The 288,358-nt window shown below is 36.4% G+C and overlaps 2 protein-coding genes and 1 pseudogene across 3 annotated transcripts; 2 read left to right on the top strand and 1 right to left on the bottom strand.

The window, feature by feature from the left end:
* Positions 1-5,770: 5,770 nt before the first annotated feature.
* SEL1L2 (SEL1L2 adaptor subunit of ERAD E3 ligase) lies at positions 5,771-99,879 on the bottom strand. Of its 2 annotated transcripts, XM_045528145.1 has the most exons (20): positions 99,749-99,879; positions 75,985-76,040; positions 69,959-70,127; positions 56,057-56,159; positions 51,482-51,644; positions 38,973-39,026; positions 38,128-38,187; positions 37,956-38,037; positions 36,512-36,666; positions 35,853-35,909; positions 28,853-28,921; positions 27,588-27,665; positions 23,525-23,587; positions 22,878-22,965; positions 20,830-20,978; positions 19,467-19,632; positions 19,281-19,355; positions 14,492-14,664; positions 6,715-6,843; positions 5,771-6,127 (listed from the first exon to the last, which is right to left on the bottom strand). In XM_045528145.1, the coding sequence occupies exons 1-20, from the start codon at positions 99,804-99,806 to the stop codon at positions 6,008-6,010; spliced, it is 2,067 nt and encodes a 688-aa protein (XP_045384101.1). In that variant the 5' UTR covers positions 99,807-99,879; the 3' UTR covers positions 5,771-6,007. The 2 variants fall into 2 exon arrangements, with proteins under 2 accessions (XP_045384101.1, XP_045384102.1); XM_045528146.1 differs by lacking the exons at positions 14,492-14,664; positions 19,467-19,632.
* LOC123622804 lies at positions 84,659-87,083 on the top strand (annotated as a pseudogene).
* A 3,134-nt stretch (positions 99,880-103,013) lies between the features above and the next one.
* LOC123622261 lies at positions 103,014-143,169 on the top strand. The gene is made up of 6 exons (XM_045528437.1): positions 103,014-103,068; positions 104,891-105,189; positions 105,281-105,569; positions 111,185-111,301; positions 141,379-141,476; positions 142,522-143,169. The coding sequence occupies exons 1-5, from the start codon at positions 103,014-103,016 to the stop codon at positions 141,396-141,398; spliced, it is 780 nt and encodes a 259-aa protein (XP_045384393.1). The 3' UTR covers positions 141,399-141,476; positions 142,522-143,169.
* The last annotated feature ends 145,189 nt before the right edge of the window (positions 143,170-288,358 follow it).

The raw sequence follows: 288,358 nt of genomic DNA on the forward strand, positions 1-288,358 counted from the left end.
TGAATAAATGTCCTGCTCCTTTGTCCCTTGGATGGGATAACTACAAGGTACGTGCTCTACACAGGCTACCAGAGTTCTCTGGTGACCCATTATGGTAACTTTCTTGATAACTACTCCGGAACTGGCTTCCTACCATACTTATATTTCTTGAGATCCCTACCCCAAAATACCTACTTACATGCACATCCTTGTCTCACGGTAAGCTTCTGGGGGAACCTAAACTAAGACCATCGCAGCACTTAAATTTGAAATGTATATGAAGCTTTCTTAATTGAGGGTGGCCCTTTTCTTCCTATGGCATCGATCCCTCTTCCTTGTTGGTTTCAGATTTTTGTGTAATGTGCTGAAGGGGGAAAAATATATTAATCTTTTCTCAACCCTCATAAATTCCTAGCTGAGACAGTCTCCTGAAACAAAAGACAGGTTATCAAGAGAAAAGCAAGTTTAATAAGGCATGCCACGTTCATCACAGGGCGGGGAGTGGGGAATAACTCTCTCAAAGCATTGGCTGGAGACTTGAGGCTTGAGCCTTGCTTAAATAGTATTTTAACAAAGAACAATAAATTTTAGAGCAGTGACAAGACAAAGAAGAGAGCAGTTCCAGTCTCTCAAAGGTGGGAAAAATGTGGGAAGAAACGAATGAAGTAAGGTCTGCTTGCAGATTTCTCTGGCGTCTGCTAGTGCCGTCTCTAAGCTGATAAGTGGCTGTCTCCAGTAAGGGAGGATTTACATCCTGCCTTTAGGCAAACAGAGGAAAGGCAGAAAGTCCCCCTACGTTTCAGCTGTTTTTAGCTCAACAATCCTCAATATTTCAGGGAGAAATATTTTGCTTTCTGTCTGTGTAAATTACTTGGCCTACCTCAAATTCATTCCAGGCCTGTACTGTTGCCAATTCACAGCTCCCTATGCTCTGGCTGGGACAGATACCTACTTTAGTTGGCCAGTTTGCTGGAGCCGGGCCCCCCAGTGGCCTCACAGCTATCGTTATGAACACAAGTCTTCCTGTTTTCTTGACTCGAAGACAAGCCTGTAGTCATTGTCCTGGTCTGATTTCCCTACTATTGTGAAGACGCGGCTGAATATTGTCTTTCTCTTTGGTTTTATTAGGAGTGAATCTTTTTGGAGACTCTCAGAGCATTTGCTGTGGGTCATGTTGTTTTTGTTCCTAAATTATATGGGGAACAGTACAATATGGTGGCAGAACCTGCAAGACCTTTGAGGAAGTTTCGGGTAAAGCTCATTGAGGTTGTTGAGAATTGAACAAAGTCAAGGTAATATTCATGGCCAGATAACTTGTGAAGGTTTATGGGAAGATGGGAGTTCTGGGTTTCCTAAGCATATATTTTTAAATAGGATAAAATATAATGCAAAATTAAATTTTAAAAATTAAAAACCTTTAATTTTCTACACCATGAGTCTCCAATCAGTAACTTTTAGAGACTTATCTGAATAGTAGGGTGGTTTGGGAGGGTTTTCCTCACACTTTAATACTGAACCTGGCACCTCCTACTACTAAAGTAATAGGAGGGCAACTTTGCTATTAAAACTCAAAGCTGAGAGCCATGCAAGGTGGCTTAAACCTGTGGTCCTAACTAAAAACAAAACTGGGAAGGAGGAAGGGTCAGATGTTCTTTTTGCATAATAAGGTTTAGGAGCTACATTAGCATAAGATTGACCATCACAATGCAAGAGAAGTCTGATTTACTTATTTTATATCTTCCAATCCAGAGGCAAGGTTGCTTTCCTCACTTTCCAATCCAAAGATATACAGTTTCCTGCTTCCCCCCATCTGGCAGCAGAACTGTAGGGCAGAAGATGGCCACATCCCGGCAGGAGGACCTTAGCCAGGGGATGAGGCAGAGGAGGTGGGCTCATGGGGACTGTAGGTTTGGGAAGGGAAAATGAATGAGGACAGGAGGGAGGGGTGGGGGTGCAGGGTATGTGTCCCACCCACTGAATGTCAGTATGTGTCCTGAGACACAGGAGTGGAGCCCGCACCTGGGGTGCTCCAGGGGAGAGTCCTCATCATCCCAGAACCCTGCATCTCTGGGCTCATGTCACTGGAGCCAAAGCAGAGAAAGAATTGAGCATCGTTCAATGGTGTGTGTGGAGGGGTGGGTGTGGGGGTATGTGTGTGTCTGACTGAGGAAGACAGGAGGACATCTTTTCCTTTCTCTGGTTACCATCACACAGCTGGATTTTTTCAGTCTGAAAGGTGGGAAGACAAGGAGAGCCAGGCATGGATCTGACTAGTCTGTCCAAATCCTTGTCTTCCAAGATAAGCAGCTCAGTGCCTGAGCTGCATTTTTCTTCTGCCAGTTTTTGTACTGGAATTTAAGTAACACTTGGTAGATTTTTAAGCAGTTTATTTGTAGCAGGTTAAATATGGCTGCAAATTGTTACTCCTCCTTCTGAGAGGTGAAGTCTAATGCTTGACCAATGAAGTATACCAGAAGTGATGTTCTAGAATTTCTGAGGCTTGGTCTTAGAAAACCTGTGGCTTCTGCCTGGGTCTCTGTGAACACTCTCTGTGGAAGTCCTGAGCCCTGTGTAAAAAGTCCAACTACTCTGCCTGCCACGCTAAGAGGTCACATGTGACATGTGGACATTCTGGTCAACAGTCACAGCTGAGACCAGCCTTCCAGCTATCAAGGAGCCAGGGATGTGAATAAAGCTGTCTTGGACTCTCAGAACAACCCATCCACCAAGTGGCCTCTGTGGATGCCACATGGAATAGAAGAATCAACTGCCCCAAAAGCATGAGATAAAATGAAATGATTGTTGTTTCAAGCGACTAACTTTTGGAGTAGTTTGCTAAGAAGCAATAACTGGAACAGTAACATAGAGGCAAAAACATATTTTGACATCAGAGCTGTACTCAAATTCTAGCTCCGTTATTTATTAGCTATGTGATATTTTCTAGCCTTTCAACTAGCCTCAGTTTCCTCCTGTGCAAAATATAAGTAGTTATGTCTACCTCCTGGCCTCCTCATGAAGATTCATTGAGAAAACAGAGAGTAAAGAGAGCCTGGCTCATAGCAGGTGCTCAGTGATGTTCCTTTCTCCTCCTCTGAGCCTCACCACACTGTCTTCTCGATGTCTCAGTGGGGTTCCCAGAGAGGGGAGTGCAGCAAGCAGCAGCCTCTCCACCATTCAAGACTTTGGGGAAAAGCAGAGAGTTCCAAAAGCATGTTCCTCAGAAAATGACTCTGGACCCCTGCTCTAGAAAAAAAAAATTAATTATCTGACTTGACTTTTAAAAAATGTATTGACTTGAATAGCTACTCCAATTGAATGAAGAGTCAGGGAGGAAATAAAGGGAGGAAAGGGAGTTACAAAAGAGAATTAGATTGAAAAAAAACAAAAAAAAACAGCTGCCTTGTAGCCCACAGCCTATCCGTTTTTATTTAAAAGCATCAGAAGCAGGAAAATGAACAAGGGCTCTCTGTGGGCCCATGGAGTGGGTGGGATTTTGCCATGACCGGGGAGTATCTGTGGCTTACAGGCATAGGCTCCTTGTCCCTTGGTCTGTCACCTCGAAGCTGCGCAGGTGCTGGCAGGTGCCCAGCCATGCACTGCGGTGGTGGGAACCCCTACGGTGACGGCTCTGGGAAGAGGCCCAGAAATGGACGTTGTAATGAGTTTAACCCCCTAAATCATTCCTGTTTACAAAGCCTGCTCCATTTCTCACATTTACATGGAACAATCAGCTGAAATGGGAAATTTATGAACTCGGGCTGCCCTCCCACCTCTGTTTTAGGCAGTGCTCTACTCCACACAGCAAGTCACAAAACCAGTCTCCCCCTCATCCCCGCCTGCAGTGATTTTCACAAGCTTTACCTCGAAGGAGCTCATCTTTCACCCAGACTTTGAGCCAGGACTCACCAGCACTGCCTTCCACACTCCCCTCTTTGCCAGTACGCTCATTACTACGCTCAGTTTCTAGACACCTGTGAGACATAATTGCATGGCTGGCCTGTTCGTTAGGCCTCATCTGAGACTTGGATGCCTGCCCCTTCCTGTATGTTTGCGTAAAGTATGCTGGGTCCTTTGGAACTGGCACTCCCTAGTAAAGCAGGGACCGTGTCCAGAAAAGTATAAACACTTGGACGTTAGACAGGCCTGGATTAGTTCATGGCCAAATAAATGAGTGTGGTAAGTGTGTATACGTGCTGTGTTTATAAAGCACTTTTGACATTACGTGTATTTAAGATTTACAATTCTCCAGCAAGATAGGAAATAATCCCATTTTATGGAGGAAAAACTGAGGTTTGGAAAAATTATGCCCAAAGTCACAGAGCTACTGAGGGACAGAGCTGGACTTCAAATCCAAGTGGTTTGATTCCAAACTCTGTGCATGCCCGCCATTTCATTCTACTTTCTGATTATGATTGATATTAATTAAGTCTTCTTTTCCCTAAGTTGAATTTTTAAGTAGGGAAGCAGGATCTTTTCCTACCTATGTACCAACATTTTAGCTGGAGAACTATCTGCAAAGGATTGAAGGCACACAGTGATGTCAACTCAGCTGTTACCCCCATTCCAACTGATTTGCCATGTGTTTTTAAGGGATATTAAAGGGTCAATTTATGGAGCTTGTTCTAGGTGCCAGGCCCTGTGTTACTCCCTTTACATACATTATCCCATTTACTCTTCGTGTCAGTTCTCTAAGGTATTATTCTTCCCATTTTGCAGATGAAGAAACTGAGGCTTGAGAGGTCAAACAGCTAGAGCGTTGTGGAGCTGGGATTCAAGCCTGGCCCTTGACATAAGTCATGGCCTTGCACTCTCCTTGCCCACCCTGCCCCCGGTGCTGGGCCCCTGATTTTCCTGTTGGGGAAGCCAGAAAATCTGGACCTCTTTTCAGCTTGTGTCCTGGGAAGCTGATATCATCTCCTTTTTATGAGGTGCCCTAAGGGGGCTTCCCAGTGTCTTAGTCTGTTTTGCGTTGCTATAAAGGAACACCTGAGGCTGGGTAATTCATAAAGAAAGAGGTTTATCTGGCTCACAGTTCTTCAGGCTGTACAAGAAGCATGGTGCCAGCATGCTTCAGGAAGCTTCCACTCATGGTGGAGGGTAAGGGGGAGCCGGCGTGTCACATGGTGAGAAGGAAGGGAGAGAGAGGCAGGGGGGAGGAGGCAGGTGCCAGGCTCTTTTTAACACTCAGTTCTCGCAGGGACTGATAGAGAACTCACTTATTACTGTAAGGATGGCACCAAGCTATTCAAGGATCTGCCCCATGACCAACACTCCTCCCACCAGGCCCCACCTCCAACACTGGAGATCAAATTTCAACATGGAATTTGGAGGGGACAAATATCCAAACTGTATCACCTAGGAAGAACAGGGTTCCGATGAGGATTGGAGGACAGGGGCATGATGCTGTACCAGCCCCAGATTTCTGTGTTCACTACACAACTGCTGAGGGAGCTTTGCTAGAAGGCCCCTCAGTGAGGAGTTGGGGTTAGCCCCCACTCCCCACTTCCAGGCTCAGCATACCACGGGGAGCTGTTGGTCATTAGGGCTAGAGTCACTGACAGGGTCATTCCTACAAAATCTATTTGTACGAAGTCTATCTGCAAATTTTTGTCTTTATCATGTTCTGAGGGGTCTGTATTCCTGCATTCCCCAAACTCCCCGTTTTCACCTCAGTATGTCTATAGGAGCCGAGAAATCCAGCTTGTCCTCTTGAAAGGGGGAGGTTGTTATTACAACATGAAAGTGGATGGTCTTTATTCCTAATGCAGGACTAGATCACCAAAATGACAAGTTTGTAACAACGTCTTAGGTGACCAGTCCCTAGTGTCCCCCAGATGGTCCCCTCAACTAAGCAGGAAGTCTGACAGTTGTTTCTCTAGGACAGGCCCCAAGTTTTGTCTGTTTTCCAACACAGGCCTGAGTAGGAAATCTGCAGCAGACTCTTGATTTGGATGAGGGAATTCTTTATTTATTGAGGATACCTTGGAGTGAACTGGTTCCCATGAGTAGGTTTTCCTATGCTCCAGAACTACATGCGGCGATTTCTAAGCAGGAAAATCAGCACGGCAACAATTAGGCCAATCACAAATAAATCCCAGTATGGTCCAAGGATGTTGTCCAGTTTCATCCATTTCCATCTCATTGTAAACTGTTGGCAAAAGACATCCTCTCAAAAAAAAAAAAAAAAAATCCAAGCCTCTCACTCCACTCAAAACCATCATCTCCCAAACCCACCACCACCGATCCTCCCCCATTCATTCCTTGTCTGTCTCGGAAGACACGATCTTTGCTTGCTTACAGCTCTCACAGGAGGCTTAACTAGCACCTTTAGAATAACCTCAAAGATATAAAAAACTTAACTTCTACTTTTTTCAAACTACAGCTCTTTGTGACACTGCTTGCCACCTGCCATCTGCCTACCAGTCTCAGATCTTGATGGCAAGAACTATGTTGTGAACAAGTATATATAGCACATGTCACTTTGCTTAAGGCGTTGAACATAGTACGTGCTGAAAAGAATATCTGTCGAATGAATTCATTGGTTGTACTACAAAATACAACACACTCAATATAACAAGCAGAATTGCTCTGCATGGCAAGTGTAAGAGTTTGAATTCTACTTCTCAAAGGAAAACCAGTCCCCAAAAGATTCCTCTGGTGGGTCTCATCACTTTGTCCCTAAGAGTTGCTCATTGGAGTTTTCAGAGATTCCAGACCTATTTGAGACCAACTTACATTAAAAAGCAGAATATCTTGGAGCATATGCACAGTTTCCAGTTTCATGAGGGCAAAGAACACAGGTATGTGAGCATCTGGGCTTGTTTGAGCAGCCATGTCATATAATCTCCTGGCCAAGTGAATGTCCTGGAAATAGAATAGCCCGTACTCATTAGGTGCAGATTCTTTAGGGGTAAGGAAAGAGAAACCATCATTTGAAATATCACAGTTTATATTTTGTAGGCTAAGTTCCCCCACCCCAAAAGCTGTTCATGCCCTCTTATCTCTGGAACCTTGAATATGTTGTGTTATATAGCAACGGGGACTTTGAAAATGAAATTAAGGTTACAGACCTTAATGTGGGGAGATTACACTGGATTATCCAGGTGGACCCCATATAATCATATGAAGAGTTATCTCAGGGCTGAGGGCAGAAGAGAGAGAGAGATGTGGCAGGAGAAGTCGGAGAGATTCTAAGCATGAGAGGGACTCAGATTGCCATTGTTGGAGGGCATCATGAGGAAAGAATGAGAAGGAATTCGGACAACCAGCAAGGAAATGGGGACCTGGGTTCTACAACCTCAAGAAACTGAATTCGGCCAACGACCTGAATGAGTTTGGAAGTGGACTCTTCCCCAGAGCCTCCAGGAAAGAACACAGCTCTGATTTTAGCCTTGTGAGACCCTACACAGAGGATGCGGTCAAGCCACCTGGGCTTTTGACCTACAGAAACTGTGAGATAATAAATTTGTGTTGATTTAAGCCGCTCAATTTGTGGTAATTTGTTACGGCAGCCATAAAAAACTAACACAATCTCCACAAAGCTTTCTTGGATACCCCTGGACCAGTTCCTAGTTGTGATTTCAACGAAAGGGGCAGAGAATACTAGACACGAATAGAACAGTTCCCTACAATAAATTAAAAAATGGATAGCATGTAATAATCATTTAAAATTTCTAATTATCATTATAGTACGTATCATATCTGAAGTTATAGAATTTGTTTATGCAATTTTCTGTCTCCAGGTCTTTGAAAACAAGGATTTGGACTATCTATTCATCCTTGAATTCCTAGTGCTTAATAAAGTGCCTACTCTATAGTAGGCCTTCGATATTACTTACAGGATAAATGAATAAGCTATGTTGGCTCTCATGTTGGAATTTGATTCCTCAAATAACATTCTACTAAATTTTCAGGAAATTTTTTTTTTTTTTGTTAAATTAAGCCATGGCAGATAAAAATTTGTTTCTTTATATTTCACATACTTATGGCTTGTTTTCTTTGTTTCCTTTAATTTTTTCTTTCTTTGCCCAAACAGTAATGAAAAGGCTAAGTAGCATTGCTTTTAAAGGTTAAAGTGTCCGGGCCTGATTCCAGAACTGTATTTTGCTTGGGTGCCCACAAACTATTTTCAAAAGAAAGGGAAGAAGAGATTTTTCACAAACTGTGGTTATCTAAATATCTCTTTGTCTTTCCTGCTCTATCGCCCAGGCTTTGATAGTTATGAAAGGTCTCTGCTTGAGGCCTTTGCTAAACCTATTTTTTGGGTGGTGCCTTCTCTCTCAGCTGTCTCCTGCTTATCATTCCTTAAATTTTTCTAAAGCCTTGTGGCCTGATAAATTGATTTGTTGGAGAAAGAGTAATGCTCTTGCTTAAAATACTCAAAATTCAGGAGATTGTATGGAACGAGTCTGCCTGGCAACAGAGAAAACAGATGTTGTAAAAACTCTATTTGTGTCTCTAATTCCAACAAATTCGGTGGGTGTTCGTTGGAGAGCACCCTGAGGATTATAACGGCTGTGTCAGCCGCACACGTGAAAGGCATATTGACTTGAACCCGAGAAGCAGGGAAAGGCAGACTTCGTCAATATCTCAGGCATCCTTTCTTTTTTGAGGCAGGCAATATTTATTAGTTTATCTCTTGAAGTGCAAGCACTACAATTCAGTCACTTAGTTTATAATAAAAAAATAGCAAGAAGTGGGATGAGCTCATCCCTTGCCTGGGAGACCTCACAATTTGCAGTGGGGAGGAGTGGGACATGAAAGTCTTTCTTTAAAATTCCCAGAGAAAGAAATCACTGAATGTGTCTGGCTATTAGGGCAACTCATATAATAGCAACTACTAGATGAAAAAAGACTCCTCATTCTTTGACCCTATTTAGTAAAAAATCCAAATCATGCAAACAAAAAATTCCTCCCAACAGTGTTTTGATGAAGGCCAGGATTCATTAAATAAGTCCATTGCATACCTAATCCACTTAGATTTAACTTCTCTGTGGTACGTTTGAGTTTATTTTGTTTTAAATTTAGTGACTTAGGAGGTTATATAAACCTATCTTCAGACTCTTGTTAAATAATATGTTTCTAACTAAATGTCAGGTGAATACTGCCTAGTATTCAGATGTTCAAAATAGCTTCTTTTAATTCAAAGGTACAAAATTCTCCTGTAATAAAGTAGCTGGTTTGTGAAAATTGTTCCATTTCCCTACACAGGAGTTTCCCAGCTCCAAATCTTTGGGTGTCATCAAAAATTTCTTATCCTGAGACAGAGCATGGAAATGGGAAGGCAGTTTTTGAATAATTTGTTCTTGTTTTCTTATTATAAATATACCATATGTTAATTAGAGGAAACTTTGGAAATACAGAACTGAATAAATTTTTAAAAATCCACCCAGAATCTCACTGAATGGGGAGAGTTACTGATAATATTTTATATATATTTTCCTGTATTTTTATATATATTCATGTATAGGTACTTTTAATTTAGGAATTTTTTACTCTGCATAATATTTTGTCTTCTGCTTTCTTAACCTAACAATATATTTCAAACAACATGTCATGTCCTAATGTAGTCCTCTAGTCTAAATGTTTTGTAATGATTGCGTAGTATATTATAATAATGGCTAATACTAAATACTTACTATGTACCAGTTACCACTGTCATTTAATCATCACGACAATTCTATAGGACAGGTGATGTTATTAACTCCATTTTGAAAAGGAAACTACTGAGACATAGAGTGTCACCCAAATTTATATGACCTTACAAGTGACAGAACTGGGTTTCAAATCCAAATTGTCTGTTTCTAGTATGCTCATGTAATTACCAGGCCATAAGATACACGGTGGAACACTATACCACTGCACAATAATACAGATAACATGTCTTCTATTTCAGAGCATTTTGGCTGTTTATAGAGTTGCTTTTTTTTTTTCCAGTAACAAGTAAAGCTATGCACACACAAAATATTGTTTTGTGTATTTCTGATTATTTCTCTAGGTGATAGATGTTTATTTCCTGAAAGGTTATGACCATTTCTAAGTAGTGTGTGGAAGTTCTGTCATGCCATATTTCTAAGAGGGCCATTTTAAATATTAAATATATAACTTTAACTTATCCTTTCTAGAAAATAATTCTATTCTGGTGTTTAAAGCTTCAGCTATAACACTCCATAGGTGGTCAGACCAGACAAATTAGGGAAGAAACATCATTGCACCATAATTACTTTTACTTCTGACAGGTCTATTTATAATTTATTTGGTGGATGTGGTTTTGTTTTCTCTGCAGGATCCAAAAATATGTGTTATCTCATAGGTCTAAATATATACATTTGAAACTCTTCTCCAAAGGATAATTTCCCCCTACTGTTTGCTTTACTTTAGGCTAGCTTTCTTTTTCTTCCATTTGAAAAGGTTATCATATGTTTCTCATACTCCACTCTACAAAAACATTTTGAACAGAATCTGAAAGCCCTGGTTCCCCCACCTGAACTAATTGTTCCTTCTTTAACATGTTTACAGTATTTTATCTTTAATTCTTTTAGGGATGTGTTTGCATGTATGTGCACGCCATTTTGGGCTTTAACTAAAGCTATGAACACGTCAACTTTTGTGGTGGACTGTGAGCTCTTTGAAGGCTGTCTTGTTCTTCTTGTATCCTCAGAGCCAAGTACAGCGCTTCCTGACACAGAACAGGCACTTTATAAATATTCAAATGAATGAAAAGCAGAGTACAGTATCACTGTAGTTGAGAAGTAGGTATCTTTTACATCTGGATGTTCCTTAAAGGATTCGTAGAGGAGATGGCATTGAAACTGTTCTTTGAAAAAGGGACTGGTCTTTAATGGGCAAAAATGTAGGGGAAGATCATTCCAGCAAAAAGTAAGGAAGGTTCAGTTCAAGGTCTTTGAGGGGAAGGAATATGTAGCCTACACTAGATGTGGGGGGAAAGTGGTATATCAAACCATTATTATCAAGGTAGCTTAGGTCAAGGAGGGTTTTGAACGCAAAGTAGAAGTCTGGACTTCATTAGACAATAAAAAGTAAATAAGATTCTTGATACTTATTTGTTTATTTGTGTTTTTGGTGGGTGTTTTTAGAGGGGAGAGTAGGATGGAGGGGTAACAACATCAGAGTTATATTTTATCAAGAATAACCTGGTAATGCCTTGTTAAATGGATTATATATTAATTAAGATAATGCTAACATCTGTAACCCCCAAATTTCAATGGCTTAACATAGTAGAAGCTTACTTCTCCCTCATTCAACATTCCAATGTGGGTGTTACTGGTTGGTGGTGAATTTTCTTCATGTGGTAATTGCTGGACCAGAGCTCCTTTCATCCTGTGGTTTTACAGTCTCCTCCAGCCTCTGCTGCATTCAGTCAATGGAAGGGAAAGAGACTAGGGAGCCGTTCCACCTACTTCTTAGCTGCCTCAGGCCAGAGAGCAAGCACTTCACTTTTCCTGCCAAGCCAAGAACTATCACACGGATGCAAAGGGAGCTGGGAAATGTAGTCTCTGACTAGGCAGGCACACCCCCAAAAACCCCTCACTGTGGACTGGAGATTGCAAATCTTTGGTGGACAGAGCCACCTCTGCCACAGGTTTGAAGGAAGAACACTAGAATGGAAGATGCCTTTACAACGTGCCGAGGTGAGCAGAAATTCAGACCTGAACCAGGTATGGACAGAAGGAATGGCCAGGAGGGGATGGAGGACAGGCTTTGTTCATGGTTAAATTTCTGAAGTATTTACAAATCAAGTGTAAACTGAAAAAGCGTTTCATAACAACTTGTGGGAGGAATGCTTATACTTCTAGGCTAATCTCGGTCCTCTCCCAATGCTTCCCCAGGTTTTGTTTGGTGTTCCCAGACAATGCTGCAGTCAGTCCTGGCCCCACAGTTTAATTCAAGGAGCTCATTGGCTAAGACGCTTCCCAGAGAAGCTATTAGGATAACTCACCTACATCACCCTAGCCCCAACTTCCTTTCTTAAAAACAGATGATAACAACAGTGACCCATATTTTTACATTGATTTACCAAGAATTGATTTATAACTCACTTTCTTCCTCAGAGATCTTAAATGCAGAGTTTATAAAACATGATTTCCCCCCCTACCTTCTTTGATTCCCAGAGAAACCCTGATAATGATATTGTAACTCATCTTTCTCGCCAGTTTCCACGAAAATTAACTAATAAAGAGGATTGTGAAGTGCCTTGCTGAAGAAATGCTTAATTACTTGATATTTTAAGCGCTGGCCAGGCCTAGTCTCCCAACTGCTCTGCTTTTATTGGAACAAGCTTTGAGCTTTTAATTATCAGGATATTCATTTTAAGAATTACAAAAAGTGATATCTCCTTGTTAATTTGATTATGAGACGGCAAGATTCGTAAACTTTGCCACTGAATACTAGGTTATTACTTTCCTAATTGCTAAACAAAAGAAACTAATAAAAACAAAGAGCAATAATCCCTCATTAGCTAAATCTAAAATTCTCATATGCAGGTCTGAGGTTAAAATCAGCCCCCATTTCTTTTTAAATGTAGAGAATTTCTGTAGGAAAAAATAACACTTGTGACTGAGAGAGACTGATCAAATGAACTACCCATGATATAACAGAAACCCTAGCAGAAAAGAACAGAAAAGTGGGAAAAGAGAAACTTCAGAGTGTTTTTCCTAAACGTACAAAGCATGTGTCTCGACAGCTACTATTTGACTTTATAAAGAAAGTGCCCACAGTGGTGACTCCAAAGAGGAAATGGAAGGCCAGCTGGGCACTGACAGGCTGTGTGTCCTGAGAGGATGCTCCTTCCCGCCCTCAGGGACTCAAGGCAAAATGGCCTCATTGTGGTGAGGATACACTGTCAGGGACCAAGTCCTTCTGGAATCACACAGAGTGGGAGAGCTAACTTGAATTTAACACATGGAGTGGGGTCACTTTTATCCTTTCCATAGACAATGCTCTCTCCATGTTATGTTTTGCACGGGGAATGATGAATAAAAGCTTTAATCTTGTTGAAGCCTTACTTAGCAGTGGCTCAAATTCCCTCCTGATCTAAATGACAGTCATTCCACACACTGTTTGACTGCAAAGCCCTTTCACAAAGGCGCATTCATTTAATCCTCAAAGCCCGGGGCAGGGCAGGTATCATTAGTTCTGTTTTACTGACTTGAATGATGGGTGGGGAGCTGGGGGTGGTCAAATAACAGCCCAAGAACCATCTAATTTAGCTACTCCATCCAGCCCCATTCTCCCCCAGATTTCACAAACACGGGAAGCTTGCGCTTGGTAGGAATGGGGAAAACGGACTGGATTCGGATTTGACATTCTTTCCACTGCTTAGGCTGCCTGGGCTAATGAAAAATGATCAGCCAAAAGGCAGGCTGCAGGAGAGGACAGGACAGCAGAGATCTGCATGCTGAATAAAGAGCCCTTAGCTGCAGTGTGCACCATTAGCAGTTCTCAAATAGGAAATTCCCTACCAATAATTCTCAATTACTAGCACAACTGGAAGAAAGAAGAGAGCATAAAAGCCGATAATTTCCACATTATTTGGCTTTAGAAATGCAGCCAGGAATATAAACAGATAAACACTGAGGAGGAACACATGCCTGAGCACTAAGAATGACTTGTAGGGCATACTCTTGCACCCCAAAACAGGGGGTCAGACAGGCCTGGATTCAAATTCTGACTCCATCACTGACGAGCTCTGCTAACTTGGTCAAATGACTTAACCTCCCTGCACTGCAGCTCCCTGACGCCTACACTGAGGACAATTAAATAGGGACTATCTCATTGAGTGGTTGTGTGATTTCAATGACAGAGTACGCATAACACACTCAGCTTGGTTGTTATTATCATTATTGATATTGAATGCACTGTATCACTCTGTCAGACCCTGATGCCATCTTCTGCCTTAATTACACTCACTGTCTAAGAGATTTACTCAATACCACCTTGTGGTGCTAGCTCTCTTTCCAAGTGAATACGCCTCATTCCTCAAATCAAGTGCGGTCTCGGGGGGAGGATGGAGATACATACTCTTGGGCCTTTCCGAAGTGCCAGCACTGCGTCATGTACACAGTGGGTGCTCCATAAGACATTTCTGGATTAATGCCACCTTGGTATCCAGCTGTGGCCTCACTCCACTTTCTCCTTCTTTCTCTACTGAGAGCTTGAGAGCCAGTGGAAATTTTAACAGAAAAAGTTCTAAAGATGGAGGAGAAGGGAGGTAGGGTCCCCAAGAGAAAGTATGTGCTGGAAAAAGCAGGAACTTACAAATCAAATTGGCCTAGACCAGATATTAGTCATGTCCTTGGCATAAATGGAGAAAATAATATCTGTCTCACAGGGTAAGTAATATGTGTTGGCATAGGGGAGAGCCTCAGTAAATGTTAAGTATTTTGCTTTCTTCCTCTACATTGATGACATCAATGGAATTCAATACATTTCTAAATTTTCTCTTCCCACACAGCTGTCATTCTTAAGTTTGAATTATTACCAGTGCAATTACCTTTGCAATACCCAAGCCGTGCTCATACATGTAGGCCAGATTGAACATGGCTTGTGCACTGTGGTATTTGTCCACTGCGATGCTGTAATGTGTGGCTGCTGTTTGATAGTCTTTCTTAGTCCCGTAGCCGTAGTAGTGGTAATCTCCAATTTTTACTCTAGCAAATGCATTGCCTGATAGAAACATTGGAAAAAGAAGAATCGTAACTCAAACCATTCATGTGTACCTCCCAGGAAGTCAACCTAATGATCTTGTTTCAGTCCTTTAAAAATACATATGTATATATACCTGAACACCCAAATATCAAAAAAGAAAAAAGACACTCGAATCATGATTAGATATACTTTATGAAATACAAAATATAATGCTCAATGCTAGCTGTCTTCATTATAGGATAACACCCAGGGTATTGTCCAAGTGTTCTTAAAGAACAAAAAATTACAAATTTTCCCCTATAAATTCAAGTTTTTAAAAGTAGGTCAACTCTTGGGAAACTGGAGCCCGTCCCTCCTGTCCTCAGACTTCACTCCTGAAGCTCTACTCTCCTGCATCACCAGTTTTGTCCCCTTTCCCAGATCAATCCCATTGGCCAAACACGCTCTGGTATTGTCTATGAACAAAAATAAACCCTCTCTTTATCCTGTGGTGTCTCCTTCTAGCTCATGCCCCATTTCTCTGTTCCTCTTTACACTCAGCCTTTTCAAAAGTGTGTTCTACACTCGCTGTCTCCAAAGCTTCACCTCCCACAGACTCTTCGACCTACTGCAACCTGGATTCTGCCCCTCCTCCTTGGAACTGCTGCTTTGAAGGTGGTGGGTGACCTCCAGATCCATTGGCCGTGTCTCTGCCCTCACCTTCCCCAACCTCTGAGCAGCACTTGAGTCATGGGACCCATCTGCCAGAGCACTTTCCTCTCTTGGCATTGATGGCGCTGCATTTTCTTGATTTCCCTCCTACCTCACAGCCTCTTGTTCTCAAACTCTTGCCTGACCTCTCATCTACCCACTTTCTAAATGTTGGAATGTCAAGGGCTTGTTTCTAACTCCTTTTTTCTCTTTCTTCTTTCCCTTCTTTTCTCTCCTCTCCTCCACACCTCTCTCCACCCCTCTGCTCTATCTCAACTCTTTCTCCCAGTGACCTCGTCTAGTTCCACAGTTTTCTTTGTGTTGACTACGTCTGAATTTATATCTTCAGTCCTGTCTCTCCCTGAGGCCCGGATCCTAATAATTGCCATCTTTATTTCTCTACTTGAATTGAAAACTTAAAATGTCCAGTAGACATTTCCTAACACCTTACACCCCCTTCCTCCAAACAAAATAATCAGTTTCTTCCCTGTTTCAGTACTAAACCCACCATCGTCCAGGCCATAAAGCTAGGGCAAGTATTCCTAGGTCTTCTTTTTCCCTCACCTCCATTATCAAGTTCATCAGCAAGTCCTGTTGATTTTATAATACCTCTTAAACATACTTATCTCTTGACATCTCCTCCACTACCTATTCAAGCCAAGAATGCTACAGTAGCCTTCAAACTGTTGTTTTATCTTCACTTTTCAATCCATTCTCTGCATAACAGCCAGGGTGGTCTTTTTAAAATATGAAATCAAATCCTGTTATTCCCCTGTGTCAAATCCCCGCATGGCTTTACTTTGCATTTGGAGTAACATCCAGACTTCTGGCCGGACCTACAGGTCACGTCTAACCTGCCTTCTGCTTTCCTGACTAACCTCTTCCTGACTAATCACATGTCACTTTCTCACTCTGCTCTGGACGCCTGGCCTGATTATTCCTTCAACAAGCCAAGCTCATTCCTGCCTCAGGATCCCTGCACGAGGTCCACGAATTAGGATCCTCAAGTCCCTTTGCCTGGAGGGTTCACAATTTCTCCAAATATTCACATGGCTGGTTTCTCATCTTTCGGGTCCGAGCACAAATGCCCCTTCCCTCCTAGAGGCCTTTCTCTGAGTACCTTGTCTAACGTACCCTGCAACCCCTACCCCAGCAGTTAACTATCTCATCTCCATGTTTTATTTCCTTACAGCATATATCACTGTTATCTTATTTGCTTACAAGTTTATTTCCTCACTAGTTTATTTCCTCTCTTCCCCATGAGGGCAGGGACTCCATGAGGACAAGTATTAATACTTTGAAGTTCTTTTTATTTATTTATTTAATTTATTTTTATTTCAGGATATTATGAGGTTACAAACATTTTGGTTCCATTTTATGTCTTTGCCTCACCCAAGGGAGGATTAGAGGCATGTCCTTCCCCTCTACAATGCTCACCGCGTCCATTAGTTGTGAGTTTACCACCCCCCCCCCAATCCCTGGAGAATATTACTACCGTGTGAGCACCATAGTGTTGATCAGCTAGTGTCAATTTGATAGTGAGTACATGTGGCACCTATTCTTCCATTCTTGTGATACCTCACTGCTTTCAAGCTCTTAATTACCGATATAGTCCCAGAACCTAGAATGGTGCTTGATAAATATTTATGAAATGAATGGATAGACATGATAGAAAACTTCTTAGAAAATGCTTTCCCCAGATATTAAGTAATTTCAATTATTACTTTCTAACAAACATGGATATGTCAAGTAGAAAAAAGTCATGTGACTTTTTAAGATATGAGTCTTTTAAAGGCCACATAGGGATGAACTGTAAGGATATCCTTGGGGTCCTTGTTTCCATTCCTTGGGAGAATGTTGATTGAAAAGATGAGGGAACACTCAGCTAAGACATCCATCACAGCTGAGGCCAGCCCTTTTAGCATAGTTTGGCTTACTTGGAAATACCCCATGTGGTATGATCTGAGGTGTATCATTAAGCGATATAGAACTCCCTCCAAGATTTCCTCCCCATTTGGCCTAGAGCAGTGCCTAAGATCCTTTGGCATTTATTCCTTTGAGTACTGAAGTTCTTTTAGTCTTCTAGAATGTTCTATTAAAATATAGACACTTCTAAGAGATGTAATACCATGAGCCATCGTTAGCTGAGTAGAATTAAGATTATAAAATTCTCAAGCTGACAAAAGACATTAGTTATCAAGGTTTGCTTCCCAGATGCCTCAAAATGGACAGGTAACTGGGAGCAAAGCCTTATGAGAATGGTGCCCAGAAAAGAACCCCAAAGAGAAACTTACTTCATCTCTAATTTTGCCCAAAGCTGCCCTCCTTTGACCCCTGAGGTTCCTTCTGGGCCATAACCCAGAGGGATAGGATAATTCTGCGCCCTTTCAATCCTTACAGGTTGCAGGCAGGGTCCCTGAAGTCTCTGGGAGTGGAAGGCTGGTTCTCGGGAGGATGTGGCTCCATTCCAATGAGGGGACTGACTGGGACATGTGGTGACCCTGACGGCCTCCTGTGGGGATCGCCTGACCGTGGAGGGATTTCCACATCAATTTCGCAGTCACAGGGTGGTGACTGAGTCCTGATGGCCCAGCACTGCACGGTTCGTCACACGCAGTGACTGCTAAAAGAAGCATGGCCAGTGACTAATTGGAAAATCTCATTATTAGATTTCCTCACCCCAAGTGAGCCACTCAGCTGCCTTATCTTCAGGGACACTTATGCCTGACCTCTCTTGTGACACATAATTATTTTTAGCCACGTGAATTTTTTTTTAAATTGGGGGATTCAGCTTAATATTAATGTATCCTTGTTTGCAATGTTTCCTTTCCTTGGTGCAACTTCCACACCATTGCCTGGCTTGGAATAAACTTGTATTTGTTGCAATTAAGCTGATTTGCTGTGGCTGAGAGATTGCTACTGTTGTTTCCCGCTCTAAATATGGTCTTTATTGCTTTGTTGCATTTTAGAAAACACAGACTTTTAAAGGGAATTTCTCACTAAAGCAGCATTGATGGCTTGCTGCTGTGTTACCAGCTCAGCTTGATCCGAGCAGGCACCGCTGTGACTTTTTCCTCTGCCTCATTTTAGTGTCAGCTGAGAATCATTTACTATCCTGTTCACTTCCTGTGAAAAGGGATGATTTGGCTTTGGCATAAGATGATTTTAAGAAACCTAATTGGAAGCAAAATTGCTCTTATTGCAAGAGAGTTCCTCACACATCCAAATGCCAATTGTGACAGCTTTGCAGTATCTCTTTGCTTTTAATAATGTAATTTTAGTGGAAAAAATAGGAAGAGACATAGCAATGCAAATGCCACTTGCCAATGCTTTTCCCACCACTAATATCTTATATTCTTTATCCTTGTGATTCTGTCAAGCAGGACATGGGAACTCCAGGAAAGGGGAGAGGATCCTGCCATTTATCTCTGGTTTTTGTTTTGTTTTGATTCTTAAGTGCTAGTGGTTATAGTAAAGATCTGAAATTTGTGGTAGTCACTAAAGTAATATCTTAAAAAGGAAATCAAATGAGTCTGAGATACATAAGTAATTTTGCCTCTAAACTCACTGAGACATAAGTCACATCTCTGATTAGTTCAGTCAGTAACTCAGCAAACAAGAGACTGAAGCCAGACCGAGAAAACGGTTTCTTGAGTAAAATTGTCATGTTTCAAAGAACTGTTCTGATGCCATGGAGACAGAGCTATAAAAAAATTCCTATGGTTGGCTGAACTGTAGGGACCTTGATAATAATGAGGAAAATAAGTTCCTGGAAATGACCTCTAACCGTAGACTGACCCTTACATCAGTATAGTTCGAAATGCCACCTACCTGATATTCCGCACCTTTCTGCCTATGTACCCAAGAACACAACTGAAGCAAATCAGATGAATAATAGCAGACAGGGACCAGGTATGTGCTTATTTTTAATCTAGGTTCTATACCTTGAACGGCAGCTCGATTCCATAGGAGAAGTGCCATTGGATACATCTTCTCTTTTTCAAGAATTTTAGCCTTTTCTAAAAAAAAAAAGGAGACATTCCATTAGGAAGGCTTAAAATGCCTCCGTAGTAAAGTCTTATATGCATATGTATGATTGGGGAATTGCAGAGAATTTTAACTTATCTTACTAGATTCCAAAATGAATGCTGAATTGCTTTGAGCTACTTCATACCCCATTTCTGCAAGCAGTGCATACTGAATAAGAGAAGAATCTATATCACCATCCTTATAGGCAAAGTAAGCTGTCAGGAATTTCTCAGCCCAGTGGCCTAGTTCACAGACACCTTTATATAGCTGTATATGGAAGAGAAATCAAGCAGACTAGTTAGCCAATATACTTCATCCCAAGCAAATGATAACTGAAATTAGTCTTCAGCTCTTGGCAAGGATTTTAGGTCTTAAGAATGGCTTTTACAAATTATTTAAGGTGAAGGGTTAATACCTTTTATAGGCACAAAAATTACAAATATATATATATGTGTATATATACACACACACACACACACACACACACACACATATAGTCTTGAGCAAAACTTCCTCAGGCTTATCTTAAATTCGTATAATAAACTTTCCTAACTTGGAGACTATTTGGTGGACCGAGAATGTATTGGCTTCAGTTTTTTTTTTTTTTTTTAGTGGTGATGGTTGTTTTTTAAAGGGCCTTTCCGGGCACTGCTGCTTAATGAGCTAAGTTGTAAGGCCACCACTGATGTGGAAAGGAGAGAATGAAGGGAAGACGGTGCCCGAGGGTGTAGGTGACATAACCACGAGGGAGGTGTGCGGAGCTCTAGGGGGACAAATGTCAACTTAGCTGAATAGCCCTTATGTAACCAAAAGAGGTTAGCCATACATAATTCATTAGGAAGTTGGCAAAGGAGCAAATCTAAAGATAGATTATTAGCTGGCAGCTTTTGAAATGAGTTTCAGAGGGACCAGATTGCAACACGGAGGTATTTATACTGGTGCAGCGGATGTGTTTAATAAATCAATGAAGGGCATTAAGGTCCTAAAAGCATTCTTTTGAAAAGTACATCACTGGCTCAGGCTGAAAGAATCCACTTTCTCAATTGTCATCCAAATCATCAAAAACCTAAGGATTCTGCTTTCTGGGAAGAAGTGGGCCACATTTTCTAGGCTAAATCGAGCCTTTCATTTCCCAAGTAGCAACTCCCAATCCCACTAGAAGTGCCAAATTGCCCTGGTGATTTGATTGAAGGCTGCAATGGAGCTCCTTAACTGAATTTTGAGGTGAGCTCTGAACTTGATAAAAAGACAAATGTAAGAGAGGGGAGGGATGATTTCTCTTTCTCTCTTTCCCAACCTGAGTTACATCACCGTTTTTCCTCACTGACAAATGTCAGCGTTCACATTGTCAACTGAAAGAAAAGAGGTAATAGCTGTAAAATCAAAGGCACCAACAATTTAAGGACAGTGTCATCTCTTCTGTGTGATAAATGAGAAGTACTTTAAAAAAGGCCCAGTCCTTACCTCCACAGCAGTTCTACACGATCTTAACACGCCTGTCCCTGTCGCATACATCTCGGCCAGATAATAAATGGCGAGGGGCTGCCCACTCTGAGATGCCAAGTAGAAATATTTGAAGGCAAGTTTGTAATCCTTCCATACTCCAGAGCCAGCTGAAAATTAAAATTGCTTTGAGCCACCCTTACTTATTTATTTTTTACATTATAATCTATGGATATAATGGTGATGCCTCCTATTTTAAATAGGATGGGAAAAGACAACCAAAAGTCAAGTTGCTCTATTTGGGGGCAGGGAGAACGTTCAGTTTGCTTATAAGAATGAATATAGAAATTTATGTTCTTTACCAATTCAGAAATAACTGAGGAGGAAGGGCTGCTCAGTCTTAGGAAAATATCTCCTCAATATGGCACAACTAGAGTTAATGAAAAGGAGATCAAGTGGTGATCTCTGAGGACGGGAAGCTCCTCCATGCTGCATCTTGCCATCTTTGTCATCCTTCTGCACGGGAATACAGGTACAGTTTCTCCCAGACACAACTGCGGAGTATGGCGCAGGCAAATCCCAGCTCCAGGAAGCCCAGCTCTCATCCAACTCATGCTTGGAGCAAGGAGAGGCACTTGGTGCTAGGGCGGAGAACCAGCAGACTCCCGCAGCTGGGATTCTTGTCCTGGGTCTCCCATTACTTCTTTTGTGAGTTGGACACATCTAAGCTCTTCATTTGCAAGAGGAGAAGGCTTTCCCTTCCAGCTCTAACATTGCATGGCCTTTAGAGGCAGTGCCATGTAGCTAGCTAGCAATTAAGAGCAAAAGCTCTGGAGGCAGATCAATTGAGTTTGAATTCCAGATCCAATGACTATGTTCAGATCTCCCGGTATTTTTCTTGGCTACTGCTTCTCTCAGTCCCAACAGAGGTTATTATAAACCTTTTTGGCTTTCCGAGACCTCCTGCCTCAGCCACTCTACCTTTGCTCTCATAAGGCAGCTTTGTACCTACTAGATCATGGAGGAAAACTTCACATTGTCTTTCTTCACTTGCCTCTCTCCTCATCCCCACCCCCCATATTTACATCTTTACCATCCTTTCCTCCCTTCCCCAGTCTTTGAGAGGAAGAAATCTTGCCTGTCTATCAAGGCTAACAATGCCTCCACCTCCCTGGGCCCAACCACATCCTAATACCACCAACTTTTTCCAGAATCGCTTTTCATCAATTATAACTATGCTCACATCTGTCACCATGTTAAAAACGACACCCTCTTGGTTCTTGGTCCCTCTCATACTGCAATTCCATCTTTGAAGAGCACACTGCTTACAAAAATATTTTTACTTATCTACTTCCTCACCTTCCATTCATGCCCTAACCCATTGTCACCTGACTTCCAGCCTAACCAGTCTAATGACTTCCCCAACATTCTCCATATTGTTAAGTCTCCCAGGTACTCAGTTTTTTCTTACTTTTTTTTTTTTAACCAGGCTTCTCACTGCATTTCACAGGAATGCTCATTCATTTACTCTTTCTTGAGTGTTCTAGTGTATGGGCTCCCTTAAGATCTTTTTTTTTTTTTTCCTATTTCTCTGACCATGGCTTTTCATTCTTCTTGGTGACCAGTATTTTCCTGCCTATTCTTTCAATACAGCATGGAGAATTGCCAGATTTCTGATCACAGCCCATTGCTCCTTCCTCTTACACTCTCTCATTTCCCTTTGCAAGCTCAACTACTCTGAACTAATGCCTGTATGTTGATGCCTCTCAAATCTTTCTCACCAAGTTTGAGTTTTCTTGTGAGTTTCATACTTGCTTCTGGGTATGTGCATTGGACATCACAAGCACCTCAAACTTAACCTTGTCAAAGGTAAGCTTCCTGACTCTGTACCTCCCTGACCCCCCGCCCAAATGGTGTCCTTTTCAGGTCTTTTTCAAATTCTTCAAATTGCTGCCTGAATGTTCTACCTAAACCACTCGCATCCACCCTTTGATTTTTGTTATAAAATGGAGCAGACTTAATAATATGCATGTCATTCTAAATAAAGCAGCCATCTTCATAACACTTACAGTAGTACATGAAGCCTAACTGGAACTGTGCATTGGGCCACCCTTTCTCTGCAGCTTTTTGAAAGTATTTAAGTGCTTCAGAATAATTCTGCAAGATAATTACATTCTATTACTCAAAGGTATATGTATAACTCCATGGTAACAATTGCCTTGCACTTTTTAAAAAGAGTATAGACAGTACCTTATGTGATTTAAGCTAATTAAAATAGTATCAGAAATGTTATGTATTTTTATTTCATCATTAGATTCTATCAGGCAATAATTATCTCACTTTCACCATAATTATGTCTTTTTCTACATTGACAGTAGGTTTTGTTAGATATTGGGGGAAGGTCACTCAAAAGACAGAGGTTAAAATTAGAAGATAAATTTCTCTATCAATAAGATCCTCAGAGGATAGATGATTTCTAAGGTTATTTAGAATCTACAATTCTGAGATATAATTAGGAACGCTATTCTTGTCACAAGCTTGTTCTGTGTCTCTTTGGCAAAGTTTTCACTAGATTATTTTATTCTCTATTATCTGATATAATAGTTTGGCAAACCGGATAATAGAGATGATTCCTTTCAATTAATGAATGACCATGAATTTTACCCTATAAATTGCTGGAAACATATGGAAAAGATAATGAAATTATTTAACTTACCACGGGAACTCCTTTTCCATAAAAGTAAAGAAGACCAAGCCCATGAAGACCAATTGCATTGCCCTAAAAGAGTTTTAAGAATCCAAGTAAAGTCCCAGAAGAATTCATGATAAGGAAAATTACTACAAAATCATTCAAGATATTTGAAATGCACCCAGTAAGAAATTAATCGAGGCAGGTTAACCAGGCAGTTGGCAGGTTATTTTGACCCTCTCTAGTCTCTTCTTTCACACCTTCATAATCCCCTTTGACTACAAAAGAGAGGAGGGAAATGAAGTTAAATCTTTCCTCCATTCTTTTATTCAGCTCTTATTTAGGACTTGCTTTGTGTGTGATTCCATACGTGGTACCGGGCAGAGGCAGAAGGTAAGAGGTAAAAGGTGACTACACCATGAGCCCTGCCTTGGAGAGTTCGCAGGCTAGTGGGCTGTAAGCCCTACCAAAGGGCCAGGTCAACCTCTTAAAGTCATGTCAAATGTGCTAAGTCCTAAAGTAGAAATAGATTGAGAGTGTTGTGGACACCTAGAAGAGGGACACTCCACTGCCTGGTTGAGGCTAGGAACTGAAGGGGATTGAGTTGTCAGGGGTGGTGACATTTGAGATAGGTTTTGAAGGATGTGTAGGAGTTTTCCAGAAGAGGGACGTCTACCCAGACACTTGTTACCTACTTTGGACAAAGGAGGTTGACATACATGGCCAAATAACATTTTAGACTCTGTGTATTTCAATCCAGCCACTACAGACAGTAAAGTATTATTGGCATATGTTTCTTTAGTCCAGTTCCACTGCTTATAACATCACCCATGTTTTCTTTTCTACTTGATCCTAAATTAATTACCATTTATTTTTCTGATTAATATTCTGAGTACTCTAAGGAAGGGAGTATTTAGCACATTTAGTATTCAGCACATGTTCAAATATATTGATATTTAGCATATCAAGCCTGGATGAAAGATGAATCTTAAAAGTGCCTCCCCCAGCTAGAAAACTGCTTTTTCTTCCCATTTCCCATCATATATTTCACCCTCTAGTGACTAAGTAAGGCACCACGGTTGATCACTTGGCTTGCGTTCACCAGATCTGTAGGTTTGCTTTATAGGTTTATAGTATTTCCTCGGGAACTTAAGTTCTGATAGATCTCTAGATTTCTTGTTACCACCTGGATTTAGTTATTGGGGATGCAGCCAGAGAGCCCCTCAGCGACACAGGAGTAGCTCAGAGTCCAGAGTGGTCACCATTATACAGGGAACTGTCTTAGCTCGTAAATAGAGAAGGCATACTTCAAAAACTGTTTCAAGACTCCAAATTTTGAGCCTATGCCTATCAAGGGACTCGCTATTGTACGAGTTCTTAAGGACAGTCCACCCGTATTTAAAACCAGTGGTATAACTCTGCTTTCTTCTTCTGTCTTCTGGTTCTAGGACCCTTGGGTTACTCTGTACTCTGGGAGCAGTAGTAAGGCTCAGCATGATGGATGTGGCAAAGTCTAGTGAGTGTCTTCTAGGGAGCCTTGTGTACATGTTGAGAAATGTGGAAGGAAATGAAAATGAGAGGAGGCAAGGAAGAAGGAAGATAGGAAGGACAAAAGTTAGAATAGTGGGGAGAAATTACTTTCTTCCTCTAAGGGAGTCCCACCAACTATTTTAGGCCCAGAGTGGCTATTTAGAACTTTCAGGTCAGGAGTGGCCAACTCAGATGCTTCCAGGAGCCACACAGGTGATGTGAGAAGGGCAATGAGCCAGGTGATGGAGAGAGCTGTGGGGATGGAGGCAAACAGAGAGTCCCTGCCCTGTCTGAAGGCGGCAGCAGCTCCTCTGCTACTCCAGCCAGCAGTTGCCCTGTGGAGTGGTAGCTCCATATGGTCAGCTTGTGCCAGTTTCCAGGAAAAGCTGGATGTACAGATTTTGATGTGAAGTTTACTGATATTTAAAACACTTTCTGGGCTCCCCAAAACATACGTGTAGCCAATACTCCAGAGTATACAACTTGTACTTTGGGTTTATTGCTCTTGCTTAGGTTAAATAATGTGAACCTAGGGAACAGATGGCCATTTATTTGACAAATATTTAATAAACCTGTGCTATGGAGGAGACCACTTGCCCTCCTCTAATTGAGGATGTGGCCTTCAGACAGTAGGGAGAAGCCACAAGGTAGAACGCAGTAAAATTCCAGCAGTGGGAGTGAAAGCCAGGCAAGGTCAGAAGAGGGAAGAGATTATATGAGCCGAGAGGTGTGGCGGCTTTGTGGAGGGAGAGAGGCTTGGACTCTGCTCTGGGGGATGAGTGGGACTTAGAATGGGGGGTTCTGGGGTGGGGGGTGCGTATGACAAAAGTATGGAGATGGGGATGGGCCTGGTGTCCTCAGAGGTGTGAGAGAACCACAGGAACGTGGCCCAATATGGGCTCAATGTCACACAAGGTAACTGTCCTTGTTTCTAAGTAAAAAAGGCAAAAGAGGTTGTAAAAGCTGTGGCTCTGTGTCCTGCCATTGATATAACCTCAAAATAAATTTAAAAAGCAGTTTTACAAAAAAGTAGTAAGAGCATGAGTGAGAACTCTAACAAATTGTTCAGGCAACGATCAAGAAGTATGTGGCCATGTCCACCTAATGCCATTTAGAATAATCACCTTAAATACCATTTCAGATTTCCTTTCTAAAGGAAGCTACCTCAGATTTAGAACACAAGAGGCCCAGGTCACTGCTGGTTCCACAGCCCTGAATGGTCTGGGAGCTGAGTTAATTTATAAACCCATCTTCTTGGCATTATTCCTCTGGGCTGACAAATCAGCGTTATTTGCCAGATTATAAGAGATCTCCCTTGTCGCCTCTTTTTCAGCCTGCTCTTCTTTGTCATCCTAATCTAATGGTACTCCAGATAACTGCCTTGCTGAGCAACAATTTCATACAAATTACAAGGCAGAGGAGTACTAGCCTTCTCAGTAATTTACACCACAATAGCAACAGCTTGAGGTGCTAGTCGTTTATAAATAGGCTCCTAAAGCAGCATGTGGGCTTTTAAAAACTGAGAGCAGTTGAAAATATTCCCCGATTTGAGCACATCCTTACTGCCAATGTTGCTGTATGAAATTGTAAGACAACAAAATGCTTCCTACTGTGCAGGCAGAGAAAGTTTATCAAGGCCATTTGCCAACATTGGGCCGATGGGTGTTAGGATGAGGACGTTCTTCATGCATTAAAAGGATTCCGAGGAATCTACTAAGTCTTATCTGACAGATATCAGCACCACTAAGCCAAGGAACATAGGCAAAGACTTCAACAGCAAGGAAGCATATTAAACCATATCTATATTCCCGCATGGATCCAATCCATTCTGTCTAGGATATGCTTTGGAGTTCACTCTACATAATACACTTACTATGTGCCAGGCCCTGCTTTAGGTACTTTACAATATGAGGCACAAATGTACCAACTGCTTAAATCTTGACAACAACAATATCAGGCAAATATTCTTATATTCACATTTATAGATGGGGAAATTGAGGCTCAGAGAGTTTAAGTAAATTGCCCCTGGTCACACAGATAGCAAGTTGCAGGGCTGGCATTTAAGCCAGGCATTCTGTCTCTAGAACCATGTTCTCAGTCACCTTGTCCTGGCTGCCTCCCTGCCAACCTCCTGCTTGGGTCAGGAGGAGCCCTGGCCTTTGAGTAAGATCTTACTGGAGAAAACTGGACATTTCTTGGATATCTTTGTCTTGAACTTGCTGCCGTTATTGATTGAGTTTTTCCTTCCTCTGTCCTTATCTCTTTTATTTCCTGTTCCTAAGCTAGATAGCCTCATCTATTGCACAGAAACAGGGAAAGCTGAGCTTCTATCTGGGCTCCTGCTGGCCCCTGCTAGGGTAGCACACGTCACTGCCGTTGTCATTTACCAAGAAGATGAGCTGTATCTTCCCCCAGTCCCACCCCATATTTTATTTTCAACCACATTGTACTTCTCCAGGACACAGAAGTCCTTGCAAGCTCCTCGTCTGGGCTTGGGACTTCCGCGCCAGTCTACATACAATTGTTTTTATGTGTTTACAGAGATGGGTTGAGGACATACCTTATTGGCTGCCATGGAAAAGTATTTGAAGGCAGTAGTGTTATTTTGCGGTGCAGCAGCATTCCCCTCTAAATACATCTAGGGGAAAAACATGAGGATGTAAAAAAACAAAGGCCTTTGAAGGGGATGCAAACGTTTTAAAACTAAATAGAGGTAGTGGTCGTAAACATTGTGAATGTAGTAAATGCCACCGAATCGTACACTTACAGTTAATTTTATGTTATTTGCATTTTACCTCGATTTAAAACAAAAGGAAAAACCAAGAATATAATCTACTACATATATTCTGGAGTGACCCTGCAAACATCCTGGCAAAGGAATGGACCCTACTTGTGTTTCCTCCTGTCTCTTGCATCTAAATTTACTGTATGTAGCACTTCCCTAAGCAGGGCACTTGTCCCCATGGTTACTAATGCAAATTGGCTGCGGGGAGCCTAGGGCAGCACTCAGGGGAGTGAGTGGCCTTTGAAGGAGAGAGAAGAACATGCCTCTCTGGGGGAACCCTCACAAGGCTGCTCGGCAGGCTTTGGAAAGCTCCTGGCAGAGGTGGCGTGAGCAGGACTCTGGTCAGCTTGGAGCTGATTCTCATTCCAGGGGTGGAAGAAAGAAGCACCTGATTGGACCGAGGCCAGTACCGGTGTCAGATGCCAACCAGCCCGGATCTCCTGTTACATGTGGGGGGGGGTGCTCATAGGCTCATAGCTACACTCAGGGGAGGACTCTGGGCCAGGTGTACTTTGTTTTTTAAGACTGAATCTCACTGTGGCCCTGGCTAGAGTGCTGTGGAGTCATCATAGCTCACAGCAACTTCAAATTCCTGGGCTCAAGCAATCCTCCTGCCTCAACCTCCTGAGTAGCTGGTACTATAGGCACATGCCACCACGCCTGGCTAATTTTTCTATTCTTTTGTAGAGACTGGGCTTCACTCTTGCTCAGGCTGGTCTCAAACTCCTGACCTTAAGTGATCCTCCCGCCTCGGCCTCCCAGAGTGCTAGGACTACTGGTGTGAGCCACCGCACTTGGCCCCAGGTGTACCTCTGAGGCTGCTTCTGGTGTCCCAGATAAAGGCTGCTATTGAATGGGGCTTCTTCCCAAACTGTCACCTCAAGAACACTAGCCTCAGGTCGCAGCTGAATGCCTCCCTCAGCTGCTTCCATGAAAGAGGTCTGCAGTCCTGTCCCCCTGCACCGGGTTCAATTAGCTGGTACCACCAATTTATTAAGTTTTTAAGAAATGAAAAATACTGATGGAGACGAAGCATGTACCTTTCCTATAAATGCCATGGCATTTGCACTCCCGGCCTTTGCTGCCTTTAAGAAGTAGTATAGTGCTTTCTGGAGAGAAAAGAGAACGGTATTATTGCCAGTCACAAATAAATCCTACAAAATGGCTTTTTGAACTAAACTTTATTTCATTCAATATGCATCAAAAAATATCTACAAAATGCCTACTTTGTTCAAGGCACTATTCCAAGTGCTATTTTACACATAAACCCGAAGAGTGGGAGGATGTCTCTCTCTCTCTCTCTCACTCACTCTCTTTCTCTCTCTATATATATATGCACAGACATAAAACATATAATTTTAGAATGTGAAGACTTGCTTCTCACATTTGGAAAGATATGGGCATGTGGCCTTGTGGGGAGAGACAAATACCAGCTATAGAGCTAAATAGTCCATTATTTTGAAAAAGTGGCTTCTGTGTTGACACTGTGTGTTTATTTTAAGAGACAGTTTGTACTATGGTTGGCAGAACGGGATACGCAGCATCCTAATGTTTATAGGCAGAGCAAGACCAGACACACCTGGCTGCCTGCTGCCACCATGTCTTCGTGCAGAGGTGAGCTTCAAGGCAATTCCTTCTAAATCAAATCTAAGGAGTCCAGCAAAGCCTCTGATCTCGTCTGGGTCATAACATTAAATGAAACACTCCGTCTAGAACACACAAGGACTGACTTTGTCCCTTGCTGCCACATTCTCTAGGCCTCATCCTGACCTTTTAAAAAGTCTCCTCAGAAACCACATGGAGTCATAAAAGAAATCAGCCCCAGGAGTGAGACATGAAGGGACTCTTCAAAGTGTCTCATTAGGATACAACACTTCTGCTCTTTAGAAAGTCTCGACTGGGTTGATATTCAAGGATCTGCTCCTTCCCAAAGAGAAGAGAATGTTTAGGGAAGAAATATGGGCAGTTATTTTATATGGAAATTCGCTCTACGAATATTGCCAACTTATTTGAGAACCACACCCTCATTACTGAAGTTGGTCTGCTTTGTGGACAGAAGTACAAATGCCACCATCGCATCATGCATCCAGCCAGCCATCAGTTTCTTCCAGTCTTCACTTATCCTTTCAATAACTCAGCTGAAGCCTGCTATATATTTAAGGTATTACAGGTGATTCATAAATGAACGAAAACACGGTCCCTACATTTGCTCCCCAAAAATGTTGCTGAGAAGGAATATATGTAAAGAGCAATAAGATAGTAGGTGACAGGTGGGATAAAAGGAACACCAAAAAGAATTAGAAGAGTATAGAATAAAAGACATTATACCCAGTTCTCTAACAAGGGTCTTACAAACTTTTTCTTACCTAATCTTCACCATAAGGTATTATTAACCTTATGGTATTGGCCCTATTTTATGGTACTCGGAGTCATGCAGCCTGTAGATGAGTCACCAGTACGCAGGCAAGGGGAATAACACGGGCAAGGGGATGGGAATGGGAATGTCCAAGGTGTGTTCAGAAAATAGTAATTCCTTCAGTATGGCAGAAATCGAATATCCAGAAGCTAAAACTTGCAAAAATGAGATGGGCCCATTGTTATAAACAGTCTCGAATACCAGGCTGAAGACTTTTATTTTCCTTGGTAGAAATAGAAGCCACTGGAGAATTATGAGCCTTAGGGAGTCCTGAAGATAAAATGTTGGGAAAAATCTAAAGTGTCAGTTGGATAGGAGAAAGTTATAGCAATGTGTGATTTACCAAATGAGAAAACATTAATATCAAAAATAAAAGTATTTCTCTACTGAGAAAAAGTATATCTCTACTGAGCCAAGACCCAGATATGTCCCTAGGTAACTGTGTAATTTATGCAAATCACATCGGTTCCCGGCTTTGGTTTCCTCATTCAGATTCTCTTCCTCTGTGTTCTTAGGGCACCCTGTCCCCTGCTTTTTGTGACATTCATCCCTTGATTTCATTATCTGCTTATTTTGTCTCCTCCAATAGTGAATCCTCTGAACGTAGCATAGTGTCTGCCACATGTTAGGCACTCAGGAAACATTTCAGGAATGAATGAATGAATAAACCTCTAAAACAAGGTGGGTGGACTTTAATCTTTATGGACCCTTCTGGCTCCAGAATTATGATTTTATGAAATCATTTTCAATGTCCAGGTTAGTCATTTGGCTCTTAAATATCTCACAATACAGAGTTCTGAAAAAAGTTTCATTCTGGGAAAATAGATTGAACTTTTAAAAGAAAATCATCTATTCCCCAGAAGCAAATAAAACTCCTGGAGTTTTACCCATCCTTCAATATAACGATCTCATAAGGACCAAAAAGAACTGAGACTCTCTGTCACACACCACTCCCCTGTCATGGCTTACTTGACATTTCAATTCTCTTTTTTTTCTTTTCAAATTTACCTTCCCTTAATGCTGTTGCTTCCATTGTATAAATATTTATTAAGCACCATGCTAAATACCTTGATAGATACATATGAGCTAATCTGAGTTCTTGCTCTCAGAGTTAAGATCAAGTATCCATCCATCCATCCATCCATCCATCCATCCATCTTTCAAGTATTTACTAAGCACCTATCATCATATTTCACTGATTCTAAGATGTACATCTCTCCCCACCCCATTTTAATCAGGACAATTCTTACCATAAATGGCATTATTATAATTTATACTGGCAGTTTTTTCTTTCTCAGTAGAACATAAAATAATGCTATATCTTATAATTGATGATGTCTTAGGATGAAATATAGTATGTCTCAGGCACCTATGCCAGGTGAAGTTTTATTATTTGAGCCCATACCTCTCTTTTTAAAAAAAATGAGCATGATTTTTCACTGGCTGTAAGAAAATCTTTAGTTTAATCAGTTTGTAACATTTCCCCTAAAATGAAATGCCAAGAAAATGTGTTCTTCTAAAAAACATTTATGAACACTTCTATTATCCCAGGCTCTGTAGATCATCCTGAGAAAAGATGATATTAGCTCTTTTCTTTCTAATGGGTGGCAGGATAGACGAAGCAGTTGCCCTTACAAATTTGATATTAGTCCCCTGCCAGGGCTAATTTAATTATGCTTTATCCACTTTAATAATATGCACCCAAATACCTCCCTTTCCTAATCCAATTCATTCTGAGCCCGTATATATTTAGAAGTGCAAATGACATTAAAATCTGTGCATGCAAAATTTAAGATAATGTAATCAAGAATTGCATATACAATATTTTTCAATAATTAAGAATTTGGTCAGTGGGAGGGTGAAACTGTTATCTGTGATGGCAACTCATAAGAGAGATTAGTTCAACCAAACAATGAGGAGGGGAAAAAAGGCAAGCTAGTTATTTCTAGGTATTTTGAAATTTAATTTGCTGAGCAGTAAAGTGGGGCATCACAGTTAAAAAGAGGCTTATACTAATAATCTTCTTTGGTGAACTGAAACATTAGCATGCTGGCTCAGAGGGCAGTTTTCAGGCTGAGGAGCAACATGGAATGTTTAGGATGCTATTATAGCATTCTCTCATTTAAAAAGTACTTACTGAGTAATTCATGTGTACCAGGTACTATTCTGAGTACAGGATACATAGTAATAAGCAAGACAAACAACTTTTATTCCGTTATGCAGAGATAGACAGTAAACAAATACAGATCAATATGATTTAGGGAGTTATGTGGGATATGAGAAAGGTGAACAGAGTGTGATAGGATAAGTGATGGAAGAGCAGACTTAAGATAACCATCTCTGAATAGAACTACTATATGGTCCAGCCATCCCACTAATGAGTAAAATCCAAAGGAAATGAAATCACTATGTGGAAGAGAGAGTTGCACTCCCATGTTTATTGCAGCTCTATTCGCAATAGCCAAGATGTGGAACCAACTTAAGTGTCTATCAGCAGATGAATGGATAAAGAAAATGTGGTATTATACACAATGGAATACTATTCAGCCACAAAAAATAAAACACTGACATTTGTGACAACATAGATAAACCTGGAGGATATTATGTCACATGAAATAAACCAGACACAGAAAAACAAATACTGCATGATCTCGCTCCTGTGTGGAATCTAAAAAAGTTGATCTCATAGAAGCAGAGAGTAGAATAGTGGTTACCAGAGGCTGGGGAGAGGAGGTAGGGGGATAGGGAGAGGATAGTCAATGGGTACAAAGTTACAATTAGAAAGGAAGAACAAACAGTTCTGGTGTTCTATTGCACAACAGGGTGACTATAGTTAACAATAATGTATATTTCAAAATAGCTAGAGGATAAGATTTTGAATGTTCTCACCACAAAGAAATGTTAAATGTTCAAGGTGATGGATTTGCTAATTACCCTGATTTGATCATTACTCAATGTATACACGTATTGAAACATGGTATTGTACCACATACATATGTGCAATTATTATGTGTCAATTAAAAATAAAACTATAAAAAAATAAAATAAAACTTAAAAAAAAGAAAATTCTCACTGAGGAGGTGAGACTTGGAAGGATAGGAAGCCAGCAACAGCCTTTCAGAAATCAGGTTTTTCCCTTTATCTTCTCTCTCCTCTATGTATCTCCCCTGCCATTCCAAGTTGATTCTGTGCAAATAAGAATCAACTATTTAACCTATCGGTGCATTCCAAGTTAATTCCTACAACTGAATGGTAAGTAACCACAACACTTTGCAGCTCTTCCCATAATAAGGAGAAGTCCATTTCCCTACCCCTTTAATCTTGCTGGCCTTGTGTCTTGCTTTGGCCAAAAGAATGTGGCAGAAGTGATTTGTCATTTCTGAAGCAGACCTCAAAGGACTCCTGCTCTTGTGTTCTTAGAACTTTAGACTTCCATGTGGAAGGCTTGGGAAAGTTGGCTGGAGGATGAGACCACATGGAAAGAGGCCCCAGTCATTCCACCTGTCACAGATGAAGCCATCATAAACCAGCCAGCTCTGGCCAATACTCCAACTAACTGCAGATGCATGAGCAAGCCCAGCTAAGATTAGCTGAGCCTGGCCCAGACCAGAATGGCTCGGCTGAGCCTGGCCAAAACTGTTGACCTACCAAAATCACGAATTAAATAAATGGTGGTTGTTTTAAGCCACCTAACATTGGGAGTGCTTTGTTATACACACTAAGCTAACTGATACATAAGCCGATCAGTCTTCCATTTTGAGATTTTGATTGGAGCCCTCCATGTAAGTTCAAGGTCATTAGGCTGAGGGAAGCAGAAAGGACCAACCTGTGCTTGCACTGGAGAGTGCCTGAACCACTGGGATGGTTCTGGAATTAAACTTGCCTCCTTGGGATATCTGGATGGGAAGCAGGGGGCCCAACCCACTATCAGAAAGTTACAGCTAAAGGAACTTGAGAGATCATGTCATTCCTTCTTCTTCATAATTGCAGAAACAGATTTTAGAGGCTTTTCTTTTTTTTTTTTGCCTGGGTCAAAAGGAAAGTTTAATGGAAAGAACCCAGTATTTGAATTCTGCGGGCCTGAGTTCAAATTCTGCTTCTTAAACAGCCCCAGCTGTGAGCCTTGAAGCAATTTACTTTCTCTGGCCAGCCTCAGCTCCTCACCTGCAAGACAGATACAATAAAACCTCCGTGAATGGGCCCACTCGAGAGGCTGCCTGGCTGTTGCACCACAGCCCCAGAATCCTTCAGAGCCGGCTCTGGGGTTGCACTTCGTCTTCACCCGGAGGCAGCTGCAGCTCTCATCTGGTGGTCACGGTGGCTGGAGCTGACTGGAGGTACTTTGTGGGGTTTTACTGTACTATGCAAAGATGGGTGTGTCTTTCCTAGAGCTGAGGTTTGGGTTCCTTCACACGCAATCAAATTTCGTGTTTACAGAAAACGAGGAACTCTTCCTAGTTATGCATCCTATAATTAACATGAGAAACTCGCTACAGGCTGAAATCTGACACTGGAGTAATATTCTGAATCTAAAACTTCCCACCTAAGAAGCTAACACCTTGATTATGATTAGGATACAAAAATCTGAAGATCTTCAACGGAGCTGTTTTGGGATGCACATGCTTATTTAAATTGCTACCTATTTTATCACGTTTTATGAAATTAACTTTGACATTTAGCTGATGTTTACTGTATCTCATATAAAATAAGAATTATAGTACCAAAGACACATTCATAAAATAACAATATAAAGTGAAATGGAAAGTAATTACAGATCACTTTTTTATGTAGCAGCCTTATAAAACAGTTGTTTTTATCACTTAGGAGGACTATGTTGAAATAGCATATGTTCCATTGAGACAATGAACACGTGGCTCCTATAAATGACAAGAGCTGCAAAATCATCTTTTAAAAGGAATCTCAGTTACTTCTCAGGTTTGTAATGATCTAGGGCCTTGGAACCACTATCAGAATCTAGGCAAGAACTCATATCATGGCCCTGGCATCTTAGTGAGAAGAATCCCGTGGAGGTCAAATATTTCTCCACTCTAAATTTAAATGGTTAATTAACCTTTTAACCTCATAGGGGTAAGGTAAGGCTAAGAAAAATGATTAAAAAGAGCTTTGAAAATTTGTAAAGATATTTAATATATTTTTAATTATGTTAAATGCAGTCGGTCCTCTGATCTAGCCAAAGGGGAATTAAGTTGGTCTTTAGACTCTGTAGCCGGAAACTCAAAGGTGAACTTTCTGCAGCTGGCCTTTGGGGAAGGGGAATATTCGAGACCCGCAGGTGGAGGTATTCTCCTAACCTAATCCCAGCCCAGCAGTTTGTGTGGGTGGGAAAAGGCTAGGTTTTGTGGGAACATGGATACTTCCCTGCCCAGCTGCTCCTCAGAAGTCGTAGGGTAGGCCCTTTGTACCTGAAGGTAGGTAGGAAAGTGCTCCCTTTGGTGAACTGTCTTCCTCCTAAGAAGCTAGGAAGCAGATTTGACCAAGGAGGCAGCAGTGGGCTCTCCTTAACCATTTTTCCACCTCTTGCTCTCTCCCCCTTCAATACTCCTTCAGCCTCCCTCCTCACTGTCTTCCCCAACCCGTATGACTGAGTCTTGAGATTGACTTACGTAGTAATCTTGATCTAGACCTTTCCTCCCAATTAGATGTAATTGTCCAAGAGATACCTAGGAGCAATGATTTTGAAATTGGTTTTAGCAGCAGTATTACTTTAAATAAAGGAAAACATTTACATGGTGATTTTTGCTTTAGTATGTAGATTCAGTTTGATGCTGTTGACATGTCTTGAAAGAATCGGGGAAACCTTCCAGACTGTATTTTTTATTGGGTAATTGGTTGCTGCTGGGCATATGGCTTCCTCCGTGGCGGGAAGCTGGCCTGCTGGTGTACAGCAACACCCAGGCACATAAACCTAGGGGCCTTAACTCTTGGCTATCAAAAGTCACACAAATGCTGTCCTTGTAAGAGTTCATTCATATTAAAATTAACATTGCATGGTGCTTTTTTCCTATAATTAAAATCTAGGTTTTTTTTTTTTTTTTAAATGAATTTTTTCAGGAAGAAATGCAAAAATATTGCTATTACTATGGTAACTAGCTCTCTAGTAGGACACAGGAACTGTAAGCAGCAGGGGACAAAACAGGAGTAGGGCGGTGTTTGTTCCCCTTCCCATTCAGGATGGGGCACTGGTAATCCCTCCAGGACTCAGAGAAGGAAGACCCTTGTAATTTTCACATTCTAAAAACTCAGTCTCATCGGTATACATTACTTGTGTCTGAACATCTCCTCTTTCTGCCAAAAATTTATAGTATTGGTATACGTCCCAATCCAAAATCTCACTGTTAGAACTCAGATTTTCAGGTCTCTCAGTTAGTCTCACTTTTTCCACTGGAATACCTTCGCTTTTTTCCAATTTGTCAGCAACTGTGAATAAAAACAAGCCAGAGAATAGCTAGAAAACACAGGATGCAAGAGATAACCGTCAACTTAGAGAAAACACTGTTAGGCTTATTTTCTTGAACTGGGCAGAAATCTGGTCTACAAACACAGAGGGAAGATCCATGGGAAATAGAAATTTATTTGCTGATTTTTTTGTTTGTTTGTTTTGTTTACTGGCTTCTGAGAAAAGTGCAAGAAACCTAGTTACTCTTTGCAACCCATACGAATAGTGTATCAACATACATCAGACTCTACTGAAGATCTTGTCCAAGGAGGCTCAAGGAAAGAGGAGATACTTTAGAAACTGCCTCTACCATTGACTTTTTCTGGCACTGAAACTACAATATAAGAGTAATAACTACGATTAATTATTTCCTATGGATAATCTGAAAATAAATAGAAGGATAAATATGCTTGAATATGCCTAACAAAGTATGCAGTTTAAAATATGTGCAGAGTAATTCCAGTTTCATTAAGCATATGAAATGATCTTGTTATATATAGCATCTTAAATTTAAAAGTCGTTTTTTTCTCCTTCTTTTTCTTCTTAGATCCTAGTAGTGCCAAAGATGTATGTTTAGATGTTATTCTGATTGCAAAAGTTAATCAGATGGACTTTACCTTATTTACTTTTTGGAAGACTTTTTATTTAAAACTCTATTATGTTTTTTGATTTGCAATTGGTAAAAACAAAAACAAAACAACTCTATCATGTAGTCTGGTTCAGTGATGTTCCAAGATGAAATGTTACATATAACTTTGAAAATGATTCTAGAAACATATATTAGCCTCACACTCTATTTTTGTAGCAAAGGATAGAGTAATAGAGTAATGACTGCTTGAATTGTTCTGTAATGCGCTGATAAGTAGCCCCAATATATGTGCCTTACATTCATTTCTTTAGGAACTTTTAGCAAGTCATCCCATATTCTAACTGTTAAATTTAGGGGAACTGCTTAATATTTATTGGTGCTACATTCAAATTCTCAGTTAAGGAAAAGAAAGGAAAGGAAAGAACATTACAAGAACAAGAAAACAGAATTGTTTGAGGATATACACTAACAAGAATAAAAGATGAGTACAATCATTTAAAACTATTGGAAAAGTAGCTATTAAGGAAATAGAAATTCTACATTGCATTAAAAGAATTATATTATAACAGATGTTAAAAGCATAGATTTCAAATATTTGCATAAATGTATGCCAACTGGTAGTCATTTATTTTTTTAATTGCTTGGCAAGTCTGTTTATGTTAAATTATGAGGATTACTCACTATAATCTGCCACCTTCTTGTAGTGAATTAGGGCAACTTCACAATTCTGTAGAACATTGATTCCTGACGAATATCTGTACCCCTAAAACACAGGCATATATATTCTTAATATTCAGATGACTCTGTATTTATAGTATATCAATTCGGTCCCAAGAATATTTAATTTACAAACCAAAATCATCTGGGACATCATGCTTCCTCCAGCACTTCCAAAGGTGTAATATATCAGTGCCTAAAGTAAAAAAAAAAAAAAAAAAAAATTGGTCATCTAAATTTGAAACTCATACCATCAATTGCTTTTTTTATTCCTAGCCCAGGAATGACCCTTGAGCTACTCCAAAATAAATTTCAAATTTCACTCTCTTCCTCTGTAAAGATGGCTGCCATTTATTGGGGGTTTACCAAGCTGTGGAGTCTGTGATAAGGGCATTATATATGACATTTCATTAAATCCCTATGAAACAGATATTATCTACCTTCAATAAAGAACCTGAAACATGAGACTTTTTTTTTTTTTTTTTTTGAGACAGAGTCTCGCTCTGTTGCCTGGGTTGGAGTGAGTGCCGTGGCGTCAGCCTAGCTCATAGCAACCTCAAACTCCTGGGCTCAAGCGATCCTCCTGCCTCAGCCTCCCGAGTAGCTGGGACTACAGGCATGCGCCACCATACCCGGCTAATTTTTTCTCTATATATTTTTAGTTGGCCAGATCATCTCTTTCTATTTTTAGTAGAGATGGGGTCTCACTCTTGCTCAGGCTGGTCTCGAACTCCTGACCTTGAGCGATCCACCCGCCTCGGCCTCCCAGAGTGCTAGGATTACAGGCGTGAGCCACCGTGCCCGGCCTGAAACATGAGACTTTAAGAGACTCGTGGTATAAGAATGCTAAATGTCTCTGACTATTGAGGTGGTGCTTTCAACCACCACACTACAGTGGGCCCCTTTACTTGAAGAGTAGACTCTATTTAATGTTGCTTTCAAAGAAATCAGTTTTGTTCCAGAAAAAAAAAGTGACCTTACCTTGGCTTGATCATATTCCATTCCTATTCCATAAGAAGACAAAAATCCTAATGCCTAAAGCAGAAAAGAAAACACAAAACTCAATAGATCAATTTATTTCACAATTATTTTTATTGATATGGATAAGGGGTATTTTAAATGTCTGTCCCATAATATTTATAATTTTGTATCACTTATTTCTTATACCATGACCAAGTATCTTTTTTATGCTTTTTTTTAAGCCTGCAAGAATTTGGGAAAGATCACAATACTGGGAGGTTTGTATAATACATATGAACATAGGTTAATTCTTACTCTACTTTAGTATTAATATAAATTATATAATAAAACAAATGTCCTTTATGTACTTTCCTTTCTTAGAAATGAAACTTTCTTCCTTCAAATTTTAAAATTTGAATTTGGATATTTTCCTTCATATTTTTAAGATATAATGGGATGTAAAATATTCAAACAGTAAGAAATATATTGAATAAAAAATGAAAGTCTGATCACAAAGCAAGATGATAGAATAGGAAGTCTCAGACTGTGTTTCCCACAGGGACACTGACTTAACAATAAATGGTCCAAAAAGCCTGTATGAGAACTCCAGAAACCAGTTCAGAAGTCATAGTATACCAGCCAAGCTCAAAGCTAAGAACAGTCCATTGAAACAGGAAAGAAAAACCATTTCTTTTCATCCATGATCACCCCTCCTTCGAGCCAGCACAGCTTGGTGCTATTAGGAGAAAAAGCCCAACTGGCAGCTTCTACCTTGGCAGGGAAAGAGAAGAGTGGCACATATGTCCAATGTTTTGGCTTTTCAGGGGGCTGCCCCAGTGATTGGGTTTTGTCTCACTTGGCTCCAAATGCTGATGGAACCAGCAGACTTTCAATCCCTGATGGCTGCAGAAAACAAAAGAGTTTAGTATCTTATTTCAGTGTCAGAGAACCTGTACCACAGACAGATACCAGGGGAGCAAGAGATTATAAACTCTTGAAAAATGAACTTGCATACCTCTCTAATTGAGAAATTATACTCACAAACCCAGAGAAGACACATCCCCAGCAAAGATCTGAGAGGAGCTCAGAATTTCTAACTGTGCTGATTGGTGAAGATCTTACCCTGTATGAAGCTAGTGTGTAAAGACTAGGAGAGGTAGCTGTCTTTTCAAATGCACAAATCACAGCAAAAAATAAATTAATTAATTAAAAATAACAAGGCACACAAAGAAATAGGAAAACTTGGCCCAATGAAAGTATCAAAATAAATCTCTCCAAGCAACCTTAAAGAAATGGCAATCAATAAATTACCTAACAAAGAATTCAGAATAATCTTGAAGAAACTGAATGTACTACAAGAGAACACAGAAAACAAATGAAATCAGGGAAATAATGCATGAACAAAATGAAAATATCAACAAAGAGAAACTATTAAAAACTCAGACATTTTGGAGCTGAAGAATACAATATCTGAATTTTAAAAACTCACTACAGTGGTCAACAGTAGACTTGATGAAACAGAAGAATCAGTAAATTTGAACACAGGTAGAAATTATTGAGTTAGAAGAAGAAAAATGAAAAAGGAATGAAGAAAAGTAAAGAATGCCTAAGGGACTATGGGACACCATCAAGTGGACCAATATATATATTATGGGAATCTCAGAAAAAGAAGAGAGAGAAAGGGAAGAGAGGTTATCTGAAGAAATAGTGATTGAAAACTCACAAATCTAAGAAAGGAAATAGGCATCTAAATTCAAAAGATCAAATAATCCCAGCTCAGATGAACCCACAGAGGCCTAAACTGAGGCACGTTGTAATCCAACTGTCAAAAGCTAATGACAAAGAATATTGCAAACAGCAAGAGAAAAGCCTGGTCACGTACAAGGAAGTTCCCATCAGACTATCTGCAGTTTTCTCAGCAGGAACATTACAGACCAGAAAAGCATGGGATGATACATTTTAAATGCTGAAAGGAAAAAGCTATCAACGTAGAATATACTGCATCTGGCAAAACTGTCCTTCAAAAATGAGAAAAAAATAAAGACCTTCCCAGTTAAACAGAAGCCGAGGGAGTTTATCACCACTAGCCTTAAAAAAATTGCTGTACGTACACAGGTATATATAATTTTAATGGGTACTGCCAAATTGCCCACCCAAAATATTACTTGAATTTATGCTCCTACCAGCCAAAAAAGTCCTCAGAGGGTAGAGACAAAATTTAGCTTCCCTTACATATGTTAACACGCAATGTTCTTCTTATTTTTAATGCAATAAATACATACATTTAAAACTTTTGTTTTAATTTTAATATGGAAAATGCTTATAGGTATTAACAAATTAAAAATCTTGGGAGTCCTCGATAACTTTTAAGAGTGTAAAGGGGTCCTAAGACCAAAAAGTTTGAGAACCTCTTCCTTGACTAACACAAAGACCTAGAATTAGGTTTCCCAAATCCATAGATATATGTTAGCAAAAGTATTGCCTGGTAGGAGGAATGTGCCATTTTAAGTCCCCCCCCCCCATGGTGCTGTATGCTGTAAGTTAGCTCAGACCTAGGGAGGATGAAAGAGCCGATGCAGATGTAACACTGACAGGGCGGAGCCCTCGGAGGCCTTGTTGATGGAGGTTCAGATGCCGAAAAGTTCCAAGTAAGGTGGAGCTGACACACAGGTATCTATCAGGAGTTGTATTCTTTTTATGACTTATCCTTGGAAGTAGTATAGCATTACCTCCACTAATCGTTATTGGTCAAAGTAGTCACAAGCCTACCCAAGTACAAGGGAGGGGAAATGGACTCCAGTTTGTCATGAGATGGGTTAATGTTCTGAAATAGCATGTGATACTAGCAATATTACTGTGACCATTTGGGGGGAAAATTTCCACAATTCTAACAAAAGCCAGAAGAGTATGGAAATATCCCAGTTCCTCTCAGTTGTTAATCTATAGGTCTAGCCCTTATTCTATCTATTTTTTCTTTTTTTAACAGAATATTTCAAACATATAAAAGTAAACGGAGTAATATAATGAACCCCATGGTATCTATCACCCAATTTCATTATCTGTTATCAACTCATAGCTAAGTTCATTTATACTCACATCCATTTCCCCCTGGCATCCAGTTTATTTTTAAGTACATATTAGACGATACATATTTCAGCTCTAAATATTTCAATGTGTACCTCTAAAAGAAATGTTCTTTTGGAAACATAACCATAATACCATTATCCACCTAAAAACATCAATAGTAATTCCTTAATATAATCAGCTGGTAACTATATTTTCTCAATTGCCTTATAGATTTTCTTTTTCTTTTTACTCTTCCTTATTTTATAAACAGTTTTTTTGTTTGAATTGTTATCCAAATATGATCAATACATTGCAACTGGGTGGCATGTTTCTTAAGTCTTTTTTAATCAATAAATTTCTTATCCATCTCTTTTCTTGTTTTTTCTTTCTTTCTTTCTTTCTTGCTGTTATTTTGTTGTTAAAAAAAATAAGATCATTTTTCCTGTGGAGTTACTCTTAGTCTGGATTTTGCTGATTGCAACATTGTCTTTTCTGTAAATTGGAAGGTAGACTTAGTGTAATTTACTTAACAAGATTATCTCATAGAAAGTGTTAGGCTTTTTATCAAGAGGTGTGTAATTTCTCATCTCTACTTTGTGATGTTAGCAGCCACTGATGACCATTGCTTATGTCCCTTGATTCATTAGGGGTGGAAATTGATAACATTCGAATTCTGTCATTCCTTCTTCATTTATTAGCTGAAATAATTCTATACAGAAAAATTTCCTTCAGCACCCGTACTCTGAGGTATACTTTGTATAGAATAGCCAAGATAAATACTAGATTCTTTTCCTTTATCAGTTTTCAAAATAATAGGAGTTGGTTCTCTAATATCCCCCAAGGTGATTAATGAGTGTTGTTTCTAAGCATCGTTATGAACAAATGGATTTAAATATATTTTAGGTGTTTCAGTCCCTTATGATCATCATTCATTTTGGTGCTTGATTGTTCCATCTCTGGCCAGTGGGGAGCCTACTGGAGTGGGTTCCTCAGCCCCTTGGGCATGACCCTAGCACTTCCTGAAAGCTTCCTTCTTATCCAGTTATAATAATATGTTTCGAGATCATCTTGTACATTTACACCCTACACCTGGAATGTGACATTTTCCAAAGATACTGGTTCATTTTTAGTGGAAAGGACTTCAGTTTTTCACTTGCAACATAATTCTTTTGATGAGAGAGGGTTAATATCTAAATTTAACTTTTAAAATATTTCTGTCAAACTAATGGATGCACATGTATTAAAAATTAAAATTTGAGTGGGTCTGAAGAGCTTCTAATATAAGAATCAATGCCCTGCTCCTTTCCGGGCCACTCCTTATTCTTCTCTTCATAGACAACCACTTTTAATTATCTTAGTGTTTTCTTCTGATAATTACCATCCGTATGACTCTAGATAAGTCATTGCTACTACTTGCTGTTACTTAATTTATACATTTCACACATTATCTGTAAATTTGCTATGATAGATGATGATTTGGGTCATCTACAGCACTTTATCACCTTTCCTCCTCCCACTCCTCCTTTAATAGAGTTATAACAATATTTTTTTGTCAGGACATAATTGTAAAAGTCTGTTTTGGTGTTTCTACCATTTTCAAGATTCTACTCATTTTGAGCCTTATCATTTCTGCCACGATTCTTAGAAGGTCATTCCACACTCTTGTGTATGTCATTGGTCATAGGCCTGCCTTTCTATCATTCACATGAACAACAATCTGGCCTTAGCTCTTCAACTCACTAGTTGATCAAGTTATTATTATTATTTTTTTTTTTTTGAGACAGAGTCTCGCTCTGTTGCCCAGGCGAGAATGCCACAGCATCAGCCTAGCTCACAGCAACCTCAGACTCCTGGGCTCAAGCGATCCTTCTGCCTCAGCCTCCCGAGCAGCTGGGACTACAGGCATGCACCACCATGCCCGGCTAATTTTTTCTATATGTAGTTTTAGCTGTCCATATAATTTCTTTCTATTTTTAGTAGAGACGGGGTCTTGCTCTTGCTCAGCCTGGTCTCGAACTCCTGAGCTCAAACAATCCGCCTGCCTCGGCCTCCCAGAGTGCTAGGATTATAGGTATGAGCCACTGCGCCCGGCCCTTGATGAAGTTATTTGAGGAGCACAGGGTCACGAGCACCGCCAGAGACCTGCTCTCCCCTTGACACCAGTCCATTGCCGTTACCATTCTCCATCTACCACTACCAAGCCCACATTGGTATCTTTTTCATCGAGTTCACGATAACAACACGTGAGACTTTGTAAAATGTCTCCCTAAAATCGAAATACACCAAGGTCTGACAATCCAATCAAAACAGAAAAGGAATAATTTCTTAAACTTTTTAATTACAATTTCAAGTACAAAGAACTATATTACTTTTTAAACTAGGATATTAACTACAGAGTTCATTTCCCTAAAGCGTAATAGCTCTAACATGTGGCTTATAAGTAGAATTTCTGCCATTTACCTATTATACACTGAAAATTTTTTAAAAATATCTTCTATGATTCTGCCAATTCCTCTAGTCTCAAAGTTTCCCTTTTTAGAAAAGTTGACCATAAAGGATATTACTACAAATGGAAGGCATCTGAAATCCTGGTACTCCTCTAACCCTTGTAATATATGTTTAAAATGGCTAAATTAGCTCCTTTTAAAGATATCTTTAGCCAATATTAGATTTTTATTTTTCTTGCAACTCTTGGCAGGTTTTGATTCTGCTCAATTTAGAATATGGTTTAGTTATGCAGAAACTTTTACAGTAAACAAATATACTGACCGTGGTGGGGAGAGGGGATGGGTGTATTCCTGCATGATGAGTGCATTGCACACCGTCTGGGGAATGGTCATGCCTGAATGTTCTGACACGGGGGTGGGGGGAGGGGATGGAGGTATAACTACATGATGAGTGCAATGCGCACTGTCTGGGGAATGGACACGCTTGAAGTTCTGACTCAGGGGGATGGGCAGGACATGGGCAATATATATAACCTGAGCGTTTGTACCCCCATAATCTGAAATTAAAAAAAAGACACTGACCTTTATATAAGAAAATGAAGATACTTTCTGTTCAGTTAGGGCTGTATTTTAAGAGGCTTTCACCAACAGTATATTGTTTTGTGCAGAGCCTAGCACATTTTTTGTCCTGATCCTCCTGGAGAAATCTGTGAGCTCACAAAGTTGTGAAGTGGGTTGTGTGGGAGTTCATTTCCATTCTATGAGGAGAGGAGTGTTCCTCTGTATGAAGCTCTCTAAAAAGTACAGACTAAATCCATGATTTTACCAGCTGCAAATAACGGACCAAAGGTTACGCTTCCTCTCTCTTTAGCAGAAAAATAACAATGGGTGATTTTGAATTAATTCTCTGGAGTGCTCAACTTTCTAACTTTCTTTCTTCCTTTCCTTTCTTTCTTGTCCCTCCTTTCTCTTCTCTCCTCCCCTCCCCGCCCCTCTCCTCTCCTCTCCTCTCCTCTCCTCTTCTCACCTCACCTCTCCTCCCCTCCCCTCCCCTCTCCTCTCCTCCCCTCCCCTCTCCTCTCCTCCCCTCCCCTTTCCTCTCCTCCCCTCCCCTCTCCTCTCCTCTCCTCCCCTCCCCTCTCCTCTCCAAAAAACACTATTTAAAGCATTCCAGGACACTGGAAGAAGTCAAAAGATGTTATGGGCTGTCACTTAGTAAATATGCTGATTTACTCAGCACTGTCCTATTCCTTTGCACTTGGACATTGTCACCTAACAACTGGACAATAATCAGTTTTTTGTATTTGGTCTTTTTCTGAGATAAGGGTGAGATGAAATGACATGGATTACAGAATGATTAAATCTTAATCCAGGAAAGGGAAATGTTGTGGGTTGAGAGAAACTACGTAATAGTGATGACATCCATAACAGTTCCAGTGGTTTTCAAAGGTCAAGCTCTGCCAACTAGATTGCTTATAAGACTTGATTCCTCAGCTCAACCGCTGTGCTGTTTTTTAAGGATGTGTTATAGAAGCTGCAATTTGAATGAAAAGAGTTAAGTGTAAATGATCTTTATGGAACTTTGAAGTAAATTACTCAAGTTCCATAATAACAAGTTAAAAATTAAATATTCCTCCTTTTACTTTTTATATAAGAAGCTGTTATTAAAGGAGAAAAAAGATTAAGCAATTTCCATTTAATTGCTGTATGAAGCTTGAAAGCACCTGTGATCATTACTTTTAGCTCAAATTGCATACCAAACAAAAGTGTGAATCAACCGTAATGAACAACTCAGATTCTGTCTGTACTCTTAATACAGAAATAAAAGTAACATCAAGAAGAAATGCTCTACACAGGTAAGTCTAGAATTATCAAACTGATCATTAAGTTGACACTAAAAATGATTTTTTTAAGTAGTAGTACAGTGTGAATAACTATAGTCCCTCTATGAAATATTTCTATAATCCAAATCTGAAATAAATGAAGAAAATGTGGATTGTCGAGATAGAATAATTCAAGACTCACAAAGCATAGTAAAATAGGCAGTCACTTATGTCTATCTCCTTTACATACCAGTTATCGTTATTTTTATATAATATTAATATTATAGAATGGATTTTCTTATAATTCATAGTAAAACTATTTTAAACCATGTAACCAAAGAAGTGCATGCATCTAAGTTCAATAATTTTTTTCTGATATCAAAGAAATAGAAAATATAGAGGAAAAAAACCCCAGAAAAGTATTTTTAAAAAGAAAATAATAGCCACAAATAGTACCAGTACTTAGAAATCACTACCATTAAATTAAGTTTTTAGAGTAATACAATGCAAATGATCCATTTCTTGAGTCTTAAAGCAAATGAGGTTTAATCTTACCTTCTTGTTTGGCAAATTAACAGACAAATTTCCTATTAAGAATGGCTCATCAATATCAAGAAAAGAGTGAATCTTTCTAATTCTAAATTTCTACCTCCTGAATGAAAATCAGAGAAATAAAAAAAATACATATCTACCTCTAGCCTGGGAAAGTACAAAATCTTACAGTACATCTTCTAGGGCATAATTGTTTGAAATTTCCTCAATTTCCACCATTTTCATGGAGACATCTCCATTACTTAATAGTTTTCATTATTCAGAAGGTACAGATTCTTTGAAAATCCATTCAACCAACTGTTCATAACTTTAGTTGCTTTTGTTGCCCTTATTGATATTTCCTTCAGTTTATTTGGATTCTTGCTAGGTAAACCATTCAAGGTGCATGAAAAGAAATAATCATGTTTCCTTTCCTCCATCCAGCTTTGAAAGGGGTTTCTGTAGCCCAAAATTGCATTTCTTTACCCCCAACCCCCTTTATAATATGAATTCTTATCTTTTTTGTTTTTCTTTGTTAATTTAGGTCTGTACTTAGACGTCTGGCATTCCAGGCTCCTTCCATCTATGTTATATTTCAGTATCTCTGGTGGTTCTTCCCTTTCCTCCCAAGAGATAGTGGGTGTCTTCATTTTCTCTCTCTCCTTCTCTATTTCTCTAATCTCTTTCATTATCATTATCATTATCAGTCCACATTTCCAGCTTCTATAGCCACATTCCTGCTATTATACTGCCCTCACGGTTCCCAACAATATTTCCTGCAGTACAGGCGGGACTTCTATATTGGGCTGGCACAAACAGCTTGAGAAGAAAAGTGGTCACCTGGCCAGCTCTATTTAGAGAGCTGTGATCAATATGGCCTGTGGCCAGCCTGGTCCCAGCAACCAGCCATTGAACTAGGCATTGTTTGTGGCATAAAATCTCTTTAATAGTTGTTCTTTGTACAAGGAAATAAATCAATGGCAAGAGGATTTGCAATTGGAAACAGATTTTCCTATAGTGATGAGAGAAATGATAAGCAAAATGTAGAATTGAATACAGTAAAGCATTGGAATTTAATCCAGCTGTAGTGCAGGGTCCTCAAGCTCCCTGCCCATCTGTATGTTAACACTGTGGTTATTAGATCATTGGGGTTCAGGAGGAAGGGAGTCTGAGTGAGGAATACGAGTGTCCAGGATGTCAGGGAGGGCATAAGAGGGGCTTGGGCAGAGACTTTCTGCCAGCCAATATTGTAGCATGTTAGTACTTCAGTACATAGTATGGCTGAATTTTGCATATCAGGTCAATGTCAACCTTTTGGGTCTGAGAAGTAAAGCCAGGACTGACTAATCCCAAAGACAAAGTTGTTGGGACTAAATTGTTATACAACAGTATTTATTAATGTTGTTTAACATTCACTAAGGGCTATTGCTGATATTATTTAGTTTCTACAGCAACCTTGTGAAGTAGTGTGGACTTTAGTATCAATCCCTTTTTCAGATTTGGGAAACTCAAAATATAGAGAACCTTTGGTATTCGTCAAGGATACAAAAAAAAAAAAAAAAAAAGAACAAAAGATGGAAGAGCTATAACGTTGTAGTATCTGAACTCACATGTGGTCAAAATTTCTGATTTGGGAACCCCTGCTGTGCTAATCACTCCATGCTAACCTTAAAGTCTATAACTAGACATTTCCTATAACACTGTTCTAACAATGCCTGCTTTTATCTACAAAGATGGTATGATAAGACCTGGCCAGTGACCATGCATTGAGTTATTCCTCCCTGGCATTGGGTTAGCACTCAGCCAATTACATTCTCCGCCATTATTTTCCTTAAACCCAATGGCAAGAAATTGATAGTTAACTGGGATTAGAGGGTGGTGTGTGGCCATGCAACAACCACACTAACTAGAGTAACACTAACTAGATATAACTGACTAGATACAACCACAGTAAGTAAAGTAACACAAACTAGACACAATAACCACATGAACCAGAGTAAAACTCCAACTTTACCTCTAAAATCCATGTGTTTTTGGTACCTTTCACGTTAGTAACATTTTGATCTTGCATCAAATGATTATTTAAATATAGACAGATAAAATCTTTCTTACTGCCTTTATATAATATTCTAGACTCTGAAAATGTCACTTCATCCTTAAAGCATTCTTTAACTGCCCTAGGCAGAACTAGTCAGGCCCTCTTCTGTGCCTAAAGCATTTTATACATACCTTAACTGTAGTCTGCCTAAACTGTACTGCAATTATTTGTTTATAATTCAGATTAATCTAGAAGGACTTTGACCTATTAATCTTTTCCTCGCCATCAATTAGATTATGTTTGGCACATAGTAGGTATCCAAGAAACAATTATTGACTTAATTAATTTATATACTCACTAAAAATAAAATTCATGTTCACTAGTTTGGAAAGGAATTAGGTGATATTTTTAACAGTGGGAATGACGACAATATTCAGTCTTTAGTAATACCATTCTTAGTTATGAAGTGACGGTAACATTTGGTCTGTCTTGGAACTTTACATTTTTGATTAACCAAATAAGGGAAATGAAGGTGTAACAACTCTCATGTTTTATTATAACATTTAAAAATCTGTTTCTTGCATTATTTCTTGAAATACATAATTTCAAGAAAAATCCCCTGAGATAAAAGCAGTACCGAACAACTTAAATGAATTAAAATTATATGGATTTTTAAAGTGATGATGTTGATCTATATATATTAACATGGAAAGACATCTATGATACATTGGTAAGTGAATAAGGAGCAGGTTAGGGAGTAGCAACTAAAGTATTATCTCATCTATGTGAAAAAAATTCTATGTAGTCATAGAAAAAATTCTAGAAGAATAATAGTGGGAGTAATAATATTATTTATATCCTCCTCTTGTCTAACTGAAACTTTGTATCCTTTGACCAATATCTCCCCAATCCTTGACCCTCCCACATATCCTTTCTTTATAATGAATTATCACAGTGTTCCAGGTACAAGACTAAGTGCCTTCACACATTATTTTAATCCTCACAATAACTCCATAAATTCATTCATCACTAATTAATTAATTCCTCCTTCAACTTATACTTCTTATCCCAGGCACTATGCTAAATGTTAGAGCATTGAACCAGACAGACACAGTACCCAGTGTTTTCTCCTTATCCTAACTTGACAGATGAAAATTAGGGAGGTTGCCGCACTCATGAGGGGTCTTCTGGTCCAACGTTTTCTGGTCCAACTAAACATACAGACTCACACTCCTATAAGCTACATCTGCCCTGAGTCTACTCACATGGATATGGCACAGGAACCAGTGTGCCAGCAGGACAGCATTGGGCCTTTCTTTCTGTAGGAGTCCTTACAGCAATTCATACAGTCCTCCAGGAGCTATTGCCTTTGGCTCCTCAGAAGATGGCTCAGATGGAAGGAGATGAGACCCACATTGAGTGGATGCAGGAGCCACCCTGACATAATAGCTTCTTTCCCCATGGAACAAGCCACAGGAACAGTATCCAGGGCACCCATAATAAGTACTATCACCATCAGGTATTTATAGTTCATTATAGTTTCTCCCAGGTCAAAGGCAGTTTGCCAGTCAGAGGTCATTTCTATCATAAGCAATCTTAGCTAAAAACCGTTAGTATTTTACCTGTAACAGATTACCAGAGAAACAGAACTTGAGAGTGAAACAAAGGTCAAATTCTCATGCATAGGAAGGGGAAAAGGTCTTATTAAGTAGCTTATTCAGTGAGCAGTGCAGAGTAAGTTCAATCTTAGGTCTGTTCCACTCCAGAGTCTAGCTTCTAAACTTGACTAGATGGTAACAAAAATGATTTTTTTTTTGGGGGGGGAAGCTTTTAGATTACTTTCTTTTTTATACTTTTTGAATTCCCAGATTTTTTTGGTTAATAGGCATGAATTTCTTTTGTACTCAGAAAAGTTTTCATAAAAAAAAACTATAGCAACATGAAAGCATGCTTTTCCTATAGGATTCAGTGGAAGTAGCCAGAAAGAAAATGATATATGCACTTGCATTGTGATTAGGATGATGTGAAAAGAGAGATGCACAAAGAAAGAAGCTAAGCAAAAATACAAAGCAGTCCCAACAGTAGTTGAGTCAGGATGGTTGGCTTGCAAGGGGCTTTTTCCCCCCTAGATTTTCTGTGAAATGGTTATGTTATTCTTAGGATATGATGGAATACATTTATTCAATAGAAAAGGAATTACTTTTAGCTTATAAAATATTTGAAATGTAAAAATCAGGCAAACATATCACCTGAAGACAATAGATTTAGTTCCATATTTTTTCATATAAGTGAATACATTTTTTATAAAATTTAACTATGTTAGGGGTTCGGAGGTCCTAAATTATCTCCACACACACACACGGATGTGGAAGACAGGAAGGTGGATTAGAGAGCAGGTCTGTTCCCTTTCTAAAAGTCACCCAAGGAGCTAAAACATTTTGCCCAGGGGTCCTGCTGTGCTCCTGCCCTGACACCACTGCTCCAGTGTGTTCAGGTAACCTCCCTGTACCTGGGTTCATGCAGTGGAGTGGGAATACTGTTGCTCGACTCCTTTCACATGGTATTTGTCTATGGTTATTTCAGGATGCAGCTATTTAAGGTTTCATTTTTTTTTTCAAAACTCACGTTTTGGGCTTTATATGATCCTTCTTTAGCCAAGGACTCGTATAATTGAATAGCTGCTGTTATGTTTTGTGTGCCAAAATTTCCAAATAGCAAAGCGTCAGCCATTTTCTCCATAGCTTTCAAGTTTCCCATGTCAGCTGCTTTGGCAAAGAGTAGGTAGGCTCTGTTTCAAGAATATGAAGCCAAACGTTTGATTTTCAAAACTGAAGTTTTCTGCTCCCTTCTTTATACTAGTCAGACTACTTCTCTCTAACAAGGGGGACCCAGTTGTTATTGCTACTAATAATACAGTTTATCTGAAGTCCATTGCATCTCTATACCAGTAGATTTTTTCATGATTTCAAATATATCTGACAAATAAATGAAGCTATTAAAAAGGAGAAATATATAAGATACACCATGCTTCAAGCTTACATACCAAGTGAAGTAAAAAATTGAGGCACTTGTGCTAAAATAGTAAATTCTTCCATTATTCCCCCATTATTCATGAATATTTGTTCTATAAAATGAATTCAAAAAGCATAAGAATAATCAAAATTGGAATGTCACATCTAGGAAGCTACTATCAGGAGAATAACAATACCTTCATATCCCAAAATAATATAGTAAAACAGAATATATTCTTCAACACAGCAAAGCCAGACTCTTTGGAAAAAGAGTTACCAAACCAAACTTTAGTGGCCCTAGAGTCTGACCGCCTGGTTCAAATTCTGGCTCTACCACTTACTAGTTGGAGAACTTCAGCCAAGTCACATAACTTCTCTGTGCCCCTCTCGTCTATGAAAGGGGGATAATAATAGCACCTACTTCATAGGGTTGCTGTGAAGATTAAATGAGATAATCCATATGAATTGCTTGGCCTAGTGCCTAGTACAGAGTAAGCGCTCAATAAATTTAGCTATTACTACTGGGACTGTTGCATGGATTCTAAAGCTTTATAACGTGGTAATTGTTCGCCTGTAATCAGGTGGTAAATGGTGTGAAAGTTTAGTGGTTAAAATTACAGGTGTCACAGGACTATTTCACACTGCATTTCCTGAGTCCCAGTCAGAACTTGGACCTGATCTGTATAACAAGCAGTGATGGAGAGTCCTGCAAGGTCAAAACATGTGTCAGACAGATGGTATTTTGGGATTTAGTTTTTCCTTTTATAACTTTCTTTTTGGTAGTAGCAAGACCAGAAGGCATTAACCTCTACCTGTGACCTTGACTCAAATGCAGGGGGAAAAAACCACACAAATCTACCATTGCTTCCAACTCAGAAGGATCAGGAGACTCAACTTTATGTACAGCCTATCCATATTGATGCTAAAATAAGATGCTATTGGGCAAAGGCTGGAGAGGAATAGCCTGGGCAAGAGGGACCTCAGACAGAGAAACATCCAGGTAGGCGTTATAGTCCTGGGTGTCAAAATAGAGGGTTAGCACTCCAGTGGAACAAGAAGAAATTGAAAACTGCAAACCAGGAGGTCAGGAAAGAAATTAATCATGGTCAAAACAAGTCAATAAAGGCAAATGTCTGGCACCTAGGGATAGGCATCAGAAAGAGAGCCTGACATTGGGATACAGACTCCCTTGGGCCCTTCCATCACATGCTTCCTGCTGCGGTAGCTACATAGCCTACTGGGATAAGCAGGGCACCAAGATGGGCTGCAGGGGCATTCCATGGTGTATCTGGTGTATTCAGCAGTAGTATATGCAGTCTCTGGTCCCAGGGAGCAGCAACAGGCCATAAAACAAATCTTCCTTGTCTGTGATGCCAAGGTCAGGGTGGGCACATGGGTTGCCTATCAGGAAACTCCAAGGTGATACAAGTGATGCTAGAAACAGGATCGAGGGCTGGAGAACGTTGCTGATAGGTAAGGTAAGATTAAGATCTGGGCTACAGTCTTCCCCAGGAAAAAGGTGAGAGGAGCTGGGCAGCAGGGACAGATCCCACAGACAATTAAATTACGTGTCTGGATCATCTCTACAAGATCTGCATTGGATGCTCAGGTGGGTGCTGGGGGAGGAGGGCTGAATGCTTCTCCAGGGCATGTCAGAAACTTGGTGTGGAAGAATGGCTTATCTGCAAAACTTCTCTGCTGATGGGGAGTGATTCTTAATGAAGGACCTACCCTGGCTGTCACTGAGGCTTCCCAACTCACTCAGAAAAATTTATTCCCTCTGACATTTGCTTGTATAACATCTGTACTTTTAACAGCACTGACTTGTTGAATGATTTTTTCCACTCATATGTAAGAAGTAGTGAATGAAAGAATGAATTGGTCCAGGACATGGATGTGTATGAGCCAAAATAACTAGTATTTCTATCATATGCTCCCACCCTCTGGAAATGGCAAACAAGATGCCCTTCTGTCACCCTTGGGCAGGGACTTGGGCAGGGCAGTCTGGTCAGAAATAGCCTGGGATTGAATGACACCCCGGTAGGCATAAATGTTCCCACACTGATGGATGCTCTGCTGTTAGAACTGGGTTTTCTCCCTGTTCTTTAGACCAAAGAGGAAGCCTCCCTTCAAGGTTAAGTGAGTAGTTACTTTGGGACCTCCTAAGAGTGATTTTGTCCCATCAGACTGAATCCAGAGTTTCCCTGGACTTGATGGAACACATCTAGCAGGCCCCTTATCTCCTTGGGCTTCCTCGCTATAGGCAGAGCTCATCTGAAATCTCAGGACCAGCCCCTGCTTAGAACTCCATTGTTCTTTCATCTAGACTGGGTGGAGAATTCTCTACTCTTACTTAACCACTCAGTGGGCATCTCAGTGAGATCATTGCCCTATTGGGCCGGATTGTCTTTTGGGGGTCTGATTTTGTCCCATGGTCATCATGACAGCTCCCAGGGCCATTCAGTGTGAGGCCCAGGTTTTGCTGGGGGTGGTTTACTTTGCTCTTACAAAGAGCTTCTAATTCAGCTTTCCCTAGAGGGAAGAACAACTCGCTCACTTCCTTCTTCTTGTCTCTTGGGAAGAATTACAGAATCTTTTTGACTCTTCATTTCCTCCTCTATATTTTGTTGGGATGATAATCTATGTCACACAGTATTATGTGAAGTACCTAGAATAATAAGTAGCACAAAATAGGAGCTTGAGAAATGAAAGTTGTTAATGTCATTATGACCAGGATCGTAGTTGAGTGCTTCTTATCCTCTATATTTTTACACTCTTCTTAGAGGCTTCAGGCTTAAAGAACTCGCAGACACTGCTGCTGCTCTGTCTGGGGCTGGCCACTGCAGCTCTGGGATGCCTCCCCAGGGCTGGAGTGCCTAGTCTACACGAAAACAAGAGATGTGTCCTTCTTGGGAGATTAGGGCCCATTCCTGTTATTGGTTTAAAGAACCCTTGCTTTCTTCAGCCGCATACCTTCCACTTACCAATTAGGAGGCTAGAGTTAAAAATAGCAAACTCGCATCTCCTGGTTACTAGGTATCAGGCACTGTTCTAAGAGCTTGGTTGTATTATCCAGGCCACAAAGAGTATTAGTCATTTACTCAAGGTGACACGGCCATAAATGATAGAGCTAGGATTTGATCTCAAGGTTTCAACTAGAGCCTTGAGGGGTGACCTCAAGTTGTACCCTCCACTGAGGGGCACAGGGAGAAGATATTTCTGCCTCCCCTTTAGACAAGGTAAATGAGTGAAAAGAAAACAATGGACACAGAGTAAGATCATGTGGCCCAACTTGGTCACTTCCTAGTTGTGTATCTGTGGTCAACTTACTTTAAGATATTTGAATCTCTGTTCCTAACATTTTAAAGGGGAAAAATAAAGCTCATAAGACTGTTGAGGGGAGAGAAAATGGAATCACATACATGAAAATGCCTTGAAAACCATAAGGTGCTACACAGTTAGGCAGAATAGAGCATTCTAAAACAGCAACTGCTCTAATTCAAATAACACATTTTTTTATTTAAAATATCTAATAAATTGGCCAGGCGTGGTGGCTCACGCCTGTAATCCTAGCACTCTGGGAGGCCGAGCCGGGCGGATCGTTGGAGCTCAGGAGTTCGAGACCAGCCTGAGCAAGAGCAAGACTCCGTCTCAACTAAAAATAGAAAGAAATTATATGGACAGCTAAAAATATATATAGAAAAAATTAGCCAGGCATGGTGGCACATGCCTGTAGTCACAGCTACTCGGGAGGCTGAGGCAGAAGGATCACTTGAGCCCAGGAGTTTGAGGTTGCTGTGAGCTAGGCTGATGCCAAGGCACTCATTCTAGCCTGGGCAACAGAGTGAGACTCTGTCTCAAAAAAAAAAAAAAAAAAAACCAAAAAAAAAATCTAATAAATTAAAGCCAAAACAGTATTTTTTTTGCTTGAATGCTTAGATCAGGGCCTTAATTCTGCATTTCACTTAGTGTGCAAGGACCCCAATCGCATACACATTTCTCTTGTTTGTTTAGGGTGATAATTTGTGGGATTCTTTAAATACAATTTGATTCTTTTAAACAAAAGCTTATGGGCAAATCAGCTTATTCGTTATCCCAATAAGCTTTAAACGATAAAGTAGGTTTTGGATTGTTGATTTTTCTTAACCTGGAAATTTAACTTGGCTAAGGTAACTGGATAAAGACTTACTCTGCTTTTTGTTTTTGGCTTTTAGACTGCTGGAGAATCTTGGTGCCCATCTTAAATAGCTGATCTCCTTCATCTGTGAAATTTTTCTTTGCATGAGTTTTTACTACATATGGATAAACAAGAAAAAATAAAAACAATATTACTTCTATGTTATCTATTTTAAAAATAATGTGCTGACACACTGTGCTGGCATGTTAGTTTGAGTTTTGCTCTATGTATTTTTTTAAACTTTGCATTTCAGGGAGATCACTTGGTATTATTCCTTAGCTCAGGAACATTGATAGGTTAGAAGGCAGAAGCTGCATAAAAAGGTATCCTTTTCCTGTCTTTTGTGAAAGGATCTGGAGGGTAGAAAAGAGAGTTCTAATGGTAGAAGAGAGAGAGAGAGAGAGAGAGAGAGAGAGAGAGAGAGAGAGAGAGATGTCCCAGTCTAGGAAAGGGATGTAAGATTCTGCTAGCAGAAGGCAGGGTTGCCTGGTATACCCTAGGGGCAGGATCTCAGGCGCCAGGCTCTCAGCCCTGGCTGGCAATGATTCCCTTGTCTGAGCATAGAGCCTAAACATCAGAACCATAAGATTATAAGAGAACATGAGGACATGGGCAACAGGCATCTCTCAGAAGACCTGTGCACCTAGGAGAAGGGAGAGAATCTCCTTAAAATTTTTTATCTTCCTGAGACTTCTCCCTTTCCCCAGAACTTTTCTAAAACCTTGGGGAAGGCACAGAGAGAGAATACCAATAATGACTTGCCTTATAGGATGGGAGCTCAGAATCACTTTTTTTAGGACTTTAGGAAAATAAAAAAAATAAAATTTTACCTGCTACAATGGTATTTCCCAAACATTTATATAATACTTCACAGTTTTCAAAACATTATCATCAGTTTATAGATTAGGAAAACCATTTGGAGGAAGAGTCAGACTTGTAGATCCACGCTCACCCAACACACACACACACACACACACATACACACACACACACACAGTCTTGCACAACCTCACAGTGCCTCTTGAAGTCCATTATAACAGTTAATGAAATCTCACATCAGGAAAACCACACCCGAAGCCATTTCAAAGGAAAGGCACTGTGGATTTAATACTTCATTAACAAGACCACAAAGAATGAGTGGCTTTTATGTCTCTTCTTCCTGACAAGCAATCAGAGTTCCCACTTTCCTTTTTAAATAAAAAAAATTATTTAAAAAATTAAAAATTAAAAACTTAAAACTAAAACTAAAAAATTAAAAAAATTTTAACTTAGCCAATTTAAAATCATTTTGAGTGTTGTAAGTTATCCAACCAATATAGTAATACCAGACACCTTTAGCATCTAATTTCTGCTTTGAGTTATATGTTATCTATAATCATGATTAAAGGGGGAAATATAATGGGAAAAACCTATTAATTTGTGTGTGGAACAGTAATTGGTTCGATTAGCATGCTTTCAAAGAGTGAGAATAAATTTTGAAAGGTTGACTCTGCATGTGTATATACATATGAGAAAGGATTTGCCACTATAAATTTCTACCCATGGCTATTACTTTTATGTGTAATTCTTTTTTGGCTTCCCAAATATATTAAAATGCAAGTTTTCTTTACTGTAAGAGGGCTTAATTATCAGATAAATTTATCTCAATGTTGTTTAATTTCTTTCTTGTGTTTTAACAATTTCCAAATTTGAGGAAAGCATAGTTAGGACATGGTTTGAGGTGACCATCCTGGACTTGATGCAAAGGGTCTCCCAGGGTCTGGGGTCCTTGAGTGGCCAAGCAGTCGCTGCCTGTGGTTCTGCTCCGACAGGAGCTCTCTGGCTTATTTGAGAACAGTGTTGCAGATGAGCCTCAGGAATAAGAGGGTGCTGTAGATGTGCCAGAGCACTATTTAAGGTGGCAGCAAGTCAGGAAAATGCTCCAACTAGATGAATTTATATTTCAGTGTTTGTCAGAGACATAATCTATAGAGAGCTCTTGACATTTTGTGACTTCCTCATTCTTATTATTATAGCATTATTCCATATCTAACTTGGATGCTGTAATGGGCTGAATCATGATCACATGTTGAAGTCCTAACCCGCAATATCTCAGAATGTAACCTTATTTGGAGATAAGGTCTCTACAGATGTAATTAAGTTAAAATGAGGCCATTAGAGGGGCCCTAATCCAATATGACTGGTGTGCTTGTAAGAAGAGGAAGAGACAACAGGGATGTACATGCACAGAGAAAGACCACATGGGGACATGGGGAGAAGGTGGCCACGTACAAGCCAAGGAGAGAGGACTTAGAATGAAACCAACCCTGCCAACACCTTGATCTTAGACTTCTGGGTTTCAGAACTGTGAGAAAATAAATAATTTCTGTTGTTTAAGCCACTTGGTCTGTGATACTATATTATGACAGCTTCAGGAAACTAATAGAGATGCTGTCTGGATTGCATGGAAAACAAATTGCCTCTTCTCCCTGTGGGAAAGAATGCACCCAAACTTCTCTTCCCATAAGATCAAGGGCTATCTCCTAAATGTAAGAGGGTTTGTAATTTCCCATGGGCCCAAGTAGCCCACCTTTGACAAGGCCTCTTTTTCATGCTTACACTCTGTGTAGACCTTGTAGCAGGGAGACTTTCCAGGTGTCCAGCAATCCCTGGACCCAGCTCAGCTCTGTGTGGGATGATAGGAGAAGTAGGGATCTATGCTTTTTCTTACTGACCCTCCAAATGTAAATTTTCCTAATCAAGTCTAGTCCTTAATCCATACCACTTGTCATAATGGAGTTCATGAAGAATGTTCTTATATAATAATAACTAGAAGCAAATCTTTGGAACACAAAAGGACCTACCTGCCTGTTTCAGATATTAAAGAGAAAGAGGAGAGCTAGGGACAACTTTTCCTCTGTCATTTTTTCTTTCACTTGTTCATTCAGCCAGTAAGTATTGAACACCTACCATGTGTTAGACTCAGTGCTAGATATCGTGATTATTGAGACACTGTGTCAGCCTGGCAGTGGAGACAGACTTGTTTGCATAAAATTACAATGCCATGTGATAGGCACTATATAATAAGGCGCTGTAGGAGCACAAAAGGATTCTGTTTTCAAATGACAGAAACTTGATCTGGTTGACTTAAGCAAAAGGAACTTATTGGGAGACTGTCAAATGCTTATGAAATCAGTGGGGAGAACAGGAACCAAGGCCCTCTGAGAGGCAGAGAGGCAGGGCTTCTACTGGAATGGACTGGAACTCAATCCTTTTAGACCTTTTTCCAGTCCAGCTCCATGGAGAATGAGTCTGATAGACCTATTTGGGGATGACAGGGCTTTTCATTATATTCCTGTAAGAATATATAAATTGGGGAAGATCTAATTCCTCAGAAGGAAATTTAGGTGGTGAGAAAGATAATAGGGATGATGAGAAGGCCCCAAAACGAATGCCCACTGCAACCCCCCTCCCATGACTAAGTGAAATGAAGACATTCTAGATGAAGTGACATTTTAGATAGCTCTTCAAAGGTAGGTAGGAGTTTGTCAGGCCAAGAAGGTAAAACTGGCATTCCATTTGGGGGTGACAGTCCATGCAAATGAATCATAGGAATGAAATGATGGGGGCAGTGTGGCTTGAATGCAGAGTGAGACCCTGGGTGACAAAATTGGGCATGAGGTCCAGACCTGCTGTGGAACTGATAGTGAGAGGAGGGATGAGAGGTCTTTGTGAAGGTGAAGGAAGGTTCAGTAGGAGAAAGAAAGAGAGCAGAGTGGCAGGAAGGTAGCTCTGGGCAGGGGCAATTATTTTAGAGTTTGAAGTCATATTGGTGAGAGAGCTCTGCATGGCTGCTAAGTGAAGAGGAGGGAAATGAAGACAAAGATGATTAGAACTGAGAAGATCTAGGAAATAAGACAAGGTCTTCTACATGGCTACGTCATCCATGGGGTGACTGGTGGAGGCCTGTAGCCATTGATTAACTGATAAGGGGGTACAGCATCCCAGCCCTTTGCCCATGGGAAAGGAGCAATCCTCTAGCGCAATCCACTCCTCAAAGCTCTAAAGTCCTCCTGAAACTCCATCTGTGCCTAGTTCTTTCCTTTGTCTTATCCTGCATTCCTCACCCCCTTACATGTTTCACCAAAAAAATCTAAAACCTTAATCTACAGATTTAAAAATAAATAAATGCCATCTCAATCATCTAGAAAAATAAAAGGGAAAAATAATTCATTATTTTGAAACTCAAGTTAATATTTACATGATGAACCACATAAAGGATCATTGAGAGCGAAAGGAATTAATAATTGAGCTAGATGAATGTTTTTTAGTCTTACTAAAAATCAGGTGCACTCACCATTAAAATGGTACAAAGAGATAAAGAGAAATTCTTTCCCCCTGCAGAAAATCTTGCCTACACAGACACTACATCGTTTTAATCTAATTTCAACTGTACTTAATATAAACCAACTTCGGGTTCCGATTTTCTGAATTATGCATCAGAAGAGTTCTTCACATTTGCCCTTATTTGTGCCAGGGAGAGATAATCCTAAGTAAGGAGGGAGAATAACGATCCATTACTAAAAATAACATTCCATCCAAGAAAGAGTGACTCAGCAAAGAGTTTAGTCAGATAGAGATGCAATCAACTCAAATATAATACACGTGACTAAGAGCACGGATATTTACAATCATCAAGTTTATTCACACTGTCTCTACATCATTGTTGTCAAACATAAATTCTTCCACCAGTGGTATTGCTAGGAAATGGTAGATAAACTGTATTATAACTAGAAAACAATTTTTCTCTTTAAATATCTACTAAGCAAAACTTGAAATAACAGGGATTCTATATTATTTCTATAATTTAATACATTATTTATGTAAATCTAATAACTTGTTACTGTAAATTTACAAAGATTTAATTCACTGTCTAAAGCTTTTAATTGAACATAAAGAAATATGGTTTATGAAACAATTGGAGAATCAAAAGCAATATATCATGTTATAATAGGAGGCAGTTTCTAGTTTAGGTTACTCTTTCTTAAAGGGGTTGGAAGATAATTTCAAGTGATACATAGACTTAAACATTTTGACAGTTTATGTTTATTTTAATATACATTCTTAAGTAGATTCTATCTGTGGCATGTGATACTAATTGTCATTTTTTCTTTACAAAATTAACCAAGAAATATTTCAAACATACCCCCCAAATCCAAAAAATAAACCTCACCATAAACCACTCCCCTTACACACACAATTTAACAGATGGTAACATTTTGCCTTGTTTCTTTTATTTATCTCTCTAGGGAAATAGAATATTACCAACACACACAGAGCCTCCTCCCAAAATCCTTTCCCCTTGTTCCCTCTTCAGAGGTAGCTATTGTACTGAAGTTGGTATGTAGCTCTTTTATAACATATGTATCTATTAATAACAGATGTTATTTCTAAACTTTATATAAATGACATTAATTCTGTGTATACTTTTGCTATTTGCTTTTTCACTTTTTGAGATTTATCCATCTTGATACAAGTAGGCTTCATTCATTCATTTTAACCAGTGCCAATTATCTGATCAAAATTCTTTGTATGAATAGACTAGTTTGGCTGGGCATAGTGGCTCATGCCTGTAATCCCGGCAGTTTGGGAGGCTGAGGTGGGAGGATCACTTGAGGCCAGGAGTTGAGGCTGCAGTGAGCTATGATAATATTCCAAGTTCCCTATTTATATGAGACTTATTCTAGACTGTTTTCTATTTGTCAATCCATGTGTCAATACCATACTTCTGAGGACTGAACTTTGATCTTTCTCTTTTGCCCCTTTCTAAGGGGTCCTGGTAAGTCATGCTTACAAATGGTAAATCTCACTAGACAGGTTTTGTTAGCCAAATATAGTGTGGTTTACTTTCCATCCTGATTCCGGTATAGCATTAGCATCACCTTAAAGGTAGAAGGGCCCGTCATCTTAACTCAAGCATCCTAGCAGATGCTTATCTTAATATGAAAGATCCTCCTGTCTGGACCTCCCAGAGTGCTCAGACCTTTATCTTAACTCAAGCATTTCCTTTCTGGTCTTTTAGATAAAGTCTAACTCTCTCAGGCAATTGTCAGCTAAAGAGTCTTTAAAACCCACCTATAACCTATAAGCCCCCAGTTTGAGATGGCCCACCATTTTGGGCCAAACCAATGTACACATTCCATGTATTGATTTATGACTTTACCTATAACCCTTGTCTCGCTGAAATGTATAAAACCAAACTGTAACCCAACCACAACAAGTCTACCTGCTCAAGGCCTCTTGGGCGTGGCTCTGGGCCATGGCCCTCAAATTTGGCTCAGAATAAACCTCTTTCAATTATTTCGGAGTCTGGATTTTTCCATCCACACTTTTATACAGATATCATTTTCCAGTAAGAATCTAGTAGTACAAGTTCCACTTATTCTATTTCAAAAGTATCTTGTCTGTCTTTAAAGTTGTTTTCATATATATTTTTAGAGTCAGTTTGTAAAATTCATGAAAACTGCTTTGGACAATTTTTAAACTAATTTGGCAAGAAATGATACCTTAGAATTTTGAGTCTTCTCTTTCATAGACATAATTCTTTATTTATTCTGGTCTTTAAAAATATTATTAAATATTTAATTAAGCTTCATGCTATTCTTCTTCTTCTTAAACATCTTATATACCTTGTTAGATCTATTCTTAAACATCTTATGGTTTTTATTGCTATTTTAAGTACTTTTAATAATTTCATTTTTATTTTTATCTAATACACAGTAATGCTATTGATTTTTATATACTAATTTTTATGCCCAGCAACTTTGTCAAGTCTTTTATAATTTTCATGGTTTAATAGATTTTCCTGAAATTTTTAATGTAGATCATGTCATCTGAGAATAAAGACAGTTTTTGTTTCTTCTTTTCCAATGCTTATTTCATTTTCTTAATTTATTGCCATGGCTGAGACCTCCAGAATAATGTTAGATTAATGTACTGGGTGAGAGCATTTTCATATTTTCCTTCATTTTAAAGATAATCTTCTTTACTTTTTTTTTTTTTTTTTTTTTAAGAAATAGGGTCTTGCTATATTGCCCAGACTGACCTTGAACTCCTGGGCTAAAGTGATCCTCCCACCTTTAGCCTCCTGAGTAGCTGGGATTACAGGCATGCCACCATGCACAGCTCTAAATTTCCTCAAATACATTCTTTGCATCTATTGAGATGATCACATGGTATTTCTCTTTTAATCTGTTAAAATAATGAATTACATTAGCAAATTTAAAATTTCACTCTAAATTTGAATCCATGATATAAACCCTCGTTGGTGATAACATATTAATTTCATATTCATTGCTAAATCCTGATACGGTAATGTTTTATTTATACATTTTTTTGTATCTATATTTATATATGAAATTCACCTACAATTTTCCTGGTTACATCCAGCTAGCATATTATGATTATATACTAAAAGTAATTTGGGAAGAGTTTCCAAATTTTTCTATTCTTTGGAATAATTTGTACATGCCAGAGGTTGTATGTTTGTTAGGGCTTGATTATAAAGGAAAAACTTCAGGGATTAGTATTTTGTTTTTATCCAGTTGGCTCTTTTACATAGTTGCCTATCCTTTTTACATGATGCCTTGTTTTTTTCTTATGATTGCTTAACTGTTTTAAAGTATATTTATTCCATAGGCTTTTTCAGATCATTGTTCTACTATACCTTCTAGTGTGTGCATCGGGGAGGGAGTGTGTATGTGTACATGCACACTGACTCTACTGAGTGAATTTTATTTTTTACTTGTACATTTTCTGAAATTATCTTGTGAGCTCATCTCTAACAAGGCTCCTTATATGGTAATTGTGGGATTATTTTGTCAGAACAGGTTTGTGTTGTTTCTGTCAGGTTTCTAGAGTTCTCCTCTTATTGATTGAAGGAAATTCTTATGTGTTAAGGTATTGGCTTGGAAGTGTTCACCAAAAAAAATCAAGTGGCATAAATTCAAACCCAAATCTGAATGAGGCTCAGGGCTGTGGTGGAGGTTTTTCGGGGGAGAAGTTTTTCCCTATGAGAGCTTCAGTACTGGGTAAGGTCCTTGATATTTGGCTATAATGGCAGGTGGTGGTTGATCTGTTTGTTTTTCTTAATCTCCCTGTTCACTGCATGCGCATCTCTACGTACAGCTTTATTCATAGCTCCTCTTTCCAATTCCCTTCTCAAAAGTCCTAATGTCTTTTTTCCTTTCCCAATCTGGGATTTAAAATACAAGTCTTAGCCATTACCAGCTCCCATCACAACTTGCCAAAACATCAACTCACATGCTTATTTTTCACTATTTCTAACACTTGAGGATTTCAGTTTCTTGTGAGCCCAGTTCTGCGTTAGAAAAAAATTAAAGTTTTGGTGTATTTTAGACATCATTTTAAGGTATTTGTAGCAGAGGATTTTCTTATGGGATTAGCCCATCATTTTATTAGAATGAGAGAGCTTCACTAGTTTTCTTTTAAAATCAAGTCAGCTACATAAAACTGTATGTTGATTTAAAGAAAAACTTTCAGTAAATAGGAAAGCTATAAAATGGTGAGCAGGTTGGGTTCCCCAACAAGCATACCTTAGGAATCAGGGTGTTTATCAAGAAGTGCCCTTAGAAAACACATTTGGGGAAGAAGTTAGACTGAGCAGAGGGAGAAATTTTGATGCAGGCTCAGTGAGATGTTTCTCTGACACCACGGGGTGCTCTGCAGCTAAACTATCCTTTCAGGGTTGTTCCAAGTTAAGATGATATGATCAGGCCTTTATACTCCATATGATCAGCCATTGGAAACGGGCTGCCCCAGGAAGGAGGCATGATCTTTTGTATGTAGCTCTCTGCACCTGAAGATAGTCCCTTCAGAGACTGACTGCTAAAGGCTGTCAGAAGACTGTACTCCCAGCAACTGGGCAACAAATCCCTCAGCGAAGGGGGGTCTGAACAGCACTTCACAGTGTCCGCTGCAAATATACACAAAACAATCAGTAAAGTGGAATGCAAATGTTAAATTTAGCCTAGCTGGTCATAGACCCCAGAAGCAGGAAAAAGGAATGCCAAGACTGGCTTAAGACAAGGTTCCAAGATATCTCCCTCTAACCAAGAACACAGTAGTGATTGGGTATGATCATCAAAATTAATGATGGCTAATTCTAAGGGGTGCCAGGAAGGACCTAGTCAGGAATGACATAGAAGGTAGTGCCCCAGTGCCTGCTGTAATAGGCTCCACAGTTCCTACTGCATGGTTAATTATTGATTTGTCTTGCTAACAATTTAATAAGGAAAATTATTCTTTTAGACTTAATGCTGACTTGGAAGGAAGAATTAGTTGTTGAAGTAATAGTATAAAAATACACTGAAGGAAAATGAACATGCCATTTTTAAAAAGGTAATGGATGTGAAAGCATTATATTCAACTATAAAACACTGCCCACATGTACTCTAATAATGTAAGACTTTATTATTTTTATGTGGCACCTATATTGTAATATATTGTAGAAAGAATGCTGAATTTGGAGTTAGAAGACCTGGGTCTAGCTCTATACAGAAAGAATGAACTCAATTTAATTCAGCAAATATTTATTCATTCTAATTATGCAACAGATACAATGCTAGGCACAGATTTTGCCTTTAAGTAATGGGGGTACAAATGCTATTTGTTATATTTGAGAAATTCTGGGTAAAGGGACAAGTTCTGAAAATGGGTACCTAGTTCTTCGGTTTTTAAAATGTAGAGAAATGTATTCATATTCTAGAAAATATAGTTATATGTTAATCTCTTTAATTTCTAGAACAGATTATTCTACATGGTTTTTGAGCCTTCAATTAAGGAGATGTAATCACTAAGAATTAGGAAGAGTTTTTGAGAATGTCAGGTTAAACCTCATTCGTCTTTTGTGAAGGACTGGTAGGTCTGGGGAATTGCATTTATAGAACAACTATATCTCCCTCATATCCTGTGCACAAGATGTTGAAATGGGACCTGAATGAAAATAGAGTTCAATAAGGTTCTTAGTCAGCTTGATAATCATGTGTAACCCATATTCTGTTTCATTGCACAGTTTATGAAGTTCAAACTCTCCTCTAGGGAAGGTGACTTTTTCATGGCTTCCTCTCCTTTCTTAACTCCTAATTCCACAGGTACCCTTTCTGGGCTGTGTCTCATTGACCCATGAGGAAATTCAATATCTCTTTGCGCTATCCCAAAAGAATATTCACTCTTACAAAGCCTTTATGAGGCATGCAGACTTTACCTAAGATTTCACAGAGCAGAAAGAGAAGAGAAGATGATTTATCCCAGGAACAAAAACAATTTTAATGGTCATGTTAGGCATTGTTGATTTAAAAATATCAATTGGGATTCTCCCAAATATGAAGTTTACTAACTTCTCAATTAAGCACAGCTGATCACCATCTTTCTAGCTCCTCATATCTGCTTTCTCTGTATTTCTTGTCCTATTCTTTTCTTCTCACCCTTTCAAAAGCAAAATCACAAAATTCCTCTCCCTGGCTCTGCAAGGCAATTTCTTTCCACCCTTGAAGACTTGGCATCAGCTGACATCAGGCTTCTATGTGGGGTGGGAGTGGGGAGATCAGGAAGGGGGTACTTGCTAACCTGCTATCCACAAATGCCTATTAAGGCACGACCCCAGACCCTTGGCACCCTGCAAACAAAGGCAGTGCACACCATATAGGGCATTCTGGTAATAAAATTTTCTCAACTTCATCATATATGGATTTTTATCTGGTTGATCAGTGGGTAAATATAATTCTAGAGATTTATGGCATATTATTGTGGGCCCTAGGCTCTAAATTTGGCCTGTTTTATTAACTTCTCTAACAAGAACATGGATAAAAGATCAGAAGGCTTATGCTTGTCACAATTTTGAGCGACAGAAAGCTAGGAGAGAATGACTAATGAATTGATTGAGGTAATCAATAGGTTGGAATAATAGACCAAAATGAGCGCAGTTCATGCCATCTAACAATTGGGATGACCTAAACCCCCAAACCATTTTGAGAAGCATGGGATTAAAATTTCTTCATATCGTCAGCCTACTTGTTTTTGTAAGAGGCATATGGCATACTGGCTAAGACCTTCGGCAGACCATCCAAATTCAAATTTGTTTCCCTACAAAATATTGGTTTTGTAATGCCAGGCATATTACTTTATTTCTCTGTACTTCTAGTTTCACATCCATAGAGTGAGACACTATAGTTTCACATTATAGAGTGGAGACAATAGTAACCTAAATTGGATCTTTTTTTTTTTTGAGACAGAGTCTTGCTCTGTTGCCTGGGCTAGAGTGCCGTGACATCAGCCTAGCTCACAGCAACCTCAAACTCCTGGGCTTAAGTGATCCTCCTGCCTCAGCCTCCCAAGTAGCTGGGATTACAGGCATGTGCCACCATGCCCGGCTAGTTTTTCCTATATGTTTTTTAGTTGGCCAGATAATTTCTTTCTATTTTTTTAGTAAAGACGGGGTCTCACTCTTGCTCAGGCTGGTCTCGAACTCCTGAGCTCAAACGATCCGCCTGCCTCGGCCTCCCAAAGTGCTAGGATTAGAGGCATGAGCCACCGCACCCGGCCTAAATTGGATCTTAATATAGAAAATGCTTGATCAGAGTTAGCATATTAGGCATAATATAACCACTTGCATGTAAGGGAAAAGGATCTCATTTGAAGGGTAATATTATTTAGTATTTTAAACATTAGGGCTCTCTTATACAAACTCTATCTACTCTTTCTTCTATAGAACCTACTTACTGATGTCTGTAACATACTGAATGCTTGCAGCTGGTGGGATACTCTAAAGTACACATGTGCACTCTGTTCCCACCTCTTGTATACTTAACAAGTCAGAAGTGCTTATTCCTAAACCTGATTGTACCAGTTGAGCACTATGAAAACTCATTAAATATAAGTGCAAAAAGAAAATATGAATTTTTTTATGAAGAGCACTTGAAATATTATGGAAAACATTTGATAAAATTTAATTATAGAAGAAGCATCTATAAACAACTAGGGGAAAAGTCTGCAAATATCTGAAATGATTCTCCCCAAGATTGCTCTAAATGTCTTTAGTTCATCATTCCATTAGAAACCTGAGAAAGGAGATCATAGACAATGCAGTTTGGGTGTGGTTTATACTAGAAAGTCCAATCAGTAGACTTATGTTAAATAAGTGGCAGGCCATGTTTCTTTCTTTTATTTCATGTTTCTATAATATGTCAAAAATTGTCAAAAAAATGTTTCAATGTCTATTTAGATTTATAATAAATTTAGATACATACATAATTTTATAGTGTCATTAAAAAACTGGTATTCTTAATCTTTCTTTGCCAAAGAAGTTTCCCTCTCTTAAATGAGAAACTAATGATACAGAAATTCGTACATATCTGTTAGAAAAGAGAAAGTTTTCATGCATCAGACTTAAGTCAAATGTTGAAAATGATTCTTAAATTTCATAATTGAAGATGGCTGACTAGACACAGGTAGTGTGTGCCTCCTCCATGGACAGGAACCAGAATAGTAAGCAGATTCTCACATTTTGAACAGATCATCTAGGACCGAATGCTAGGATTCACCAGGGAAGTGACAGGAAACACCAAAAGTGGGTAAGGAGAGGGTTCAGGGCAACTTGCCCAGTCAGGGGCTGGCTAACAGCCGGGAGGAGCTCCTGGATGTGGAGAGACAGTAAGAAAGAAGTCCCCAGGGCTCCATAGTCCAAGATGAGCTTTTACGATCTTGGCTACATTCATTTACTAATGTAAATTAGTACAACCTCTGTGAAAATCAGTATGGAGATTTCTCAAAGAACTAAGAATAGATCTACATGAAAAGAAATCATTATATCAAAAAGATATCTGCATTCATGTGTTTCTTGCATTACAATTCACACTTGCAAAGATATGGAATCAATGTAAGTGTCCATCAACTGATGAGTGGATTAAGAAAATGTGCCATATATATACCATGGAGTACTATTCAGCAATAAGAAAGAATGAAATAATATCTTTTGCAGCAACTTGGATGGAACTGAAGGCCATTATCCTAAATGAAGTATCTTAGGAACAGAAACATAAATGCCACTTGTTCTCACTTATAAGTGGGAGCTAAACTATGGTTACACAAAGGCATGCAGAGTGGCATAATGGACATTGGAGACTCACAGGGGCAGGATGGAAGGGGGTGAGGGATGAAAAATTACTTATGGGGTACAGTGCACACTATTTGGGGGATGGGTACACCCAAAGCCCAGACTTCACCGCTATGCAATATATACATGTAGTAGAGCTCAACTTGTACCCCCTACATCTATTAAAATTTTAAAAAGAAAATTTTGTAATTTAGCACCAATTAACTTCTGTACACAGACTCTGCAGAGACATTATATTCTTTAGAACTTCTTGCATCCAGAAAATCTATCAATTAATCAGGTGTGTTTTTATTAGGGAGAGTTTTAGATTTCTAAAGTAGAAAGAAAAGGGGGGCACTGTATTAATTTTGGTTTCCTTTAAAGTATTTTCTGTTAGCAAAACAGCCAATAAATATTTTATCCATATAATTTTGGAGATTTTTTTCATGAGACCCAATTATCAACCTTGTTTATTATCATCAGTACAAATTCTGAATCTAAGACAGGAGGCAGAAGCTGACAAAACTTGAAGTTTTTGTGTGTATAAATATTTATGACTATATCCTAAGACTTCTCAGAAAGCAGCTCTAAAATTTGATTTTAGATTGCATGAAGACATTTTATTTTTTTTGTTATGGTTTTAAAAGTTTTTTATTTCAAAAATATTACAGGGGTACAAATGTTTTTAGTTACACAGATTGCTTTTGTAATGCTTGAGTCAGGGTTATAAGTGTAATTTACATCCAAAAAGGTATTCTACTTACAATGATTTTTACTTCTCTTCAAGAAATCTTTATTTTGAATTCCTTTTATTCTTATTTTATGATGATTCTTCTTTTTGTCTAAGAAATTTTCTCTTTTACTGATTACTTCACTCAATTTTCTTCGTTCCAGTATATGTGATAAAAATTGTTGAGTTTGGTTCACTGATACCTAAAAAGAAAAATATTTTTGCTTATTTTGTTCATGTGTAACTTTTTAAATGAAACAACAGGAAAGTAAAAAATTGATCTATTCATGGCAAAAATATAAGCTTAATGCAATTACTCTAATTCTTTTTTCAAATCAAAATGACAGATGGCTTACTTCACTTTAGGAATCCACATATTCTACAAATAAAAACCTTGTAAATCTATTACATTGTCATCTGAACTGCAGAGCTGAGCATTAAAAGCTAAATGTTATAAATAAAATAGTAGGGGAATTTAACCAATTTACTCTTGCACTAGTAAGTTGTCATGGTAATATCAATTGTGAGCTAAAAAAAAATGAAGATATTGATGTTGCCTTAGACATTACAACAAATTTGTATGTATAGAGAATCTTTTGACTGGCTACAAAGAAAATAGAACAATGTTTCCCCAAAGTACTTTTCAGAAGTTATATAACTAATCTATTTTAATTTCGATGATGGGTTTGCATGATTTTTTTTTTTGAGTAGTAGAAAATAATGCAGAGACTAGAGAAAATTAAAAAGTTTTATGAAGGGTAAATATTCATGATTTACATGTATACTATTTCAGGGTAAATTATATTGGAAAATTAAAAATATTCCTTTGTTTGTCAATTATTACTACTAAGAAGAGTCAAGGTTTTTTTTTTTTGTTTGTTTGTTTTTCCAGTATCACAATTTGAACTCCCTCTTTCCAAAATCACTTCCTGGAATACTTAAATCCTTTCTATGAGGTAGGTAGCAAAGACATCAGAGCAGTGATCCAGTGACTGACCCAGGGGCCAGAGTATGCAAAGACACGGAGCCATGTAAGAACTTTCTTAAAGAAACATCTTTATTGAGATATAATTCACATATGACAAATTAACACACTTAAAGTGTACAATTCAGTGGTTTTTAGAATATTCACAGATATGCGCAATCATCACCACAGTCAATTTTAGAACATTTTTATCACTTCAAGAAGAAATCACAAATACTTTAGCTATTACTCTCCCTACATCCCTATACTCCCTACCCCCAGCCCTAAGCAACCACTAGTCGATATATTTTCTCTATAGATTTCCCTATTCTGGACCTTCATATGGATGGAATTATATATAATACTATGTGGGGTTTTTTTGTGACTGGCTTCTTTCACTTACCATAATGTTTTCAAGGCTGATGCACATTGTAGCATGTGTCAGCACTTTACTCGTTTTCATGGCCAAATAATATTCCTTATATGGACATACCACCTTTATTTATCCATTCATCCATTGGTAGACATTTGGGTTGTTTCCACCTTTCCACTATTATGAGTAATCCTGCTATAAATATCTGTGTACAAGTTTCTGTGTGGACATGTAAGGATTTTGAATGTGGTTCTTCTTCTTATAGGGTGGACAGATTTAGCAAATAAAAATATAAGATGTCCAGTTAAATTTGAATTTGAGATAAGCAATGAATTTTTTCAGTGTAAGTATGTCCCAAAGATTACATGTTAACAAATAAAACTGCAATATGTAATGGTTCAAATCAATAGGCAGGTGTTCAACTCAGTGGCAGCTCTGCTCCATGCTGTCATTCAGGGACCCAGGAAGATGGAGGATGTGCCAGCTTCAACATGTGGATTCCAAGGTCTCCCTGAACATCAATATCTCACAGACAGAAAGGGAAACAGCATGGAAGATCTCACACAGAAAGGGTTTTTGTTTTGTTTTACTTTGTTTTGTTTCATTTGGTTTGCTTTGCTTCCCTTCCTTTAATAGACCAGACCCGGATATGGCACATAGTACTTTCAGCCACTTTCCATTAGATGAAACTCAAGTCAAATGGCCCCACCTAACTGCAAGGAGGCTGGGAAACACGATCTGTCTAGGTGTCTGGAAGAAGAGGGCGTGGACTTTGACGAGCCTTCTGCATTCTCTGGTATAGTGGGATTATCAGATGTTATTGCCATTGAAAGAATAGCATTTAATGTTTCAATTAAAAAATAACTAGCAGCTAAGTGGAAGACACAATACAAGCCTGGCAAATGCCTGTGATTGCTTGGTGTTTCTACCTCCTTCTTCTTCAGAGGCCAGTGTTCCCTGACTTTAGGTTCTTTTCTCACCCAGTGGGAATGGGCAGAGTAACAGCCAGCTGGCACAAGTCCTAGGGAGCCTCAGAAAACAAAGAGGCTTTCTCTGACTCTCAAAGGCACCAAAAGATTATATTAATATAATTTAATAACAAGGATCTTTTAAGCATCTATCTCTGGCCCTGTTCTAAGAGCTGGAGATATAGCCATGAACAAAAAAATGTCTCTGCTCCCATGCAGCTGATTTTCTGGCAGGGAAGAAAACAGTTAACTGATGAAATGAGGAATTTTTTTTAAAGGGAAAGGGGATGGAAGTGATAAAAGTTGGTGTTATTTGATATAGGATGGTTAGGAACAAGTTCTCTGAAAACATTTGAGTGGGCCCCTGTGGGGAGGGAGGGAGTTAGTCCTGAAAATATCTCAGGAAAGAGAGTTCTGGCTGAGGGAACAGCAAATGCAAAGGCCCTGAATCAGGAGCACACAGGTGTGCCAGGAAGACTATGTAGATGGAGTGAGTGGGGCGTGGAGGGTAGTGAGTAACGAGGCAGAGAGGCAGCTCTGAGGTCAGGCTCAGGATCATGAATCGTGTGCTGTGTGAATGGAAGACCCTTGGGTGGTTCTGATCAGTGGAGGGATATGGACTGACTTAAATTTCAAGAGTATCGTTCTGGCTGCTGTGTGGAGAATACCACATGTTGGAGATAGAGTGGGGAAAAGAGGAGGTCAATAAAAATAGGTGAGAGTTGATGGTGACCGTGACATAAGAAGATGGTAGAGGGGGAAGTGGTGATAGCAATTGCTTTCTGGATATATTTCAGAAAGACGGCTGCCAGGATTTTCTGTTGAAGAACTTATGTGTATTTTAGTTTTTGAACAGCAAACCGAATGGAAGTATGTTTTTAAACTCCCAAGGCCCATCTGTAGACTAGCTATAGCTCTTAATCAGAGACAGAAGCCGTGTTTCCATAGTCTCTTACCTCTTCACTTGCCCTCCTGCCTCTTCCTAATCTTGATGATTTGTGTGAGATGAGTTTTTCTCAAGCATCTCTTTGGAGATATCACTGCACAACTCAGAAGTCCTCCGTCTTCAGTGACAACAGGATAAAATCAAACCCCTTTGCACAAAAGCTAAGACTCTTCACAGTCTGGCCTAAAAATGTCACAGTGACCTTAATTTCTTAGTACTCTCACACCTACTGACAGCCAACATCTTCTACTCACTGTTCCCCAAATAGAATAGGTTCTTTTCTACTTCCTTGCCCATGTTTAAATAGTTTGCCTTGTCCCTTCTTTCCTATTATCCATGATATTACTGCTGTTCCATGGCCCAACTCAAGTTCCTTCTCCCCAAGGCCCTCCCACGTCACAGTGACACACAACAATGGCCCTTCCTCTGCACGAGTCCTTTCTTTCCTTCTTAGTTACCAGTGGCTCAGTGTTCTCAGTCTCTAAAGCTGGCATCATGTTACCTCATTTATTTTATGCTTTATCTACTTGATTTATTTATTTATTTTTTGAGACAGAGAGTCTTGCTCTGTCCTCCAGGCTATAGAGTGCCGTGGCGTCAGCCTAGCTCACAGCAACCTCAAACTCCTGGGCTCAAGTGATCCTCCTGCCTCAGCCTCCCAAGTAGCTGGGACTACAGGTGTGTACCACCACACCTGGCTATTTTTTTCTATTTTTAGTAGAGATGGGGGTCTCACTCTTGCTCAGGCTGGAGTTGAATACCTGACCTCAACTGATCCTCCTGTCTTGGCCTCCCAGAGTGCCAGGATTATAGGTGTGAGCCACCGCACCCAGCCTGTTTAACTACTCAATTAATTATAGACACTCTGGAAACTTTTTAGTGTATTTCTTATTTAAAGTAGAGTGCCTTGAGTAGAGGGGAGCCTAACAAATGTGTGGATTTGTTTATTGCAGGGAAATCCCTTGTTTCCTTAAAGCACAGGAAAGACAGGAAACATCCCCTCACAAGGAAAACTAAAGATCAGTGGGCTTTGGAGAGAGAAAATTTGAATTTACCTCCCTGTATGTTTAATGGTAACTTGTATGTGGCTGAAGCATGGGTGGGAGGGAACTTTGCAGTAGAGCCCTTTGTCTTCTTCAATCTTTTCACTGCTTCAGTCTGTGCTCTATGAGGTCAATGCTAAGGAAGTTTTAAAACGCAGATACTCCAGTGGAATTGGGTAAGATTTAAAGTCTACAAACAGGCTACCCTAGCACATTTATTCTTATTTTTGGCACAAAGGCAGTGTTTTTGCTACTTACCAATATTCCAAGATCTCTTAGATTAGTTTTTAGTTTTCTCTTGTTACCTAGGTTTCACATGGATAGAGGTGGGTCCTTTCCCATATTTACTCTATAGACTTCATCTCCTAATGCTGGGAATTGGGTGGATACTTAATGAGTCTAGACTGCATTCTTAAGCAGGAAGAGTATTAATTCCCAAAGGTGTTTCAAATGTTATTGAGCGGGTACCACATACCACAAGATACCAAGAGCCCACAAAAGAACACAAGATGACCTGATGAAACTCATCTCCTTTCAATCTCCACCTGCCCAAGGACAAACTGTGAGATTTAGGTGACGCTCACTTCTATTGCTGTTGATAGTAATCCCACTGCTAATTATGGGATATGGTAGTCATACTGATGGAAGAAGAGCAAACCCCTATTTGGAGGGGTTTAGAAAATGTTGAAATGCAGAGAGGAGTTTTTAATTTATATAAACATTTTTCACAGTTTACTTGTGCCATCTGCATTTAAGATTTATTCATTAATTCAGTAAACATTTATTGAATACCTGCTATATGCCAGGCACCATTCTAGTTGCTGGGAATAACAGCAGTGAACAGTACAGACAAAAATCCCTGCCCTCGTGGAGTTTATATGCTAATGGAGGGAGAGTGAAAACAAACATAAAATGTATGTTACATGGTAATAATTCTGAGAGGAATACAGCAGGAAAGGGAGACAGAAGAAGGTGTTGTGACAGGGTTTGCAACTTTAGATAGAGTGCTTGCAAATTGAGAGAGTCTCCAGGGTAGGAACCTGTGAAAAGATGACATTCGAGCAAAGACCTGGAGGAGGTGAGGGAAGGGAGCCACGTGGATATCTGGGTGCAAAGTCATTCCAAGCAGAGAGAACAGAAAGGTGTTCACATGCCTGGGGTTTCTGAGGAACAGCATGACACCCAGCGTTTCTAGAATGGTATAAGGGAGCACAGTAGTATGAGATGGTATCAGAGAAAACGGTGGGGCCAGAACACAGAGCCCAATAAACAAGCCATTATAATGACTTTGGTTTTAGTCTGTGTGAGATGGGAAGCCACTAAAAGTTTTCAAGTAAAGGAGTGACTTGAAACAACTTAACATTTATAGGAGTACAATGGTTGCTGGGTTGAGAACAGACTGAACATCTGAATCCCCTCCTTCCAAGATGTCGGAAAACATCATGAGGTTAAAAAAGCTTAATAAGTATTTATGGCTCTATAAGCCAGACTGGCCTCTGCCCTCATGTCTTAATCTTTAGGACCTTAGGGAGGCCACAACTTAGAAGACTTAGGTGGGATGACAGTCTTATCCTCTCACAGTAGACTAAGTAAATGTTTGTAGAATGAATGAAGGAGTAATATTGACTGAGAATTTTTAAAAGATAACAGGAATGATGGTTAATAATTACCTGTTTAAGAAATTCTGAGTGTGCTGAATAAATAATAGTGCCTAGAGTCTAAATTTTCTATTGAAAAAAAAAATAATGTTTTAGCAAAATATTTACCTGTGTGGTGACATTTCTTTCTTTTCGTCTTTCATCATGTTTTTCTGCTTCAATAGCTGTAATATACAAAACATTTTTATAAAATTTGAAAACATTTTCTTTTAAAATTTTACTAAGTACAAAATCTGGTTTAAAAATTTTCTAGAAAACTTTTAGAACTGTAAGAATGATAGTTGAAAATATTTACAATTTAGAGTTACTAATGTGTTAAAAATAATTCCTTCACTGATAATTTATAAAGATCTAACCTGACACCAGAGATAATCTAAATACTTTAATCAAGCATTCTGAAATTGAGTTAATAACATGAAAGTATTCTACAAATAATAGAGCTAATTACAATAGTGAAAAACTTTCTGAGCTAGAATTTAATTAAAATGTGTTTATGTAAATAAATGCCATCTATTAATAGAAGATATTAAAATATAGAGGAGGAAATACAATTTTTGTCCATATGTCAGAGAGATAGTAAAAATTAATTGAATAATACAAACATCTGAGAAATGTAGGCTAGTATAATTATATCAGGCTTTGAAATAATTTTCAATAAATTTTTAATGAAGCAATTTTAATGAATCTTTTTATAAGAAAATATGTCATGTAGAATACATACATAATCATTGCTATATTTAATTTTTGCATAGTGCTTGAAATATCTTAACTTCCATACTTAGAAAAAAACAAGTCTTTGAAAACCTGAGATGACAGAGTAATACATCACAAGGCATCAACTTTACTACATTATTAGGATTGATAATTTTTAATTACTATAAACTGATCTGATGCATTGTAAAAATGACATATATGTTTCATGAAGTAAAACATGCATGTATGTGATATATTCATATTTTACAAACTAAAGAATTTAACTCAGGACCGATATGGGATAGTCAAAATTTTGTATTTCCAAAAAGTCATGATCTTGTACTTTAAGAGCAGGTTATGAATTTTCTAATGTTATCTCTGACATTGTATTTATTAATTTGATATGTTTTATTCTTTCCCTCACTGATGAACTTTAGTACTTGGCAGCAGCCTCACAATTCTATGTCTGTTCTATTTCCTTTGTAAGCCAGACCTTATAGAAATTAGCTCCAGGTTGTTTGATATTTAATTCTCTGTTAAATTAGAGAAATAACTGGCAAATTCTAAATAAAAGTTCAATCACTGCATGGTAGCCAATGCATTAATAAAGCATATCAAATTCTTTTAAAGATTATACATATTTGATACTATTATATACATTAGGATTGCTCCTTAGGTTCAGGATATGAAATAAATTATTCTAGAGTAAGAATGTTGTTACAAATGAAACTTTATCCCAAGTTTGTCAAGTGATTTTGGGGCCATGAATTCTCTTTATTAGAGGCAATGTAGCATCATGGTCCACCATGTGGTATTTAAGTCAAACAGGCCTATGTTCTAGTCCTGATTTTGTACCTCTTTCATTAATTTGTTATGGTAATCAAAAGAGACAGTCCATTTATTTAGCACAGTATGTAATATGTATCAATTAATTTAGTGTTTAATAAATATTAGCTATATATAATAATAATTATACGAGACCTACTTCTTTAAAGGATATAAGATGCTTTCAAGACAGTATTACATGTGAATTAGTACTTTGAAAGAACTACAGCAAACAAAGCATAATTAAAGACTCCATATGCTATTAGAGTTTATTAATGCTTTACCTATAATATGACCTCTCTCAATTACAGCTTTTTCTTCAAAGCAAATTACTTGGCCTAATTATATTTGTGTGTTAAAAATCAGACACTATGACTGATATTATAGTCACAGTAAAAGCCTAGTAATTTTTAAACTCCATTATCACAACTAGAAAAAGTAAACCAGAAAAAGCAATGTGATTTGACAGATTCCCATCGTTACATTTCCCAAAGTACACAGAATGTAATTAGAGTTAGTATATACAGAATGTGCAGACACAGAACAAGAAGTACAAAGTATCATGTGTATTTGAGCGAGAGGAGAAAATTATGGATATTAAATGGAATAAAGTTTATATTGTACAGTGGGCCAGAAAATAAAACTGTCAGTGGTCAAAGAGTAACATGAAAATTACAGGGCGACAAGCAGTAATCAAAGGTAGGATAAGTGTAGATCCGAGAATTAGAGCACTAGGAGGAGGTATAAGAGTATAACTGAAGGAATTAACTATTCAGTAGCTTAAAACATAAAAAGAATATAAAGACAGTTGGCTATTATTTCCAGCAGAAGATGTGTAATCCAAAACAGATTGGAAACTTGTTAAAAAGGTGTTTCTTTTCTAAATTTCAGGCTTTTAGATTTTCACCTAAAGAAAATGGCTATTGGGCAACACATTCTGTTGCAAATAATACATCCCACAGTACTTTCTTGTAGGTGGTTTCTTATCAGTTGAGAAACATTGGCGATTGCTGGAGACCTATGCCACTGTCTTATCACTTCCCTCTACATGAATGCCAAAATTGCCACAAATTCCAGTACTCCCTGTAAAAAACCACAATCTACTGGGTGTAGGAAGAAAATATTAGACCTTCTTCTTACATGAGGTTTAAAAAATCTCCTTTATTATTTCTATTTTGGAGATATGTTTTATAATGTTCTTAATATACCAGATCAGTAATATATTATCATAATGAATAAATACATATAATAGAGTGTACCATCCAAAAAAATTTGACATAGAGTTAGCTTTGGAAGGGGACTAAAGTTTTATTCAGCTCTAGAAATTGTAGCTCTGGCTATATTTTATTATATGCTATACTCTTCACATACTTTATCTCCAATCTCCATAACAACCCAGCAAGATATCAAGCACAGAATATTTGTGTTCCTACTGTACTGACGAGGAAATTGACGCCAAGTGAGAATAAGTAACTTGTTCAAGGTCACAGGGCAGAGTGAGATTGAAAGGCAGATCTGACTCTAGAGCTCTCCTTTCTATACCACTGTCACTCCAAACTTTACCAAAGGATTCACAATAGGTTGATTTTAAGTGGCAAGCTTCTGTAATGACATAAGCTCCATTTTCTTTACAAAAAATTGACTTATGTACAACATTTTATGTATTTGCATAATATGAAACACACCATTTTATGTACGGTAGAGCTTTGATTTACTATTCACCTCCACTGAGATAGAAGAATTTTGAAGTAGTAGAGAAGCAGCTAGTGCTACAACCCATTGGCTCTGAAAGAATTATCCATGTGGCTTTTGAGGCATAGAGTGAACCCCATCAGATTCATTAAAAAAAAACCCATAAGGTTTTTAAAACTATTTTGTTGAAAAAAACACCACTAGCTTGGACTGAAAAAAGATGGAGACAGCTCAAAATGAAAAGAGGCCTCTGGGCCCCTGTCTTTCTATAAGTAGGAAACAGGATGAGAAAGCAATTCAGCTACAAGCATGGACATTTCCTATGTAAAAGTAAGGACAACTAAGAGGACGGAGCCTAACCCAGAGGCTATTGCCAAGAGCCAAGGAGAACAATAGATTAGAGAACCACCCCCAAACGGTAGAACTGGGCCCTCATCAATAAACATTGCCTACCCTTGGAGTGCAGGGATCTACCAACATATTCCTGGCTGGATTTCCAAATTGTTATGGATCAGTGACTAATATGTTTCTCCTTCCCCCTTTTGGGATAGCAGTGTCTAATGTGGTTTTTCTCTCTCTCCAGTGTACACTGGGTATGTGAAGATATAGGGGAATAACTTGTCTTTTTAGTTCACAGTTGTTCAAATCAAAGAACTGTGTCTAAGGAAACTTCATCAACATCTTGACCTGATGCACATCATGAGATCATGGATTCTGAACTTGATGCTATGACAGGATGAGAACTTGGCAACCTTGGGAGGGTGAGAATCATTTAAGAGACAGGTGAATCATTGAGGCCTAAGGGTGGACTATTGTAGATTGGCACAATGGCCCCCAAGGAGTCACAACTCCCGGTGTTCACATCCTTCTGCAGGACAACTTTGCCTAATCTTTGCATCAAGGGATAGAGATTATTTTCCCCACTCCTTGAATCTGGGCTGCCCTTGTAACTTGTTTTGACCAACAGAAATGTGACAGATGACACTGTTCAACTTCCAAGGCTAGTCCTTAGGCTTTGCATCCTTTTTTACCCCTTTGGTGAAATGCCCTGAGACCACCCACCATGCCCTGAAGAAGCCAGGGATAATAAACCATGTGAGAGAGAGACCTAGGCATCCCAGATGTCTCTGCTGACCACGAGTTGAATGAAGCTGCATGAGTGAGTCCGAGTGAAACCTGCAGAAAAGCACCCAGTCAACCCACAGAATTATGACTTCAACTTAAAGTCGCCAGCTGCATTAGCCTCTACAAGAGAGTCAGCCTGTCCTTTGAAGCTAGGCATTGACTTCTTCTCTCTAGCAATGAAAAGTCCTAGATGTTATCTTCTTCCAATAGAAGGCTATTTTGTCTGTGTTGAAGATCTCTTACTGTAGCCATCTTCATCGTTTATCTTAGCTAGATCTTCTGGATAGCTTGCTGCAGCTTCTACATCAGCACTTGCTCCTTCACTTTGTACTTTTATGTTACAGAGGTGGCTTCTTTCCTTAAACCTCATGAACCAACCTCTGCTAGCTTCCAACTTTTTTTGCTATGCTTCCTTACCTCTCTTAGCCTTCATAGAATTGAAGAGAGTTAGGGCCTTGCTCTGGATTAGGCTTTGGCTTAAGGGAATGTTATGGCTGATTTGATCTTCTATCCAGACCACTCAGATTTCCTCCATATCAGCAATAAGGCTATTTCACTTTCTTATCATTTGTGTGTTCACTGGGATAGCACTTTTAATTTCCAAGAACTTTCTCTTTGTGTTCACAACTTGGCTAATGGTTTGGTGCAAGAGGCCTAGCTTTTGACCTATCTTAGATTTTGACATGCCTTCCTCAGTAAGTTTACTCATTTCTAGCTTTTAATTTAAAGTGAGAAATGTGTGAGTCTTCCTTTCACTTGAACACTTAGAGGCCATTGTGATGTCATTAACATTGGTCTGATTTCAATATTGTTGTGTCTCAGGGAATAGGGAGGCCCAAGGAGAGGAAGAGAGGGGAACAGCCAGGTAATGGAGCCGTCAGAACACACATATTCATTGATTAACTTCACGTTCTTATATGGGTGCAGTTCATGGTACCCCAAAACAATTACAATAGTAATATCCAAGATCACTGATCACAGATCACAATAAGAGGTATAATAATAATGAAAAAGTTTGAAATATTGCAAGAATTACCAAAATGTGACACAGAGACACAAAGTGAGCACAGGCTGTTGAAAAAAAAGGTGCCAATATACTTGCTTGACACAGGATTGCCACAAACCTTCATTTTATAAAAAATGCAGTATCTGTGAAGCACAGTAAAGTGAAGGGCAAGAAAATAAGGTGTGTATATATGATTCTAGGTCCTTTATTTGCTTGATTTGTGAGATGCTTAGCTTTGGACATCACCAAAAATTATGTTTGGAAATAACATTCTATATTTCCTTATTTACCCATGTGAACTTTGGTAAGTTATTTAGCCTCTCTGAGCCTAGGTTTTCTGTAAAATGGGAATAGCAATACTATACCCATTATACTATATTATACTACATATGTATATTATACTATACATGTGAAGATAAGATAGAATTAAAGTGTAAACTGTTTGGTGTTTTGTTAAATACATGGTGGCTAAATAGTAAGTGTCAGTTCCCCTCTTTCCCCCTTCTCAAAGACCTACTTTTTAAAGACAAGTAGCATTAGCATGTGTGAGAAAAGCACTTCCCTACTTGAAATAAAATGGAGAAGCTACATTATGTAAGTGCTGGAAGAATAAGCTCCTGCTGAATATTACTTTCTTTTTGAGTTTTTCTCACTCTAATCCCTGCTGTTACCACCCTTCCCTTGAAATCCCTTTCCTTGGTTACTCTTACCACATCTAAAACCAACTGGCATTTTCAAAATAAATTTAATAATCCAAGGAAGAACAAAAATATATAAAAGGCATACACACAGTCCAGCATACACTGATAGGTCTCTCTTTATGATATTTCAATTGCCTTCTCCCTCGTCCCAGTTCATTCCTTTTCCTGGTAGATTTCACAAGAACCTTTCCACCTCGCTGGTGGGAGTAAGTGTCATCCTCCTTTCTACCACATGGGGGCGATTCTCAACACCTGGTTCTCTTTGGTGCTAAGGGCAAGAAGACAAATTCTAACTTGGCCTCTCGCCTAAGTTCCTCCCATTCCGAGGGACATAGTTCTCTTTTCCCCCAAATCCCTGACAGGATTATCATCTATTCTCTATGGACTCCAAAATCCTCTATGTACTGAGAGCAGTCCAGTCCCCTGGAGACCCATCTCAGTCATACAATAATTGTCAAATCCATACAGTAAGAGCTGCACACATAGAAGGGAGCTATTCCATTCCTCTCTCAACAGAAATAATTTGTAATCATTATCTCCATATAATTAGACCAGAGTTGGAAATTATCAAGGTCTCTAAATAGAGATACAAATGAAAGTGAGATTGCACTAAAGAACTATAGTAAATGATGATGTTAATATATTGTGTTAATAATAAACACATTTTGACATATTACTATATGTTTGCTAATAGACTAGTGACTTAATTATATAAATTAATATAGTAATATAGTTGATATTTAAAACAGTCTATAATTTAGTGTAAGTGTCTTGAAAAAGTAAGTATCTTATAATCTTCTGTTCTCTCCTCCTCAACTTCCTTCTTCAAGTGAAAAGATGGCAAAATTTCCATAGAATTAAAATTACTGGGAGACCAGGCTTTTATTCGTTCTTTTATTGAATAGTTTTTTATTTATTTTAATTTCTATGCATTTTAAGTGAACAGAGAAGGCTGACTAACTCTCAGCATTGCTGAGCATGTTCCTTCCAGAAGCCTAATTATCTCCTGTAGATGCAAACTTAAAGGATAGTTGAGTAATTTATGTATGCAATATGCCTGGTATAGTGCCTAGCACATAGAAAGTGCTTAATAAATGTTATTTTTATTATTAATTTTTGATGAGAAATAATTTGGGAGGAATGCAAATTACAAGTGGGAAAATATGGTGGCACATATTCGGTAATGTTAACTGATGATTTTTCTGGGTGTTTCCTTGTACCTGTGGCCTTGTCCTAGTTTAGTCAGTGAGTTTCTCATTTCTTCAGAAAAAAGAATGATGTGGTAGGAAGAAAGAAAGAAGTCTTTTTTTGGCTGCTAAGGGGAAAAGAAAGGACTTACAATCTCGACAGTAGAATAGATGTAGAATACGTGGTATATAACATCAGGGCAACTACAGGGCTTTCTGTGCTCTCTTCCCAAAATGAGAAAACATGCCCTGGACTGGGAGTGGGGAGAGAGCTGGAGGGGCAGTAAAAAGAAGTTTATACTATAATAGCTTGAAATAGAAATTAATTCCATTATTGAAAAATTAAGTTATATTACTTGCACATTCAAGTTTATGAACTAAAATTTATAATTAACTATTTAGTTAATTATATGGATACAAAGTATGAAGCCTTTGTTAATGGTGAGTGGAAGTGTGATCTGTCCTCTAGAAATAGGTCAGTAAAGCTTTTAAGCTTAGAGACACACTGAGCAGCTTTAGTTGAAAGACTGAAAATTTGCAATTAATAGAAAGTTCCAGTTAGGGTTTTAATGAAGAGTGGAAACACTTGATTACTTGTTTTGTGTCACCAGTTGAAATGGCTGAAATATGATAACATAGGCAGTAAGGTGATCTGGCCTGGATATATTCTTATTATGTCTAAGTCCCAATGTCCCCAAACTAAATCATTATTTTTCATGTACCCCCTCCTCAAGTCAGTTTCCCTTCTCTAACGTTCTGTCCCTGTCAAGAGGACCATCACTCTCCCAAGTTCAAAATCTTGCATCATGTTTTGCTCCTTCCATGCCAACATCCCATGACCAGGCAAGATTTTGTTGTGTTTTGTTTTTCTTTGAAATTGTACAATTGTGGGTGGAGAGTAGGAGGAATTGTTCTAAAAACTAAAAGAAATCATGGATGTGAAAGCATTTTACATGTGCTAGGAGCTCAGTAATGTTTCTTTTCATTTCTTCTGTCTGGCAATTTAAGCTTTTTAAGAATCTAACCTTACTTTCTTAACCAATTTATTTCCCACTATGCTCTGGTCTTATTGAAGTAGTGGTATCTCCTATCCCATATATACACTCCACCCATTCTTTCCCCGTGCTCTTTACTTTGTTTATGTATATTTTCTAATTTGGAATCCTTTACTTTCTTTTCCTAATATCCAGATTTTACTCATACTTCCAGGATATGTCTGTCCTGTTTCAGCATTGGGTCCAGATGCCTACCATAGTTCCTGTCCTATAATAGATTCTTCATACATATTTGTTAAATGACTAAATTTACCCTCCTACCTGTAGGTCTCCCTGTAATATTACAGTCTTTGATGACGCTCCCTTTTTGGTACTTCTTCAGGACTCATGTTCTGTGTCACTTATGTTTTGTACACAATCATATACTGAATTTTATTCTACGGATTGTAAGATCTCTGAGGACAACTCCCATTTCTCTCTCTATTTCTCTTGTTTTAGGTTTACCCATAGCACCCTATGGGTAATTAATTAAATGTCTTAATTAAAATTGGTTATAACATGGCATACAATTCTGTTCCTGAATCTAAAATTCAACCAAAGTACCTTTCAAGTTACTGTGAAAAACTTAGAATCAAAGAATCTCAGGTTTGGAACTATCAAATTAAATTCCATAGACACAAAGATAATTTTTTTTATATAATGATGATGGTTTTCCTATTCAAAAGAATATTTTTAATGTTGTTACGTTTCATAACTGCAACAATCTTCAGTTAAGTAGTTATATTAAGTTTTACTCTTTATATGTTATTTTTCAAAAACAAAGATGACACATGAGTGCAACATTATTATTCTTTTTTTCCCTAGTTGAGCTAATGGACTTTTTAGCCACACTGCTTCACATGATTAGAACATTATAAATTTGAGAATGGGCTGACTTGGTTTAGAGGGCTTTTAAGTTTATATGTATTTAAGTATGTGTGATTGATGGATTGAACCAAGAGAAGTAATTGACCAGTTACTTTAGGCAACTTGATGTAGATGATTTGCTCTGGGTATTATAAGAACCAGTTTCAAAGCAGGTTCAGAACTTGTGGAGCTCTTAGCTGTTCTGTCCTTCCATTATCAGTATGTCTCTCTTTAGAGATAAAGAAATGTGGATTATCAGTAGAGCAGGTAATGAGATTCAGAAGTCTTTAATTCTAGTCTTAGAATTAAAGTTTCCTTTGTAAATGGATGTTGTAAATGATTTTGGGCAGGGCACTAATGCTTGCCATGTCTTCTCCAGTGATCTAAATAACTGCGGCATGAAATAGTATAACCTGATATTACTACAATATAGTTTGGAGTAATTAAAAGTATTATTTAAATAATTCATGTAATGAGAATTAAAACTGACAGAAGTTTAAATATAGATATTTTACTTGGTACTACTGAATTAGCCAACACAGGAAATAACTGTGTAGAAAATTCCAGATGCATGTGCTTTGGCTTTGAGCTAGGTTAGGCCCAGCACACGTCAGCCTGGCAGCAAGCACCATGTCCAGGTGCTGTGAGCCTCGCGGTGGGCCTTCCAGCTTCTGGGTCTTCAGGGAGGGTTACCCCATTGTGCCCAGGGTGGCCTGGCCTGAGCTGCTCTCATGATGGGGCAAAGGCCTGGCTCAGTTTTAAAGTATTAATAACTCCTCTGAGTATCTTCTGGGAACTGGCAGGGGTTGTATCTGGGAGTGAAGGTTGATGGCATCGTGCAGGGCCAGTTGCTGACAGAAAGGGCTCAGCTGTCAGGATTTTTGAGTGCTTCAGTCTGACAGGGTCAAAACTTGTGCTTTAAACCAATAGATCCAAAGACAATGGGTCCTGTGAGATGGAGCCCAGAGGTGTCATTGAGAGTAACTGGAATGAGATTGTTGACAGCTCTGATGGCATAAACTTCTTGGAGTCCCTCCTTTGTAGCATTTATGCCGGTGGTTTTGAGAAGCCCTTTGCCATCCAGCAATGAGCCATTCTTCCTTGTTTCAAGGGTTATTATGTGATCTCTCAAGCCCAATCTGGGACTGGCAAAATGGCCACAGTTGCCATAGCAGACTGAACTGGCTCTAAAGGCCACCCAGGCTTTGGTCCCAGCACCCACTCAAGAATTGGCTCAGCAGATACAGAAGGTGGTCATGGCATTAGGAGACTATCTGGGTGCCTCCTGTCATGCCTGCACTGGGGACACAAACATGCATGCTGAGGTGCAGAAGCTGCAGATGGAAGCTCCCCATATCACTGTGGGCACCCCTGGGCAAGTGTTTGACAGGCTTAACCGGAGATAACTATCTCCCAGATACATCAAGATGTTTGTGCTGGATGAAGCTGATGAAATGTTAAGCTGTGGATTCAAGAACCAGATCTATGACTTATTCCAAAGCTCAACAGCAACATCCAGGCAGTTTTGCTGTCAGCTACAATGCCTTCTGATGTGCTTGAGGTAACCAAGAAATTCATGTGGGACCCCATTCAAATTCTTGTCAAGAAGGAACTGTTAACCCTGGAGGGTATTTGTCAATTCTACATCAACATGGAACGAGAGGAGTGGAAGCTATACATACTGTGTAACTTGTGTGAAACCCTGACCATCACCCAGGCAGTCATCTTCATCAATACCTGAAGGAAGGTTGACTGGCTCACTGAGAAGATGCATGCTCAGGACTTCACTGTCTCTGCCATGCATGGAGATATAAACCAAAAGGAATGAGACGTGATCATGAGGGAGTTCCATTCGGGCTCCATCACAGTGTTGATTACCACTGACCTGCTGGCTAAAGGCATTGATGTGCAGCAGGTTTCTTTAGTCATCCACAGTGTTGGTCACGGTGGATGGTTTGGCTGTAAGGCTGTGGCTGTTAACATGGTAACAGAAGAACACAAGTGGACTCTTAGAGTTGAGACCTTTTGCAACACCTCCATTAAGGACATGCCCCTCAGTGTTGCTGACCTTATCTGAGAAGGGCTGTCCTGCTACTCAGCCCCAGCCAGGGCTCAATTTTGGGGGGGTGAGGAGCAGCAGGAGCAGGGAGGGAAGGGAGCCAACTGATGGGCATCTTGTAGTTTTTTTTTCTTTGAATAAATGCCTTAGAGGCAAACGAACAAAAAAGAAAACTGCTAAAGTTTTGAGCTTTTTTTGAGACAGTCTCGCTCTGTCACCCAGGCTAGAGTGCAGTGGGTGTATAACACACTGCAATCTCAAACTACTGGGCTCAAGCAATCCTCCTGCCTCAGCCTTCCGAGTAGCTGGGACTACAGGCACGCACCACCACACCTGGCTAATTTTTCTATTTTTTGTAGAGAATGGTCTCACTCTTGCTCAGGCTGGTCTTGAACTCCTGGCCTCAAGCAGTCCTCCTGCCTTGGCCTCCCAGAGTGCTAGGATTACAGGTGTGAGCCACCACACCCAGCCAAGTTTTGCGTTTTTTAGTATTTTGGTATATTTTAATACAAATATATAAAATATAAAATTATATACATGATCTTGGAAATATATAGTAACCTTGATATTAATACTGTTAATATGAGCACTTGAGGTAATGTTCAACATACATTGAATGGAGATAAGAATTAGTTTGTATTACTATTTGTGTAGAAATTGTTTGTCAGTCATCTTGTTCTTGAGTACTTCTGACATACTGTAAAATAAAATCTAGAATCTCAGGGTTAGAAGAAAGTTGTCTCTACAGTTGTGTTGCCATTTAATCACTAGACATGGACAGACATTCTTGGTGTTTTCAATTATTTTGTTATTACAAACAACACTGTAATGGATAACTCTGAAGATGTTTCCTGTGAAATATGAGGATTTTCTAGAGTAGATGAGTAATGAATTAGCTCATTTAAGAGGTAGTGTGCTCATTTTAAATATTAATAATGTAAATTGACTTTCCAGGAAATTACTCTGATTTATACTTCCACACACATTATATTTTTATATACGTTATATATTATACATGTAATACTTCCACACACAGTATATATTACATATATTAGAATATTAACTTTTCCTCACCTTAATCAACACTTTTCAGTTTTTGCCAATGTATTGTGACAACGCTGGTGTCTCATTGTTAATTTTCACTTGCATGATTACTGGTATAGTTAACCATCTTTTCACATTTGGGGACATTTGTATTTCCTCTCCAAAGTACTGAATGTTAGGTAATTTTCCCATCTTTCTAGTAGGCTCTTTCTTAAAAATTATCTTTAGGAGTTCATTATGTATTCTGGATATTATTTGGTTGGTATGTATGTTGTAAATGCATTCTTCAGTCTGTTTTCAGTCATTTAACTATTATGGTGTCCTTTTCAGTAGAGATCTTAAATTCTGATGCAGTCAAAAATGGTGAATCCTTTCCTCACATTTTTGTGTGTGTTTTGTTCAAGAAGGCTTTCTTACCAAGCATTTGAATCTATATTCTTTTATATTTTCTTAAACTATTTTTATAGTTTTTGCTTTTACAATTGGCATTTTTAATCCATGGGGAATCATTTTTTTGTGGTTGATATGAAGTAGGATCTAACAGTTTTTCCTAAATGAATAGACAATTTGTCAATAGTATTCACTATAGTCCATCTCTTTCCTATTGAATTGGAAAACCTCCTTTCATGTACTAAATTCCTGAATGCATACTTTGGTCCATTTTTTACTTCTCTGTTCTACTGTCTTGATCTATTTGTCTATTCTTCTGCCAATACCCTAATTACTGTAGATTTGTAATTGCATATTTTACTATCTGGCTGAGCAAGAACTTCTCTGTGTGGGGATACACACACACACACACACCCTCAGTGTTCCTCTTTTTGAAACTTGGGAATTCTAGCATAATTTCTTTTCTAAATAAATTTTAGAATAAGCTTGTCAGATTCATTTAGAAGTCTGTTGATATTTTGACTTGGGATTGCATTGGATTTACATGTTAATTATAAAAGCCTGGCATATTTACAATATTGAGATTCATTCAGGTGAATAGTTTTCATTTATTTATGTTATCTGTTTAATGTTCTTCAGAAAAATTTCATTTTTTATTCCTCATATGTTTTATTCTACCTTCATTAAATTTATTCCTATTTTATAATATCTGTTGCTACTTTAAAAGGGATTTTTAAAAATGAATTTTTGTGATTGTTTTATTTTAAAAAATTAAAATGAACATTTATTTACATTTATCAGAAGTCTTAAAGGTTACTTTGCTTACCATTGACTTTTGGTCGTCTTCTTGGATTCATTTTTCATGTCTCCTAGTTATTATTTCAGCAAGGGTTTGTGGGTGATGAATTTTCAAATCCATTCACGTCTGAAAATGTCATTACGCTTATCTGATAGTTTGTCAGATTATAGAATTCTCAGTTTAAAATCATTTTCCCCTTAGCATTGTAGAAAATATTTCTCCAGTGTCTTTTAATACTCAATGTTGTTAATGAATTTGAAGTCAAGATGATGCTTTTTGTTTGTAATAACATCTTTTCTCTTCAGAAGTTTTTAGGATTTTCTCATTATCCATGAAGTACTAAAATTTTACCACTATTTTCTAGAGTGGATCTTTTCTCAGTCTTCTTGCTTGGCACTCAGTGGAACTTAATGTAAAAACTTGACTTTTTTCATCCCTGGGGAATTTTATCTGATTTCTTTACTTGTCCTCTGAGTTCTATTTTCTTTCCCTGGAAAATTTACTATGTATATTGTAACTTTTGGAGGGGTCCCGCAAGTCCCTCAACCTTTATTTCATACTGATCATCTCCCTGTGCATTTGCATTATAGTCTGAGAGAATTGCTCAGTTTGATCTTTGGGCCTCCAGGTTGCTCTTCAGCTATGTCAATTTTACTTTTCAGCCTTGAAGTTTTAATTTTTGCTATCAGATATTTCATTTCTAAAATATCTTTTTTTCTTTCATTAAAATCTGCTCTTGTTTCATGGATACAATAACTTCTCTAAATACTTATTATGGTAATCATTTTATGTTTTAAAGTCTTCAACCATTTGCTCTATTCTGTTTCATCAGGTGTTACTGGTGTGTGTGAGTGTGTGTGTGTGTGTGTGTGTGTGTAGGCTGATGCTTTTTTTTTTCATGGTGTGAAGTTTTCCTCAAACGTTTGCTGAATCTTAATATATGCATATTGGACTTGGATTTCCCTTGTTAACCTGTCTGTGAATGCTGTAACTAATTACCTCAGCTTTTTACCCCTGACGTGGGTATTGCAGGATGTACTATCAGGGTGTAACAGGAGCGGAGCTAGTCTTCTAGGAATAGGGACTCCATGATTATCACTAGCCATTTGCAGCAGTAGCCTACATCTCTGGCCCAAATGCCCCCCCAAATGCTCCCACTTAATGATTCTTTGTCTCCTGTGTACTTACTTATTTTTAACTATGTATTGCAAACTTTATCTGAGTAGATTCTTTGAGACCTATGATGAAGTTGTCTTCCCATGGAGAAAACATGAATTTACTTTTGCCAGGTACCTGAGGCCTAACCTAGGTGCCTAGATCTAACCTTAGAAGTATTAATAGTTCTAGGCTTGGGATTCCTGGGAATACCCAGGCAATGTAAACCCAGACTTACAGTCTCCAGGAGGGCTGGCCCTTGACCATAGCTTCTCAGAGATAGGCGTTTCTTTTTCCTTTTCTCTCTGCTGTGTGAAATGTCAAGTCTACAGATCCCTGGACTTGGAAAGCGGTGGGTTTACTCCTACTTTGCCCTTATTCTAAGATTATAGCACTTTATGGTTCTAGGTTAATGTTGAAAAGATTTCCTATTAGACTCCTCACCTTGGACAGATCTTGAGCATTGGAGTCTATCCTCCTTGCCTGTGAGGCCATTAAAACCAAAGCCTATGCTTGTCTGGCTCAGGGCAAAAGCTGCTTTGATGTTCAGGTGCTGGGCTGGGATGAGAGTGAGGCAAGTTGTAGCCCTGCTCAGGTGCTCTGTGCTTACTTCTCTGGCTTCTAGTTTTTTCTTAGATTTTTATCTGTTAGATCTTTACTGTCTCCACAACTCTTTGATGCATTTAAGAAACTTGCATATTTTATATACCATTTAATTTCTGTGGGAAAGTTGGTCCAATAGCCTAGTAATCTAGCCTTTCACTACTAGAAATAAAAGTCCTCTCCTCTCCTGTGCACCTGGTGGTGGTGGTGGTGGTAAGGGGAGTTGGGAGCAGTCAGAACTGCTAGGCTAGGCTGGTCCTACCGTGGATTCTAATCAATCACCCTTCCCTTTTCCCCCAGTGCACTTTCCGTTTGTTTCTGGGCCCACTAGTACATCTTTTCTAGCAGTATTCTCTTTTGCACATTTTCGGCAAAAGTTTCTTCTTTCAATTCATTTCCATCTCTTATTCTGTCTCTTAGTTATTCTTTATGATTTACTTTTAATTACAACAAATCTTATTTGTTTCCAGAATGGATGAGGTTTTTTTGTTTTTTTTAATTTCTCAATCAGGGAAGCTGCAGAGTATACATCACTTTATCCATCGTGGAATATTCTTTTCAATCCTAGCACTGTGACCTTGGTTCCAAGTCCGTGGGGATAGGCTTAAAGAAGTCTTAAGAACCATTTTTTATTGCCTACCATATCTCATTGGCTGATAAACTATACAAATAAGTCTGGATGATTACAGTTAATAAAGGGAAGAATCCAGCAAAATTATAAAATCAACAAAAAACTGATAAAATGCCACTGTTGGAGTTTATGTAATCATCATACTGCCAAAACAACAGGTTGAAAAGCAAATAATTCAATCAATCACCTGGCTCTTTGTTCTATATGAAGGCAAACATATGTATACTACATTTAAAAATATTTCGATGATAGATTGAATTTTCTAGCTTACCTCTGGCTGTTTGGTAGTATGTAGAAACTGCCTGAGGCAAGGAAATATGAGGCAAATACCCAGAGCAGTCCTTTGGAGAATACAGACTTAGGAGAACAAAGAGATAATATGAAGTGAAAACACTAGATTCCCATTAGAGGATTTAAGTCTTACCATACTGTCTACTTCAGGGTTTTTAAATATCTATAAATTTATAATAATAAAAATGTTTGCATGATCCTATTTTACAAATTTTAATGTTACATGGATATTAATTAGTATTGAATTTTACAAGTGTTTTGAGCATCTCCTAAGTGTCAAGTTCTGCAATGAGCTATATGAGCTATTAATATAAGAGGCAAGTAAGACACAGTCTCTGTATTCAGGTAGTTGACAATCTGGTGAGGGAGCTGAAAACTAACTCAATTATGAGATCTTGATGCATAGGATGAGAAAGGCATAATGGCTCTAAGGAAGAGGTTGGGAAACTTTGGTTGTTTGTTTTTTTTGATGAAGTAGATCTTGAGAGGGACCTTAAAACATGAATAGAATGTTACGCTGGAGATTTACGGTGCTGATGGAGTAGAAGAGGGGATGATAGTGCATCCCTGAAGGCAGATCATCTGCAGAATAGATTGAAAAAGATACGGAGGGGAGAATTAGTTAGGTATACTGAGTGCTAACAGTTTGAATGGGTTGAAATAAAGTATGTGTGTAGCTAAGACAAAATGGAAACGAAGCTGGGATCTAATTCCATAGGATGTTGACTACTGGACAAGATATTAGAACTTTATTCTGAGGCCAGGAGTGGTGGCTCACACCTGTAATCCCAGCATTTTTGGAGGCCGAGGCTGGAGGGTAGATTGAGCCCAGGAGTCCGAGACCAGCCTGGGCAACATAGTGAGACCTCGTCTCTACAAAAAAAAAAAAAAAACATAAAAGAAAAATTAGCAGGGCATGGTGGCATCTGACTGTAGTCCCAGCTACTCAGGAGACTGAAGTAGGACAATCGCTTGAGCCCAGGGGTTTGAGGTTGCGGTGAGTTATGATTGTGCTACTGCACGCCAGCCTAGGCAATAGAGTAAGACTCTGTCTCAGAAATAAACAAAAATCATATTGGAAAATCATATTGGATTACAGTCTATTGTAAAAAAAAAAAAAGAACTTTATTTTGTGTAAAGTGGTTGTTTGAACAGGCGAAAACCATGATTATATCTGGAGTACAGGAATATTATTTCTGTCAGTAGTGTATTGCAGATAAGAGAGAGGGGAGTTGGAAGTACAATAGTGTAGTTAAAGATACTAAAATGAGATTTTAAATTGAGACAGTAAAAATGCATAGATAGGAGAAGCACTGAGGATGTAGAATTGATAGGATTTGGTAAAGGAATAAAGGAATGAATAAATGTAAAAGATTAGGAGTCTCTGTGTCCATACGTGGCTTTGCAGAATGACACTGGAGAAGCAATTTCACCGTGCTTGGCCTCAGTCTTATTATCTGTAAAAACATTGAATTAGATGATACTTAAGGAATTAGAACTGCATGGTCACACAATTTTGAGGATTTGTACTTGAGAACCAGAGGAGCAGGGAGAGATAATTGATGCCATTAAATAAATAAATATTAACAATGTCTGGATACTTTCTGGACAGCCCTTGTGTATCTTATAGTACCTTAAATCAGCAGCTGGATTGGTATGGTGAATAGAGAAAAAATGTTTTATTAGGTTTCCTTGCATTTTTCTAAGCCATACGCCTTGGGATGGGCTGCTCATTCTTTCCACCATCTTCAACTGTTCTATTCTGAGGATTTACCAAAAGGGAAAAATAATCTTAGTAACTTTTTTAGAATTTTCCTTAGGTAAACATAAAGTGAGGGACAGTCACATAGTTATGACCCCCTCAATATTTTTATATAGGTAAAATCAAAGTACAATACATATCAGGTGAAAAAATGCATAAAAAGGCAATATGCAAGCTTGCAAGGTATACTTGGGTGAAAAAGGGTAGACCTGTCTGTTTTGCTGTGAGAACTAGAGGAACAGGGAGAGAAAAAAAGTGAGTTTAAGAGCTGATTTTAAGTATGAATCTTAGGTCTTTTAGTACTTTAGCTTGTAAAGCGATGTCTTCTCCCCCACTTACTACTTTTCTGGGTCTCTGTACACATGCAATCAATAAATGATCCATTGAAAACTCAAGTCTGACTCTACAAAGTGCCATAATCCAGGAAGAGCTCTGTAATCATCATCACTGTCCCTACTTTCTCTCCTTTTGTTCACTTCTACCAATTGAAATCAAGTTTTTATCTTGCTTCTCTACTAAAACTACCCTGGAGACACAAAGACCTCTCAGCTATTAAATTCACTGGTCACTTGTTGACCCTTTCTTTTCTTTCCCTTTCTCTCTGGCATTTTGCACTACTGGCTCTTCCCATCTTCTCGGCACTCTCTCACATTGGACTTCTGTGACACTATTCTCTCCAGCTTTGTTACCCATCTGTTCCTCTCAGTCCCCACTGCTATTGCTATAGTTTAAGTCGTGATTGTTTCTGGTTTAACCATTTAATAGTCTTCTGGTTACATTGCCACCAGAGTTATATAGCTAAAATCCATCCACCATTCCACTGCCAAAATAATTTTTCTTTCTTTGTTGTTGTTGTTGGGTTTTTTTTGGCTAAAGGACATGGAACCTCTTGAACCTATTTTTTTTTTTTTTGCTATTAAATCTTTTATTGCTTTATTATTATTATTTTTATTTTTTATTTTTTGAGACAGAGTCTCACTCTGTTGCCCGGGCTAGAGTGAGTGCTGTGGCGTCAGCCTAGCTCAGAGCAACCTCAAACTCCTGGGCTTAAGTGATCCTACTGCCTCAGCCTCCTGAATAGCTGGGACTACAGGCATGCGCCACCATGCCCAGCTATTTTTTTTTCTATATATATTTTTAGTTGGCCAGATAATTTCTTTCTATTTTTAGTAGAGACGGGGTCTCACTCTTGCTCAGGCTGGCCTCAAACTCCTGACCTCAAGCGATCCACCCACCTCGGCCTACCAGAGTGCTAGGATTACAGGCGTGAGCCACTGTGCCCGGCCTTTATTATTATTTTTAATTGACACAATAATGTATGCATTTATGGGATGGGGTGGTTTTTGATAGGTATATACAATGTGTAATGATCAAATCAGGATAATTAGTATAACCATCACCTTGAATACTCATCATTTCTTTGTGTTGGGAACATTCAAAATCTGCTCTTCTAGCTATTTGAAAATATACAGTAAATTGTTCATTATAGTCATCTATAGAACACAAGGACTTATTCCTCCTATTTTGCTGTACTTGTATTTGTTAACCAACCTTTGGCAATACCCCTAACCCCCGACCCTTCTCCACCGCTAGTAACCCCTATTCTATTCTCAAAGTCATTTTTCTAAGCCATTATTCTATTCATGTTCTTCAATGAGTAAATCCTTAAATGACTCCCCATTGCTTGCAGGATAGAACCCAAACTTCATAGACTGTCACACAAAGTCTCTGCCTACCACTCCAGTTTCATCAGTTGCTATATTCTTTCCTACATTTGACAACACAGCAAACTGATATGTTTATTTATAGATCATGCTCTTTTATTCCTCTGGGTCTTTGTTCCCTTTATCTGGTCTCAAATGTTCTTGCTCTCCCTTGCCTGCTTGGTGAACACTCGCTAATCTTTCAAGATTCAATTTATGCCATTTCCTTTATGAAACCTCTCTGACCACTCCACACACTGGTAGAATTGGGCTCTCCCTCATTTGTGTACTACAGTACCCAGTAAATACTTCTACTGTAATGTCTATGACACTTTGCAATTTATTCACTTTTGCTTTTCTCTTTGAGACTCTAAGTTGCTCAGGGATAAGGACTGTGTCTTAAATATTCTTATATTCCCAATACTCCTGGCACATAGCTTTCATTAAATTTTCTTTTTATCCATACAATGCAGTGGCCTTTAGGATAGTCACAAATTTGTGAAAGCATCACTACAATTAATTTTAGAACATTTTCATTACCCTGAAAGAAATCCTTTGCTCCTTAGCTACCATCTCTCCAATTTCTTCATACCTCCCAGCTTTAGGCAACCAGTAATCTACTTTCAGTCTGTGTATTTGTGTATTCTGGACATTACATGTATATGAAATCACATAATATATGGCCTTTTGTGTCTACCTACTTTTGCTCAACATAGCATTTTCAAGGTCCATCCATATTGTACTTTGTATTGGTTTTTTTTGCTGAATTATATTCCATTGTATGGATATACTACATTTTATTTATCTGTTCATCAGCTGATGGACATTTGAGTTATTTCCACTTTTTGGCTATTATGAATAATGCTGCCATGCAAGTTTTTCTATGGAAACATGTTTTCAATTCTCTTGGATATATACCTAGGAGTGGAACTGTTGGATCATATAGTAACTCTATGTTTAACCTGTGAGGAATCACCAGACTGTTTTTCAAAATGTTGCATAATTTTTTAAAAATTGGGGTGAAATTCATAAAAGTTCCCATTTTAAAAGGTATAATTAAGTACCATTTAGTACATTCACAAAGTTGTGCAATCACCACCTCACTCTAGTTTCGTAACTTCTCCATCACCCCAGAAATACACTCCATACCTATTAAATTGTCACCCCCCACTCTTTCCTTCCCCACCCCTGGCAACTGCTAATCTGTTTTCTGTCTCTATGAATTTGCCTGTTTTGGATATTTCATATAATAGGAATCATGCAACATGCAACCTTTTGTCTGGTTCTTTCACGTCGCATAATGTTTTTGAGGTTCATTCAAATTGTAGCATGTATCAGTATTTCATTCTGTTTTGTGGCTGAGTAATATTCCACTGTATTTATATACCATAACTTGCTTACCTACTCATTTGTTGATTGACATTTGGGTTGTTTCCACCTTTAATCAATAATGAGTAATGGTTCTATAAACATTTGCGTGCAAATTTCTGTGTAAATGTATGTTTTCATTTCTCTTGGGTATATACCTAGTAGTGGAATTAAAGGATTATATTGTAAATCTATATTTAGCTTTTTGAGGAACTACCACACTGTTTTCCACAGTGGCTGTACCATTTTATAATATATTCTCACCAGCAATGTATGACAGTTTCTATTTCTCCACATCCTTGCTAAAATTTGATAATTTTCCTTTATTTTATTATAGCTATCCTAATGGGCATGATGTGATATCTCATTGATGTTTTTGTTTGCATTTCCTTAATGACCAAAGATGTTGAACGTTTTTCATGTGCTTGGCCATTTTTTCATTTTCTCTGGAGAAATGTCTATTTAATTTCTTTGCCCATTTTTTAATTGAGTTGTTTGTCATTCTGTTGATGACTTGTAAGAGTTCTTCATATTTTCTGAATACTGAATTCTCATTGGATATATGAGTTGCAAAAATTTTCTCCCATTCTGTAGGTTGTCTTTTCAGTTTCTTGATGATGTCCTTTGAAGCACAGGAGTTTTTAATTTTGATATCCATGTAATCTTTTTTTTTTTTTTTGGTTGTGCTTTTGGTGGCATATCTAAGAAATCATTGCCTAATCCAAGGTCAGGAAGATTTATGCCTACATTTTCTTGTAAGAGGTTTAAAGCTTAAGCTACTATATTTAGATATTTGATTCATTTTGAATTAATTTGTGTATATTGCATGAGGTAGGGGTCCAAATTCATTCTTTTGCATATGGCTATTCAGTTGTCCCAGCACCATTTGTTGGAAAGATTATTCCCCCTCCCATTGAGTTGTCATGGACATCATGGCACCCTTGCCAAAGAACAATCAACCATAAATGTGAGTTTTTTTCTGTAAATTGTCAGTTGTATCCATTGATCTATATGTCTATTCTCAAGTCAGTACTACACTGTCTTGATTACTGTAGCTTTGTAGTAAGTTTTGAAATCGTGAAGTAAGAATCCTCCAATTTTTTCTTTTTTTTTTCAAGAACATTTATTTCCATGTAAATTTTAGTATCAGTTTGTCAATTTCTAAAAAGAAGTCAGCCGGTGTTTTGAGAAAGATTGTGTTGGATCTGTAGATCAATTTGGAGAGCACTGCCATCGTATCAATATTAAGTTTTCTGAACCATGAAAATGGGAAATATTTTCATTTATTGAAATCTATTGAATTTATTGAAATTCAATAATTTTTGTGGTTTTCAGAGAATGAGTTTTGTGCTTCTTTTGTAAAGTGTATTCCTATGTACTTCGTTTTCTGATACAATTATAAATAAAACTGCTTTCTTCATTTTATTTTTGGTTTGCTCATTGTTACTGTATAGACACAGAATTGATTTTTATACATTAATCTTTTATGCTACAGCCTTGCTGAGCTCTTTTATTAGTTTTAATAGTTTTGTAGTAGATTCCTTAGGATTTTCGGTACACAAGATCATGTCATCTGTGAACAGAGATAGTTTTACTTCTTCCTTTCCAATCTTGATTTCTTCTATTTTTTTTCTTGTCTAATTGCCATGACTAGACCTTCCAGCATAATGTTAAATAGATATGACAACAGTGGACATCCTTGTCTTATTCTTAATGTTAGGGGGACAGCATTCAGTCTTTTCACCATTAAATATAGTAGCCGTGGGTTTTTTGAGAATACTTTTTATTAGTTGAGGAAGTTTCCTTCATTTTTTTTTTTTTTTTTGAGACAGAGTCTCACTCTGTTGCCCAGGCTAGAGTGCCATGGCGTCAGCCCAGCTGACAGCAACCTCAGACCCCTGGGCTCAAGCAATCCTCCTGCCTCAGTCTCCCGAGTAGCTGGGACTACAGGCATGCGCCACCATGCCCGGCTAATTTTTTCTATATATTTTTAGTTGTCCAGCTAATTTCTTTTTATTTTTTTTAGTAGAGACGGGGTCTCGCTCTTGCTCAGGCTGGTCTCGAACTCCTGAGCTCCAATGATCCACCCGCCTCCGCCTTCCAGAGTGCTAGGATTACAGGCGTGAGCCACCGCGCCCGGCAGAAGTTTCCTTCTATTCCTAGTTCACTGCATGTTTTTTAAATCACATATGATGTTGAATTTTGTCAAATGCTTTTTCTACATTGATTGGGATGATCATGTGTCTTTGTCTTTTATTCTATTGATATGATGTGTTATACTGATCAATTTTTAGATGATAAAGCAACCTGACATTCCTGGGTTAAATCCAAGTGAATATTCCTTAAATTGAATTCATTGTTAGCAAATTATATGAGGATTGGGTAAAAATTAACTCAAGAAATGGTCAAAGAAACAAAACTGAAAAATAATTTCCATTTTCAGATAGCAACTATAAGAAACATTGAAACTTTGGAAATAGAATTATTATTGTGTAAAGATTTAAAAAGAATATAAGTTTATAGCACTTTCCCACTCCTTGAATCTTATACTTTTCCTTTAAAGTCCTGGAACTAGATCTTCATGATATTCTAGATTTAATAACACTTAACAACCTGTCCTAAATATCCTTATTTTATAAAAATTACTGTAGTGCTTTCCTCATAGATTTGTTTTCTCTCTCTGTCTCTGTCTCTCTGTCTCTGTCTCTGTCTCTCTCTCTCTCTCACACACACACACATCCATCCCAAGCATTGTCCCAACTGAGAGTATCATTGCTATCTATCCTTCTTGGATATTTTTAAGTACTTGTATAAAAATGGTGCTAATTGGGAATATAGTGAAGTTATTTCTGATTTTCTGCTTAGTCTCTGCCCTTAGTGCTGTTAGAGCAAAGAGAAAAGACCCTCATAAAGAACCATAAGGACAGAAAAACTTACTTTTAATTGTGACCCCAAGAATTATTAGTATCTCTATTAGCAGGGACAAGGGCTTCATCTTCTAAGCAGCTCCTCTTCAATGTAACACAGGCAGAGCTAGGTGGCTGGCCCAAGAGCTTCCTCTTCTCAGGTCTGTGGGGGGGTCAAGAGTCAGTTGCTAAGCAACCATTTCCTTACTCTTGGGCCAATGAGCTGCCAGGAAATTCCTTTCAAGCTGGAATGAAGGCAGCAGCTGGAGAGAACCTGCTGTGGGAAGGAACCATATCTAGTCTGCTGTTCCTCTGGCTAGAGATAAGGGGTAGGCTTGAAATAAGTAGGGGTTGCTCTCTGATTCAAAAGGAAGAGACCAGAACTTTAACGTGTATATGTCCACACTAATGTGTAACTGTGTTCATAGTTGCTGGAAGTTCTTAATTTTATGTTACCTCTAGAGGTGCAAGCTATACTTACATAAAAAGACAATTAAGCACAAGAGCTTACCTGACATCATCTCTTAATCTAACATCTCTAGGCTATGAAGGACAAAAAACATATGATTCAAGGGTAATTAGTTCCTAATCTGGATGAAATTCTTTATCCTCTGTTCCATTTAGGAACTGCTAAGGATTTACTAGGACAAAGGCAAAAAAGATTATTTAAAAACACCTTCTTTACCACTTCAAAGAATATGAACATTTCACAAGTGAGTACCCTCAAAGTTTCCAGAAATCAAAATGAGTATTTAGGAAAAAGCCTGGAAATATTAAGAATATCCAAAGAATAAAGCTAGTTGAGAAATCATGCCTAAAATATATCCAACTTTTACAGTATGTCCACGTAATTACTTCAGAAATAGAATTTTATGGTCCTGAATTTATAGGTTTAATCTCTTTATTAGCTTCCCATTGCTATGGTAACAAATTACCACAAATTTAGGGTTAAAACAACAGAAAGTTATTCTTTTACCATTCTGGGGATCAGAAATCCAAAATGATCCTTACAGGGCTAAAATCAAGGACAGGGTTAATTCCTTCTGGAAGCTCTGGGTAGGAATCTATCCTTTGCCTGGAATTTCCTAGCTTCTAGTAGCTGCCAGCATCTCTTGACTTGTGATCACATTATTCAAATCTCTGCTCAGTCATCACTTCCCATCTCCTCCTATGTAGTTTAATCTTCCTCTGTCTCCCTCTTATAAGGACATTTATGATCGCATTTGGGGCCCACCAACATAATCCAGGATAATCTCCCCTTCTCAAGATTCTTAATCTCATCTGCAAAGTCCCCTTTTCCATATAAGGTAACGTGCATAGGCTTCAGGGATTAGGATCTGGGTATTTTTGGGACCATTATTCAGTCTACCACAGTCTCTAATGTGTTTTCCTTTCACCAAAAGATTTAAAAATGGAACTTTCCTAACTTCTATGCTTCTTAAAATTGCCTAAATAGAATTTATTTAAACTGTTTCAAATTATCATCCATTAAACATTCTCCTAATAATCTTTTTCTCAGTCCCCATTTGGATCCAGAATTATCAGCAGTTTTCAGCATATATTCTTGCCTTCTACTTTCACTGAAATTGAGGCCCTTTGACTCATGTTCCTTTGACTTTCTTTTTATTTAAAAATTTCCTTGAATCTCCACCTATTCATTCTTTTTCTAATTTATCCCAAAAGATGAAATGCCCTTCCTGTATTCTAAGCCCAAGTCTTCTCTAACTTTTGATGCTATCCACTAATACTTTCTCTAGTATTTCAGTCTATCTAACATACCTTTCTTTTCTCGTTTTTTTTTTTTTTATTTTGGTGTCGATCTTTTTTTGTCGCTATTCTTCTCCATAATTTAAACACTCATTCCACCTCTCCTAGAAAAACTTTCCCTTGACTCTGGCATCGTTCCAACTACTATCCCCTTTATTCTTCTTTTAGCCCCTAAACAGCTCAAAAGAATAGTCCACAATCATTGCTTCTGGCTTGTTGTCTCCATCTGATTCTTCAACTGCTTGTTTTTATTTTCACTAATTTACATAGACTATAGATAAAATTATCTTTTATCAGTTTTCATCTTACTTGATCTCTATGAGACATCTGTCATTTTGTACCACAATTGCTTTCTTGAAAATATATCACTGGTTTTTCTGAATATTGAATTATAATTATTTTTTTGCCCTCTTAAACAAACTTCTCATTCTTCTATCACTCTCTTACTCATTCATTCATATATGAATAGCTACTATATGCTAATGATGAATTGTAACTCTCTCTGAAGCATTCACTAATTTCACTTGTTCATTCCTTTTTTGGTCTTCACATTAAAATTAGGGCCTCCCCAGGGTAATTCCTTCTGTTTGCATGTGTTTTCCCTTAATTTGGCAACATCTTTATATGGATGCTTACTTAACATTAATTTACATTTTTTTATTCAGTCAATAAATATTTATGGAGAGCCTATTATGTGCTAGGTATTATATCATTCTCTGGGGATGGTGAACAAAAAGGCATATTTCCTGTCCTTGGGGAGTTTATAAGTCAGAGTGCAAGTAGATATTAGTAATCACAAAAAATGTATAATTATAAACTGTAAAAGTGCTTTATATAAAAATGAACACTGAGGGACATAAGGGGAAACTGAGGGTAAAGGTTGGGAGGGGTCAGAGTTAAGGAAGGGTTTACTAGGGAGTGATGGTTAAACTGAAATCTGAAGAATGAGAATATTCCCAGGTATAGCAACAAACATGTGAAAAGGCCATATGGTGAGAACAAGGTGTGCTCAAGAAAATGCAAACCTCTATGGTTTGATAAGGCTGGAACCAGAGATTGGGGGGTGATGGTGGGGGTAGAGCATGGTGTAAGACAAGGCTCCATTCTTAATGACTTGATTGTTGTAAGAAGACAGTATTAGTGAGCTTAGGCTGCCATAACAAAATCCTATAGACTGGATGGCTTAAACAACAGAAAATTTCTCACAGTTCTGGGGGCTGGATATGAGATCAGGGTGCCAGCATAGTCAGATTCTGGTGAGGGCTTTCTTCCTGGCTTGAGCAGGGCTGCTTTCTCTCCATGTCCTCACATGGCAGGGAAAGGTGGGGGGGAGAGGGATTGCCCTCTTCTAATGGAGTCACAGTCCTATCAGTCCCATCCTTATGATCTCATTTAACCTTACTTACCTTCTAAAGAACGTATCTCCAGATTTAGTCATGGTGGAGGTTTGAATTTGGGGGGGGGACACAATTCGGTCCACTAAAAAAACCACCCGAAAGTCATGAAATGATTTACAACAGTGAGATGACATGATCACGTTTGACAAGATAACTCTAGATGCAGTACAGAGAATGGACAGAAGAGGTACAAAAGTGGACATGAAGGCCAGTTAAGAAGTTTTTGCAGTAGTTCAGTTAAATTCAGACTGAGTTTATTGTGGTGCTCTTGGGACGTAAAGCAATTCCAGACTTATACAGGAGATAAAACTCAACAGTATAGCAATTCATTTGATATGAGAGTGAAGTTATAAGAGGTACTAGGGATGGTGCTTAGGTGTTTAGATTGACACCAACTGAATGAGTGATGGAGCCATTCAAAGAAATAGGAAAAACCAGAAGAATACCAAGTGTGGGGGAAAGATCATGAGCTCATGAGTTTGGTACATGGTATATTTCAGGTACTTTTGAGACATTAAATATTTAACACTTTTGAATGATAATGGTATTTCATCACAGTGATTAGTAATAAGTGCTGAAACAAATGTCACTTAAATACCAGTGCCTTAACATAATAAAAGTTCCAGTTCTTTGAGTTGACATGATAAAAGGCATAATCAATAGTGTAATGTTCCAAAGAAACCATAGGTGGAAGGACTGGTGCTAGGCTGGAGTGTAAACAGCTTCTCTGTTGAAGAGAAGGTGCCCAATATGATGCACTTTCCTGCAGACACCTTGCATTTAGTATTTCTAAATAAGAACTCAGTATCTTTCCCACATAATCTACAACTGCTCCTGTATTGTCTAATATTATTAATATTGCTATTTTCCTCCTTAATCATCCCGCAAAACCCTTATCTTCTTTTCTTCCTCACTTTTCTCCCAAAATCTATTCCATTACCAATTTTTATTGATTCTATCTTGGTAATGTCTCTTGAATCAAAGCCCTCCTTCTACTTCCATTGCCAATAAATGAGTGCATATTTTTACTACCAGCTCCAATGATACTTGTTGAAGCCTTCTTTCTCCCAGCTAAATAAATTTTTACATATCTCACAGCACTAAAAGAAAAAAAGCAGAGATAATAATAAAAATTGTCTTACTATGTTATGAATCATCCTTATGAGAGTGTCCTATTACTCAAAACATTCCATTCTTTATAATCCTTAGTGGGCTTCCCCCTCTTCTTCCTTTTCCCTTTTATTATTCTAAAGAAATATGTTCCAGGCCAGACGCGGGTGGCTCACACCTGAAACCCTAGCACTTTAGCTAGGAAGGATCACTTGAGGCCAGGACTTCCACACCAGCCTGAGAAACATAGCAAGACTTAGAGACTCCCTCTCTACAAAAATAGAAAAATTAGCCAGGCGGCGGTGGTGGGCACCTGCAGTTGCACTTACTCCAGAGGCTGAGGCAGGAGGATCACTTGAGCCCATGAGTTTGAGGTTGCAGTGAGCTATGATGATGCCACTCACTGCACTCTAGCCAGGGCAACAGAGCAAGACCTTGTCTCAAAAAAAAAAAAATGTGTTCCACATAATTATTTGCCCAATACATATAACACAGCAACTGAATTGCCAAATAAATGCGGATTTACCACATCCACTAAGTCATCCTTGTAGATGGTCTGATATTTAGAAATGCAATAAATTTAGCATCTCTTTGGATTTGCTTTGATGTAAGACTTCTGTTTCCCATATTACATTTTGGTTGTCCACAACTTCCTGGTTCTAAAAACTCTTGAGCAGCCCATAATGCCAATGAAATTTGTATTTTTTACAAGTTTGAGGAACCGCTTGCATATGGTCTGGAACCACTTCTCAATACTTTCACTTCTTGTGGTCTAATTTACCTGCCTACCAAGAGGAAAGCTTCAGATTATCTGGTAAAACACGCCCAGACGGGCAGTTAGAGCGAGTAGGGACAATTCGTGTTGGCGCACGGTCTCCTTCCACTTGCACATCCTCCAGTCCCGGAGGCAGCTGTTCGCCGGCTTGCTCCCCTGTCACCTGGCGCACCTACAGACCACGCCCTAAGGTCCTCCCAGCGCTGCGAGGCCGGCTGGAAGCGCGGGACACCTCCTTCCCCTCCTAGGCGTCAGCCCCATGCCCCGCCCCCGTCGAGAGGCGTCTCCAGCCCCCTCGCGCCCTGGCTCCACCCCTTCCAGCTCCCCAACGTCTTCGGCGTCGGGCCCGAGCCTGCGCCTGCGCGTGCGCCCTGGGGCCAAAGTCGGGGCGCGCCGTGGCTAGAACGCGGAGAGCGGCGGGCGGTGCAGCCAATGGGAGGCGGCGCTGCCTAGCGGCTGGGAGGCGGGGCCTGCGCGGGTGTTAGGTTAGCGCGAGGCGTGACCTAGTCGACAGGCTCTGAGGTGCTGCTGTGGCGGCGGCCGCCGGGCTGAGGCGGGTGGGAGCCGGAGCCGAGCGCAGGCTGAGGGAGGAGGGCGGCGACTGGAGAGCGGCGAGCGGCGAGCGGCGCGGGACGCGGAATCTCTTTCACTTTTTCCCTCCCGAGTGCCCCCTCCCAGCCCTCCCACTCCACACACACCCTGTTTGCCCGTGAGCCTGGGGAACTTGCAGCTTAAAGCCAGCCACCCCCACGGCAACATGTACCCCAGCAACAAGAAGAAAAAGGTGTGGAGAGAGGAGAAAGGTAACCGGCCCGTCGAGTCCTGGGGTGCGGGGGATGTGTGGTGGGGGCGGGGGTCAAGCTGTGTGTGTCGCGGCGCCCTCCGCCCGAGCTCCCGCCTCGCGCCCTCCCGGCCGGTGCCGCCTCCCTCGGTGTCCGCGTGTGCACGGGCGCGCGCACAGCGGCGTGCACGCGCCGCCCCCGGGCACCTGCAGCTCGCGCACGTGTGGGCGCACGCCCCTCTCTGCCACCCCCCGCGCCCGGTCACCTTCTCCCCAGGCGGGGCTGCCTTCGCCTGGTTCGCGGCTGGAGCCCCGCGCAGCAGCCCCGGGCGCGGCGCAAGTTTCTGTGAACCCCAGCTGGGACTTTGGCACTCCCAGCTAGGGTGTCCCGCGCCAGCGGGCACTCGGGCTACAGCTGCTGCTGCGCCCCCTGCACCCTGTTCCTCTCCCACCGAACTGGCTAAGTGTCCCCATTTTCGGGGTGTTTGCCCCTTTTCTGGGTCACCCTTCTTCGCCGCCGCAGTGAATTTTGAAACCTGGAACTCCAGGGGAAACCTAAAACGAGCATTTTGTCCGCGAGGATAAGTGACTTCAGAGGAGTCTGAATGGGCTTTTCTCCCAACGCTGTTTCTCTATATTCTGTGCCCATTCATGGTCTGAAGTTGCTCAGAGTAAGACTGTGTGACTAATGTCACTCTGTGAATGAACCCATCCCTGAATTTTGTGCATATCAAGGTTCATCCACACAGGCTAGATTGACAGTGGCACTGTTTGCTTTAAGAAACAGAAGTTTGCGATCCAGACCCCCGTCCCCATCATCTCTCACTCTCTCCCCCTCTACCTCCTCCTCCTCCACCACCCCATCACAGTTAGATTGTATTCTGATGTAAAACTTGACTGGCATCCCCCCTTTCTTTTCATCCCTCTTTTCTTTCATTCTTTAGCTTTTTACAGAAATGTATAGCAAAAAGTACTTGGATTGCTAGTGTTAAGATACACAAAACCTGTATATCACAGGTGAGGTCGAGTGAATGCACCCTTCTACTGAATATCCCATCTTATTTACAGAAGAAGGATAAAAGGATGACTAGGTTGAAAGTTGATTTCCTTGATAATAGGTCTTTAAAACCTGTAGATTTTTATTGCAAATCCTGGCCTTCCTGAACATGAAGACCAAACAGTGGAGGAAAGAAAGGGAATTAATGTGGGGAAAAAAATCCTCTATATTGGGCCTACTTCCAACAATGCATGAGGAAAGAGATGAGGAGGGAATTTTTATTTTCAAATTAAGTGCAGGGTGATTTAACATAATATAACTGAACAACATAATTAAAATGGTCTTTAAAATATTAAAAGATTAGCTTATATGTGATTTGATTATATTTTTAATGGTTATGGGCATATAGAGAGCTAACAATTCTAGTTTCACAAAACAAGTGCTGTTGAGAGAATAATAGCCTGATGTATAAAGTAGTGTAAGAGAATTTTGCTTGGTCTCTGCAGTAGCAGTTACTTTAGTTTCAACACACTTTCAGCAAGCATTCACCTTGTGAGCATTGAAAAATCATTTATGCCCATTTTTACTGATGGTCTTGAAATGTTAGCTTTGTATTATTGATGATAATGAGAGCAAAATAGTGGAAGACAACCATTGTTTTCAGTACCAGGAATCATTAATGAAATTATAGTGAGTACTTAAGAACTATTTTTCTGGCATAGTAGAAGAACAATGTTCCTAAAGTAACAGTGTTATAATGGTTCCTTCATTTAACATCTACACAGTTGGATTGTTTACAGCAGGCATTTTAGAATCCTTTTTTAATGTCTATTTTTTCCTTCTCTTTCTTCTAATGGGGAAAATATAAGCACATTAATATTTTCTAAATAAAGGAGCAAATGCACAATTAAAGAAGACAATTAACAAAGTAATTATTCAAAGCTAAGCTATATTCTCTTATCCAAAACTAGTTATTTGTGCATGGAGTTTAATTTTAAAGGAAAAAGTTACTATGATTATGATTTGAAAACTTTAATGAATGTCTATGTTTTATAAAGATGTCTCTTTTTGGTATATTTAAATATAAAATATATTACCAAGGAAGAGCTAAGGACTTCTGGTACAGTAGTTAGTATTAGAGAAGCTGATGGGATGCGTGACCTTTTTCCTTTCATCCCACTGGAGACCCGATGGTATAGTATTTTTATAGCTGTCCTTTAAATCTAAAGGAAGACTTACTCATCTCAGTGAAATGTCAAGGTATTCCATAAACGTATTTTTAACTCAGTATACCACCTAATAAGTAGGTCTGTCTGCTTATGTGCTTGGTTCACAGAGAAAGGATTCATTGTAAAGTGAAGCATTCTTTAAAGAAAAGTTTTATGTAATGCCAAAAAAACTGCATATATGTCTGTGGCCTTCAGTATGTTTCATTGTTTAAACAATAAGTAAGGAATTCTTAAGTCCTCATATGTTAAGTAAACATTATTGATTTAATATTTTGAGCCCTAATTAAGAACCACTTATGTGCATTTTCATTATGTGTATTGCAACTTAATCTCATTGTTTTATTTTATTGTTTTGCATTTAATCTTGTTTTTATTCTAAGTGTTCACACTTAGAGGCCAGGTTGCTTTCCTATATGTTATCTTTGACATTTATAGAACCTATACGTTGCTTCATAATGTCTTTTTAACCTGCTCAGTAATATTGTAATAATTGCATATTTGTGATCTGAGTTTTTATAGTAGTGCTTTGGCAAGTGCTAGTCATCTCCTTTTGTATGATAATTCCAAATTTACCGTTCTCTTCAAGCTTCCTAGTCCACTTAAGACCTGATCCCCCATACTAAACAGGTGACATTGTCTTTTTAATTCATGGAGAAAATAAATGCCATATAATGTGAGCAGCCCTAACATCTTCTTCCATAATCTCGTTGGTCTTTTCCTTTACATGTCCTTTTGGCTTTTTTCCTGTCAGAGAGGAAGCACTTTTCTTCCTCATTTCTAAGATTAACCTCTCTGCTTGTTCTCTTTATCCCATCTCCTGTATTCTTTGAGATCTTGTGCCATCATTTATTCACTCTTGAATATGTTTAATTTCTGGTGTCTTTGGGTTCCTCTCCACTGCTTCTAACAGTGCTCAAGTCTGATCCACCTTAAAGTAGCTTTTCTTCCACAGGGCTTTACCTTGGAGTTTCTTTTATCACTTTCCTTTTTTCACTTAGTCCCTCATAGTGTCCAGATTTTAGTTATATTCTAATGAAACTAATGTTCTTAAAGTCATTTAGTAGTAACAATGATGATGGTGTTAATATTAGAATAGTTATTATTTTAAGCCTTGTTTATGTGCACAGCACTATTCTTAGTACCTTACATGGGTTATCTCACTTAATTCTCACAACAGCCCTATGAGGTAGGAAACTGTATGAGATAGTGTATTGCGGGGTCAAGAGCTTGAACACCAGTTGCCTGGGTTTGAATCCTACTTATATTGCTTAACTAGCTGTGGGACCTAGGTAAGTTATTTGACCTCTTTGCCTTAGTTTCCTTATCTGTAAGTTGGAAATAGTACCTGTCTACTTACCTCAAAGGGCTACTGAAACATAAAGAGATTAACTGACCCAATATCACACAGATTTGCATAATGATGTATATTTGAACCCAAATAGTTCTGTTAAACTACTTTGCTATCTTTTCAGTGCTGTTGGTGACTCAGTTGATGAGGCCCACGGTGATAACTAAGTTTTATTTCATTGTTCTCCTATTTGTGCCTAGTTCCTAAATGTTGTTTTTTTGAGGTTTGATCCTCTGCCTTCTTTCCTTCCTCCCTCCCTTCTTCTTTCCTCTAGGATGGAAGTTTAAGTTATAATTTCTAAAATCTCTAGGCTAGACTTGTCTTCTGAGTTCCAGATCCTTGATTTCAAGTTCTTGATCTCTCATAGGCATCTTAACTCAATTTTTTGACAACTGAGTAACATGATTTGAATATTTCACCTCTGATTAAAATATATATAGTTTTTTCTCCTAATGTGGCTGAAGAAAAGCTAGTTCTAGGAGTGGGAAAAATGTTGGTTCTCCATTTGTTGTTCACTTGTGCTTGCATTAATACTTCCAGAGTTTATTTCTGTGAAAGAATCTTTTCAAGTGATTATTTTATGAGAGTTAGATTACCTTAAACTAGATGTTATCCTTAAATCCATTCATCTAAACTATGATACCCTGTAATGTGCTGAAAGAGAATTGAAGATTATGAGAATACCACTGTAAATCTCTCTACATTGTGGAGTCCCATGGTGAAGTATATGCTATATGACAGCAGACATACAGACTGAGGATGCAAGTGTCAGTTTATATATTGACTATTAGTAAATATTTCTTCCTGATTTCTTTAGATTAAAAATAAATATAAATGGAATTTCTTACATTTTTTTCTGCATTGTAGTGGATCATTTTGGGTACCTTTTGGGATATGCATAATCTTATAGTGGTCTACTCTGCAGGATAAAGTTTAAACTGCCCAGCATGGCATACAAGTCCCTGTCCAATTTTGTTTTGCCTTATGTTTCCAGCTACTTTTCACTTACGTGCCCACTCCTCTTCTCATGCCATATCTTGTAGCTTCATTAAACTGTAGTATTCATGTCTCCTTTATTTACATTGTTCTGTTAGTCTGAAATGTCCTTACTTTTTACCTCTTCATGGCAAAATTCTTCCTATCCTTCATGAACCAGCATACATATCACCTTTCTTGAGGAGCTTTTCCTGAGAATATAGTATAGTATAGTGGCTAATCCCATAGGCTGTAGTCTCTGACTAATGGGGATATCTGTATGTATTTTAATATTGGCTTACTATTTGAAAGGTCTTTTGCTTTGGGCAAACTACTTAACTTTGCTGTGCTTCATTTTCCTATCTCCAAAAGTGGGATAATAATACTATCAATTTTATGAGTTGTTGGGAAGGTGCTTTCAGTGAGATTATACATGTGAAATACCTGACACATTCTTTATAAAAAAAATTCTTTATAAATGACATCCACTGTTATTAATTCTAAGATGCAATTCTTTTTTTATATTTTAATCTTATAATCAAGATGTATACTTAAAGTAATGCTCCGCAAAGTTATCATTAAATTGAAAGTGCACTTTTATTGTTGATGACATCGTAGAATTGAGAACATATCTTGGTGGATGCCTTTTTGTGCTGTCACTATTTGTACATACCTGTCTTAGCATTTTATATTTTATTTATATAGATGTTATTTTGTATCTTATCCATTTGCTCTTTTGTCCTGTGAACTCCTCAAAGTTAAGGATCACCTTTGTACCTGCAGTGTATAAACATATTACCTGGCACATAGTAGACTGTCAGTAGATGTTGATTGAAAGAGTAAATGAATTTACTTATTTTTTGGGCTATCACAAGAGTCTTTTTCATCAGGCTTTGATTTGTTTTCTCCCTGCTAATATGGAGTTTAACATCTTTTAACACTCAAATATAGAGTCATTGGATTTGCCTTTTGCTAATCGGACTGTGTTAAGACTTTGGTTAGTTTAACGTAGATAATATTTAAAGTATAAAATAATTCATGTACGTAAAAGTTAAATACAAATGGAGATTCTGCTTTTATTTTGCAAGAACGTTTACTGAAGATGACCTTAGAAGAGAGACGTAAAGAATACCTAAGGGACTATGTTCCCCTGAACACCATTCTGTCATGGAAGGAGGAGATGAAGGGCAAGAGCCAAAATGATGGTAAGTTTCTCAGAACATTTTTTAGGTAGATACTATTATTTGTGACTCCTACAGGCCAGTTGTTGACAGAAATGAATAACTGGCATTTGGTAAAGAGATGACATTTTTACTATTTTGCTATTTGAAATTATTGCTTGGTTGTCATTTAATTGTTTTTAGTAATCATATGTTTTTTTAAATTTGGAAATATATATTAACATAATTTGTGTTCTGAAATGTACTACCCTTATAATATGGTACTTTTTTACAGGTCCTTTGTGTGTGTTTGTTTTTACCATTCTGCAACAGTTCTTGGAGCAAATGCTATTAGCGATTTGCTGCTTTGGTGGTGTGGCATTTTGAGTTTGCTTTGATTAGGTTCATTTTATAATGGATTTCCTTAAGTTATTTTGAGGATTGGATATAGTTTAAAGAGAGTGTATTAGGAAGATAGAGAAAAACCAAGTAATATTTCTCATCATTTTAGAGAAAAATATATATTTTGTATAGCATGATATTACGTCTACATGTAAAGTATTTGCATGCCAAAATTTACTCTCTCAAAGTCTTTATGATTTGATGAGAGTCAAGATTGTGTTAGACTATAAGTGAAGTTTTAAGGATTAAAAGGGTACCTGAAAAAGTTTCTAAAAACAACATAATGGATTTAATGGATGTTTAATGTGCTTACTTCTGAATTAACACACATTGGTGTTAATGATCTGGATGTGAAGTTTAGTCAAATGGTACTTTTTAGGCCACTTAACAGTTGAGAAAGGACTTTATGAAATGAATTTGGAACATGCCAATTTCCAGGTTGTGGTCTTAGATTGATGGAACTATACAGGGTATTGTGGGCCCAGAAAATGAAGACTAGCATGGAATGCCTATGAACAAAATCTTTGAGGAAAAGCAGCCAAATTAGTATTCGGTATCTGTGTAGAAAACACATTTACCTGAGGGTTTGAACTTCAGACAGAACTTTGTTTTTCTAGAAAGGCAAAGCATGTGCAGTTAGGAGTGAAAAGGTGTGGATTCTTTTAGACCTTATGCCGCCTGGAAACGTGACTTTGGGTAAGTGGGGTAGTGGCTCTACCCCAGGTTCTAATGGGGTCATTGGACAAGCAGATTGGGATGTGCACACCTGACCTGCCTGCCCAGTGTCTTCAGTAAATGCATATTGTTTTAATAATGGTCTAATAACCACATCATTGAGAGGGAAGGGAGTTTTGTGTAATGAAAAGAATACAGGGCTTGAAATCAGGGGGACAGAGTTCTGGGCCTTGTCTGACCTAAGACTATGTGCCTCTTCATGTTTGGGTCTCAGTAATTTCTTCTTTTGTTTATAAGCAACCTAGTACTGAATACTTCAGCTCCAGTTTTTTTTTTTTTAATAATGGCTACAGGTTGAGTATCTCTCTTCCAAAATACTTGGGACCAGAAGTATTTTGGATTTTTGATTTTTTAGATTTTGAAATATTTGTATTATACTTACCTATTCAGCATCCTTAATCTGAAAATCTGAAATCCAAAATGCTCCAATGAGTATTTCTTTTGAGCATCACATTGATGCTCAAAAAGTTTCAGATTTTGAAGCATTTTGGATTTCAAATGTTTGGATTAGGGCTATTCAACCTGTAGTAAATAGGTCCTTCAAATCAGAAAAGATACATTGAATAACACCTGACATGGTTATTCTCTAACAAATTGCCGTATATTTAATCCTGTCTCTCAGTATGAGCTTTATAAGTGGTTTACAACTGCTCTATGTATTTCTTTTTTTTCCCCTCATGTTTTTTTAAACTTGAAAGTCCTCCCTGGGGAACTGGGTGATGTGATCAAAATTCTATTTCTATTATACAGTGCTTTATTTTTTCTGCCTAATACCTAAAATGTTATTTACTCCTCTCTTTTGTGATGTAAAATAGTGACTGGCCTCTTTTTCATGAAATGGAATGGCTCATTTTATAAGTAATACTTGTTAATTTCTATACATAATACACATCTTTCCTATATACTTCCTGTGTTACCTATTCATTGCTCAGTTACAATGAAATATTAGTCAAGAGAGTTTTAATATTTTAACAGTTTAAAAGATCCTTTAAAAATATAAATTTATAAAAAAATGATAGAGGACCACTGTCCATATTTGAAATATTTAAGTCATTGCTTATAAATGTACATGTATATAAGTAGGTATCAATATTTGTAATAGTTTAATTTTTTAAATATGAGATTTCAAACTACTTGTCCTTGTCATTTAGTTCGTAGTTATAGGAAATGAACAATATTTATTGGGCTAGGCTAATATAACAATTTTAAATTTAGTAGTTTATCATTACTCTTGTTTTTATAGAAGGCCATTTTGGCTTTAATATCTATGATTACATGAAAAGTTCTTGAGTGGTTGTTTTTAATTTTTTTCTTACTTTGCTCAGATTTCTTTTACTTTATGCTTCTTGTTATAGTAGAAATTTAAAAAGAGGGCAGTGGCTGAATGTGTTTGTAAGAAATTTACTTTAAGCCTTCCTAAAACAAAAGGAAACCCAAAATTGCCAAACAACATAAAACCAATGTTTGTGTGAAAAGGAGGAAGCAAATAGGTAATACTTTTACTTTGGCTTACTACTTTGGTAATACTGAAAAGCTATGGATCAGAAGAGGAAAGAATGGGAGGTGATTACCAAAAAAAAAAAAAAAACCCCAAGTCACCCTCAAAAACCCATTAAGTACATCATTTGCGTATTGTTTACATTCATATTTGTCAACTATTGTTAGCAAATCTCTGGAATTATATGCTTCTAATTACTTTCTCCTCTGTATTAGCAATTATGTAATAATTTCACTTGTCAGTTGCTATGTTGTAGGGATTTTAAAAGTGCTTGTCTCTCCTGTTATACTATATCTTCAGCACCTGGACTGGTGGGGTCAATCATGTTAAAAGTGCCTCAGTGGTTAATAGTCTACAACGGACAATTCTTTCTTTTTTCTCCCAAACTTTTAATAATGGCCACTTAAAAATATATGTAAAAATAGACTACAGTCAGGCATCCCATGATGTTTTGGGCAACCACGGATCATATATACAATGGTGGTCCTATAAGATTATAATACTGTATTTTCACTGTACCTTTTCTGTGTTTACATATGTTACACAAATACTTACCATTGTGTTACTTTTGCCTAAAGTATTCAGTACAGTAACATGCAGTACAGGTTTATTGTCTAGGAGCAATTGATATATACCATATTGCTTAGGTGTGTAGGCTATACCAATCTAGATTTGTGTAAGTACACTCTGTGGTTTTCACACAATGACAAAGTCACCTAAGGATGCATTTCTCAGAACATATCTCTGTTGTTCAGTGATGTGTGACTGTAGTATAATGAACCTCATGCATCCATTATGTCATTTCAAAAGTAAATAAATGGCCAGTTTTATTTCTTTTATACCGGTGCTTTCTGCACCTTTCACTCAGACTGTTTTGAAGCAAATTGAGTACATATCAATTTTATCTGTGAATGTATGTGTGTATGCATATATATGTACCTCTGAAAGATAGGGACATATTTTTGTTTTAATATAACTACAATACTATTATCAGATATAAAAATAGTTTCTTAATGTAATTATATATCCAGTTGGTATTCATGTTTTTCCCATTGTCTCATAAAGGATTTGTTTTTTGCACAGTTGATTTGTTTGAATCAAGATCTCAACAGGGCTGATATATTGCATTTAGTATGTTTCTTAAGTCATTTTTACTCTATAGTTATTGCTCTCTTGTGTCTTTTTTCCCTCCCTTATAATTTACTTTTTGAATAAACTAGGTTGGTTTGTCCTGCAGAATTTTTCATATTTTGAATTTTGCTGACTACATCTCTGTGGTGACATTTAATATGTTCCTCTGTCCCTTCTGTTTTTTAGGAGTTTGTAGTGAAATCCAGAGGTTTGTTCACACTTCGGTTTAAATTTTTTTTGAAAGAATACTTTATAGATTATTGTGTATCCTCTTGCATTGTATCACTAGGCACATAAGGTCTGATTGTCTCTGTTCGTGGTAATAAGATTGATCCCTGGGCTTGTTAATGGAAAAAGATCCAAATTTTGTAAAATAATTTAAAGAGGTTTATTCTGAGCCAAGTGTGTGTGATGGGCCTGGAGCACATAGCCTGAGAAAATGTGCCTCTGGTATCTGGGTTACAGTTTGGTTTTATACATTCATGGAACCAGGAATTATACATAAGACCCTAAGTCAGTATGTGGAGAGTGAATTGTGGAGGATGTATGGTACATTGGTTTGGCCTGGAATGGTGGGACATTTCAAATTTCAAAGTGGGGGGAGAGGCTTACAGGTTCTAGGTAAGTTTAAAGATTTGTAGTTGGTTAAAAAAAATGCAGCTTTGTCTAAAGGCCACCGGACATTTACCAAAATTCAGGTGATCTGTTAAGTAAATTGATGGTCTGTAGATGTGGTTTAAGCTTTGTCTTGTATAGCCTTAAGCCTGTTAATGATTTAGCATCTTATTGTTACAAGAGATATCTCCTAAAAGGGAGGGGGGCATGACCAGGCATATCTGGCCTCCCTTCTCTTGGCCAACAACTCAGCTTGAGAGTTTTTCTGGAGTCCCCTTGGCCGAGAAGGTGTCCATTCAGTCAGCTGGGAGGCTTAAGCTTTTATTTTAGTTCACAGGCTCAAATATTGTCAGCGTGGTCTATCTAGTGTAAAATGTCCTACAAATTTTATACCTAATAGTCACAGCGGCTATTGATGGTTATTGCCTAGATTCATTATTTTATTAGGGGTTGCAAACTATTGTCCTTTGAATTTCATCATTCCTTTATTTGTTAGTTGGACTTCTATAAAGAGGAACTTTTTCTTATCAAGTCTTTTGTTATTATCCAGTACAGTTTATACAGGAAAGGCCAAATGCTGGATTTCCTTTATTTACCGGTTTTCAGATTGAGTTCTCAATTCTCCAAAGATGACCAAAAGTTCTTTTCTTTTTACTTTTTGGCTGTCATTTTGAATCTTTTTCCATTCCTCCCTCTCTCCCTCCCTCCTTTCTCCCCCACTTCTTTTTCTCTTCTGCCACACATGTGTTAAATGAGAATGCCTCAGTGGTTAACAGTCCATGAAGGAGGTTTGTGTGTATGTATATGTAAAAGTATAGCCCCCCCAATGGGGGGGGGGAGGTTAAAAAAAACTATAGCCCCAGTGGAAATACATAGAATTACTAAGCTGTAGCCCTAGAATACAGTAAAAAGAGAAAGATAGCTGTATAAATGTGTGGTTGGATAGATATGATAGAAAGATGACATTGCTTCTTTGTAGTGACAAGTTTTAGTTCTTAGGTTTAATTGTTATGTGTTCTCTTCTTCTCCTTTGCTACTACTATGTTAAAGTTCCACTAGAACACCACCCAGAGAAGCAGTGTTATTGTTACTCTCTTTGGATGGAGCAAAGCACTGGCAAAGACTCTGCCAGGCTATACTAATTTTCTCTGACTAGTTGGTATCAGGGAAAATATTAATAGCTATGGCTATTAAGTTTAGATTGACTTTGAGTCATTACTTTTAATGTTTATGTTGAACAACAATGGAGGAAAATAAAATAATAGATGAGTTAGGTGAAAACTATGAAATTATTTTACTCAGTTATGACAAAATATTTTAAAAAATTGGTCATTTAGAAAGAAACTTCATATTTTGTATCTTATATGCATGTTTGTATTCAAATCTGATTTGTACGTTTTGAAAAACTATAGAATGTGAATGGTGTAGTCTTTGTAAGTCCTGAAAATCTCTCCATTTTTTGAGGTGTATAAAAATGTTTTGACATGTTTTGGTTGATTGGAGGTATGTTTGTAATCTTTTGTTTCTTCCATATTAAAAATATTAGCTTGGTAACTTAAGAGTATAGCCTTATTTGCTCCCATTTTCAGTAGAACTAATTTCTACTCTTAATTCTGCAAGATGTGGTGGAGGACCAAAGAAATACATGTCAAGTCCAAACTTCTCAATCTCTCAGTCTGTTCACTTTGAGATGTAATTTCAACATAGCTGTTGAATTTTGTGTTATTTTACCTATGTCCCAAGTTGAAAAATGATATCTAGAATTCCTCAAAGAAAGTATATCTTAATCATCTTTCAATCCCAGTGCATACTCTAGTACTTTTATAGTTAGTAAATTTGTAGTGATTATTTTTGAATGTCAGTATCTTTATTAGTCTTGATGACTGTGAGGAAATAAGAACATAATTACTTATACTGCTGAAAATTACATGGAGAGTGGTGAAGGGTCGTAATGGTAAAAGGAATTTAAAAAATTTGTATAGCTATGATAAAGTGGACACTGCCCCAGATTTGTAAATTATATTAACCACATTATTTTATTAAATGTTGCCTAGTTGTTAGTTGGAAGACATGGTACAATTTAAAATGACTGAACAGTTAGGAAAACAGGATGGAATTCATTAGGGATATAAAAATTGAAAAGGAATGTTTCCTATTTAATGTTTGTATATTGATCCTTTTAAAGCTATAATCTTTATAGTTATAAAATTATAATCTAATCAAATTGATACCTACTTCAATTGCATGCAAAAACCCATTCAGTTCTCTTTTCCTGCCCACTTTGTTATCAGTGGTAACAAATTGCATGTTTATACATTGTGTGCCCAATAACATAGATTTTAGTATAGTTTTAGTAGGTTTTTGTGCATTTGTCTCTTAAGTCCTGTAGAAAATGAAAAGTAGAGTTTACAAACCAAAATTATGTTAAAACTGGCTTTTGTATTTGCCTATTTATTTATATTTACTGGGGATTTCTTAAAACAACTTTGAGTTACTGTCTAACATTCTTAAATTTCAACCTGAGATACTTTCATTAGTAGTTCTTGTAGGATAGTTTTAGTGGTAAATGAACTTTCTCAGCCTTTGTTTATCTCGGAATGCCTTAATTGTGCCCTCATTTTGGAAGGACAGTTTTTCTGGATATAGAATTCTTGACTGACAGTTTTTTTTTCCCCTTAAATATATTATCCTTCTCCCTTCTGGCCTCCAAGATTTCTGATGAGAAATCAGCTTATAATTTTATTGAGGAGCCCTTGTATGTAGTGAGTTACTTCCCTCTTGCTGCTTCCAAAATTCTTTGTCTCTGGGCTTTGACAGTTAGATTATAATGTATCTCTATGTATTCTCTGATTTTATCCCCTTTGGAGTTTTTTGAGCCTTTTTAATTTGTGGATTCATGGCTTTTAGCAAATTTGGGAAGTTTTTATCCATTATTTTTTCAAATAATCTTTCTGCTTTCTTTTTCTCTCTCTTCCTTCTCAGACTCCCATAATGCACGAGCTAGTCTGCTTCGTTATGTCATTCAAGTCCATTAGGCTCTGTTCACCTTTCTTCTTTTTTTTTCTTTTATTCATTAGACTTGATAATTTCAGTTGTTCTATCTTTAAGTTAGTTGATTTTTTTTTTCTTTCTGCTAAATCTGCTGTTAAACCTCCTCATGAATTTTTCATTTCAGTTACTGTACTATTGTTAGGTAGATAGTCAGGATCTCCAGGCTCTTCTCGGGATAAAGCCTCCCTGTTTTGGTGCTGTTTCCAGCAATTGCTCCACCTGGGAAGAAGTACAAGGGCAGGTACTCCATTTTGGTGTTGCCCCACCCTTAATCCTATCCTAAGCAACTGCTACACCTGGGGAAGGACGGAATGCAGTATCAATCTAGGAATTCCCCAGCCCAGGCATAATAAGATTTAGAAAGTGACCTAGAGTAACTTAATTAATATGCCATTAGTTTGAATCTGCATTGTGGCTCACCCCCTCCAGGTGATCTTTCTTAGAGGGAAGCTTGTATAGGCAGATGAAATTCTGAGGACACCTGTTGATCATTGGATAACATCCTACACCTCCCAAGAACCCTCCTCCAGACTTGGCTAAGAAAAACCAATCCGAGAAGTCAGTAGTCAGTGAGTGGGTCAGTGAGTTGGTTTGTTTTTCTGTCTCCACTCACAGAGACAGACCCATTTTATTCTACAATAAAGAGCTGCTCTTGTGAATCTGCTCCCTGCCTGAGCTTACTCCGTTGTGTTGGTCTTGCTGGTGATTTTTCCAAGAAAGGAGTCAGAGGACCAGGATAATAGTCTGGACTTAACAATTTTGGTGTGTCTGATCATTCTTCATCCAAGAGTGCACCAAGAACCGAGGGCAGACTTCCTCCCTGACGTCTTTGGTGCTGAAACCCAGGATTCTGACACTTTGTGGCCCCGGAGTTTCTGGTTGGTTCTTTTTTCTAATTTCTGTGTCTTTGTTGATTATCTCATTTGGTTTATACATTGTTTTCCTGATTTCGTTTTTAAGATGGTTGTTTTAAAGTCTGTCTAGTAAGTCCAATGTCTGGGCTTCCTCTGGGATTGTCAGTTTATTTTGTTCCTTTGAATGGGCCATTTTTTTCTCTTTTGTTGTATGCCTTGTGGTTTTCTGTTGAAAATAGGGCATTTGACTATTGTAATGTGGTAACTCTGGAAATCAGATTTCCCCTTCTCCAAGGTTTGCTGTTTTTTGTTTTATTGGTTGATTGTTGAAGGCTATAGAAGCCCATTTGTCTTGAGACTTTTAAAAAGTATTTTTGCAACAACTAGTCCATGATGTGTGTGATCATTGAAGTTTGTTCTTTTAGCTTGTGTTCAGCTCAAGTTTTTATAGAAATATCCTCAGGAGTTCTCCCCGTCTTCTTTGCAGTTAGTTGTTTGCTGGGATACTCCTTCATCCCTTAGGTAGGCTTCCTTTGAACGTAGGGATCTTCCTGAGGTGTAAGCCTAAGGTCTTCTCAGGCTTTTTCTGAACATGGATCTTGCCTGGGCATGCAAATGACTTTCTAAATTCCCCTGTATACACATTTGCTTTTGAATATCCTTATTTCCCAAAGAGTCTCATCCCATCTTCCCCTCAGGGCATTGCATGGTCTGTTGTATATCTACCCCTAATCACTTGTCCCAGTTGTCTGAGTCTATGGTTCCTTTGCAACTTTCATGAGTAGTGCCTGCTGTTTTTTCACCTGAGTTTTTTTCACCTGTGTGATTGGTAAGGCAGAGATTACTAGCTATTCACCAAAATCAGTTTGCAGAGTTTCCAGTTTCATTCTCTTCCTGGACATATAAACTACATTACATTTCCCAGTCTCTCTTACAATTAAATATGGCCATGTGACTGAGAACTAGTTCAAGACATGTAAATGAAAGTCAGGTATACCACACTTCCAGGTGAATGGCTTGTTCGGTCCTTTAGGTATCCCCCAGACAGGTTAGAGCAGACATACACAAGAATTTGCAAATAAGGTCTGTTCTGCTCTGGTTTGTGGGCAGAAACTGGAAACCAGGCTGCTGTTGTTTCAAAAACAAGGCCACTGCTGTGTCAGCAAGGGGGTGGGCCAACGACAGGTAAAAATGCTGCAAAACTTTCCTGCTCTTTGTTTTCCAGTGCTCCAACAGAGTTAGTTCAGGGAGTTTCCGGGTTCCCCCCCCCCCTATTTTAATGCTTCTGTGGGGGAATGAAAGCTTAGAACTTACTATTCTACCATTTTCCTTTAACTTTGTATAATTTTTAATGTGAAAACCAACTGTGTTAGTTTGGCTAGTGATAGCTGGCATAACAAACTCTCAAATTAAGTGGCTTAGCCAAATAGAAGTTTATTTGGTTTACCTAACAGTCCAGTGTGGATGTTAGTGATTGGTGGTAGTGGAGTCATGGTTGGGGGATAGGAGTGTCTGTGTGTTGGAGATAGGGGACAGTCTACTTCACATAGTCATTCAGAAACAGTGCTGAATGCCGCCTTTAACATGTTGTTTCTAAGGTTGACCTGGAGAACCTTTAGGGGAAAAGGGAAAGAGAAGGTTTGAGTTGGAGGTTGTGATGAATTAGACCTGAAGTATGGTATACCTGACTTCCATTTACATGTCTTGAACTAGTTCTCAGTCACATGGCCATATTTAATTGTAAGAGATGATAAGAAATGTAATGTAGTTATGTGCCCAGGAACAGGATGAAACTGGAAACTCTGGAAAACTGATTTTGGTGAATAGGTAGTAATTTTTGCCTCATCGATCACACACATAGCTTCCTTGAACTACCATGTTCTATTGAATCAGCTATAAGACACACTATTATTTTATATACCATTAAGGAGGAAGGAAAACCACTGCCAATTAAACTGTTACACAGTGTTTTCTTTCAGTAAAATTTGATTTATTTCAGTGAATATAAAATAAAGAATAAAACTTTGTCTTTTTCAACAAATATAAGATAGAAATTATTTTACATTTGTTGTATTATATACTTCTATCACATAGTGTCTTTGAACATAAATTGAAAATATAAGTTAAATAAATTGGTTAAGGTATTTCTAAAATGTCTTTGCATTCAGAGTGCAACTCTTTTCTGTCATTTTTTCTTTCTCTTTCCACAGAATATCTTTTCTGTGTAGTTAGGAGAGTTGTTGATATAACATTACCTAAAAATGTGCTCTGCTTTTGTCTCGGATTTTGTTCTAAACCACTGATACCTATTTGGCAAGTTTTAATACTGGCATTTCTTGATCTTACCAGATGGTGTTAATGAAAGTTTTCAGCCAATTACTAGGACTCCTTTTTTCCTCAAGTGTTGGTTAAATGGATTGTTGCCTGGAATGTTCAGGTTGCAGTTGTCCAATTATATCACTAGAAATAATCTTAAAGTTCTTACGTAGAGAAAACTGTCACTACCACCAGCTCTCCAGCTGCAACTATAATAAATGCCTTTAATTGTGAGGCACCTGCCAATTTCAGAGATGTTAAAATGTTAGGGGGAAAAAGGAATCTTAGAATTGAAGATATGTAGTATGTTGAATTTGTTTTGAAATTCATATTTTTATGTCTTTTAATGTTTGGGGTTTTCCCCCCAAAGGTGCCTCGCTTAATCAAAATACTGGATATTTGAATTTATTAAAATAATTATATTTTAGTTTATCATCTGTAGTTTGGAAAAAGGTGATGTGAGGAGGGCTAAGATGGGTGGAAGTATTCAGAAGTTCTGGATGAAAATCAAAGTAAATGCAATTCCTTCACTGGATGGTAATTGAACGAGATGTTGTCTAATCTGTCTTTATGACTATTGAGATTCTTATTCTAAAATAATTTAGCTTTCTATTAGATGGTTTTCCCTTTTCTGATTCCTGACAGTGTAATTTATCAATACTTCCTATTGGTGATTGGAGTACCAATGAGTTTTTTCCTTAATGTAAGATAGGCAACTAAATGCAGATCAGTGTTCTGTTTCTAATTAATTGACTAAATACACTAAGCCAAGTCATTCTGTGAAATGCTGATTGGCATAGTGGGAGGATGGAGCTAAAGAATAGTGCTGTTTTTCTTTCCAGGTTTTATTTGCAAAATAGTATGACCTGATTTTCCTGGAGGCATAGTCTTCTATTTCTAATTGTTGGTTTGCTTGGGGTTTAGTTGGTGAAAAGACCACTATGAATTTTATTTTTAATAAAAAAAATAGTTTTAGAGAAATGGCTTACCTTGCTTCTCTCCCTTCCTTTCCCCTTTTCTTTTTGTTGTTATTTTCTTTTCTTTTTTTTTTTTTTTTTTTGAGACAGAGTCTCACTCTGTTGCCCAGGCTAGAGTGAGTGCCGTGGCGTCAGCCTAGCTCACAGCAACCTCAGACTCCTGGGCTCAAGCGATCCTACTGCCTCAGCCTCCTGAGTAGCTGGGACTACAGGCATGTGCCACCATGCCCGGCTATTTTTTTTTATATATATTTTTAGCTGTCCATATAATTTCTTTCTATTTTTAGTAGAGACGGGGTCTCGCTCTTGCTCAGGCTGGTCTGGAACTCCTGAGCTCCAAGGATCCGCCCACCTCGGCCTCCCAGAGTGCTAGGATTACAGGCATGAGCCACTTTTCTTTTCTTTTTGTTGTTATTGACACAGTACTTGGGGCCTGACTCTTTGGAATTATCAAAATTTAATCAGTCAACTAAATGAGGAATTTTCTAAACTTTATTTTTAGTAGTCCCAGTAGTCATTACCAGGATTCCCTGTATACCTTTGGGGACCAGATTAAACACATGAAGGATAGCCAATGTTTAGGAAGAGGGAAGAGGGATAGGCATAGATACATCTTTTTCTTATTTTTTTCCACATACCCAAATTTAGGTGTCAGGTTATCCAAGATTTGCTTGTCACTTCACCAAAGTGAATGCAATACTCCCAATTTAGTTTTGCCTACACATATAACTTGCTAATAGCTCCAGCCTGGGATTTTAAAGACTATTTAACTACATTAATGGAATGCTATGACTGGGTAAATACAAGTTTTTCACGTTTCATAAAAACATGTCTTTTTCCTAAATTGGGTTGTAATATTCTCTTAAATATTTCATGTGTCTCTCTCTGAGAGAGATCTCTCTAAATTCCAGTGTTAATACTATTTCTGACATGCTATATGAAGTATGTTTTAAAAGTAGAGTATGTAGTATCTCAGTATGCGTATGATTGGACTTTGACAATGAAAAATTGCTTAAATGTGCTGACATCTGAATTGTATTTATAAAGTAACATTTAAGGCTGATTTCTTAAAATGAACTCTAGTTACGAGTGAATAATATGTAACTTCGCTTTAAATGTTGTTTGTATTGATTAAACAATATTTTAAAAAGATACATTAAAGTGAATGGTGTATTTTTGTTTCAGGCCTTAATTGTATTGTGTGATATGATATTAAAGTATTGGAAAACACTAGAGGTGGTCACTACTATACATTTATATCTCCGTTTATGTTTTGTTGTATTTTTATAAAACAAAGGAATACGTTAAATCATGGTCATGGTAAAGCATTCCAAAGGTACAAAACTTATAGTTAAAAAATGATAATCTCTTCTTCCCGAAATCCCCAATTCCAAATAGGTAAATACTGTTAACAATTAGGTGATTATCTTTCTAGACCTTCAAGAGTTTTTTTTTTTTAGTTTATTTAATGCAACATTGTGTCAGGTATTGTTCTAAGCAGTAACAGATAGTAGGGAGTTATCATGAAGATCTAAAAACCCTATGAAGTAAGTAATGATATTATGAGGAATTTAGTCTCAGAGAGGTTAGCTAATTTGTATAGTTAACCCAGTCAGTCTGGCATTAGAGTCTGTGCTCTTAGTCATGCTACCTCTTATGCTTTTACGAATATACTGTTGTTCATGTACTTATATGTAGTATTTTGTTAGTTTTTAGTGTAAAAACTATTAGTGTTTTGGGGGTTGCTTTTTCTTACTTAAAACTATATTTTGATCTTGTTATTTTTTAAATGTCTATGTATGTTTTACCATAATGTATTTAAATTTATTTACCATAAATTATTTTATCCTGATGGACTTAGTTTTTTTTTTTCCCACAGTTTAAAAAGGTTGCAGTGACTGTTTGTAATCCTTGTGTATTTATGTGAGGATTTCTTGTGAGACAGATTCCTAAAAGTGAAATCGTTGGGTCACAGGCATTGCACATTTAAAACTTTGGTAAAACTTCCAAAGTATTCTCCAGAATGGCTAAACAATTTATACACATATCAGTAGTGTATGAGTACTTGTTTTCTGATAACTTTGCCAACAAAAGATGCAATAATCCCTGAAATTTTTGCCAGTGGGGGTAAAAACTAGTAATGCCTTGCTATTGCTACTTGCAGTTCTGTAAAATATCTTATTTCTTAGACATTTGAATTTCTTTTGTCAATGATCTGTTCATAACTTTTGCCCATTTTTCTATTGCATTGCCTGTTTTTGTATTCTAACTTTGTACATTTGCAATATTTTTAAGTTGGTTGTTGAATAATATGTAAATCCACTGTTGAACCACTGTACAGTGGTTCAGAATACAGACCTGAACCAAACAGCCAGACCAAATTCTAGCTTTGCCACTTCTTTGGGAATGTTGCTTAATCTCTGTACCTTAGTTTCTTCATTGGTAAAATGGGGTTAGTGGTGATATACCTCAAGAGGTTATTGTGAGGATTAAATGAATTAGCAATTATGAACAGCATAGAATTGTCTCTCATCCATAGTAAAGGATCTCTAAATGCTAGCTTTTGTAATTATTGCTTTTATCATTTATGCTGCCTTGTTATTAGCATGATTTCAATTTTTAGTCACATGTAAGTTTTTTAGAAAAGTCTTTTGTGTTTTTTGGTCTTACTAAATTAAGATTTTTCTCATTCTAACATTTTTAAAAAGAAAATGTTTTAAATTTTTTCAAAAGCTTGGTTTATATTTACTTTCAGTTATCTGTATGGAATTTCTTTTTGTGTGGTAGGAGGTAAGTTGTCTTAGATTTTTTTACCCAATGGATATCTAATTATCTCTACTGATTTAAAATGTTTTATTAGTCGTATATTAAAATTTCCATGTATGCAGGAATCTGTCTTTAGACTCTCCATTCCATTTCATTATTACATATGTGATCTGTTAGTTCTTGTGTCACTATGCCACTGTTATTAATACAGTTACTATAGTTTCTTTATATATTTTGATAATTTCTTTGGGGAAAATTCCCTCCCCTCCTGTTTCAAAATTTTCATGGCTATTTTGATACTTTTCTAGACTGATTTTAGATTCTGGTCTATTCATAGCATGTTCATAGAGTTATATTCATATTCTATTAGAAAAATCTTGTCAGGTTTTTAAAGGGTTGATATGTTGACAGCGTTGAGTATTCTTATCCAAGAATATATCTTTCCAAAAATTAATAAATGTGGTACCTGCATGTGGAGAAAGAGTCAAACAGTATAGAAGAGCATAAAATGAAAAATAATCTTTCTCCCAGGCTTATTCCCTAAATCTGTAACCACTATTAGTATTTGTGTATATTCTAGAAAATTTCTGTATTTATATGAACGTATATGTAGAACTTACCTTCCTTTTCTTTTATACACACAGAATCATGCTCTAATACTTTTCACTCTTCTGTATCTTCTGTTTTTTTCCACTTTATAGTCTATCATGGAAAACCTTCCTTAAGAAATTCTATTGATCTACTTCATTTATTTTTAAAGGCTTTGTAGTTTATCATTTTATGGAAGTACTGTGATTTTATTTAATCACTCCCTTATTGGTGGTCATTTTGATTATATCATTTTTTGGTTTTGCAAGTATAACCAATACTATACAGAATGTCCTTGTATATTTGTTTTTGTATTCTTGTATGTGTTTATATTCATAAAAATAATTTGTAGGCCAAAGGCTATGGCCATTTCAAATTGATAGACGATTTTAGTTTCCACTTTAAAAATGTTGAACTAACATTATATTCCCACTTTTAGTGTATGCAAATGCATATTTCCCAGCACCAACATTGGATTTTATCAACTGCATTTTGTTTCTGCTATTTAAATTGTTTTGCTATTTTTTAAATCATGAATGAGGTTGAACCTATTTTAATAGTTATTAGTCCTTTGTTTTTGTATTTATTACAACAATAACTACTAACATTTGTTGAGTGCTTACCATGGGCTAGGCTCCGTTCTAAGTGGATTGCATATTCATTTAATGAATTGTTTCCTCACATCATTTGTTCATTTTATTTTATTATTTCAATAGATTAAGGGGGTACAAGTGTTTTTTGTTACCTGGACGAATTGTATAATGCTGAAGTCAGAGTTTTTAGTACACCCCTCTCCAGAATTGTGTATATTGTACCCAATAGGTAAATTTTTATCCCTCATCTTTTCCCTTCCTCCTCTCGTCTTAGTTTCCAGTGTCTATTATACCACTCTGTAACTGTGAATACCCATCATTTAGCTCCCGCTTGTAAGTGAGAACATGCGGTGTTTTTTCCATTCTTGCATTTGCTCATTTAATAGATGACTTTTTTCTTACTAAACTCTGAAGAGTTCATTGTACATTAAGAAAATTACCTTTATTCATAGGTATTGCAGATTTTTTTCCATTTCACCTATTGTCTTTTTTAATGATGTGTGTGTGCATTTTATACACAATTTTACATTTTTATGTGTCAGATGATATTTTATAATTCATCTTGGTCTTTTTAATTTTGGTTAAGCTTATTGCTAAGTACTTATTTAATAGTTTTTAAAAAATTATGAATGGGATCTTTTTTGCTTCTTTAATTTTCTAATTGGTTATTGATCAGGTATAGGTAAGTGTTGGTTTTTGAATACTGGAACTCTGTTGACATCAGTCTTTTAAGACATACTTTTGGATTTTATAGGTAGATAGTAAAGGTTTCTGCACGTTTTTATACTTTCTTAATATTTGTACCTTCTGTTTCTTTTCCTTTGTATTTGCTTAGATCACCAGTACAGTGTTAAAATAGTAGTGCTCATAGCAGGCATTCTTGCCTTGACTTTAATACAAAGCATTCTTGTTTTTTACTTCAGTGAGATTTATTTATGTGTTAATTAGTGTGATAGTAATTTTATTGTTTAGGAGCACTTATTTTGAGGGGAAAGTAGCCTAGTAAGTGGACATTAGCATGAAGGTTAAGACCTAACTTTTACTTCAGTGTATGGTCTTGTGCAAACATTGTATTCTCAACTCTTTCATTTATATAGTGAGGATGATTATTAGCCTATCATGGAAGATTCCTATAAGAAAGTTACTAAACATGTAAAATATTGTAGTTGACTTTTTACAGTGTCATTATCTGAGAGGTTGCCATTTATTGAGTTATTTTCAAGTGCTTATGGATATTTTATACAGGGTCATGAATTCTGAGTTCATGGGAAATTTTTTGTTTTGAATTTTGCTCTATTGCTAATCTTAATGGTAATTTATGTTTCATGGGCATAATATAGAGAAATCTTATTCAAACATTTCATTTCTTTCCTGTCAATACTTACATTTATTATTCAGGAAAATAGAGTTGTTACATAGTGCAGATAAACAAAATGGTTCATCACAAATCCATTTTTGCGATATATCATTCAGATAGCAGTGATTCAGTAATGACTGAGACACAATTTCTGCCTTTTTGAATTCTATATGAGGTTAAATAGCCTTTACTTGTCTTCCCAAGAGATTTATTAATACTAAACCTAGTATTTTAATAGTCTCCAGTTCCTAGCACAATGCCTGGAATATATTGGGTTCTCAATAAATTTTTGCTTAATATACTTGAACTTTAATGTTTATGAAATGTATAGATTCCTATAACTTCTGAATCAGTAGGTATGGGTTAGGGCCTAGGAATCTGCACTATTAACTAGCACTTCTTGTGGTGGTTCTCCATAAGTACAGAGAAAATGTTCTCAATAGAGAACTTCCGTGCATCTCATAGAAAGTCAGTTTGGGGTGAGGGGAAAGTTCATGCCTTACTAATGGAAGCTTCCCTTTTATTTTAGACTTCAGCTTTTGATTTAGGAGGAAGCTGTATATTTAGCACAGTGGGGTGAGCCCTTGGTAGCTACTTAGTAAATATGTGTTCATTACATAACTTGTAATAATTATAGAATTAGCTATTAACTTACTAATCCAGTGCTTTGTTTTAGATTTACAATTTTAAATGTGTTTTTTAAGAAAACTGTTTTTAAACTGAATTGATCTTTTTTCCACCTCCTCAAGATCCTTGTCATGGCTTAAATTCACAGAACATGAAAAAGTTAAGCATTTCAAATGTGACCTAAAATTTTTTTAATGGCCAAAGTATAACTTTTAATTTAAAGTAGCTGGTTATATTCAAAGGTAGCTCGAGATGTGTAAGAACCTTTTTTGTATTGTAATTTTATACGCTCCTTCAAAATATGGACAAATTATGAACCATAAAAACATGATTGCAAGTTTGTAGAATGTACTAGTTTTGGCATTATTTTGGCCAAAAGAGAAGTCATAATAGGAATTTAAGCCATTATGAGGTTTCTATAAAAAATCTTACAGTTAAAAAATCCTATTCAGTAATTAATAGCCTCCTTTCATGGAATTATATAACTGGTACTAAATATTTCATATTGATATGATTTTAAATATTTATTTGGTAATCTTAAGAGATACATTTTTTTTATTGATAGCTAAAGAATTTATCCAGCTCAAAAGAATGGATATTTCATTTCTGAGTTTAAATTAATGATGTTGCTAACCTATGTGAACAAATCACGTGTGTGCATATGTATGTGTTGGGAGTTAGTAACCATAGAGCTGAGAATTGAAGGTAATTGATAAGAGAATTGGAATTAAGAGTCTTCTTATTTATTTAACAAATACTTATAAAGCACTTACTAGATGCCAGATAATAGTTTTAAGTGTTTTACAAATAGTAATTTAATCATTACAACAACCCCATGGAATAAGTATAGTTCTTTCATCTTACAAATAAGGAAACTGAGGCACAGAAAAGTTAAGAGGATTTGCCCAAGGTCACACTGCTCTTGAGTGGCAAAATCAAGATTTGAACCTAGACCTTCTATCCTCTTAACTTACCCTTTGTTAATGCTGCCTTTTGTTTCCCCAAAGCATTGCTGATATGTGTGTAAGTTGCTGATGTGTTTATGTGTATGTCCTAATTATATTTGAGTTTTGGAAAGATGTTGTATTTTGTGCTGTGCATTATATAATTTTTATGGGTTATAATTCATAATGCCATGATGGTTTTTAATTTAAACCACAAACAACTATTAGAAAAGGTGAAGTTGTTGTGGATAATAAACTTGGCAATAATTGTGAGGAAGAAGGCTTTTCCCCCCCAAGTATGTGTGCAATGAATACCAGTTTATAGAATTAAAAATTAGCCATTCATTTATTTATATTTCTTTGTAATTCTAATTGTGTTTCAAATTTGCACTTAAGATCTATTGAAAGTTGGTAATTTAATAGGGATTGCATTGAATCTGTAGATCACTTTGGGTAGTATAGACATTTTAACAATGTTGATTCTTCCGATCCATGAGCATGGTATGGTTTTCCACCTGTTTATGTGCTCTGCGATTTCCTTCCTCAGTGTTTCATAGTTCTCCCTGTAGAGGTCTTTTACCTCGTTAGTTAAATGTATTCCTAGGTACTTCATTTTCTTTGTTGCTATCATGAAGGGTATTGAGTCTTTGATTTGGTTCTCAGTTTGACTGTTATTGGCATATACGAATGCCTCTGATTTGTGGTATTGATTTTGTATCCTGAGACTCTACTGAATTCATTTATCAGTTCCAGGAGTCTCTTGGTTGAATCTTTGGGGTTTTCTAGGTATAATATTGTATCATCTGCAAACAGTGAGAGTTTGATCTCTTCTGTCCCCGTTTGGACACCCTTGATTCTACTCTCTTGTCTGATTGCTCTTGCAAGGTCTTCCAGCACTATGTTGAATAGCAGTGGGGACAGTGGGCAACCTTGTCTGTTCCAGTTCTAAGTGGGAAGGCTTTCAGTTTTTCCCCATTCAGTATGGTGTTGGCTGTGGGTTTGTCATATATGGCTTGTATCATTTTTAGGTAGGCCCCATCTATGCCTATTTTGTTAAGCGTTCTTATCATAAAAGGGTGTTGAATTTTGTCAAATGCTTTTTCTGTGTCTATTGAGAGGATCATATGGTCTTTGTTTTTGCTTCTATTTATGTGGTGTATTACATTGACAGATTTGCGTATGTTGAACCATCCCTGAGTCTCTGCGATGAAACCCACTTGGTCATGATGGATTATCTTCTTGATAAGCACCTGGATTCGATTTGCTAGGATTTTATTGAGAATTTTCGCATCTATATTCATGAGGGATATTGGTCCGTAGTTTTCTGTTTTTGTTGCGTCCTTTCCTGGTTTTGGTATTAGGATTATGTTGGCTTCATAAAATGTATTGGGGAGAATTCCATCTTTCTCAATGTTGTGGAATAACTTTTGCAGGATAGGCACCAGTTCTTTGTAGGTGTGGTAAAATTCGAGTGTGAAGCCATCTGGTCCTGGGCTTTTCTTTTTGGGGAGGTTTTTTATTGCTGTTTTGATTTCAGTTCTTGATATTGGTCTGTTCAGGAATTCTATTTCTTCCTGGTTGAGCCTAGGGAGGTTGTGTGTTTCTAAAAATTTGTCCATTTCCTCCACATTTTCCAATTTGTGTGCATAAAGGTTTTGGTAGAATTCATAGATAATCTCTTGTATCTCTGTGGCATCAGTTGTAATTTCTCCTTTCATGTTCCTGATGGAGGTTATTAGAGATTTTTCTTTTCTGGTCTTAGTCTAGCCAAAGGCGTGTCGATTTTGTTTATCTTTTCAAAGAACCAACTTTTTGTTTTATTAATCTCCTATATAGTTTTCCTGTTGTCTACTTCATTTAGTTCTGATCTGATCTTATTAATTTCACTCCTTCTGCCAGGTTTGGCATCATTCTGTTCTTCTTTCTCCAGCTCTTTGAGTCTATTCATTAGGTTGTCTATTTGTAAATTTTCTGTCTTTTTGATATAGGCATTTATGGAAGTAAACTTTCCTCTCAGTACTGCTTTAGCTGTGTCCCACAGATTTCGATAACTTGTGTCTCCTTTGTCATTTAGTTCAAAGAATCTTTTGATTTCCATCTTGATTTCCTCATTTATGAAATGATCGTTCAGGAGAAGGTTGTTTAGCTTCCACGACTTTGAGTAGAAATGAGAATTTCTCTTAGGGTTGATTTCTACTTTTATTCCACTGTGATCTGAGAAGATGCATGGTATAATTTCTATTTTTTTAAATTTTTTAAGACATGCTTTGTGTCCTAGGATATGGTCAATCTTAGAGAATGTCCCATGAGCTGATGAGAAGAACATACATTCAGTGGAGTTTGGATAGAATGTCCTGAAAATGTCAGTCAGGCCCATTTGTTCTAGCGTTCTGTTTAAGTCCATTATTTCTTTGTTTATTTTCTGTTTGGAGGATCTGTCCTATGCTGTCAGCAGGGTGTTGAAGTCTTTGGCTATTATGGTGTTGCTGCTTATCATTTGGTTTAGATCAAGTAGGGTTTGCTTTGTGAATCTGGGTGCACCTAAGTTGGGTGCATACATATTAAGTATAGTTATGTCTTCTTGTTGAACTGTACCCTTCACCATTATATAGTGACCATCTTTGTCTTTCATTACTTTTGTTGATTTAAAAACTAAGTTCTCTGAAGTTAAAACCGCCATGCCAACCTTCTTTTGGCTTCTGTTTGCTTGAACTATCAATTTCCACCCTGCTCTTTTTGATCCACCCTGGTTGGGCCTGTTAGCCCACAGTGGTTTCCAGGTTAGAGTCCCCTATTTAGTGTTCCCCTCCGTCAATGGACCCGCTGAGTGGCAGAGGCAGTTTACCTGTTTCCTAACTGCCTCCAGCGGTGGTAGCCCAGACCAGTCCCTCCCCAGCCCAGTGCAGTCCTGGCACAGAGCTCAGGGAGTTCAAGATGCTTCCCGCTATTGTCTGCTCTCCACAGAGCCCCACGTCTCCCGTGGTGATTTTGCACCGACTTCAGGCAGATCCTTGTCTGAGTGGGTGTGGAGGTCAGTGGGGAAGCAAGACGTTCTCCTGTGGATCTGATCCCACCTCACTTGCTGGCCAGGCGGGCGCAGCCGTCCCGCACTCTGTTCTCTACTGTTTGTCTCATACTCTCCAGATATCGCCATCTTATCTCCACTTCACCTTTTTTCCCCCCTGCTTTTTGTGTCCCACACTGATTCTCCGCCGACTCACAGCACTGTTCTTGCTGGGGAGTGATCCACTCGTGTAGCAGACTGAGATCTACGCCTCCCTCTCTGGGAGCAGGAATCTCAGGAGGTTACCTCCACTCCGCCATTTTTCCTCTCCTCTAGTCAGGCAGTTTTGTTGTCTGAATATCATAGAATGTACTTAACAAACAAAGATGGTATAGCCTACTGCACACCAAAGCTATATTGTATAGCCTATTGCTTCTAAGCTACAAACCTGTACAGCATGTTATTGTACTGAATATTGTATTATAGAAAATTGTATATTTGTGTAACTAAACATAGAAAAGGTACAGTAAAAATACAGTATAAAATATAAAAAACTGGTACCCCTGTATGGAGCACTTAACATGAATGGAGCTTACAGGACTAGAAGTTGCTCTGGGTGAGTCAGTGAATGAGTGGTGAGTAAATGTGAAAGCCTAGGACATTATTATACAGTGTAGACTTTACAAACACTGTACCCTTAGGCTACACTAAATTTATTTTTAAAAAGTAATTATGCTGTGACATTATGACAGTTACTAATATGACGTCACTAGGTGATAGGAATTTCTCAGCTTCATTGTAATCTTATGTTATATATGTGGTACATCATTGACTGAAATGTCATTATGTGGCACATCACTCTAGTGTGCATGCTGTCCTGGAGTGTATTTTCTTTGTGGAATTTGCCATCCAATAGCAGAAGTATAAAACATTTTCTGTGAGTAGAAAATTAAATCAGAAAAAGTATACTTTGTTCTTTTACTTTCAGTGCCATTTAGACTTGAGTGAAGTTAAAAAAAAAAGGAGCAGTTGGTAGAATTGGCTTAGTTTTTAGGTTTTCAGATTCTTAGTCTCAGTTTCCTGATTTATGACTATGTTCATTGCTCATCCAAACATGTTTAATTTACCTCATCTGTAAAATTGTAGATTGCAAACTTTCTATAATGTGACTACTTTTCTAATGAATGTATTTATGATTGCACCATTGCACTGTGCTCTGGGTGTCAGAGTGAGACTTTTTCTCAAAAAAAATGTATTTAAAACAAAATTATGCATGATAAAGGAAAAAATTGCTAACTTCTTTTTTTTTTTTTTTTTTTGAAACAGAGTCTCGCTCTGTTGCCCGGGCTAGAGTGAGTGCCGTGGCATCAGCCTAGCTCACAGCAACCTCAGACTCCTGGGCTCAAGCGATCCTACTGCCTCAGCCTCCCTAGTAGCTGGGACTACAGGCATGCGCCACCATGCCCGGCTAATTTTTTGTATATATATATTTTAGTTGGCCAGATAATTTCTTTCTATTTTTTTAGTAGAGACGGGGTCTCGCTCTTGCTCAGGCTGGTCTCGAACTCCTGACCTCGAGTGATCCACCCGCCTCGGCCTCCCAGAGCTAGGATTACAGGCGTGAGCCACCGCGCCCGGCCAAAATTGCTAACTTCTATTTTCAAATTTCTTGTGCTTTAGTAGATGAACCAAAAGTAGGAATTAAATAGTTGGAGGTTTTTTTTTTTTTTTTTTTTTGCTTGATAAACAGAAAATTCAGGATATTTGATAGTAAACATTTGAGGCATATCTAAGGAAATGCTCCTCAGTTTTCTGTTCTTGCTATTTTGGAGGGGAGAGCTTTTGAGGATATAATTTCTGTGATGTCATGAGCAATACTAAGCATTAAAAAAATTTATGGTAAATATATGATAGCAAAATGAGTCCAAATTGCAATGGGAAAAAAATGTAGGGATAAGAAAAAAATCCATAGCAGCTCTGGAAAACAGGAAAGGCTGTAGTCAGTATACCAGAAAATTATCAGGCTTTCTAGAAAGATAAAAGGCTGAAAAGATTAGGTTACTGGAAACCATTAATACTGAACAGTTTGAAATGCACATGAGGAAAACTATCTGGTTTCTGAATAGAAAAGTAGACTTATTTAACAATTTCAGAACTTCACCTACATTAAGACGATAAGGCTAGGAGCATAGAAATGGCTCTGTGAGCAATATGAGGGTAATTAGAAGACTCTGAAATCAGTGAATTTTGAAGAAAAATCTGTCTGCTGCTCTCTCCTCTTTACCACACTAAGGGCAAAGCCTACCCACAAAGACTCGTAGCCTTCCATTATGGGCTTGATGGGGATGGGGGAGACTCTTGAGGGAAATAAAGCAATGACCTGCGTCAGCCATCTTTGAAAAGATGAAGACAATGAAGAAACAAGAGATATTTGAGGAAAATTAACAGGACAAAAGACAGGACTCATACTAAAACATGCAAACCAAATAACTCAGAAATCAAATAATTAATATAGAAAATAATAGCAAGCTGAAAATTCCTAGTTAGAATTGAGAAGACATTGTATTGAGAAAGGAATAATGAAAAAAAGTTCTTGACAATGAAAAATATAATTGCCAAGATATCAGAATATAGAAGGTGCTAGAATTCAAAGTGCTAAATTTATTCCAAAGCTGTTGTCAGAACATTTGCTGACCTAGAGATTTGCAGTTAGGGGTCACATGGGTTTGAGGAGAGAGATCTTTGGGTCTCCACTATATGAGGAGTTAGAATTGAGACTCCTGTATTAGAAAAACACATTCAAAGTGTTTTTTTATATTATCTTACTCAATAGTTAACACAGAAGACTTGTGCGACCCCAGAATATCTGAGGATGTCTTCCCACCAGCAAGAAAGTAATCAATCAGTTCTGCAGAGGATATCAGTTGGGTTGTCCTGTAATTCAATTCTGACATTATCTACCTGGAGATAGCATCAGATCCCACAGGTTGAGGGCTCAGTCCTACAAAGCTGCCCTCTATTTCTGATGCCCATCACAAGCCCCAGGTTATTTTTACCTGTGCTTCTGCTGTAAATTGGGGATCCCATGTCCCCCTCCTTGGGTTTGATTAATTTGCTAGAGTGGCTCACAGAACTCAGGGAAACACCTTTATTAGTGTATTATAAAGGATACTACAAAGGATACAGATGAACCAGATGGATAGGGCAGGGTATGGAGAAGAGGCACAGAGTTGCCATGCCCTGTCCAGGTGCATCACCCTTTAAGAACCGCTATGTGTTCAGCTATCCAGAAGCTGTCCATACCCCATCTTCTTGGGCCTTTTATGAAGATTTCACTGGATCGGCGTGATTGAAGCGTGGACAACTGTTTAGAAATGTGACTGGACAAAAAGGGTCTCATCTAATCCTAGTAGACTGAGTGGGAAAACCCAGCAAGGCCTATCTTTTCAGATTCTTCTTGATCTGTCTGTATAGCATTCCTTTCACCAGGGTATGGAGAAAAACCTTTTCTGAAATGGGAGAGAATTTCTTTATGGCTAGTTCCAGGATGGAGAAGTGGGAAAGATTCCTGCCTTGGGGAGAAAAAGGAGCAGGTGAAAGGTGGGCAGGAGAAAAGGGGAGAGAGATTCGGTTTTCTGAGGCCTAAAGTGCCCCCAAATTATAACAAGGGCTGTGGGAGTTCTAAGCCAGTAACTGGCTGAAAACATATATATCTCATAATAAATATATCACACCTGCATAAAGCCAAGATTCTTCAAGATAAGGCTTCAGTGAAAGGGAGCCTAGAAAATTAAATTTTCCTGCCATTAGGGAGATATCATCAGAGAAGTTTTCTTCTCTTGGCCTCTGGGTGTGAGGATGAAAAGTCACCACCAAAAATTTGTGACCATTAGCCTGCCTTCATGAGGGTATAGGATTGTAATTTATACCACCTGCCTAGTTGAAGAAACTGTAGACAGAGAAAATTATTTAAAAATAGTCAAATAAATGTTGGTAGTGCTACAAAGTACCTAACAGAAACAAAAGTTAATGCTCTTTAGAGGGATGCTCCCTCAAGGTCTGCTTGTTGATAGAGCTTAAATGAAATGCTGTCATATTCCAGGTTTACAAAAATATGAGAAAATCAGCAATCATGAGCAAGGGTAAGCAGGAAAAACAAACAGCAGAATTAGACCTGTGTGAATGTCAGATATTGAAATTAGGAAGTGAGAGTATGAAATTACATATGGGTAAAATGTTCAAAGAGTTAGAAGGGGGAATTGAAAATATGAACAAGGAGCAAAATACTGTCAAATAACAGGAAGATTTGAAAAAGAATCTAAGAGAACTTATAGCAATTAAAAGTATAATACTTGAAGTTGAAAAACATTGAATAGGTTAAGAATGACTGAGAATTTTCCAAAATTAAAAGATGTGAATCATTAGACTTAAGAAGTATGATGAATCCAGAGGAATAAAAATAATTGGATAATACTAAAAACTAAGAGAAACTTAAAAGCAGCCAGAAACAGATTATCTACAAAGCTGTAGATACTAGGCTGGTAACAGACTTCTAAACTATAGCAGTGAATGGTAGAGGTCATAGGACTAAGGTTGTCAAATACTAAGAGAAAACAAATGTCATTCTAGAAATAGTAAATAGCAAAATCATTCAAAAACAAGGATTTTGAAATAGATTTTCAGAAAAACATGAGATTTTTAAATAAAAGTCTGACTACACTGTGTTGCTGAGCATGTGGAACAGTGAGAACTTAGCTGGCAGAAATATAAACAACTGCTTTCAAGAGTAATTTGGCAATATCTAGTAAGTTTGAATGGGCATTTCTCCACTGACCCAGGAATTTTACTTGTGTTTATATATGTATACCTGTATATATCTGTTTTGACCATAATGTACTGAAATCAAATTTTCAGGAGACAAAATTTACCCTTTGTATTATACATGCAGTCTGTTTTGATCTATCCATGTGCCTTGTTGCTTCTTTCCTTTTTCCATTTTCTCTTTACTCCTCACTACTCTCACTTTTTTTAAAAAGCTGTTTATGACCCTCATCCACTAGTGTGATTTATTGATGGGTTATGAAGTACAGTTTAAAAAACACTGCCTTAAAGAAACTCGGTGGGTAGGGATATTCATAGCAATATTGTTTGTAAGAGTGAAAAATTGGAAGCCATTGGAAGCCCTAACAAATGGAAAATGTATAAATGAACCGTGGTATATTCATGTAAGGACTTCAGAAATCATAATAAATCAGTGAATTATGATGCCCACATTCAATGAATACACTTACAGATATAATGTCTGTAGAAGGCAAGTTGCAGAATATATAAAGTATGATACGTATATGAGGTTTAAAAATGCAAAGTAGTACTATATATAGTTTTATGGGTGTATACATATATAAAGACTTACAAAAAAATCCATGGAAATTAGAAACACCAAATAGATTATCTCTGGGAGGAAAGGGAAAATATTTCTGTTATCTAGATAATGTTTTGTTCCTTAAGCTGGGTGATGGATACGTTGGTATTTATAAATAATATCTTCTATTCCTTTGTATATTTAAATATTTTACAATAAATTTTAAAAAATGGAGGTAGCAATAATGACAGTCAAATTGAGATTTCTCTCAGAAAGTAGAGCAGAAAGAGTTGAACATTATGAGAGAGAAATTTGAGACTTACAGATCCAGTGCATCAGTGTGTGTGAAATAGGAATTTCAGAAGCAAAAAAAAAGTATAGCATGCCTAGTAGAAGCAGTAGATAATAAAATAGTAAGATAAAATTTTCCTGAGCTGAAAAAAAGCCTTATAAGACATACTAAAGTCAAATTTCTGGTTAAATCAAATATTTAGTAAAACTTTTGAGTTTCAAGGATCAAAAGAAAATCAAGGCAGAGCAAACATGCCTACTCTAAAAAAGAATCAGATTGGCATTTGATTTTTCTTATGCAGTACTAGAATGAATAATAGTGGAAAAATTCCTAAAGAATTCTGAGATAGAAGTATTATTACTCTAGAGTTCTGTGCACAGCATAGCTGTGCTTTAAATATGAAGGCAAAATATGTTCTTTTTAAAGGACTGAAGTGTAACACTTAAAGATTTAAATAAGTGACTATATTGTTTGGAGGTTCTTAAGCAAAATGAATCAGAATAGAGAATTCTAGACCAAAAAAAAAAAAATAGGTATATATTAAACATTGACAAACAAAAGCAAGCAATAAACCAAAACCCAATTAGTGAAACTTAAAGGTTAAATATGAAGAATTGTTAATAATGTACTTTGAAGTATAATATAACTTTAGACAAAATATTCCTAATAAAATGGAAGACATAAAAGAAAATGACAACTGGGAAATAAAATTCTAGATGATTTAATACAACTTGTGCTATAGCAAGTGGGGGTTGGGTGAAGGGAGAAAGTGAAAGAATACTGTGGATAATATGCTATGCAAAGAATTTCTAGCATAGAGTTGCAAGAGTGGATACTTGATAGTTCTGGATACTTTTGAAGAAATATAAACTGAAATACGTGGTGAAAATTTGAGGAGACTTTTATTAAAAGAAGGTAAATGATCAACTCTCCCAGCCTTCCCTGTATCTGTTTGAAAGAACTAAAAATGTATTTACAAATAGAAAAATCCGGTTAACAGCATTGGGTAGTAAGAAAGGGTGACGCTGATATAGCAAATTTGAGGACTATAGAAAATAGATGGAATGAGAGGGGCAGAGAAACAAGAACAGAAAACCACAACTGAAAGTGAAAAGTTCTTGAGGATTTCAAGAAACTCTATTCCTGTTAACAGTTTCAAAGAATTGGAAGGGAAAAGGGTTGGTTAATTAATTTAAAAACTGCTGTAGCAGCTGGGCTGTCCCCTTCCTCATTCATGCTGAATGATTGTCAGCAAGGGTATTTGTCTCAAGGATACAGGCATGGCTTCTGTTCTGCAGATGATTCTGGAGAAGGCTTCTATGTGTGTTGGGGTTGGGAAGAGTAGAAGAGCAGTGCGTGAGAACTCTACCAAGAACACACAGAAAAAGGAAAGGAAAGATGGTTCCACCTGTGTGTAATATACGAAAACATATTACCCCAAAAGTAAAGCTTTCCTTATGTTGGCAATCTTGGGGTACCATCCCACAGTCTGCTTTATGACCACATGCTCTAAATTAAAACATGCCTCTTGGTATGTTCCATCTACTCACATTGATCCTGAAATCAGCTCTCCTATTCAGGGAAGAGGCCTTCACAGGGGGAGAGACCTATAGATCTATAAGAGAAACCCAGGCCAGTTAGTTTTGGAACAGCATTCACAAATTTGGCCATCAAAGATCACCAGAAAACCAACAATACAAAATAGAAATGAACGTAAGGGAAGAACTGATCTTTGGAATATGGGAATGATGCAAGAAATACATGGAACTTAAGTCTAATTTGTATCCACAGAGAGATTTAAGAGGATGAAATAGCTAAAAAAACCCAAATCAGACTATTCTGAAAGAAGCAATATGTAGAGATCTCAGAAACAAAAAATCTGTTGGTTAAAATAAAAAAAATGAAGGACTGAAACTGAATTAATGATTTAATAGTGAAGTTGAGGAAACGTTATAGAACATAAAGATAAAAAGATGGAGATAGAAAATATGAGCAAATGTTTAAGTGACATTTGGGCATGGAACCAGGAATTTCAATCTTCAGAGGAGATAGGAGGAGGGGAGAAAATGTAGAGCACAGTACCTAGATGCCATGGAGTTGTATATAAATATTTAAAAAGATGAGCACCATTGATATATATGCCTGTGGAAAGATTGTCAAAATACATGAAGAAGCAAGTTGTGAGAACAGTATGTGTAGTGATCAAAATGCATGTTCAAATGTGGAAGAGAGAAATTGAAAGGACATGAAATAGTAATGGCTACATTTTGAAGAAAGGGTGGAAGAATGAGAGAGGAATTCTTTTCTTAACGTATAATGTTTTATAAGGAGCATATTTTAATTTAAAAAATAAAGAACTAAAAGTTACATTGTAGAGGAAGGGAGGAGGGCAACCTGTGAGGGTAGCAGTAGTTACCTAAACCACTTTAATTTAACTTACACGTAGTCTCAAGCCTATAGTTTTCTTTATAACATGTACTTTTCTGTTACTTCTTAGCAACTATCTCCGTCCTTTACTATTCCTAGATGCTCACAGAAGCGTATTTTCATATGTCTCTGAACCTTTTTTGCCCAGAGTGTGGGGGTGGGGATGGCTATTAATTTCCTCATTGCATATGGATTTTATGAGAGATGATATGAATGTGGGCAATACCTTAAATATCTTTACATTCTACGTATTGCTTTATTAATAGAGGAATAGTATCAATCCAGCATCTTTTGTGGAACGAGTTAGCATATAAATGAATTAAAATAATGAGTGGTAAAGAGAAAAACAAGGAGAATGACATATTCAAGATTCAGAGGTGTTAGCCTGGTGGGTTTTTGTTTTGGGTTGAGAGTAGCAATTGCTCAATATCAGAATAGTAACATGTGATATAATCACAGAGGTGTGAACTGGTGTTCTGGACCACTTGAAAGACCCTATCCTTTTTGTGAGGAGATGGATATGATCCTTGGTTTCAATATGCCGCATCTACTATAAACTTCTGAACCCTCCACCATCATTCAGGAAGCATCTCTAATGGTTGAAGAAGTGGTGGAAGATGGCATGGGAGCGAGTGCCTGAGGATCCTTGCCTGGACAAGTTATGGAAAGAAAATCTTACAGGTATTCTTCTTATATAGTTTACTTGGTTGCTGTGTTTTCATTGGATAACATAGTTCTTTTTCTGGAAGGAGGGGGTAATGGTGGGGATGGGGAATGGCAGATGGGAAGATTGCGGTGGAGCAGTGGTCTTGTTTTTCAAGGCTAATAGAAGAATTAGGAAAAATATAGCATCTTTCTGTCTTCTTTATTTTTGTGTTAATGCACAACTTTTGCTGTCATCTTAATAAAGAAGATGTATTAGAGTCCTTGAATTATAGACTCATTGATATGGTGATACGATTCACCAGGAACATTTAGGTACACAGCATGCTGACATAATAGTATTAGCTATCAATAACTCTTATAAACCAATGGAAAGTGTTGAGACTTGTGGATTGTATTAAATTTCAAATATTTTGAATATATGCTTAAAAATCTTATTTGTAATTGTTGATTCTCTTCTTTGGTTATGTTAATTGGCTATTTAACCATTTGGCACTCTGATTTATTTCTCAGGCATGAAGATTTTATTTAACACTGTTTTGCATTTTAATTAAGTAGTTAATTAACTGGAGCTCCTTAAGTCTTAAGTTCTTGAGTTTTCTCTAGAATACCAGAAACTTAGGTGCCAAGAACTCAGAGAATAGCTTCCAAGATAGCTCGAGTCCCATTGCAGCTTAAAAATATTGCAGAAGGATTTTTTTTGCAAACCATATGTCAGGGAATTTCTTAGAGGTTCTAGAAATTCTGTTATATGAGGTTTTAGAAATGGTATCTTTGGTTATATTGATAACTGATAATCCTGTTGTGCTTTTTAAGTGATAACATAAGTATGCTTGAGTGTGTGGGGGAAGTTGTTTTTGGAAACTTATAGCAGTTGGAACTTACACCTGTAATAACTGTATTAGGTGGAAGTAATAACATAAAATTGACCTAGGTAAAGTAAGTGAAATGAAAGCATATCTTGGTAGTTTTTTTTTCTTTTTTGTTTTAATGAAAATAAGAAATGTTGCTCTCAAGAGGGAATTTTGTATTATTTTCTCTTCTTCTTTCTTTTTTTTTCTAGCTTGGTCACTAGGAAAAGAGCCCTTTATCTCGTCTTGTCTTCCAGTCCATTTTGAATCAAGAAAGACCCCTTGAAGACTCCTTTGAGAAGAGTCTGTTTTGAAGAAGGAAAAAGAAATACTGTTTGAGAGAAGGCAAACAGATAAAAAGGGTGATAGAAACGTGTATCTTGTTGTATCTATAACACTGAGAGACCTTCTAGAGTGAACATAGAGAACTGAAGAGTAGTAAATTAAGGAATGACCGAATCTTGTGGGTCTTGATGGAAAAATGCTGATCGTCTTCTAATGTGGAAAAACAGTTGGTGCTTCAGTCCTAGGACTTTTTGTCTTTGCTGTGTGCAGTTATCATAAACCCTTCTCACATTCAGAACTACCCCTTTGTCCTTTGTGAATGATGGCACTCTTGCTTCTATTTCAGCAGTGCCTCCAAGGATGAATGAAAATATCTAGCATCTGCCAAAACCTAAAAAATACAGTCCATTTGTTTATCGCTAGAGCTTTGTAAGGTACTTCTCTTGGATTTTAAAATTCTTTAGTACTTGAAACCAACCACTGTGGGATTTTATCAAAACTATTAGTTTTTCAGCCTGAAGTATGGTGATTTCTATCTATGTTGTTATCAGTTTTATCCATTGTGATATCCATAAACAGCTTGATGGAACTGAAATTTTATATTTTACACTTAAATAACTATGGTATTTATGGTGTGTAATTAATGTATGATTTTCTGTTTTCCTTGAGATTTTAACAGACCTTATATTACTGTATATGTCAAAATAAAAATTTTAAAATAGTAAATATGTTGTAATATCAAGGATATTGATTTTATGTTGATTTTTCTACTAAATGTTGAATTTGGTCTTGGTATAAACCCTGATCCTAAATGACAAATTAATCTTAACTTTTGAAAATTAAGAGTTCATCTGTGTTATATAAAAAGCATCTTATGAATTGGTTTGTGTGGGTGCTTTTTAAAATTTTTATTTTTAATTTTGTTCAGTATGTTATCATACTCTCAGACAACTTTTCTTTGGAAGACGAGAAGACGACTTTATTTTCAACTAGTAATTGTTTCAGTTTTCCAGGCCAATAATATGAATTTGGAAACTTGTTCCTTATTCTTCAGTCTTTCTTTATCTTAAGGACTTTTAGAACAGAGAATACAATTCATTTGAACATAGTATCTCTATAGTCAAAAATGTGTTTTCATTCTTTCTCCAAAGATTGCTTGACTGAAAGTCCCTCTTATGTACCAGGTTCTCTTATGAGAGCTCTCACTAATACAGAACAGAGTAAATATTGAGTATGTATATATGTAACGGTGTGACTTTGTTTCAATGTGGCATAGTGAATTGTGTAAACATGCTAATTACTGCTTTGCTTCTAATACCAAAAAGCTAAGAATAACTTTAATGTACATCAAAAGGGAGAATGTTTGCAGTGGAACATTATGGGACTCTTAAAAAAAATGAATTCTCTTTATCTTGATATTTTAATAAGTGAGGAAAGCAAATTATAATTCATAAAGTATCTTAGTTTAAAAACCTTGTGTTTCTGTAAAACATGTTGTATATATTTGAGCCTGAAGAAGGTTATAATTATCCTGACATACGAGATGGGGAATAAAGAAGGAATAGGAATGATTTTTAAAAATTTTTTTGTATTAGCACATAGGTTTCAGTGAAAGTATTACTTTTTTATAATTTTTGAGGAAGAGTTTAAGAATTATGGGAAAATACATGTAATTTTTGTTATATTTTATAACCTTATGGAATAACAGAAAAATAAAAACTTGTAATGGTCAGTGATATACATAATTTTCTGTTAGTATAAAATACATTAAGGAAGACCCAACATTGATTGTGATCCTTGGGAACATCAAGATAGAGGTCAGCCTTAACTACAGGATAATGAGAGTCAGGATTAGTACAGACATTTGAAATGTAATAAAAATTCTTATTAGATTCAATTTCATCTGCTTTCTCTCCTTAGTCTTAATAGTTTTATGTTCAAGACACTAAATTGCCCAAAAAAATTTGATTGAATTTACTTATATTTCATCTTTTTACCCCTCTTCTTCCTGATTACTGCCATAAAAGGGAAATTATTAGAGTAGCAAATACCTATGACTGTTTTGGGCTTGCACAGTTAACATCATGAGTTCATAGGATACAAGTTTTAAAATACAACAATTTAAAATACAGCTAAGTGATAGTTGTGATAGATGTGGCAGTCTCAGGAAATAATCGGCTATTAAAATACTATAGATAACAGCCTTAAATTTATTTTGTATTGTGCCCATGGAATTGTGTGTATAACTTTAAAAAGATTAACCACAGTTTAGGAAAAAAAAGCATTGTCTTTGGGATAGTATTATACAATGAGATGCAGAAATATATAAGATGTGCAAAAACTTAGGAAAAAATGAGACAAATATCAGATTCAATAAGAAGTCTTTTACAAGTAGTTGATTTTTTTCTATAGGTGGTTCTGAAAATACTCAACATCATTCCGTAGTTGAGACCACAACATATGACCACAGGGTACAAGTTGAGCATCCCAAATCTGAAAATCCAAAATCTGGAAAGTTCGAAAATGTGAAACTTGTTGGGCACTGACACAACATTTTGGATTAGTGCCTGACATGATATTTTGTATTTTCTTATTTGGGTTGCTTAAGTATAATACAAATGTTCCAAAATCTAAAAAAAATTAAAAATCTAGAACACTTTTGGACCCAAGCATTTCTGGCAAGGGATACTTAACCTGTATTACAGTTGATTAGTTTTTTGTTTATGATTCAACTTGGTCAAAACTAAACTCAGTATCTTCCTTTCAAGCCTCATCACTGTTTACTCTTATTTTGGGGAGTGACTCTTCCATCTATCCAGTTGTTTCAAGTTATCATTTACTACTCTCCAGTAACAGCTATATTCAGTAGGTCTAAAATTATTAGGTTTCTTCTTTATAATGTATTTATTTTTATACTTCCGTATCAATTCTGTCTTATTTCTTTTTTGTTTTGTCTTTTTTAACGTTCACAGGCAGCTTTGAAATATTTCTTATTTGGATTATAATGGCAGCCTCATTCATTGGAGCTGTATTTAATCCATACCATTCTTTCTCAAAGGGATCTTTCTAAAAGCAAATCTGATCAAATCATTCTTTCCCCTTCACCCTCTTAAAATTTTTCTTTGATAAAGGACTGATCTCATACAGAGGGCCTCTTAAAACCCTACTAGATCTTTGGAAGCACATAACCTTGGTTCAAATCCCTGTTCCACCCTTACCACTATGACTTCTGGCAAGTTTAAACATCCTCAGATTTCTTAGCTTGCAGAAGGAGGATGAATGTAGTCACCTACCTTATAGAATCATTATTAAGATTTTACATTTGTAAAGTGGTTAGTACTTTGCCTGGCAAAATACTGTTAGCTGTTGTTAGAATTAACTCTCCAGCCATACCTCTCTCTACAGTCCTTCCTTTGTATATAGGATTATCCAAAGCACTCACTGTAGTTGGCCATTTACTTTTCTGCCTCCCCCAACATTGAAAGTTTTTCTTAGGGTATATGAGCTGCCTTATTTTTCATTATATTTCCTGTGCTTAGCATTACACCTAGTAATTTGTCGGTTTTCAATAAATATTTGTGGGAAGAGTTAATTCTGGTAGCTTTTGACAGATTAGAAAAGTACAAGATATATATTGAAAAATTCTTACCTTGGGCTCCTGAAGAACTTTTTTAAGCAATGTGTTTTATTGGCCTTTGTGAGCACAGTGCTTGGCAATTAGTAAGTGCTCAATAAATGATTAATTAATCAATTTGTAATCAAAATTGGAATGTAAATATAAATGACAGCATTAGGTAAGGATCATAGTTGTTTTGGTGGAGATGTTATCAGTTTTCATGTTCCATTTCCATTACAGTTGAGAAGAAAGAAATTCTACACTTGCATACCTTCAGAGCCTGGCAATCCTTTTCTTTTTTAACCATTTATGTGAGTTGGTTTTTTGTTTGTTTTTTTAATTTGTTTTTATTCAAAACTTCCATTTTGGTTCTCTTGCCTTAGCCAGTACAAAGGTGGCTTATGGGTACTTCCTATCTATGAAATGACTTGGTTTTATGAGCCACTGAGTAGCTGAAGAGAGTCAGAAAAGAAAGATGAATCACTGGAAAGGAGAAAAACTTCTCTTCATTCCTGTGTATAGAAGACATACATTTTTCTTTAATAGCTAGGTAAAATCAGAATTAGCTGTTTCACCAAATTTCCAATTAAATGTCATATTGAATTGTTGGTCCTTTGTCTAGGCTGGTAATAGATATCATTTAGATAAAATTAGTCTCTGGGATTTGATCACTGAAATACATGAAAGTCATTTATTAACCACTGGTTTTAGATGTTTTCCTGGTATGTTTGGTACTAATTTTTAGTATGATTTATTCAAGATTCACTTTGTCCTTCATTTAATAAGTAAGCAAATGGAGTGGTATGTAAATTATCTCAGTTATGCTATTAAAAAATAAACAAGCAGGAAGAATTTCACAAACCTTAGGGTAATTCATTCACTCTTCCATTCAGTCACATCTTACTCTGAAATCAGGATGAGGGATTTAGTGAAACTGTATTATCTACAAATCTATTTTTCAACAACAGCCAATTAAACACTTAAATGTTGTTCCTCTTCAACATTTTGCAAGTAGAGAATTCATATCTGATTCTTATTCTCTGAAATAATCTTTGAATAATACTCCTACTTCATCACCCATAGAGATTACTTGTTTCTGCTTTGATCACTGTGCAGTATACTTTGTGAAAGTTATCTACTTGACAGTTCCAAAGATTTTAACCTCCCACTCCCACCTCCAAAAGTACACATGTAAACAAACAGGCATTCAAAATTAGTACCCGAGGCAGCAATCCTCCTACCTTGAAACTTGTACAAAAAATTTTGTCAAATGATTCCTTTGTATGATGAATTTTCATTTTTCCAGAAGTAGCTCAAGGTGAATATTTCATTTAGTAACTTGTTATTTGAATTACTGATCTTTCTTTGCATAAAATTGCCAGAGAATCACCACCAGATTATTCCTTGAAATAGGATCTCCTAAATTTAGCTTTTATATTTGTTTACTAATGTTTACTTTTATTCTTACAGTAAGGGAAAAAAAAATGTCTGTTTATTGCTTCTGTGGAGAACCTGACCTCCTCATAAATAGAAAACACCAGTCCACTGTTAGGACTGTTGGCTTTCATTTACAATTTAATTCAACATTTTTAAAGCCCTCCTACCTTTGCCCCATGTAATTAAGATACAAAGTTGAATGAGATAATTGTGACATCTAAGATTCTTTAAATTACAAAACGAAACATAGTCCTGTATGGGACTAGACTATAGAGACAAAGGAGAAGGGGATATGGTGGGGAGGACTTTATATTAATAGAAGAGATAGTAATGAAGCTAAAATTTAAAAGAAGAGAATCAGTTTGGGAGTGAGTGGTGGAGCACTGGGAAGTAGAAAAAAATGGTGCAAGGCTTACAGACCTGTGGAGTTCTAGAACCCTATAGGCCATTTCTAAGGGTGGAGCTCTCTGTTAGAGAGTGGCTGGTGAGGCAGCAGCAGACGGAGTCAGGGACCAGTGACCTAATGAAGGATATCAGAGACCAGTGCCTTTTTACAATATGCAAATTACTACGTATATGAGTTGCTTCTTAAAATACAGGTAATACAGATTCTGACACAGTAAGTCTAGAGTGGGATCATATATTTAGTAGGTGATGTTGCAGGTGCTGCTGCTGGTTCCATGACCACATTTGGAACAGCAAGATTATAGACTATTCTGAGGAGTTTTGCCTTTATTCTGTGGGGTGTGAAGCAGTGTTATGATTAAACTATAAATTTAAGAAAATCTTGCTTACATAGGGTAGAAAAGGGGGATATGTTTAGCCTTGGTGAAGAAAGAGAAAGAACTGAACTGTGTGACACTGGAGGTGAGGATGAGAAGTTGGAGGCAAGAGATAATGCAGGAAGTGTAATAAAATGGAGGAGTGGTGTTGAAGGAGGAATGATTTGATATGTTTCCCAGGTTTAGGTCTTGGCTAACTGACAGGTGCTGTTCATTGAGTTAGGGACAAGGTTGATATCTTTGTGTCTGGGGGGAGCGGGTAATAAGAAAAAGATGCTTGGTAGCAGTCCCAAATGACACTAAATTGTCATGTTTGGAAAGTAGATACAGACTTTGGGGACCGATTAGGGTCTGCTATTTCAACATTTATTGAGAGCCTCCTGGTTGCCAAATTCGCTGTTAATTCTCGGCATACTATTAATAGAAGGGGTAAAATGGGATCTCTTCCCTAAAGGATCTCACTATTGAGTGGGGAGATAAAACCAAATGAATGTTTGCTATCTAGTGTGATCCACTCAAACATGAAAGCCACCAGGGTGGGAATGATTTCTGGAGAATACTAGGGAAACTTGTAGAGTAGGTGACAGTTTAGCAAGATGTAGAAGGGTGAGGAGGAATTCCACAAGTAAGTGGATGGGGGAGTGAGAGGAAAGGTGGACAATCCCAGACACTCAGTATAGGAAGTTGCCTGCTGAGTACAAGTTTTAGATCATTTGCTATAGCAACACCTCAGAGTAGAACTCTGGATGATGGAAGAGGAGGTTGCAGAGATAAGCAGGGGTCTGATCATAAGCAATCTTCTTGGCCATGTGTAGCCCCTTACCTTGTAGATAATGAGGGCAAGGACACTTGAAGTGGTTAATTTTGCATTTTGCGGAGAGCATTCTGGTACCAATGTGGAGGATGAATCGGAGAGAGAGAACTTGAGACTTGAGGCCGAGGTAGATAGTCTAAAGTAGTGCCTTAAAAAGTTCAAATATTTAAGCCCCAAACTCAAATTCCTTAAAGAGTCAGGCAGGTAAGATGAATGTGGGAAGTGGCAGAGCTGTGATGCTTGGAGGGGGACTGGATTTTGTGGTGAAAGGGAATCTGCATTTCCTTTACCCTCACCAAGGAATTCACACTCAAATTATATATACCATTGTGCTACCAAATAAAACACCCTTAAGATTGGAGTTTCCTGGTCAAAACCAAGGTCACTGCGGTGGTGATAGAAAAAATGATTTGACAGGCTGGATGGTTGTATCATCCACTAACAGCAAGGGAATATAGGAGGCATTGCACACTTTTGGTGAAAAGTGAAGACTTAGGTTTGAACATGTTGGATTTGAGATGTTTGCGAGAAGTTCACTAGAGACTGTGGTTTGGCAAGCCCTTCATATAGTGGAGTGGAGATTTTTTGAGGAAAAAAGATATGAGAGCAGAGAAAAGGGCTAGGATGGAACCCTAGGAGTTTTAAACTTCAAAAGTGGCCATTGAGAGGACCGAACAGTAAAAGAGAGCTTGGTGGGTTGGGTATGCTGTAGGCAAGAAATTAGTGATTCGCTAAAGAAGAATGTTCAGTTGTGTAAGATGCCACAAAAGTGCAGAAACAGAGTGCAAGGAGTCCTTCAGATTTGGTACAGAGTAGCCACTAGTATATTTGTCCAGAGCAGTTTCAGTGGGGCCAGAAAACTCTGGATTGTAAAGTACTGGGAGAGGAGAAAATGTGGGCAATGATTTTCTTTCAGACAAATTCTTTCTCTGCCTTTGCCGTTCATTAAAGGTTCTTTCTCAAGGCTCAAGTTCCTGATTGAATGATCTAATTATTTATAGGCTGCCTTTCTGAAAGTACTTCTCTATGAGATAAATCTATTTTATCCATATTAGTTTGTTGACAAAAGTCAAGAGAATATAAAGGTAAATACTATTTTGAAACTGAAAATCTATACCAAAGCTAGCTTAGAAAATAAGTTTTTGTATTTTATAGACTTATTCACCCATTCTCACTATGTTACAGTAATCTTTGTTTTTTGAAACTTCAAGGAAATATTTTCTACACATTTTAGGTTAAAAAATAAAAATCTGTTTATTTCTTGTCTTAAACATGAGAGCATGTTTTAAACATTCTACAAATTATTCAACCACAGGAAAACCTTTTCTTTTAGTGCTTAAAAATGTTCTTAAGCATTGGAGTGCTTTATAGTTTTACGCTACTTCTTTTAATAGTGGCTTAAAACTTATTCATAGTCTTTGCAATGCCGCCCTCTAGGGATAGCTTTCCAAAAATGCATTAATTAACTTGTGTTTCATGTCTCTCTTTTGATTCCACTGGTCCTTTGCCTCAGCCTGTGCTGTTTGGTGTCCTCTTGTGTTGCTCTTTCGTTGTATGTTTTTCTTTATATCAGACATCTTATTCTCCTTTATGACATTGGTAAAAGATCAGGAGGTTCAGAGGCAAAAAACAATTGAGTATTAATCCTTACACTTCCATTTATCAGCCTGTGCATAGGGCAAATTACCTGTCCAGAGTTCTTATAGAAAGTGAACAAGAATGTCTTTGTGTGACACCTGACACAGTGAAGAGTAGGCATTCAACATGTGCTGCATTCTCTTTCACCCTTTTGTCCCCATCCTCATTGACTAAACTAGGGGTCAGTGCTGTTTCTTTTCTCTGAATTCTCCTCTTATATAACATTTCACTGTATTGTAATTGTTTATTGTCCATGTTCTGTAACTTCTAGAGGCAAGGTATCATTTTCAGCTTGTGTGTGTTTGTATCTGTAGTATTTAACAGAGTCTGGCACACATAGGATCCTCACTGGATAAATATTTATTGAATGACTAAATGAATTAATGATTGAGTAAATGAGTGCTGCTTTTTAATAGAAATCTTAGAGTATGTTATAGAAGTTTCTCTCGTATTGATTGTTTATGCAGATTGCACATGGATAATAAATAGTAAGATTAGATTTTACCCCATAATCTTTAATAGAGGTATTTACTGGATGACTTTTTCAATTTCTTTGATAGTTATTGGTCTTTTCAAGTTTTTGATAATATGATGAATTGTGTTTTCTTAAGAATTGCCAATTTTATCCAGTTTAAAAATTTATTAGCAAATGGTTGTACATAGAATTTCCTTGTAATATTTAATCTCCATATGTAATGAAAGCCCCTTTACCATTACAAATTTTATATCTTGTGTTTCTTTTCTCTTAATGCTTTCATGTTTTTCTTTTTTGTGAAAACTTTTATTACTCTAAATTTGCTTCTGATTACAGTTTTGACTAATGCCATATAGTTTAATATATACTATTTTCATTATTTTCTAAGTTTTTGATAAAATGTAGCTGTGATTTCCTCATTGATTTAAAAGGTACTTAGCATGTTTTAAAATTATGAAATATATATGTGTGTTTAAAATACAGTTAATTTCTATCTTTAATATGGTCAGAGAATAAGTAATACAATTTCTGTTTCTTGAGAATTTATTGAGTTTTTTTTTTTATGATACATGTAAGAATGTGCCCCAAGCAATGAGAAAGGTGAGTCCTCTGTGGGTATTCAGTTCTGTATATTTAGTTATTGACTTTATTACAAATATTGTGCAGATCTCCTATTTTTGACTGCTTCTGCTATCGTGTAATTATAAGAATTAAAGTTTTGCGTTACTGTTGTGTGTCATTTTTCTCATTGTTTCTAACGTGTTTTATTATTACATTTGGTTCTTAAAGGTTTATGATATCTTCATAATGGATTTTACTTTTCATCAATTAAAAATATTTAATCTTGTCATTAAATATTGCCAGTCATTTGGATATCTGGGGAAAAATGACACTTGATCGATCACTACTTCACAGCATGCACATTTGATTCAAGAGCTAAATGTGAAAAGTAAAATAATGAAGCCTCTCAAGGACAATATAAGAATATCTTCATATCTTGAAGTAGGAGAATGTTTCTTAAACAGGACACAAAACCTAAGTAATACAAAGGAAGGGGTTGATAACCTGGACCATTGACAATTTAAGAACTTTTGTCATCAAAAGATACCAGTATAAGAGATGAAAGCAAACCAAAGAATAAGAGCACATACTTGCAATACAAAAACCTGACAAATGGCTTATATCAATATTCTGTGAACTACAAATCATTATGAAAAAGATAGACAACCCAGTAGAGTATATGAGAAAGAGACTTGAACAGGCACTTCACAAAAGAGAATACTCAAATGGCTTATAAATGGATGAAAAATTGCTCAACTTTATTATTCAACTTTATAATTAAAACCGTAAGGAGATAATACTACAACACTCACCAGAGTGGCTAAAATTAAAAAGATCAATAATACCAAGTGTTAGCAGAATATGGAGAACAATGCAAATCTCTTTTGCTGAAGGTAGGAGTATAAATTGGAAAATCACTTTTGAAAACTGTTTGGCAGTGTCTGCTGAAGCTGTGTGTGTTTTTGTGTGTACAGACATATATCCAGCAATTTCAGTAGATATTCATGCACATATCCACTGAAAGGCAAGTACAGTCATGTTCAAAGTAGCGTTTGTATTAGCCAAACCCTCAAAACACAACTATCAGCAGTAAATGGATAAGTAGATCGTGTATATTCAATACTGTATAGCAATGAGTACAGCAATGAAAATGCACAAATTATAGCTCCATGTGATAATAAAGATAGATTGTACAAAACTGTTGAATGAAATAAATCAGGTACAGAAGAATACTTACCGTACGTGGTTCCATGTATATAAAATTCAAAAGCAGGCTAAATTAAGTATTGAACCTCAGGTTAGTGGTTACTTTTGTGGAGGAGGAAGGTGTAGTTATTGGGAAGTGGTATTGGGGAGCTTCTGGGTATTAGTACTGTTCTATTTCTTGACTTTGGTGGTTGCAGGGGTATACTGACTTTGGGATAATTCATTGAGTTTTATAATTTCTGATTTGTGTGAGCTTTTCTGCATGTACGTTATACTTCAATAAAACTCAAATTATGAGAAGTAAAAAATGTCACCTTAGTGTGAGGATATTATTAATATTAAAATAACAGTAGAAATTCAGTAGAACTTAACCACAATTTTATCACCTATTGAAGATGTCAATAAATAATAGTAATACTTATTGCTAGTCATTTGCCTGTATGTTCTCATATCCAATCCCACCTCTTTATACTGTAAGGTATATTAAAAAACCCACAAAACTTTTTTTCATGAATCCTATTTTGCCTTTGATTTTGTTTTTATTTGCTAGTTATATGCCCTCTTTTTTAAAAATTTTTTTCTTCCAGAGTTTTCTCTCATTTTGAAAGTCTTTGACTTCTTTTTTGACTTTTACTAGACTTTTTATTCATTTTCATTTATAGTATAACTTAGATTTAGTTTTTTGTGCTTTGTTATAATACCATTGTTATGGAGACTTTCTCTGTGTGCAGGCATGTGTGAGGGGTTAACTTTATTTTTAATTCTGAAACTTATCTTTACATTTCTCCAAATATTTGAGCCTATATTTTTCTAATGATCAGTATCAAGAATAAATTTCTTTTAATTTCCCCCATTCTTCCTTTCACCTTATCTTTTTATTGATATAGTTCATGATTTAGACTACATTTTATTTTCAGGTTTTTATTTTTTCTTTTTGTTTTATTCAAAGAGTTAATCAAAGGCTTATACTCTGTTTTGTAACCTACTTACAATTATTTATTCACTCAAGAATTTACTGAGCACCCACGAAGCACCAGACACTGTTCTGGGCAAATAATATAAGTGAAAAAGACAGATGAGGCCCCTGATCTCTTCAAGCTTTGCATTTTTGGGGGCAGATGGCCAATAAGTAGGTAAATAAACGAGATGCTTTTGTATTTTGAAGGGTAGCTTAAGGGAATGAACAGGATGAAGTGGTAACGACTGGTTGCAGTTGGGATTAAGGCTACATCTCTGACATTAGTTAGAGAAGCAGTGACATAAACTGAGGCTTGAAGAATAGGAAGGGACATAGAGCTGGGTGAAGAGTGGTCCAGGTTGTGGGTAGGCAATGCCCTGATGAGGTAAAGAGCTTCATCTTTTGGAGGAACATTTATTCAACAGTACTTAGCTTTTGTTCAGGCGTTTGAGATTGTCATGAACAAAACAGACAAGGTTTTGGCTTTCAAAGCGTATACCTAGAACAGATGAACAAGTAATTTCAGACTGTAATAAGTGCTATGAAGAAGATAAAATGGGTAATATGCTAGAATGAGAAGAGAGGACCGTTTGAGGTAGGACAGTGAGGGAATCTTTTCTGAGGAAGTGATATTTGAGGTAAGAACTCAAAAGTTGATATTAGATCTAGCCATATGAAAATGTAGGGAAGAACATCTAGGGTAGGGTTTCAGTTGGGTTGGAGCAAAGTTGGAGAAGACTGGAGTTGGGTCATGTAGGGTCTTATGCACTTATGATAAGAAGCTTAGATTTTATTCCAAGTATGCTGGAAAACTATTAGTGATGGTGTAGATTGAATTGGTGTAACAAAAAGACTCTTAAGTACAGGGCCTAAAAAAAAATTGAAGTTCCTCTTCCATGTAACAACTCAGTCCGAAATCGGAAACTGGCTCTTTTCCACAAGGTTGTCTAAAGACCCTGGTTCCCTCCACGTTGGTCTTCCACGATCTGATAAGATGTTACCTGTGTCTGTGAGGTCTAAGCCACCTCACTATCTACATGTCCAAGTTTCTAACTTTGGAAAGAGGAAATGAAGGGCTAGCAACTTTAAGTTAGAGGAGGAAGTGACAGAAATATTAGCTTTGAGGAATATATAGTAAGAGTTAAAAAAAAAAAAGCTTCCATTTAAAATGAATGGATATTCTTAGGGGACAGCTAAGTTTCACTGAAGTTAAGGAAACATTCAGAGAATAGGCTGAGTATACGGATGAGATTTCTGATTTCAGATCAGTAGTTTCGGAAGGCATGCACAGTGGAAGCATTTTAGACCTGGAATGGAGGATGGGGAGAAGTATAATCATCCATATGCTCAGAAAGAGAATCTGAATATTTTTGTTAATGGTTTCAGCACCCGTTGATAGTCTACTTGTACTACGATATTCTTCCTCTTGGGTTACTGTGACTTAAAGATCAATTTTTGCCTTTCTTTTAGTATCAGTTGTATTTTAGGATGTGCACAGGGGTGGTATATTTGTTCAGCTTTTGTATATCTTGGCCAGCTAATGAAGTCATTGACTGCAGTCTTTGTCCCTGAAAATTCAATAATGCTTGTTTCATGAATTCTAATATTTGAATTGCTTGACAGGTTTTTAAATATTCAAGATTGATTTCCTTAGGTACCTGGTATTTTAATAACATAGCCATGAAAATATTATCATTTGTAATCCTTATACACTAATAAAAGGGGGAAATTGTGTATATATAAAGCATCAGTTACCTTAAAGCTATCACATTGCTTTTTTTGGCCTAATCATTTATATATGTATATATACCTTAGAAGTATGAACATCATTCACTCTCACATAGAAAAACGTTGGTAAATACACTGTTTTTTTTCTTTGAAATGAACTTTGTGATATTTTTGCATGTAGGTACATTATTATTGATTACATCTTTTAGAATATTTCACCAAAATATGTTGGATGCTGAATCATTCTCTCCATTTTAATTTGTTGCTAGATACTTGTTGAGTGAATTTGTTCAAAGTTCTTTTTAAAAATTGCCTGTAAATATGTGAAAAGGTTTAAAAGTAATCTGTATAATATTTTGCCAAGATAATCTAAGAAATAATAAAAATTTTTTAAAAAGTGTGAGTTTTGTTAAATGTTTTTTCTACTTTAGGACTAGCCCTTCTAGTACAGGTTGGTGGTTGAGCAAATGTTTGTCATTTTACATATCAGTACTAAAAATGTGATCATAATTATGTAAAAATCAATGAAGGAAAAAGTTGAGAGGGTGCTGGCCCAGAGTTTCAGGAAGGTGAGTACATTAGTACTCTAGAACAGATAACTTATTTCCCCTAAATATTCTAGAGTTAGAGATTTCATAACTTTCCTTAAATTCTGCAGATTTATGGCCTCAATGATACATGAGTTATAGATATAGAATTTAGCATTACCAGCATCTTAAGCATAGGTAGGAGTAAGATATCCTTCCATGTTTGTGATAACATGGATAAGCTCAGGAAGATACTTGAGTCAGTAAGCTAATAGCTTTTACTTTCTGTGAATGTCCACATAGTTTATAAAAGTCTGTGGCTTCCAATATTATTTAAAATTATGTCAGTGATTTTGTATATAGAATAACTTAGAGGCATGGTCCTCCAACTTTAGTGTGTTTAAGAATCACCTTAAAACCTGTTAAATGCAGATGTCTTGGGCCCTGCTCCAATAAATTTTGCCTGGTTTTGTGGAACATACTTGGTGAAACTACTTTAAAGATTAAAGAATAAAAAAATAGTAGCTTTGGAGGTTAGTGATTTGTGAAGCAGGAAATTAAAACATATCTAAGTCATTAACATTTCTGCATAGAAACTTGGATTAGTTTGACTTGTCTTTCTGTTATTGTTCACTAAAATATTTTAAGTGGTTGACTTTGAAAATGTCCATTATATTAGTCCACCCTTTCCTGCCATGCTCCCTTCAGTCTTCCTTTGCTTCCTTTAGTAAGTGAGTGTTTACCATGTATCAGTCATTGTTCTTGGAATCTGGAAGGACTCAAATATGCAGAAGACATGGATCTATCCTAGAAGTTCTCATTTCAAAGAGTGCAAATCATTTATAAAAAAAGTAACAGTATAACATATTGAATGACAAAGTCATTTGGAGCAGTGGTGGAAAATTCACAAAGCATCTATTTGTACTCCTAAAAGATGAAAGGAGTTTGTCAAGGGGATGAAAGAGAATGGCATTCTAGTTAGAACAACATTTGTAAAGACATAGAAGCATTAAAGAGACTGGTTTGATAAGAGATTAGAGTGATGGGTAAATTGTGGAAAATAAGGTTGATAAGATAGGTTAGGGGCAGGGACTTTTATCTTTTGATTTAATTTATTTTAATGTTTAATACACCAGTGAAGTTGCAGTGAGCATCAAAGGGAGAAAATGATTTTCAGATATTTTAAGAGTGGAATTGGTAGGATTTAGAGATTAGTTAGATCGTAGGAGAGTTTAAATTGAAATAAAGGTAGTCAAGAATGATTCATTGGAAGAGTTAAGGAATATGCAGAATCAAATGAAATCTGACTTCTATAATTCTCAACAATGTTTGGATAAACATGGACCTTCTAATGTAATAGCCTCTTTCAGGCCTATTCTTTCTGAAGTCATTTTAGCACATGAACACTCCCTCTTTTCTCAAGGTCTGAAGCCATGTTTGTTTTCTTTCACCGCTATGTAAATTAAGGAGTATGATTTTGCAGTTTGCATCAACAGCGTGTGTTTGACTTAATTCTACTTTAGGAGTTGAAACCAAAGAAATAATCAGAGATATGTTCAGAGATTTATGTATAAAGATCTTCCTATTATGGTGTTATTTTTAATGATAAAAAAATGGGAAATGACCTAAGTGGTTCTCAAAAAGGAATTCATTAGATAAATTATGATATATCTATTTGTTGCTGGATGAGTAAGTTAGGGAAAGGCTGGGGTATTGTTACAAAGAGACCTTCCTGTGATTCCATGGTTTAAAGAAGATTGAATTTATGTATTTCTTACTTGACAGGGTAATGTTTCAGGACAAGTGGAAGTTCTACTTCTTGTGGTCATTCAGGGACACAAGTTCTATCTTACTTCACCACTGTCTCATGGGGCATTAATGATCTAAGCTCATATTCTGGCTTTATTGAAAATTGTTCTTGCTAAGGTCACCAGCGATGATATACAGGATGAGCGTCTCTAATCCAAAAGTCAAAAATCTGAAATGACCCAAAATCTGAAACTTTTTGAGTATTGACATGATGCCACAAGTAAAAAATTCCATGCGTAAGTATATAAGGTAAACTTTGTTTCATGCACAAAGTTATTTAAAATATATAAAATCACCTTCAGGCTATGTGTATAGGTATATATGAAACAAATGATTTTATATTTAGACTTGGGTCACATCTGTAAGATATCTCATGTATATGCAAATATTTCAAAATCTGAAAAAAATCCAAAGTCTGAAATACTTCTGGCCCCAAGCACTTTGAATAAGGGGTACTCAATCTGTAATTGTTATATAAAATAGGACATCTTTAGTCCTCTATTTCTTCACTGTGACATTTGAAACTGTTGATCACTTTTTTTTTTTATTTAACTTTTTCTTCCATGGGCTTCTGCTGCTTTGTCTCCTGTCCCTGTAAGTGTTTGCTCATTGTGTCTGTTTCATGTTCTTTCCCTTTGCCCTTCCTATAAAGATTGATGTTCTCTGGTATTGTCTTTGGTCTATTTTCATTTACATGTCTACCCATGGTGATCTCACCCAGGGCCACTACCACATGATGATGTTTCCAAAATCTGCATCTCTAGCCTGAAGACCTTTCTTACAAGCACCAAGATCTATACGTGCAAATCCTCTACCTGAATATTCTGCAGGAAATTCAAATTTAACATATCCAAGACTGACTTAATTCTATTCCTTCCCAAACTGGCTCTCCCACCTGCATTGCCTCTCACAGCCACCCTAGATCAGAAACAAGGAAGTCAACCTCAGCAATTTCCTATCCTCTTGCTTCCAGTGAGACCCTCATGCTTGGTTACATATGCTTCATGATTATTACTGCTAACATTTTCCCTTTCCTGTCTCCATTGCTACAATCTTAGTTCAGGCTAAGATTCTTTTAGAGCTTCCTCAGGGATCTATGTTCCTATTCCAGTCCTACTTACTGATTTAATAGGTTAATGATTTTCTTCTACTGGTATTTGGTGGGCAGCAGCCGTATGTTTAAATTGCATAATACCTGGCCCAGAGCCAAGGGCAATTCAGCTGTTAATAAATTACACTAAAGATAACAAATGAAGAACATTTGTGAATAAAGACAAACCGAGATTAGTAATTATATTATTAATAAGTAATTATTACCATAGTATCCAAAGAAATCGGGAAGAAAATTATACACTACTTTGGCACAGGTAGGAAAAAAGTACTGGAGCTAAAGAAGATGATTTTGGTATTTTAATGTTTACCTTAACACACAATCTAAGTCAGAGAACTCAAGATGTTCGTCGCAGAGATTAGTGTTATTCAGGGAAAGCAAGAACAAATAGTTTCCAAACTCAGTCAGTCAGTGTGTCAGTTCAATCTCTGCTCCTTTAAATTTGACTGGATTACTGTGGGCCTTACCAAGGCTGCAGGTAACAGAAAGCCATACACTTCCATCCCTGTTCTGGCCAGTTAACCTAGACTCCTTATGGACACCTGACCCACCTGTTTTGTTCTCTTTATTGGTGTTGGTACTGCTGATGTCTGATCTCTGGTGATCCTTCCCAGTCTCCCTCACAATTTCTTTTGACTCCTGCATACCTCTGGAGCTTTTGACTATATTTGCACACCTAATTTTTTTTTTAATGTTTTTTGAGCTTCCGGTGAAAGAAATTCTATTTCCTGCTCACTGGTCAAGTCACCAGTGGCTTACCTGGTAGGAGACGGGTATTTGAGCCTGGTTAATCAGTATTTTTTGCAAAGTAAAGTACGTGTCAAATATTGTGCTAAGAAGTATATATGGCACAAAGAAGTGATTCTGCCCAAACTTTCTCGTCCTCCTGCCAGCTAACACTAGTCTGTTCTTAGTATGTGTAGTACACTATCTCATGTGCTTTACTATGTCTTAATCCATTTAATTCTCACAACAACCCCATGAGATAGATACTATTCCCATTTTACAAGTGAGGAAACTGAGGCCTAGAGAGGTTAAATTTGACCAGTACCACAAAGCTAGTAAGTAACAGAGCTGGGATTCAAATCTAGACATAATGCTTCCAGAATCTGTGCTCGCTGCCACCATCCTTTATGGACTCTTAGAGCAGGGGATAATACAGGCATGTACGTATCTCTAACACAAATATAAAGAATTGTTCTTTTAAATAACATTAAATTACAAGATAATGTGAAAAATGTGTGAGTCCTTATGGAGGGAAAAGAATATTGGACTACTACTAACTAGTTCTGTGACCTTGGGCAAGTAACAACCTCTCAGGACTATAGTTTCTTCATTTATAGGTTCCAAGGTCACTTTCAAAAGTTCTGTGGAATTCCATTTGTTTTCCTTCTTACTATAATACTTTAGGTTTTGCAATATTATGTTTAGATTTAAGTTATCTATTACAGGTTAAATTATACCTTTTGAAAATTTCGACTTACCATTTAAATTACACCAGTGAGTTAGGTATAGCTTCCTATGTGATACTGTAGAAAAGTCCATTATCTTGTGCTTTACTACGTGGATTTGGACTCCTGTAGAACAAAGCAGTTCCTCTTAAGCATAAGCATATTTAGTCTATCAATTCTGTATTTTTTTTTTTTTGGGGCATTTACCATATATCTACTTCTCTGCTAGACACTGTAAAATCTTGATGTTAATCAATTAGCTTTTGGTTCTGCACCCCAGAAATCTTACAGAAATGTCAATGTATAGTAATTTTTTTTTTAAGAGATGAGGTCTCATTCTGTTGCCCAGACTGAAGTGCAGTGGTGTAATCTTAACTCACTGTAACCTCCAATTCCTAGGCTCAAGTGATCCTCCTGCCTCAGCCATCTGAGTAGCTGGGACTATAGGCATGCGCCACCTGGCTAATTATTTTATTTTTAGAGGTGAGGTCTCGCTATGTTGCCCAGGCTGGTCTTGAACTCCTGGGCTCAAGTGATCCTCCCACCTTCGCCTCTCAAAGGGCTGGTATTACAGGCATGAGCTATGGTGCCTGGCCTTGAAACACAGTTTTTAGAATCCATCCATTTTTGTGAAATAACAAAATACCAAAATGACAATATTTTAAAACATTTTATGTTTGTGGAAGAGAGTAGAGACAGTGATTTCAAAAGGTCAAAATTTTACCCAAGATCCACAGTAAGAAACACATTTTATATTATAACCCATAAATGTGTGTCTATGTACATGGAACTAAAATTTTCATAAGATAATTATTTACTACATGTATACACTGTAATATTTTAATTCTATTCTATATTACTTTGTGAAAATGTAGGTTGCAATATATCAATTGACTTCACAACCCACTAGAGGATCTTAACCTACAGGGTGAAAATCCTACACTGTAATGATAAAGAGAGCAAAATTAGGAATGCTGCTGTTTTTCTGATTTTCTTTTATATTGTTTCTTTATTTGAACTAGCATTTATTTCTCTGTTCTTATAAATTAGAATTTCATACATGTTACTAAAATGGCAGAAATTTGATTTTCCTTTTCTTTGGAATTTAATTCATTTTGGAACCTTATGAACTTAATTGATTTTACACAAGATTACTTGAAGCATTATTCTTATATGAGCTTTAGACTAAGAGCCATACTATATAGTCATATTACAATTTTTTTAAGTAAATGATTTTTAGCAGATTGTAACAGTTGGGTAAAATACACATTTTTAATGCCTAAGTTCACACCGTAAGCATCTTCACAGATAGTCACATTAAACTTAAAAAAAAAAAATTCTGTAAGAATGAGGTCTGTTGTCCCTGTTTAACTTATAGATCTGTTTTCTTTAACCTCTGGAGGCTGAGCCGTATGAGGCAGTATTGCACAATGACTATGCACATGGGCGCTAGAACCAGACTTCTAGTGTTCAAAGCTCTGTCAGTTGTAAGACCTTGGGCAAGTTAGTTGCTTAACCTTCCTGTGTCTCCATTTCCTTAAGTTATCTCAGTAGGGTGGTTACAATTCCAAGTATTAATATGGAGAAACAGGACATATAAAATAGATTGGTAAAATTTGACCTTATTTCAGGTAAGAGAGGATAGAATTAGGATGTTTATAGATTGTTCCATTCTTATTTAAAGATATAATGCTGAAAACTCTCTGATTAACTCTTTCTCTTTCTCCTGTGTGCATGCCCTTCCAATTTAACAGCTCACTTATGTAATTGACTAAGACTCAATCCCCCTGCTTCTCTTCTTAGCTCCAACTTTCACAGAGCTTCCTTGGATGAAAATTTCAGCAACAGACCCTCCTTTCTTTTATCTCTGAGACTCCAGACTAACCCTGGGAAGGAAAGTCAAGGAAACCTTCAGATAAGAAGTTCATATCTGAGAGTGATGCCACCTGAGCAGGGAATCATTCCAGGCATGGTAGCCTTGCTAGGTAATTCAGGAAACACAAAGTCCAGCCAAGATACAAATTCTTCATTCTAGCTGAATGACGACAAAGCATACAAAAATAACTTTAATACCAGGAATGATGCAATAGATGCCATGAGAAAGACTAAAAGTGCTTTGGGGTTCTTCACAGAAGGAGAAACAACATTTGTATGAAGTTTTATGAAAGTAGAGACATCCAAGCTGAGTTTTAAAGGATCAGTTAGAGTGCCAGAGGACTATAGGGCGGTTTGAGGGTGACAAGGCAAAGGGCATTCCAAAGTCATAGGGGCAGGAAATAGAGTATATATTGAGGAAAAGTAATTCACCTGTGATGAGAATATGGAGAACACCAAAAACTGGGGAGTAGGGGCAGATAAGACTGGAACTATCCAGATTTTAACCAAATGATGGAAAGTCTTTGATGGTGAACTGTTTGGGATCCATTAAAGAATAAATCACAACTTAATAGCTTTTGCTTGAATTCAATCCAAAGATAGATTTTCTTCAACTTGAATGCTTGAAGCACTTGAATGCTTTTAAATTGCATTTTAAATTTTTAATTAAATTTTGATATTTAAGGAGATTTCACATTAAAACTTAGGTTTCCTACCTCTCTTGTAAAACCAGGGATCTGGAAATACTAGGCCCACATCCTCACATGACACGTGAATAGAAGCTATACCCTTTGGACAGGGTATTCTTTGCTTTCCAATTTATAACATAATATATTAAATATTTGTTTATACTTATATACCACACTGGCCTCAGTCACTTATGTTACCTGTTTGTCTTCCACAGGCATTTAGATATTAGATTTCTGTAGTAAAGCTATTATAAAATCTAGTAGAAATCTAGTAGAAGTAGAAAATATTAATAGTTAACTGAAGTGGTATTAAAAAAAATACACAAAACTGATGTGAACCAAGTCAAATCAAATCAAAGTATGTCCCAGATAAATATTTGAATGTCAAACAAAGCCACAGTCAAAACTAATATTGGGATCTAGGATACAGAAAATTCAGTAACTCAGAATGTGCTTAGTAAATTGGGCCAAAAAGACCCCCAAAGTATGACACTTTTCTGTATCTATGCTCTTGTTTAGTGCTCATCCATAATGACTTTGGGCTTTTCCACATGATTTGCTTCGATCAATGGGACTATAGCAAACATGCCCCAAGCAGAGGCTTAAAGAGTGCTTGCACGTTGGTGTCTGCACTCTCTTGTTATGTGAAGCCCAGGTTAGCATAGTGGAGGATGAGGGGCCACGTGGAACAGAGACAGGCCATCCCCGTTGAAGCTCCCAAGACCAACCAGCCTGACAACTGCCAGCCAGACATGAGTGAGGCCATCCAGAACCGTGTAGCCTTAGCCACTCTACCAGCTGACTATAGAACTACCTGGTTAGCCACACACTAATGAGCAAAAATAGAAAGTCTTAAGTGACCAAGTTTTGGAAGAGTTTGTTGCACAGCAAAAAATAACTGATATGGAAAGAAAGAGGAGGAGTAGGAGGAAGTTTTGAAGATTCAACACAAAAATGAAGTTGCAAACCTCTAGCATAACAGCTACTATGTATTAGCCTAGGAGAGAGGATCTTCTAAGAAAAAGTGGATATGCTGGCTGAAGTATGTAGGGGTGTGTATGTGTGCATGCATGTGAGGAATCTAGAACAGTGATGTGATGATTATTAGGCATGATCAGATAAAAGATGGAGGTATAGAGATCAACAGATGGGCTGGTTTCAAGAAATAATCACGGAACAGAAGCACAGTCTGCTTCCTAGGGTTCCTCTAGTCCCCTGGTTGTATATTATTAAAGTCTCTTAATGAACCCGAAATTATTTTTCTGATTATCTTGATAATAAATTTAATTTCATTTTAACATTAATTTCTATAGACATCTGTGTGACTTTTTTCCTTTGGCTTTCCTGGCATGGTGTCCTATTAATGATTGGGGCTGTTTTTTTGAGAGAGGAGAGATGGAATGTTAATTTGAATTTGTATCCACATGGCTGGATTAAGACTAAACTGACTTTTCAGGCATCCTCAGAATGGAAGAGGTCCACTGGCAGCAGGCCCCTTGTTGTGGTACCACCAGTCAACTCACTGGTATCCTTGGTGGCTTGTCTGTATCATGCCCATGAGTGCTAAAATACAGGGATGTCAATACAGGGGAAAGTAAGAATTTGGAGTATTCCCAGGCTCTTCGTATGGCTCTCTCTCAAAATCTTATTCTTCCAAGTGTGGTCCTAGGATCTACTGATTGATGATCCCTTAGCTGTTCATCAAGTGGCCTTCAGGTATTTGGGTTGTTCCAGAAGAAAAGTGATGAAACAGGTTTTTAAAATATATTTTAAGTGTTTGAAAATGAAAAATATGATTTTTATGTAAGTCCTATTCTCAATTATAGTCTTAAAAGTTATGTTTTTGAAACAAGGACAGTATTGGTCAGTTCATCTTACTTGAGATTCAATTAACAGAGTTTGTTTCTCCTAATCTATCTATCTAATTCATAAGTGAATTAGCATATATTAGATGAGATTAAATTTGCTTGTGTTGTTACAATAGGATTGCATTATATCCCAACCTCATAAAATGAATCAGTCCATCTCTAAAGTGCTTTATTGATGCCTAAAATAGAGCTGAAATAGTAACATAAATGCCAGAACTCAGAAGAAGGTCATAAATGTAAATAGTAAACAGAGTTTCAATGTAAATAGAGAATGTGTTGGGTCAAATGAATCTGCAAGTTTGATGATTTTGCATAAACAAACAATGAAGAAAACAGAAATAGAAGATACATAATTAATATCTGCAAATTTGCTTTTACTGTTGTCCTCTAGTCCCTGATATTTTATATGTTATGAAACTTTGGCAAATAGTAGCAGAAACTACTGAGACCTTTATATTATTTTCAAAGTATGATAACTCCTCTGGAAAACCAATTATAGTTTTTCCCCTAGGGCAAAAAAAGCAAATAATGCTTTTTTGGGAGAGGGAGAATGAAATTGCTATATTTTGCAACTAAAGGCAGAGATAGGACCTAAACAGTTGGACTCTTTGAAGTAAAAATAGGTACATGAGAGCCTGCATAGCATGTTGATTAAGACCATGGGCTGCCTGGGTTCAGATCCCAGCTTTGTGCTTACCACTTGTCTGTACTTGGTCAAACCACTTTATTTCTGTATGCCTCAGCTTCATTATCAATATAGGGGAAATAGTAGTAATATTTGCTGTATATATATCTGTTATGAGGATTATAGGAGTTTATAAGCATTAGAAGAGCACAAAGGTCACAGTAAGTGCTATACAAGTATTTAGTTAAATAAACCAGAACTAAATAAAAATGTCTAAGAGGAAATGTTTTTTATAAATAAGAGATTATAAGTCATACAAATATAAAATGAACACTTACCCACAATTTTATTTGACTCCAGTTGAAAGCAGAATTTAAAGAACCACACATACATAGGCAGTAAAGAATGCTGAAATGACTTTGCAAATAATGCAAAATAAATGCAAATAAATGTAAATTGTCCACAGGATAATATTCAGTTGCATTCCAGGGAATATAATTCATTTGCATTTCTATGAATAATAATTTGCATTATTATCCATTTTCTGCTACTTACAGAGTTGTAAAATAGCTCAAAGACAGTGAAAGGTAGATATCACCATGATAGGTAAGCTACACAGGACACCCACTAATTTTTTTTTATTTTGGCCTTGTATCAAAAGTTTTTCACAATTTTTTCCTGAGATGTCAAATTATAACAAATAATTGTAAAACCAGTACACAGTTAATAAATTTTATCCTCAGAGTAGGAAGTAGAAGGAACAATTTTTTTTCAAATACCACTTTTTGAATGTCATATGACAAAGACTGTCTCATTTTTTTTTTTTTGAGACAGAGTTTCACTCTGTTGCCTGGGCTAGAGTGCCGTGGCATCAGCCTAGCTCACAGCAACCTCAAACTCCTGGGTTCAAGCAATCCTGCCTCAGCCTCCCAAGTAGCTGGGACTACAGGCATGCAGCACCATGCCTGGCTAATTTTTTCTATATATTTTTAGTTGTCTGGCTAATTTCTTTCTATTTTTAGTAGAGACAGGGTCTTGGTCTTGCTCAGGCTTGTCTCAAACGATCCTCCTGCCTTGGCCTCCCAGAGTGCTAGGATTACAGGCATGAGCCACTGTGCCAGGCCTGTCTCATTGACCAAACTTTAGTCAGGTTTCTCTAAGCACTTTTCTTGTCTAGGCCCCATCTTTGTTAGACTTACATTGTCCAGTTTGAGCAAGAATCTTGCTAAGTCAGTTAAGAGAGAATCTCCCACCTTTGATATCTGATAACCCTTGATATCTAATCAAATTCCTCATCCCCTACCATCCTCCAGGCAATATGTGATCATCCCAGCCTTAGCTCAGCAAGAATCCAGTTAAGTCTCTTTAGCCAGAATCTCACCTGCCCCATACCCTTGATGTTTCTTTTTAGTAAGGACACATCCACTAACCCCCATCCTGTTTCTTGGCTATAAATCCCCCATTGTCCTTGCTGTATTAGGAATTGAACCTGGTTCTATACTGAGTTCTCGTTCCCCTTATTGTAATAGTTCTTGAATAATGTTTTTATGCTTTCACTGCTGTCTGGCTTTGGTCTTCTTTCACAATTATGGTCCTACAACTTGGGTAGGATTACGTTAGTTATTGGATTCCTCGATCTCTCACCCAGGACCCCAAATGTATATCTTTGAAGGTTTTGTCTTCATTCTTGATGGATAGATTGGGGATCCATTGTTGAGTCTGACTCCTAAGCCAGTGCCCCAGACCACAACCCATTAACATGGTAGAGACAGATTTTGATTAAGATTCTGACTATACTCATTCAAGCTGGGCTAGAGGCCTAGCCCTCTTTGTTGGAAAGGTACCTACTAGGCTGGAATTCTTTCTTCCTGGCTCTTTGTTTCAAGTGGGGATTCACTCTCTCCTGAGATGGAAAGGTTTTTCGTGGCGTACTGTGAGGCCTCTGTTCTATTTGAACCTACTTCTCCCATGGGAACTTCTTAGTCAACTGAAGCCCCTTTTTCAAACATTTATTGACTGCAGTAGTCTCACCTTATCCTCGGTTTTGCTTTCCGCAGTCTCAGTTACCAGTGGCCAACCATGGTCCAAAAATATTGAATGAAAAATTCCAGAAATAAGTAATTCATAAGTTTCAAATTTCATGCCATTCCTGATGAAATCTCATGCCATCAGGCTCTGTCCCATGTGGGACATGAATAATTCCTTTGTCCAGTGTATCTAATCTGTAGATGTTACCTGCCCATTAAGTCTCTTAGTAGCTGTCTCAGTTATCCAATTCACTGTGACTGTATTGTACTCCTCTGTTCAGGTCACCCTCATTTTACATAATAATGGCCCCAAAGTACAATTTATGTATGCCCAAGAGAAATCATAAAGTGTTTCCTTTAAGTAAAAAGGTGAAAGTTCTTGACTTAATAAGAAAAAAAATTGTATGTTTAGGTTGTTAAGATTTATGGTAAAAATGAATTTTCTATCTGTGAAATTATGAAGAACAAAAAAAGAAATTTGTGCTAGTTTTGCTGTCACACATCAAACTGCAAAAGTTAAAGTCACAGTGCACGGTAAGTACTCAGTTAAGGTGGAAAAGGCATTAAATTTGTGGGTGGAAGACATGAACAGAAACGTGTTCTGATGGATGGCCATCAAGTTTGGTACTGTCTGCAGTTTCAGGCAACCACTGAGGGTGTTGAAACATGTCCCCCACATATAGGAGAGAACTACTGAATATGCTCCACCAACTTACTTTATTTCTTTTTTTTTTTTGGAGACAGAGTCTTGCTCTGTTGCCACGGCTAGAGTGCAGTGGCATCATTGTAACTCACTGCAACCTCCAATTCTTGGGCTCAAGTGATCCTTCTGCCTCAGTCTCCCAACTAACTGGGACTACAGGCATGTGCCCCACACCTGGCTAATTTTTCTATTTTTTGTAGAGGCAGGATTTCCCTCTTGCTCAGGCTGGTCTTGAATGCCTAAGCTCAAGCAATCCTCCTGTCTCGGCCTCCTAGAGTGCTAGGATTACAGGCATGAACCATTGTGCCCGGCCTCACTTCCTTTCTTATTGACATGATTTTAGTAAGGATAATTTGGAACTTCATTGGCTTCTCTTAGAAACTTAAGATCTACCCATACCAGCTGCTGTGAGATTCCTCCCTTCCTATTGCTTCTGTTCCTCCTTCCACTTAGCACCTTTGATGTTTTCTTCAATTCTCTTGAACCCTTTGCTAAGTACCCCTTCAAATCTTTACCTCCTGTATTCCTGTGTCCCCATCAGCCAGACTTTTCTCTTCTCACTTTAGACCCTCAACTCCCTACAGCCATGTGAATTTTTAAGTCCCCAGTTCCTCACTAGGGGTTCTCAAGGGACTCAGGGACCCCAAAAACAACTTTGTGGGGCTGAAAAGGGAAAAAGGGCTAATTGGAAACACAGTATTTTATCCATTGAGCTGGGCTTTGGAGACAGATGTTTGATGTCATCTCAGTCCATCCCTTTCCTAAAATTTAGTCCAAAGCTTCTATAGGATTACATGCCAGGGAAAGTGAAAAAATTTAAAACTTCTGTACAAATATTGTTAAAAAATATTAGCACTCATATTAAACAGGTAATCTAAATTGTTCCATCTACCAGAAATGCAATTCTGGTAAAAATATAAAGTGGACCAAAGATGAGAGTATATTACTGTGTTTACCTGACCGATGGCTAAAATTTTAGAATGGAAGCTATAAGATCTCTATTTGCATCTATCTGTATATATGTTTATATATGTATTATATATATGTGACATTTTTCTATCTGGATGGTATTACCAATTCATAAAATCTTGTAAAAGAGCTCTATTCAAATTGTCTTAGAGGTAAATGAGGTCTTATATAAATTAAATATTCCTAAAATTCCCAGAAATATGGAAACTAACACAAATGCTTTTTAAAGTTCATGTGACTTTGGTACACGTTTGGTACATATGATTAATTAATATTGTTGCTTTAATAAAAATGGGCATGTCTTCGAGTTGTTAGCATTAAGTATAATATGGGCATGCATTTTTATTATTATTATTATTTTTTTATTTCAGCTTACTATGGGGATACAAAAGTTCAGGCTATGTACATTGCCCATGCCCTTCCATTCCCCCGAGTCAGAGCTTCAAGTGTGTCCATTCCCCAGACAGTGTGCATCGCACTCATCATGTAGGTATACACCCATCCCCTCCCCGCACCCCCAACATCTGTCCAATACCCAATTGGTGTTATTCCCAAATGTGCACTTAGGTGATGATTAGGGAAACCAATTTGCTGGTGAGTATATGTGGTGCTTATTTTTCCATTCTTGGGATACTTCACTTAATAGAATGGGTTCCAACTCTCTTCAGGGGAACAAAAGAGATTCTATATCACCATTATTTCTTATAGCTGAGTAATACTCCATGGTATACATATACCACATTTTACTAATCCATTCATGAATTGATGGGCATTTGGATTGTTTCCACATTTTTGCAATTGTGAATTGTGCTGCTATAAACATTCGGTTGTAGGTATCTTTGTCATAGAATGTCTTTTGTTCTTTTGGGTAGATGCCCAATAATGGGATTGCTGGATCGAATGGTAGGTCTACTTGAATCTGTTTAAGGTATCTCCATATTGCTTTCCACAGGGGTTGCACTAGTTTGCAGGCCCACCAGCAGTGTATGAGTGTTCCTGTCTCTCCGCATCCTCGCCAACGTGTATTGTTTTGGGCCTTTTTGATAAAGGCCATTCTCACTGGAGTTAAGTGATATCTCATTGTGGTTTTGATTTGCATTTCCCTGATGATTAGAGATATTGAGCATTTTTTCATATGTTTGTTAGCCATTCTTATATCTTCTTTTGAAAAATTTCTATTCATGTCCTTTGCCCACTTTTTGATAGGGTTGTTCGATTTTTTCTTACTGATTTTCCTGAGTTCTAAATAGATTCTTGTTATCAGTCCTTTATCTGATGTGTAGTATGTGAAAATTTTTTCCCATTCTGTAGGTTGTCTGTTTACTCTCGTGACTGTTTCTCTGGCTGTGCAGAAGCTTTTTAATTTAATCAGGTCCCATTTATTTATTTTTGTTGTTGCTGTGATTGCCTTAGGGGTCTTCTTCATAAATTCTTTGCCTAGGCCAATGTCTATAAGAGTCTAGTTATTATTTAAATGTTGTTTAATGTTTACAGAAATAACCAAATTCTCCTGTCAATTACATCATTTTTATAATGAACCCTCATCAGATTTTTAACCACAGACATTTTAAGTCTTTTATCATCCACAGATTTTATTTTATTTTTTTAAACTCTGATTCTTCCTGAGAGCTCTGGCAATCAGCTTATAGGCCAGAATGCTTTATTTTCAGCAAAAAGTGATTGTCTCGGAGATCCATGGAAAGGACTATGCCAGGTACTCTCGGGTATAGGCTTCTGATGGCATTGCTTAGATAACTTTCAGACCATACCACTGGAATGAGTATGGATTTCCAGAACGAGTGGAGAAGCTGACAGGTTCATAAAACTGCTAACCCAAGATCAAGCAGAAGAAAAATCAATTACATGGAAGTGAGTGACATAATAAAGAATGATGATAATTTTAATGGTTATTGTTTTAGAACATTGCTGGTTCTTGGATGTTTTATTTAAGGGACCCCCTTTCTCTTTTCTCAAGCTATCTATAACTTACGACAATTTAGTAGATTATACTTTTGTAAAAAGAAATGAAACATTTATCTTCCTACCTGATCCCTCCAGAATTCAGAAACTCTTATTGATTATTCCTATTTTCATGGCAATACAATTATTTGTATAAGTTCAATAAAAATCTGTCCTCCTTGTGACAGGATATAATTGGAAAAATCAGTTTATAACAAAGGCCTTGACTATAATGTCATATTTAAAAATGATGCATTGAATCAGATATGTCCAGACAGTTTTAAGGCACAAAGGTTGACTTTATGGAGCCAGTGCCTACCAAGCCCTGTTGGAATCTGGCCTGGTGCCTGGCTTATAAGATTCCCAGCCCTATAGGTGAGTAGGGAAGGTCACTTCCTGGAAGGTCTAGGAAACTTAGGATAATTTTGGAACCTCCGAAAGACAAGAATTCACCCAAATGTATAGTTATTATAGGAGAAATCTGGTGGTGAATTCTTGACTTGGCTTCCAAGCCTCAAGAGGCTTTTAAAAGTCTAATCAGAGATTTCGTATGAAAAATTTCAGCAAAGCAAACTCAAAAAGTTTTAAGTGGTCAATTACTATTCTTTCCACAATTAGGTAAATAATCAGGCCAAATGTAATGAGGCCAGACTTATTTTGTAAACAAGAATCAAAAAGGGAGGTGATTGTAGAGAGAAAATTTAAGTTTAAATGGAAAACTATTAAATTCCAGTCCTGTTCATTTTCTTTGAGGTTTTTGTTATCTGCCTATAAACTGGACTGGATCTTGCCATTCTGTATATTTTGTCAATTCTTTTGTTAATAGTTTCCTCCAATAGCTAGCTATAATTCTCCAAACTAACATTTACAGTTTTTTTCTCACCTTCCTGACTTGCCATCACTGAGAACTGGATTCTTGAGTGTGGCCTTTTGACTGAATCCAAATTTTACAGAACAAATCCTTTTATTAAAGGGATTTGTTCTGTGAAGTTTGGATTTGGTTGAGGAGCCACACTTGGGGATCTGGAAGGCCACATGTGGCCTTGAGACCACAGGTTCGCCATCCCTGACTAAAACTATCCTTTTCCCAAAGCCCAGAAAACTAAAGATGGACAACCTGGTATAAACTGAAGAAATCACCATAATTGTTCATGTATGGGCAGCCTTTATGAGAATATCTCTTCTTTACTCGAAGAAGAACTGACAAAGACTGTCTCCTTAACCAAACTTTAGTCGGGTTTCTCTAAGCACTTTTCTTGTCTAGGCCCCATCCTTGCCAGACCTACATTGTCCAGTATGAGCAAAAATCTTGCTAAGTCAGTTTAAAGAGAATCCGCTACCTTTGATATCTGATAACCCTTGATATCTAATCAAATTCCTCATTCCCCATCGTCCTCCAGGCAGTATGTGATCATCCCAGCATTAGCTCAGCAAGAACCCCATTAAGTCTCTTTAGCCAGAATCCCACTTGTTCCATACCCCTGATGTATCATCGTAGTAATTTTCCACCCACTAACCCCCACCCTGTTCCTTGGCTATAAATCCCCAGTTGTTCTTACTATATTTGGAATTGAACCCAGTTCTCTACTGAGTTCTCTTTTCCTCTATTGCAGTAGTTTCTGAATAAAATCTGTTTTTACTGTTTTAAGTACTATCCTGTTCTGGTTTCCTTTGACAATATTAATAGTATACAATCTGGAAGAACAATTGCTAGCACGATAGATACTTCAACTTGCAACTTGAAAAAGCTAGTGATCAAAATTTGAATCGGTGCTTTGTGTACATATGTAATGTCCATGAGAAATAAACACTTGACAACTTTTTGTCCTGTTTGTTATGAAAAACCTAGAATATGGGAAAAGATACATTGGGATCAGTGCTGATGGAACACAGTTGTGTGAAAAGGAAGGGCAATGCATTGCTATGTAAATAAAAGAGGTGGCCTCTAAGTGGTAATTTACATTTTTGTAGTCACAGAGAACAGTTGGTGTTCAAAAATATGTCATTAGGGTTTTGATTTATTGTGGAAGGAAATACTGATAATTATTTGCACTATCAAATTATAGCCTTTAAGTATGTATATGACTTTTTGGCATACTATGCAAGGAATTGGGCTGTAAGTATAAGTCTGACTATTGAGGGAAAAAAAGATGCTCATGTTTTTAAAATGAGAGAAAGAGATGAAAATATTTCTTCATGATGCTGATAATTCTACTAAAGACCATTTTGAGTAACTTACTTGAGTGACATGTCACAGCAGTATATTCAATGTCTTGGATTGTTCTTCACTTTAGACTCAAAATATCCCATTTTGAAAATTTGCAGATGAGCAATTAGGATTTCTTTTAAAGACACTGAACTGTGGTATAAATGGTTTAAACTTTGATGCTTTCCAATACCTTTCTTTAACAATTACTTTTGGAGAAACGTAATTTATTGTCACATATGTTTAAAAATCATATCACTACACATGTAGTATTACATAATACTTCATGAGAAAATGAGGACATTCTTTATAGAGCTAAAAGGAGCTACAAAATGGATTGGAAATCTATGTACTCTGTCTCCCAAGTTGAAAAAGTCAATTTTTCTGCTTTCATTTGTTATATGCTTGCTAATTTAATGCCTGATGTAGTTCTATTAATAAAACTCATTTTCAGTGAGGAGTCTTTTGTAAGTTCTATGTTCACAATAGTCTAAATATCCAGAATAAAAGCCACCAAATATTTATTGTCATCCAACAATCTTTAACTGAGAATCAGGAATTTCTAATGTAGTTAATGCAGTAAGAATAGAAACTGGTTGGATGTGGAACTCAAGGACTTGTAGCTCAAAGTCTTTGTCATTGGGCCAGGTGTTGACAATTTGATAAGAGCACAAATAAAATACAGTGTCTTTCACTGATAGGCAATAAGAACAATATATATATCAGTATTTTATTCAAAATAACAATATATTTTGAAAAAATAGCTTAACTATTGTGGTCCATATATACTGAATATGGATGATGAAATAGTATTTGTCATCTTCATAAAAAAAGGTCATATTTGTTGATAGCTTACTATGGGGCAAACATTATTCTAAGTGTAATGAACTCATGTTACCTGTGAAGAAGCCAATATTTTACAGACTGAGTCATGGAGAGAATAAATAACTTATCAAACTCACCCAGCTGTTAATTGGCAGAACTAGGATTTCAACAGAATTGTGGCAGTAAATTCTGCTCTTAATCACTACCTAACAGAGGGAAATAGTACTCTAGGAGTCTTTTAGGAGGTCAGATCAACTATTAAGTGTTTTATATTTTGAGACCTCCTAAAATCTTTCTCTACTCTTTTAACATACAATTTTCCCAATTATTCTCCTTCTCATTATTACCACTAACAGTGAGTATTTGATTAGAATCTTTTAAGGAGAGAAGTGGTTGCTAAGAAGGGGATGATTTGTAGACAGAGAGAGGAAGGATCACCTTTATGGCCACAGATTATTTCCTGAGTCTTGGCCAGCTTTTTTCTTTGGCTATTGGAGTTTAAAGACAATTTAGGTGACTCATAACCTATCACCTTTAATCCCCCAGATATCTCAAAATTGCATGCTGATCTGAGAGTGTCTTAGTGAATAAATAGCATTATCTTACCCCATGAAAGATTTGCACAGATCATAAAGACTTTAAAAAGTATGAGTGTATAAATAAGTTTTCTTAAAAGTATATTAAAAAACCCTTTATCTAAAACATTAAAAAATATATGAGGTTTTAGAATCTAATGTTTTGGGCTTGTTTTAAATATACTGGCTTGTTGACAGTTGTGTGTATGGGTAGAACTATTTCTCTTTTAGATCTAGCAGCGCCCTCTAGAGTGAAAGGTTAAATACAATTTGATAAGAAAGAAGCAGTTTCACAAATTCAAATGTTCTTGAAATGTCCCATCCTGAGGGATGTTACTTAGAAGGAGTAAAGAGCGGAACCTAAATGTTTTTGTGCTCAAGTAAATATTCTTTTCAATGATGCCTTTTAGGTGACTGGAACAAGAGAGAAATAAGCTTCTTCAAAGAACTGTGAAAATTTACTTTGTCTTAGTAGTTGCACGTCTTTTTTCTTACCTCCTTTTGAAATGTAGTGGTATACAATTTTATTTTAAAATGGATATTTTCATAACAAAATTACTAATTTTGAATTTTTTTGCTGACCAATATAACCTGCCCCAATTTTTTGGATGCCCATTATATATGTGATAACACGTTTGTGTTGAGGAATACAAAATAAATAGAGAATAGACCATACCCCTGGTACTTATACTCCTTTTTCCACTTGTCTTTTATAGTAGAGTATGATTCATATTCACTGTTATAGTTGTCTTGACAAAAACGTTGTCTTAATTAAAAATACTACTATTAATATGTGTCCCTTTTTGTTACAGAGGAAAATACTCAGGAAGTGTCAGAGGTGAAGAAAAGTTTGAGTGAAAAAGTTTCTCTCTATAGAGGTGACATCACATTGCTAGAAGTAGATGCTATAGTCAATGCGGGTGAGTAGTTGATTTTGCTGTGATATATTTGTTATGAGTATTATTTAAAAACATTTTTTCTTAAACAAGAATTCAAGTATTCTAGAAAAAAATGCTTTCTGGTATAGAAATGTCATATATATTTCCCTTCTTGATTAAAAACGTTGAGAATTTATTTTATGTATGTGCTGTAAGTAATGTGCTATTTACAGTGCCCTCTAGAGTGAAAGGTGCTGAATTGAGATTAGGGCACTGGACCACTGGAAAAGTGACAGATTGTTGCAGAAAGTTCTTCAGAAAGAACTTTAGCAGCTGTAATATATTATTGTTAATTTCATGTTTGAGTTAATAATCTGCAAACATAAACACAAGTTGATCAACCTTTTTCCTTCTTTTGAGTAGGTTGTAAAGAGATGATTGAACTATACCAGACAAAAGTAAAATATAAATTATTTCTGTGATTTCAAAACCTTAATTGTTTGGTTCCAGGTTTTTACTTCCATTATGAAATGTTTCATTTTAACAGGTGTATTTTAATTTTAAAGATTAATTGTTTAATTAATTTTCCTATTTGAACAGGGAAAGATATGCCAGATGTTATTTATGGTAGCATGTATGTACTACATACATATGCATTTTATTACATGGCTATAAATCAAGAAAGACATAATAGTTGTGATTCTATAACAATTGTAAATAAAGGATGTTTAATGGTTTTAGTTTGTGTTTTGTAAAGTTAGGCTCTTTTCAGGCTGAAAATGTCAAATAAAAACAAATCTGGACTTAGGTGAGGAAAGGCTTTATCCAAAAAGACTATTACAGTAAGAGGAGGACAATTGCAATAGGGAGAGGAAGAATATTTCAATAGGGAGAATTGCTTTGACTGTAATATCTATAAGTGTCTCAAGGGTCAAGCAGAAAAGGGCTTTTCCTTCACAGGGAGAAGTAAACAAGGTCAGAAAAAACCTAGGTGTGGGAATGGGAAGAGGGGGTGGCATGATAGACAGTTGTTCAGGGAATGTTTTTCTCCTGAGGTCAGCTGATTTGAGGAGGGGCCGTTAAGGAGAGGTTGTTCATCTTCCATTGCACAAGAGTAGGTCAAAGTTCAGGGGTTTGGAGGAAGGAGAAAAGGCTGACTAAAGTTTGGTCAGGTCCAGTTTGTGGGCATTGACCAACCAGAATGGTCAATGGGGACAAACAGTTCAGCTAATCATGGATAAGACAGAGAATGGAAATTTGGAGGGTCTGTGTCTGGCCTTGTCATAGGTTACAAGACGGTCATCTGTGAGTTTTATCTAAGTCATATGGTAAAGAGTGGTTCAAAGCAGTAAGCCATTTCCTAGGACACTAAAGGGTGGGGGTAATTTCTGGATGTGGCTGTTTTCCAGGAGTAGAGTTCAAGTGAAGTTCAACATTGTGTCAAGGTTCCCTCTGGTGATGAGTAAATTCACATGGTATAGTAGGAAAATGCATTGGTAGGTGAACAGATGGGTCTTATGGAGAACCGGAGCATTATTCTAGGATATAGCACTGTTCTGGCAACCTAGCTGGAAGTCTGGAAGCCTCGTCAGCTTGTTCTTTCAGAATTGGGTATCAGTTGCTTTGTACTGTAGCTGCTTTGCCATAATCAGGGCTCAGTTTTTCTCTTTCTCTTCTTCTGATGCCTCTTGGTTTCTCCTCTGCTGCTTTTGCTGCCTCTCTAAAATGTAAAACTCTTCTTGAGAGAGGAATCTGGGTCATTTAATCTCCACCCAATACAATTCACTCCTTTTGGATAGAATTTCATCCTCAGGTCATGTCATAGGCTACAGGTCTCCCTTATATCTAGTCTCTATGGACTGTTCATTTGTGGCTCTAGGTATCAAAATGCCTTCCTCTGTCCTGTGGGGCCTCTGAAGAACACGGCTCTTGGAAAGGGTCCCATGAAATCCTCTCCAGTACAGAGTTTTAATCAGATGTCACTATATTTAATAACTTGCCAACAATTTATTATGCCTTAAATTATATAAACATTAAGCTTTAATAAAAAAATCAAAATGTCTTATATATGTACCAGTAGGCTTCCTGTATGTTCTTGTATTAATACTTTCTAGCCATTAATCCTAGTTCTGTCCTGAGAAGTACAATTGATGACATGATGACATCTACTTCCTTTTTAAATATTTGAAGACCACTCTCATGAGTTTTCTCTTTCTTGTTATTAACATTGAATTTGCCACATTAGCATGCTTAATAGCAGCAGTAGTGGTCTTTCTTGGGTTTTGTTAACTGCATACGTGTTTTTCTCCCCCTTGAAGCCACAGACTGTTGCCTTTTTACCTTTTTGTGTCAATTCCCAAAGCAATGTTTTCTCTTTATGGTCTTAAAAAATATTTGATACTATATATTTGTTACATTGAACTACATACAAATGAATTTGTAGCACCTCTGACCAATGTCACATTCAGTATTGGGGACTTGGCATAGTGAATCAATTTGGCTCTGGTTTTAAAAGTTATTTATTTGATCAATCTATACAAATATTTTTGGGTAATTTTTATTGAAATAAAATAAAGTGGTACTAAACAGAAAAACATCATTATATCACTACTATTTTGATTGTTTCATATTATTACCTTGCCCTTGCCTGTATGTGTAATTTTTTCATAGCTGCCACATAATGTACAAGGGTATGATTAATTAATATGAAAACAGGCAGCAACTTTTGCTTACTCCCCAAAACCATTAGGTACCTTTAGCTCACCTCTGTGCTTACGATAATTGTAATTTGGCCATGTTTTGCATCTCACAAGGGCAGCCTCATCAGGAAGTTCAAATGAATGTACAATGTAATGGCTCTATTTACAGCTTTCTACTGTGCAGTTTGCTTGCCTAGCATGCAAGGAGTGGAACAGCTGTTAACATTTCAGGTGAACAAGGTAACTACAGAGCTGCCTCTAGTGAGAGGGGAGTGAGAGGCAGTGCCTCTAGTCAAGGTGCCAAAGCAGCCCAGTCATCACTTGCTATTAGACTTCTGAAGTTCTCTTTCCATGCCCATACTATTGAACCTGGTCTTAGTTGCTATGAATGAAATGATTTGATATTTTAAACTTACTAATGAAGTGCCTTTTGAACTTCCTTAAATGTGGCCCAGGATGAACATCCTATATGTTTCTCTCTCTAGGAAATTACGCATATTTGGTATATTTTAATCAAATAGGTTTTGTAGGCATTATAGTACACAAGGCAATAGCACAAGTTTAGTTTCAAATTCAGGTTATCTTACCCAGGGCCATTTTTTTGTTTAAACTTTTTATTTTGAAATAATTGTAGGAAATTGCAAAAATAATACAAAGAGTACTATGTACCCTTTACCTATACTGTGTAATCTTCTCCAGTGGTGACATCATATGTAGCCACACTATGGTATTAAAACCAGAAAACTAATATTGGTACTATTATCTAGATGAGAAACTACTCAGTTTTCACCATTTTTAAACCTCTGTGTGTGTGTGTCTGGATATATATGTATTAGTACTATATAGTTTTATCCCATGCATAGATAGGACCACCACCACAATTCAGATGCAAAACTATTCCATTATCATGAAAGAACTCTGTCCTGCTACTACCCTTGTATTCACATCCATATACCTTCATCCTCTGTGCTCTATCTTTATAGTTTTGTCGTTTTAAGAAGGTTGTATAGTGCTGCAATGAACATTGGAGTGCAGATTCCCTTCAAAATATTGATTTCAGTTCCTGGAATCCGTGGATCATATGTCAGTTCTGTTTTTATTTTTTTAAGGAACTTCCATACTGTTTTTCATGATAGCTATACTAATTTATGTTCCCAACATTGTATAAGAGTTACCTTTTCTCTGCATCCTCACCAACACTTGTTATCTTTCAACTGTTTGATAAAAGACATTATATGAGGTGTAAGGTGATATCTCATTGTGGTTTTAATTTGCATTTCCCTAATGATTAGTGATGCTGAACGTTTTTTCATGTACCTGTTGGCCATTTGTATGTTTTCTTTTGAGAAATGTCTGTGCAGGTCCTTTTCCCGTTTTTTTTTTTTTTAAACAGGCTATTTGTTTTCTTGCTATTGAGTTTCTTATATATTTGGGGTATTAACCCCTTACCAGATATATAGTTTGCTAATATTTTCTCTCATTTTTAAGGTTGTCTTTTCACTTTGTTAATTGTTTCCTTTGTTGTGCAGAAGCATTTTAGTTTGAGGCCATCCCATTTATCTATTTTTGCTTTCATTGCCACAAAAGTTGAACTCATAGAGGTAGAGAGTATAATGATGGTTACTAGAGGGTGGAGGGGAGATGGGAGAGAGGGAATGAGAAGTTGTTGATCAAAGGTTCCAAAGTTTCAGATAGACTGGAGGAATAGGTTTTGAGATCTATTGTGTTGTAGGATGACTATAGTCAACAATAATGTATTATATATTTCAAAATAGCTAAGAGTAAATTTCAATTGTTTCATCATAAAAAAATGATATAGGTAAGTGAGGTGATGGATATATTAATTAGCTTGATTTAATCAATCATAATTGTATACATGTATCAAAACATCACATTGTACTCCATCAGTGTATATAATTATGATTTATCCATCAAAATAGTATTAATAATAAAAAAGAATGTCATGCAAATGGAATAACACAGCCAGCATGTAATCTTCTGAGGATTTTTTTCACTAAATGTAATACCCTTAAGGTCCATTCAGATTGTTACAGGTATCAATACTAGTTCATTCTTTTTTTATTGCTGAGAGTAGTCAATTGCGTGGATGTTCGAGGTCTGTTCAACTATTCACCTATTGAAGGACACTTGGGTTCTCTTCAGTATTTTGCTATTACCATTAAAGCTGCTATGAACATTCATGTACATTCCTACCAGTAATGTATGAGAGATCCAGTTTCTCCACATCCTTGCCAGCATTTGTTGTTATAATTTTATATTTTTTATTTTAGCTATTATAATAGTATGTGGTGGTATCTCATGATGGTTTTAATTTGCATTTCTCTAAAAGTTAGTGATGTTGAACACCTTTTCATATGCTTATTTGCCATCTTTATCTCTTTTTTGGTGAAATATCTGTTCATGTCTTTTGCTATTTTGTAATGGATCTCAGTAACATTTCTTTCTTTTCTTTTCTTTTTTTTTTTTTGGTTCAGTAACATTTTAAGACCTTTGTGAAGTTTGGGCATTCTTCCTTTTTAAGGCCCCACCTTAAATCATATCTGCAATATATTAAATATGCTACATCCCACATTAAACATAATCCATAATTACTTAAGAGTTGAGTGACAGTTGGTTAGTTGACAGAACAGCATATTTTGCAGATATTTAGGTAAATGTTAATTTTAATTTTGTAATTTTTATATCTTAGAAACCCAAATTATTTTTTTCTAGGCTGTTGAAAAGCTTGTTGGCACTGTGCCCATGGTGCTAATTATAAATTGCCCCTGCTGATATCAGCTTGACTGGGCAAATTATTCAGCCCTTCAATCCTCAGTTTTTTTATCTATAAAGTAGGGATAATACTAGTAATTAAGATCAGAGGAATTTTGTGAGTAATGTGTGAAAAGTATGTAGTACAGTTCTGGCATAAAATGTGTACTTGGTATATTTTAGCAATCATAATTATTGATATATGGTTACTGAATGGACTTCCTACCACTGCTTTGTTCTACTAGAAAACTCAGATGAGTGGAGGAGATGGAGGCTATCTGCCATGGTTACTGGCATTCTGATTTTCTTTTATGCAGACCCAATTTTCCCCTGAAAAACACTGATGCTCAAGGTAGAGTAACTGCTTTCTTCCTGAGCAGTTTTTTCAAAACACCACATATTTTAATATGAATTTTTGTAATTACTAATGTGTATTTGACACTGATCTATATGTGCTTTCAGTGTGACCCTGTTTTAATTCTAACTTTAATTAAAGTACAACTGTTTATACTACAACAGAGAGGTGTTTTCAAAATTAGATATTGTCTGTGTGTGACATTCAAATTCTATTTGTATAACAAAGCACTATTTTTCTAGGAAAAAAATTCACACTTTTAAATGTTACCTCTTGGGGATGCTTGAAAATATTTGGGTATACATGCTTTGATCTTTAGGGTTAAACAAACAGATTTTCAAATACTGCCTAAATAGAAGAGTAAGAAACTTTCACTTGACCAAAAAAAAAAAAAAAAAAACAAAAAAAAACAGCAAAGATTTATTGAGTGCTTATTATTAGTCAAGAACTGGGTTGAGCAGTGGAGGTAAAAACAAGTAAGTAAACAGTTGCTATATAACATGATGAAGTGCTTTATTAGAGCCATGTCCACGGTGCCATGAGCAAACAGAGAAAAGCAAATAATCCAGGGAAACAGGTGAGCTCATGGTGCACCTAGAGAAGCACATGTGGCTGAGTGTGCTTAGAGCAAATACAGGTCACAGGCCCAATCATGAAGTGCTTTGTATGTTACCTTCAGGGGCTTAGATTTTTTTTATTGAAGAAGATGGAGAGTTTTTAAAGAACTTTTTCAGAGAAGAACAATGAGATCAGATATGGCAGAAAGATCCCTCTGGCAGCAGTATGAAAGATAAATTGGGAAAGGATAAATTTGAGGAGGAGACTAGAAGCAGAGATAAAACTATGTTAACTTTGTACCAAGTACTGCAGTTGAAATAACTTCAGTTTTTCTCCTCCTAGCTCATAATTGTAGCTGTTGCTTCTTCTATCTCTGCTCTCTTTAACTGTGGGCTGATTCTTGCATGTTTCTGATTTGAGTCCAGTTTGATTCAGAGTAACCTCAGAGAGCCTGACTCTAGTATGACTAGATTAGAAAAAATGGAATCAAACTATATTTGTTCTTTCAACATTTTTTGAATTCCTAACTTGTACATAAGATATTTTAAGACACTGCTAATCTGGCTTTCACCAAACTGATTCCACTAAAACTGTCTCACCAATGTCCGCATAACCTCTTCTTCTTGAAGCCCTATTTCAGTCCTTATTTTCCTGGATCTCTCTGTAGCACATAATAGTTTTGAACACTTTATCCTTGAATGTTAATTTTCTTTTAGCTTCATTGAAAGACTTAGAAGTTTCCTTTCTTTAGTTCCGCAGTCATAATCTTCATTTAAGTTAAATAATTTCTTACCTAGAGACTCCTGAGTACTTTACCTGCAACCTCACCTGCTCTCCAGATGCAGACAAAATGATTGTTCTTATGGTACTTCTCTGTTCAGCCATCTTTAGTGGCTCCCCACTGCCTCATAAGATCAAGGGCAAACTCCTCAATGCATCAAACAAGGCTTGTCTCAATATACCTGCCATTCCAGTCTCCAACCCACTGACCTCTTGCCACCGAACTGCAATTCATTTTCTCCCCCCACTCCTTTCCTTCTTTCTCCCTTCTACCTACCCTCCCTTGTCTTTTTCTGGCCTTTGCACAAACTGCTACCTCTACCTGAAATATTATTTCTCTGTAGAGTTTCCTTTCCTAGAAATTCCCTCCTCAGTCCTTCGGCATGTCAGATGAGGTTTCATCCCCTCTTGGAAGCTTGGATTCCCTTCTCCTTCAGCCTCCCGATCCTGAACAGGTGGTCAGTATTGTGTGTTCCAAGCTGCATATATTTCTACTAGCATTGCAACCTCAAATTCCTGTCACCACCACGTCCTGCTAAGTTTTCTATTTTTTGTGGAGGCAGGGTTCTTGCTATTTGCTCAGTCTGGTCTTGAACTCCTGGCCTGAAGTGATCCTCCTGTCTCAGCCTCCCAAAGTTCTAGGGTTACTGGCGTGAGCCACTGCCCCTGGCCAAGAACTTTTTTTTTTTTTTTAAGGTGGATTCTTAGCACTGGCTACAGCTTCAAGTTTGAGCTTCTAGGTATTAGGATCTCAGTGTCTTCCTTTTAGCTAGTGTGAAGATAGACAGAAAACAAGGTTTCTATGAGGATAGAGTGAAAGGATAAATGAACTTGAGCCTTTGTGATATGTTAAATCATCATTTTTTTCTTATTTAACTCTCCATCCCAACATATTTTCCTGCTCTCTGACTTTTCACTTCTTTTTCTTCCCTTTTCTTTCTTTCTTTCTTTTTCCTGAGACAGGATCTGCCTCTTTGCCTGGGCTAGAGTGCAGTGGCATCATCATAGCTCACTGCAACCTCAAACTTCCGGGGCTCAAGTGTCCTCCTCCCTCACCCTCCCAAGTAGCTGGGACTTAAGTCACATGTCACCACCCCGGCTAATTTTTTTTCTATGATTTGTAGAGATAGGGTCTCACTCTTGCTCAGGCTGGTCTCAAACTCCTGGCCCTCAAGCAATCCTCTTGCCTTGGCCTCCCAAAGTGCTGGTGTAAGCCACTGCGCCGCCTGGCCTACTTCTTAGTTTTTCTGATCCACAATTATTTCAGAAGGAATTTGTGTAATCAAACTAAACATTGAATCCTCTAAGTAATTAGAAAATAATTCTCAAGAGAAAATAATTACCAAGAGGGATGGATGGCTGCCAAGAAATTACCCTCTGAGTTTTCTTCTTCTATAATATTTTTGACACCTGCTGTCTCAACTTTTAAGGGTATATCCCCTGCAGTTAAATAGTAACATAGTTCTCAAGGGGCTTTCTTTTAGTCTTTGAGAGAGACTAGAAGCGCCCCCCCCCAAAAAAAAATGCAAGGGAAAGTAGCAGCAGCTGCTTGGGCATTTGTTCCATGTTTTTAGAGATTTTTTTTTTTTCTTTAAGAATTCCTCAGTGAACTTAGAGAAATTTATATTTAATTTATTACACATATTGGTCAACTGGACTGTTTTTTTAAAGATAACAGTTTTCTTGGGTCTGATTACAAAAGGAATGAATATTAATACTTAAAATCAGGAAAATATAAAATAGAAATAACAAAACATCATCTCTAATGTTTCTGAACATACATATATATCATTTTTAAAGTTCCATGTTTATCTTTAGGTTATTTTCTTTTCATTGCATAGATATATTTGGTTTTTTACAAAAGTATTGTAATAGAACACTTGTTATCTAATGACTACCTAATCTTTTGTTTGTGAATACAATGGTTGTTCTTATATGCAATTTCTAATAGCTATATGATTTTTAATCATATATGTGAATGTTAATTTATTTAACTGTTTCTTCATTGTTGGAAATTCAGATTGTTTTAAGTTTTTTTTCTGTTATAAACAGGCTGAGACAAACATCCTAGTGGATAAATCTTTGTAAAAATCTTTGATTATTTCCTATTAATAAATTCCTTGAAGTGAAATTATGGAGGTATGTAAGTTTTAGAACTTTTGATACATGTAACCAAATCACTCTATGGGAAGGTGAAATGAATTTGTATTTTAAGGTAGAAGAGTATGTATTTCTCCAAACTGCATCAATATTAAGTTTGATGAATTTTTTTTTAACCTTTGCCTTTGCATTATACTTTCATGTTGTTTTAATTTACATTTCTTTGAAGACAAGGAAGATAGCTTTTGGTATTACCTTCTGGAATAGAAAGCAGGATTTTACCTATAAAATTTAATTGGCACCATTAGGGTACAAATAATCTGGTGGTGGGGTTGGGGTTGGTTGGGGCCTGAGGAACAACCAGTGCTGAATGTTTCTTAACTGAGAAACCCAAATGACTCAAATTCAATGTCACTGTTTCTTCTCCTAAAATTTAATATGGTGGGAACACAGATGGTTATACAAGTTCTTCAGAATGAGAGAGGAACTGTTTATTTCACTTTCAGAGTAGTGCCTAGCACCTTGCACAGCACTTGGCACTGGAGATGTCTTATGGCTATGGCTTTGGCTCTTGGAGGGCACTGAGGATAGTTGGTTTTTTTTGAAACTTTGAGGTTTTATCCTTGGAAAAAAGATTTCAGAGTTTGCCCCTAGCACTAGAATAGATGGACATCCATAAGTGCATATGAGCCAGAGCACCCCTGCCTTTTCATCTCCAGCTTCAGAAAGTGGACTAAGTCTTCACATGCTACTTTCCATGTGGAGTGAGCCAATTAGACTGAGACTGTAGAAAAGGAAACCAGTCTCTGGGAGTGTAAATAGCTGCATTTATATTAGGATGAAGGTAATGGGGAAGTAGATTCTAATTCATTATTGGCCACTAATAATGAATATAAATACTCTTTGCCATAATTCAGTTTTTGTAATTGCATGGCTTGTCAGAGGTCAATTATAGTTAAATCTGAAAAAAACAACTTTATGAAGATGCTGATATTTCATGAGGCCTAGGGGCTGTCTAATGCTCATGTGCTACCTTATTTGGACTACTCCATGTTCTTTTACTTTTTAAAAATTTTATTTTTTAAATTATATAGTAAAATTAAAATTTTTTTGGTATACATGGTTTTAATTTTAGCTAACATAAATGTATATATTATTTGTTTACATAGACAGGTCAACTTAATTTCTAAACATTAGTTTATTTTCTTCTTTATTTGTGACATTGGAGAGCTGCTACTTTTGTGGACTCAAAAACAACTGGATGATATTCATTCTGTTCTATTGGATGAATATAACTGTACTCATTTGGCCATTTGTTGACTTAAGTTTTTCTACAGTTAAGGCCCCGGTTTATGTGTGTAGGGAAAGGGAAAACTGACATTGATTTTTGAATTCCACTTTTTAATTCATATAAAAATTAGGCTCCACAAATACTAGTGAAGAAAAATAGCTTATCAGTGGAGAGTAGACATCCTTATATTTTCATGAGATATAAATCCATACAACTTTAGGAGTTTCAGAGGAACTCACTGATTTTTATTTGCTGTGTGTTTGGTGAATAGCCCCTTATGATGTGAATTCTATATAAAAAGGAAGGAGTCAATGCTTGATACTTGAGTAAGAGCAATATTCTTATTTATAGGCCAAATTTGGTGCTTTTTGAATGATAATTGTTTATTAAACTTGGTGTTGTATAAAGGAAGATTTGGCCATTTTGATAAGAAAGAAAGGTTGAAAATTATTTTTCAAGATTCTTCTCTAGTTTACCTTTCTAGATAGAGAAGCACACAGTGTTTGCTTTAGAATAAGGACAGAAATAAATATTTTATTTTGACATACTGTCAGTGCAAAGGCAGCAGCTCTTTCACTACTTGTTTCATTTTTGTAACTTTGAAGAAGCAAATTTATGGCATGAAATTTTTTCGGCTTCTTTTGACCTTGAGGTGCAATCTGATTTGCTTTGTCAAATTTTAATTTTATGACACATCACATCTCTGTCATGTCCAAAATTAAACTTCAGGGTAGAAGTGTATTTTTCCACACTGGGATTATGAATAGAATAAATTATCTGAGAATTATATTTAAATGAATGTGTAAGTATAGGAATGTATGGGCTTAGCTACACCTCCCCACATAAATAGCTTGTTACTGTGCAATCAGTCACTGGAGTTGCCATGAACTTGGAGCTTAATGAACAGGTGGAGAAAGAGGATGAATCCCAATTCAAAATGGATCTGACAGCTTATCAGGCAATTTCACTGATTGCTAATCCAGTTCGTTTGGCAACTTAATTTATCACACAGTTAGAATTTTCATCCCATGGGTTTCCAGGTGGAAATTAATTCAGAAACATGGCCAATACCAGTGGCTTGAAGAGACCTGCTTAAGCTTTGTGAGGACATTTAGAACTAAGTTATTTTAAATACATAAATCAGGTTTCTCTTATGATTCCATTTGTGTTTATCCAATTCTTTCTTAAAATGTTTGGATGCTGCTAGCATTTGATGGTATAATCATGGCAGTGAATTTAGGTTTATTTGTGTAAGAAGACTTCTAAGTTACATAGATAGCTTGTTAATTTTAATTCATTGGTGAAATAACTACTAAAATATGTTACGTGATCTTGTGAATATAATTGTGTCTTTACAGATAGGAAAATTACTGATCTTGAACATGTCTTATATCATCCATAGCAACAAATAATGAACAGAAAAAATTATTTCTTTAAAGCTCACAACTTTACATCTTCTGAGTACTTAGAAATTTTCTGATTAGTCTGATTTACAGCTCATTATTTTACTTAAAAATATCAACTAAAGCAATTTCTTTGACAGTAAGCAAGAAATGCAACCTGTCTCTCACAGCTCACATCTGACTCTGGAATTCACAAGGATAAGCCTCATTAAATGGGCTTGGCTTAGAACCTGGGGTATGGTTTAAAATAACTTGAAAACCAGAAACACATTTTCTTCACTTTTTAAAGACTTGATTTATAGTGCATAGAAAGTTAAATTGAATATTGATCCTTGAAAAGCAAATGTGTCCTGTAAAAAAAATGACAGAACAAAAGAACACAATAGAAGATTATAGAGTGATTGATTGTCCAAAGCCTAGTGATAGAAGCCTCCCCCTTTTATGTCATTTTCTCTAGGCATCTGTAGCTCTGAGAGGGTGACAGGGATGAAGTGTTAGAGGAGATTAGTTGCACCCTAACATGAACTGTTACATTTTATAAGAAGATTGAGAAAGTTTGGTAACAAATCATTTCTAAGAAGGAATTTGAGAAATGAGGAATGGGGCACAAGATCAATAAGATCTATGATATAACTCCAAGAAGGGACACCAGGGAATTTCTTATAATTTCTCAAACTGTGAAGCATCTTCAAAAAGAATTTAAGTCAGTGAAAAGTAATCGAGATGACAGGAAAACCACAAACTGGCATAACGCTGCCATTGATTGGATATGTCAGGCAAATTGTGGCTATCATTCTTATGACCAGGCTTATTAAAGTAATATCTTCATAATCTAGAGGGGCTCAGTGTTGAATCATCCTGGAATCCTTCCCAAATCCCCGTTATGAGTCTTTGGCATTTTTCCCTGGAACATATTGCAGGCCTGCAACCTTGTCATTTCAGAAACTGTCCTTCCATTTTTACCTTTAAAGGAAAATGGTCATTGAGTCCAGTACTAGCCCTTGGGAATCAAGCCAAAAGAAAAAAAAATCTGCAGGGCATTGTTTGATTTTCTCCTTGTGTCCTACAAGAGCAATAGTTGTGTCAAACTTTAGTGGGTATCAGAATCACCCAGAAGCTGCTGCTGCTGATGATGAAGCACAATGAATCCATTTGAGGTTTCCCTCCTTTTGTTTTATATTTTTCCTATTACCATTATTATTACCATTCCTATTTCCCTTACTGTCATTGGAATGATGAGAATAATGGTAATAGGAAAAAAATATTAAATAAAAGGGGGAAAATCCCAAATAGACCCATTGTACCTTATAACATTTATCATTTAATAAACTTCTGACTCTATTACTTCTGAGTAATTGGTAAAGTGTCCCACATGCTATGCAAATGAAAGATAGTAAAACCCCCACTAAGATGCCATTTAGTGAAATATGAGGATCCTCAAGGTGAACTTAAGTTCCATGAGGAAGACAGTGAGAGATTTTTTCTTCTTGAGGGAGGCCTTTGTTACTTTTCCTTTGTTTAACTTTTGGTTCTTCAAATAGCTTGCAGCTCAGACTAGACACCTTTTAATCTAAATCTCTTTTCGTAGCTGACAGAGTGAATCTCATCGGAGAAACAATGTATTCACCAATTAGAAGTTCATATTGTTTTTAATTCTGCTTCCAGTAGTTCCAGGAGTTTAAGAATGAAATTGAGATTTATATATTTTTTCTTCAGTGCTACATGCATTTGGCTACTCATGGTAAAAACTGGGAATAAGAAGATTAAAAACGAGCAAAATAAAATAAAACATAGACATACACAGATTGTAGTAATCTTGAATTTTACCTTATGAAACTTGAGACCTAGTAAGTAAACTTCTGTTAGAATTATTAGGCATTCAAACATTATCCTTCAAGCATAAAACAGGCCACCCTGTTAGTGATCTAAGATGCTAGATCCGTAGATATATTGAATCATATGTGGAGGCATTGACTGGATTGCCTTGCATTGTGATAGAACTGATGTAATTGGAGAATCAGGTGGGTCTTGGGAAGACAGTTGCTTGACAGCAATGATGGGATTTGTCCCTGCTTTAGTGGGTAGACATGAAGTAGGGAGCTCTTCTACTCATTCTGTCAAACTGAGGTCTCCACTCATAAAGCAAACTATTATTTAGGATTTTATCATCTATTGTTAAAATACAATTATCAAATGATATATTCATCTTACTATGGTGATTTGTCAGATCTTTGTCAAGAGCTTTCTGAGGCGAGGGAGACTGTGTTATCCATTTATATATCTCTGATGCCTCCTATCATGCCTGGCCCATTGTTAGTGCTCAGGAGATGTTTGTGAAATTAACGTATGGTTGAGTAAATTGTTTCCTGTAATCAAGACTTTTAGTTAGAATGGTGTTAAGTAGACTTAAACATAGAAGGTTTTCTACTTTAATCAGTTAGCAGGGCTCCCCCAACTGGTGGGTTTATTTTTTAATGCAATGTTTTTCTTTCTTTTCATTTAAAATTTCTTTGGAAGCACAAATATATAAACATAATAATATAACTAAAGTAAGAAGAAATAAATTACTTGTTACTCAACCTTCCAGCAAACTGTGTTGATTTTTTATAATTTGTCCCTATGCATTTGTACATTTTTGGGGCATTTTTATGGCTAGAACCCAGATCTAGCTTGGTACACTGAGTTTTCTACTTAACATAAATATTTGTATATAGTTTTATACAGTTCATAATTATAATTTTAAATGGATACATAGCATATTCTTAACTTTGTATTCGCCTCCCGTATCCTATATCCCCACTCAGTTTTCAAGGTCCCACTTAACTTTCCAACAGTCCCCTCATTTCTGTTGACTTTTATGACCTTAGTACTTTGTACATGCACTGACTATAGAACTTTTGATATTGCACATTTTTTCTTTTTATGCTAATTACGAGAAATGAAGTACATCAGAGCATGGATTGTACAGCTCTGTGTCCTGGTGGCTGATTTACTAATGGTCATGTAGTTGGCACTCAACAAATATTTGCAGATACCTATGTAAGGTCTGAGAATAGAAGGATGAATAAGATACAAGTTTCTGGATTTGATGCTCAAAGTATAGTGGCAGACAGGAAGGTAGACATAATGTACAAATTGTTCTTCTAGAGTTCTGTATATGGTGCTAGGAAAACTCAGAGGAGGCCAATATACTCATGCCATAGCTTTTTCTTTTCAGAATTTTCCCCCCTGTATTTCTAGGAATGGTATGGTTAGGTTGAGGAGTTGTAACATTTTTATGGCTCTTGATTTTTCTTGTTAAATTATTTTCCAAAAGATTCTGTTTCTTCATGTCTTGTTTTCCTCATGCCTTGCTTGCCTATGTCACTTTCTCATTTATATTTGATATCTTTAAGTATATTTTTCAACAAATTATATAATCTCTTTATATAATTGTGGCAGGCAGAATTCTAAGATGTTCCTCAAGATTCCCCATATAGGCCCTGGGTAATCCTTGGGACTATAAATTTGGTGGGTTTTATTCCCATGATTAGGTTATATTATGGCACACTTACCTTTAAGAAAGGAAGATTATCATGTCGGGTTTGACCCTATGTTAGTAGTTACGATCACATTAGTCCTTTGAGAGCACAGTTTTCTTGTACTTCTGGTCTACAGAAATGTGAGCTAATAAATGGGTGATGTTTAAAGCTACTAAGTTTGTGGCAATTTGTTATGCAGCAATAGGAAATGAATACAATATTAATCACTTCTGGTATTTGCTACGTGTATATTTTCTAGTTTATTTTGTTGTGAATTTTGGTTGTAAAAAATCTTTTTTGCTTGTATAAAAAGTGAGTTTTTCTTGTACAAAAGTTTTTTTTTGCTTGTACAAAAAGTTTTGCTTTTTAATATAATTGAATCTACTGGACTTTTTCTGAATGATGCCTAGTATTTTAGAAGGTATTAGGGTAGTGAGAGTAAGATTCTCAGAGGATTTGAGTCTGAGTGTCAAATCATGAATTTGATGGACTTTGTCACTGGCATTCTTTCTGCATAATAATTTATAACCTTTCAACCTGAAACATCAACTCTCCACTGCTTCTTAGCTAAGGAAAAATAGAAAGAAATTCTCTTTTGCAAAAGTTTGGGGATTTCAGATTTAGTAAAGCATTCCTTTTGATGTTTGAATAGAATTTCTAAATCTAATATTTCAACAGTAATGGGCATCTAACAATGAAGGGCAGCTCCCTTGGAGAGATTAGCCCTTCCTTTCACCATAATTCTTAGTAAGGAAAAACTTATCCATACTTTCCATTTTTATTTGACTATTCTTCTGAATTCTTTGGATGGCTTAGAGCTGCTTGTTATTTTTAGTGTTATTCTGATTTCGAATGCCCTTCTACAATTGGCTAGAAGGGATGAATTTTTGGTTTTCTTCCACAAGTCCAGTATCAAACTCAAAGCGTGGTTATAAATGACAACTTGATGACTGTGATTTTTAATACCCATCAGTATTATTAGTCTTTGTTGACGCTTCAGGTATTTCTGTAATGTTCCTGGATTGATGTTAAAAAACATCCTAAACGAAATGCTTACCATTATGGATGCATTTGTTCTTTCAGCTTATAAATATTAAGGACTTACTATGTGCTGGCTCTGCAGGCCTTGTTAGTTTTTGGCTTTTCCATTTGACGTTTATATGTCAAATAGCCTGTGCTAAGAAAATCTTTAATGCTAGAAAGAAAAGGACATATATTTATTTTTCTTACCTGATAACAGGAGGGCTTGGATTTTACATAGGCAAAAGCTAGCAGGTACTCCAAATTTAAGACAGTATTTTGATTTTTATAATGAATGTGTGATAATTTGTTCAAATCTGGTATTATTTCTATTAGCTGAATTTAAACATTGAGATAAAAATTAAAAGCATGGAAATGAGAAAACTCTAATTATGATCCTGTCAGGGGCACATAGTCATTATGTCGAGATTAGGAGGTTAGAAAGTGATCTTGTCATACAGTATCATATAATTTTAAAGTTTGAAAAGAACTGAAAGATAATCCAGGCCAGATGCTTCATATTATAAATAGGGAAACTGAACCCTAGAGAAAAGAAGTAACATACTCAAGAACATGCATGGCCATATGTAGCAGAACCATGAGTAGGACCCAGATCTCCTGATATTCACTTCTTTTCCTTGATGCACATCCTTGTGCTACTTATCATACTTAATAATTCAGTAGAAACTTGATATATGCTTCATGATATTAAATTGATATTGTAGGTTGGAGTCTGGAGGGCTTTTAGGGCTCATTGTCTTTTCTGTAGTGTTGAAACAATATGGTTTCTATTAAAATATTCAATGAACCTTCTATCTTTTGCAATACCAGGTTGAATGAAATATGGATAGTGACTGAAACCTCTGACTGCAGCATTATAGTTTGGCCTAATTGAATTTCTTAACATTTTTGTATTTGTATTGTTGCTGAGTATTTTTGGTTTGTTTGTTGGTTTGAGAAAGGAGACACTTCTACAGATGTGATTTCTTCTAGTAACTCCTGACTGCTTTTCTATTGATCTCCTATTTACTTGAAATGATAAAACTAAAAGAAGCATTGTTATGTGTTTTAACAAAAAGTATTGATCTTTAATTTGTTTGAAAACATCTTGGTGGTTAAATTGCTTTATTAATTTTATGTCTTATAAATATGCTTCTATTTCTTTACTTTTTTTATCTGAAAATCTATAACTATTTTGAGAGTTATTTCAGTTACTATGTGTTATAAAGTTGGCTTTCCTTTTGGAGACAAAAATGAATCCTTTTTGCCCTTTAATTTCTTCATTCTATGTAAAAGACATATTTTCTTTATTTTTCCAGGCTATCAATAATATTACTTAGGTCTTCTTGGGTTAATCCTGTCCTCTGTCATTGGTGAAGTTTCTAACCCAGTTAGTCTTGACTGCTTTCAGAAATTGCTTTGTAAAATAACATAACTATATTCATGCTTGGAACTATTCCAGTACATATGGAATCCAGGAAGCTTGGATTTGAATTTTGTCTCTCTCACCTGCTAGCCAGGGAAGGTCACCTAACACCTCTCTGAATCTCTGCTTCCTCATCTTTAAAATGGAGATAATAAGAGTTTTAGAGTCAGTGTGAAGATTATGTAAAACAAAGCATGCCTCCCTGGCACATTGTCAGTGTTCGTAAATAGCAGCTGTAAAAATACTGTACCTTGGGTAAAAATGTAGAACAGTATTCTGAAACATTAAATGGTTATTCCTGTTACTCATTATCTAATTCATCCATTATTTCTTTATTAATTAATCTGTAACTCTTTTCTCCTTATACAAAAGACCTGGGATTATTTCTTTGGGAGAGCACTATAAGAAGGTTCCCAAAGATGATCCTATTAAAGGGTATCTATTTTCCCCTATGATAAGATCAATAGTTCCTGTTCAAGAGGTATCAGAACAAATGTTTGAAAATTACCTTCTGGAAACCTCTCTGCTCCTGGGAATAGTATATATTTGGATAGGAGACAATAAATACATGAGCAGTAACTTGTGCAGAAATTCTGTACAACTATATAATGCTTCCATCTGTTCATTTTTCACTGTTGTCACCTTGACTTTCCCATCTTAGACTCCTGAGGCAGTCAGATGCCCTCTGCTGCAAAGTCTGTGTCTGTCTGGCCCATAAAACTTCTTTTCATTGTGCGAGGAATACCTCAGCTATTTAGTGTTAGAGATGGTGACATCTACTTCCAAATTGTAGTTTAACTCAGGCCTGGCACCAAACTAGTGTGTTTTGATGAGGTTGCCATTAGGCAAGAGAATGAGGCTATTTCTGTAGTGTGCTACCACAAAGAAATTAGCCTGTCTTGTGAAAAAATAGAGTCAATAGGTACATATATTTTCAGTATTTGAAGTGTAGCCATTAGGGTAATCTGTTGACTTTGCTAGAAAGTATTCAGTTCTTAACTATGTGCCTTACTATAACCAAACATAGTCTGAATATCACAAAACTTCAAATGATCGGTACAAATAAAGTCACTTTAACACTGGTTATCTAAAGCTTCTGTTTTTGTCCCTGATATATCATATGGGACCTCTAGTTTTATTTTCAGTGTGCATCCTCCCTCTATTCCTGAACATATCAACAAACTATTTTTCAGCTGCCATGTGGCATTGGTCATAATTTTTCTCTCATACTCAAGCTTTTCTTGTTTGAAGGAGCCTCACCTTTGCCAGCACTGCATCATCCATGGTAAAGATGTAGGGAGGAAGACCATGACCCCAGCTACATGCTTCACCTGGTCACCTAGGCCTTTCCAAGAAATTTTCCAGCTCTGACTGTTGGTAGTCTTTCTTGGAGAAGAAATGATCAAGTCCTGCCTCCCCAGATACCAGCCTACCTAAAGAAGCCTTCTAAAGTAGTGAGCTTTTTGAAACCAAATCTAAAATCTGAAGGTAGAGGTAATCACTGTTCAAGAATGGTAACATTTGTGGCCCCTGAGTACACTGTAAAGCCTGATAAATGGCAGTGGTTTTATCTGGAAGATTTAATGCTTAGGCAAGAGAGGGAGGGGAGGAATTGAGGAAGAATGGGAAGAGGTGAAAAGAATAAGTAAAGGGCAGGGAAATGAAAATATGTCTGTCTTCAGCAGTGGTAAAATTCCCATCAAATTTGTTAGAGATACAACTTAGTAGTTGCCTGAGGATGCTTACCCTTCTCTAGCAGTATTTAAAATATATCTCCCCACTCCATCAAAGAGTTTTAGCTCTTTGTTTCATTTATGCATATTTAATTTTTGAAGAGAATAAGAGATATGTGATAATACCGGTGGTATTTTTTCCATTTTTTCTCTTGAACCATATATTCTTTGCTCCAAAAAGCAAATAATAGTCTACAAAGGAAAATTTGTTTCTACTGTTTGTAAATTGAGTGTAAGCCACATCTGATTCCTATTACATGCATATAATTTTCCTAGAGGAAATGTGAGCAACATATAACATTTTACTGAATGTTTTTCGAAACTGATATTAAGCTATTTTTCATTTCATTTCTTTTTGGATGCCTAATTGAGTTGAAACTTCATTATTTCATTCCATGGCTTAGGCCACCTTTAGGAGGAATATATCATATGAGCTACTTCTTGTTCAATTACTTATCCATTAAGACCAGGTTCCGCTAGGGACTTGATGGGTTAATGTATTCTCCTTTCACCTCAATAAAAAATGTAAGTGGCAAGAACTGTAGGAAAAATGTTTGGGTTTTTTTTTTTTTTTTTTTTGGCCCTAAATCACATATCTACATTTAGCATAAGAAAATTCATTAAAGCAGAAAATACTCCTACCATTTTGGTGGCCTACAGTAAAATAACACGATTTTAGTAGTTCATAATTAATACATGATCAGGGATTGCTGATCACGATCTTATGGGGAGCAGAAAGGTTCAAGTAATACTTTGTCTTTGGAGCTAAATAGAGACATTCCTTTCAAATAGAAACAAATTGGGATAAATTTGTCAGGTTTTTTGAGATAAATTATGAAAAGTTTAGGTGAATGAAATCTTCTTAATGCAGAATTTCCTTGCAAGGACCAAGTTTTGTTTAAATTTTATCTTCAAGATCTGTGAATGTAGAAACTTTGAAAAAACTGTGGCAGTTTTTTTAAAAAAAATGTTTCCATATTGGATAGTATTCATGACTTCCTTGGAATGTATACTATTCATTTGGGTAGGGGATAAGGGATTATTTTCTGAATAATAGGTTTGGTTTTTAAAATCTAAGTGGAAACACTTTTCAAATGAAATATTTTTCTTTTTCTTTTCTCTTGTTTAAAACAAACACACTTTATAGCCTTCATATATTAACTATCAATCAAATAGCAAAACCATCTAAATTCACCCAAAGCAAGCTAGATTAGTTTGTATGCATTTTCATGTAAGTCAAAGAGGCGTTTGTTTATGAGGAGTCATTTAAATGCAGCTTTGCAAGAAGTGGTACAATTGTCTGCAACATTTTTGTCTCTCAAAATAATTTGGATGAAATAACATCAGAAGATGTCAATTTAAATTTTCCACTTGAAATCCAGTTAGTTTTTTATTATTCACATTGATGGAGAGCATAGGCATGTAGACTCCCAAGAGGCCTTTAATCCAAAAATTACTTTTTGGCATTTCAAGATATTTTGGCATGACATTTGGATAAGGGTGTGCTTCATATTCTTTGACTTTACCGACAGCCTTTGAATTTTAAGTAAATATTGAAATGTACTTGGTTAACTTGAATATATATAAGAGACTTGATACTTCTTTCTTTAGATGTTTTGATTTCCTTCTGTTAAGAGAGAGACCTTTACAAGGCCCTTTTTTCCCTCAAATATACATATAAAAAGAAACATTTGACAGATAAATTGTAACTGATTGTTAATGTTCTTTGCAGAGAATAATAAAATATACATTAATTACTTAGGGTTCTATTTATATTTTACTTTCAGAGTTAGAAATTTGTTTCTTTTAAATAAGATGACTATTAGGTTCTCCAGAGAAACACAACTAATAGGTGATATATAAAAAGAGATCCTTTATAAGGAATTGGCTCACATGATCATGGAGGCTGACAAGTTCTAAGATCTGCAGTTGGCAAGCTGGAGAAGGTCAGCCTTTTTGTTTTATTCAAGCCTTCAACTGATTGTATGAGGTCTACCCGTGTCACAGAGTATCTGCATTGCATCCTGTCCATATGCCTGACTTACAGAATTGTGAGAAGTGAAATGGTGGTTGCTTTAAGCTTCAGTATTAGGGTCTTCCAGAGAAACGGAACCAATAGGTGGTATATACACATAGAAAAAGATCTATTATAAAGAGTTGGCTCATATGAGTATGGAGACTGAGAAGGCCCAAGTTCTGCAGGGTGAGTTGGCAAGAAGGAGACCTGGGAGAGCCAGTAGTGTAGTTCTGATATGAATCTGAAGGCCTGAGAATCAGAAGAAAAGATTGTGTAGAATCGATAGTATAAGTTGTAGTCTGAAGGCTTACAGGCCTGAGGCCCAGGAAGAGCCAATTTTTCAGTCTGAATTTGAAGGCAGGAAAAAGTTGATGTCCCAGCTCAAAGACCCTCAGGCAGTAGGAATTCTCTCTTTCTTGGGGGAGGGTCAGCCTTTCTGTTCTATTCAAGCCTTCACCTGATTGGATGAGGTCTACCCACATTAGGGAAGGCAATCTTCTTTACTCAGTCTATCAATTTAAAGGTTAAACTCATGCAAAAACACCCTCACAGAAACATTACCCAGAATAATGTTTGACCAAATAGCTGAGCACTTTGTGGCCCAGGCAGGTTGACACATAAAATTAACCATCACAATGATATATCTTAAAGTTCTTAGTTGTATATTTTATGTTTCTCACCAGGAACCTAGGCTAAGTTACAACCTTTGATATTCTTTCTTTTTTTTGAGACAGAGTCTCACTCTGTTGCCTGGGGTAGAGTCACATGGTGTCAGCCTAGCTCACAGCAACCTCAAACTCCTCGGCTCAAGCAATCCTTCTACCTCAGCCTCCCGAGTAGCTGGGACTACAGGCATGCGCCACCATGCCCGGCTAATTTTTTCTATATATTTTTAGTTGGCCAGATAATTTATTTCTATTTTTAGTAGAAACAGGGTCTTGCTCTTGCTCAGGCTGGTCTTGAACTCCTGAGCTCAAACGATCCTCCCGCCTTGGCCTCCCAGAGTGCTAGGATTACAGGCGTGAGCCACTGCGCCTGGCCAACCTTTGATATTCTTTCAACCACAGTATAGTTAATGAGTTATCAATGGTGATAAATCATTATCACTTTGAATACAAATATTAAGTGAACTCTATTTATAAATACGTTATTTTCCCCACATTGTTCTAGACAGTAGGGATATAGTGGTAAACAAGATGAAGTTGCTCCCCTCCTGTAATTCCAATGGGAGTGACAGATAATGCCTAGTAAACAAAGAAACTTATATTAAAATGTGAGGTGGTGATAAGCACCATGAGAAAATCAAACGCAGTAAAATGGGTGCCATTTCCGATAGGTTGGTGAGAAAAAGTCCTGAAGGGATGATATTTATACTGAGTTCTGAATGAAATGGAGGACCACGTCATGTATACCTTGATAAGCACGTAACTAACTAAAGTTTCTGGCATGATTTATTATAATATCGTTCTTTCTTATACCTCTAAATACTTTGCCTAATGTGGTGTTAATAGATACTGTGATGTGCCACTCAGATCTCCCTTCCGTGAATGCTTGTTGCCCCAAGTGTTGGGAGTACCATGGGCAGACACCGACAGCTGTCAGCCCCTTAAAGGACTGCCTCAGCTGCAGGGAGCCAGCTTGACTAAGGTAACCTTCCCAGGGTGGCCCACAGTCAGTGATTGCTTGCTGTGGTCGTACAAAGGCCTGGCCATATTGGACCAACTAGAGACAACTCTGAAGGGCCATTCTAGCTCCAGAGTTCCCTGTGGGGTCAGCCAAGACAGTTGCTAGACCTGCATCACAGTTTGACTTTTTCTTCTGTCCAAATCTGCTCATTTCCCTCCCTTTTTGCAGGTTTGATCCCCAAAGGTACTCCTTAACTAACATACTGGATGCTAATCTTGGTCTAGATGTCTGCTTCCTGGAGAACCCACTGTTTGCTGCGAAGTTTTCTCAGTCTCAGTCTACAGCTTGTTTGTGATCCTCAATAATACTTGGCAGCCTTTTTTATATCACGTCACAGTCTGCTTCCTGACAGAATCCTACATGTTAATATGAACCTTACTTGTTTGACTCCAGCACTCTAAAAATGGACTTTCCACCTACAACACAGTCTGGATATTGCCAAAGAGATTATATGTTCCTTTAGCCACTTTGATCTTATTATTTCATTGCACTGAGAGAAACATTTTATTTCAGAAGCAGTTTATCTTCACTACTCTGAATATTACCTGAATATTACAGGAGTCTAATATATTTGGTTTCATTTCACTAGATTCTGGTCAGCATTAACCTCTGTTTCATTTACAAAGACAATGACATAAATTCATATCAATGAGTAGGGATTTTCAAATTATCTTCATGCTACAAAAGGAGAGAAATCATTTAATCATTTATTGCCATGAAGCTGTTTCTATCAAGTATATAAGAAGTGAGAAATTCCTGGTAATGCCAACAAAGTTGTGAATAACTTAATAAGGGGGATTTTTTTAGAGCAACTATGTTTAATCATTTCATGGGTTTATGTAACTTTTGAAAAATTAATATATGATATAAATTCCCATTTATTATGTAATTTATATTTGTGAATCACCATCCTTCCTATATTAAGAAAGGAATCAGATTTGTAATTTACATGTTTCATAAAGATCATCATTAATTCTTTTCAAACCTGATTCCACAGATACAGTAAGAAAACTCCATACCAATATCTGTCACATACATAAATACACAAATTTTTAATAAAATTTTAGCATATGAATCTAGAAATATATAATAATGATATTAATAATAAATCATGACCTAATAGAGAATATCCCCATCCCAGGAATTTAAGGTTGATGAAAATTTGAAAATAATTCAATGTAATTAACCATATATCAGGCTTAAAATGAAAAACCTTATGTTCATCTCAATAGATACAGGAAAAGTATTTGACACAATTCAATATCTAGTCATGATAAAAACTCAGAAATCCAGTATTAGATGGGAACTTCCTTATAATACTAAGGACGTCTATGAAAAACTTTCAGCTAACGTCATACTTAATGATGAAAGACTGAATGTTTTCTCTCCAATATTGCAAACAATTCAAGAATGTTCATGCTCACCATTTCTATTCAACATTGTACTGGTCCTAGCCAATGCAATAAAGGAAGAAAAAGAAATGAAAAGCAGAGTAGAAAGGAGTAAGTATCTTTATCTACAGAAAACATGATCATCTATGTAGAAAATCCTAAGAATTATATAAAAAATGCTGCTAGAAGTAATAAGTGAGCTTAGCAAGGTCTTAGGATACAAGATTAATATACAAAAGTCAATCCTATTTCTATATACTAGTAGCAGATACTTGGAAATTGAAATTTAGAAGTACAATAACATAAAATATGATTTAGGTAGGAATAAATTTGATAAAATACATAAAAGAATGATTCATTGAAAACCGCAAAACATTGGCTGGGCGAGGTGGCTCACGCCTGTAATCCTAGCACTCTGGGAGGCCGAAGCGGGAGGATCGTTTGAGCTCAGGAGTTCAAGACCAGCCTGAGCAAGAGTGAGACCCTGTCTCTACTAAAAAAAAATAGAAAGAAATTATCTGGACAACTAAAAATATATATAGAAAAAATTAGCCAGGAATGGTGGTGCATACCTGTAGTCCCAGCTACTTGGGAGGCTGACGCAGGAGGATTGCTTGAGCCTGGGAGTTGAGGTTGCTATGAGCTAGGCTGATGCCATGGCACTCTAGCCCAGGCCTCAGAGCAAGACTCTGTCTCAAAAAAAAAAAAAAAAAAGTTAAAATAAAAAATATATATATAAAAATAGAAAACTGCAAAACATTGGTGAGAAATATTTAAGAAGACCTAAATAAATGGGGAGCTGTACCATGTTCATAGGTTGGAAGACTCAATACTGTTAAAGTGTCAATTCTCTGGAAATTGATCTATAAATTCAACACACTTCCAATCAAAATCTTTACTGGCTTTTTTATAGAAATTGATGTGATGATTCCAAAATTTATATGAAAATGCAAAGATCCTAGAAGCCAAAGTTTTGAAAAAAGAATAAATTTAGAGGAATTATATGACATGATTTCAAGACTTACTATAAATCCATGGTAATGAAGGCAGTATGTTATTGGTGTTGATAGACATTGATAGATCATTGGAATAGAATGGAAAACAATGGAACAGAATAGAGTCCAGAAATAGACAAATGATTTCTACAAAAAAATACTAAGGGCATTCAATTGGGAAAGCATAATTATTTCAATAAGTGCACTCAAACAATTGGATATCTACATGCAGAGAAAGAACCTTGATTCTTACCTCACACCATATACAAAAGTAAACTCAAAATGGATCATAAACTTAAATACAACCACAAAAATTATAAAAGTTTTAGAAGAAATCATAGGGGAATAAAAAGCTAAAGTCAAATGGACCTAGATTTAAATTTCAGACTTGGACTTGAATTATAGTCTTGCCATATGTTATGTATATAATCCCTGGCAAATTACTTAGCTTTCCTGAGCCTCACTTTCTTACCTATAAAATGGAGATATTAAGGTCATTAAATATGAAATGTCTGATTTTGAATCAGAAGTGTAGTCTATTATATCTAAAACAAGAAGTGGTACAATTAAAGTATGCACCTAAACTATTGACACAGTTTTGCCATCTTAATGGTAGCTTGTTTATGCCAGCAGTGAAGAAGCCTAGAGAGCGAGTGGCAATGAAGTTGTGAAAGGCGTTTCCCACAACTTGTTGAGAATTGAATATTTTTCCTTGCAAGAACTGGTCCAAAACCTGGAAAATGTGGTAGTCGGTTGGTGCAAGGTCTGGTGAATATGGTGGATGATAAGAGAGTTTCCAAGTCCGGCTGCTGTAGTTTGAGCAGGTTGTTTGTGCAACATATGGTCGAGCATTGTCTTGCAAAAGGATTGACCTATCTCTCTAGACCAGTCTGTGCTGCTTAATCACAAACATCCTCATCATTTTGTCCAATTGGTTGCAGTGAACATTTGCTATAGTGGATTGACCAAGTTTTATGAGGCTGTAGTGGATAATACCAGCACTGGACCACCAAACAGATACCATTAGCTTTTTTTGATTAATATTCAGTTTTGGACTGTGTATTGACACTTCATCTTTATCCAGCCATCGTGCCGAATGCTTGCAATTGTCAAAAAGAATCCATTTTTCATCACTTGTAACAATACGGTATAGAAATGGTTTGCCTTTTATGTTGTAACAGCAAAGACAGGCAAGCTTCGAGACGATTTCTCTTCTGACACTTGTTTTTTGAGATGATTTCTTTTCTGACACTTGTTTAATTCATATGGAATCCATCTATCCAGTTTCTTTACCTTGCCAATTTGTTTCAAATTGTCCAGTATTGTTGGAATAGTAACGTCAAACCTTGCTGTTAATTCATGAGTAGGTTGAGATGGATTCAGTTCCACTACAGCTTTCAGGTCATCATTATCCTCCTTAGTCGCCCACGAGGCTCATTTTCAAGATTAAAATTACCAAACAGAACTTCCCAAACCATTGATTGACACATCGTGTGTTTATTAGCCACATCCTTCCCTAACACTTTGTTGATATTTCAAGCTGTCCGCATTGCATTGGTTCCATGACAGAACTCATGTTCGAAAATAACATGAATTTTTGACTTATTCATGGTTTCATAAAAATTGCTCTAAAAAATTTGAAAGATAATCGTAAGCCAAACCATTCATTTGAAAGAATGAAGATGTACCTTCACAGTAAAAATAAAAGAAGAAGTGTCAAAGTGAGATGTCAGAGATATCAACTGTCAAACTTAGTACTTAAGGAAATCAGACATTTCATACTTAATTGCCTTAATATCTACTTCAAAGTGTCATTATAAAGTAGTGGTTCTCCAAGTGTGGTCTGTGGACCTGCAGTATTAGCACCACCTGGAAATTTGTTAGAAATGCAAATTCTGACCTATTGATTTAAAAACTCAGGGTAAGGCCCAGCAAATTGTGTTTTACCTTCCAGGTGATTTTGATGCTCAAGTTTTAGAACCACTGACATAAGGATGTGTGTGTTCTATACAGAAATGCACTCCCCATTTTTCTAAACCTTAGCATTGTTTCAGGACCCAAATCAAATTTTATCTGCCCTCAGAATTCATTCATATGCTTGGGTGTGCTGTGGGGGTAGGGTGGATAGCCTTAGACCAACTATAATCCTGGGTGATTCAAGAGACTATTTCCAGTGGCACTGGAATTTTGTACCTATTTAATCATTTAGAGCAAAGGGTATCTATTTGTAATAGGCTAAGATACCTTAATTCCTCATTTATCCACTAGCTATCAGTGGGTTTTATGTAAGACACTTCAGTTTCCTCTTCCATACAATAGGAACAGATGAGTAAAATTAGCTTTCTCTGTGTTTCAGTAAGGTTAAAGCCTAAGTTTTGGAGTCAGGAATGTCTGGATTTGAATCCTGGCTCTGCCGCTTGCTTTGTTTTCTGCTTAACATTTACCTTCCTTCATCTGTAAATGAAGATAATAATACCTACTATGCATATTTGTTATAAAGGTTAAAGGGGTTAATGTATGCAAAGAGCACAGTGGAGGGCACATAGCAAGCATTCAATACATTATAGCTTTTAATATTATTCCTTTTTAGCTTAAAAAATCCTGTATCTTCAATTGGTTTCATTTGTTTATTTATGTAATGAATACATATAGTGTTTTTGGTGTGCCAGGTCCTGTTCTAAGCATGCTTCAAATATGGTGTCTATTTGATCCTTGTGGCTACCCTGTGAGGGCTTTTTAAAAAAATTCCCAATGTGAAATTGAGGCACAAATAATCTAAAAACTTGCCCAAGTTCACATTGATAGTAAGCCAGTAAGCCAGATGGTTTAAAAATAGTATTAGCATTTGTATTATGGAAAATCTCTGGTTTTCCTTTTTTTCTTAATAAAGTGCAAGTTTACTCACTGTGTTTTGGTTATTCTCAGGAAGATTTGAAGACAAGTTAGATGGCCTACTCCTTACTTTGAGGGTGCTTCAGTGACTTTGATTGGGCCAGCCAGAGGTAGCTCATTTTTGTCACCAGGGTGTGCTGTGATTCCACCAATCTGAAATTACTGCAGCTGCTGTGAAGCTGGACGGGAATCTCTTACTGTCTTTGCTGCTGCTTAGCGACCACAGGTTTTTCAGCTTGGTGCTTTTCCATCACCTGGGCAACTACCCGAGTTCCCAAGTCATTTTCTTTTTGTTTTGTGCCATCCTTCTCTGCTCACTTGTGTCTCCGTGTAATTAAAGGTGCTTGTGCCTCTGGCTTGTTAGCGTAGTGCCTAGATGCCCCCAAAGAGCTCTATGTTGTCAAGCATTATGATGCTGCCACCATACTCATTATTTTGCTAAATAAGAAATCAGTATGAGGTTGCCAAATTGATAGCTTTTTAAAATTTGGTGTCAATAGCATTTTTTAAAATTTGCTACTGCTTTTAGGACTTGCTTCTTTTGTGCCATCTGCTAGGTTCCCGATGGATTTGGAATTAATCAGGGCTGCATTAAAAATGCCCATTGGTTTGATAGGTAAACCCCTATAAAATAATATTTACTATAGAATATTAGTAGTTACTATAACCAATACCCTATTATTATGAATAAAAATTGAGATTCTGATTATAAAGGATCACCATTCATTTGTGGATTAAAAGAGATACTTAGCATGTAGTAGGAATTATGAAAAGAATATAGATTGATTTGCAGTCTTAGGGTGGGTATGCACACACACACAAAGAAGTATAATGTGGCAATGTCTCTGGCAGACCAACCTAGCATTGTATAATAAATTAAGAAAACTTTTCACGTCTTTAATCATTCTTCTTTTTAATTGAATTCATCTCTCTATGGTAATTATCCTAGAAAATTTGATTAGTGGGAAGCTTAAACAACTAACTCACCAAAAATGAAGTTATTAGCATGGCAGTGTGATCCTGTCTTTAGAAGTTGGTTTTGTGTGTTGTTTTCAGCATATGTATTAATTACCCTGCAGTTTTCCTTGAAAGGATATTTGTTTCTATTCTCTTATAGAGGGTTTGTCAGAAGTCTGGACTATTTTGTGAGATATCTTGGGAAATGATTTACATTACTTTGGCAAAGAGACTTCTTTCTCCAGATAACGCTGTCTTTAAGCAAACTGTGGAACCACCTTGTAGCAACATTCAGCTGGGAGATAACAGCCTTCACATGCTTGATAAAATGAGGAAATCACTGACCAACAGGATCCTTAAGTGGGGTCAGCATTTTTTAGCAATGTGATAATTTTGTTTAATGTGGAAATGGTTACAGCATCTAATATATGTGGAATTCCTGTTTGATGACCATTTACTTGGAGGAAGAAAACCTATGCAAGACGTTTTGTTGTGAAGACATTTCTGATCATTTTCTTTAATTGAATCATTGAATAATATATTGGTTCATACATACACTTTGAAATGTAAAGTCTATGTTCAGCCCATTGTGGAATGAGCAGCCTACATTAATCTTGCTTCACGCTACAGTGAATAGGAGATTTATGATTTTTGAAATACATGTCTAAATTGTAATTTTGCTGAGAAAGTTAGCAAATGAAACATTTTTGAAGAAATTAACACAGGAGAAACTATCTTATGAAAAACATAGTGTCATTTTTAAAAAAATATTGTGTAGATGAAAGACTGGGCAAGGTTCAATTCTGTATTGAGGTTCCTTTCAAAGTTAAAATAATTAAGGTAATTAGGTCTCACGCTGTGCAAAGGAATAAAAACCTAGTGTCTGGATAGATGTGGATGAGCATATACCTAGGAATGCCATTAGCCAGTTTTTTCATGTTCTTTACTTGTACCCTTGGAAATTTATAAGAGTGTCTTGAATAATTGGAATGCATATAAAGCATGTAAGGACAAATTTTTTTTTTTCTATTCTGAAGAAAAGCAAAAACTTTGAAATTATTACTGAGTGGAAATACAGATACTATAAAGAATACATTATACACTTATTTACATTTCTTTATTCTAAACCTGGATTTGTCAGTTGCTGCTTTTCATAAAGTACATTTTTGGTAAAAGTACATGTTAGCCTTCAGTTTTTTATTGGCATGTTTTTAGGATGGTCTGACCTTCTAGGTTTCCTTATTTCTTTGGTTTGACCTTACACTTAATGTTTCTGTTCGTTTATTTATCTCGTACCTCTTACATATGGATTGATTCACTTTTTATTCATTCAGCTAATATTCATTACCTCCATGCATTTGCCTGGTTCACAACTAGGATAAGATATTGGGCACAGAAGATGTAGGCCCAATGTCTGTCCTCATAGTGCTTGTGGTCTAGCCAGGGGAGAGAAAAAACAGATAATTGAATTAATAGTTAATTATAATTTTAAGTTCTGTAATATTCTTAAGCAGTCATATTTTTACATCTTTACACAAGAGGAAATTATGTATTTGTTCAGTGACCTCTAGAAGCAGCCTACATATTTTTGTTTATGGGGATGGTTGTGGGTGGGTAGAGGCGACACTGCTATGTTATTTGTGTAAGCACAGCTTTAGTGGCCCATAAGTATGGGGGCATTGCCCACTGTACTATCTGAAGTTTTTTAGCTCCAGAATATTTCTCACTTCTGCAGGTTTCCCTCAGGGCTCATCATGTTCAGCCACTCTATCTCAGCTTGCATTTCCATTTCCACTGCTTGCTTTTTGTTAAAGATGATTACGGTTTTGTCCTCGGGCTTTGCCTTAACCCTTAGTTGAGAAGATGTCCTCCAGGTATCTTCTTCCAGGTTTTCCTACTACATCTTCCCTGCAACCAGGATCTCCCTCCCCCTAGTACAGATACATTAATTATTAATTAAATTAATTAATATATCTCTACATAAAAGCACTGTGTCTGTGTTGCGTCTCTCTGTGTTAGGCTTAAAGCAAATTTAGAACAAAGATGAGTATATTTGTTTCATCTCACTTCTTTTCTCAAAGAATTTATAATCTAGTGTTTGTGGTAGGTATAAGTAAATTTTAGTTTATATCATGATTATTTTTTGTATATATCCCAGCTGAGCTGGAGTTCATAAAATACCAGTTCAGTTAATTTGTGTTTATTTTTTGTAGATTGCTAAGGTAATAAAAGTCTGAGGAAAGATCAACTCTTCCATCTGTGATTATTACGCTTGAAATCATTAGACTTCTTTCACAATTATGGGTAGTGGCCACTAGGTTGAAGATATATCAGAAATACTAGTTTTAGTGTTTTCTTATTGGTAAAGCCCTAGGTAATAGAGCTTTAGTAGCATGAATCTCCAGAAATCTAAAGCTAATTTTAATTTTTTTTCATTTTCTCAAAACTATTTGCTCCAATAGTTGAATAATATTTACAAAATGGTTAATTAGTTTGAAAACAACACATAATATTGCTGTACCACTTCTTCCTCTCAATTAAGTTCTCTATTAGAATCCTTATGGAGAAGTTTGGACTTCCTAAAAATTTGTGTAAATGTTCAAATTTTACAAAATACAAAAGCAATTAATTCTCCTGAAATTTGAACAGTTAATTAAAATTAATATTAACATACGTTAACATAATTGTTTTCTGCATATTACCTTATTGGAAGCCTGTTTAATCATTGCCTGGGAGATTATTATTTTATGTAAACCAGTATTCTACTGAACCATTTCTTTTTTGTAAGACTGATTACAGTTTTATCCCCATTAAAGATTGGGTTGCTCTGCAATTTAGTGGTTGGTATTGATAAGCTGAGTGAAAACTGTAAATTTTTCTCCTATTTCTGCCCCTTCCTCACTTGTTGCTGCTTGGGCTGACTCAGGTTTCCTGCTATGCTAGTTAGCTGTAGGCTTGGGTAGAATTTAGCAGTTAATTGGGGAAAGGGAGGGGCAAGAAAAGAGGACATACAACCCAGTGGCTGATGTATGCCACTGTGGAATCCACTGATTGATATTTTACACTCTGGAAATTACAAACTCCTACTTTAACACCTTTATCACTCACTCTTCTCTTTGCTGATAGAGAAAGCAGGGAAATCGCTCAGAAGCCTTCTAGATTGGTACTGATAGTATGAAGGAAGGTTCGCCAAGTTTTTTCAATCATCAAGAGGTCAAAGTTCCCCTCCTGGATGGGAGGTAGAGGGTCTAGTAGCTAGGGAGAGAAGGCCTATAGAGTAGTGCTTCTCAAACTTTGCTGTCTGTCACAATCACCTGGAGATCTAATAGAAACACAAAGGCACAGGCTTCTAGGAATAGCCCAGGGCTTTTGTATGTTTAAGTTCCCTAGGTGATTCTAACACCAACCAAAGTTTGAATGACCTCTGGGGGTGAGGTTAAAAGACATCTCCAGTCTGCTTTTCCACTAGCATGATGAGTGGTAGAGGGAAAGAGGGAGGAGGTGAGGTGGAAGGAGAAGGACTAACATTTGAGGGCCTCTTATGTGCCAAGTAATGAGGTTGGTGCTTTCAGGTGTTATCACATTGAATCTTCACAGCAGCACAAGGAGGTAGTTACTGCCTTCGTTTTACAGATGATCGGTCTGAAGTTCAGAACAGGTAAATAAACTTCCTAAGGTGGCATAGTGTATAAAAACCAGGTTTTTAGCGCTAGCAATTCTGTTTGCATCCAAAGATCATGTTTTTTCCATGCCATTCATTCCTTCAGCAATAGAAGTTGAGCCTCAGTTTTCTCATCTGTAAAATGAGATTGATAATAGTAACTCATTGAGTTGTGAAAATTAAACAGTATATGCAAAACACATAAAGCAGGGCCAGGTCCTTCTATAGTAAGCTCTCGATGTTAACTATCATCATCATCATCATCATCATCATTATTGTTGTAGTTCCTGCTGTGGGACTGTTATGATGTTATGGGATAGGGATACAAAGATAAAATGACATTACTTGTCCTCAGGTAGTTTAAGAATAGTGGGGAGACCCCATGGTTGAAAATAATGTTATTTCTTCTGGGCATCCACTGTAAAATATGTGAGTAAAGTGAGGTAGAAAATCAAGAGATGCTGAAATGCAGAGATGGAGAAATGCAGAAATGCATGCCTAGGCCAACGGACAGACATCCCATACACAAACCTTGCATAAGTACAAATTCAAGCTTGTGCTTCAGAAAACTTATGCTTGCTACCTGTTGTGGATCTTCAGACCATTCAAAAAAGAGTCTTTGAGCATGTAGAGTTTGCTGTATTTCTTTCTATCAAACCTAGTTTTAGAACCCATAAAAGACAAGCTATGCCTTAAAAATCTTACCCAGTAATCAAAGTTAACCTTTTGCTTCTCATAATGAGTGTGAGTTTTGCTTTGTTGGAGTATTCTTTAAAATCAATTATTTTATTATTTAGTCTCAAATTGATTTTAATTTTTTTCTGTTTAGTCTTTCTGAATAAATAACACATTCAAATATTAAACAAAAAAAGAAGTGCTAGCCAGGAAATAGAAAAAAGCGTACATTGTTTTCATAGACTTAGCCATGAAACTGTGCCTTGCACCTCTGATCTCAGCTGCTTCCTATAAAGAATGTTCTCCAAGTATTGTATTTTGATTTGGATTCTCATGTTTTTGACCAAAATTTTAAACAATTTTATAATTATTTTTGAAAGAAAAACCTAAACACATAGTCTAGTTATATAGCAGTTATCCAAATGTATTATCTCCAAATCTGATTCCAGAATAAAAAGTTTAGTTATCTTGAATAGTAGCTTTAGAATCACTTTGGTAATTGAGCTCGTAATTGGCTTTCCTTTCTCTGACCTTAACATTCATATTTAAATCCTTCATTCACTAAGTTACATACTTTATGTATGCTTCTCCATGTTTCAGAGATGTTTTGGCTTAATATAATGTATTTTTTAAAAAGTCTCATGGTTTTCTTTCCTTTTTTGAAAAAATCAATCAACTAAAAATATCTGATCTCTTAAGCAGAATTTATTCTGTTAACACAGTCAGTTCCATTGCATTTGATAATAGATGTGTTTCTATTGCTTTGAATAAATCAGTCATAATATTTGAATTTTTTGAGTATTTTTTCATTCTGTTCCTTTTGTCCTCCTCCAGTTTATTTTAGTTTTGTTTATTTTCAATTAGTCCAGGTACTGATGCATGTATTATGGCTTGTTGATGCATAATCTTGGCAACTCTTGTGTTTCTGTTGGTAAAACATTTTCATGGGTTCTAGCATAATGTGATCATTTATACTTATCATTAAGCAGTTTTCCATCATTGTATGCTTACCTTAAGTTTCTATTCCACATTGACAATCCTTTCATATTAACCAAAGAATGAAATTTGCCTTGATTACAAATTAAAATTAGGATAAATGGGTAAATGTACATAAAAAATATAATTATAGATACATGTCAATAATCAACTCTTCATTTTCTGATCTAATTTGAAATGGACTGCTAAGGTTGTAATTAGGAAAAACAAATAACATACAGAGTCTTTCTTGGTGTCAGCACAGTGTTTTGAGAAGAAGCCTCTAAGAATAGCAAGAGGAGGAGTGATGAATTTAGCAAATCTTTCATTAGTATTAAGGTGTGATTGGTGGATAGGAAAACAATCTTTTTGAGTGAGAAGTAAAAACAGGGGCAGGAGTACATGGTCTTTGGACAGAAAAAGCCAATGGAAAACCTTACTAGTGGATGGCAGGTGACTCTAGTTGCTTTAGCATAATTAAACAAATTAGGAGTATTCAAATGTAAGAAGGGAAAGAAATGCTCATCTGGAAATGGTGAGAGGGTAGGATGCCCAAAGTGGTTTTGTGATCCTGGTGGTAGTGTGGGGGTAGTGGCTGTCTAAGAGCATATTAAGATTTTTGTCAGACACAATGAATGTGCAGATATTAATGAGAACAGACCCTATAAACTTTATTACGTGGATCCTCAAAGGAAACAATACAAAAGCCTCAGCAAGTGGTTTCTGAATGTGTAAAACTGAAAATAATTAACTGGAAAATGATCAAGGAATTTTTTTCAGAAAAGATGTGGTATGTATGTTCTGTAATTTATAAAAGCAAAAATAAATGTATTAAGGTGACAAAAAAGTAAGTCCTTGATAAAAAGACATTTACTATGCCATTTAAAATTTCAGTTCTGTTGTATGTTAGTTATTTCTAAATCTGGTTCATATAACAAAAAAACAAATATTTTAATAATATATTTTCGTAGTATCAAAAAGGAAGAAGATGCTCCTCCCCTTTATTTTTCCTGCTGACTCTTGTTTTAAATTCTAATTTCGACACCCTTTGCCAGTTTGGAGAAATGATTTGTCAGCTGCTCTGTGAAGAACACTAAATGCGGTAGGAACATTTTAAATGCACAAGTATTGAAAGGAAAGGGCAGGTCTGTTTCCCAAGACTTTGAACTAATGCTACCTTATTTCTTAATAGCGTTAGATCTACTGAATATTTAAAAGGCTTTTAAAGATAAATGGCTCTTTTTTATTCCCCATGGTGCTGATGACTTGGTTGTGTCTGATTTTGGGCTGATGTCATCAGTATTGACTTGAAACATTACATGGGTCCTGTTCTTATTATGCCTGACAAGTGTACTGGCCAGCTTTTGTTAGGATGAGAATTTTTTATATGATGAGAATACCAGTAACAAATGGAAATTCCATGGGCATTGAAAATAGCCTGCCAGGGTAGGTTCAGTATGTAATTTAGTAATTCCTTTTTAAATTTTATCAGTGAGCTCTGCTATAGCTTTCCTTGGGAGAATCTGTCCTCACATTCTTTTGGCTGTGCCTATAGCTGTTCATCTTACCCTGGGCCACAAGCCTGTATAATAACTCATTTCAGTCTGATCTTTGGAAACACTATGCACAAACCTCTGTTTTAGCATTTATCACACATGTCATAATTACTTGTTTACGCAACACTTACCCCTGCTAGAATGTGAGCTCTGTTAAGGATTGGAACTACTTTTTCTTCACACCTCCCTAGCACCCAATACTCCGTGGAAAGAAAGGCACCTTGGGAAAGCCTCTTGACTGTTTCACAGTTGAAATCTCTGTTAATTTACATTAGAATAAGAGTACATTGTTTTGACTTGAAAGTTCTAGTGAGATTCACTCCTTAATCAAAAAATCTGATATGTATTTAAAATTTATATATACCCATTTATATAGACATATATTTGAAATATATATGAAATGTGAAGTATAGTATATATGAAATATATATAATATATAATGTTTGAAATTATAATCATAAATATTTCTGTAATAACATTCAAATTAAAGAAAGATAATTGGATGAACTGACTTAAAAATCAGTTTAAAATTTCTTCTGAGGTTTCTGCCTTTTATATGTCTTATCTTTTTACGTATATTTTATTTTTTCTGTATAATGTTATTATAGACACCTTTCACATATAGATTGATTATCTGTGGTATAAGGAATGTTACGCATTTTCAGGCTGTGCTTTCTTGCCTTTTTGGAGTCTTTGATTAGAAAATCCACAGACATGACTGATGAGTGAGGATTATCAGCTTTCACCTAATTCAACTTTAAACCTTCAATCTGGCTTCATTTAAACAAGGCAAGATAAATGTGTTCCTGACTTTATTAATCTTAAAATGGGAGATTCCATACCTTGTTTAGTAATCTGTTTTACCACATTTTGAAATATTTTTTTCTGCTGTGGTTACACTCATTTTAGAAAGCTTTTAACATTCACAGTACTCTTTTTTGAAAACAATTTCTACTGTTAATATGCAGCTTGTATAATTTCTTTATCATGTTAATATTTCAACATTTTCATATAATTATCAGTTTTTAATTTAGAATCAGAGTTACAATCATCTCTGTTTTCAAAAAAATATATTTAGTAAGATACCTTTTTTTCACATATTGTCAGGAATTCTCTAAATTTTCTTGAAATTTGCCCTATAGGTATGCTGTGGGGCAATTTGCTATGCAGGTGTGAGTCATAATCTTTGTTACAGCTCTTTCATTGCATCTTTTGGCTCCATTTCCCCCCCTCCCCAAAAAAGGGAGAAGCAATATCTTAAGAAATGCATTGCCTCGTTGGCTTTCTTATTCTGCCTTTTTAAGGAGCTATTTTTATTTGAAGTATTGCTTAACTATAGAATGCTAGAATTTATAACCTACTATTTGTATTTCCTCCAGGTTATTAGCTTAATAACCTGAACAAAAATTGATTCTTATAGTACCTAAAGTGATATTTTCTGTTTATATAACCTGTTAATCCAGTTTTGAGTTCCCATTGTTTTCATCATCAGTGTCAAGCTAAATTAATTTATAGTCTTAATATGATCATTCAAAAAGCTTAGGTTGTAAATTTTTTCTAAAAGTTGCATTTCGTATCCATTTTATTCATACTATTTGTCTTTTTATTTTAGATTGCTTTCTATGTGAGTCATCCATGTAATTTCCATCAACATTGAAATTAACCTTTGCATAATTTCTGCTTTCCTGAAGCAGAAATTTTCTTTTGAAGATTGGTTATTGTATGATTGCTGAAGTTGCTGATTACCAGCTTTGAGAGTTACTGTCTCCCACAGTTTCTGACTGGGAGAAATGAAACTACTTTGCAATAGTCAATATAATTTCGCTGTAAGGGTCATCATGAACAGATGATTCTCCATCCTGAGGAATTTTAAATCTTGAATTCTACAGAGTTTGATATTTTGCACATTACCAGGAGTTCACTATCAAAGCTGTTAAGACATGGATTTCAAATGATGTCCAACTCTCTTTAACTTTAAGAGAGTATTAATTTATGCTTTCTTTACGCTCCAGTTAGTGAAAGAAATTGGTACTTAGATGAAATTAGGGTAATGACTCTCAGACTGGGCCCAATTAAACTACCAGGAATGGATTAGAAGAAATGAAAAAGGAGTCTTTTTGTAGACTCCTTAGAAAGGTATGGTGGACTTGAATTCTTTCATGAATGTCACCTTCCATTTTGACTGACTGGCAAATTACATGTTTTTAGAGTAATAATTAAGATATTTCTACTTTATCTATCTTTATTATCTTTCCTAATTTTTAAATGTGTTTTGGTTAAGGACCATGATGCCCTATAGAGCAGGGATGTGACTTATTAATATTTGTCTTAATGCCTGACGCATAGTGGCTACTCAGTAATTTAATGAATAAATGAGTGAATGTTGATAGATGAGTGAAAATCCCTCAGTTATCAGTGTAGAAATTATAAATTACTAGGCAGTGTTATCCTGCCTGTTTGGCCCTCTCTCTACTAGGTAATCCTCACTATGACAGTAAGCTCTGGACTCTAATCTCTAATGTTATTGTCACCATGATTTTCAAAAAGTAATTAACTTCCTCCGATTTTTAATAAATACTAAGTGCTCTTGCATAGACTTTAATAGAATTAACACAGTATGATTTCTGGTTCAAGTCATCATTATTTTCATTTTGATTTATTACTGAATATTGTATCAATAGTGAATGATTTATTATAAATGAATGGTAAAATACAATTGACATTGTCCCTTGAGGCCTAATATCTTTTACATAAAGGAAAGAAATGTTTTTAAAATAAATGTTTTGTGACAGTCATAGGATTCTGAAGTTATTAGAGGGGGATGTAGATTATAGGAAAGATTTTCATGGTAACATAGGAGACGCAATAAAATTTTCTTCATTTTCCATGTTGGTTCTTTACTTTCTTCTTTGACTATTTATTCCATGTGTGTGTGTGTGTGTGTGTTTGTATGTGTGTTATACTGGTGTCTGTTTCTTCATCTGTGCCCTGAAAATAGGTTCTCAAAATTTCAGTTAGCCTTCTATTCTTATTTCTCTATAGACAGTTTCTCCTTTGGAGAATAACATCTATTTTCAGGGTTTCAAATAGTACTTCTGTGAAGCTAATTCCAGAATATTCTCTTTAGATTTAATCTCACAACTGAGCTCCAGTTCCAGTATTATCAAGTTATGTAATGTACATTCTTACCTGGAGGTCTTCCAGACAGTCTAAGTTCAACGTGTCTGAGACCAATTTTCTTATTTTCATCATTCTTCTCTAGCTTCAGAAACTTGGACTCACCTTTGACCCCACCTACTTTGTCTCTCTCCAATTCTTTCTTTTCTTTTTTTAGGGGGTGGCTTTTTTTTTATCTTTTCCATTCTCATTTCCCCCCCTGTCAATTCAGTCACTTATCTCATCACCCCATAATAAATGTTCTTATAGCTATTTAACTCTTCTGGTCTACCTACCTTCCTCATCAAACAAGAACTGTATACAACTGTTTACATGAGCATATTGCTTTTCCCTAAACAACTTTAAATGCCTTGTATTGTCCATAGTTAATATCTAAATTAATTAGCCTGGAATTAAAGATTTCCTTAATTTTATCCCACCTACCCTGCATTTCTGCGTTTTGCTCCAGTCCTTTATCTTCTGAATCCAATCACTCTGGCTAAATAGGTCAGCACATGTACTCTTCAACATGTTTTGATTTTTTGCTTTTTGCTTATGCCTCTTCAAGATCTCATTTTTCTTTTATGATGCTAGCCCATTGCAGCCCATGGGGTTTTGTTTTGTTTTTCCCTTCTCAGAATTCCTATAGCACTTATTTAAGCCATTGTCAATTACTCATTGACAATTTGTGACATTGTCTATATTTTTGTACTGAATTATTTATTTTCAGTTTTCCTGTTTTTCTCATGATTGTATATGTTTCATCACAAACTAACTATAAAGTCCTTAGAAGAGTCTTAAGAGCAGAGACTGTATTTTATATCTTTAAATATTATTTTAAAACCTTTTTATATTACAAAAAGACAAAACCTTAAAAGTCCTATAATTTCTTAATTATAATTAAGAATAATAATGTTTGAAGCTACAATTTTCTTTCTTGTCTTTGTTTTTGTCTTCGGGTTTCCCTAACAACTCTTCTTAATAGGGTCTGTGACTTGCAGTTCTCCCAGCTGTAATCCACTATTATTATATGAATACAGGAGATTGATTGATTGATTTGGTAGTAAGATGTAAGGGGAGGAGAAATATTCTATAACTCTGTGATTCAGTTTCATTTTTTATGTGAGCCTGTTTCCTTGGGCTGTGACCTTTACAAGTGCTTCTGCCCTCTCCGTAGTTAGACGAGACAGGAAGTCTAGAGGTAGCCAAAGTTGGGCATTTCCCTTCCCCCATGGAAAAGGCACAGCGGGGATAGAGTTAGATATTTTTCTTCCCCCATGTCAGTTAATCTCTGATAAATCCCAAGTGGGTTAGTCTTTGGCAAACTAATTTCTTTTGAGTTTGACTCTTATTATTAATATCTGCTGGGAAACCTATAGCAACTTGAAATTGTGCCTGAAATAAGGGCAAGTAAGTATTGGGTGAGAGCTTCAAAATTATGTAATTATTTGGAATTATGTATGTAAACTTAATTGCACAGACTTTTAGATATTTGTTAGATGCCTTTTAGAGTGTGGGCATTTGGTGGATGGGGTTATCAACTTAAGTCTTATAGAGCAAATGATATTTTATCCTTTTGTTTTAATTTTTGCTGAATTACTTATTAACACTAAGGTCCAAAGAAATAGAAGTATCTTCCAGAATCAGTAGAGAACCCAGAGGTATGTCTCCTGTAAATATCGCTAACAGTTCTTAACCATATTTCTATGCTTAGGTTGATCGTGGATTTCCTAATGCAAGCACCTAAAATATGGAATCCCGAATGAATCAAACTCAAACCTGTTTTTCTCCGTGGTTTATTAGAGATGTTTATCTGAGAGATTACTATGAATCATAGGATTGTGAGATTGCCTGTGGTGACAGAAGGCAGTTTTCAAAATGTAGAGCTTCTGCAAGTCTCCAAAATAATTAAAATACATAAAATACATGCAACAGATGGCAGAAGGGTTTGAACTAAATGTGTGTGACTTTTTACTACTTAGTTTTACATAATAATGTGTTTGTGCAGTTAAGATGGTGACCTTTCTTGGTAACTTCTACACATATATAAAGTGAAATATGCTCTCTGGAGTTGACACAATCTGACAATTTTAGAATATATATGAAAGGACTTTTCATACATATAATGATAAATAAAGCATTAGCTTTATTTATAATTTTACTATTGTAATATCAAATAACTAACTCCCGTTATCTGGAATTATTTTTTTTTTCTCTACTATTTATTCCTTTGCTCCACCAAAATCACTTGAGTGAATTAACTGGCAGTTAGTGTTATTTTCTATAGCATTCAGTTTTCTTTCTTAAACCTTAAAAGCAATGTGATTTAAAAATTTTCTTTTTTCAAAACAAAAATCCCTTTGAATATAAGCAGAAATGTTATGCTGTTCATTATTATCTTGTTTCTGAGGAACTGAAGCCACTTCTCATCCATCATGTATTCCCTTTACCTCAAAATAATGCAGTCATACTTCTGGCTTGATTTGCTGTAGGTAATAGATTTGTGATAATTCATCTGTTTTGATTATTTATTGCTGTGTGACAAACCATTCCCAAATTTAAGGGCTTAAATCAATAGCCATTTCAATTGAAACAAAGAAGATCAAATCCTTAAGAATAAATTAACCATTAAACTGATGTTCAATAGATCAGTAGGGTGACTATTGTTAATATTAATCTATTGTACACCTCAAAATCACTAGAAGAGAGCAATTAGAATATTTCTAGCATAAGGAAAAGATAAATATTTAAGGTGATGGATATCTCAATTACCTTGACTTGATTATACGAATATATGAAATTATCACATGTACCCTGAAAATATGTACATTTACTATGTATCAATAAAAAATAAAAATGGAAAAAAATAAATTTAGTAAGAGATGTGCAAAACCTGTAATAGGAAAATATTTAAACACTCGTGAAACAAATAAGTACAGCTCACAAATGGGAAGACTTCCCATATTCTTATATAAACACTCAACATTATTAAGATTGTAGTTCTCCCTGCATTAATATACAGACATAATGCAATATCAACAGAAGTCTCAACAATCTATTTTATTGAGACATATACACTCAATAGATAAGTGAGTGCATTATTTCTGTATGCACTTCTGTATACACTTCAGCCTAAGTTTATGCTGAAGTGCACATGGAAAAACAAACATGTAAAAATAGCCAGGAAAACACTGAAAGGAAAATTACAAGTGACTTTTAGCCCTATCAGATATTACAACCTATTAGAATAGTGCACAGCCTCCATAATTAAAACATTGTGTTACTCATGCTTGAATAGATCAATAGACTAATGGAATAGGATAGAATGTCCAGAAATAAATTCAAGTACATATGGGAATTTAGTGTATAATAAATGTAACATCTCAAATGACTAGGCTAAAGATAGACTTTTAAATAAATGGTTCTGGGACAATTGGATGACCATTTGGAAAAAGATATCTTGTACCATATCTTATATTATACCCACAAATAATGCATTAGGATCTGTAAAATATGAAGCCATACAAGCACTAGAAGAAAATATATTTTTCTTTAACTTCAGTGTATGGAAAGGCTTTCTAACTTTTACACAAAATAAGAGGCAATAAAAGAAAAGATTGATAAATCTGACTACATAAAACATTTTTTAAAATTTTATGGCCAAAAGTACCATAAGCAAAATAGAAAGACAACTGACAAAGTGCAAGAAAATGTTCACAATGTCTACCACAGGAAAAAGGCTGACAATCCTAATATATAAAGAACTCTTAAAAATAGAGGGATAGGCCGGGCGCGGTGGCTCACGCCTGTAATCCTAGCACTCTGGGAGGCCGAGGCGGGTGGATCGCTCAAGGTCAGGAGTTCAAGACCAGCCTGAGCAAGAGTGAGACCCCGTCTCTACTAAAAAAATAGAAAGAAATTATCTGGCCAACTAAAATATATATATAGCAAAAATTAGCCGGGCATGGTGGCGCATGCCTGTAGTCCCAGCTACTCGGGAGGCTGAGGCAGTAGGATCGCTTAAGCCCAGGAGTTTGAGGTTGCTGTGAGCTAGGCTGATGCCACGGCACTCACTCTAGCCCAGGCAAAAAAGTGAGACACTGTCTCCAAAAAAAAAAAAAAAAAAAATAGAGGGATAAAAGACCAAAAAGCTTTTAGAAAAATAGGAAAAATACATGGACAATCATTGGTCCTCAAACATATGAAAAAATGTTTACATTCCTAATCAGAGAAATGTAATTAACATGAAAATACCATTTCTCTCTTTTTAGAATGGCAAAATTTTTTGTGAGTGGTGAGAGATAGAGATCCTATTTTATTCTTCTGCATGTGGCTATCCAATTTTTCCGAGCACCATTTAATGAATAGGGCTTCTTTTCCCAGTGTATATTGTTGTCTGCTTTGACAAAGATCAGTTGATTGTATGTGGATGGTTTTGTGTCTTGGTTTTCTGTTCTGTTCCACTGGTGTATGTTTCTCTTTTTGTGCCATTACCATGCTGTTTTGGTTACTATAGCCTTGTAGTATAGTTTGATGTCTGATAATGTGATGCCTCCAGATGTATTCCTTTTGCTTAAGATTGCTTTGGCTATTTGAGCTCTTTTCTGGTTCCAAATGAAGTGTAGAATTATTTTTTCTAGATCTGTGAAATATGATGTTGATATTTTGATGGGGATTGCATTGAATCTGTAAATAACTTTACAGATGGAAAGTGTGGGTATTTTAACAATGTTTATTCTACTGATCCATGAGTATGATATGTTTTTCCATTTGTATCATCAGTGATTTCTTTCCTCAGTGTTTCTTAGTTCTTTTTGTGGAGATCTTTCATCTCCTTGGTTAAGTACACTCATAAGTATTTCATTTTCTTTGTAGCTATTGTGAAAGGTGTTGATCTTTGATTTGACTCTCAGCTTGACTGTTATTGGTATATAGATATACTACTGATTTGTGTACATTGATTTTGTAATCCAAGACTTTGCTGAATTTATTTTCCAATTACAGGAGTCTCTTGGTGGAATCTTTGGGGTTTTCTAGATATAGCATCACATATCATAAACAAAAAATGATAGTTTGACCTCCCGTTTCCTGATTTGGTTACCCTTAATTTTCTTCTCTTGCCTGATTGCTCTGGCTAGGACTTCCTGGGCTATGTGGAATAGAAGTGGTGACAGTGGGCATCCTTATCTTGTTCCAGTTCTTAGTGGGAATACTTCCGTCTTTTTTCCATTCAGTATCATGCTGGCCGTGGTGCTGAATTTTGTCAAATGCTTTTTCTGTGTCATTTGAGAATTATCATATGATCTTTGTTTTTGCTTCTGTTTACATGTGAATCACATTTATTGATTTATGTATGTTGAACTATCCTTTCATCCCTGGGATGCCCACTTGGTCATAGTGGATTATTTTTTTGATGTGCTGTTGAATTCAGTTTGCTAATATTTTATTGAGGATTTTTTGCATCTATAGTCATAAGGGATATTGGTCTGTAGTTTTCTTTTTTTGTTGTGACCTTTCCAGGCTTTGGTGTCAAGGTGATACTGTCTTCATAGAATGTGTTAGGGAGGATTCCCTTGTTCTCGATGTTATGGAATAATTTCTGCACTATCAATTCCTACATGAAAAGACAGAAAGATAATAAATTAACAACCTAATGACACATCCCAAGGAACTAGAAAAGGAAGAGCAAACCAATCTCAAACCCAGTAGAAGAAAAGAAATGACTAAGGTCAGAGCAGAACTAAATGAAATCAAAAATAAGAAAATAATACAGAAGAGCAATGAAACAAAAAGTTGATTCTTTAAAAAGATAAACAAAATTGATAAACGTCTTGACAGATTAAGAGAAAAGACCCAAATAAGCTCAATCACAAATGAAAAAGGAGATATTACAACTGATACTACAGAAATGTGAAATATTATTTGTGAATACTATAAAAATCTCTTTGTACCTAAACTGGAAAACATAGAGGAAATGGACAAATTCCTGGAAACACACAACCTCCCAAGACTCAGTCAGGAAGAAATGTAACTCTTGAACAGACCAACAGCAAGCAATGAGATTGAAGCAGCAATAAAAATCTTCCAACAACTAAAAAAGCTTTGGACCAGATGGATTCACAGCCGAATTTTATCAGACCTCAAATTAGATATTTTTATTGTCTATTTTCTAGACCATCATTGGGTATTACAGAGCAGATAAGTAGCAGTCCTACGAAGAAAAAGAAAAGATAGAGAGTTGGTTGCTTTTTATAACTGAATTCTTGTAACTTGAATTGAAACATATGATAACCACAGGTTTAATGCAGAGAACATGTTTTGGAAGATAAATTTCTGGTTAATTATGTAAATATTTTTGGATACATTCCAGGTTTATTTTTGCTTGGTAGTCTAAACTAGAATAGTATATTATTCAATGGTATGATAAAGCATACAATTGCTGAGATTTTCATCTTTTATTCTTTTGTCGCAGTTTCCTTTTTAAAAAATCACACACACACACACACACACACACACACACACACACACACACAAGTTATTAAAATTGCCTGAGGTAGTGTTCAGGCTTTTAGGTTGTCTCTCTTTTCAGTATAAGAATAATTATGAAGCAATAAAGCTGCCATAGAAAGTGAAAATTGAAATAATTAATATTTCATTATTTTCTTTTATTTATCTTGTTCCCTGTTTATGTTTGTTTGAAATCATACTGGTTTATCTGTGAGTATAGAGATCAGTAGCAGAGTAAAAGTGCCACTTTGTTTAATTCCTATAATATCTTAGAAGAATGGTAATAGTAAATTGCTTAAATATGAGATATACAAAGAAATTGCAATATAAATCAAGTGCTTTATGTTTGATATTTTAAAATTGTTTTTTATAAATATGTATTATAACATATACTAGTAATTTAGTATTTATATGTATGTTAATCATATTTTGACTTGGAAGAAACATGTATTTACTATCTCCAAATTTATAGAAAGATTATCTTTCTCTTTGGTTTCTGTAATTTCAGTTAATTTATTTTGTTAGTAAATTTGTAATGTTGTCATTTCTTGACTATGTTATTATCAAAGTAGAGTGAAGAAAATGATTGGGAACCTTTTGCTAATTACTGACTATTTTGTATTCTTCAGAGTTTTAAGAAATGGAGATATGATTGCATGCCACAAAATGAAGTGTACATTTTAGTGGCTTTTAGTATAGTCACAAATTTGTGCAGCCATCACCACTATGTAATTACAGAACATTTCTTTTACCCAAAAAGAAATTCTCTACCCCTTAACTGTACATCTCATTTCCCCTCCTTCAGCTCCCAGCAATCACTTATCTCATTTTTTGTCTCTATGGATTTGCCTATTCTGGAATTTCATATAAATAGAATTATATAATCTGTGGCCTTTCATGTCTGGCTTCTATTACTTAGCATAATGCTTTAAAGATTCATCCACATTGTAGCATGTGTCAATACTTCATTCCTTTTTATGGCCAAATGCTATTCTATTGTATAGATATACCAAAATTTGTTTAGCAATCTATCAGTTGATAGGTATTTGGGTTGTTTCCACTTTTTTTCTATTATGAATAATTATATGATTACTTGTTTACAGGTTTTTGTGTGGATATGTTTTAATTTCTCTTGGTTAGACACCTAGGAGTGGAACTGCTGAATCATATGTTACCTCTACATTTAACTTTTTTAGGAACTACCAAACTGTTTCCACAGAGGCTACACCATATTACATTCCTACCAGCCATCCTCACTATCACTTATAACTTTTCATTTAAAAAAATGAAACTTATAGCCATCTTAGTGAAGTGATATCACAATGTGGTTTTGGTTTCTATTTCCCAAATGACTAAGGATGATGAACATCTTTTCATGTGACTATAGGTCATTTGTATATCTGGAGAAATGTCCATTCAAAATCTTTTCCCATCTTTTTTGTTGGGTTATTTCATCTTTTTATTGTTGAATTGTTAAGTTCTTTTATATTTTGGATACTGGGCCTTTATTAGATATATGATTTGCAATTTTTTTTCACATTCTGGGAGTTGTTTTTGAAGTCCAATTTATCTATTTTTTAATTAGGTTGCTTGTACCTTTGTTGTTATATGTAAGAAACTACTGCCTAATCCATGGTTGTAAATATTTAGCCCTCTGTTTTCTTCTTAGAGTTTTATAGTTTGAGCTCTTACATTTAGGTCTTTGATCCATCTTGAGTTAAATTTCATAATGGTATAAGGTAAGGATCCACTCTCAAGAGTGAGATGAGAAGGCACTTACAGTTGGGCGTACTTCTCTTCTCCTAGGACATTTCCTCCTCTTCCCTTAGATTAAATAGGAAGACTTTAGACTTGGTATGTGTACTGCCTTTTGCCCTTAGTACTTCTCCATACCTTTTGCTTGACTGGCTCCTCATCATTTACACTGTAGACTGTTCTTCTCTAACGTTTTTAGCTAAACCAGCCACCCCTTTCACACCCTACCTAGTTTAATTCTTCACAACTAAATATATCTAGTTATTTTGTTTACTTGTTTACTACTTGTCACATCTCACTAGAATATAAGTTCCATGAATATAGACATCTTGTATATATTCTCGGTTCCTAGAATTGTGCCTGAAACACAATAGATGCTCCATAATAGTTTGTTGAGTGAATTCAGTGTATTGTAGTATAGAGATCTAGCATTTCACCCCTTTTTCTTTATGATAGAGACTTCTTGAAGTCATGACTTTAGTGTCTAGAAATCATAAAATCATCAGTTAAAGTAGATGTGTTAATCTGGAAAAGAAATGGATGTTCAGACTCAGATATTAAAATTCTCACTTTTTATATTCCTCAGAAGGACTCTCTGTAGGTAGGGAGTGGTGCATTTCTCCTCAATCTGTTCTTGGAAATCATAAAGGCAAACTGAATCCCAAAGGAATGGTTGTTGTACATCTGCTCCAAGATGCATGTGGCATTAATTTAACAAGACCAACAATTTAATGACTATCATATAAACAAGACCAACAATTTAATTCAAGCAGTATTTATTGAATTTTCACTGTGTTTAAGGCACTGTTGGATGTTGAGGATAGAAAAATAAATGATATATCATTAAAGCAAAGTTATACATTTCTTTAATATTTAAAATAGTAAAAATACAAAATAAAACAATATAAAATGCAAAGTTCTAGAGTAGAGTAATTCAGAGGTTCAATTTTAAGGTCAGAATTACTGGATTCAAATTCCAACTCAGCTAATTGCTAGCTTTAAGGGCTTATATGGGACAGTCTTTTTAAGCTTCAGTTATCTCTTTTGTAAATGATGACAATAATATTGCCTACTTTATGAAGATTAAATGAGAAAATATATATAAAATTGCTTAGCATACATATATCAAGTGCTCAATATACCATAACATATAAATATTAGAGTTTCAAAACTGCAAGTGTATTTTTCCAGACTTTTTTCATAATTATTTGACTTGGGTGACTTGCTGTCCATGTGTGTCTCACCTCACTGGCATGCTGAGCACACAGCAACGTGCTATATCCTCTTACCAGCGTTCCTCCCCCAGGGTGTATAGCTCCATCCCTGGTCTTTTTGATGCCCAGCCTAGTGGAGCTTGCTAGCTAGCTTCTGACAGATGTTTTCAATCCTCACTACTTTCCTGTATTTCCATAGTGGGTAATTATCAGAGTATTTATAATCCACATATTGCTAGGTTCTGTGGGGAATTAAAGTAGGCATACCAGGAAAGCACTCTCTAGTAAAGTAGGTATAAATAAAATTAGTCTTCACTCAAATTAATACAACTTCTATTTTTGCCTATCATACCTTTTTTTTTTTTGCTGTTCACTTGGTGATTAAGAAATGTGGTAAAGGTATAGAGTTGACTATTCCAGACCTTAAGGAATACAATGTAAATTGATTGTAAAAAGTAGAAAACTTTAAGAAAAATATAGACTTCAAGAAGTTGGTACACATGACATTGGAGAATTTATTGAACCACATGTAAAATGTGGTTTTATCCTCTGATGAAAGAGGATTTGACAGTTTACAGTTGAAGCAGAGAAAATTAACAAGGGTAATGATAAGATGATTCTTTAAAAGAGACTGATTGGAGGAGCAAAGGATTAAAAGAAACCCTTTGTATAACTGATGAAGCCCTTGAATATTCCTGTTATATGATATTCATTACTGTCTTCTAGGTATTAAATGTGAATAGACAGATGTTATAACACACTATCTTGAAATAATTTCAGAAAATCAACAGAGGCATATAGTTAGTTTATTCTTTGAGCCCAAAATTAGGACAGAGTTATGATTATAACTAAAATTTTGTTAGATGTGACATAAAAACAGCTTACTTTCATACTTTTCCATGTTCCTTTTTAAGATTAAATCCTTAAGTAAGTGGATTGAGGTAACTTTGTTAGGGACCAATTAGTCTTAGACAAACTAGTCTCTCTGTACTACCTGTTCCTTGCTTGCCTGTGCTCTACCTACCTGTTGGGACACTTCACTTAGGATCGCTCTGATTCTGAGGTCTGTATTAAGGTCAATACCTGTTATCTATTTTCCATGTCCCATGATCCACTGGTCTGTACTGATCTGGTCTTCAGCTGGACTGAACCCAAATTGTGATATAAAAGATTTAGGTGGTTCAAATCCAGACCTTGGTACTCAGCACTAAACTAAGATGATGGTAATGAGATCCAGTTGACTGAATTGGGTAGCTCATCCTATGGAATAAGGTTGAAAGGTAGAATAAACCTGATTATGAAAGACTTTAATTATTAGTCTAAAGGGTATGAACTTTATCCTTCAGGTTAGTGTTTCTCAAACTGTGGTCCACAGACTACCTGCATAAAAATCACTTGTGATACATGTTAAAAATTCTAATTTCTTGTCTCCATCTATGAATTAGGATTATGGGGCTAAATCCTGGGAATATACAGCTTGAAGATATCTTTATGTGATTCTTATGTACATTATAGTTTTAGAATTATTGCTAAACACAGGTAGTTTGAAGAATTTTTCCCTGCATTTTATTTTTTTATTTTTAGGTGTTTTATGGTGGTGTAATAGGAAATCTTTTTCACAAAAAAAACTTAGAAGTAATGTTATATGTACCTGGGATTCTAGTTTCATTAATTGTTTTTTTAGATATCATTTCAAAGCTTATTCTAAAGGTAAATAAATATGTTTTATATGTTACTTCCGTATATGAAACAGTTTTAAGACAGCATTAGCACTTAATTCCATGCTTTCAGGATTTTCTTATAAAAACAAATTTTCTTCGAAAGTGTTATCTAAATCCTTTCAGTTTCTTCTTACGGAAACTCCTGCTGTTATGCAACATTGAAATAACAACATTGTTTTCACCCATTAAAATACCACCGCAAGATATTGTGAATCAGCTCAGTTGCCTTAAATTTTTTTTTTTAACAAATAAGGCAGTGTTTTGAGTTATACCAGATGTACAAATGAGAGATTTGAGTGCACTTGTAGAATTTAAATTGGAATGCTAATGAGATTCTGACAGGCAGAAAAAACAACACAGCCTACATTTTCATCTGTTTTATTAAAGTCATTATTTAACTGGAAAAACACATTATTTAGAGCTATTTATTTATGTGGCATTTGTAATTCAGCTCTTATATTTTATCCAATTAAAGTGTATCTCATTCTGTTACACTTAATGCAGTAGATTGTTCTGTGCATTCATCTTTTGCTCTGTTTCATTCAGTGCAGGAGTGGCAGTAACTCAATTGAATGAATGTGTCTTTTTTTTTTTTTTACTAATGCTTACATGTGCTGCTTAATGCGGTTAATGCTGTGGTACTACATTGACATCTTTATTTTTTATTTGCAGTAATTCCATTGAAATTTCATGGTAGATTATCACACAAGATTGTTTATGGTTATTTTATGCTTTGGTTATTTCATTAGAATTCCTAAAATGTGAAAGTAAAGAAAAAAAATAATGTTAAAAACCCCCAAATTTCTGAGAAGATAAATCGATCTTAGAGATAATTGAACTTAAGGCACTAAATCTTAAAAGTGCTTATGTCAACAAAGATATCCAATGCCTTGCCAAAACTAGTGCTTTTTAAAATTTTTATTAGCTATTTGCATTTTTCTATTTTTTTTAACAGTTCCTTTAAACAAAGGCTTTTTGTGAATGTTTGAGATTGCTGAATTAGATGAGCTTTTAGCTTTCTTTTAATTATGTTTATTTACCTATTTCTCAGATGAGGTTAAAATTAGAGTATTTGGGGTTATAGGGGTTTAAAATTTCATGTACATTATGAAATCAGTACAAATAAAGGAAGAAACAGTAGTACAGAATTTCAAGGGATAGCGTGAGGCTGGCTGAGGTCAAGCCCAAGTTGGAATGCAGACATTATGGGAGAGTCTTGAAGACAATGTGCTTCCTTGAGAAGGCAACTTCTATGAAGAGAGTGAAGTATGTAAGTCCAGAATTGTACAGAAGTCATGAGGAATGTCAGCTCTTCTTTCAATCGCATTCTACAATGGGTTTAGGGATTCTTACAGTGTAAGAATGCTTCATGTGTTTTAAACTGCCTGATGATGCTTTTATGAAAATCTGTGGTAAAACAAACTCTATTAGCATAAAAACCATTTCAGTTAATGTTCAATGAATAAAGTCTCTATATTATCTGGAAATTCAACCAGTGACTGTTAGTTTCCTGACATTTACATAAAGATTCACTTGAGGAGACTCCATTAAGCAGCATTAAGGGATTTCATACACAGAAATGTATCTTTATCTCTAAAACTTCTTTACGAGGCAGGCTCCTGATGTGGCGAAAAGGGCAGTGAACTGGGAATCAGGAGACTGAGTTCTGGTTCAAACTCTGGCACTCATGAACTCTGTGGACCTGGATATGCCACTTAAGTTTTTTAGGCTCTAATTCTTCATTTGCATAATGAAAAGATTGATGATGGCCTCTCAGGGTACTATTAACTCTATAACTCTGTGATTTTGTGATTGTTTTATTTACCCTTGAGAAGCCCAGACACATAACTTTTAAATGATAGATTATGTTCATCACATTTCCATGCCTTCTTAACATGGTTTCCAGAATTATTTTTGAAGATGCAATATTTGGGCTGAATTTCCTAACTGGTATTCAGAAGACTTACAGAAAATAGCTTTCGTAAGTATAGCCAGCTTTTGGTTATCCATGCTAATGTGGGATAACATGTGTAATTGAAATGTGTATGAAGTCTTCACTCATTTTATCTGCAAATTTGTCTTCCTTTGTAAAGAGCATTTGAATAGAGCTGCTGAAGAATACTGGTTTGAGTTTCATCTTCAGCCTGGACAGAAAACTGCCTTTAGCATCTTTGTGTAGCTTTATTTTACCCACTGCCCCATTTTGCTAAGGAAAAGAATAAGATTCATTATTAAACCATAGGAATGAACCTCATTTTATCCTGATTTTCTTTTATTTTCCTTCCTTCCTTCCTTCCTTCCTTCCTTCCTTCCTTCCTTCCTCCCTCCCTCCCTCCCTGCCTGCCTGCCTTCCTTCCTTCCTTCCTTCCTTCCTTCCTTCCTTCCTTCCTTCCTTCCTTCTCTTTCTTTTATCTCTGAGGCACATTACATTCACACCCATAACATCCACATCCACTTTCCATCTATGTGCATGTTGTTTCGTATACATGCCCCAAGCTTTTGTGCCTCCATACCTTTACTTGTGCTCTTCCTGCCATATTTTTTTGCTCCTGTTGCCCTCAAATACACTAAATTTTACCCATCTTGTAAAGCCCAGTGCCCCGGTTCTCAATGTTTTCCCTAAGCGCAGGAGCCTTATTGTCTAACAGATTGATACCAGATTCTGATGTTACAATTTACTGTCTTTCTCTGATCCTGAGAAAATAACCACAGTTTTACCCTCAGTATCCTCATCCACAAAATATAAACAATACCCAAATCTTATGATTGTTTTAAATTTTAAATGGCATATAATTCAGTCATTCAATAGAGTGATATTGTATATCAGTAAACAAAACAAACAAAATACTCTGCCATCATAGAACTTATATTCTGGCATGGATAAATAGGTAAATAAATAAAAACTGAAATACATAGTATGAGAAATGGTGAGAGCAATGTAGAGGGGAGGGAGGGTAGAGAATGCAGAAAGTGGAGGAACAGTGAGGTTTTAAATAGGATGGTCTGAAAAAGGCTTATTGAGAAGATGACATTTGAGGGGACCTAGATGAGCCTTGGAATATTTGAAAAAAAAAGAGCATTTCAGGCAGAGGGAACTACAAGTGCAAAGTCTCTGAGGTGAGTGTGTGCCTGGCGTGTTCCAAGAACGACAAAGAGGTCAATTGGCTTGTGCATAGTGAAATGAGGCATAAGAACAAGGCCATATCATGTAGGGTCTTTTGGGTCAATTTTAGTAAGAATGTTGTCTCTGAAAGAAGTGGAGAACCACTGGAGGGTTTTGAGGAAAGGAGTCCCATGATCTGACTTACCTTTTAAGGTACTGTCTGGTTTCTGTATAGTTTGTGGGCGGAGGGGAAAATGTAAATACTGAATAAGCTGTTGCAATAGACCAGAGAGCTAGACATGCTACAGAGTCTCTCAGAGTATCTGACCAGTAGTAGGTATTCTATAAATGCTAGTGCTTTCCTTCTCAGTTCCCTTTCCTGATATGCCCCAGTAGAAGTTATATATTCTTCTCTGAGATTCTTTATTATGGCATACGTCATTTTTTAACTCAGAATTATTTATGTATTTTTCTTATTTCTCCTATTAGCCTAAATATTTCTTGAGGACAACTTCTTGAGACTCAATTTTATTTATCTTTACATATCTCATTGAGTCCAATACAGGATACTGTATATAATTAGTATCTAAAATATTTAGATAGAATGAATAAATTTGTGAATATACCCACATGGTTTTGGAAAGATTTATAGCAAAGCTTAATGCTGGCATGTTGGTGAGAAGGTTTGGAGAGAGTGAAAGAGCTATGGTGAACTCTGGAGTTTTGTGGTGGTATAGGTATAGGGCCGAAGTCTGCCCCATGCATGTCAATCTGATGTGAGGTATATGAGAAAAATAGCAGGAAATACCATGTATCCTATCTTGGGATGGGGTTATATAAGTAGCAGATTGAGGGTGTGAAGAGCAATAGCATCCAAGAGAAGGAGGTTAGCAAGTGTGGGAGGATAAGGCAGTAACACTTCAGGGGACATACAGTTGATGTGTCTTAGGATATATTAGCAAGGACTAGTGGTTTATTTTTAGTAAGTAGGATAGATATGGGAACAGGCACTGGTCCTGACACTACATGTGGGAGATGCCAGGACAGGTCCAGTCTAGGGACTTTGGCCATCTTCCTTTGTGATTTACAAAGATATGTAGCTGGGAGCTGAGGTGACCTAGTGAGGTGCCCCAAGAGGTAGATGATGCAGGCAAACGAGTCTCCTAATAGGAGGCACTTAGATGTATAGATGGGCTGCTCGTTGATCTCTGGGGGATTTATCTGTGTGTAGTAAGTTTGTAGCCTTCACAGGGGGATTGAGGTAGAGTTGGAAAATTACAGAACTGGCAGTTTGGGATGGTGCTGTATCCTTTGAGATTTTTCCTTCTGTAGGTGGCTGAATACCCAACTCAAAGGAGCTAAAGAAAAAATGATCCTTGTTGGCTCATCTGATTGAAAAATTCATGGGGACTATTATCAAACAAGCATGATCCAGCTGCTCAAATGCTGTCACTAAGGACCTGAATTCTTTGTAATTCTCTCTGTTCTGCCTTTCTCAGGGTCCTCCTTATTGACACAATGAGCCTTCAACTTGAAGTATTCCAAATACTATATTCTCAATAAAATTTTATCTGGTAGAAGAGAACCTGTCTTTCTTCACCATCAAACAGAAACTCTGAGCATCAGTCTAATTGGATCATCTTCAATTGTGTGCCCATCCCTAATCATTCATTTCTAATGAGCTAGGCTTCCATTGGTGAACACAGGCTTGATCTTCTTGCCTAATCCACGGAGTCAGGGATGGAGTAAATTACCCCAAAACATGCGGGCTCTGTAGGGTGGGAGTATAAACCTAAATGAAAATTAGCTGCTTTTATTAAGCAGTGTGTGGAGTGGGGTGTAGATTTGGGTTCACCAAAACAGTAGATGTCTACTACAGGGATTATGTTGTCAGGTCCCCAGAAGGAAACACAATTCATCTTAGATGGTTCAAAAGGGGAGACTTTAATAAAGGGACTACTTATAGAGGTGTGGGCAGGATTAAAGGTACAAAACAATGGCGGGTGAGGCTCTTAGAGACCAATATTAGCAGGAAGGTATTCCTACTCCTAGGACTGAGGGATCAATAGGAGGAAATATGTTATCAGAGCCAAGTAAGAACTTGAGTCCTGGAGGAGGAGCTACAGCTGTAATTGTGGAGGAATACAGGTATAGTCAGAGATGAAAGACTGAAGCAGAGAGGGAAAAGGGAAAAAATATCCTGACCCTTTTTTCCTTTCACCCTCTAATCTCCTGCTGGTAGTACACATGGGCTCAACTGGAAGCCAGGAATGGAATCTGTATGATGCAATCATTAGGGGTCAGCCTCCTAGGACACAGAGTAGGGCAGAATATGGATCTTGGTCAGGGTCAAATGGAGAATAACCAGCATAGAAAACAAATCAGAATCTCAGTCCGGTAACTATATTGAGAAAGAAGATAGGTTAGGGATAGAAATTTAGGGGACAGAATTTTATTATCAGAATAAGGTCCAAGTTTAGGGGTGCTCATCTTCCATAAGGAGCATAATGAGGGAGTTCAGTGATTATTAAAGGGGTACTGAGCTCCAGGTCCGTCTACTGGAGAGAAAGAGAGACTGACTTGGTTGTAACTCCTCCTTTTGGTAGGGAATAGGTACCTGCTCACTCTTAGTGCTCCAGGTCAGAATTTGCCTGGGAACTGAGGTGTGGCTGCTCCTGAAGACATGGAACTGGGAAGGTCTGTTGGTGGGTAACTGGCTGATGATAGGAACAGAACAAATGACACATTGTTGCTTATCAAGGCAGAAATTATTACTACAATATGTAGCGGCTCTGAAGTCAGTTGTTTTTGTTTATATTCCTGTCTTGCCCAGGTTGGGATCACCTCCTGCTCAAGCCTGACTTGAAAACTCTGAGGAAATTTCATCTCAAATAGCTAACTAGGGTGAAGTGAATGAGAGTCGTCCTGCCAGTCTTCATCTAGAAGCCATTCTATGGAGTTAGGGAGTGATCACTGTCTCCAGCTGCTGAGACAAATACCTAAGTGACACTGTGGCCAGGGATTAAAAATAATTTAGAATACAGCAGGAAGCTCAGGTTGTGGCTAGTAGTGAGGTAGCAAACAAGTAGCACAGATTCAACTCCATTGGAGGACAGGACAATGACAGCTTCCCTTGAGTCAGTTGGAGCAGATAATGAGTGCCTGATGCAGAGCTGAAAACCAGACTGGGCCTTGACTGAGCAATAAAACTGGTGGCTGAGATTAAAATGATTTAAAGCAGAACAAGGGTGGGACTCTTTAGTAGTGGAAAAGAAAGCTTGGTTTGATACCTAGAGAGAGTTGCATGATGTTTAGCAAAGGTCATTATTAATTACATAATCGAGCAGTGTAAATGTATCAATAAGCGTGAGACAGTCTTTATCTTGCATTATTAGACCTGCAAGTCAAGTGAGAAAATATTACCAAATCTAACCTGCTTATCAACCCTTGTGTAATGAGAACATAAAAGTGAATGAAAATATATCCAGTCTGTGGTGAAGGAGAAATGTAATAGACTTAGAAGATCTTTTTATCCTACTTTGTGGGATCGAGCCTAAATTAAACTGTAATTCTTTTTAGAAGGAACTTCCTATTTAGCCTTTTTAAAATGAAGGATTTGTCTACTAATGGGAAATATGCATTTTATTATTAAAACGAGCTATATTTTGGACTAGTTGGGGAATGTGATGAGGATAAAGCAGTTGCAAAAAAGGATATAAAAAGAAAGCTGTCAAAAATGGTTAAAGATAGAGGATAGCATACCAAACCCCACAGCCATCTGTCCAGGAAACTCTTTTTGTTGTCTCCTTTTCCCTTTCATTTGCGTTGGCTGTTCTCTGCTTAGGTGCTTGAAATGCCCCTCCTTTCTCCCCAGGCCAACTCTTCCTTGTACTTCAAGATTTTAGGCAGTTTGGCTCCCGTACCTTCTAACATCCTCACTCCAGTGCCACCCCAGAGAGATTTGTGGTGTGCAATCTATACTATAATGCCCTTATTAAACTGTCTTGACATGACTTTCTGATCTGTCTTCTGCGTTAGACTGTCAGCCATTTGAGACAATGAACCAATAAAACAGTGGGTATTTATATAACCAGAATTACATTACAATTATGTTTGTTATAATGAAGTAGGGTATTTCTATGCTTTGCTTCTTCCATTCACTATCAAATAGCTTGATAGTGTTCCAAAGATAGTCTGATTCTGTATATTAGTTTGCATTCATGATTGCAAGCAGTGGAAACCCAACTTCAAATAGCCTAAATAAAAGGGAGAACTTATAACTATCTTGGTGTATATTTCAGCATGACTAAGGCATGATGAAGGCAAGCATTCAGCTGGGCTTTGGGAATAGAGGCTCAAATGCTGTTGGGACTTTGGCCATCTTTTATTTTGGCTTCTTCATCTGTTTGGGTTTCTACTTCTCTTTCTCTGCAGAATGGCTTTCTCATTCAGAAAATATGGTTGCTGACAGCTCTTAATTTTATATAATAAAACTTTGCCAGTAGAGAAAGACTAAAGATTCTGATTTGACTTTCCAGCTTCCAAAGATTGTGGATTCTAGGAAATGTCCCAGTTTAGGCCAGTGCCCTCCCTCTGCCCAACCATCAACTGCTCCCATTGTAATCACATGGAAGGGGGTGAGTAGTTCATGTAACCAGACAAATTAGTACATGCTGTATACTCACCATATTAGTCTACTATGGGATAATTACATTTTGAGGGCTCTGCTTGCCCAAACATATAGTCAATTCCAGGCCATGTATATTTATGAAGGGAATGATAATGAAGACAAGTGCTCCAAAGAGTTAAACAAACTTTATTCTGGCATTTGAAATGCATAATAGCACTACTCTTCTGGAAGATTTACCTTCTTCATTATGTTTTCTATTGGCTAGCATTCAGATGCATTCTTTGCATTCTTAAGCATAAACTGACAGGAGCATCAAGTGGGAAAGGTAGCATAAATAATGAAAAAAGTTAACTTGGGAGAAAAAGTATGTGTGGTTAATTAATAAAGTAGAGGTGTTTCTGCTGACAGTATTTTTAGTCTTCCAAAAGGTATTACTAACATCTTGCAAATGAATTTTTAAATGCTGCTTTCAACTGAAATTTTCTTACCAGCTTACTCTACTCCTCTCAGGAGATGACTGACATTAAAGTAAAAATCTGGCATGTTTGCCACTTATACCAGATAAGTAGATGAGTATAAAGCTAGACAGCCTTTTAAAAAACATCATGTGTAAAGCACTAAAATTTGTGTGCATGTGTGTAGCTTATGTGCACTGAAGGCTGATCCTAGATGTAAGTCAAATGGGTATGATTTTAGAAGTAGCACATTACTGTACAAAAAGAGATAGGTAAATATTAATAAAATGAGCTTAATTCTTTTTCCCTTTTGTACTTCACAGAGTGGGGAATGGTGGGGAATTGTGAGTGGCAATCCCTGGCCATAGGTCCAATATTCTGCCTACTTCATAGCAACTTTCCTGGGTGCTAGATGTGTGTATGTGTGTGTGTATGTGGCTGAGAGAGAGAGAGAGGGAGAGAGAGAATGCTCTGATTTAGTTATTAGGGAGGAGACTCTGGTAATTTGATATCTATTAATAATAAGTTTATTGACTCTCTGCCCTTTGTTTATACATCTTATAAGAACAAACATTGAAGAATGACATGGGGTGGATTACATGACCAAACACTGCTTCTAATTTGAATCTGTGAGCCTCTGAAGCTAGATATTAAGTTAATGGAGCAATCATATGAATCAAGAGCCAATCTATTATTATTTATTTATCAATCCCTGGGGTTCTTATTCAGTTAGAAACTTTATTTTATCACTTTAGAATCTAAAACTCTGGGTATCCACCGAATGGACACAAAATGTCAAAAGAAATGGACCTTTTCCTTACTCTGTGTTAATGAACCCAGCCCATCAATCTTTGTACGTATTATATAGTCCTCTGGTGGAGTGTATGTTATTTCTGTTTCTGGTTTGGCAAGAAACAACAATCAACCTCTTTTCCTCTTTTCCCTTTCCACTCTCTCATCCTCCTCCTCCCTCCCTTCATTCTCTCTCTCTCTCTTTAAAACATGCTTATCTGCGAGAATTCATGAAGCCAAAGTGCCCTTTATATCACCTTTGTAAATTACCTAAATGAAGATTTATCTGCAGTGATGGAAACTGCTGATATCAAATATAATTGCTATTATTTATACATCTTGAAGCTAAAAGAGGTTCTTTTATATCATCATAATGCAATTTGGATTTCTTTCTTGCTTTTTTTTCTCTCTTTTTCTTTCTTTGTTTTTCTCAATTTTATTTTTCCCTCCCTCCTTTTTTTCTTCTTTCCTTTCTTCCTTCCTTTCTCTCCTCTTTTTTTCTTAAAAAATCACAGCAATGTTTGACCCTTGGTTGGTACTGAAGCTTATCTGTAGGAGAATGTGACTTTGAAAATTAGTTACCATAAATAGAATACAGACAGCCTTTTGCATCCATAAAATAGCTGGTTCTTTTCAGGAACTATTGATTCCAGTCTGCTAATATTGCAAATCTAACTAAAATAGATATTGTCTGTGCTGTATGTGGGGGGCGGGGTGACAAGCTTTTGCTGGAAAACTTGGAGGGCAGCCAGCTGAGAGCTCTGTAATAGACTTTTAAGAAGTTGAAATCCGTAAAAAGTATTTCAGGAAGAAAAGCTTTCAGTTTAGACAGTTGCATGGTTAACAATTAGCTCCAGAGAACTAATAATTAGCTTTAGTCAATTAAACCAACTTCTAGCTTTGTGCTAGAGAAGATAGCTTGCATAGCTAAAATGCACAGTAAGCTCTTAATTTGTGCTACCCAATTCTTTAGCAAAATCTTTTTGTTTGTTTTCATTGTTAACATTTTGGTGTAGTGTCTTTGCTGGTTGGTTGGTCTGTTGCTGTGCACCACATTACAGTGTCTTACTTTTTCATGTAACATTCTAGTATAAGCCTTCTCCATGTTCTTAATTTTGAATGACTGCATATAATTTTAGAGTAATAATGATGTAACAGACTAATTATTTTACATATATTAATTTAATCCTTACAGCAGCTCTTTGAGGTAGGTACTATTATTATCCTCATTTAAAAGTAAAAAACAAAAACTGAGATACAGAGAAGGTGAGTGGGCTGTTGAAGGTCCCAGTGCCAGTATATGGCAGAGTACTGAATTTGCCATGGTTTGCTTAACCATTCCCTTCTTATCTACCTATTCTTAGATGTTATATAGTTTCTTATGGTTTATTATTATAAATATCCTGAAAACAAACATCATGGCTAAGAAAGTGTTTCCCCCCATATTTAAGGGTTTTTCCTTACTTTCCCAAAAATAGAATTACTGAATCAAAGTTTAAAAAATTTTAAGGCTACTGATACATATTACCTTAATAGCTTTCCTAATGGTTGATTAGATTTCTGCAATAATTTATGTGTGCATAGTTGAGTAAATCATTGCCATTTCTTAATTTTGTATTTTTAAATCTTTGCTAATTTAACAGCCAAACATGGATTCTTTTCATTTGTTTTAATTTGCTTGTTTCTTTGTATTTGAATTTCTTCTTCTGTAAATTAATTATTCATGCCCATTGCCTGTTTTTCTCTAGTCTTATATCTTTGTATAAATTCTTTAACCAGGATATTAATATTTGTTATATTTGCTGGAACTATAATTGTTTGTATCTATAAAAGGGAAATAGAGTTGTTTTTTCTAAGTAGACACCAAGAAGACTATAGTAGAGCCTATGAGATTCCTTGGGATGCTTCCTTCTACTACCATGCCCAGTGGTAAGGTTAATGGGAGTTTTATTGAAGCCATACAACAGAAGCATTAAAGACTGAGATTCCCCTCTCCACAAAGAACCTACCAGCAAGTCTTTTTTGAATGCAAATGCAAGGTACATTCCATGTACCTGAATGCAAGATACTTGTAATGAATACTGGAGGAAGGAATTCCTAAATACCAGCCAAGGCAGAAATAAGGCCTTCCATTCTGTTTGTATTTGTTTATTGCTGATAGAGAACAATAACTATCTTTCCTTTTCATTTTTAAAGTAGGAATTAGAACTGAAATGAAAACAATTTCCATGTTGGAAATTAATTATGTTGATCATATGTGGTTATAGCTGAACTAGGGGAATTCTGGATACTTCATGGAGATTGTGGACTTGAAGAAGAGTGGATTGATAATATTAATACTGGATATAGTTGTTGAAGGTGACTTTGGGTCAGCTTCCTTTGGGGAGGGGTGTGATTATATTGTAGTTGTAGCAGAATAGTTGGATTACAGGGTTTTTGGGTATATTGAATCATCTCCCTTGTGGGGAGTAATTGTATTGTCTTTGTGGCTTGATAGTTTAATTATGGCATCTTTGGATACACAGAAAATAGCAGATGTTCATGTATGCTGCAAGGCCAGAGGTTGGTACATTTTTGGGGTAGTGTTTGATGCATAGCCATTTTCTTTCTCTGGGACTTTCTCCCAAAACCCAGGGTGGGAGTTCTGTTGACCATGTTGGTGCCATGTAGCTATGACTCTGTTGCCACAACTAAAGAACCCAAGAGTTTACAGGTGATTAAAGCTGAGATACTCAGATTCTCCCTTATGGAAATTTGAAATTTGGAATCTGGTCGTTAAGGCTGAGTCATATTGTTAGTAGTGCTATGATGATTAGGTTCCCAAATTCCATTGTAGAGTTTCCCGTAGCTGATTTTGTTTCTGCTTTTCCAAAAAGTAGTTGTTGATCTCTTTCTTCATTTCCATTGGGACTGCCCAGTGTTCTATCAATATATTTCCCTATTTATGATGATTAGAGTTGGTTTTCTGTTTCTTACCAAAAGTCTTAAGCTGGTCATATAAAAAAAAAAGATGGTATGAACCTCAAAAGGGCTCCAAAGGAGACTTAGGATTCCTAGAAGAATAGAGAAAGGATTATATAGCAGATGTTCAGTAAATATTTGTTGAATATGGAAATAAATAAGTGGGGGAGAATGATCCCTTTTCATTACAAACCCAGTAAAGAATGCCATATGCCACAATTGGGGTGGGTTCCCCAAATTATAGCTCACTTGCATAACCACTTCCCCAGGGTAAAGTTGCCAGAGCTGCCATTCTCTCTGGGTCATGTTCTCTTCCCTGCTGCTCATCCTAACTGCTTTGGTTAGAGAAGTTTCAATGACTCTGACTTTTAGGGAGAAGAGTTTCAAGGTCTCTATCTCTTCCCTCTTAGAAGGTACAGGAGTCATATAAATTTTCCCATAATTTTGCCAACAAATATCAAGGCCTCCTCCTCCAACAAATATCAGTGATGCCAGAAAAAAAATAAAGATATGCTTTCACCAGATATAATGTGTGATATTAATTAGTATAATGCTAGCTGTGAAATAAATACACTCCAGAGTATAAAATGGCTTGAAAATGATAATTTATTTCCTGCTCATGTAACACTACTGGGAAGGTAAACAGGTCACTAGGTGGCCCTTGTCCACGTGACTCTTTTAGGGAGTCAGATAGGGATGCTTGCCATCAGGAGTATGTGGCCTCCAAGGTCATTCCAGGCACTGTCTCCATCCCAGCCAGACAGAAGAGGAAAAGATCATGGGAAGTTTTGGCCGTAGTGGAACTTCTATTAACATTCAATTGGCTAGAATTCAGTCCCACAGCACCTAACTGCAAGGGAGGCTGGGAAATCTACTTTGTGGCCAGGAATAATAGAATATATACTGTATTTGGATGATCAGCTAACAGTCGCTCTCTCCTGTGCCTACTCTCTATTATCCAGACTTCACTCTCCAGAGATTCTGATAAATACAAGTTTACTGTACTTTGAAAAAAAAAAGAAAGTTAGTGAACTTGCCTCTCTTCACAGTTTCTATAAGTCCCATGACTTAAAAATAAAGCTCATAGTGAGGGAGGAAAAGTAGTAGATTTGAATCAGCTAAATTATATACATGTAACTTTTGCCACATGCACTCAGAATAACTAGACACATTTTTCATATTTAGGTCTTGGCATAAAGGTGCAAAATTCTAAGCTAACAAATAATTATTCTTCATAAAATGATTCTAGGACTAGGAAAGATAAGTCAAGCTGGGATTTGGAAATTGGGAGTGAGTACTAAAGTGAGTCAGATGGTAGGAAGTATCAGGAAGCTAACAGCTAGGGTAATGTCAGGAGTAGAATTCAAATGTGGAGCTGAGAGTAGGAACCAATGTAGGCACCAAAGGAGAAAGAATGTTCTGTTAGAGGCTGTATGCCTTATTTATAGAGACTTTTAACACACTTCCTGCTGGGCGGCAGTCAAGCCCATGATGTGGACAGCCTAGAGAAGACAGCAGGTAAATAAATTCACCTGCCTGGAAGCAAGTTTGAAGGGATGGAGCTCTTACATAGCAGTGCTGAGAAGAATTTTCACCCTACTTCAAGATTAGCAGATAGTTCTCCTGATTGCTTTTACATTTGAATTACTATGTTACAAAGTTGGTAAAATCGGGGGAATACAAGAAAATATTCACATTCAGGTTTATTTTATTTTGTATCCACTGTGATGATTGAAGTTGGGATGTGTTTAAATTTTCAGGTGTGCAAAATGCAATTCAAATCATAACCTGTGCCCAATAAGACCAGTAAGAATGGAACTCAGTCAAAGGAAAAGAAATTCTAAGCTTTGGTGCTGCTTATGATCTATAAAATATAAAAATATTTTCCAGATGATTGGCAGATTGGTGATTCTTTGCAACTATGGGAGCACATTAACTCTGAGAACACCAAGGACAGTGCATCTTGTAATGGGAGGGAACCACTTGTGATTACATGGGTAGCCAAGACCTTATACAATGAGGTTTCAAAACTGTTAATATAAGCATAATACTTTTATTTCAAGATTTGTTGATGCTATGGAATATGCTTTACATCCTCACCAATTTTGCATGGTTTTATAAGATGAGTTATATAGCAAAAAAGGTAAATATATACAAATTGTGGAATCCTTTATAATACTTGTAATATAAGGAAAGTAATGAGGTAGAGTAAAGTAGTAAGCAACTTAGCTTCCAAAGTCAGAACTGGGCTCAAATTCTGACTCTTTGATTTATTAATGCTAGCCTTATGACCTTGGATAAGTTATTTCACTTTTATAAACCTCTGTTCTCATCTGTAAAATTGAGATGACCACCATATCCGAAGGCTCTGAAAATCAAAAGTTTTTTTGTTGTTGTTTTGTTGTTAGTAACTCATTTGGCAGCAAAACCTGATGTGGACTTATCTTTATTTCATTTAGTGTGCATTTTTATACATTTTGTGACAGAAATATTAATATATTTGATTAATGTATGCTGCCCCAGATCCTGCTTAGGGTGAATGCTAGGTAGCTTTCATTTATCCCTCCAAATTCACTCTCCACCTTTCTCTATGTAGCTATGTGCCCAGAAGTCTGGCAACACAGATAGTAAATATACAATCTATATTTATAGGCTCCCTGCTGTTTGTTTCCCCATTAGGTTTGGCCGGTGGAAGTCACTGGCAAGATACTGGAGTGAGGGAGCAAAGTGTTGGTGAGAATATTCGATTCACCTAGTTCTTTTCATGAGGGGTCACTATAGTGTGTCTCTATGTTAAAAGTCTTAGCATCTGAAAGTTACCAATCCCTACAAGTCTCTTAGTCTCCAGCTTCCTGTAATAGTTCCATTCCTGTACCCCTCCTGGCCTAGAGGTGGTTAATTAGTCACCACAATACTAGCTTCAGGTTACTGAGCTGTCTTTTGTAGTTCTTCTACACCTTGCTCACTCCTTGGTAAATAATGCCTTTATTAAATTTTCCTCAAATTATCCTCATTTGAACATGTCACCTAACTCCTGCTAGGGCCGTGAAAGATACAGAATGCTATATAATTTATGAAATATTTATTGACTTTCTAAATATGCATACGTACATAGACATACACATTCTAAATTTTGAAACACATCTTCTTCCAAGAGTTTTGGATAAAGAATTGTAGATCTGTATTCTAGGTGTTGTTATAGGAGTTTTACCATATTTTATAAACTGTTACTTTTCAAAAATTCCTATGATGTTCAGTTGAACACAGAGCATTTAAATGGTCTACAGATAACACCACCACCACCTCAGTTCTAAACATATAAACATTGTCCTTGGGCTACCAATTTAAATAAATTCCCCAAAGTAGGTATAGTACTTGGAAAGAAGTTTCACAATTATAATACCATTGTCTTTGTTACTTTCTTAAGAGGAAAATAGATGGAGCAAGATTATACCTAAATTCTATTTGATCACTTTTTCTTCAACAAAAGGAACTTCTCATGACATTCCAAGATGCTTTAAGAAGACATGCCCAGCTAGTAGCATTTACATAACTTTATCCAAAATATTTCACCTTCTCTCAGTGCTTCAACAGGAATAAATTCACCTTTTGAATTTTTACTTGTGTATTACTATTAATATGCATTTTCTAGTTAGTTGTTGGGTGGTGGAAAGAGCATAAAATTTGGAGTCAAGCTTAGGTCTCAGCTCTGTTACAGTAACTAAGTCAGTTTGAGCTTGTAACTTGATTTCTATTGTCTTTGTCTCTAAAATGAGGGTAAAAACACATGCTCACCAGGATCATGAGGATTAAATAGAATAACTATAAATTATCTAATATGGAGCTGAGCTCATAGTAAGAGCCTGAGTGTTTTTCAAGCTGAATCAATTTGTCAACACAGTTGCTCAAAAGAGGATGGTGTATCCTGGGGCTTAGCAGTGACTGCAACTATGTGACTTCTGCTGTGGCATTTAAACTCTTCATGGACTGCCTAGAACCTCCAGATTCTACATGTGAAAACCGACCATGGCTGATGAGTGAGTGGCTGTTGTCAGTGTACACCATCACAATGACAGAATGAGTGTGGGTTGGTATGTGTGAATTTCACCAGAGAAGCAAGGTGCTGAACAGAATGAGTGTTTTTTTATTTGTTTGTAACTACACATTTAGTTTATGCTTCCATTAATTCATAAGTATTATTAGTACTTTAGTATTGGTGCTAATAAATGTGAATCAACATTTTAAATCCATAAAAACATATAGGCAGACATGATATTTTCATATCTCACTATAGTAGGTTTTGATCTTTCCTAATGAAATTCCCTAACCATTTTAAGCAAATGGTAATATTGGCATGAATTCCATGCTATAAAACTCTACGGTTACTAGAGGTAGGCCATATAGTTGACTTTGAGCTTCTAGTGGCTAAAGAAATAAAAGCCAAGTACAAGATTCCAAGAGTTTTTAGTTGCTTCCTGGTACCAAGACCTGAGAATAATTTCTTCTGAGGGCCTCATAAAGTGGCATACTATGTTGAGAACTTACACAAGTGACTTTGAATAGAATAATAGGGTTCAGTAGTAAATTAAAATCCAAGTATAGCAAGCAGCCTTGCTGAACCAAAAAGTTCTGTGAAAGTTGATACATCTTACTGCTATATAGCTTCAAGTCATGATGGAATGATAAGAAATAATTCTCTTTTTGCTACATTTTTTATTTATTATAAAAATTAGTAATCAACTCTGTGGATTGGGAGAGCTCAGGGATAATATAGCTTAAAAAAATTTTTCTTTGGCAGTCAAAATAAAATATTGCATTTAAAATTAATTGAAATCTATGATAATGATTATTAAGATAAAATGTTATTTCCAAATTAAATTAAAAGTTTTCTGTATGTTTTTCACCATCATTCTTCTCCTCAAATTAATATTCCATCTGAGAAGTCTGAAAGGAGAAGATTAAAAGAAGTCATTAATAAAAGGAAGTATACTTAATGGGAATATGATTATCATATAATTCAAAGAAAATTTCATTGTGCTTCCTACTAATTGCTATTTTGTGCGCCTACTTGCCTTGCTTATCTTAAGTTGGTTTTGGCTTTAGGGGAAATATAAAAAGTTAATACATACATTTATTATTTAAAGTAGACCAAAGCTAAGGCATAAATAAATAGTTAATAATTGAAGTATGTGAGTTAGTTGACTATAAAACTATACTTATTAAAGTCTTTGTAACTTTTAGTAAGAATGTCCCACAATTTGAGAAATTGGTAAATCATGGTCATCTCTCTACTGTAGTTTTAGCCACCCTTCATGGGGACTGTGAGGACTGCCTTCAGGCTACACAGTATAAAAGATGAAAACCAAACAAAGCAGGGAGACTACCTAGTACCATCCCCTTCTTCCAAGTGTCAAATGCAGCTCAGTTTCTCTCTGCTTGTGTAAATTCTCCTGAGCTTTCAGGTAGTTGTTTTTTAGGTTTTCTTCAGAGTTTATAGTTGTTAGTGTTGACCGTACTAGAACTGGGTACAATCATCTTTCTGGCTAAACTCTTTAAGGCTTTTGAAAGGATGACATTTAATATGTAATCTGTTATAGTCCTAACTGTTTCTGCCTAAGAAGTTATCCAGCAACATTCTGATAACCATTCCAATTCATTTAGATGCTGTCAACACTGTTGTTTTAAGATGAGTTTTGTTTTAGCTGCCAAGCGACAACACAACTTTTTTCATTGTTTACATGTTTTGATTGGAATTAAACCATTTTTTGTTATAAATTTGCTTATCTTGGGGTATGAATTGGCTTTGGAATGAGAAAGTCTTGATTCTAATCCCACTCTTCTGTGTAAACTTTAAAATTTTCCCAGCTTGAGTTTCCTCATTTATGAAAGAGGGTGATATTCTCTATCTACATTATTGTGCTGTGTTGAAATCATTCATGTTAAAGGGGCTATCACAAATGTTTAGTAAACAATAAATGCCCTATAAAAGGTAGGTATTATTGTTAGATGCTTCTTCCTGACTTATTCCCAGTTTTCAGATTGGGGAAACTATATTTTTTTGCTCTATAATTCAACCTTTGGGTTTCTGAAAGAAATTGAGAAGGATTTTGCAGAACAGATTGGAGTTTATCTTTGAATAATCAAATTAAGCCTGTGTAATGATTGGGAACAAAATTAAATTCAGCTTTTAAAATTAGCCACAGCAAAGAATCAAGAAGGACAAGTGATATTATTTTAGGTGCTCAGATACGTGTATAGGTTTTGCTTGCTCACATGAGAAATGGATGGAACATATACCAGCAATGTATATAGTTTTTTGGAATCACATGGGCCAGAAAGTACCTGAATCTTAACCTCGGGTATGTCTAAGAGGGATTATTGATTGTCTGCTGTATGTTTGGCCCTATGTAGACACGGTTTGGGTGAAAAAGATGAAGAAGGCAAGGTCTGTTTTCTTTGAGGCTCTCATGAAATTGAGTAATAGCTCTAGGAAAGCCGTCTTGGGGAGCAGGGCTATATGTGGAATAGAGAAGCAGTTGCTCCAAATTCTGCATATTAGGACTGCATCAGCCAGAGTTCTTCAGAGGAACAGAGCCAATAGTATGTATATTAATATATATAGAGAAAGAAAGGTTTATTTTAAGGAATTGGTTCACATGGTTGTGGAAGATTGAGAAATCTAAAATCTTCAGGGTAGGTCAGCAGGCTGGAGACCTGGAGAAGAGTTTCAGTTAAGGGGGTCGGTCTGTTGTCAGAATTCCCTTTTCTTTGGTGGGGGTGAGTCATTTTCTATGAAGGCTTTTAATTGATTGGATGAGGCCTACTCACAGTATGGAGGTAATCTGTCTTACTCAATGTCAACTGATTTAATATCAATCTTATCTAAAACATACCTCTATGGAAACAATGCTTGACCAAATATCTGGGTACCATGGCCTAGCCAAGTTGGCACATAAAACTAACCATCACAGGAGCTTGTTGGAGTTTGCCTTGGACCCCATAGCAGATTCAATCTTATATGGTGCTGCAGCCCTAGGCCTTCAGTGTTCATTGTTTGCTTCTTTCCAAACTTTGTTCATGACCATGCTTCAAACCTACTTTGATGGGTAGTACTGCTGAGGCCTCGTGCCCATCTAACTACACTGTTAGCCTTAGTCTTGCCAACATTTGTGGTCTTTGCAGACCTCTGTCTGGCCTTTTTCTGTAACACCATGTTCCACCTTGATCCCAGCCTACTGCAGTCTTCTGCACAGTCTATTTGACCTACAGATTCCTGATCTGAGGCAGGATATGCATAGTTCTTAGTTGGCCATTAGTGTCCTATAAATGTAATCTTTTCCCCTTAGCTTTGTATACTATATGGAAGTCATTTGACCTCCTGGGATTTTTATTACAAATTTCAGATCTTGCCAGTCTTTTCTAACAGATTTTACAGAACATTGTTTCTGATTTGGCATATTTCTTTTCTGCTTTAGTTATAGCTAATTTATTGTAAGGCTGCTCCTGCCCTCTTTGTTCTCTCATCAGTGTTTTGTAGGGAGGAGTAATTATTAAATATACTGCCACTCTTTTAATAATTGAATGTGTGTGGTATTTATGACCTGCAGGTCAGTGCTCTCATTTTGCTCCATTATGACTTTCATTCTCAGGGGCCAATGGCTTTCAAATGCCACCGTTTAGAATAGCTTTCTGTAGAATTGTTACCATGGTGCTTAGAGCCTATAAACTAGCCATCCTACCTGATACCGTATTCCAGTGAGTGTGCTGTGCTTGCTGCTCAGCATTTCAGATTGGATCTGATTTCCTGGGATTAAATTCCAGATGTTATTTTGCAATTTGCCATCTGCCTGTTTGGGGGAAGTTTCATTCAGGTTGTAGGTCAGATGTGTGTTCACCGACATTTTCAGATCTTATTTCTTAGGTCTTCACTTGTTGGCACTTTTATCTAATGGCAGAATATTTTGTTTTCTGCTTCAAAATAATTGCAGGGTGCAAACAAATAATTCTAACTTAAAAACTATGTCAAATGATTTAATTGGTTATATTTCAGTAGCTTGGAATATTACAGAAAAGAAGTACATATTTTCTTCTGCTTGTAAAAAGGGAAACTTAAATAGGGAGGCTTTTAGTCTGTAAACAGTTACTTTCTAAAAACACAAATGAGTAATATTATGGGAACAATAAAATATGATTCATCTAATAGCTTGCCCTGACATTTATTTTTATTTTTTAACTATGATAGATATGTATTAACATGTAGTTATTGTCTTTGAAAAAGTATGTTCATTTTTTTAAAAGTATACTTAGCTTTTCAAATATGATTCTCACAGCCTCCCGTGTATTGTAAAAAATGATTATTGAAACAGTTTCACTTTGAAGTATAGTACTTGAAATTTTCAGATCCAGTATGACTTTTTAAACCTTTAATGCAGCCTTATTTATGTCAATCAAATTGCAAGTATAGTTTGCTAATGTAGAAACTTCTTGATTTCAGTATAATTATAACAGACTAATCAATCAATATTTCAAAATAGAGACTTTTATAATGAGATCCTATGTGGGTATTGATTTCAATTTTCCGTGTCAATATAAAGAGCAAGTAGTCTCAAACTTAGGTGATACAAAATAATGTTTGTAATGTTTGAAACTTAGAATTCATTTTCTAAAGAGCTAGTGTTATAAGTGGCAGGGGCCCAGGCCCACCCATTAAGGCCTACTCAAACCATAGTATAGCTGAAAATAGTGTCCTAATGGTGGTTGTGATTTCTTATTTCTCTGAAATCACTCTAAGTCCTGACTTTCTTTGTGTTTCTCTGGCACTTGAGTGTGAGGTGGAAATTTGGCACGGGTGAATAGGTTGTGTATGTGTGTGGTTATGGCAGAAGTGAGAAAAATAATTGCTGATCAGTTAGGTGGTATTTGGATATAGAAGCTTCATGGATTGGAGAATTGCTAAGCATCAAGGAATGCGTAGAGGAAAGTTATAGCCTCTAGGGTCTTAGCAACAGCAGGAACGGTGCCCCTCTCTCTAGTAGGGGACTTCAGTGGTTCTATAGGGTCAATGATGGAGCAGTGAGGATGCAGCTCTTGGCAGAGGTCTTGGTGATTATAGCTATTTGTATATATAGGATCTTTGCAACTGAGTGTTTATAAGGATTTAATGTTTGCTGGGATTTAGGTGCCAACTTTACATTTTTTAGGATCTGTTGGTCCAGGGCTTTTAAATTTTCCTTTGCTTTTAGAAATTAATTTACAGACCATATTCATATTTGGCCCATTGTCCCAATAAAATCCTTAAAGCAAACATAAAAAACATCATCAAGGGTATAATCTAGTTGTCATATCATTTTAGATTTCTTTATAACAATTCTTCAGCCTTTCTTTGTCTTTCATTACATTGATATCTTGTTTGTTAAGAGAATTTATCATGAAGAGTAGTTTTAGGTTTACAGAAAAATTGAGCAAGGTAATAGTATTATGTCAATGTAAATTTTCTGATTTTGGTAATTGTACTGTGATCATATAAAAAACTGGCCTTGTTTTTAGGAAATAAACACTAAAGTGTTTAGGGAAAAGAGAGCATAGTATCTGCAATTTACTCTCAAAAATTACTATACATATAGTACTACATTATATAGTATGTGTGTATGTGTGCATGTGTGTGTATGAGTGTATGGATAATAACAAAGCAAATGAAGTAAAATGTTAACAGTTAGGGAATCTGATTGAAAACTACATGGGAATCCTTTGTACTATGTATTTTTATATCGGATAATCCTACTTCAAATAATTTTTTCTAAGGAAATATTCATAAATATTTCTGAAGATCAGTCCAGTCTTGGCTATAATAATAAAAGGTTAGAAAAGACCTAGATGGCTATCAATAATGAATGGCTTACGTATGTTATGGATTTTTACCTAATGAAGTATTATGTATCCATGAAAATAATTGTGAAATGTATAGTTTTTGATTCAGGAATGTCTGAAATATTTTTTTAAATTAAAAAAATGGTCACGGACAAAAGAAATTAATTTAAATACAAAAATAGAGTCAATATTATTGTGTCAGTTCTTTCCAACTATATATTCAACACATCCTAAATGTAAATTGCAAAACCATAAAACTTTGGGAGATAACATAGGACAAAATATAGGTGATCTTAATTTGGTGATGAGCTTTTAGATAAAACACCAGAAGAACTATCCATGAAAGAAAAAATTGACAAGTGGGACTTCATCAAATTAAAATTTTCTGCTTTGTGAAAACTACTGTTAAGAGAATTAAAAGATAAACCACAGACTTGGAGAAAACTTTGCAAAGATCTGAAAAAGAAGTGGTATCTAAACTATACAAAGAATTCTTAAAGTTCAACAATAAGAAAACAAATAAGCCAGTTAAAAAGTGAGCAAAAAATGAACAGGCACCTCACCACAGAATATGTACAGATGCCAAATAAACATATGAAAAGATGGTCAATGTAATATCTCATTAGAGAATTGCAAATTAAAACCACAATTAGTTATCACTATACACCTATCATAATGACTAAACCTAAAATGCTGATAACGGTAGATGTCAGCAAGGATGTGAAGCAACAGAAACTCCCATTCATTGCTGGTGGGAACATAAAATGGTACAGCCTCTTTGGAAAACATGTTGACAGATTCTTAAGAAGCTAAACATAGTCTTACTATGTGATCCAGCAAACATACTCCTAGGTATTTATCCAAATGAGTTGAAAACTCTGTCTACACAAAAACATTCACATGAATGTTTATAGCAGCTTTATTCATAATAGCCCCAAAGTGGAAGCAGCCAAGATGTCCTTCAAGAGAAGAATGCATAAACAAACTATGGTACATCGATATAATGTATACAGCCATACCTTGGAGATATTACAGGTTTGGTTCTAGACCACTGCATCAATGTGAATATTGCAATAAAGTGAGTCACGAATTTTTTTTTGGTTTCTTAGTGCATATAAAATTATATTTACACTACACTGTAGTCTATTAAAATAGAGTGCAATAGCATGTGTAAAAAATAATGTATATACCTTAATTTAAAAAAAAACTTTATAGGTCGGGCATGATGGCCTATAATTACCTTGCCTGTAATTCCAGCGCTTTGGGAGGCCAGGTTTGCAGGATCATTTGAGGCCAGGAGTTCGATACCAGCCCGGTCAACATAGTGAGACCCCATCTCTATGAAAAAAAAAATATATTACCCATATGTGGTGGCATGTGCCTGTAGTCCTAGCTACTCAGGAGGCTGATGTGGAAGGATCACTTGAGCCCAGGAGTTTGAGGCTGCAGTAAGTTATGATTACATCACTGTACTCCAGTGTGGGTGACAGAGACCCTACCTCAAAAAAAAAAAATACTTTATTGCTAAAAACTACTAATGATCATCTAAGCCTTCAGTGAGTCCTAATCTTTTTGCAGATAGAGGGTGTTGGCTTGATGTTGATGGCTGCTGACTGATCAGAGTGGTGGTTGCTGAAGGTCGGGGTGGCTGTGGCAATTTCTTAAAGTAAGACAGCAATGAAGTTTGCCACATCAGTTGATTCTTCCTTTCATGAAGGATTTCTCTGTAGCATTTTATCCATGGTAGAACTTCTTTCAAAAGTGGAGTCAGTCCTCTCAAACCCTGCCACTGCTTTATCAACTAAGTGTATGTAATATTCTAAACCCTTTGTTGTCATTTCAACAATGTTCATAGCATCTTCACCAGGAGTAGATTCCAGCTCAAGAAACCACTTTCTTTGCCCATCCATAAGAAGCAACTCCTCATCCATTCAAGTTTTATCATGAGATAGCAGTAATTTAGTCATTTTCAAATTGATTAAAATCAAATATTGACTTAAGTCATTGGTAAATTAAGGAGAAATATTTCATAGTTCAAAAATTTCTTAATAAACTTACTTATCCCTTTTATACTATTCTAAATCTTTCATAATAATAGGAGATATGATATGACTTGGAAATACCTTGGCATAAGAAGTTGATAAAGGATTCTTTTTTTTTTTTTTTATTTTTTACCTGCCACTTCAGGGAAGAGATAAAGGATTCTATTAAGTAGTTTTGAAAAATAGACATATGCAATTATATGTCAGCACGTGTTGACTTGAATTTGACATTTATTCTTCATTTCTTTCATGGAAGGAAACATTTACCTTCTTAGAGGAAAATATTAATACAAGGAAAATTTTTCTGGCTTATTTATCAATTGTATGCCATTTGCTGCAGTTGTAAAACTGCAGAAGTGCAGGCACAACAGCTTGGTGAATCAACTGTAGGAGGTGGCTGGTCTTTCTTGGGCTTCAGTTCCAGATCTTCACACAACCAGAGTAGACCAGGGAAACATAAAGCTGTCCTAGGTCAAGATTTCTTTAATCTTCTCAGCTTGATGGACCATACTCAGTCTGAGATAAACTGAAGATTTGTTTTTTGCTTTTGTTGTAGGGGTCAGTAGTGGGTTGGAGAACATATGTGGAGACTTGACTTAAGGCATCTTAAATATATTTGGTTTTATCAATCCATTATGAAAACCCTCTACATATCAAAATGTCTTCATCATTGTCTTAAGTAAGCACACATGATGCAATAATTTCATTTTCTTTGGTTTGGCTTTCAGCATATTTAAAAGAACAATGGTTTTCATCTTTCCCATAATAACTCTTCATGTATTTAATGGTTACCAATGAGTCATCTTTATTTTTTCCATGGTTAACAATTTCAGTTATTTCATATTTCATTGTTGTTTTTATCTCATGTCTTCTCACATACTTTTAGGTATAGGAAAAGAAGATTACTAAATATTAAGCTAACTTTATTATCAAAGTAACATATATATAAGTTATTTATTCATTTATTTAATAAATTTTACCAGGAACCTATTGTAGACACTGCATATATAGTGGTAAATTAAGGCATAATTTCTGTCTTCATGGAGCTTACATTCTGGTGGCAGATAAGAAAATAAGCAGGTTAAATACACATATGCAATATTTTTTAATTAGTTTTAAGTACCATAAGAAATATAAAATAGGGTAAAGGAATAGAGAGAATTGAGAGTGAGAAGAGTGTTTTGAATAGGGTAGTGAGGGATGGGCTCTCTGAGGAGGTGCCATTTGACTTGAATGAAAGTAGGGAACAAGACATGGAAGTATATGGCAGAAGAGTGTTCCAGTAGAGGGAACAGTAAGTACAAAGGCCCTGTGGCATGAGTATGTTTGGCATGTGTGAGGAATATCAGGAAGGCTGTTGTACCTGGGATGGACCAAGCTTTGGGGAAAAGTTTTAAGAGATGAGGTTTCTTAAGGAAGCAGAGACAAGATCATGTCACTATAGAGGCTTTATCTGTTATGGTTAAAACTTTGGAATTTATTCTAAGTGTGAGGAGAAGTAATTGGAAATTTTTGATCCAAGATGCAATATCTGATTTACATTTAACAAAGATCTTCCTGAATGCTGTGTGGTGAACAAATGGAAGTAGGAGGTAAGGGCAGAAGTTGAAAAACCAGTTCCCAGGCTGTTTCATTTCTCCCGACAAGAGACAGTAGTCACTTGGTTTAGGTTGCTCTCCGTGGTGTTTCTCTGTTATTCTTTTCCTATAGTGTATGTCTTGTGTTATGGCTAAGAGCCTGGATTCCAGAGCCTGGGTGCCTGAGTTGAAATCCTGATTCCATCCTTTCCTGGCTGTATGGTCTGAGGCATGTTATTCAAACTCCCATGTCTCATGTACCTCATTAATAAAATGGGCATTATAATAGTACCTTCCTCATATGATTGTTGTGAGAATTACATAAATTAGTTCACTGGAAATACTTAGGGTAGTGTCTGGCACATAGTAAGTATTGAGTAAATGTTCTTGATGTTACTGATTTGATGTTGTTACCATGAATTTTCACTAGAGTCTGAAAATAATGGCACAGTGCACCATGATGGTGTTAGCTCTGGAACCCTATTTGTGAGTGAGCAATAGGTATCTTGTGGCTACATTATTAAAGCTCTTACTGAAGACTGCCCTGAGTCCCAGAACAAAGTCTCTGAATAACACTTTGAGGAAATTTTCTTGGGTGTACATTAGTTATTCTTGTTTCATCTCTTATTTCCTTGTAAGTACATGTTTCCTGAAGATATATGGTCATACTTTCAAACAAAATTAGAAAGCTATCTTATCTTAAACATTATTTTATTTAAACTATTTCAATTGTTTTAGATGGATTAAGTTCTCAGCATGTTTTTAGTATGTTTTGTGCTCCATGTGCTCTGTTATTATATCCTTTGTTTCTTTGTAGATTGAATGGCTTCTATTTTTCTGTTTTTTTCTGTCTTTTACCAGTATCACGCTTCATATCTTTCTCTGTATACACATAACACAAACATGAATGCACACGCTGTTCACAGACAGAGATACACACATCCAGACTTTTGGACCTTTCAGTTGAAGCTGCATTCTTGTCAAAAGGCCTAGCACACCCAGAGTGGATGCAGCTGCCTTTCTCTTCCTTCGGGAGATCAGCATTACTCATCATCTCAAATATTCTTGCTTCACCTCTTTGCTCAGTGTTTTGGATATGCAGAGCACTTAAATATTTGCTATTTTAATGCATCAGAATAAACTGGTTATTATGTTTTGAAGGTCAAATATGGGTCAAAGTAATTGTTTTCTTAACCAAGTTTTACTTTTCAGTTTTTTTTTTTTAATGTAGGAAAAAAAGCCTACTCTGTATCTCTCTATTTATAGTTGGTAATTGGAACTTGGTAAAGGGCAGTCTAAACACAGGAGTCATATTGCTCTAGGCAGATTAAAAAAGGTATCTAGTTATGTAAGCCTACATAAAGCCACATCTCCAGACTAATATTTTCAAACATGAATGGGATAAAATTTATGTTATAAACAACTGTAGATTTAACTTAGTAAAGTAAAATCATACCAGCAAATATTTCAATTATATTTCTTAAAATAAGAAAGGGATATATTGATTGTACTTTGAAATATTTTGCGTAATGACATCTATTTTTCACACATATGTGTGCACACATACACACACATTCCCATTTTATAGATTATAAAACAGAGGAACAAAGTGGTTAAGAAACTCACACAAGCTTACACAGCTAGTGGGGAGGTCATGATTCAAATGCCAGGCAGTAGGATTCCTGAGCACCTGCTCTGAACTGCTAAACTAACATGACTCATTTTTCTCCCTTAAAATGCCTTGAAAGATTATGAAGAAATACCTCATCCAGCTGCAGAGGAACAACCAACTACATTTATTTTTGGAAATGATAAGGGAGTTGTTTTGCTCTATACATAGACTTCTACAAGTAGAGCAGTTGCATAACATGGTCTATCTGTGTAGATTACACTTTTTTCACGATTCATTTAACTACTTGAATTTGGTATCATTTCCTTTCAACCTGAAGCACATCTAATGCAGATTTACTGGGACATTCACACTCTATTTTGGTTTTAAAAGCTGCAGACCTCATTTACAAGTACATGAACAACATTTGGAATTACTCCATCCTTTATAAGTTTAACTTTGATTTTTCTGAAAGGAAAATAATATATGGAAAAACATTTATAGTGCTACTGTTTTTATTATAGCTGACGTACTGCTAGGAACTGGTTGTCAGTTAACCTACTGATATGTAAAAGTTCTAATCTGAGAGGCTTGAAGGTAAGAACTGAGATACTTACCATATCTGACCAAGTTTCCTAAGAACCCCTTCATACCCACTTGGAAATATTCATTTTATACTTTTTTTTTTGTCTCTGAACAAGAAACTCACGTGTATTTTTGAAATCAAATCCAGACTGCTTTGATTTGCATGTATTCATGTCCTACAATTTCAAAGTGAGGTGTAAAATTGTACTAGTCATTCCAAAATGAAAAACAGTTTGATTTCATATTCATTTTAGATTAAGTGAGAAATCAACTGAAGATAAGAACTCTTGCAGTTCATACAATTCTTGAAGCTTTATGAACTTTAGAACCAAAACACTTCAACACTTTGCTTGAGACTCTGTAGTAGTATTGTTTAGAAGACTAAGCAAATCAAAACACTTTTATACTCTTCGTTTCAGACCTTGTAGTAGTCTTTGTTACTCTAAAAAATAAAATAAATAAAATCTGCATTGCCAATCTTGCATTTAACATTTAAAAATACTTAATAGAAGAAAACTAATGAATATTTGTTTAGTCAACACAAAGAATTAGTATTTTCATATTTTTGCTCAATTTTTTTTAAAATTAAAAATGTGACATCAAAGATAAGGTTGAAGTCCTCTTTGTTACTTTCTCAGTCTCATCAACCTCTTACTTTTTCCAGAGGCCATTGCATTTCTGAATTTGGTGTGTAGTCGTCTAGTTCATACTTTTGTCAATTGCCTCTGCTTGTTTGGGAGTTTCTATCCTTAAATAATTAATAAAGCCTGAAGTAGAGACATCTTTAATGCTTTAAATTTAATCTTCCTTCTTGCATCAACCATCATATTGTTCAGTTATTCAGATCCACCTTATTTTTAACCTATTTCCAATCAAAATATTGATGTTATTTTTTAAAAATTAGTGCTTATTATTTCTGCTTATCATTTTTTCTTTCATCTAATTCCTTCCTTATTGCTAATACTTATTTTTAGTGAGAGTCTGAATGATAGACTCTCAAGCTTTGTATTTCTGAAAATTTCTTTATTTCATCTTGACTCTTTAATAATTTGGATTTCTAGTATAGGATCCTGGGCATAGAATTCTAGGTGCATGGTTAATTTTCTTCATCAATCAGAAGGTAACATTTTGTGATCTGGTAGCATTTGTTGTTGCCGATGAGAAGTCTGCTATCAATGTAACTGTTACCTTGGTTACAATCTCTCGTTTCTCTCTGATAGCTTTAAAGATTTTTTTTGTCTTTGGTATTATGCAATTTCATTACAATTTATCTAGGTGTGGATTTACATACATGTAATGTGTGTAAATATAAATATAATCTTCCTTTCTTCAATCTCAGGATTTTTTTTTTAATTATAGGGAATTTTCAGGCACATTCTCTGTAAATGTTGTCTCTACATATTCTCTTTTTTCTTACTCAGTGGGACTCTTATGAGACAAATGATGGCATCCTTTCATAGCTGTACCTCAAATCACTTAATTTCTCTTTAACAATTTTCATCTTTTTTCCTTTTCGTACTGTGTGTCTGCCTCATGTCCCCCTTTAGTTGAATCTAACTTATACTTCTACTCTTTTATTGACATTTTTTATTTCTAGCTTTTTTCAGTTCTTTTTGAAATTCACCTTTTATTCTTGTTCTTAATTTATATGCTCTTTAAAAAACATTTTAAACATGCTTACTTAATACTTGGATTGTTTTGCCTTTATTTCTTAGGGTGTAAGTTCTATTCATTAGCAATTAACTTTCCCTCTTTGGGTGGCTTCTAATTTTTTTCTTATTGTGCTCACCAGCAATATAGATTATTTTCTGTTGCAGTCTTCTGTGTTGGGAACTGTAGAAATATTCTACAAGATAGTTTTATATTTGATTTTGTAAGGACTCTAGGGATATCCCCGATTCTAGACCAATTTTTAAGTTATTTTTTTACGTGGAGTTCCTATACCTTGTATGTATGAGACTTTAGACGTCACACTTATTCTGTAGCCAAGATTGGGATTCTAATTTCCTGTGGGTGACTCTTTTCCACTCATGACCCTGGTCAGCTTTCTGGCTGATTTCCTGAAACAGTAGAGTAAGTGTTTCTAAATCGTTTCAGAAATGGCTTTATGCAGGCAACTGTTTCCATTTCCCTATACATATGGAGCTTGGGGACAAAACTACCCTCCTTGCCTGGGTATTTTAATGTTTCAGTTCCCAGCTACTAAGATCTGGTACCCACTGAGACATTTTAGTTTTAGGCTTGCATACCACTCTAAAATATGAGTTTCACTTATGTCACCTAGGGACTTACCTTTCTCAATTTTAAGCTTGATTATGTATTTTTATAATAGGTTTTATTTTATCCATTTTAATAAGATATTTACTATCTTGGCAAATATTAATCTCATATATAGAATGGAAAACGAATTAATACTCAGTTTCTGACTTTCAGAAATAGCCTTGAGAGATAATTTCCTATTTTCTGTTGGTCCCTCTTTGACACATTAACAACCAATCATGGAGGGTACATTTATCACCCTCCCCTCAATTTCAGGATAGTTTGATGGGCTGAATCAGTTAGTAGAAGGACAGTAGGAGGAGATGAATATGGAAAAAAAGTATTAGAATAGGCTCTACTGCAACTTGATACCTTTGTCTCATGTTGTACCTAGCACATCCATATATTCTCAAAATATTTTCCCTTATATTGTTTTGTTGTCTTCTGTTATACATGATAAAATAGGAGTTACATTCTCATTTGTTCATTTAACAAATAGTTATCAAGTTTTACTTTTTGCCAGACACTATTTTAAGCACTGGGGATATAGCACTACACAATATCTGCTTTAAGCAATATTTTGAAGGTGTATGTGGGAGAAGGGGAGCAAATCAGTTAATACATAAATCAATGAATGTAGTAGGTGTCAGGCTTTTATAAGTATAATGAAGAAGAATAATGCAGAGTAATGGACATAGAGTATGAGCAGATGAGGGAGATGGAAAGCCTGGAAGATTTTAAGTAAAGGAATGACATGACCTATCTAAAGAAAGCATTGACGCTGCTTTCTTTTGGAAACATCGAGTCTAGAGAGACAACAGTGAACGCATGAGTACTAAGTAGACTGATGTTTCAGTTGCCCAGGCAAGAGATGATGGTGGTTTGGATGAGGGTGGTCAAGGTGGAGGTTGTGAGAAGTGGTTGGATTCTATGTGTGTTTCAAAAGTGAAGACAGCAGCATTTGTTCAAGGGATGTAGAGAAATGGGAAAGAAGGAGTTGAGGATGGTCATGAGGTTTTAGGCTTCAGCAATTGGAAAAGTAGTGTTGGTATTTAATGAAATGGGGTAATTTTTAGAAAGAACACATGTGAGTATGGAAATTAAGAGCATGGTTTGGATATGTGAAATTTGCGATTACTATTAAATATCCAAGATACTGAGTAGAGAATTGGGCTCAGTGATATAATTTTGGGAGTTATCAGCATAACAACAGTAACTAAAGGCATGGCGTTAGACAAAATCAGATAAGAAATGAGTGTAGACAGAAAGAAGAGACCTGAACCCTAGGTTCTTCCATTGTCTAGAGCTCAGGCAGATGGAGAATGTCCAGAAATGGATACTGAGGAAGAGTAGCTGGTGAGGCAGGAAGAGAACTAAAAAAGAAGTGAACTAATAGACTCCTTGAAGATGTAAAGAAAATGATATGAGAAACTAGGGGAGGCCAGATGTGGTGGCTCACACCTGTAATCCTAGCACTTTGGGAAGCTGAGGTAGGAGGATCACTTGAGGTCAGGAGTTTAAGACCACCCTAGGCAACAAGGTGAGACCCCATCCCTATAAAAACCAAAAAAATAAAAGTAGCCAGTTGTGGTGGCATGCAGTTGTAGTCCTAGCTACTCAGGCAGCTGAGGGAGGATCACTTGAGCCCAGAAATTCGAGGCTACAGTGAGCTATGATTGTGCCATGCCACATGCAACCATACTCCAGCCTGGGTGACAGAATGAGACCTTGTCTCAAAAAGAAAAAAAAAGAAAAGAAAAGAAAGAAAAAAACTAGGGAAGTGATCAACTCATCAAATGTTTCTCATAGATTGGGGAAGATATGGAAAGAGAAGAGGGAGAATTGGAGTTAGTGACTTGGAAGTCAGTGATAACTTCCTTATTCTTTCTCTCATGATGAAATCTAGCATCATAGAGCATATGGATGTCTTGCAAATTATTTAACTCATTTTACAAATAAGGATTTGAGAGGATGACTTCCCACGTAACATAGTCTTTTGGTTTCAGAATATGTGTATTTGATTGCAAAATAATGAGATTTTTTAAAAAGACATACCAGAATTGATAAGTCCATAGTAAGCCATTTTTGTGACTCTAACTTCAAAATTGTTTTCAGAACTATATTGTAAGCCACTCATGAAAAAGACTGACATTACTTATAATTGGTTATTCTAGTCATGCTTCAGGTTTTGGTAGCTCTTCTTTTAGAATATCATTTAACCTTTGGGAAAAAAAATCTAACCCACCCTCCAAAGGGCACTACTTGCCATCATTGATGTTGTCCAGAATAAATGATGCAGGATCATAAGAAAGGTACACACAATAGATTTCATCAATTATCCTAGCAATGGAATAAAGTTGTATTCTCCCAAGAAGGGAAGGGTATCCTCATTTGTGTAAAAAATTCTGGTGTTGATATACATATTATAGGTAAAAAACAAAATAGTTCTGGTGTCCTACATTTCCTCAAATATAGTAGTTATTCCTTTAGTGGTTCTCTTGAATCTCTTTTGGGAGATTAATTTTTAGCCTATATTCTTGTCAGAGGGGCTGAATTAACAGCAACAACCTACATATATTCCCAGTTAGGAAGACAGGACTTCCAAATGGCTAAGAGGTTTCAAAGATTAAACTAAGTATATCTGTCAAGTATTTATTCTTTGTCCCAGGAGGAATTTGGAAATTCAGGGTCTGTGCCCTCATTAGAGTTCTCAGGGAAGTGGTGATAATTCAGTTGAAAAGAATGATATCATTATTCAAATGAGAGAGAAATTACAGTGGTTTTTAAAACTGTATATTGATGGATTAATACATGCATTCAATTTTTATATTCATTTTTAAAATACCAGTATGAAACTATATAACATTTGTTATTTTTAATGAAGAGAAGTATTAAAAGTAAATAAAAATTGCTCATAAGTCTATTGCCAGACGTTGGAGTGGATAACAAAAAAATTATTTGACATTAGAAATAAAATCTATATATACAATCAGAAAAATTATAAAGTAAAAGATTTCTTTTCTCTCTTTTTCTATACATATTTGAGGATTTACATGCATATCCTCAAACATGCACATAATAAATGAGAACACAATAAATGGGATTATAATAGACATATTTTATTGCATCTTGCTTTTTTAACATAATATCTTTGAAACATTTTATTATATGGCAATGTATACAGATATAAAACATTCTTTTAGAAGTTCCATCATATGGTTATATTATAATTTATTAAATGATGGAAATTTTAGGGTGTTTGTAGTTCTTCAGTATTAGAAAAATTTGTACAGAAACATCCTTACAGCTATATCTTGATATCCATTGGAAAGTGTAAGGCAAATTCCTATCAGTGGAGTGCTGGATAGTATCAAATGGAGAAATAGTTGCATCAGTTTATAGTCAGAACAATGAAATGTGAAAATTCTTATTTTTTATCGCCCTTACTATTATGGCTATTATAAAATTTTTACTATATTCCAACCTACATGAAAACCATATATATGTATCTTTTTTTTTCAGGTGAGATTCACGTAACATAAAATTCACTATTATAAAGTGTACAATTCAGTGGCATTTAGTACATTCACAATGTTGTGCAGTCATCAGCTTTATGTAGCAATCACTCCCCATTATGCCCTCCCCTCTACTCCCTGACAACCACTAATCTGTTTTCTATTTCTATGGATTTACCCATTCTAGATATTTCATATAGGTGGACTTGTAATATTTGTCCTTTTGTTTCTGGCTTTCTTGACTTAGCATGATATTTTTGAGGTTTACCCACATAGTAAAATGTATCAGTACTTCATTCCTTTTTATGGCTGAGTAATATTCTGTTGTATGGGTATACTATGTTTTGTTTATTCATTCATCCAATGATGGACATTTGCATGATTTCCACCTTTTGACTGTTGTGAATAGTGCTGCTATAGATATTTGTGTGCAAGTATTTGTATGATTACCTATTTTCAATTTTTTTGGATATGTACCTAGGAGCAAAATTCCTGGGTCATGTGGTAATTCTATGTTTAACCTTTTTAGGGACAGCCAAACTGTTTTCTACAGCAACTGCACCATGTTACATCCCGACCCACAATATTCAAGATTTCTAGTTTATCTACATCCTCACAAATGTTTGCTTTTTGTTTGTTTTTTTGCTTGGTTTTTTTTTCCATGGTCATCCCAATGTATGTGAAATTGTATCTCGTTGTAGTTTTGACTTGCATTTCCCAAATGAATATTGAGCATCTTTTCATTTGCTTGTCAACTAAATGAAAGTATATTATTTTTAGAGTAATATCTATTTAACCTTAAATGGGTCATTTATCTTTTTGTTGTTGATTTCTAAGAGTACTTCACATGTTATGGATACTAGACCCTTATCAGATATATAACATGCAAGTATTTTCTTGCATTTTGTATGTTGTCTTTTCACTTTCTTGATAGTGCCCTTTGATATGCAAAAATTTTTAATTTTTGTGAAGTCCAGCTTCTGTATTTTTTTTTTGTTCATACTTTTGCAGTCTTATCTAAAAATCCATTGCCAAGTTCAAAGGCATGAAGATTTTCTCCCATGGTTTCTTCTAACAGTTTTGTAGTTTTTGTTCTCATATTTATATCCTTGATCCACTTTGAGTTAATTCTTGTATATGTTGTGAGATAGGGGCTTAATTTTATTCTTTTGCATGTAGATATTCAATTGTCCTAGCACCATATATTGAAGAGACTATTCTTTTCCTATTAAATGATTTTGACACCCTTTTCATAAGTCAATAGACCATAAATATTTGGGCTTATTTCTGGACTCTCCATTCTATTCCATTGGTCCATATGTCTATCTGGTGTATCTTGGCTTTTTTTTTTTTTTTAAGACAGAGTGTCACTCTGTTGCCCAGGCTAGAGTAGAGTGCTGTCATTATATCTCAATGCAACCTCAAATTCCTGGGCTCAAGGAGTCCTCATACCTTAGCCTCCTGAGTAGCTGGGACTACAGGTGCACACCACCATGCCTAGCTAATTTTTCTATATTTTATAGAGATGGGATTTTGCTATGTTACTCAGCCTCATCTCCAACTCCTGGCCTCAAGTGATCCTCCTGCCTCAGCCTCCCAAAGTGCTAGGATTATAGGTCTGAGCCATCACACCTGGCTTTTTTCCCTCACCTTTCAAGTTAATCTTTTATTTTATATATATATATATATATTTTTTTTTTTCAGAATATTATGGGGGTATAAACGTTTAGGTTACATATATTGCTTTTGCACTGCCCAAGTCAGATCTACACGCATGCCCATCTCCCAGCACACACCTCATGCATTAGGTGAATATACCCAATTCTTTCTCCCTGCCCCCCACCTGCCTGACATCTGAAGAATGTTACTTCTGTTTGTGCACATAAGTGTTGATCAGTTAGTACCAATTTGATGTTGAGTATATGTGGTGCTTCTTTTTCCATTCTTGTGATACTTCACTTCAGAGAATGGGCCCCAGTTCCATCCTGGATAATATGAGAGGTGCTAGATCACCATTGTTTTTTTGTGGCTGCATAGTACTTCACAGTATACATATGCCACATTTTATTAATCCACTCATGTATTGGTGAACACCTGGGTTGTTTCCACATCCTTGCAATTGTGAATTGTACTGCTATAAACATTCAAGTGCAGATGTCTTTTTTTATGTAATGTTTAACACCTGGCTTTTTAATTTGCATTTCTTTTGTTGGGAATGAGGATTATCAATCATATTTCATATTTCCTTGCTATTTGTGTTTCTTTTGGCATGACTTTCTTGTTCATAGCCTTTCCTATTTTTTGATTGGGCTATATGATATTTTTCTTGAGTTTTACATACTATATGAATTGCAGAAATTAGTCTTTTATTATATTCAATGCAAATATTTCCCTAATTTCTGCCTATTTGTTTTTTACGTTTTATGGTAGTTTTAATGCAGTAGAATTAATATTTTTAGATCATTGTACTTATTATTTTTTTCACTTGTGACTTCTGGGTTTTAGTTATTGCGTTTCCTACTTAAAGAGTATAAATAAATATGTCCTATGTATTCCTTTAGAACTTTTATGGTTTCATTTTTTCCTTTAAAATTATCATTTTTTGTTATGAAAGTGACATATGCATTTATAATATATTTCTTAAAATATGTAAATATAAAAAGTTGACTATTTTCCCTCTCTTACCATCCCCTTATTTCCCATTCTTTCTGACATAACCAGGTTTAATTCCTTGATGGGCTCTCTTTCATACTTTGCTTTATTCTAATGCAGGCATATTCATAAGAATTTAGACTTTTATGTTAATGTGTGTGTGTGTATGTGTTTTAGAGGAATGAGAAGCCTTTTGAACCAGAAACCTGATACATACATTTAAAAAGTAGTATGATAGTTTTATAAAGTTTGATAATTTATTCTATTATGAAAAGAGATTATTTTGAACTGTCAGCTACTTTAAAATTTAATTCACAGTCTCTTTCTCAGATATAACTATAATTAATGGTTTGGCCTAATTTCTTATCATCTCATCACCCACTCCCACCACCTCTACCCCCCCAACCACAGATGACTTACATCATTAGCTCATTTTGTAATTCAATAACTCTGTCTTTAAGGGAGATTGCCATTTATGATACCAAGTTTTTAAAATTTTGCTTTGCTTGAGACATATTAGAACAGATGATATTTTAAAATATTTTTTCCTATTTTCAAGGTTGTTAATGAAGAGTCAATTTGACAATTAAGTTTTAACAGTAAGTTGGCTGATTAGAAGTTTAAGTTCTCTTTATGTATAAAGGAAAAAAATCACTAGAATATCCAATGAAGTCACAGAAAGTTTGCACTGGAATGTTAAAAAGACATTTTAATTGAAAATCTAAATGGTTTTATTGGTTTCTTATCATTCTGACTTGGTAAGTATTGCAACTCTGAGCAGTCATTACCAGCTGGCTTCCTCAGACTTGAACCACGTAAATTACTAATAGTGTGTTGCTCCCCATGAAGTCCACATTTCCTCTGTGTTGTGAAGACTGGTGCCATCATTGCATTATGAACGTGACTGAATTGCAGAAATCTTTTAAGATGTTAGGGTGCGTGTTTTTTGTTTTTTAATAACTCTTTGCTTCTTCTTTTTTTTTTTTTTAAATTCTGCCCTTCACCTTGTCATCTTCATCACAGTGTTTCTTGTTCTGTGTATTAACTTTCCTTATCTCCAGTTTTGCATTTCCCCTTTTTATCTGACTTTTAATCAAACTGTTTTTGTCTTACTATACTTATAGCCTTTTCTTTGAATATATTTGTTAAAGCTAAAAGCAAATGATGAAACTCTTATTATATTTGCATTGTGAAGTATCGTGTTTCTGTGCTGTAATGTCCAATTCAGAATGATCACATCAAAAATACAACTGATGAGGTAGACAAAAAAATGCCAATAGGTAGATGGTATAAAAATGCCATCATCAAATGGACAGTGGTAGTGACATCAAATGCAGGTAATGTAATTTTACAAATAATAAGAAAATAACACAACCCTTTCTTTGTTTATAATTTTACCATCTGTAATATCCTCTCAGAGATAAAACTGGCTGATTTGAGTTTCACACATTTTTCCCCTTCCACCTTCTGGTGAAGAATACTGAAGGAAAAAGATGAACAGCTAGAGAGAAAACAAAGAGAAGGAAGGAGCCCTAAATATCCAACAGATTGCATCATCAACCACCAAATGACCTAAGAGTAGACTGAATGTATTTCTAAACCAGATACATTTCTTTTTTGCTGCATTTCTGGGAATTGGAAATAGTTGATTTTATATGTACATGCATTTTTATAATTTAGGAGAGGAGTAAATATTTCCCATAGGTTTATTTTACGTGCTTCCGTTAAACACTACCAGAATTGTGTGCAATTTATTTTTAAAAGAAAGTATATTGACAGATGAAAGATGGTACTAGTGGTCAAAGTATGGATGAAAAGATATACTGGTCCTCAGTACCTCTATGGACTGGATCTTAGCAGAATCTCTCAGTATTTGGATTTGCCTCTGTGAAATATAGTTTTCTTAAACTCAAGAACCCTCCATCTACTTGCTCCACATTAATACTACATTTTTGTTCTTGCTAACTTACCAATAATTGCTAGCCATATTATAAGACAAAGTTAAATCAAGTGTGAAATCACTAGGAGCATACTTTCTGGTTCCAACCTCACTGCTAACATTGTAGCCCATTGGATGAGTTACTTATTCTTTCTGTAACTCAGACTCTTACTCAGAAAGGACTTATTATAAATAAAGTTTTATTGGAAAACAGACCAAAAAAGGAGAATTCAATCCAACTCAAAACTTTGAAGACTCAAATGAGCTCTGGTATATATGTTTTATCAGGCAGAAAACTTTAGTAATGCTTACGTATATTATGTTCCTGTTTTTCCTGCTGCATCCTAGAGCTAAGACTTTGCAAACTCAAGAATATATCACAGGAAGAATTTGTGTTTCCCCTTGCACTACCAGTTGAATGATGGAATGAAAGATAGTAGGTAGTAAAACATGGTGGAAGTTCTGTCTTGTTTTGCAGACTGTAGGTTCACCTTTCCTACTGTCTTATTTATAAACCAGCCTTTTGTCTTATTTTAAAATGCCAGCATTCTTAAGATAGGTGAATGGACTGACATTACCAGTTTCTACATGCCGGGTGGGCTTGTTGCTGTGTTTCAGATCTGGTTATTTAAAACAGTTATGAAGACCTTCTCATGACAGGTGAGGGTAAAACCATCTGTCACTGCCTCTACAATAAAGCATGAAGGAAGTGAGAACAAGAGAAGTTAAATTAGCTGAGGAGGTGGTTCAGCAGAGAATTCACAATCACCTAGAATCAAAATGTAAAGCATTGGACAGCTCTTCAATGCATTTGTGCTCTGACAAAGAAAACTTTACATTCTGGAAAGCTCACATTTTCTGTTTTACAGTCACACTTCCAAAGTTTCTTTTATAAAGAATATCACTACTTAATAATATACGGTATACTATTATCTAATATATCTATATCTGGGCCATTTGTATATCTAAATTTATCATGTTTTCTCTGTTTTATTCCATTTTTCAGCCAAGTTTTATTGGACATAATGGATGACCACTTAGAGGGCTCAAGATAGTTACTTTAATTTCACTAGTCTATTTGGCAACTCAGATCCCATTGCTTTCTAGTTTCATGCTGCATCACTTTTCTGTCTTAAAAGGAATAAGCATATAATCCAGTTTGGCAAAAGCCTAGGCATTTTTAAGCCCTGCTGCCTGCAGTCTTCCTTTCTGTAATTCTGTGTTGCACTGTGATGGTGATAATTAAGATGCCCTGCTTCCTCTCCGGTGAATGGCTGGTCATCTTGGGCCAGTGTTTTAAGGTGCTGCACTACGAAAGGAGCCAAGAGAACAGTTATTGATGCAGAGAAATCTTGAAGCAGTTCAACATTATAAACTTGAAAAGTTTTTTTAATTTCCACAGTGACTTCTATTTTTTTGTATGTGTAATTGATATAGCATAGTTGTAAACACGATGACTTTGTCTAAAACACTAACTGTGGATTAGGTAGATTTAGGGAAACAATGTATTTTAGGGATCAAGAGAGAAGACATTGCATCAGCTGAGATTTCTTTCATCAGTATTTTGTAGTTCTTGTAGAGAGATCTTTAACGTTTTTGGTTAAGTATATTCTTAGGTATTTTACTTTCTTTGTAGCTATTGGGAATGGCATTGAGTCTTTGATTTGACTCTCAGCTTGATTGTTATTATTAATAGTATATAGAAATGCTACTGATTTGTGTGCATTGATTTTATAAACCAAGACTTTGTTGAATTTATTTATCAATTCTAGCAGTCTTTTGGTGCAGTCTTTAGGATTTTCTAGACACAAGATGATATCTTCAGTGAAAAGTGATAGTTTGACTTCCTCTTTCCTGATTGGATACCCTTTATTTCTTTCTCTTGCTTGATGCACTGGCTAGGACTTCCAGTACTATGTTGAATAGAAGTGGTGACAGCGGGCATCCTTGTCTTGTTCCAGTTCTTAGGGGGAATGCTTTCAACTTTTACCCATTCAGTATGATGTTGATTGTGGGCTCGTCATATATAACTTTTATAACTTTGAAGTATATTCCTTCTATGCCTAGTTTGTTGAGGGTTTTTATAATGAAAGGGTGCCGGATTTTATCAAATGCTTTTACTATGTGTATTGAGAGGATCATATGGCCTTTGTTTTTGCTACTGTTTGTCTGGTGAATCATGTTTATTGATTTCCCTATATTGAACGGTTCTTGAATCCCTGGGATGAAACCCACTTTTTGATGTACTATTGAATTCTGTTAGCTATTATTTTGTTGAGGATTTTTGCATCCGTATTCATAAGGGAAATTGGTCAATAGTTTTCTTTTTTGTTGTATCTATTCCTGACTTTGGTATCAAGGTGATACTTGCTTCATAAAATAAGGTAGGTAGGTTTACCTCCTTCTTGTTTTATGGAATAATTTCTGTAGGATAGCTACCAGTTCTTCTTGTTAGAATCAACATTGTTAAAATGTCTGTACTGCCCAAGGTGATTTACAGATTCAGTGCAATCCTCATCATATTTCACAGATCTAGAAAAAATAATTCTACACTTCATTTGGAACCAAAAAGAGCCTGAATAGCCAAAGCAATCTTAAGCAAAAAGAACAAATCTGGAGGCATCACATTATCAGACTTCAAATTATACTACAAGGCTACAATAACCAAAACAGCATGGTATTGGTGTAAAAGTAGAGACATAGACCAATGGAACAGCATACAGAACCCAGAAATGGAGCCATCTACCTGCAACCAACTGAATTTCAACAAAGCAGATAACAACATGCACTGGAGAAAAGAAGCCCTATTCAAGAAATGGTACTGGGAAAACTGGATAGCCACATGAAGAAGAATGAAACAGGAGCCCTGTCTCTTGCCATATAGAAAAATTAATTCAAGATGGTTAAAACAGTTATTAAATGTAAGGCATGAAATCATAAAAATTCTAGAAGAAAACATAGGAAAACTTCTTTTAGACATGGGCCTAGGCAAAAAACTTATGACTAAGAACCCAAAGGCAAATACAGCAACCAGAAAAATAAAGAAATGGTACTTAATTGAAATAAAAGTGGAAAAACAGACACCACATGTACTCTCTAATAATTGGGAGCTAATCTTAGGGCACACACAGGCACAAAGATATGTAGAGGTGGTTGGAAATCAAGAGGGGGGCCAAAATGGAGAGGGGAAGGGTAAAAACTTACCTATCGGGTACAATGAATGCTATTGGAGTGATGGGCACACTGAAAGCCCTGACTTAAACAATATATTAATAAAAGATATCCATGTAACAAAAACATTTGTACCCCTTAATATTTTGATATTAAAGAGAGAGAGAGAGAGAAGACTTTGGCATTAGACTGGCATGGATTTGAATCCACTTTTTCTTATTTATTTGGCTCTGTGATCTTGTTCTGGTTTAGCATCTAAGATTTAGTTCCTTCATTTGTAAAATGAAATTAATAACGCCAGTACCACTGGATTTCTATCAGAGTCAAGTGATGGTATACCTAGGAAATGCTCAGTATAATACTTGATATGTTGTAAATCCTGAATACATGGCTGTTAAGACAAATAGTATTAAAGTATTCAAACATATTTTCTGTTTAACTTTTGAGAGTATAGTTTCTGTATAAGTTCCTGTAAAAGGTTATAAGTCGTACAGTTTCCATCTGCAAATTTACTATAGTAATGCCAATGAAAATTTTCAAGTCAATGTAGAAATACAATTAGCTCAGCCTATAACCAAATATTTAGGAAGTAATTTGGATTATATATAGCTCTAGAAGCTCCAATAGTAAATCTTCTAAAACATTTTTTGTTTTGATGAATATTTTTCAATTTGAGGTACTTCCCTTAGGATAGTGAACTCTTACCAAAAGACATGTAGGAATGGGTTTTGGAACATAGAGTGGCAATAATGGAATTATAAACATGTTGGCAGCTTAATTAAACTTTGAAATGGAAAAGCTGCATTGAACTTAAATGGCCAAGAGAAATAAGAAAATTTCCTTGATGAAATTTGTACTTTAAAAGTGAACTACCTGCATTTTAATTGTAATATTCTTGACGTGCAGAGATCAGGAAATTTTGTGTTATCTTTTTAAATGAGGTGGTAGTCATCTAACAGTGTTAAGGCTATGCAGCTTATCGAATGAGCCATTTGGTGTTAGATTTTTAGATTCTTGAGCTGGAGTTTGGCATGAATAGATACGTGAAAATATGGGAAATACTAGAAAAGTTTTAGAAGGAAACAAGTTCTTACTTGAAAAATCTTTTCGATTAGAAGTTACAAGTTTTAAAAATAAGATGATTATAATAAGATATTGATATCGCACAAACTTTTATGGGCTAGGGACTATAACTTCTTTCCAAATCCAATGCAAATTGATGCTTTCAAAATATAAAATAATATGCAGCAATAATTGCTGCATCTGTTTTAAAATATAGTTTATTTTTTTAAAAAATCTGTACTGACCACATATTCCATGTAAGTCAATTGTTGCTGAGAAGCTAAAATCATTTTTTTTTCTTGACATAGGTAGAAAAACTGTCATAAAATATAATGGAGCTGTAGGAGGAGTTAATTTTCTACTCACATTTGATGCTGTAAATCTCCTATAATTAAGATTTAAATGTATAAATACTATATAATGATGAATACATTAGCCTGGATCATAAAACAAATATTTAGGATATGAGGCTGAGAAAGAGCCTTCATTGGTTGCATAACGCAGGATGCCTGTTTGATAGGCATGCTTGGGTTTGGAATGGGATGATTCAGACCAGGGATTTGGGAAACAGTCTGCTGGGCTGTGGCAAGGGGTCATAGGAAAGTTCCAGAGTAGATGATTAGAAGGGAGACTGACCTTCAGGAAGTCTGGTGAAAGTCTAGATAAGTGACCGTTATTGATAGGGAAGCCCACTGGCAATCATTTTGGCAAGGACACGGAAGGTGGCATCATCAGGATCCGGCTGCTGGCAATGTTCAGAAGTAGAGGTAGGAATGTAAGCAGTGGAAAAGCTGACTGGCTGCAGAAAGCCAGCCTAAAGAACTGTGTTTCAGGCTAACAAAGGACCTCTCATCTTAGAGTAAGTCATCAAATATGCTTTTGGAATATAATATGTGCGAAGCATTGAGCTAAGAGTCACTATTTTTTAGGAAGTTAGTTTTTTATGTATCAATCGAATATATTATAGTAGAATGTAATTATTTTACAAAAGTAAAGTATCATGCATTTAAAAGTAGAACCCATGCAGGTTTAAGTGATGAAAGCCAATCTTTAGTTCTGAAATGATTCCTACTACAGTATAGCAGATGTTTCATATATTTTATTTTAGGCAATTACTGAGATATTAAAGCCTATGTTTTCTGTGATATTTTCAGCATTAGGTATTTTTTATGTTCTAAATATTTAGAAATTTCACTGGCTTCTTCTAAGTATAATTCAGTGAGTATAAACCTGCATTCCAATGTATTCTTTATAGAGTATACATTTTTGAGACAAAGAAATTCATGATTAAAGATCTCATGATATGCTAAGAACACCAGTAGAAAGATTCTTCAGTAGCAGGGGTTACAATAATTGTTTTTTTTGTTTGCTTGTTTTTGTTTTTTTTTTTTTTTTTTTTTTTTTGAGACAGAGTGTCTCTTTGTTGCCCGGGCTAGAGTGAGTGCTGTGGCGTCAGCCTAGCTCACAGCAACCTCAAACTCCTGGGCTTAAGCAATCCTACTGCTTCAGCCTCCCGAGTAGCTGGGACTACAGGCATGTGCCACACGATGCCTGGCTAATATATTTTAGTTGGCCAGATAATTTCTTTCTATTTTTAGTAGAGACGGGGTCTCGCTCTTGCTCAGGCTGGTCTTGAACTCCTGGTTGAGCAATCCACCCGCCTCGGCCTCCCAGAGTGCTAGGATTACAGGTGTGAGCCACCGCGCTCGGCCTAATAATAATTGTTTTATAATTAAAGAATAAAGTGTCTATATTTTACCTCTTACTGTATGATTAAAACCTCCATGACCTTCTCCCCCAATCCAGAATAATTTAACAGAAAAGTAAAAATAAATGAAAATACAACTCTAATAGAAGAATGTAAAATTGACTATCAAATATCTGAAGAGTAATAAATTATAGAAAAACAGCGACAAAAACCCCAAGGAAAAAAACCTTACCTTTGACTATATAAAAATTAAAAGTGCTATGCTTAATAATAGCAAAAAAGAAACATAAGAAAAATATTTATAACAGATATGAAAGGCAAATGGCTAATATTTTTCTTATATAAAGAACTCTGAGATATTTTTAATGAAACTATCAATATATCATTAGATAACTGGGCAAAGGATATGAACAGATAATTTATTAAAAAATGAAAACAAATATAAAACATATGGATATTTAGTCCTGATGTTAATTACAACAACAAGAAGTGCCATTTTACCCAAAACAAATTAGCAAATAAATACTTTAAAAAATAATACTAATCAATGCTGGTGAGCTATCAGTAGGAGTACTATTTTTATACATTAGTTATGACAGTGTAAATTGATGTGACATTTTTGGAAATCTAGTTGACATTATAGTTCAAGAGCCATAAAAATATTTGTATTTATTGATTTAATTATTCTATTTCTGGCATTTAATATGCAGGAAATAAACTATAGGAAACAACCCTAAGAATATTCGATTTTCAGAAAATCGTTATTTAAATTATGGTGCAGGCATTCATTGGAATTTAGTGTAGTCTAAACTCATTAGAAACTAATACATGTGATTGGGCCAATAATATGGAGGGTATCTGTTCATCTGTTGCTACGTAACAAGCACCCCAAAACTCCTCGAAATAACAATAATTTATTTAGCTTTTGATTCTGTAATTTGGGCAGAGCTTGTTGAGAAAGGCTTCTCCCTGTTCCATATAGCATCACCTGGGTAGGCTCAACTAGGGATAGAGCATCCACTTCTAAGGTTGCTTTCTTATGTGTTTGGCAAGTTGGTGCTGGCTCTCAGCTGGGTGCTCAGCTGCCGCTAAACATTGGAGGCCTTGGTTCCTCTCCAGGTAAGTCTCTTCATGGGCTATTTTAGCTTCATTGTGGTATGGTGGCAGAATTCCAAGAGCGGGTACCCCAAATGAACCAGGCAGAAGCTATATCACCTTTTTAGCCTAGGAAGTCATAGCATCACTTCCACCATAATCACAAATTGGCCAAGATTCAAGGAATAGGAACATGGACTCCACCTCTCCACGAGTCAAAGTCACATTGTAAAAAGGTTACATGGGATGAGTGATACTACTGCTGCCATTAAAAAAAACACAGTCTGGAACAGTAAATGAAGAGAAGACACAAAATGTTAACACAGTAGTGATTATAACCTATATAATCTATATCACCTAAGGTAGAGAGAGATAAAACCTATATATGGTTGTAGAAATAATATTGCAGAGGAGAAGCCACAAAAGTTTTTATCATGATTGGATGCCAAGCATTTTAAAAATGATTTTTATATATCATAAATTAAAAGTACACATATAAATCACATTCTTATTTTAAAGAAAAAGAACAATTATAAAAATAAAATGAATATTATCCAATTTTATTATAGCAATTTTAAGAAAAGGAAACAAAGATTTTGGAGATATCTCTCTCATTATTTTCTAAACTTTCCTGAATGTTTCTATTTTAATTTTATACTATATTTTAAAAAAAATTGTCCACTATTGAAAGTAAAATAAAATAATCCCTAAGGAAGGCAGCACTATGGCACCAGATACTTAAGATAGAAAAAAATGAGTAATTCTGCCATGATGGCTTTCTGTGTTATTATTTCATGTTAAATCTGTTTATTCTTGGACATTTTATATCCAAAATATCCTTGACTTTAGACATATTATTTCTTGTTTGTGAAGTCTCTGACATATTTAATTTAATTGGTAAAAGTTTTAAAAATCTACTATATTGTTTATTAAAGTTGAATTCCTATTTTAGGATGCAGGTATTAATCAGTTAGTTGTGACTTTTAATTTTGTTGGAGGGGGCAGTCTTAGTCTATCCCACTACCTTGTTTAGTTTTCTTCTTTTATGTTTTCCTTGTGTTTAGTACTTGGGATAAAATACTTGTTAATTTTATCTCACCTATATTTACAGCTTGCTATTTTTTCTCTAAATTTTCTAAATGGAGTTCCTCTAAAGGAGAAAAACACTCTAGTAGGCACTGCCTTTTCTGAATTAAAAATATTGTATATTTTTCCTCTTCTCAACTTGCCTTTAACTCTTTATTATCCCTTAAAGAGTCCAAATTATAGGTTAGAAGAATTCAGATGTTTTGAGAAAGCATTTTTATGCTAAGGACAGTTTTACTGAAGCATACATGACAGCCTTCCATTGGGGGAAAAAAATTAACCCTCCACTAAGTACTTTGGAAATTCTGGAACACTGGAAATTAGTTAATATTTAAATGCAATGGTAAGGAGGCTTTTAAAGAAGCATTTACATTCATGTCACTACCTGGTTTTTAATATAAATATATTTTCTGGTTTTATAAATATTATGTAATAAGCATAAATCATCTAACTCTTCTGTCACCTACGCTTCCAATTCCCTCCTGCCCTATATGCATCATTAATGGCCTAGCATTACCTTTTCTCTGGTTTATGACATGATAGGTATTACATTTTAGTTCTTTAGTATATTAAGTATATATAGTGAGGATTTTAACTCCTCACAATTTCGATTTGGGCTCAAATTTGGCCTCAATATTTTCTTCTTGGACTAGAATCAAGGTTTTTATTTACCCTCTTTTTTTTTTTTAGAATTTTCTTTTCCTTTCAAACAATTTATTTTGCCATTTGAAGAATTAAAATGAAGAACTATTTGCTAAAGCATATTTTTCATTCAGAGCTTAGAATATTAATAGCTATGTGATGCATATTATTAATAACTTGTATAATCTGAGAGTTTTATAAAAGAAAATATCAGCTTGCTAAGTGGTCATATCTGTGCCAAAAATAAATGTTAAGTTGTCATAAAAGGGAAAGCTTTCCTGAACAACTGGTACTTGAGCATCAACCTGTGGGATGAAGTGTTGGAGCTGACTGATGAGTGGGAATATCATTCCAAGGAGAGGATCTGTGGCAGGAGAAAAAAACAGATGAAAAAACTGTCTTTGCACTTAGAATTTAGAATTTAATTTTAAATTTTACCAGTAGTTGTGCTAATACCATTGTCTAATACTCTTCTTTTACAGGTAAGCTTAATGGAGACAACCCCTTTGGTTCCTCCAGAAAATGTATGTTAATTTATGTTAGGGACTTGTAGTAGGTGTCATAAACTTTAGTATGAATTTTAACATTACAACTGCTTAAAATTATATCTAAGTAACCTCAGCCATTTATGTTAAAATTAGAAGACACACAGTTTAGCATTAGAAGTCAGATTAAGGGTCATTTAATTCAAAGTCTGTCCTGAGTGTTGAGGACAGAAAATTTGGATGTTCTTCTCTGCTATTTTAGTTTTGATTTGGGTTCTTCAAAGTGACATGTAGTTTCATTCATCAGTTGTCTAATTTTAAATTTTTGTATTGGCCTTCCTGTCTGATAACAGTACTTAGAGAAATCACAGACTTGATGTTAATGTGTAAACATTCTAAAAAGGCACAGAAATACATGAATTTAGAATTTACACTTTGAGGATTGTTCTTGTCATTTCCTTCACATACAGTATTTGAAAATGCTTATGACCTTGAATTTAAGTAATATTGGATCAGACTGATCTTTACACATAGAACATCCATATGCCAGCAGAAGCATACATATCTACTTTAGAGATATTGATCATAGGCCAAAAAGAGACTCTGGATCACATATATTTATAACATAATGAAATTCTTACATTGAGGTAATTTTATTTATTTGAATTTTAAAAATGTTCTATTAAGTGGCAGATAGCACTCAGATGTTAATCATCCAAATTTCCTTTTTAAATGGTCAGTTTGTAATTTCTGTGCAAAAATAGAAAATGGGCCTATTTGTTTATTCTCATGTGCTACCAATTTTAACTTTATATAATTCCTAAGTAGAGAAAGCCAAATCATTAATATATACCATTCCTATTGCAAGCATATTAAAGCAATGTAAAAATTCCTTTAAATTCAAGAGACATGAGCTCATATAGTTTTCATTATAATCACATCCTTAATGTTCAGAGCCTTTCTTTTCAAAGAAGAATTTTTGTCCATTATTCTAAATTATTTTATTAACTTGTCAGATTAAACAAATACTATCAAGTTAAAGTAGCCTCCTCCCATCCCTTTTTCACTAACTACTTTTTGCAAGATAATGCCTTCTTAAATTGAAGAAACTATTCATGACCCTAAATAAAGTGCATTGGCCTTCACACATAGTTATATGTTTTGGCTCAGCAGTGGGCCCTCTTTGGAGATATGCTTGAGGACTCCTCTTTAGGTTTAATATCTGCAGAGTCAGCTTTTTAGTTCATTGTGCTAACTGAATTTTATATACAGATTATGAACTGTATGCTGAATCTATTGAGATAAAATTTGTCAGCTTTATGCTCTTTTGCATAGATTGTATCCTAATCTCCATATTCATATACATTTGGTTTGAAACACAGTGAAATTAAATGGTAGTTTAATATTAATAGTTCCCTTGCTTTATGTCTTTTTTAGCTGACCATTTAGTTGTTTCTCTTCCATCTTTTGCTTTTTCATCTACAAGTTCACTATAAAGAATATATCAGATCATTAATTTGATTGAAAACATGTGCCTAAACTATGTTAGGAAAGCATTTTTTTCCCTTTTTGGCTAGACACCATTATTTCAAATGTACATTATAATATATGCCATTATTCTCCCTTCCTCATGAACTCAGATTAAGATTCATAATATATATCCTGGCATTGCCTGTAAGGAAAACACAGGTCAGTTATTCACTTTCGCTAAGAGCCCCTTGGGGGTTTCTGACATTGGGAAAATTATAGATATAGTAGACAAACTGTTAACTCAAGAGTAGTGAAGAACTTAACCCTTTAGTGGGTAGCTTGTCCCAATTCACTGCCTTCATGGGAAACCAAGGCTATTTTGAACAACATATGATAGAAAGTGACAACACGTATTCCACCATTTGGCACCTGACAATAAATTACATATTCCATTTCCTTACTCTATGCATTAGGAAATGTAGCAAGCATTTGAAAGCTTACAGAAGCTCTGTGAACATTTCATATAGCATGTATTACCAAGTCTATGGTGATCAGTTCCATGGCAGAATATACTATACAGGGCCAGGGCAAAAAACTATACCTACCTAGACATTTCACTGGATACACATCTTATGGAGGGACCAAATTAGACATTAAGGAGGCAGTGTATCCTTACTAGAACATCTAACAATAATCATCATTGACATTTATTGAATTTTGCTATGTCTAGACTGCTTTCTAAGTACTTTTCACAGCTATTTGAGATACTGATATTATCCCCATTTTGGAGCTGGGGAAACTGAGGCAGGGAGAGATATTAAGAAGCTTTCTCAAAGTAACACAGAAGACTGACAGCCAGGATTTGAATGCAGGTAGCCTGGCCCAGGGCACTCCTTAATTATTGTGTTATGTTGCCTTTCAGGCTGCGGGTGAGGTCAGAGCCTGGTACGTTAGGTCAAATGGGGAGACTTAAAAAAGCAAACTTCAGAATCCAAGAGCACATGCTGGGGGTGATGTACAAAACACTACAACCAGTAGTGGGCAGAGGAAGTGTCATGAAGAACGTTTGGTTGGGATGTCAATATGTATTAAATAGATGGCCCACTCCAGGTGGGAGGTGTGACATTATAATATGAAGGCTGCAAGTTGCGAATGTATCTGGAACCTGGCACAAAGACCCACAGTGAGCATGTGGATGGATCTACATGGGTAAAAAGAGGAAAAGCCTTAACCCCAAAATAGGTTTGTCCTTTTTCTGGCCTCCTTTGAAAACAACTTCTGGTACGGGCATCTAAAGTTGGCAGGCGTGTTCTTCAAAGCAGGTGCAAGTGATGGCAGCTAATATGAGCCTCGGGGCCATCACATTTTTTTGCAGATAAATTACTCTTCATTACTCCTACACCCAGAATACCTGGAACCTTGCATATGCTCTGATATTATTTGACTCTTTGTAGGTCCTCAGCAAATATGAAATAACCCCAACCTCCTAGAAAAAGGTTAACCTGGGTATCAGTGGTAAGTGCTAATGTAATATTCTTATAGTGCTAAATAAAACACCAAGCACATAGTTATTGTTCAGTAAACATTTTGGTTTTTGAGCCTGATTTTTCTGCTTTCAGCTATAAGGAAATTTAAGCTTCATATATCCTTCCTTCATGGGTAAACTGCACCTGCTTTTTGAGAGAAAAGAGACTGAAACCAGGGGCTAGAGAAGCTAATAATTTAAAAATGCCCTTGCTAGCATTATAAAATTTAATCCTCACATCAACAATGGAAATTAAAGCATATTCATCCCCATTTTTCAGTGGTGGAAAGTAAAGCCCAGAGAGGTTGAGTAACTTGCACAAAGTTGCATAGTTAGTAAGCATTAAATCTGGGATTAGAACCGAGGTCTGAGGAACTCCCAACCCATTGTTTTTGTTACTTCATCCTCAAATATTACGAAATAGATAACTTTAACATTTTAAAAAGTAAAATTAAAGAATCTGCTAGCTTCTTTTTGAACAGCAAAGGGGTATTCCAAGCTCATTAGAGAACTGGCCTGTGGTACTTATTGGTACAACTCATACCAACACTAGAAAAGTGAGATCCTTTTCCTGTTCCCACTGCTATCACCTCTACCCACTATGATACAGATACACTTCATCCTCAGAGTTGTATGTTCACAAACACCATTCTGTTCCTCTCATTCCTTCCGAACTGCTCTGGCTTAGATCCAAGCAAACTCCCCATGCCTCCCCAAATCCCAAATGCCATAATCTCAGGTTCTGTACATTGTAGAAAGTGCATGTAGTACTGCTGCAAGTATTATTATGTTTTCTCTCAGGCTAACCTATCCATTTAAAGATATGGTCAGCCATGTTGGTATGGTTTATGACTGTCAAATTCTTCCTTAAGCATACATTTTAGCTTGTAATTATTCCTAACTACCTACCATCTACCATAAGGCCAGATGAAATTAATCTTACATAACATTTTCTGGAAAGTAAGTTTTTGCTTCTACCTGAGGTTAAGAGTACATCTTTATCTGTTTTGGGCTCATTATTTCCTCTAAGATCCCAGAACACTCATTCATAATACTTCATGATGATTGTACATGCAGGCAAGCATGCTCTGAGGGCAATCAGGATATCATCATTTTCTTCATCGTCACTTCTGTCTCTTTCTGTAATACTTTGATATAGTGCTGGGATATTAGATAGGACAAAGTATGATGAAATCTTCCCTGAATAAATCATGCTTGTATTCTCTGCCTAGGAAATTCCTCTGTCTATTTATACTGCTGGAGAAAACCCAGTCACCTCTGAGTCTGGCTCAAGTATCTGCATTTCTTTCCTAATTCCTAGTTTAAGTTAGTCTGTTTTTCCTCTCTGATCTTTTAGTTCTTTGTGTAAGCCACACTGTGCTGACTCCTCGTTCTACTGCTTCCTTTTCTAGGTAGTCTCAGCCTTCCAGACAGAGAGACAGATAGAGTGCAGGGTGAAACAGGTAGAACCAGAAGTGATTATACAATAATTTTCTTTTTTACTTTGGTTGTGATGAAACAGATGATTTATCAGAATCAGAAACTTTGTAGCACACAGATCAGTTTAACCCTTTTGTATATAACAGATTCTCCTCTTTATTTTGCTATACAAACCTCTTCCAAACTCTTATTCAGCCTTCCCCCAAGGTGAAGCTCAACTTGCAGTTACGAAGTATTTCATTCATATTTGTTATTTCACATCATAATATAATTATCAAAAGTTAGGAGCCTCATTGCCAGGGCAACCAGGAGTGAAATTTTGCCTTTACCAAAAAAGCTTAACTCTGTCAAATACCAAAATGCCTTCTGCTTCCTCTTATTTCTGTGGCTAAGAAAATGCAAAATGTCCTACACTTTGCCTGGCTGATACTCCCAGTTTTCTCTGTCTAACTGTAAGGTTTCCTGGATCTGTGCGTTCATTCCTAAAATCGCTAACTTTAGCCTCTAGGATATTTTGATACTTTTAGAAAGAATTGTGTATAAATAATAAATAAATTATTAAGAATAGGGAAACAAATCTAGAGGATGGGAGTAATGTACACAAGGTTCAGCATCAAGGATGGACAGATCCAAAACTTGGACCTGGTCTTCAGGACTTCCAGTGTGGGACTCCTTCCACTAATAAATGGAAGGGTAGAAAGATGCCTTCCCATGCCAGAGCTAACGAAAACATGTTGTACAGTGTCACTGTCATTATATCAGTGATTATTGTGGTTATGTGGACTTTTGCAGGGCTTATCCTCAGAATATACCTAAGAGTAAGACTCAGATTAAATGTAAGAAATGACTCAAAGTTAGGTGTAATATTTGAAGTCATTTCCTTAACTTATTTTATTCAGTCTAGTCAAATTTTGCTTGAAGGTGGAGTTTTAAAAATCCTTTTGAAGAATGTCATTAGAAAGTATAGGTTGAACATCCCTAATATGAAAATCTGAAATCCAAGATGCTCCAAAATGTGAAACTTGTTGAGTATCAACATAATGCCACAAGGGGATGATGAAAATGACGTTAACACTGCAGAAAAAGTGCCTATAGATAACATGGTGAAAAATATATGATGGGTTTATTAAAGGACTAGAACACCATGCCTTTATAACAGAACAAGAAATTATGTCAATTTATAAAATCAAAGAGAAACTTCTAAGACAAAAATTGTTGTTAAGGTGGCAGATGACTGTGGAGAAAACATTTTAAAAGCCATCCAGCAGAATGTCTCCTCATCTCTAAAGCACCGATTTCCTGGTCCCTCAGCTGCTTCTGATATTTCTTCTCATCTAAAAAATAAAATACAGTGTACAGTGATCTTTTAACCAACCACAGCATCATAGGTGGAGACTAAAAGTCTGCTGTTGTTTGTTGTTGCTGTTCTTTAACCACTGGTACAGATATTCAGGTGATGCCACTGTCCTATTTAGTTATCTTGACCACATTACTTTTTCACTGTGTTAATGGTATGTCATATTTTTTTTACTACTAAGTGCTTATGTGTGAATAAGTATAAGAAAATGATTGCTTATCAGTAGCATGTAAATTCAGAGTCTGGAATGATGGTGACGCCAAACAACCACAGATTGTCCACGTGGGTGGCTGACGTAGTAATGCCTTTGCTTTTTGATGATTCAGTATACACAGACTTTGTTTCAAGAACAAAATTATTAAAAATATTTTATAAGATTACCTTCAGGGTATGTGTATAAGGTATATTATAAAACATAAATAAATTTCATGTTTAGGCTTGAGATCCATCTCCACCAAGAAATCTCATTTTTATATATATGTAAACATTCCAAAACCCGAAAAAATTAAAAATCAGAAACACTTCCGGTCCTAACCATTTTGAATAAGGGATATTCAACCTGTATTGGCATATAATATTTTTATATAAAAATTCTCCATAATATATTCAATAAAATAACACCTTTTTTGGAAATGAGATTAGATTTTTAAAATGCATTCTCTTTAATTTTATTAGTTACTTAGGAAGCAATAGACCTTACATTCTGTGTCAATTTAAATGGCATTAATTATCTGAATGGCCATTTTTAATTCTTACTATATTAGTCTGATTTAATACAGATGGAGGTTTTTCTAAGGCCAAGGTCTTGTCAAAAACAGTTGAAGGGTTGCCCTTTGTGGCTTATTTGTTCTGCTTGGGGTCTTCTTTCATATGATTTCGAAGGCTTTTTGTAGACAACACAGTAACTTCTCAGTTTTTTCCAGTATATTATTTAAAACAGCATGGTACTGGCACAAGAACAAAGACATAGACCAGTGGAACAGAACTGAGAACTCAGATATAAAACCATCCTCATATAGCCATCTAATCTGTGACAAAGCAGACTAAAACATACCCTGGGGAAAAGAATCCTTATTCAGTAAATGGTGCTGGGAAAATTGTATAGCCACATGTAGAAGACTAAAACAGGATCTGCACCTCTCACCTCCCACAAAAATCAACTCACAGTGGATAACAGCCTGAAACCTAAGGCATGAAAGTATAAGAATTCTAGAAGAAAATGTTGGAAAAACTCTTACAGACATTGGCCTAGGGAAAGAATTTATGAAGAAGTCCCCAAAGGCAACCACAGCAACAACAAAAATAAATAAATGGGACCTGATCAAATTAAAAAGCTTCTGCACAGCCAAGGAAACTGTCATGAGAACAACCAGAAAACCTTCAGAATGAGAGAAATATTCACATGCTACATATCCGATAAAGGGCTGATAGCAGAATCTATATAGAACTCAGGAAAATCAGCAGGAAAAAAATCAAACAACCCCATTAAAAATGGGCAAAGGACATGAACAGAAACTTGTCAAAAGAAGACAGACTAATGGCCAAAAAACATGAAAAAATGCACAACATCTCTAATTACCAGGGAAATGCAAATCAAAACCACAATGAGATATCACTTAACTCCATTGAGAATGGCCTTTATCAAAAAGTCCCAAAACAGTAAGTGTTGGTGTGGATGTGTAGAGATAGGAACACTCATACACTGCTGGTGGGAGTGCAAATTAGTACAACCTCCATGGAAGGTAATGTGGAGATACCTCAAAGAGCTACAAGGAGAACTACCATTTGATCCAGCAGTCCCATTACTGGGTATCTACCCAAAGGAAAAAAGACATCTGCACTAGAATGTTTATCACAGCACAATTCACAATGGCAAAGATGTGGAAACAACCCAAGTGCCTATCAATACATGAGTGGATTAATAAAATGTGGTATATGTATACCATGGAGTACTACTTGGCCATAAAAAATTGGTGAACTACTACCTCTTGTATTATCCTGGATAGAGCTGGAGCCCATTCTACTAAGTGAAGTATCACAAGAATGGAAAAACAAGCACCACATGTACTCACCATCAAATTGGTATTAACTGATCAAGACTTATATGCACATATGGTAGTAACATTCATCAGGTATTGGGCAGGTGGGAGGGGGGTAGAAGGGGATAGCTATATTCACACCTAATGGGTGCGGTATGCACTGTCTGGGGGATGGACATGCTTAAAGCTCTGACCCAGGTAGGTCAAAGGTAATATATGTAATCTAGACGTTTGTATCCCTGCAATATGCTGAAATAAAAAATAAATAAATAAATAAAATACTGTAATTTGCCCCAGAAATTTTCTCTGATGCAGTCCGTGAATTTATTCTAATAGTCTTAGTTGTAGCAGCAAATATTTTAAAAATATTGTTTCAGTATCATCTCCAGAGTTTGATTTTCCTATAAACAAAATCTAAGAAGGAATTTGGGTGTACATGATGTATCGAGGGAGGGCTCTCTGGAAAAGGAAGTGAGGGAAGCAGGACAAGGCAGGGAAGGAGCTGAGCAAGGATGTGGTCTCAGTTATAGTCCAGCTTCAGCCTGATGCTATGTGTATCTGTGAGCTGTACCACAGAGTTGGTTCTACAATGAGGAAAGGGGCTGGCCTTTTCTACTCCTATGGTTTAGTCATTGGTTGCAGTGGAGGTCAGTTTTCTAGAGAAGGGGGCAGCTGGGAGCCAGTAACAGTGAACACTTAACAGAAGGTGGGGAATAGGGGCACTGGCCAGTCAAGGGAGCTTGAGTAACGCACCAACAGTGTGTGCTACACATTATGTCTCAGAGTTTTTGTTCCTCATTCATTATTCAGTAAGAATTTAGGGACTGTGCTGGAGATTTGACAATGAGAGATACAATTCTGTCACTCAGAGGAAATAAACTAGTAAACAAAGAATTATAAAATGGTAGCATGAGTTCAAGTAAGGGGCACAGAACAAGGGTAAGAAGACATAGCTGCTGTTATCATAGCATTGGAAATGGAAATGAGAGAAAAACTTTCCTGGCAGATGATGTGGCATTTATAAATTCAGGGCAGGACAGCATTGTGGTAATGGTGGGAATCAGGGACAAGCATTGAAGGATGTATCAGAGGTTCTACATTTGTGGGTAACATGAGAGAAACATGCAGAATTCAGGTCATGATTTGTCTTTAGACTATAAAAGGTAGAGTTCTTTGGTTGCAAGCAACAGAAGCCAACTCTGCTAAAGTGCACAAAAGGAATTTATTGGAAGACTAAGTGGGTGCTCACAGACTCCAGAATTGAAGGAACGTTTGAGGAACCAGCTTAGGAAGTAGCAGAGGCCAGGCTTCTGTGTAGATCAAGGTACCAGGCTCTAATGAACAGCCTCATTAGAATGCCATTAGAATTCCTCAGCCTGAAGTTCATGCAGTCTGTGTCACTCTGCTCCAGAATTGAATTCTAGGGAGAGGGCACCTTTCTGACAAATTTGTGTCACCTTTCTACCTCTTAGCAAAAATGGGCATCCATGACTGAGGATCTGACGGAAGCAGTTTCAATGTTAGTGTTAGAAACTTCTAAGGAATATTGGGGTACTGTTAGTAGAAAAAATGGGGGTGAATGCTTGGCAAATAGAAACACAGATGTTCCACTATATGTACTATGCAATGGAATTTGAATTATTTTTCTGAATACAAAAATGACCAGACACATCCTCTCTGGTAATTGAAGGAATAGGTAGGTTTGACCAGAGGGCCAGCTCAAGCAGGAGTGCTAAAGCGTTAGTTGGGGCAAGGGATCTGTCCTGCAGTGACAAGAAGTAGCAGGGCCAGTATTGCAGGTTCAAGCTGAGATCTTGAGGGAGAACCAAGAGAGAAGCAGGAGAGGCAAGATTATCACTCCAATGTCCAGAAGGGAAAGAACAGGATGATAATGGAAAAAAAACAGCTTCTAGAGTCACATGAAAAAAGGTGATCAGATGAAGTGGCGAGACAAGACTAGAAGCATGAAGCTCAATCACATGTATTTTGACAAATAATGGGAAGGGGTAAAATCAAGGTGCAGCTGGCAAGGATGGAGAAAAGAGGATGTATTCCCAAGAGATAGCCTTTGTCCTGATTCTGCTCGCATAGCTGCAGCACTGAAGACTGGAGGAGGACCACAGAGGGTCACAGAACTATGTATCAAAATTAGCGAGGGCCCTAAGACATCATTCAGGGATTTGGGATTCTACCTTCTTTGAAGTTTCCCCTTGAGATCTACAGGATCCTGATTGTTGTCATATTGAATTTGATTTTATAGCAAAATTTATTATCAAGTTTTATCATATCTTGTAAAGTTTTTTTTTAACTTCAGAGTGATTTTGAGCTATAAATATGGCAAAATGTGTGTCCTCCCATATTTCTGGGGCCTTACAATATACTAAGATAGAAAACATAAAGTGACATGTTACATATAATACAATTGATGATAGAGAAATTGAATGATTGGGAGTACTCCAAAGCTACATGCAGACAAGGGGGAAAAACAAAATAAAATATTTATCGACCAAAGTTAAAGTCTAAAAGGAGAAGAAGCAGGACTTTGGAGCAGGCATGCAAGAGCTCAGGGACTCATGGGAGGGGTGGGGGTGGATACAGGAGAATAATTTAATGAAGTGTATAGAGGAAACAACTGCAAAGCCTGGCCTACCTATGAGGATTGGATAGGGGATGCTGAAAAAGATAAAAGAGCTTACCGTTTTTTCAACCAAGATTGACTATATAGGTGGTTTCATTCTGAAATAAATAACTGTTTTGGATCTCCTCTGGGCTGTATCTGGGCACTGTTGAGGGGATGTACTGTCCCATCCTTCTGATATTAAGGGCAGAGTAAAGGGACTACATAAATATTTGTTCAGTTGCCAAATTTAAGGAATGGCATGTCTGTGTTGTATTATAAATAGATTTCTTCCCACCTTACTCCCAGTCTCCTCACTACATTTCTTGTAGTTCTACTTTGAAAAATAGAAATCATCACTGAAATAGGTGATTACCATTATTAATTTCCTTTGGCTTTCATTTTCTAAAAATAATGAATACTTACCACCTCGTCTACCCTCTATGCTACTTCTGAAAAGTGGATTGGAATGTGCCCTTTAAGCTAGACTCTTGAGCAGAGTGTCTTTCAAGGGTGGGGAACCTTTGGCCTTGGGGCCACATGTGGCCTTTTGGATCCTTGAGTGCATCCTTTTGATGAATCCAAATTTTACAGAACAAATCCTTTTAATCAAGGCCCTGCCTGGGCCATCATATGCTTTAGAGAATGACAGTTCATCTGGCAGATTCTTGATTGGGGAATTGTAGATGGATGAGGAATTGTCTGGTTCCCTTATTTTCTTTTACCCAAACAATTTGTTATCTTATAACCTTTTCAAATAATATATCATTTTGGCCTCAGTATATGTAATTTATTTCCATGGAATCCCTCGCTTGTTGTAATAATAAAATGATAGTAACAATAATGGTAATAATAATAATAATAATGTCAACCTTTTTGCCAGAGTTATTTGAAACTGAAAAAAACACAATAATAAATATAGCTGAAAGTATGACTCTATAAAGTGATCTGATTTAGAGCCAGTAATTGCATGGCTGTACAGAGATTTTTTCATTTGTTTGTTTCCCATGGAACAAAAAGGTTCTAAGTGATTGTCAGTAAATGCAATGATTAAAATTGCTATTTATTACTTAATTAGAAAATAACATTTTTATAATAGTTCAATAACATTTTATACAGATTTTGAAAGGTACACATATTTTATTGCTGGCACTTCTAGATTTATGAAATTAAGTGACAGATGAATTCAAATGTGTTTGAAGACCTATGTACTACCAGATTACAACAAAACTTCATAACTGCCATACACTAAAAAATAGACTCAGGGACTGAACCATCTGTCTTATTGTACTGTGCAGCATGCTTTTTTTCTCTGCTCTCTAATTGCATATCTTCTTTTTTCTCTTGGAAAACATTTGCTAAAGATACTTAAAGAAAGAAACTTGAAGTTGAGCTCTTGCAATTGGAAAATGTTCTGTATACTCCATTATATAATGAACTGTATTTGTTACCATTAAAACATTTAATTTTAGTCTTACAATACAGTCTTTGTTTTCTCTAACCTTGTGTTTCCAAGGGTACGTCTAGGTAAGATTTAACTGAACTCACCACACTTTTTCAGACTGCTGGATATTTTACTCAAGTAAGAAATGATTGTAGTATAGATGGAGTAAAGTCAATGATAATATTTCTATATATGCTAGAAGATCAAAGGTAAGATAGCTAAAACCTATTCCATATTTATTAAAAGAAACCAAAATACCACCACCAGCATTTGTTAATCTGAGTTCTGACTGCTTCTGAAGCAAGCAGAAAATAAACATTTAAGCTAACGGAAAGTAGACATTGAAGAAAATGATGTTTCAAATTTCCTTACTATGTTTTTCTATATGTTGACATGATAGGTAGTAGAAAAGATTCTATGAAAGTGTAAAGTTTACTAAACTTAGGCAAATACTAGTAAAAGGTCTTGAATGGTTAAAAAACCAATGAAGTTTAAGGAAGCTGATTTTCTGAGACCATATTTCTCAAATTTCTCTCATTAATTTACCCTCTCGAGGACCTCATCTGCACAAATTTGCACTACTATTTAGTTTTTTTTCTTGAAGTTTATTTTAAATCTATAGTACTCACTTTACAAAATCCTAAATCTTGTTCTAAGCAACATCTATAAATAAAAGTTGAAAATTTTAAAACTGTCTACCACTTAAAATCATTCATGTTTCCCACTGTGGACACAATGCCTTGAGGAAATGATGTTAAATGTATCAGAAAGGAACTGTTTCTTTGAAGAAGAGAGTTAAGAAAAGGAGGAAGAAATCTAGAGAGGTAAATACAGAATTGCAGCCATAATTATTATGCTAGAAGCAGGAGAAAATGGCATAAATCTATGCTACATTTATCCAAACAGGTCTCTCCAATCATATTGTGAGTGGGTGGTATGAGCCTATTTGGAGACTTTTCTCTTCCCTCTTCACTGTTCCCCCAATAATTGTCCCAGCTATTTGGGATCAGAAAGATTGTGGAGTGGGCTTAGGTGAACATCTTTTCCTCATCTAGAGGATTGCTGCTGTTCTTCTCTTCTTTTCTCTGTATTCTGGAGAATATATTATCAAAGAACCATGTGGAGGCATTACTTTTGGTTAGGAATGCATCTTATTTTGATAGTAGAGGAAAGGAAGGGTTCATATGGATATAGATAGGCACATCAGTCAAGGTGTAACCACCCCCAAAAGAAGCCACTCAAAGTTTTTAAAAGAGGGGAAATTTAATGCAAAGAATTGGTTATAAGGTCATGGAGGAATTGGAAAGCTAAATAGAGAATTGTGAACCAACCCAGAAATTAACAAGAGCATGAAGCCAATGACCTGGAGGGACACAAAGAGGAAATACTACTAGAGGTGGAAGCTAGACCCATGGCAGTCCTGTTTTAAGGCTTTGAAGGAAACAACCTCTGGTAGAGAGGTCACTAGAGGCAGAGAGTAGGGGAGAGAAATGTCCTAGCTTCTCTCTACTTTCTCCCTTTCAGTCTCCTACTGGTATCTCCCAGACTTCCAGCTTAAAGACTCCAGGGTCAAACTCTGCCATTTAAAGTAAAGCCAGTAAAGAACAAAAGGATTGTTCAAACAGGCCCATGACTAGTATAATAGGTTTGCAAATGTAAGGGGGGAAAGATGAAATAAGCAGTGAAGAAAAAAGATGGTGGAAGTAGTGAGCATGAAGACTGGGAATAGCTAACACAAGGAATGGATGAAGGACCTGAGCAGGGATATATAAGTACACCACAAAATGTGTCTGATGATCCGGTTTATTTCCAGGTAAGTTGGTAGTGCTACCAATTTGCATTATTGGATGGACCAGGAAAGCATGTTGGTCCACAGGACTAGAAGCTTCAGTGAGGTCCAAGTAGATATATTGTAAGTAAAGAAGTGAGAAAGCTTGAAGGTGAAAGAACTGTGAGAGACTAGTATGCTGGAGTTTAAGATTTTTTAAGTGAAACAATTCTAAGTACTAGGAAGTTTCATGGAAACACAAGGAAGGGTGGTTTATATGTTGCAGAGAAGGTCCAAGAACTTACTAGGTACTTGGAGAGCTATTGACATGGGTGTTGAAATCAGCAATGATTACGTTTTCTGGAGTGGAAAGTAAGACTGTGTCAGGTGCCAGAGTTTTCAGGGAATTAGGGAATCACTTAAAAAGGAGAAAGATGACATCAACCAAGAGTAGAAAGTGATGTACCTGACAATGTGTACTTCTAAGAGTGGAGGGTTCTGAGATGAGGTCGGGAAAGTAATGGCATAAATATGGTAATTAACAGAGTTCTACTGATGACCCTGTGTTATGTGGGGAGAGAATGAGGAATTTCTTTATCAGAAGGTCAGGATCAAGTCGAAGAAAGAAAGTTTAGACAATAATCTGGAATTAGGTCAAAGTTGGAAGGTAGTTACAACAAAATGAGAGCAAAATAAGTAAGGGCCAGGGCTAGAGCTGTGGGAAGGAAACACAGCAGTTTG

This window comes from Lemur catta, chromosome 17 (genome assembly GCF_020740605.2).
Source record: "Lemur catta isolate mLemCat1 chromosome 17, mLemCat1.pri, whole genome shotgun sequence".
Lineage (NCBI taxonomy): Eukaryota > Metazoa > Chordata > Mammalia > Primates > Lemuridae > Lemur > Lemur catta.

What these genes read in the sequence shown, in the direction of transcription:
- LOC123622261 (XM_045528437.1), top strand. Translation starts at nt 103,014, where the DNA reads ATGATCACGTTTGACAAGATAACTCTAGATGCAGTACAGAGAATGGAC. An exon ending in AACGCGGAGAGCGGCGGGCG is followed by an intron (nt 105,190 to 105,280) that starts GTGCAGCCAATG and finishes CCTAGTCGACAG; the next exon opens with GCTCTGAGGTGCTGCTGTGG. An exon ending in GGGCAAGAGCCAAAATGATG is followed by an intron (nt 111,302 to 141,378) that starts GTAAGTTTCTCA and finishes ACCATCATTCAG; the next exon opens with GAAGCATCTCTAATGGTTGA.
- SEL1L2 (XM_045528145.1), bottom strand. Translation starts at nt 99,806, where the DNA reads ATGAAGCCCTTGTCCCTGCTAATAGAGATACTAATAATTCTTGGGGTC. An exon ending in TGGAATATGATCAAGCCAAG is followed by an intron (nt 38,188 to 38,972) that starts GTAAGGTCACTT and finishes TTTTTACTTTAG; the next exon opens with GCACTGATATATTACACCTT. An exon ending in GAATCGAGCTGCCGTTCAAG is followed by an intron (nt 14,665 to 19,280) that starts GTATAGAACCTA and finishes TGTTTCTATCAG; the next exon opens with GCAATGCATTTGCTAGAGTA.